This window comes from Primulina eburnea, chromosome 15 (assembly GCF_022965805.1).
Source record: "Primulina eburnea isolate SZY01 chromosome 15, ASM2296580v1, whole genome shotgun sequence".
NCBI lineage: Eukaryota > Viridiplantae > Streptophyta > Magnoliopsida > Lamiales > Gesneriaceae > Primulina > Primulina eburnea.
Genome location: NC_133115.1, coordinates 389455 through 639455, shown reverse-complemented (window position 1 = coordinate 639455; position 250001 = coordinate 389455). Strand labels below are relative to the sequence as shown.

The 250001-nt window shown below is 35.5% G+C and overlaps 28 protein-coding genes, 3 long non-coding RNA genes and 1 pseudogene across 58 annotated transcripts; 15 read left to right on the top strand and 17 right to left on the bottom strand.

Moving 5' to 3' along the window:
- The first annotated feature begins 21176 nt into the window (after window positions 1-21176).
- On the top strand, window positions 21177-22020 carry LOC140814287 (uncharacterized). Its single transcript, XM_073173226.1, has 2 exons — window positions 21177-21442; window positions 21708-22020. The coding sequence occupies exons 1-2, from the start codon at window positions 21177-21179 to the stop codon at window positions 22018-22020; spliced, it is 579 nt and encodes a 192-aa protein (XP_073029327.1).
- Window positions 22021-23523: 1503 nt separating this feature from the next.
- On the bottom strand, window positions 23524-26809 carry LOC140814261 (3-ketoacyl-CoA synthase 10-like). 2 transcript variants are annotated; one of them, XM_073173192.1, is made up of 4 exons: window positions 26177-26809; window positions 24823-25448; window positions 24052-24629; window positions 23524-23806 (listed from the first exon to the last, which is right to left on the bottom strand). In XM_073173192.1, the coding sequence occupies exons 1-3, from the start codon at window positions 26591-26593 to the stop codon at window positions 24074-24076; spliced, it is 1599 nt and encodes a 532-aa protein (XP_073029293.1). In that variant the 5' UTR covers window positions 26594-26809; the 3' UTR covers window positions 23524-23806; window positions 24052-24073. The 2 variants fall into 2 exon arrangements, with proteins under 2 accessions (XP_073029293.1, XP_073029292.1); XM_073173191.1 differs by lacking the exon at window positions 23524-23806 and having other exon boundaries at window positions 23810-24629.
- Window positions 26810-30712: 3903 nt separating this feature from the next.
- Window positions 30713-31559, bottom strand: LOC140815214 (uncharacterized). The gene has a single exon (XM_073174334.1). The coding sequence runs from the start codon at window positions 31545-31547 to the stop codon at window positions 30720-30722; it is 828 nt and encodes a 275-aa protein (XP_073030435.1). The 5' UTR covers window positions 31548-31559; the 3' UTR covers window positions 30713-30719.
- A 7350-nt stretch (window positions 31560-38909) lies between these two features.
- Window positions 38910-43731, top strand: LOC140815312 (uncharacterized). The gene is made up of 10 exons (XM_073174438.1): window positions 38910-38945; window positions 39515-40110; window positions 40392-41089; window positions 41235-41273; window positions 41357-41543; window positions 41620-41718; window positions 42134-42200; window positions 42339-42492; window positions 42589-43187; window positions 43333-43731. Exons 2-9 carry the CDS (start codon window positions 39763-39765, stop codon window positions 43169-43171), a joined length of 2175 nt encoding a protein of 724 aa, XP_073030539.1. The 5' UTR covers window positions 38910-38945; window positions 39515-39762; the 3' UTR covers window positions 43172-43187; window positions 43333-43731.
- Window positions 43271-46089, bottom strand: LOC140815313 (uncharacterized). Its single transcript, XR_012114336.1, has 3 exons — window positions 45753-46089; window positions 43730-45434; window positions 43271-43391 (listed from the first exon to the last, which is right to left on the bottom strand). It is a non-coding gene; the product is annotated as an uncharacterized lncRNA (long non-coding RNA).
- Window positions 46090-47255: 1166 nt separating this feature from the next.
- LOC140813949 (uncharacterized) lies at window positions 47256-59332 on the bottom strand. Of its 8 annotated transcripts, none has more exons than XM_073172775.1 (14): window positions 59200-59332; window positions 58453-58572; window positions 58256-58310; window positions 57778-57866; window positions 57451-57475; window positions 57334-57372; window positions 55758-55875; window positions 50574-50701; window positions 49969-50323; window positions 49477-49580; window positions 49171-49378; window positions 48290-49084; window positions 48106-48171; window positions 47256-47889 (listed from the first exon to the last, which is right to left on the bottom strand). In XM_073172775.1, the coding sequence occupies exons 2-14, from the start codon at window positions 58534-58536 to the stop codon at window positions 47577-47579; spliced, it is 2379 nt and encodes a 792-aa protein (XP_073028876.1). In that variant the 5' UTR covers window positions 58537-58572; window positions 59200-59332; the 3' UTR covers window positions 47256-47576. The 8 variants fall into 8 exon arrangements, with proteins under 8 accessions (XP_073028876.1, XP_073028875.1, XP_073028878.1 ...); XM_073172774.1 differs by having other exon boundaries at window positions 59060-59280; XM_073172777.1 differs by having other exon boundaries at window positions 59081-59280.
- A 3718-nt stretch (window positions 59333-63050) lies between these two features.
- Window positions 63051-65483, bottom strand: LOC140815102 (GTP-binding nuclear protein Ran-A1-like). Its single transcript, XM_073174214.1, is given in 9 exon segments — window positions 63051-63333; window positions 63531-63608; window positions 63708-63887; window positions 63981-64070; window positions 64416-64533; window positions 64626-64637; window positions 64640-64681; window positions 65140-65209; window positions 65331-65483. Coding segments are annotated over 9 exon segments (663 nt in total). The 5' UTR covers window positions 65334-65483; the 3' UTR covers window positions 63051-63263.
- Window positions 65484-67210: 1727 nt separating this feature from the next.
- On the bottom strand, window positions 67211-69889 carry LOC140814845 (uncharacterized). The gene is made up of 5 exons (XM_073173940.1): window positions 69782-69889; window positions 69481-69614; window positions 69198-69276; window positions 69017-69100; window positions 67211-67759 (listed from the first exon to the last, which is right to left on the bottom strand). The coding sequence occupies exons 2-5, from the start codon at window positions 69607-69609 to the stop codon at window positions 67431-67433; spliced, it is 621 nt and encodes a 206-aa protein (XP_073030041.1). The 5' UTR covers window positions 69610-69614; window positions 69782-69889; the 3' UTR covers window positions 67211-67430.
- Window positions 69890-71120: 1231 nt separating this feature from the next.
- On the bottom strand, window positions 71121-73637 carry LOC140813774 (3-ketoacyl-CoA synthase 11-like). 2 transcript variants are annotated; one of them, XM_073172488.1, is made up of 2 exons: window positions 73474-73637; window positions 71121-72938 (listed from the first exon to the last, which is right to left on the bottom strand). In XM_073172488.1, the coding sequence occupies exon 2, from the start codon at window positions 72917-72919 to the stop codon at window positions 71384-71386; it is 1536 nt and encodes a 511-aa protein (XP_073028589.1). In that variant the 5' UTR covers window positions 72920-72938; window positions 73474-73637; the 3' UTR covers window positions 71121-71383. The 2 variants fall into 2 exon arrangements, with proteins under 2 accessions (XP_073028589.1, XP_073028590.1); XM_073172489.1 differs by having other exon boundaries at window positions 71121-72936; window positions 73470-73587.
- A 19154-nt stretch (window positions 73638-92791) lies between these two features.
- Window positions 92792-100450, top strand: LOC140815205 (transcriptional corepressor LEUNIG-like). 3 transcript variants are annotated; one of them, XM_073174326.1, is made up of 19 exons: window positions 92792-92942; window positions 93135-93247; window positions 93665-93762; window positions 93855-93964; window positions 94606-94992; window positions 95069-95157; window positions 95467-95545; window positions 95632-95707; window positions 95978-96027; window positions 96509-96811; window positions 96983-97156; window positions 97948-98193; window positions 98282-98417; window positions 98675-98784; window positions 98925-99074; window positions 99258-99413; window positions 99502-99618; window positions 99713-99919; window positions 100065-100450. In XM_073174326.1, the coding sequence occupies exons 2-19, from the start codon at window positions 93216-93218 to the stop codon at window positions 100206-100208; spliced, it is 2664 nt and encodes an 887-aa protein (XP_073030427.1). In that variant the 5' UTR covers window positions 92792-92942; window positions 93135-93215; the 3' UTR covers window positions 100209-100450. The 3 variants fall into 3 exon arrangements, with proteins under 3 accessions (XP_073030427.1, XP_073030428.1, XP_073030426.1); XM_073174327.1 differs by having other exon boundaries at window positions 92806-92877; XM_073174325.1 differs by lacking the exon at window positions 92792-92942 and having other exon boundaries at window positions 92960-93247.
- A 1998-nt stretch (window positions 100451-102448) lies between these two features.
- Window positions 102449-105638, bottom strand: LOC140814936 (syntaxin-32-like). The gene is given in 6 exon segments (XM_073174034.1): window positions 102449-102736; window positions 103326-103513; window positions 103515-103527; window positions 103800-103972; window positions 104104-104354; window positions 105078-105638. Coding segments are annotated over 6 exon segments (1017 nt in total). The 5' UTR covers window positions 105310-105638; the 3' UTR covers window positions 102449-102576.
- A 2797-nt stretch (window positions 105639-108435) lies between these two features.
- LOC140813747 (uncharacterized) lies at window positions 108436-112836 on the top strand. 3 transcript variants are annotated; one of them, XM_073172442.1, is made up of 2 exons: window positions 108436-108598; window positions 109027-112836. In XM_073172442.1, exon 2 carries the CDS (start codon window positions 109092-109094, stop codon window positions 112563-112565), a length of 3474 nt encoding a protein of 1157 aa, XP_073028543.1. In that variant the 5' UTR covers window positions 108436-108598; window positions 109027-109091; the 3' UTR covers window positions 112566-112836. The 3 variants fall into 3 exon arrangements, with proteins under 3 accessions (XP_073028543.1, XP_073028542.1, XP_073028544.1); XM_073172441.1 differs by having other exon boundaries at window positions 108436-108720; XM_073172443.1 differs by lacking the exon at window positions 108436-108598 and adding an exon at window positions 108863-108925.
- A 47-nt stretch (window positions 112837-112883) lies between these two features.
- On the bottom strand, window positions 112884-115496 carry LOC140813748 (FCS-Like Zinc finger 10-like). Of its 2 annotated transcripts, none has more exons than XM_073172445.1 (3): window positions 115399-115496; window positions 113485-114514; window positions 112884-113380 (listed from the first exon to the last, which is right to left on the bottom strand). In XM_073172445.1, the coding sequence occupies exons 2-3, from the start codon at window positions 114465-114467 to the stop codon at window positions 113239-113241; spliced, it is 1125 nt and encodes a 374-aa protein (XP_073028546.1). In that variant the 5' UTR covers window positions 114468-114514; window positions 115399-115496; the 3' UTR covers window positions 112884-113238. The 2 variants fall into 2 exon arrangements, with proteins under 2 accessions (XP_073028546.1, XP_073028545.1); XM_073172444.1 differs by having other exon boundaries at window positions 112885-113380; window positions 115227-115434.
- Window positions 115497-117453: 1957 nt separating this feature from the next.
- LOC140814583 (uncharacterized) lies at window positions 117454-119216 on the top strand. Its single transcript, XM_073173609.1, has 4 exons — window positions 117454-117616; window positions 118554-118605; window positions 118892-119057; window positions 119146-119216. The coding sequence occupies exons 1-3, from the start codon at window positions 117535-117537 to the stop codon at window positions 119046-119048; spliced, it is 291 nt and encodes a 96-aa protein (XP_073029710.1). The 5' UTR covers window positions 117454-117534; the 3' UTR covers window positions 119049-119057; window positions 119146-119216.
- Window positions 119217-120075: 859 nt separating this feature from the next.
- On the top strand, window positions 120076-121584 carry LOC140814828 (uncharacterized). The gene is made up of 2 exons (XM_073173918.1): window positions 120076-120319; window positions 120814-121584. Exons 1-2 carry the CDS (start codon window positions 120190-120192, stop codon window positions 121434-121436), a joined length of 753 nt encoding a protein of 250 aa, XP_073030019.1. The 5' UTR covers window positions 120076-120189; the 3' UTR covers window positions 121437-121584.
- A 94-nt stretch (window positions 121585-121678) lies between these two features.
- On the bottom strand, window positions 121679-122929 carry LOC140814285 (pentatricopeptide repeat-containing protein At2g20540-like; annotated as a pseudogene).
- A 422-nt stretch (window positions 122930-123351) lies between these two features.
- On the top strand, window positions 123352-124302 carry LOC140814284 (uncharacterized). The gene has a single exon (XM_073173224.1). It carries the CDS (start codon window positions 123352-123354, stop codon window positions 124300-124302), a length of 951 nt encoding a protein of 316 aa, XP_073029325.1.
- A 1194-nt stretch (window positions 124303-125496) lies between these two features.
- Window positions 125497-128018, bottom strand: LOC140815047 (uncharacterized). Its single transcript, XM_073174153.1, has 6 exons — window positions 127851-128018; window positions 127324-127451; window positions 126980-127083; window positions 126795-126882; window positions 126563-126624; window positions 125497-125820 (listed from the first exon to the last, which is right to left on the bottom strand). The coding sequence occupies exons 1-6, from the start codon at window positions 127961-127963 to the stop codon at window positions 125668-125670; spliced, it is 648 nt and encodes a 215-aa protein (XP_073030254.1). The 5' UTR covers window positions 127964-128018; the 3' UTR covers window positions 125497-125667.
- A 12654-nt stretch (window positions 128019-140672) lies between these two features.
- Window positions 140673-141224, top strand: LOC140814281 (uncharacterized). Its single transcript, XM_073173222.1, has one exon. It carries the CDS (start codon window positions 140673-140675, stop codon window positions 141222-141224), a length of 552 nt encoding a protein of 183 aa, XP_073029323.1.
- Window positions 141225-141893: 669 nt separating this feature from the next.
- On the bottom strand, window positions 141894-146128 carry LOC140814752 (uncharacterized). Its single transcript, XM_073173837.1, has 10 exons — window positions 145889-146128; window positions 145767-145811; window positions 145036-145092; window positions 144001-144070; window positions 143391-143432; window positions 143115-143188; window positions 142821-142891; window positions 142561-142643; window positions 142320-142429; window positions 141894-142129 (listed from the first exon to the last, which is right to left on the bottom strand). The coding sequence occupies exons 1-10, from the start codon at window positions 146045-146047 to the stop codon at window positions 142067-142069; spliced, it is 774 nt and encodes a 257-aa protein (XP_073029938.1). The 5' UTR covers window positions 146048-146128; the 3' UTR covers window positions 141894-142066.
- A 947-nt stretch (window positions 146129-147075) lies between these two features.
- Window positions 147076-153105, bottom strand: LOC140813528 (uncharacterized). Of its 10 annotated transcripts, none has more exons than XM_073172052.1 (7): window positions 152991-153105; window positions 152870-152914; window positions 148679-150798; window positions 148480-148602; window positions 148352-148413; window positions 147591-148096; window positions 147076-147509 (listed from the first exon to the last, which is right to left on the bottom strand). In XM_073172052.1, the coding sequence occupies exon 3, from the start codon at window positions 150759-150761 to the stop codon at window positions 149376-149378; it is 1386 nt and encodes a 461-aa protein (XP_073028153.1). In that variant the 5' UTR covers window positions 150762-150798; window positions 152870-152914; window positions 152991-153105; the 3' UTR covers window positions 147076-147509; window positions 147591-148096; window positions 148352-148413; window positions 148480-148602; window positions 148679-149375. The 10 variants fall into 10 exon arrangements, with proteins under 10 accessions (XP_073028153.1, XP_073028154.1, XP_073028159.1 ...); XM_073172053.1 differs by having other exon boundaries at window positions 148352-148374; XM_073172058.1 differs by having other exon boundaries at window positions 148352-148602; window positions 148679-148798; window positions 149268-150798.
- Window positions 153106-157166: 4061 nt separating this feature from the next.
- LOC140813874 (probable beta-1,4-xylosyltransferase IRX9H) lies at window positions 157167-161246 on the bottom strand. 3 transcript variants are annotated; one of them, XM_073172662.1, is made up of 5 exons: window positions 160929-161246; window positions 159502-160590; window positions 158609-158858; window positions 158403-158535; window positions 157167-157855 (listed from the first exon to the last, which is right to left on the bottom strand). In XM_073172662.1, the coding sequence occupies exons 2-5, from the start codon at window positions 160416-160418 to the stop codon at window positions 157689-157691; spliced, it is 1467 nt and encodes a 488-aa protein (XP_073028763.1). In that variant the 5' UTR covers window positions 160419-160590; window positions 160929-161246; the 3' UTR covers window positions 157167-157688. The 3 variants fall into 3 exon arrangements, with proteins under 3 accessions (XP_073028763.1, XP_073028765.1, XP_073028766.1); XM_073172664.1 differs by having other exon boundaries at window positions 160985-161245; XM_073172665.1 differs by having other exon boundaries at window positions 158338-158535; window positions 159502-161242.
- Window positions 161247-186457: 25211 nt separating this feature from the next.
- Window positions 186458-198436, top strand: LOC140813582 (26S proteasome non-ATPase regulatory subunit 2 homolog A-like). Its single transcript, XM_073172152.1, has 25 exons — window positions 186458-186757; window positions 186948-187048; window positions 188550-188670; window positions 188758-188817; window positions 189365-189432; window positions 189731-189773; window positions 191700-191765; window positions 191956-191994; window positions 192095-192177; window positions 192541-192655; window positions 192851-192925; window positions 193794-193952; window positions 194126-194233; window positions 194330-194434; window positions 194517-194657; window positions 194782-194886; window positions 195044-195265; window positions 195640-195753; window positions 195860-196075; window positions 196199-196258; window positions 196364-196477; window positions 196585-196670; window positions 197610-197718; window positions 197818-197996; window positions 198075-198436. Exons 1-25 carry the CDS (start codon window positions 186629-186631, stop codon window positions 198148-198150), a joined length of 2694 nt encoding a protein of 897 aa, XP_073028253.1. The 5' UTR covers window positions 186458-186628; the 3' UTR covers window positions 198151-198436.
- Window positions 198437-200068: 1632 nt separating this feature from the next.
- LOC140814809 (uncharacterized) lies at window positions 200069-203057 on the top strand. The gene is made up of 3 exons (XM_073173906.1): window positions 200069-200640; window positions 201380-201460; window positions 202369-203057. The coding sequence occupies exons 1-3, from the start codon at window positions 200232-200234 to the stop codon at window positions 202785-202787; spliced, it is 909 nt and encodes a 302-aa protein (XP_073030007.1). The 5' UTR covers window positions 200069-200231; the 3' UTR covers window positions 202788-203057.
- A 565-nt stretch (window positions 203058-203622) lies between these two features.
- LOC140814318 (uncharacterized) lies at window positions 203623-207219 on the top strand. The gene is made up of 8 exons (XM_073173263.1): window positions 203623-204082; window positions 204435-204593; window positions 204891-205222; window positions 205701-206040; window positions 206266-206414; window positions 206635-206728; window positions 206888-206959; window positions 207039-207219. Exons 1-8 carry the CDS (start codon window positions 203723-203725, stop codon window positions 207081-207083), a joined length of 1551 nt encoding a protein of 516 aa, XP_073029364.1. The 5' UTR covers window positions 203623-203722; the 3' UTR covers window positions 207084-207219.
- A 1533-nt stretch (window positions 207220-208752) lies between these two features.
- On the top strand, window positions 208753-213278 carry LOC140814081 (aspartate aminotransferase, cytoplasmic). The gene is made up of 12 exons (XM_073172941.1): window positions 208753-208997; window positions 209135-209206; window positions 209295-209356; window positions 209431-209514; window positions 209784-209883; window positions 209967-210087; window positions 210581-210744; window positions 210880-211017; window positions 211727-211848; window positions 212032-212126; window positions 212701-212821; window positions 212952-213278. Exons 1-12 carry the CDS (start codon window positions 208827-208829, stop codon window positions 213034-213036), a joined length of 1335 nt encoding a protein of 444 aa, XP_073029042.1. The 5' UTR covers window positions 208753-208826; the 3' UTR covers window positions 213037-213278.
- A 965-nt stretch (window positions 213279-214243) lies between these two features.
- LOC140814040 (NADH dehydrogenase [ubiquinone] iron-sulfur protein 7, mitochondrial-like) lies at window positions 214244-218101 on the top strand. Its single transcript, XM_073172896.1, has 2 exons — window positions 214244-214696; window positions 217650-218101. Exons 1-2 carry the CDS (start codon window positions 214278-214280, stop codon window positions 217882-217884), a joined length of 654 nt encoding a protein of 217 aa, XP_073028997.1. The 5' UTR covers window positions 214244-214277; the 3' UTR covers window positions 217885-218101.
- Window positions 218102-218508: 407 nt separating this feature from the next.
- On the top strand, window positions 218509-223622 carry LOC140813749 (uncharacterized). Its single transcript, XM_073172446.1, has 6 exons — window positions 218509-218863; window positions 219291-219580; window positions 219656-219748; window positions 219811-219882; window positions 220052-220168; window positions 222235-223622. Exons 1-6 carry the CDS (start codon window positions 218578-218580, stop codon window positions 223360-223362), a joined length of 1986 nt encoding a protein of 661 aa, XP_073028547.1. The 5' UTR covers window positions 218509-218577; the 3' UTR covers window positions 223363-223622.
- Window positions 223623-224085: 463 nt separating this feature from the next.
- On the top strand, window positions 224086-227850 carry LOC140815164 (cation/H(+) antiporter 28-like). Its single transcript, XM_073174277.1, has 4 exons — window positions 224086-224302; window positions 224471-225466; window positions 225597-226190; window positions 226500-227850. The coding sequence occupies exons 1-4, from the start codon at window positions 224120-224122 to the stop codon at window positions 227109-227111; spliced, it is 2385 nt and encodes a 794-aa protein (XP_073030378.1). The 5' UTR covers window positions 224086-224119; the 3' UTR covers window positions 227112-227850.
- Window positions 226987-238002, bottom strand: LOC140815165 (uncharacterized). Of its 2 annotated transcripts, XR_012114280.1 has the most exons (4): window positions 237832-238002; window positions 227963-231156; window positions 227362-227884; window positions 226987-227122 (listed from the first exon to the last, which is right to left on the bottom strand). It is a non-coding gene; the product is annotated as an uncharacterized lncRNA (long non-coding RNA). The 2 variants fall into 2 exon arrangements; XR_012114279.1 differs by lacking the exon at window positions 237832-238002 and having other exon boundaries at window positions 227963-231892.
- LOC140813715 (uncharacterized) lies at window positions 233882-235156 on the bottom strand. Its single transcript, XR_012113999.1, has 3 exons — window positions 235098-235156; window positions 234862-234972; window positions 233882-234233 (listed from the first exon to the last, which is right to left on the bottom strand). It is a non-coding gene; the product is annotated as an uncharacterized lncRNA (long non-coding RNA).
- A 2553-nt stretch (window positions 238003-240555) lies between the features above and the next one.
- Window positions 240556-243417, bottom strand: LOC140815133 (uncharacterized). 2 transcript variants are annotated; one of them, XM_073174243.1, is made up of 9 exons: window positions 243249-243415; window positions 242460-242540; window positions 242036-242085; window positions 241681-241758; window positions 241426-241483; window positions 241301-241350; window positions 241036-241144; window positions 240899-240960; window positions 240556-240737 (listed from the first exon to the last, which is right to left on the bottom strand). In XM_073174243.1, the coding sequence occupies exons 1-9, from the start codon at window positions 243330-243332 to the stop codon at window positions 240695-240697; spliced, it is 615 nt and encodes a 204-aa protein (XP_073030344.1). In that variant the 5' UTR covers window positions 243333-243415; the 3' UTR covers window positions 240556-240694. The 2 variants fall into 2 exon arrangements, with proteins under 2 accessions (XP_073030344.1, XP_073030345.1); XM_073174244.1 differs by lacking the exon at window positions 242460-242540 and having other exon boundaries at window positions 243249-243417.
- Window positions 243418-250001: the final 6584 nt, after the last annotated feature.

Sequence of the window (250001 nt, the reverse complement as noted above, 5' to 3'; positions counted from 1 at the left end):
AAATCTCTATTTATTATAGGATTTCTAGGAACAGCTTGTTCAATTATCCAGTTTTCTGGAAATTCTATTTCTTCCCATTTTATAGATCTACGAGTTGTAATATTAGATCTATTAAAATTAGTTTCTATAAGAATAGTTTCATTTAATTTTTTATCTATTCTTTTACACATAGGATTCAGTGTAAATAATGGTTTATAATAAATACGATAACAGATACATATAACTTCTGTTCCAGGAGTATAATTATAACCATGAGTTTTAACATTTAATGTTAAAGAATCTAATATATTTGGATCAAATAAAGATAAAGATAAATTTGGATAAACATCAAAATATACTGGACCATGTGCCAGACTAGATTGAATTATTCCCATAAGGGATTGTTTCCAATTCAAATTTCTTCCATCTCTTAAAGCTGCTATGAAGCTTTCTGGTAAACCTTCTAATGTTAAAGGTCTAAAAGCAATTTGAATTAATCCTATATGAATAAATTTATAATTTTTCCTATAAGGCATAATATCTTTATTGTTTAACAATCTAATTACCATTTCATTATTATGAAGAGGTACAGATGATTCTGTAGTTTTAACTACTTGTTTAAAACCAATTTTTTCAAAAGTTCCTAACTTATAGATCATTTTAGATTCTATCTTAGGAATAGTCCATTTATTCAATAAATCTAAATTTTCAGGTAAATCATATTCTTCATTTAAACTGTTATGAACAGTTTCTTTCATACTGAAAATATTCATTTGAATAAAAAGTGCTAAATTATTAACCAGACTATTTCCATGGCTCTGATACCATCTGAGGCTTGGAATCGAAGAGGAATCTGATACGTGGCATTGTTTTACCAAACTTTTCCTTAGTGGCTTTCGCACACATGGAAGTTATTGGTTTCCAGCCTATATACCATTTTCAACTCAAATTGAGCTAAGAAAAGGAGAAATTTAAACTCCAGAATAATAATGAATATAAGATTCTTGTTTGGAATTTTACGAAACATAAAAGGATTTACGAAAGATATACCAGAGAAATTAAACAACAGAGGATTTATCGAGGGCCCAAAGAATCATAAATTCATAAAAAATCACCCATAAACGCCTTAAACGCCATTTCTCGGCTAAGCAGGCTGAAGGGCTACAACATGAATTTAATCTTCCCGGATAAACTCGAACCTTGTGTTAATCATTTCCTGGTTCATCTTCTTACCTTATGTTCTAACCAAAGACTCTTATATTACATTAGATTCCAGAAATTTAAATAAATCTTTTATTAATATAATATAAAATTAAATAAATGTTAATTCAATTCTACCAACAGCAATTTTCATTTACGGACAGAGCCGACGTGCTAGAGATAGAGAACCAGATAAGGTTTCGATCTCTTTTTTTTTAATCTTCTTATTTATTGGTTTATTTAATCGGCAAATCGAATTCAGGTACAGGATCATTGACACAATGTCTTCTATTTGAACATAAATTTCATGTTTTTGGAGGTTTTTGAAATTCATCAATTTTTAAAATAAATATAATAAATTATTAAATCAGACCGAAATTGAAAATGATTGATAGTATATGATTTTAACAAAAAATTGAAAAATATAGTAGAGTTGTTTGGAATTCTCTGTAATTTATTATTACGAAAAATTTAATCTTTAAATTAAAATTTAGATGTTGTTTGTCAATATTAAATCATGTTATATATTCAGAATCTACAAATTATAGACTATCTTTTGATATATTATAGACTATCTTTTGATATGTAATTTTTGTAATTTGGAAGATGTTTTAATATAATATATTATTTGAAGTTAATTTATTTATATTGTATTTTATGTTAATATTATGATCTAAATATGCGGGATATTAATTGTTGAAGGATGAAGATTTATTATTGAGTTTTATATTTATGTTGATTTAAATGTGTTGGCTATTTAATGTTGTATATTTAAGCTATTATGATTGTGTTGATATAATGATAATGATATTATAAATATTATTAAATTATATAGATACGTTACAAGCATCGAGATCAAAGAATAACCATATTTTATATATATTAGATTATCACGTACGTATTAATATACAAGCATATGTTATTGTTTAATAATGCTAAATATTATTTCGTATAACAATGGTAAATCACCTGGAATATGTTATATGATATTATATATAAGTTTTTGTTTATTATTGTTAATGTGTTGGATGTCGGTGATCTAGCAACGATTTGATGTTATTATTGACGTTGTATTAGAAGATCGACGTTTGTTGATTTTTTATCGTAGTAATAGGGGAGTGACGTATTCTTGATGTTATTTGTCGTGGATAGTATGAATGAATCTATAAGTAGTATTCATGTTATGATTGTAGATATATATTGTGTTATTGTTTAATATAACTGTTATGTATTACGATGATATTTGTTGTATACTCACCTTTCGAGAGCTATTGTGTTGAACGCGTTACATGACTAGTAATGAGACATAATAGATGTGAAAGACCAGATGTGTCTGTTGTACATGTTGATAATAGATAAAGACATTATAGTTTATTGTTGTATTCAAGTTATGTATTATGAAATGATTATACTCTCCGATACACTTAAATGTATAAAAGTGTGTTGATTGTACTATTTTATCCTATATGTATTATACTATTATGTTGTTGAAAGAAAATTTTTAAGCATATTTACGTCGCATATTGTATGATTATGTTTTGAGTGCCACAAAATAAAAACTGAAATCAAAAGTGAGTCGTGTTTAATAAATAAATGGTTATAGTATTACATTACTTTTTTAGTATGTATCTTGTGATCACATATATTTATTCATAAGATGATTTAACTCTGCTCATATTTATAATAATAATTAATATTTTTTACACTAAAAGTAATATTTTTTAATAAATGATCCAAATAAAATATTCGTCTAATAAAACTGACTCATGAGATTGTATCACAAATTTTTTTATTATTTAAATAATAGATTTTTTTATTATATATTATTATTATTCTTCTTGGAACTATGTAGATGGCTGCCGAAACTTGGACTTTAACTAGCATTGCTTGTTAATTGGGAAATATTGGTTTGGTTACACCTGTTATAGGCCAACGATTTTTTCAATTAAATATTAGTTTCAAAGGATGACGATGAAAATTAGACGCAATATTGTGTGGATTAAAAATGTCACACTTGGAATTTGCTGATTTCTTGATAGTTGTTCTATTGAATATAAATTCCTGTCACCTACCTTGAGACAAAAATGGTTATTTCAAATTCTCAAATATAAAAACAATATTTTATTTCTCATTTTTCACAAATAATAGTCCGATATGTATATTTAATATCACTTTTTTATTCATTTATCAATTTATCCGTATTCATTAAATATTTTCTAAATAAAATTTATTTTTTCGATAATTTTTGTGAAAATAATACATAAACCTAAATATATAAGATGTAAAGATTATTGTTTGAGATAAAGTTTCGTACTCATCACAAATAAAATTGCAAAAAATGTAATCGGTCACATGACTTTATTTTCACGTAAATTATATGTTACGAAAAAATTATATGTCAAAAATTATATGTCAACCTAGGAATAGGAGCAATTGCCGGTGATTATTGGACCACGAGATATGTTTTTTGACCATGATCGATTCTACGCCAGCAAGTAACAGCTTGTAAATAGGAAAGAAGAACATCAGGAGTTTTTCTTGATTATTCTTGGATGCTCGTCGTCGATGTTAGATAACGAAATAGGCTAGCCATGGCTCGACCAATCGAGCTAACACGATCCATGCACATAAGACTAGCTCGAAAATTCGGGCGCATGGGAATTTCATTCTGGCTAGCCAAGTAATCCAGCAAAGTTCTTGTTCGTACAAAATATTTTAGGTATCAGAATCATCAACTTGTATGCTGTGAAAGTAAAGAGTCGATACAGGTCCAATCTGGATCTTATATTCACGGGTCGTTTATGAGAATCGGGCTGGATCACAAATTGGGCTTCTATTTGGTCCAGTCTGATTTTAACTATTAAGTGGCCCAATTGGAAAAGCTCTTCTTTCAGTTTCAAAACTAAAGGAGGTGTATTCAACTTGGGAAATTTATTGACTTTTAATGACTTTTGTAGATTTTAAAAATCTAGAGGTATTCAATCAAGACTTTTGCATACTCTATGGAAGTTTTGTGGTATTCAAAATAGACTTTCGTGGAGTTTTAAAAAGTCAAGTGGTATTCAACATTGACTTTTATAAACTCTATAAAAGTCTATATGTATTCAAATTTTCCATGGACTTTTAATAACTCCATGGAATTCATTGACATACAAACATTAAAGCCTAAGATACAACTACAAATTGTAAAAAATTGTATTTGGTTCACCCCAAAGATTTGAATGAATTTTTAAAACTTCTAACTCATACACAAGCTATTATTTTTCTCTTTGTCGCTTCACATCACATCTCTTCCTATCTTCTCTCCTCTCATTTATTTCTATCATTCTATCAAATTTTCGAAGTGTATCTCTATATATATTTTTATCTTTCCTTTTCAAATTTTTCATTTTTTGGCTGATTGTTCATTTAATAATTTTTTATTTTAATATCACGGGAAATTTTGAATTATAAAATTGATTTTGTGATTTTTAATTTATGATTTATACAAATTAATGTAATATTCAATAATAATAAAAGATGATCAAAAAATTGTTGCTTAATTCTTAATAATTAAATAGTCTGGTAACAACCATGATTTTTTAAATTCATTTTAGTATTTTCAATTAATATGTAAGCTATAATATTTTTATATAAGATTATATTCACACAATAATAAATAATATTATTTTCACATGTATATTATCAATTTAAAAAGAATGTTACATGTTAATCAATTAATGTATTTTAAAAAATTTACAAACATGCATATAAACCCACATATATACATATGTAAGGATTAAACGATTTAACTTTTAAATAAGTAAATTTATTTATTAATATAAATATTGAAAATAATTTCAAACTGAATATGTTATATATGTCAATTAATTATTGGTTCAAAGAAATCAATAAAAAAAAATCACATGTTATAGTTAAGTACAAAATTTATAAAATTTTATAAAAAAAGAAATCCACAAAAGTCTATAAAAATCTTGCAAAAAAGTCTATATAAATCCACATAAATCTGTTTATAAATCTGTGAGATTCTATAAAAGTCAATAAAAATTTATCAAATCCATAAAAGTCTATCATTTAAAAAAGTCATTAAAAGTCATCAAAACTCTGAATTGAATACACCCCACTAAATGAAGATCTTAAAAAACATGACAAAAACTTTTCATGGGTCGTATTTTGTGAGACATATATTTTATTTGGGTAATCTATGAAATAATATTACTTTTTATGTTAAGAATATTACTTTTTATTGTGAATATCGGTAGAGTTGACTCGTTTCACAGATAAAGATTCGTAAGACCGTCTCACAAGAGACCTGTTGAAGAAACATATGTCAATTTTGGTGTGTTTTTTAAGTTATTTTTTTTAAAAAAAAAATCCATAAAATTTATTTTTGGGTGAGAAAAGCATCTATATCCAAAAATACTCATAATTAATTTTTTTTTTAAAAAAATATTATTTTATGAGAAAGGGGTTGCATGAATTGTAAGGTAGGTGGGGGCAAACTATCCCAACGGGGTCACTAAAAGCGGACAGTGACCGAACAATTTACGGATATTTATTTGTAGATGGTCCCAACTTTTATATTATTATTATTTATATGAATCGAAGTCTATTGGTATCACAAAAACTTAATAAAAAATAATATTTTGTCACATATTTTTTAATTATTGTTTTAAATTAACAAATTCATCAAGTTGCATTTTGATCTAAGAGATTGAGCTACATAAATTTATCTTTCTAATTTAATATAATTTTAAGTTATATTTTGGGTGGTTCAATATTATTATTTATTATTTCTACTCAAATTTGAAAGGCTATCAATTCATAAATATTCTTTCTCAAAACTTATAAAACATTTCCTAAAATGAGAATTGGCCAATTACCAAAACAAATTCCTCGTAACGTTTTTATGATAATTTTTTAATTTTATGACAATTGACATTTTTATTAAATAAAAATAGAATTTTTTTAATTTGAGAAAAATATTACTTTTGGTTTATTTTAAAAAATAAAATCACATCAAAGTTAGTTATCTTAAGCCCCTTCAACTTTAATAATATGGTACATATATGATAAACAAAAATTGTCGCAATATTTTCGACGATGTCAAAAATATAACAAATATATTTTAAATTACGATTTTTTTAAGTGAAATTATATAAATTACATTTAAGTTATGCAAAAACTTGTGTGAGACGATCTCACGGATCGTATTTTGTGAGACAGATCTCTTATTTTGGTCATCCATGAAAAATATTAATTTTTATGCTAAAAATATTACTTTTTATTGTGAATATCAGTAGAATTAACACGTCTAACAGATAAAGATTCGTAAGATCGTATCACAAAAACCTAATCTTTTAAGTTAATATCTAAGATGAGTTGGTCCATTCATTGCTTGGCTAGGGTGGGGATTCTACGCACTATTAAAAAGGGTCAAAATCTAGAGCCCTGTTTAATTTACAGCAATTAAATAAAAAGGGACCACTTATTAGTTATTCCCCTCCTTCTCACTCACTGTAAAAGAGTTATTTATAATATATATATATAAATATATATATATATATATATATATAATTTAAAATTAAATTAAAAGATATAATATATCCGCCAGGAACAAAAAGAATTGTAAAATATATTTCACTTAACTCAAATTACTAAAAAGACCTTTTAATTATTAAAAAAAAAAAGACCTTTTAATAATGGAAATGCAGGAGGCCAAACTTCGATTTTGAAAAATATATATTCGTTTCTTTTTTAAAATGGCAAAAATGTCAAAATAAACATTACACTCCATCCAATATCTGTATGAATCTATGATCACTTTCAATTTAAAAATTACATATATACATTTTTTTTTCTTTTTCAATCAAAATAGGATGTCAAATGGTTAAATTTCAAGATTGTAATAAATATGTAATTTAATTCAAAAGGTATTAAAAATAGTTTAACCAATATTTTGTATATGTAAATTAGTTAGTGCATAATTATACATACGAATGAGAGTGGAAGTATATCTTTCCCAAATACTCCGGTTGTTACGATCTGAGACCAGAGTTAGTCGACATCAACGTTATTCAAAAATCATATTATCTCCAAAAAAAACAACTCTCGTAATACAATATAAATAAAAAACATTTTATTTCATAAATATCATAAAATATAATCATCTTTACAACATAAACTCTGACAACGATAAAAATCTGTGCAAGCATTTATAATTTGAATTAGAAACTTAAACAAACTTCTTGATCCATCTTATTACCAACCCCTAAACTGGTATTGTTCATGTTTCTCGGTTTCATCTTCCGACTTATCTGGGGAGGGGGTAAAGTAAGGGGTGAACGATATGGTTGTCATTCATCAAATGAATGTCATTTGAAAACATACATACTAATACACATTATCCTCGAAATAACATGTCTTGCATATCATATTTCATATATATATCATAAGCATAATCGTAATCATAGTTTGGTCTAGGCACTGAGAATCCCCTACTTTCCATGATTTACTGATATCATAGTAAGCTTAATCCAACGACTTTGAAGGTATTGATGTGCTCGCGAAGATGGTTGTGGGGTGAGGTGGAAAGTAAATAAATCACATTTTTATTTTGTTATTATGCTTTCATTTTAATTTTGTTATTGTACTTTCTCTCTTTAAATTACATTTTTTTACCTTTTTAAATTACAATTTTATTATTTCAACGTAATTTTTCTCTTTAATTTTTTAGGTAATTCTTCAAGTCGTTTACTAACTTGTCCCACCATTCTTGATGAAGAGGAAGATGTTCTTGAAGAATGTGTCTGAAATATTTCCTACTTGCTGATTTTATATTGATCTGTTTAAGTTCCGTTATAACTTATTTTTGTGGATATCATGATTTTTTTTGGAGAGCTAGTAACTCTTTTTTATGTAATTCATTATGTCGTGAAAATACTCTTTTTGTTTTATTCAGTATGGTCGAAGACATGAATAGTTTTCTATGTGTTGTATTTAGAGGCTTGTTAGTTTTATAATTCACTCATGTGACAAAGAAGATTATTGTTTTCATTTTAAGAAAATTCGGGTCTCATGGGTCTCAGCGGCCCCGTTTCGTATTCGAGATGGGACGGATCCGAAGAATATCTAACTGGGGTGGGGCGAGTAATGGGTCGAAGTTTTCTTTATGGGGCGGGTCTTTGGTTTAGCCATACCCGTCCCATACCCACCCCATTGACATCTCTATCTAATTAGAGCGTGAAACCGTATAAATGTTACAATCTTGCTGTGCAATGACTGTAAACTTATCGTATGTTGGGATTCTTACACATATCTAGTTGAATCCTCACAGTGTCAAATATAAGGTATTTTCAACACAACATGAAATGAATAACTCATGTTAGAACAAAACTTTCAAAAACTGAAACAATTCATATACAAATGATTTTAAAACACATGTCCACTAAAAAAAAGTGTGCTAAATTATATACAAAAGTCCAATTATGAAAAAATACATACTAAAAAGCCAACTTACTTTATTATTGCTTGAAGAATTTGAAAATCATAGAAGAATCACGCAAACGACTTCGAAAACGTAGCAACACTTTGATTGGAAAATCCGTCAGGTTGCAAGATTTTTTTCGACTTATTGAACCGTTGGATCGGGCTTCAACTACGTAAAGTAAATTATGAATGGTGAAGAACGGGTTTGAAAGATGTTTTGACTTATTTATGGATAAAAAACCTTAGGTGTGCTGTTTTGGCATATAATCTGAGCAGTTTCTTGCGAAGTCTGTTTACAAAAAATTAATACTTGGATTCGACTGAATTTTGATATGTTATGCAAAACATATGATATCGTATTACGAATAGTGAAGATTAAAATCTGAGTGCTCGAGCAATGAAAATAATTTTTGAACATGAACAACACTTCGATGACTGCAGTTGTACTTGGGAGTAGATTTTCGAAAATATTGGATAGCAAAACTTGAAAATTTGAGAGCTTGAGAGTTGTGATATTTCGAGTGGGGGTGTCGTCCTGTTTATAGGAGTGTAAATGTTATCCAGCTCACGTCTTATTCTTACGTTTAAACATTGAATTCAAGTTTAAATTTAGGATAAATTGTAATCCAATATTTGAGTTTTGGATAGATCGAAATCTCTTTCTCCATCCACTTGGTAAACAATTTTCGAAATTTTCATGCATTAATCTTCTTACCATATAGAATTTTTTCAATCCCTCTTGATTCTTGAATTTTTGAAATTTCAAAGTGCGGTTGCCGATCAGCCTCTAATTCGCCAATGTGATAGAGTGAGAAATGGATAAAACCTCCTGTGAAACATTTCAGGCTTGATGTAGATACAAGGTAAATGGTCGGTACAACGTGGGTGCAGTGATTAGAGACAACACTGATGGATTTGTGCAATTTGCTCTGTCTTATTAATTCTTCACTTGTGTTTTGGAGTGATGTTCTTGTTCATCGTGGTTGATGTATATGGTCAAGAATGGATCTCATGTGAGGCCGTCTTACGGATTTTTAATATGTAAGACAGGCCAACCGCACCGATATTCACAATAAAAAATAATACTCTTAATATAAAAAATAATATTTTTCATGGATGACTCAAATAAGAGACTCGTCTTACAAATACGACCCGTGAGACCGTATCACACAAGTTTTTGTTTATAGTCAATTATGATATATCTAAAAATAAATAAGTTGAAGTATAGTATATATACATTACATTTTTATATTATTCATATTTTTATTTCCAAAATTACAAATTTTATAGATTCAACATACTTCATCAACTATGTGGAACACCTGTATGACGATTATTTGTTTTCATATGTTTCATATAATTTTACAGATCTATATTTATGAGATTAAAAAAATAAAATACAATATACATAAATTAAATCAAACTTTTAACTAATTTTTTGATTTAAATTGAATATAAATGCTTGTCAAGATTTACTATTTTATAATTATATGCTTAGATATTTTAAAAAAAATTAATATTTTATGATACTAAAAAAAATGACTGGCCAAATGCGCAGGTAGCTGTTACGTACTTTCTCTTATATCTCAGAATCTCCCATATTGCATATCTGGATAAATATTTTTGCTCTTTAATCACTCAATAAATTCGTTTTCTCGACGCTACTGGCACGAAATCGAAGCTGATTTTTTAATGAATATGATGTGTGCTGCGGAAAATTTAATGGAAAAATGCGATTTGGCGAACCAATCTGAGACATCTGCGGGCGGGCGAAGGGGATTGGTGGAAGTTGCCGCCGCTTCAGGATGACGCTTTGTGTTTGGATGCATCCAGGCATGCTTCCTATCCATTTCCATTATTAATTAATTTATTATCAATGATTGTTCATGATTTAACCCCAGTTATTTTACCTTTTTTTTAATGTTTGATTTTTTATTCAACAATTTCAACATTTTGTATCTTGATATGTTTTTTGGCGTTGGTTCTTGATAATTAATGTACCCCTAGTCTAACTGTTTACACCACATGCCTCAAATCTGTGAAATCGGGGAAATTGGATTTTGGTATAGCAATATCATTTTGTCTTCTTTTTCTATTTGATTCTAATATGTAATGAATTCGTGTCTCTAAACTTATCTTCACGGGTGTTTTGAACAATTTATATCGAAGTATATGAGATGAAATGTTCCCTAAAATGGACGAATTTGGATTACTCTCTCTCGATTGTCCCCTTGATTTCAAACAGGTTGTAGGAACAGTGTTCTAAATAGCTCGCTTAACGCGATGCTTAATTTCGTTTGCAAGATTTCATTTTTTTGAGTGAAATATTCGTGATTACCTTGGTACTGATATCTTTAATTAATTTTTGTGGAGAATAGATTGTAAGCAAGTTTATTTTCAGAGCAAGAGATAAATTCCATTTTTATGATAATACTGTCTTTTGAAAATTAAATTACTGATTAAAACTAGTTAATTGATGCTTACTTCCTATCTTGAATTTGTAACTATTTTTAAACACTTTTAACTGACATATATGAGTGTCAATTCAAAATATTTCATACTCGAGGGTTGAAATAGTAAAGTATGATGAAAAAAAATTATGTGATAAGTAATTTTATCGTTGGATGGAATCACTGGGGTCTGAGCAGTACTGTAGCTCTTTATGCAGTTGATTGGACAAAGCATATTAGCCGAGTCAGAAGCCAGAGGCTCTTCAATGAATCAGTCCTTTTTTTAATCCTTATGATGGTCATGCTATGTGCAAATGATTAACAATGTTAAGTGTGGCCAAAATGATACCATGATGCCATCTCACGAGTGAGGCTATACACAGAGCTGTCAAAATAGGTTGAGCTCGTTCGATTGACTCGCCCCGCCACCTGATGAGTTGCGAGCCAATCAGCCCCACCGAATGATCGAATAAATTTGTTCAAGAGATTACTTTAAAGAATCTGGATTGTGGCGGGTTGCGGGTCGACGCAAGCTCGACTCTAAGTATAAACCAACCACACTCAATAGAGAATAAATCCGGTTTTCATCATTTGTGATAGCAACAAGTTCTCTACTCCCCATATAATAATAATAATAACAAAATAAAAATATGAAGGTGCGTCATTGGTATCGAGTTGTTGAGTTATAACGAGTCTAGCATAGAGGTGGAAGTGAATGGAATCAAGCCAAATATTAAGAAAGCTTGAATTCAATTCGAAATAGATATATTCGCGTTCGAGCTTGATTCAAAGCTCAAATATATTAAAAATTTAGCTCAGATTTGGTTCGAATTCAGGTTGAAATATTCCAACATGTTTGAAGCTATTATGAATATTCAAAATATATTTGTTTAATATATAATATATTATATAAATAACTAAAGTTTGTGTACAAGGCGAACCATGAGACAAGATTATGTGAGCTCAAGTTTAGCTGGGAAAAAATTCGAATTTATTCGAATACTGCTTGACCTTGTTTTGATTAATAATTAAAATAAATTCCGTTTAACAAAAATGGAAACAAACCGAGTAAAATTAATCTGCATCGCATGTAGACAAGTTTAATATATATAATTTCTTATTAACCAATTTTGGATAAACGAGACATTTATGGCCGGAGTGAGCTTGATAAGATACTGGAAAGAGGGAACCAACAGAGGCCCACACGGATGAGAGGAGCACCAAGGCAGTTGGTTGATTTTATTAGCCATAAATAATACTAGAGGGAATTTATTAAACCTTACTGTGTATGCAAACAAATATCTTTGTAAAGCGTAGAAAAGAAACACGTTTTACTTGTAAAACCAACTTTGTACTGAAGTATAAATAGTGAAATAAAAAGAAGGAAAAGGGGACGAAAATTGTTAATTCCAATCTCTGTTCTTCTCTATCTTCTAAGCTCTAAGCTCTCACTGTGAAGTCTTCTTACGTAATCTGGTAACCGCTCGAGATCGAATCAAGGAAGTGGTGCTCTAACATTGGTGCTCTCGTCTTCAATGGCGGAAGGCACTAGGTTTGCTCGACTGGAGGAAAATCTCGCAAAGCTCGCTGCACTTCAGGAATCGCAGGCAGCACTTATAGAAAAACAGAATTTGAGTCTTGATTCATTGACGATTTCCGTAAAAGAGCTTACCGTTGGAATGCAAGCACTCGACGGTAAGGTTGAGCAGCAATGGAGACGCAATTCTTCGATGGCCACGTCAACTCCACAACCACATCCTGAATCCCGATCGGACATTGCTCGCGAGTTTCCACAATTCTCTAAATCGATGCGTGTGGATATTCCACGTTTTTCTGGAGAAAATCCCTCAGCTTGGGTTGCGCGAATCCAGAGGTACTTTGATTACTACCAAACACCCGAACCTCAGCGCTTAATTGTTTCTTCTTTTCATTTGGATGGGGATGTTTTGGATTGGTTTGATTGGATGAGTCGTAATGGTTTGATTCACGGATGGTCGGAATTTCTAGTTGCGATCACCAAACGTTTTGGTCCGTCCGAGTATGAGGATCATTTTGGGAAGCTTAGTAAGCTCACACAAACAGGGACTTTGGCTACCTATCAACATCAATTCGAACAACTTGCTAACAATATTCTAGGTGTGCCAGAACATGTTTTAATCAGTTGTTTTGTCTCGGGGTTACGAGGTGATATTCGGAAGGAAACTCAAGTTTACAGGCCACAATCCTTAATTCAAGCTATGGGGTTAGCTAAGTTGTATGATGACAAGTTCGCTGATTCCACTATGTCTTATCCTAGCGGGTCTGATAAGGCCCCAACTATTATTCACCGTTCCATGTCAACACCAGCTGCATTTCCCCCGCTACTTCCCAATCCACCAGGACCAAGGCAACCTTACGCCATAAAAAAACTCACGCCAGCGGAGATGCTTGCTAGACGTGAGAAGGGGCTGTGCTATAATTGTGATGAAAAATTTTTTATTGGTCATAAGTGCAAAGGGAAATTGTTTTTGTTTGTGACAGAGGAAGAGGCGACCATCGAAGAAGGTGGCGCCAAGGAGGTATCCTTTAAACAACCCTTTCCTGTCCAGGAACGTGAACCTCCTGAAATTAGTCTTCATGCCATGGCTGGTCAAGTTTGTCCTCGGACTTTACGACTTAAGGGCAAGATCTCGGGGCTACCGGTGCAAACACTAGTTGATGGGGGGAGTACACACAACTTTATTCAAGAACGTCTTGTCAAGTTTTTGAAGATCCCTATTGTTGCTTCATCTCATTTTTTGGTTTTAATTGGCAATGGGGAGACAATGGAATGTCGAGGGTACTGCCCGAAGACAATTATTCACCTGAATGATGAACCATTTGAGGTGGACTTTTATGTGCTACAGTTACAGGGGGCAGAGGTGGTTTTAGGGGTCCAGTGGCTTCAGATCTTGGGCCGCATTACCATGGACTATAAGCAGCTCTATATGGAGTTTTTGTATAACGACAAATTAGTCCGCTTGCAAGGCGAACCACTGTTACAGGTGGAGGAAGTCCATTCACATCAACTCCGACGTTTGACACAAACAGAGAGTATTGCTCAATGTTTCCAACTAATTGCTATGTCAGGTTCAGCTCCTGCTGGTACTTCCACTCCTTCGATGCCAGAGTCATTAGCACCTCTCCTACAGTCGTACCAGGATGTTTTTATGGAACCGAACAGCTTGCCACCCCATCGCACCATTGATCACTCTATCCATTTACTCCCCAACACCAAACCAGTCAATGTTAAACCTTATAGATATGCTTACTCGCAGAAGGCTGAGATAGAAAAGCTTGTTACTGAAATGCTTGAATCGGGCATAATTCGCCATAGCCAAAGTTCTTTTTCATCTCCAGTTCTGCTGGTCAAAAAAAAAGATGGAACTTGGCGTTTCTGTGTGGATTATAGAGCCCTTAACCATGTCACAATTAAAGATAAGTTTCCTATCCCCACTATAGATGAACTCTTGGATGAATTACATGGTGCAACTATCTTTTCTAAGCTCGATTTACGAGCTGGCTTTCACCAAATTCGTGTTAACCCCGTTGACATCCCCAAAACTGCCTTCCGCACCCATGATGGCCATTTTGAATTCCTTGTAATGCCGTTTGGCCTCACTAACGCCCCCGCCACTTTTCAAGCCTCCATGAATCTTATTTTCAAACCATTCCTTCGTAAATTCGTAATAGTATTCTTTGACGATATTTTAGTTTATAGTCAATCCTTTCATGATCACCTTATTCATCTCACCACTGTCTTACAATGTCTGCGAGATAACTCCTTTTTTGTTAAACAATCCAAGTGTTCCTTTGCTCAAACCTCTATTGACTACCTGGGACATATCGTTTCTGCTCAAGGGGTCCAACCAGATCCCGCAAAAATCATGGCTGTACTTTCTTGGCCAGCACCTAAGAATTTAAAGGCTTTAAGGGGATTCTTAGGGCTTTCGGGGTTCTATAGAAAATTTGTCCGGGGCTATGCCACCATTGCTTATCCACTTACCGAGCTCTTAAAAAAGGATAACTTCGCTTGGTCGCTAGCAACCCAAAACTCTTTTGACCAGCTTAAACAGGCACTCGTTCATGCCCCAATATTGGCCCTGCCAAATTTTTCTCTCCCCTTTCAAATTCAAACAGATGCGTCGGGCATGGGCATCGGAGCTGTTTTATTGCAGCACGATCATCCAATAGCTTATTTCAGCAAGAAACTCCCTTCACATTTGCGTAATGCTTCAACTTATGTTCGAGAATTGTTCGCTGTCACCCAAGCTGTTCTTAAGTGGCGCCAATATCTATTGGGTCACCACTTTTCTATTTTAACCGACCACCATAGTCTCAAAGAAATATTAAACCAAGTTATTCACACGCCCGACCAACAAAAATACCTCGTTAAACTCTTGGGGTATGACTTCGACATTGCCTACCAATCGGGAAAATCTAATATTGTGGCTGATGCCTTATCACGAAAGTTTGAACCCGACCCCTCCCCTCCTCCTAGCTTGAGTCAACACTTTGCCTTCTCTGTGCCCACTTTTCAGTTCCTTGACCAACTAAAGGCCGAAGTGGCCACTGACCCTTACTATCAAAACCTCCTCTCCACTTCTTCCACCTTGGTACACACTCCATTCTACATCAGGGATGGGTTGGTCTATAAAGGTCATAGGATTTGTCTCAGCCCTTCTTCATCCATTATTTCCAAAGTGCTGTTCGAATTCCATAACACACCGGTTGCGGGTCATGGAGGGGTGCGCAAGACTATGGCTCGTATTGTTCCTGGGTTTTACTGGGAGAAGATGAAAGCCGTGATTCAGCAGTATGTGGCAGAATGTGTTGTGTGCCAGCAGACCAAATATGGCACGCACAAATCCTGTGGGTTACTACAACCTTTACCGATCCCAATGAATGTGTGGGACGATATTTCTATGGATTTCATTACGGGGCTTCCTTCTTCCAATGGGTTTACTGTCATTCTGGTGGTGGTAGATCGACTGTCCAAATATGCACATTTTGGCACCCTTAAGTCTGGTTTTACAGCCTCGACAGTTGCTTCCTTGTTTGTTGAGATAGTGGTCAAACATCATGCTTTCCCCAAGAGTATTGTCTCTGACCGAGATCCCATCTTCTTGAGTAAGTTTTGGTCTGAGTTGTTCAAGTTCAGTGGCACTTCTTTGGCTATGTCTAGTGCTTATCACCCACAAACGGATGGGCAGACGGAGGTCCTTAACCGATGTTTGGAGCAATACTTGCGTGCGTTTGTAATGCATCAACCTGCAAAATGGTCTCACTACTTGTTATGGGCAGAACTTTGTTACAACACCATGTATCATTCTTCAATCAAAATGACGCCTTTCGAAGCTGTGTTTGGTAAGCCTCCACCCTCCATACCAGCGTATGTTCCTGGAGCTTCTGCTATTGAGGCTGCAGATGCATTACTACGGGATCGAGATGAATTACTCTCCACCTTACGTACCAATCTGTCAAGGTCCCAAGAAAGAATGAAATTCCATGCTGATAAACATCGCTCAGACAAGGTTTTAGAGGTGGGTCAATGGTGTTATGTAAAGCTACAGCCCCATAAGCAATCTACTCTCGGCAACCAGAAATTTACTAAGTTGAGCAAGCGTTTTTATGGGCCCTTTGAAATCGTCAAGCGTGTTGGGGTGGTTGCATACAAGCTGGATCTACCAAAAGAGATCAAAATACATCCGGTTTTTCATATTTCCGTTCTTAAACTTTGCCCGAATCCGGGAATGGTTCCCTCTTGGCCACTGCCAGTTACTGTCACCAATAACCAACCCCTACTTACTCCATTGGCTGTTTTAGACTATCGCAAAGTTCGTCTTCAGAATTCTTGGTCTTCACAGGTACTAGTGCAATGGTCGGGATTGCCGTTGGAAGAAACTTCATGGGAAGATTTAAATTCTTTTCGCCAATTATATCCGGAATTCCACCTTGAGGACAAGGTGATTTTTGAAGGGGAAGGAAATGATAAGATACTGGAAAGAGGGAACCAACAGAGGCCCACACGGATGAGAGGAGCACCAAGGCAGTTGGTTGATTTTATTAGCCATAAATAATACTAGAGGGAATTTATTAAACCTTACTGTGTATGCAAACAAATATCTTTGTAAAGCGTAGAAAAGAAACACGTTTTACTTGTAAAACCAACTTTGTACTGAAGTATAAATAGTGAAATAAAAAGAAGGAAAAGGGGACGAAAATTGTTAATTCCAATCTCTGTTCTTCTCTATCTTCTAAGCTCTAAGCTCTCACTGTGAAGTCTTCTTACGTAATCTGGTAACCGCTCGAGATCGAATCAAGGAAGTGGTGCTCTAACAGAGCTACTTGAATAGACTTTGGTTGGTTAAAGCCACAAGATTCCCAAAGCGAGAAGTGAGATAAGGAAGGAAGGAGTGATCAAGTGAAGTTTCCAATGGTGATCATTTTATCTAGCGATTTCAACAGTCTACATGTATATGTGTAGCTAACCCGAGCCCTAGGACGTGCATGCCCCTCGCAAGCATTGTCATGAGGAGTTGAGGAGTCCTTTTTACTTTTGATAACGTTTTGGAGAAATATGGTTGAACTGGTTCAAAGACGTGGTATTTAGTCTCCATGATTTTGCAAACTATGTTCATGTATGGCTTGATGATGCGGCATAGTGGTGCAGTTAACATCCACATGGCATAACACCTTTGCATAGATGCCATTGAGGGGTGTGATTGGATTGAATTGAAGGTCTGGCATTTGCAAAGAGAACGTTCGCAAATGAGTGCAATCATAATTGTTGAATTGTTATCCGTTAAATATCTTGGATTAAGTGTTTGGAAGTTATATATGAACTTGAACAATCATCTTTTCTTAAGCCAATTTTTTGAGTTCAATTAAATGCAAGTCCCAATTATAATATGGTATCATAGTCAAGTCTCAACGTTATATGTTGAATTGTCCTATGAACCACTCGATAATTTATTGTAAATTTTATTCATTGCCATGAGGAGGTCTGTGAAATGTCCAACATTGACTGGATTAAGTTTTTGGGTGTTGTATATATGAACTTGGACAATCTTCCCCTCGAGTTAGCTTTTAGAGTTGAGTTAAATCCAAGTCTTAATATAACATATTATCAGAGACATGTTCCGATCCTGGCCCAGATTCATTATTATGTGTTGGACTGTCCTATAAGCCACCCGATAATGTAAAAACTTCATTATCTAATTGTTCATTCTTGGGCATAAATGGCTGTATTAAATATATCACGCCGGCTAATTAAGTCTTTGAGAGTTGAATTTTGGATTTGGACAATCCTTCTCTTTTAGCTAACTTTTAGGATTGAATTATGTTCAGTTCTCAATTCTAACATGGTATCAGAAACAAGATTCGTCATTATGTGTGAAACTACTCTATAAGCCACCCGATAATTTATTATAAACCTCACGTTCCAGTTGTTCGTTCCTGGGCATGAGAGATAGTTTTGGACAATTCTTCTCCTTGGCCTAATTTTTCAGTTGAATTAGGTCAAAGTCTCAATCCATCCTATACGATCCAAAGTATTGAATGTCGTGTACCTTCATGGATTAGTGTGATGGGGGTTGAACGAAGTAGATTGAATTGGGTCTAGAAATTGTAACGTTTCATGAATTTGGTATCTCCTGAAAACTATATAGATCCCCGTGATTCTTCAAATCCATACCATTGCATAATATTGTTTTCACTTATCTTCTTCACTCATTTTCCTTTGTCGTATCTATTCTTAAATGCTTTAAGTTGGCAGTTCTTATAGTTTGTAGTGCTACTGATATAAGCAAGTTTGGAAGACAATTGTCGAATTCCATAACTACGATCAACGATGGAATATATTCTTAAGGACATTAAGTATAACTATCGTCTCTACTTTTACCTGATATTCAGTTCAAACTAATAGTGCACCTAACATGAGTTTATTTCACTCAACGTAATTTACTACAAGAAAATGAGGGAGATCAAAATTCACTGGTAGTGAAGTTGTTGAACGCAAATTAAATAGCTAGGAGATTCACAAGACATAATAGAGACACTGCGTTAATGTAAGAAATGATAACTGGTTTGGAACTGTATTAGTTGACATTAATTTCTCTGTGTTAACTTTTAGACAAAGGTTAATCTCACTCTGATTCTGTAAATATGAATACTTTTTCTCATGTGGAAACATAATTTCGCTACAGCCTGCTGCTGAAAAAGTGTGTGCAAGGCACTCATAAGCCAATGAGCTGAAAGCTGTTTAGCAAAAAAGGAGCTTGAAATTTAAAGCATGGAGAGTAAGGTATGGAGCGCCAGTCTCTTTTTTCAGGCTGTGTTTTTATTATAAAATGTTACATATTACATGGTATAATGTTCTATATTTTATAGGTCTAAGTTCTATGTTGATCTGGCTTTAACAATGTTGCGGAATTTAAAATTTTAAAATATTCAATGTTGGAGAATCAAATCATTTATATGCTAAACAAAATAATAATTTTTTCCCTGTTCTTTTGTAGAGAAAGCGACAATGTATGCTGCAGCGAATATTATATTTATGTTTAAATAATCATTGCATTATAAAACATATATACAAGATGTACTTAATGGTACATGTCTGAGAATTGAAATGTATACATATATCAGCAAGTGCACTATTAAAAACAATCCCGTCGGTTTCTGTAACCACTTGGTGCTGGAATTTTCACAGCCTAGTCCCTTTGCATATGGTGTATACCACAAAATTTAATTGATCAAAATCATATAATAAAATTAATTATTCAAGATATTGTTTGAGTAAACATTAATGATATACAAGATGTAAATTACTGAAAAAGCCTTGAATTGAAAAGATACGGGTAGATAATAGGCATGCACCTTGATCGCGAAGCACGGGGCTTGCGCGAGAGTCGTGTCAAGGTTCAATTCTTCGAATAAGGCTTGCACCTTGATCGTAAAGCACATGTTTGGGGTGTTTAAAGGATAAAGACACATTCTAGGCAAGTTTCAAATGAAAGTAATGAATCCAGATGCAGTCACAGCCTTTACTTTTCACACATGGAACTGACTCTCATCTATTGGATTTTGTAACGTTCATGTTATGCTCCAAATGCTTTGCAACTATATGATTTGTAAAACTTATTTGGATGTTCTAGGCATTATTTTTTTCGTACTCCCAGATTTCCCTTATCCTTTGCCTTAGTATAGGCTCTTGAGAAATAGAGCAGAGTGAGCTAACTAAAATATTGGGGTCGGTTTGTTGTGATCAATGATCATGTAAGCAACAAAGATAAGGATAAAGCCAACTTTAGGACTTGCCAAATGCTTTCAATGGAAAAGACTAGGCATAGCTATGCAAATTGGCTTATTTATTGACCAGCCTGACGTGTGTATACAAAAATTAAAACTTGTTGCAAATTTAATCTTCGTTCAAGAATTAAGAACAGAATTTTACGTGATTGCATAAGACCAGATAGTTTGTGTTCCGGGGTTGCCTTAAGATAGTAATATGATGGAATGTTTGGGGTTGTACCTGGGAGTCATGTTTACCCATCTTATTCTTATACAACTTAATGAGTGAATGATATGGTGGGCTAAGATCAATTTTGTGACCAATGTTGATTAGGCAATTCATGGTTATAATTAGTTGAATTCCACCGGATAGATCTCTCTTATCTATCTATCACAGTTTGTTCGATTACAAGCCTTCATTATCGTCATATCAATCGAGCATAGAGATTCTTTTTAGCGTAAAACCAAAGAGGGCAAATTGAATTGTGAAATCTCCACCTGCTGGCAGTAAAAGGGGGAAAAACCGGGTAGTTTTCCAAAACAGGGAAAACTCCAAAAGAGTTTAAAAACCCTAGATCATGTCACCACCACGAGCACTTCTTTCATCTTGACCTCTACCCTCTCTGCATTCTGTTCTTTGTCCCCCCATATAAAGTGCATAAAATTATTTTCAGGACAACCTCTTTCCACTTTCCTACCCTTCATTTCCATCTAAACTTATTTACTAGAAAACCAAATTTAGCACAGAAAATGAGGGGAAAATCTTCTCCAAAATCGAAAAATGGAGTCGTGGAAGTAGATAATCTTGAAAATTTGAAACAACCCCATCTGTCAGGTGCTTACATTCGTACCCTTGTTAAGGAATTAACCTCTTCAAGAACCAAAGATTCATTGAATAATAAGGTGGTTGAGAATTCAGAGGGAGAAGGGGTTTCCAGCAACCAAAATCTGCTGGAATTGGTGATGGATTCTCTAATCATAAACAAGAAAAATCTCCACAACAGCATAAAAAACAAGTGAGGAGAAGGCTTCACACAAGCAGGCCTTACCAAGAAAGGCTGCTAAATATGGCTGAAGCCCGAAGAGAAATTGTTGCCGCTCTTAAATTCCATAGAGCGGCAATGAAACAAGCAAATGATAAACAACATCAGCAACAGTTCGGATCAGGGCCTGAAATGCTGCCATTGGGGCCCTTATCTAAGCAACTTTCTTTAGAAAGGGAGGCCAAATTAATGTCTAGGAGAATCCTAGAATTTATGCTTCAAATTCTTCTACTTCCAGCAATTTTCCGATCAAGAATCTAGGCCATTTATCTTACTCACAAGTCTTGTGTTCCCCTTATTCTTGGCCTGTTTCGGCAATTGCATCTCCATTACTTCTTCAAGAAAATCTCAATTTTGTCCTACCAAGCCAAACGCTAGGTCTCAACCTCAATCTTCAAGATTTCAACCTTTTGGAGACCCCTTGTAATGGTATAAGCAAATCTTCATCAGTTTACTCCTCTTCTTCCGCATCAACCTCTTCTTCCCCTGCCACTGAGGAAATTCCAAGCATGGCGGTGCCACCTTCTGTGGTTGCGGCTGAGGTGACCTGAATATGGTGATTCTGGCTTGCATCCAGCTATGGACGACAAGGAGATGGCAGAGATCAGATCGATTGGGGAGCAGTACCAGATGGAATGGAATGATACTATGAATTTGGTGACTTCTGCTTGGTGGCTCAAGTTCTTGAAGGAAAGTAAGCCAGATGATGAAGTTATGGAATATCCTGCCTGGCTGAATGCAAACGAGAGCTGCTTGCACGATCTGAACGATTGTTGCTCAGATGAATACTTGCAAGATCCTGCTTTGCCATGGTGAGAATTAATCTTGAGAAATAATGTAATAGTCACCTGAAATTTGTGGAATTATCTTTCATTTGTTTTCATTTTGGATCGGTTGGATATGGATTATGGACACATAAGGTTGATCCCGTCATAGAGGTTTTTACCCAGCTCCTGTTTAGGCCAGGCACAATTTGATTCCAAAATCTATTTACCAAGAATTACTAAATTGTTTCCTGTAAAATTCCTTGTTTTATAGGGACGTCTTAAAAAAAAAAATTTGCCCCTCGATTTTCCATTGTTTGATATGACCAGAGAATTTGTATAATACTGTGGTGTAAAAATTTCTGGTTTATACCTGATAGCTCCTGCCATTCTTTGTTTTCCTTTTCTTTTATTATCAGTTAAGATATCTTACAATTTAAATGTCTTTGCAATTTCTTTCTTTGTGACAATGCAGCATGGACATTGAGGAAATTGAAGGAATGGATGACGACTGGTTATCCTGAAAAAGATATATCCGAAAACTAGTTCGGTATCGAGACTAACGAGTGATGACGATGAAAATTTTTGCTCTCCTTGAATAATACTTTGCTTGTATGTAGTGAACAAGCAAAACAATAAAATAGCATATGGAGAGGAAATTGTTTTATCCCTTGATCTCTCCTGTAACTTTATTTGATGTTGTCTGTGGGGGCGATTCTCGTTTTCCTGTAATGAAAATAACTCTCAAAATTTTGTGTGGTTTTCTTAAAAATTAAGTTTTATTCATTGATTTTTTTTTGTTTATTGTGTTGTATGTTCTCATACTTTAGCCTTTTCCATTAACTTTCATGGTCATTCCTATTCCCATTTGGTATTTTTGCAAGTGAAATTGCTGGAATCTCTTGTGTTGGACGTGGTTTGATGAATTTGAATCCATTGTTTCCATTTCTTTGATTTTTTGGACGAACGAAATTCAGTGGTATTTAAAAACGACTTTATTCCAAGTCGAACAATTTAATAATAAACGTGGCAGATTTAGAATACACCAGATATGAGGCATAATTTGAAACTATATTCTCAAATCCTTTTGAAGTCTCATATATCCAATTCGAAGGGCAACCTTGCTTTGATTAAGACTAGTTACCTTAATTTGGAGGAAGATTTCAAGTTGCTATAGGATGGAAGGATATAGATTCGAGAAAGTATATCAAGATCTAAAATGACTTCGTGTTAAAAGAAGAATTTGAAATACACGACTCAAAAAATAACTATTTAAGATTTGAATACGATATTTAATCTTGTTTTGTTCCTTGCTATTATATATTTCATCTATCCATCCAGAAAACTAAATCGAGGGAAATACTGTACAACTAGAATGTATATATAATGATAATTCACCTCTCAATCATCATATATTTCATCTTCACCCCATCAATTTCATAATCATATTATAACCTGTACTTTTGTATTTCTATAATTCCAAACCACACACAAACAAACTTAAAAGTAGCTACTAAATGTTATTTGTACGTAAAATCTCAAATTTGTGGGAAACCCATTGCTCGTCATGTACCTGTAAAGACAAGCACAAAAACACAGACCAAATCTCAACAAATTTACAGTCACCAATGTCTGAAAAAGTAATCTCAAAGTTTGACAAAGATTTCAAGCAATTAGTAAATAACAACAGAACAAATGCCCACCATTTCGGTGGTGATACTATCCTGTGATTGGCACCTAAACCAAATGCAACAATCGAATCAACCAATCCAAGACGGAGATCCACTCAACTCTTGAAATTGGCCAAAAATTTCTTACCAGGGGAAGGGATCAAACCAGCCTACAATCCAGCCTGAGGATACCTATCAATACAATCCATCCACGGATTCCTCACAGGCTTCTTGATCCCCCTCAGGGACTTCCAGACAGCACTGTTACATTTCAAACCCGACCCGAAGGCGAGTTGCCATACACGGTCGCCACCCTTCACTTGTCCCTTTGCCTCCATGTACGCCAGCTCGTACCAAATGCTACTGCTCGATGTGTTACCAAACCTGTGCAACACAGCACGAGATGCCTCGAGATTCTGGTCGCTGAGTCCCAAGTTCCTCTGCAGCTCGTCCAACACAGTCTTGCTCGCGGCGTGCACACAGAAGTGCTCGAACGCAAGCTTGTAGTCAGGGATGTATGGCTTCGTGGGCTTGGAATTTTCACTGTTGCGGGATAGGATCCTCCAGATTAGGGTGGAGAAGAAGAGGAGCTGCTCGGAGAACGGGAGCACGAGAGGGCCGAGCGTGGTGATGTTGGCTTTGAGGGCATCTGCTCCTATTTCGATCAAGTCTTTGCTGATTTTTATACCTCTGAATCTCTGGCTGTCTTCTTCTTGCCGGATGCTCCTGAAAAGAAGGGAGTGAAGAATGATGATAGCTATATTATAAAAAATCAAAATCAAAATCAAATCAAAATCAAACTACGTACAAGCACACAACAGTATGAAGATAAAATACGCCTCAGCAAGAATACATAACAGTGGCATTCAAATAAAGTCGCAATACTCAAACCAATAAAAACGAAGGGATAAATGCATACCTGAAGCTCAGATCGTCAGCTCCCTTATGGGTGCGAACTATATGCTCCAGCCGGTACTTCGAACGGCGGTAGTCACGGAGGCGATTGGAGAGGAGCACGGCGGAGCAACCCATTCTTAAGTAACAATTAGAGATCAACATCGATCTATCGTTCCCAGGATACCAGTTGTACGCCACCATCTCCGTACTCACCACCAGAGCATAATTATTAGGATTGGCCATAAGCATGTCAAGCGCCAAGTCCAGGGCAATGATCCCCGCGCTGCAGCCCATGCCCCCTATATTGAAGCTCAGAATGTTTCCCCTCAGCTTGTAGTGGTTGATGATCATGGCGGAGAGAGATGGCGTGGGGTTGAAGATGCTGCAATTAACTACCAGGACGCCGATGTCTTTCGGCCGGACTTTAGTCTTCTCGAAGAGCTCATCTATAGCACCGAACATGACGGTGGATGCTTCTGCTCGGCCTTCTTTCATGGTGACGGTGTTCTCCGGCGAGCCGATGGATTTGGGGACGTAGGTCTCATCCCCGATGCCGGAGGAGTGGAGGATTCGCTTCTGGAATTCGAGGCTTTCTTCATCAAATTTTCCTGAATTTCTTGCAAGTTCGATGAATTGATCCTTTGTCACCTGCATGCAGGCATATATACATTCATGTCAACGCTATCATATAAATTACTATATATAAAGGCACCCTTTTCACATATTTGGATCTTCAATTGTATTGAAAACATAACATTGATCATTAATTGTCGTGTACTTTTTATTGGAGATGAACCTTTTATTTGAAATAAAAAAATAAGCAAAATTTCCAAAATTAGATTTGTATAAGACTAAATTATACATCATAAAATATAAAAATATCAGAAATCGTTTATAAACTAGCTCAATAATCAGCTGAATATAAACTTAGATATAAATCTAAAAAAATTTAAAATCGAGAGGTATAAATATTTACACTCTCGAACAAGATATTCTCCTTTTAAGAGTATATTCAACGGTGTAACGAGATGATAGATACTTTTTTAAAAAATAAAAAATTACAAATCTCTTCCCAACCACTCCTTTATTTTTTGTTAATTTATTTTTAATTAAAATATAAAAGATTAAAAAAATACACAAAATAAATAATTTTTTATAAAAAAAGAGATATGTAATTTGTTTCCAACCAGTCCTTTACTTGCAATTAATGCTAGCATACATATTAACTGTGGCTCACTTTAATTACAAGGAATCCTAATATTTCAGCCCATTAATTAACATGTAATTAAGCTTTTAATGAACTCGTGGTGGAATAATTAATATAATTTTTCACAACTATAAAATTAATTAAATAGAAATAAATAATTATTATATACCTTCAAATCATCTTGAGGTTTGTAGCAAGCAAAATCAACAAGATATACGGCCCGTGTGCGTGTCATGAAGTACACACACAGGGTGAACACGGACAGCGCCACAAAGCCCACCACGGCGGCGAGATCGTACTTCACGGTGCTTTCCCAGACCCTCCCCCACAGATCCTCCGTGCTGAGGCTCCCCACCTCCGCACCGAACACCAGCAACATCAACGGGATGGTGGCCAGGTAAACTCCATGGTTGATCAAGTAGTGGTATCCTAGCTTCACGTACTTGAGGTTCACCGAGTTCACGAACTCCGGCAGCCGCCTCCGCACCCTGACGGAGAAGGTCATAGATCCGGAGTCGGGACCGGAGGACTCGATGCCCCGGTTCACTATTTCGGTCGACAACAAGTGCTGTTCGGCTCTGGCCATGATCAAGAAGTTGGGTTCACGCTACTGCTCGTTGAAGATTGAGGATGATATATAGTTTGAAAACATAGTTGTATGGGAAATGGATCGAAGAGTAAATGCGTAGGGTTTCGGCAGTTGGATGGTTTTCCTTAATTCTTGCATTTACTGTGAGTAGTTAGAAAGTTTTGAGTCTGCTGGCATCTCTTCTTCTTTTCTTTGCTGGCGAAATTATGAACCCATTTCCAATCTAACCCTAATTGGCCTACATTACATTATATATCTCTTCCTATATATATATATATATATATATATATATATACCCAACATAAAATTATGCATGACTTGGTCTCAATACTAGCCATAGTTTTATACTTTTATATGAGAAACTGATGAAATATGAAAGAAATGGAAGTTTTTATATGGTTTGGAAATGAAATTTTTATATGATATGATATACTAAATCATTTATTAGAACATTAATGTAAATAACGTCTAATATATAAACGTCAGATAAGAACGAAGATTATACATGTGAAGCTCCTCGTGATTGTTTGAATTGGTGGAGTAAATGAGAACGAGACCAAGAGGCCATGAGTCTGATTCCGACTGCCGACACTTTCTTTATCTAGTTTGTCGTATAAGACTTGTCAAATATAGTTTACTCGACTAACATGATTTGTAGACCAGATCACTAAACTATCAGTGTTTACCTAGAGTAATCCATAGAATTAGTTATCCATAAAGTGATAGATGAACAATCAACATCAAGTAACGCAACTGAACATTATTATTGTACTTATAACACATACAAAAAACATACAAAAAACTCATGTAAAACGTCTCACAGATCAATTTTATGATACACATATCTTATTTGGATTACAATTTTATTATAAGTATAAATATAGTTGACTGGTCTCCCGGTTAAATAAAGATCCGCGAGACCGTCTTGCAATATACCTACTCAAAAAATGGCCAGTTGACTTTTATAATGAATAATAATGTTACTATATGCGTTGTAATAAAGTGCCTTTTCTTTGTCATATTTAATGGCCGATTAATGTCGAGATAATAAAAAAATTATGATTTAAAGTAATTTAAAGACAACATTTAGTTGAATTAAAAATCACAAATTAATGGTTTTAGCAAATAAAAATATGCATATATTAGATTTCGTGGAAATTTATAAAACGATGGTCCAAAACAATGAAAGCTAGCTATCTTCCTTTTACAAAATGAAAGTCATTGACCTAAAACCTAAATGACTAATTGGATAAAGCTTAACATTAATATCAAAAAAATAATTAAAAATCTAAAATAGAAAACTTTGATGTAAAACTAGTGGAAGAATGGCTAAGAGCTGGCATTATTAATTATGTTTTCACCAATACTAACCAAAGCTAGTTTTATTATCCCCACATGCATGTGATTACAATGGTGGGTGGCATTTAATTTAAATTATTACTAACACTTTTTCAAATTTATTTTTTAATTTTTTAATAATATAATTTGAATAAATTTGAATTTAATTAAATATATAAAATAAACGAGGGTATGAATGTTTTACAAGCAGTTAGGTTGCCCAGCGGATTCGCCAATTGAATTTGGGCCGGCCCCATTTAGTGCCGGAGGCCCACGAAGAATCATATTATGGACCAGGTCCATTAAAACCTTGTTGAGAAATGGAAGACCAGATGTGCACAGTTTAATCACACTGATCCGACCTGATGGGTTTGATAAAACTCATTTGACAAAAATGCCCCTATCAAATCATTTAAAGTATTTTTTTATTTTTTATTTTAAAAGAATGTAATATCAAATCAATTCCGGGAACTTCGTAACTACCATATCTCATATTTCAATTTCAAAAAATATTTCCTTTCGAAAAAAATTTCAAAATGTTTTAAATCTTTTTTCTATCCTTATCTTTAATTTTAAACTTGCATAAAATTATGTTATCTATCATCTTTTAATTTTAATAACAAGTAATGATTAAAAATTTCTAAAAAATAATTAATTCAGTGGAAAAATCTATGCGCACGAATAATCACATGTCTCGACGAATATGTGTGTGTTTCTTGAATCGGCGATTGTAATATTATTGGCAATCGAAGGAGAAATTTTATGCTGCACCAGATGAAGAGTGGGTCTCATGTGAGACCGTCTCACGGATCTTAATCTTTGAGACGTTATATTCACAATAAAAAGTAATACTCTTAGCATAAAAAATACTACTTTTTCATGGATGATCCAAATAAGATATATGTCTCACAAATACGACTCGTGATACCGTCTCACACAAGTTTTTGTACCAGATAAAACAGACCGATACAATATTTGCCGTTATTTTCGGTCCATGAAAATCAAACATTATCACCCCCAAACTGGTCTTAGAATTCCTCGATTTGAAGGAAGTGGCCGGTGAATTAATTGGTGGTCGTGCGATTAGTGGTGGCTTGACATATTTTGGACATGGAATAAAGTAGTTATTTGGAGCCTTTCCCATGTACAAAAAACAAGTGTGGCTCCGAAACAAACGAAAATCAAATACGAGGAAGCTTGATTTGGAATTTTATATTATAAGTTTGGCCATATTATTGAAGAGATTGAGTTCATATTTATATCCTGCTGGACGGTGACAAAATTAAAACTCTTGTAATATATATGCTAACAGCCTCTCTAGCTCAGACACACATATATACATATCTCCGTCCATAGAATTTGTATGTATATTCAATACGTTTGAAAGTTGCAAGGCTAAAACTTGTGTGAAACGGTCTCATGGGTCTATTTGTGAGACAGATCTTTTATTTGGGTCATCCATGAAAAAATATTATTTTTTATGCCAAGAATATTACTTTTTATTGTGAATATAGGTAGGGTTGACCTGTCTCACAGATTAGGATCCGTGAGACGGTCTCACATGAAACCCACTCAAGTTGCAATTAACGGCTGAGACAAGTTTAGGGCTAAACATAGTCATTAAAAAAAGGTTGATCGATCTTGAATGAGAGAATAAACGTAATCGATCATCGATTTTTGAATGGTTTTTTCCTTCTAATTCGATGTCATGTTTTGTAAGAATATATGAATTTTCCCGAAAATTTCAAATCATAACATGACAGGGTTGTGTATGATCAAAGATAGAATTTAGAGAGGCTAAGTAAATTGTTTTAAAGTTTTCTTAAAAAATATCGAGATAGTACTCGAGCTTACCTTAATAATGTTAAAGGACTTGTATATCTTTGTAACAATCTACTTCAGCTAAAATTTATTCACTTGCTACATTGAAACTCCTAGTCTCAAACTCAACAAATACAAACACATGATGTCATGAATCTCTAAATTCAATATATATCACAACAGTCGAACGTAGAAGCAACATGCCTTTTGTCGATTTTTCTTTTATAGTACATCGTAATTAATAAACCTTGACTTCTATCTAAATATGGTAACCAACGGCTTCTGTTAAAGTTTATTCATGATAGAGAAAAACTGTTGTGATATTTTTGAATAACTGGAAGACATCGACTATTGTGCATGATTGATCAAATGGATCTTCTGACAAATCTGGCTGGTACGTGAGAAAGGTAACTTAATATGCAAGTATACCAGCAGGAGATCAAATGCAGCTAGCTTGAGCAAGCTAAATTGAATCTTGGAACTAGCTTGAGACTTGAACCGAAAGGCAGTCCAGCTAGAATCTTGAATAAAAAAGCTTGAGACTTGAACCGAAAGGCAGTCCAGCTAGAATCTTGAATAAACAAGGTAAATATATATATAAAAAAATAACAATTTAAATATTGTCCAAAGATATATTTCTACTTGTATATATATATATATATATATATATATGTGTGTGTGTGTGTGTGTGTATAAAACATATTATTATTTTGTCACACATGCATTTAAAGTCTAAGTTCAGGTAGTTTTTAGTAAATCAATATGGATTTTTTTTTTATAACTTTAAAAAAAATTGAGGGAGAATCAAAACCTCCAAATTTCCCGTGATCCAAAAACCCTGATAATGAAACGAGACATGTTAAATGTGATGAAATATGAACTTTTCAAAATTTATGTTTGTTTATATATAATTTTAAAATTTTATTGTTGTCTCGTTCTGACGAAATTAATATGTATATGTTCCTTAAAAATTCCAAAGAAAAGATGGCTCATTTTCATTTCCATTGTTGTCATAGTAGTCGTCGTTATCATTTCCGGTAGAGATATGCGGCGGCAAGTAAACATCATCACCGGACTCATGAAAAAGCTCGAAATCTGAAACATGGCCCCAAGTTCCGCTGCCACCATTTTCATCTGATGAATTCAGCATATCAAGAAAAGACCAGTCGATCGAATTCATTGGTCCATCTCCTTCCGAATTCGACGACGGTGAAGTCCCTTCCATCTCCTGATCAGCCATAACCTGAGCCTGAAACTCAGCATCTCCATCAGTCGGCAGGCCCGGCAAGTTGCTATTGCCATACTGCTGCGAAACGACCAGAATTTCAGCAGGTGACAGCGAAGTGCCGCCGGGGATATTCGGCGGGTCATCAGGGAAGTTGAACTTAGCTTTAGGTCCCCGAAGACAAAACAGTGCGGCGTCGAACGCCTTCGCCGCTTTCTCCGCCGTTTCGTACGAGCCGAGCCATATCCTCTCCCTGCTGTTGGGAAGCCGTATCTCCGACACATATTTCCCCCACTTCCGCTTCCGCACACCTGTGTACTTGAACTCCACCTCATTAACCCTCGGCCCATTACCGGAAGAAGATGAATCTCCTGTCTTAACCATTTTTATTTTTTCCGATGAGGCTAAATCAAGAATCAGAAGAAAAAGGAAAGAATTCAAGGTTAACACAAAAAAGGTTTCAGTTCCTTGAATGACGACAGAGAGAATTGGTGTGCACGTATATATATACAGACGCATGCACAGTCCATGAATCCACGGATGAGGAAAAATAGATTGATGATTCATACATCAAAAGTGAAGTTTCGGCGTGTTGAAACAAAGGAGAGGGTAAAGTCTAAATGAGCGTATATTTAGCTAGCGAGTGGGCCGAAAAGTGGAATCAGAATCCATCGCATCATTGCCGATAGGAACACGACGACGCCGTAGGGTCGGGCTTTCCTCGTGGTCCTTTTCATGTCAATCTCCACATTTTTTAGTATTAATGAATTTGAGAAAGATTTCATGAGTACGTAGCATATATGTTTAAGTCAAAAATATGTTTGAGACGGTCTCACGAGTCGTATTTGTGAGACGGATGTCTTATTTGGTCATCCATGAAAAAATATTACCTTTTATGCTAAGAGTATTATTTTTTATTGTGAATATCGATAGGATTGATCCGTCTCACAAATTATGATTCGTGAGACGGTTTCACATGAGACTCACTCAAGTTAGCTCAACCCATTCACAATTTTTGATATTTTATTAAAATGTGTATAAATATTAAAAAATGAATTTTTGATATTTTAAATATATTATTTTATTCATAATAACACTTCAGTTTTTAATAATTATTTCTGGAAAAATAGCATAATATTAAAATAAAAGAAGGGTATCTTAGAAAGCTGAATTTGGTTTATTCAAAGACACTAGTTAACATCATTATATTTCGCAATAGTTTAAATAATTTGTGAATATGTTCGAAAATGTCGAGATCAGATATGGTCCAAAAATATTTAATTATTCTTGATATTGCGGCTGGATTCGATTTTGTAAATTGAAATGTGTGTTTTTAAATAGAAGAAATTAAATAAGGATAAAAAATAAATTGGTCCACCTCTATCACCATCATTAGGTATATATGTACACACTTTATTAATCTAGCTGGGTTTTGACTGTTGGAGATGCGGGCGATATCCCCATCAACGGCTGAGAATGCTGGACCGGCATTTCTCCAGCGTAAGTGGTTAAAAAGTTATATTTAGTCAATATAATATATATATATATATATATACACACACACACACACACATATAACAACAAGTTTTAAAGTCGTCCTGCACTACTTTTATATGTTGAAAGTTCTTATCAGAGGTGTCTCAGTCTCGTTGACTAAATTTTTATTTGTTTATTACATATAAATAATTACATTGACTTTATAATTTTTTTCTTTAATATGGACTTTGTTATTGATATTTTATTATTTTCGAGTTCTTGTTCAGATTCTTCAGTCAAGATTATATGTGGTAAAAATTTAAAAAGTCATCAACGTTCATAAAAATTAGGTAAAATTTTAGCAGCCAATTTTGTTGACATTTGGTCAATGGTCAGAGCTTTTGTTTACAATAGACACTCTCTCTTTTAAACCGTATTTTATGTGGAATTACTTACGTTGGACATGGGAATGTTTTATTGGACATGATACTTGTAAGATAAAGTATTATTGGACGTATGTACGAGTTTAAATACACAGAATAATGATCCTACGTTGACACACAAATGTATGTGTATATATATATACACACGCACTAGACCCGGATGTGGTATTGGAGTTAGTGGAGTGGGTAAATATTTGATCAGTGACTTAGGAGTTTGATTTCTCATGTCAACATATTCTCGGACAAACTTTTCGTATAAGACTTGTCCAATGTGATTTACATCTCTAACTTGATTGACATGCTAGATTGTGTTATCCAGAAGGTTTATCCACCACGTACCGAAAAGTATAAGGTGCTAGTTCCCACACATAAGAATAAATACACACACACACAAAAACTAGTATCATCATCATGTTAGTGTTTGCAATTTGTACCGTCGGTTATTTGTGAATAATTATTTTTAGAGTCTAGTTAATATTTTTTTTAATCTAAAATTACAAAAAATTAAATTGAAAATAATCGTTTTTTTACATGAAACCTGCAACTGCTACCATTCGATGTACACTAAGTAAACTCTCATATTAACATAATGATCTGTAAACCATGCTCGAACTATCCGAAAATGTTTCGGGAGGGAGGGGAAGAGAGCCCATATAACAAATTCTTCCTCCTTTCTTTTAAAATATCTAAACATATCTGCTATTTTTTTTAAAAAAAATCAATCAGTTGAAGTGATAAGTAGTAAAACTGGATAACTATAATCAACAAATATATAACAAAATCCTAAAACAACTAACATATTTCCATAATAAAAAATTAGGGTTTGAATTTACGTACGTTTTGTGAGAGAAAAATCTCAATTGGTTAATGGGAAGAAGAGAATTCCTTCTCTCTTCAAAAGTGGACTGATGATTAGTGGCGGAGAGGTTCGAAAGATATTTGATTGTTTTACCAATAATAATAATAATAATAATAATAATAATAATAATAATAATAATAATAATGATGATTTATTTATACATTTAAAAACCCTAAAGGTATTTGGTAATTTCATCTTAAAAAGGAAGGGGTTGCTCCCCCTAACCTCTTAATGGAGTCGTTAGTAAACATGTTCGCCAAGTAAATTACATAGGGCTTGCATGCTCACTTGAGAAGTTACTGATATAGAAAATAAAACTTTTGAAAACTGATCAAGCGCTCGTCTATTTTATTGACTCTGACACTCTGTTGAGGGTAAATAATTTTATTATTATTTAATAGTTTGTAGCTATTGTTTGGATAATTTGTGATTTTTGTTTAAAAAATGATGTAATCATATTATTTTATTTTTAAAACAATATATTTGTGTGTGCCCACAATATATTGTCAAAATTTTTTTTATTTATTTATTTCTCAAGCGTAGATAAAAAATGGGGGAAATTGTAGTATCAATTTGTAAATTTGCCTGCAATATACGTTATTGTTATAATTTTAGTCTTCTTTTCGACGTGAAGTTAATATATGTTGTATCACATCAATATTTTTAATAAAATATAATATAAAACATGTTAGGTATAAATGGATCACTCAATAATGTTATATAATATATATATATATATATATATATATATATATATATATATATATATATATATTAGTTTTGATATCCTGCACACCTACCGTGCACAATTTTGTGAGCATCGATGATGTGCCACTCACCCATTGGATGTGATGAAATATTATATATATATATATATAATATATATATATATATATGAAAATGCCTAAATGATTTAAGATGTCGGAAGCACAAAGTTTAAAACTCGGATAATGTTATTATATGAAATTGCAAAGATCATTATATGGGTTAAAGCAATACGGCCGAATGTGATATAATCAGTTAAATGAACACTTAATGAAAAAGGGATATGTAAACAACTCAATATGTACTTGTGTTTTCATTAAGAAAACAATATCTGGATACGTGATTATTGTTGTATGTGTAGATGATTTAAACATCATTTGAACGAATAAAGAAATTCAAGAATTTGTGTCGTACTTGAAGAAAGAATTTGAAACGAAGGACCTTGAAAAAACAAATTATTGTCTGGTTTGTAAATTGAATAAAAAGAATGTGGAATATTTGTTCACCAGTCAAATTAAACAGAAAATATCCTTAAACTTTTTAATATGAATAAATCAAATCTTTTAAGTACTTCAATGATTGTTAGATCATTAAAAATAGAAAAAGACTCATTCTGTCCATGTAGAGATGATGAAGTTATTCTTGCTCCAGAAGTACCATATCTAAGTACTATTGGTGCCCTTATGTATCTTGAAAATTGCACAAGACATGATATATCTTTTGTTGTAAATTTATTGGGAAGATTTAGCTCATATCCAACTACAAGACCCTAGAACGGAATTAAACGTATATTCCGTTATCTATGAGGAACGATAGACTTGGAACTTTTGTATTTAAAAGATATCAATCAAAGCATAATTGGTTATGCTGATGCTGGGTAATTATCTGATCCACACACGTCACTGTTCTCAAACCAGATTAGTGCACTACATGAAGCAAGTCGTGAATGTGTGTGGCTAAAATCAATGACTGGACATATACAAATCTCATGCGGATTATCATTCGACAAGAAGCAGTGTGATACTATATGAAGATAATGTTACATGTGTTACTCAAATTAAAGAAGGATACATAAAAAGTGATAAAACTAAACATATTCCCTCGAAGTTCTTCGCATTCACCAAGAGCTTGAGAAGAATAAAGATATTGATATTCGTTACATTCAATCAAGTAAAAACTCATCAGATCTCTTCACAAAGGCACTTCCTACGAAAATATTCAGAAAACATAATATAACTAGGGGTGGGCATAAAACCCGAAAAAACCGACCGAACTGAATAATTCGGTTTAAATGGTTCGGTTTTATCGGCTTTTCGATCGGTTATAGTTTTAAAATTTATGAAATTCGGTTTTTCAGTTCGATTTTCGGTTTTAATCCCAGAAAAAACCGAAAAACCGAACCGGCCATATTATTGTTAAATATAATGTTTTTATGTATAATGAGTCATATTATTGTTAAATATAAGACTTTTTATGTATAATGAGCCTATTAAGATTTAAAAACTTAGTATTATTAACTCTCAATTTTCAATCCGATCGTTTTTCTTCTTTCTCACCACTCACTAGTAGATGTTTTCTTTTCTTTTATGTATATATTTCTTTAATTTTTTTATATAAAAAATTAAGTCCTACAAATTAAATGTTTGAAAAATACTATGATTTAGATTTTAAAGGCATAAAGTGATGTATAATTTTATTTCGTAACAAATTTTAGCTAACCGTATATAATCGACCGTATAAACCGAACCGCACTACAAAAAAACCGAACCGAACCGTAATAAAATGGTTCGGTTTTGGACTAGAGATATTCAAAATCGAAAACCGAAAAACCGAACCATTATAGAGTAAAATCGGATTAAACCGACCGTTGTCCCACCCCTAAATATAACATTGGGATGCGCAATCAACGAAATTTGTGAAGAATCGTTCGTGTGGAGGGAGTTACAGAATATCTTTTTCTTACATGATTTTTATCCCAAGGATTTTCGTAGAGGTTTTTCACAGTCGTATAAAACACAATGAGACATCTGTATTTTAGGGTGGGAAAATACCGAAATTACGAAAATAATGTCCGATTTTTAGGTTACACATTTTTTCGGTATATCGAATTTTTTTTCGGTATCAGTAGGTATTTCTGTGAATTTTCCATAGAAAAAAATCTTTAATCGTACCGAAATTTTTTGATATCGATATTTTGCACGTATACGAATCCACCCCTATAATGATCATCATCACAAGATGTTTGAAAAAAAAAAGAATTGCCATGATTTAAATATTGAAAAATAAGATTGTAAATTGTTGAAAATTAGTGTTCTGATGATGTATTTATTTATTGGATTATTTCCAAACAAAATCTATAAATAAGTCTATCAGTTTGTGAAAAAGAACACAATCAAGAAGACAAAATTTCATAAAGTTAGTAATTAATATATTTTGCGAGTTTGAAATTTTTACTTTTTCGGTAAATTTTTAATTTCAACAGTGTTTAAGATTTTAAGTTTACTTTAATTTTAATACTATAATTCGGGTCGGGTCGGGTCGGGTCGGGTCCAATATATAAAAGCAATTTTGGGCTTGGCCCATTACAATTGGGAGAAATCAATCCATACAAAAAAAAAAAGTTATCCCTAAGCTCAAATGTCTTAAAATTTTCCGTCACTTATTTTCCAAAACCTTGATTACAAAAAAACGTATTATATTGTTATTATGTAAAATTGCAAAGATCATTATATGTGTTAAAGCAATCCGGCCGAATGTGTTATAATCGGCTAAGTGAATAATTAATGAAAAAAGAATATGTAAACAATTCAATATGCCCTTTTTCATTAAGAAAACAACATCCGGATACGTAATTATTGATGTATGTGCTGATGATTTAAACATCATTAAAACGAATAAGGAAAATCAAGAAGTTGTGGCATACTTTAAGAAAGAATTTTAAATGAAGGACCTTGGAAAAACAAATCATTGTCTGGGTTTGCAAATTGAATAAAAAAAATATGGAATATTTGTTCACCTATAAAACAACACTTGTTACAACTTCATCAAATCACACCGAAATTAGTGTACTACATGAAGCAAACCGTGAATGTGTGTGGCTAAAATCAATGACTGAACATATCCAAATCTCATGCGGACTATCATTCGACAAGAAGCCTATGATACTATATGAAGATAATGTTACATGTGTTACTCAAATGAAAGATGGACACATAAAAAACAATAGAATATTCTCCTGAAGTTTTTCGCATTCACCCAAGAGCTTGATATTCGTTACATTTAATCAAGTAAAAACTCATCAGATTTCTTCACAAAGGCTACTTCCTACGAATATATTCAGAAAACATATATGTAACATTGGGATGCGCAATCAACAAAATTTGTGAAGAATCGTTCGTGTTAACATGAGGGAGAATTTACGTGATTGTGCTCTTTTTTCTTATTATGTTTTTATCCCAATGGATTTTTTAAGTAAGGTTTTTCACGAAGCAGTATAAAAATACGTATGAAGACAATCATTGTATCATGATCATCATCACAAGGGGGAGTGTTGAAAATAAATAATTGAAATTATTAAATGTTGAAAATAAGAGTTGTAAATTTTGAAAATTAGTGTATAATGATGTATTTATTTTTTCCAAAGAAATTCTATAAATAGGCATATCAATTTAGAAAAAGAACACAATTGAGTAGACAACATTTTATAAAATGTTTAATTTAATATATTTTGTGAGTTTGAGATTTTTACTTTTTACCGTAAATTTTTACTTGCAACAATGTTTAGAATTTTAAGATTACTTTCATTTTAATACTATAAGTTTGGTCGGTTAGGTCGGGTCCAGTATATAAAAAGCTTAATAATTGTGGCTTGACCCAATAACAAATGGGAGAAATCAATCCATACAAAAAAAGTTATCCCTAAGTTCAAATGTCTTAAAATTTCCCGCAACTTATTTTCCAAAACCACCCGTGTATATATTTTATTATATATATATATATATATATATATATATATATATATATATATTAGTAATTAATATTGACATATTTTTTAACTTGATAAATAAAATAAAATATTTCTATATTCTTAAGCTTTATTTAATAACAATTAAATATATTAAAATATAACTTACGAATTATGATCCCGATACGAAAAATACTGTTATTTATTAGTTTGAGATAAATATTTATTATAATTGAGTTTTTTCGAAAATGAAATTGTGTATTAAATTTGTGATTTTGGTGTCAAATTATTTATTTAATATTTTTTTAAAAAAAAAAGGAAGAAGAAAAACTTGCATGGACTCTATGTGATGGAGAGAGGTAGTTATCTATATAAAGAGATTATGTAGCCTACAAAGACTGAATTCACTGAAGATGGACTCTACCGAATCTCCCGAAGATTCCGCCGATCCAACCCAGGTACTTTCACTCGTCCCTTGCATGCTGTTTTTCTTGTGTTGGTCGTGTATTTTTCTCTCTGATTGTGGGATGCGTGCATGTGCGAGATATTGGTTTGGTCTTCGGGTTTTTTTTCATCGTCTTCTGAATTTGGTGTGGTGGATTTTTGTGGTTATGTTCTGGTTTCTTGGAAATTTGGTTTTGTGAAGATTCTTGGTTCAGGTATTCTAGCTTGTACAGATATGCGTGTGCGAGATATGGGGATTTTTTACGGACGTTAATTTTTTCGATCAAGATCCGTGTTTTTTTCTAATCTGGTATTGAGTTGGTTTTAGTGTATTATGTGAATTTTTTTTTATTGAAATTATAGTGAGATGGTTGCTTTCTTCTCGTATATTTGCTGATCGATTTATAAGCTTCCAGTTTCATGTTTCATTCAACGTTGTAATTGTGATATGATCTTCTGAGGAATCTCTTGTTCTATTTACTTGGGAGTAAACATATGATAATAAAGAGATTTGTGATGTTTTAAGTCATATACATTTTCTCCATTATGTATATTTCTTACCTGTTCTTTCCCTGGATCTCAGGACTCACCGATCATTAGTAGAACTATCAACCTGTGTCCCTCACCGCCTTTCAATGTGCCTCAATATACACAGAGTTCTTTCGGGAACAATTCTCATCGCCAACAATTCATGTCATCAGGAGTCGTACAAAATTTCCAGAGGACAACTTTTCTAAGGTGTGTAGTTGATTTGTTCTTTGTTGAATATCTTTTGACTGTCTTCGTCTTCACTGGCATGGTTGATGATATCATTCAAGTAATAATTTTGGGATGGTGTTAAAATTAAGCAGGACAAATTTTACTGAAGCATCGGGAGCAACCAAATCTGAGCAGGATGAAGTTTGCAATAATAGTCTTCCTTTTGTCAATGGCTCTGGGAATGACCGAATAGAGAATCCCTCAGCGAATCCTGGCAACTCCTTGGACTTTTTAAATACAAATAATTCACCCAATTCAGCTAGAAAACAATGTGTTCGAATTGATCAACAACCATATGATGTTGCGGGGAGGGACAATGTGAAACTTGAACATAAATACAATACTAGGGTAACTGTAGAAAAGCCAACTTTCGCACCTCATGCTTTTATCTATCAGGATCCAGGATATTCCATGACCGAGGTCAGTGCTGATCAGAACAACTTTATTCTTTAGTGTTTTGATACTTTGTCTAGAAATTGACATTTAGCAGTCAAATTTCAACATTGGTATTACTTGGGTGGATGCATTGCTATTAAGGATTTATTTTTCTTCAATCTCCTGAAAAGTTTTGTTTCTTATGTCAATGATTTGATTGCAAGCTATTCTTTCGCCATGTTTTGTTTATGATGGTCTTGGTTTTTCACGTAACAAACTTTCATGTATTGCATCAAATGTGCAACCTTACACCCGATGCTTAATAGGGTTTTCAAGACCATGAGACGTCTGGGAGCTATCTCCAGTTTGAAGATGCTGAGAACAAATTAGACACAAATTGGCTTTCTCAGACTCATTTGGATGGCGAAGTGGCAAGATTGCTATCATTAACGAGACAACAAACTCCCTTCAACACTATCCAACTCATTCCGTGTCCTAAACAATATTTTCTTCCTACACCTACCATGAGTATTGCCAAGCCTTCAAGTTCAGGTTTACACCAGTTAAAAACAAATCAGCATTCACAGATTTATTCAGATGGTGAAGGGGCGAGATCACTATCATTGGCGAGAAAACAAACTACCTTCAACACTATCCAACCCGTTTCGTATCCTGAACGATATTTGGCTCCTATTCCTATCATGAGTGTGACCAAGCCTTCAAGTTCAGGTTTACCACTAAATAACCTTTTCAATTCTGGTGTGAACATGAAATCTTGTCAGATGGGTGGTTCTAGTCTGCAAGAGAAGAAGTCAAAACCTATGTTCAACTCCGTGGCCGAGTCTCTTTTAAGGGAAATAACCGATGATAATAAGCTTGTAGAAGGTTCAATCCTTAAAAGTTTACAGTCTGCTTACCTTATGAAGTCATCAAATCAATCAACTCAAGCAGATAAAAATAAGCGCAACGCTGAAAATGTTGGGGATGGAGAAGAATTATACAGGTCGAACCCCAAAAAGCGAAGGTAAAAACCCAGTGAATCATATTGCATAAAGATTGTAGAATACACCATGCTTTCGGTTTTATGTTCTGTGTTCGCCTTCAGAAATAAATTGTTTGCGATGTTAAAGGTAACAAATATCTGAGTCTAGTCTTGATGATAATTGCAGGATGAGTTGCCAATGTAAGAATTCCAAATGCTTGCAACTGTAAGTATATCACGCCTTTTAAACTTGGCTTTTCTTTCATAAGAAGATTCTGCAATACATATTTGTAATTTGTTTACTTCAAGTTACTGTGAGTGCTTTGCTGCTCGTTCCTATTGTACGGAAGCTTGTTCTTGCCAAGGTTGCTTCAACTTAAAAATATATGAAGATGGAGTTCGTGAAGCACGAAAACTAATTGAAGCTCGCAATCCTCTGGCATTTGCACCTAAAGTGGTCCAGAATAGCATTGAGCCATCTGCAAGTGGTTATGGGGTATGGATCCAATCATAATTTACAATCATGCAGCTTATTTGTGATATACTGATTGAATGCATAAAAATTCATGCAGGAAGATGGAACCCGTTTGCCACCATCTTCTGGGAGGCACATAAGAGGATGCAAGTGCAAGAAGTCGATGTGTCTCAAAAAGTACTGTGACTGTTATCGGGTATGTGATGTCGGTCCCATAAACTGCACTAGAAGGTCGTTGTGTTTAATTCTGATGGGGCAAGTTAATACAATTGTTGTTGGAGGAGACTGTCGGTGTGCTCTACTCTTCTCTGTGGCTGTCTAGAGGCACATTGGTATAAAAGAACGCTTGAGCATACTTAAAAGATTTAAGTAATGTTATTATCCACCAACCATAGTTTTTCATACAGTGAAAATGCTCGGTCTTGCAAGATTCATGGATGCATTATGTCGTGTTGCCTTTCTTCTTTCGTTTTGTGCACATTTCTTTTGTTCTAAATTTGTTTATAGTTTGAAATAGAAGGATAAGGGGATTTCTTTTTTCCTTCAACTGTAAATGTCTTCCAAACGTTGATGGTGAAGAAGTTTGTTTTTGTTTTTGTTTTTTTGAAAAGTCGAAAGTGGGATGTTCTGATGGATGCCGTTGTGAAGGGTGCCAAAATGTCTATGGCCAAAATGGAGGTATGCTTCGTGCTAAGATCTTATTTTGAAAACTGATTTCTGTATCATTTACAGTTGAATTTAGTTCGTCTATCTAATGCCTTTGCTGACTACCAACCTTCACCCCGAATTGATCTTGATGGTAAATGTTTCTCCCAGAAAAAAGCATTAGGAAGGGCCCCTTGAGTGGAGAAGAGAATAACCCAGGAACAGACTCCTCTTTTTTTGATAGCTTTAATATGCCAGCACCTACAAATTATCTTGGTACCAGTCAGAATTCGACTCCACAGTCACCGCCATTTTTGCACTCGAAGTAAGATATATTTCCTTCCAGTATTACGATATCGCTTGCCATTTCCTTGTTTCTACAACATGACTGCTACTTTTTTTTCTTTTTTGCTGTACACAGCCAAGAAGAAGACGAATCAAAAATTTGGTCGTCTTTAGAATACCTCAACAATGACCGTGTCCGAGAAACCGCCAACGAAACTCTTGATCCACTTTGGTGTCATCAGGAACCTGATCTTGGTAATGCAGAAATAAAGGACGAATTCGAATTCCCAATACCATATCACAAACCTGAGGAAACAGATACTATTTATGGAGTACCTAACTGTTTAGAATGGACAAATAGCTCAGCACTTCGATTTTCCTCAGGAAGTGGTCATTATTCTTGTGCGAGTTCTCAAAATTGGCACGGTTCACGAATCTCTCCCCTGCTTGATTCTAGAGGGAATAAACTTGATCAAGTGGTTGCCTATGAGAGCGGGTTAGGTAACGTCATGAAAGATAACCAGCCAGAGACACTTGAGGAACCTCCCATGTCTCTCAATACCGTTAAAGTAAGCTCCCAAAATAAGAAACGAGTATCTTCTCTTCGTGACCCCGTTCAAGAATTTGGTTCAAGCTCACTAGTAGGCTTGCCGAAATCGATTCCTGCATCCCCGGTTCAGCAGATGAAAGATCCTCAAGATCGAGGTGGCAACAAATGAGCAACACCATTTCAAGGTAAATCTTGACACTCGAGCTCAAAATAGTGAGTAACATATCATCTTGTTTGTTCTATTCAAATATGTTTATCTATTTTTGGCAGCAATCTTGAGCTCGCATGATCAGTTGCTCCACGTCTGAAAAGTTCATATTTTTCACGCAGGTAGGCGCATACAAGACGATAATAACAAGCCAAAGGCTCGACGAAGTCCAGTTTTTTTCCTAACATGCATGCATGTTAAAGAATGGTAGTAGTCTTTAATCTTCTTTTAAGTCATGGGAGACGTGATATAGTAGAAGATCCAGCTAGTAGTACCAACGATTTGAAATAATTTTCTTGCATTGGAGTTTGATCAATCTTTAAAAGGACATAGTGCTCTTTTATTAAAACATATGTAAGCATAATCGCGTCGCACGACCTTAAATCTTGAAAATTCGCTGAACCACACTGAAGTTTCAGTTGTTTACTTTAGTCCATACGCATGCCAACATGTTATAAACGGCAACTATTAGATGAAAGTGGCAACTACGATCGTAAGAGCACATGAAGATGTATGTACCAGTGCCATGACAAAGCAAAATGGGCAGTGATGCCGCGCGCCTAATAGTTTCATTGGATGCTTCCATCTGGTTCCTCAGTGTCCTGGAGAACAATAAGTTGCTAAGTGTACACAACACACAACAACGAAAAAAATGACATTGTTTTGCAGTGTAAATGGATTGGGAGCATAAAGTATCATGCCCCCGAAACCGAGACGTGTCGTCGGCGTTGTTTAACAATTTAATATCATATAACAACAAGCCACGTAGTACATCAAAGAGCCAAAAGCCAGTCTATTACATAAATCAATAATCATCTTTACAATGCGATTGAAACGAAATGCGGCAGCGTAAAACACGAAAATATAACTAAAAGACAGAATGACAAGACTGGTCTTGGATTGGCTCATCACCATCCCCAAAATATTCATTCTTTTTATTTTTGATTTGTTCCTCGTTCTCATCTGGGATGGGAATGTAAGGGGTGAATATTTGAGAAAAATACTCAGTAAATGAAGGTCGATCGTGCAATAATAAGCATGTTGTTGAGTTGAATACGAACAAAATACAAACATAGCAACGAAAGTCATCTCATTTTCATGGTTTACTGTTCAATCCCCTATATGTTACTCCTCTAAAGGGTGAAGCCAAATGAACGGTTATTATATCTCACCGCATCAGGGTCAAAACATATCAAACATCGGAGTTGCCTTGTCATTTCTAATTTGAATCATTACAGTGCATTTCAAAGATTTCAAACATGCTTTCAAATATTATAACTAACATCCAACAACAACTTGTTCAAGAATGTTCATAACAAATAGGAACGAATATATTATGTCAATCGAATTTCAAGAAACATACATAACGTATGTTTAAGCAAATGTGGACATATTTACGGAGAACAAGTGTGTTGATATATATATAATATATATCAAGTAGTACACTTATGAAATGCAACTGTACGTAAGAGTATAGCAAAAACTCACTTACCTTTCTCGTAGTACACTTATGAAATGCAAGTGTACGTAAGAGTATAGCAAAAGCCCACTTACATTTCTCTTCTTTGGATTAAAATGTGAGGAACTTGGGGGAGGAATTCCGCTCGAACTCGTACAAGACTTGGTTGTTGCAAGCCCAAAGCAAGCTGCTGGAAGATTTTGGCTAGTGGCAGCACTTGAGCAGCAACTTTTGCTTGAAATTTTGGGACAGAATGTGGGTAGGACGGAGGTAAATCGAGGCTTGAGAATAGCAGCTAGGGAGCTTGAAAAATGGGTAGCTTTCTGCCTTGTTTTGGTGTGATTTCCTTCAACTCTTGGGGGGTATTTATAGGTTAGAAAATGAGGGGATTACACACAACTTTCAGCCATGTTTTTGGCCTCCTTAATGGCCTTAAACACCATTAAAATGGTTGTTATAGGTTGGCCGTGGGCTGTTCAAATTCAGCTTTGAATTCATGGCTTGAATGAGATTTAATTCATGGCTTGAATGAGATTTAAAGGCTTGGTTGAATCTGCATTTCAAGGCTTTGTGTGGTTACTTTTGGGTCTTCACATAAGGGATAATTTTCGTACATTGAACATGGAAGCCAGCCACTAAGACTGATAATCGAGCTCAAGTTAATCAAGTACGGTTGCCTGTTTCCGTATTGCCGAAAAGTGTGGCATGTTACTGAGTAAAGTGCAGTTGCAGCACCCATGCTAAAGCCCCCAACACCTATCTTGACTATAGAAAATATCAAGTTGAGATATATCAAGAAATGATACACATTAGGACAAATACATAAGATCCCTTGACTTGTGGATTATATAAGAAAAAAGTAAACTAAAACAAAAATAGAAGACTTTAGCATTGGTAAGCACACGCTAAGTGAAATAACAATAAAGAAGATAGTAAAAGACAATTTTAATAAAGGGATTATATTTTCTTCTTTCTTGCACTTTTGACCATTAGACGAAACTACAAAATCTTGTGCTGATACACCCATCTATCTATGGTAATATTTTTTAAGCGAACATAAAATGCATTAAACTACGAACTTACTATTAGCAGGCTCGGTCGACAAGAGATTCACAACATTGTATATCGTCAGGGACATCATCTGAGATATCTTGTGCGTCAAACCCATACACTTTTCAAGTAATTCTCTACTCGATCTTGAGAAAAAGGATATATTATATATTTCATGCGTCGCATGAAAATTGCAGATATATAGCATAAAGATCTGATTTTTAATGAAAATGGACAGGAATTTACAGGTTTGAGAGATGATAAGCGGATAAGGTTTAAGCTTTTTTCTGTACCAACCTGAACCTGAGGTTCTGGATTTGAACACAACCAAAAAAGAGTGTAGGCTTTTTGCCCCTACCTTTTTACTGGTCTGTCTATATGAATCTAGAATTCTTTTAACCATTTTTTGTGTTCATATGTTCTGGGTTTTACCGCTTCAAAAGAAATCATTTCATTTTAAATGAAATATTTAAATGTTGGTGTCTTGGTTATTTTCCTTTTAATTTTTTTTTCTTTACCCTTTTCACACTTGAGCTGCATTTAGACACGACCCCGCTTCAAAAGTAATCATTTCAATTTATTTCATTTTACGTTGTTGTGATTCAATCTTAATGCAACCGCAACCGATGATTCATGAACCACACACTGAGAACCGTCGTCAAATCGGTGAACCATTGTCATGTTGAGTTGCCTTATGTATTATGTCTACTTGCTTTACCGTATTTTTATTTTATCAAAATTTGAAGTCACGTGTTTTCTAATTTTACCATTTGGTTCTAGATCATACATTAAGAACATTAAGTCATTCAAACAATGAACTAAATGGGGATAACAAATTATCACACAAACAAAATATGAACTAACTTGATTTTTTTATTGTCTTAATTGAAATGTTACTATTGGTTATTTTTGTATAATTGTTATTTGGATGAAGCAATCACTTTAAATTTAAAACTACACATACTTGAATAAGTGGTTGATATTTAATTATAAAATATAGGGTGGTAACAAAATTGTGTAGAAAACAAAACAACATATAATTTATTTTTAAAAAACCAAAAAAAATAATTGCATTCAAATTATTTTGTTTTGAACAATCGCAACAAACTCGAAAAGTAAAATATATTGTAGTATTCGTTGAGCTCGAAATCGAATATGTAAGAGTTTATATGAGAGTCCCACACTGTGTATGACCTTTGGCTTAATTATGAGCCGAAACTGGGTTTACTTTTGAAATTGAATGACCATTGCCGAACCCCAACCCTAAATTACTACGCCATAATCAAAGCCTTATCAAAAAAGTTGAGTTTTAATCGAACAGGGTTTGAATCTGAAATTGAGCTGAAGCAAAGAAGAAAAATTTAGATTGCCATAGCCCTAAATGGTTAACCGAGGCGAATGCTATAGGCCCTTGATGCGCAGGTAAGATCACCAGGCCATGAAATTTATAAAAGCATAAACCAAATTTAACCTTTTAAAATCACAATAATTTTGCGTATATCAATTAATATTTTCAGAGCTAAGAAACCAATAATATACTTGATAAATATCTTTATCGTATTAGTAACAAATAAAATGGGTCCAAAATCAACAATCAGGAGAGTAGCACAGTTCCAAATGAGGGCAGATAGGTCCAACTTCCGATTCCCACCATCTAAAAACACTCCCAAACACTTATGTAAGTTCAATTCAAGGACTGTCTCGGTTACCACAAGTGAAATCGTTTATAAAATTTCATACCAGTATTCTAACACGGGCGAACGTCAACGGAGAAGGGAAATTTCACAAAAAAACTACAAGTTTGGAAGTACTGGGCTAGCTAGAGACGTTACCATAATAATCATTGTGGATATGTGGTTATTCACGACCAGAGTCGGGTGACACGTCTCCATAAGAAACCAAACCTGTCTTCCTGGGAGGGCTACCAGATGACGACCTTGAGTTCCCTTTTGTAGCACGTTTGGGAGATTGTGAATCACGAGGGGATTCTGATGCAGATGGGCTTCGGCTACGTGAAGGTGATCTTCGCCTCTCATCACGTGGGGACCCACGATACCTCTCCACAGGAGAGCGGCTACGAACAGGACTCCGGCTGTAATGCCGGTTGCGGTAGCGTATTGGACTGCGAGACACACTGGGGCTACGAGACCTGCTTCTTCTTCCCCTAAATCTGTATGATGCCATGTAAGCATGAGCTTGAATGCATATATTTATAATGCAAGAAAAAACAGTCAACATAATTTTGAGCTAGTTTCAAGTTCAGAGGCATCAATGAAATGTTCAAAAAATTTCATAAGCTGCGACTTATCCTTAAAAAGCTTATGACTATTTTGAAACCAGATTATTCTGGAAACCAAAAAAAGAGTCGGAGACAAATATCATGTACCTTGGAGGAGTTCTTCCTCGAGGTGGGCTCCGATAACGCCTTGGGGATCTTCTAAAATTTGAATATCTAACAAATATTAAAAACAGAGGCAATAAGTTACCAACTACAATATCAAGAAATTCTGGGACATGGAATTCAGGACTTGAAGCTTGAGTCAAGGGGGGGAGATCTGATTGTTTCTTACCGATCACGATCATTTCTACCATCATATCGATATGACCTTATGGGAGAACGATCAGGAGAGCGGGAGCGACTCCTGTAACGCCGTACGTAAGCGTATCGATCACTAAAACCCCTGCCTCTTCTGATCCGTTTGGGTGATCCATCAGCAGAAGGGCTTCTCGAAGAACTCCCACCACGATTAGAAACGGGTGATCTCACCCTCCGGCCGGCAATTACAGGACTCCTTGAGTAGCTTCGGCGCCTAGTCCTGATAGGTGCCCTCACTGGACTCCGACTAGGGCTTTTTCTGGAGGGTGCCCTACCAGAGCTTCTGCTAACACTTCTCCGGGATGATCTAGCAGGACTTCTGCTTAAGCTCCTTCGAGAAGGTTTGCCTGAATTCCTGCTTAAACTGCGTCGAGCAGGTCTCACAGGACTGCGACTCGCCGACCTCAATGATGACCTCCTGGATGAAGTTCTGAGTGGGCTCCGCACAACTCTTCTTCTGGGAGGAGAAACTGTGGCACTTCTACTACGACTATTTGGCGACTGAGACCTAGCGGGGGGGCTCACACTTGCATTTCTGTCCTGCCTTCTTGGGGGGCTTCTAACTGGGCTCGTACTTCTGCTTCCACTTCTAACTGGACTCGTACTTCTGCCCTTACCAGAGATCTGCTGCACCTGGGGACTTCGGCTAACACCTGGGCTCCTGTTCCTTTTATGCTTTGCACCAACACTAGGACTTCTTCCAGCACTTCTCTGAGGACTTAAGCTCATACTCTTACTCGTGGCTCTTCTAGGACTTAAGCTTCGGCTCCTGTGCATCAACTAGCAATAAACCTTGGGAACTTGGAAGACAGAGAATAATAAAAGGAGGTAATACCATAGAAAGGGCTTATGCACCTAGAATTTCCGGGACCATCGTCTACTACATCAGGGTGTCTGTCATTAATTCTGTCTGGTCCCATTTCTATTCCAACACCATTGTTTTGATGTTCTCCATTCTCCCTGGGGAATTCACCCTCTTCCGTATCGAACATGTCAACTGCATCCCCCTTTCTATGATCTACAGTATCAGGTTCCCAATTCTCAACAAGATAAGATCGATTTCCTTTGGTGGAATGCCAACAGGAAGATTGCAGAACATAACTAATAAAAACGACAACAAAAGAAATGAAAAGATCAAATAATTAGTAATAACTATCGCACCAGCACTTTTCTGCTTCTTATCCAAAGCTCCAACCGAATCATTATTTTCTTCAGAGCTACTTCCACTTTTACTGTTGCTTTCTTCACTATCAGAAACATTGTCCCTAAAATATTTCCACAAAATTCGAGTTTTAAATTATAGAGCACAGAAAGCCAAAGTGTTTACTCCAGCATGTGGAGCCAAGATTCACAGATATAATCTGCACTTCATGAAGCAACATTATAGAGTTTCATGTCTTCGCAAATATGTTGACCAGCAATCTGAAATATTGCTACTTGCAGTCAAACTGAATTACTAATTCAACTCAAATAGAGAAATTATATCTTTTTTGGGCACATTCAACTCAAATAACTGGGAAGATTTTGATCAAGCATCTATGAAATATCAGACAACTAAAATATAAATTCAAATAACTGGGAAGTATTTGATAATAAACTATCAACGAAATATCAGAAGACAACTAAAATATGATGTGACTGTATAGTTGCTACCTTTTAGCTCTACGTTTAGACTTTTTATCTCGTCTTCTGCGTCGTTTTTCACGTCGCCTATCCTTCCCCTTTCCACGTTTATGTCTATCCCTCTTAGATCTCTTCCTCTTCTTACGCTTTTCATCACTAGAAGAGCTAGTAACACTTAAAGAGGATGCATCCGAGTCAGAATCACTATCAGATTCTGAAGACTCCAAGTCAGTATCTGTTGAACTATCTGATTCGGACGAATAATGGCGTCTTCTCCTTTTCCTCCTTTTTGAAGATTTCTTGTGTTTCCCCTTGCGCCTTACTTCATGAATGTTTGCCTCCATGGCTTCCTTCACCATTTTCAATTTATTGCCTTTCCTTTTATCTGTGGGCATGTAATACATGTTAAAACCATAGGAAAGCATTAAGAACCAATTCAATAGGAAAAAGGGGGGGAAGTAAGAGACACTTGTGAGGGCAACTACAAACGCAATAGTTTTAAGAAAAAGGCAAGAACAACGGGACAAAAGAAAAGTCATACAACATAACACGGCAACATTGTTTTAAATATAGTTACTCCAGAACATTTTTCCACGGGCACAAAGAATATCCATTAAAAGTTTTTAGATACAAACCATCATTTATTTCTCCAGAATTGATAATTTTCACAGTAACAGCAGGTCTCCCATCTTCATCCCCAGCATTCTCAATCTTCTTCAACACATCATTCCCATCCACAAGCTCACCAAAAACGATACATTTCCTGTAGGTAAAAAATTACCAACATGTTGACGGCCAGGGAGACAATTGAATATAAGCATTTAACTATGTGCAACCAAGAAGATTCAACCACATAAAGGGCATTCGACTATTTCATGCTACAGGGGCAGAGATAGCTGAAAGAACTGGTTCAAAAACAGTACTGTTGAAACAAATCTAGGAGACATAGTAATTTAAGGCGCATGGTGTAGTAGAGCCTGAGGCACAAGGCAAGGTATTGGCCATATCAAAGTAAAGCGCACCAAACATGGTTTTTTATGATATACATATATAAAGTGAATATTATTAAATTACAACATTGCCGAAAATAAATTTCAGAAAATACTAAATAATAATGTAAATCGAAGGTTCATTAGTAAAGGCACAGCGTCATTAAAGTGCTACGAAGGATGTGAAGTGATTTAGAAATTAAATATGCAGTAGGAAGTAAATTGCAGAAGAAGAATAGAAATTGGCCGCCGTAATTTGCTGGGAAGTACCAGTGTAACATCTTAAGTGCACCCTTCATGGCAGCGCCTGGCTGCCCAGGGTCTAGGCGTTCCCATTATCAACTATGCTTGGAATGGAAAGATAAACTAAGCAGACAAAAAAGGATTGGAAAAAATAACTTTACATTTAAAACATCTAACAAAGTAATAAATGTGGCTAAATCTTATAATCTTGTAAATTAGAGTACCTGCATTAAAAACAAAAATTTTAAAAGCCCAAGGCGCAAAGGTGTTCTAGGGCCTGGGAAAAAGGAGCAAGTCAATGCACGTGTTTTATTAAACTAAGGCTCAGAAAGATAAAAATAACTAAATATTCAGATTGAAAAGAAAATGTGTTGTGTAGTATCGAATGTTTACTAAGTAAAACACTAAACATAGTACAATCAAATATTTAATGAATTGTTGTCTATATGCATTTTACATCAGATTAATTATCTAGTGGAATTATAATCAATCAATCAATAAAAGATCAATCATGTAAATATAAAAAAGAATAAAATATCAGTTTCTGACAAAATATACAAAAAAATAATAAGATAAAAGGTGGTGCTTGGTTCAAAATTTATTTCAATTTTTTTTGTTTCATTGCTCAACACTCAAATAATTGTAGATATGAGTCTAGAAGCACTTCAAATATGGTACCATTCTGTCACCTATTTACATAACCCTTCCCCATTCTCTAAATTAATTATTCTCTCCTCTTTGCCGTCTCACTTATCTATTGTTGTCCTATTGGTCTACTAATCGACCTCAAAAACTTGAGGAATTCCAAGCTCAATTATAAACTAAACAGAGAAGCACAATTGCAGTTTTAGAAATGGGAGAGGAATAGATGGAGCTTTCGTAATTGGTGCCTTCGTGGATTCACTGAAAAGAAATTTGCACCGGTAACAATAGGTTGAGAGTGATATGGTTTTTATTTTATTTCATTTTTTAGCACCTCAAAACCATGTTTTGTTTACTTATTTATTCATTTTGGCAAAACAAAATGATGCGTATTCTCCCTCAAAAAGGAGCCCATAGGCACCTTGAGCTTTTCCCATGGCGTGCGTAAGGTGTGAACCTTTTCCCAAAGAACATGTAAAGGGAAAGAACATGTAAAGTGCAAGTTAAGTACATGTAAAGTGCATGTCTAACAGAACCAGGAGTTGAGGCCCAGGTCCAGGGGCCATGCTTGGCTGCACCTGGTCTTTATTTCTGAACAATGCATCACAATAATAAGACACAATAGGGAAAAAAGATCATCATCATAACAAATTCTCGCTAGTTGCGGGGTCGGTTACATGGACGTTAATTCTCCAAACTATGCGAATTTCCCAATTGCTATCTCTTAAACCAAGATCTAACCTCCTTAATCACTTTTATCCGAGTATCAACGTCATACCCCTCATTCTACTTCTTCCTTTAACATGGCAATCTAAGATATGTTAGATTGAGACAATGTTTGGTCTCCTCTTCACATGACCAAACCATGTTAGACGTATCTCCTTAATCTTATCCTCTATGAGTGCTACACCTAAATAGGTCTTAATCCTTTCATTCTTAATTGTGTCTTGTGTGTTTTTGCTACACATCCATCATAACAGAAGTCTAGATTCTGGACAAAGTTACAAGATAAATATTCTGTTTTTGAGCGATTAATTCTAAAACATTTACTCTCAAAAGCTTCATGCCATTTATCTAACTTTTTATTTACACATATATTTTTATCTATCAGGACAATATCATCTGCAAACAACATACATGAAGTTACCTCATCTTGAATATACCCCGTCAGATAACCAAAGCAAAAAGGTCAGGGCTTAAAACAAATCCTTGATGAATTCCTACTACCACAGGAAATTCACATGACATCCCTCCAACAAACCTAACGCTAGTTACGGAACCTTACTAACATATCTTTAATGATCTCGATGGACCGCCGAGGCATACGTTTCCTCCTAAGTACCTACCAGATTAATTCTATAGGCACTCTATCATAGGTTTTCCCTAAGTCGATAAATACCATATGCAGGCTCTTCACTTGTTTTCTATTTCTCTGCCATAGTTATTTGGGGCGCAAGGCGCACTAAAGCGCAAGGGTGTCTTGGGGCCTGAGGCGCGAGGCGAAGCGCACGCTTTATTGAAGTAAAGCGCAATTGACACAAATTATAAAATTCAACATATATAAAATATTTTATATGATTTTAATTAAATACTTTGACAAAGATAAAAAAAATAATGTAAATAAAAATTCATTAGCAGATAATGTAGCATTAATAATAAAGAAAAAACAAACAAACTCCAATCATCTAAAAATCATTAGTAAGTCACAAGTGCATCATAATATATTAACCAAAAAACTTCAAAAATCTAAATCATAGCGCTAGTCATGGATTAGCATTAGGGAGCAAAAAATATTTTTTAATAAGGCACAAAAAGAGCAGAATTACGTGAAGGATACAGACGTAGAGAGTTTCTGAGTTCAGACATAGAGAGGCCACTGCTGCGCAACTCCAGAAATAATTTCAAGGAATGGTGAGAAAAAGAACGCACATCAGATTGTAGGGCTTTTTTAAAACATTAAAAAGGGCTTTTATTTGTTATTGGGCTTTAAATTTTATGGGCTTGAGTTATATATAGGTAAGCGCATCTTATGATACTAAAGCGCAAAGGCTCGCGCCTTTCTGCAGCGGTGCGCCTGGGCCGAGGCGCACCTCAGGCGCGCGCCTGTTTAATGGCTTGCGCCTGGGTCATAACCCAGGCGCAACAGGTGCGCCTGTCGCCTAGGCGCAGCCAGGCGCTCGCCTTTAATAACTATGTTCTCTGCATTTGTCTAAAAAAATAGCTTCCACTGTAGACCTACCCAGCACAAAACCACACTGGTTCTCTGATATAATAGAGATACTCCTAAGTATCCTCTTTATCACTCGATCCCACAGCTTCATCATATGACTCATAAGCTTAATCCCTCTATAATTTGAGCAATCATGTATATATCTTTTATAGTTTTATGATTATAAATTGATACTACAATATCATGTCTCCAAGATTTTGACATTTTCCTAGTATCTAGAATCTTATTAAAGAGCCTAGTCAGTCATTGGATCCCAACTTCCCCTAGACACTTCCATACCTCGATTGGTATATCATCCGGTTCAACTCCCTTACCCGGTTTCATCCTCTAGAGTCCCTTACCCGGTTTCATCCTCTAGAGTGCCTCTGTTACTTCCATAGCACTAGCTCTACGATGAAACACTGTGTGTCTTACTTCTTGCATTTCATGTCTACCCACGCTTAAATCCTCCGTACTTGTCCCAATAAGTAAGTTTTTAAAGTAATCTCTCCACCTATCTAGGATAGTTTTATCTTGCATTAAAACTCTACCATCTTCATGCCTGATACACCTGACAATGCTAAAGTCTTTAATGTTTCGATCCTGGCTTTCGCTATTTTAAAAATATATTTCTCTTTCTTGTGTACCTAACCTATCATACAATTCATATAAGCTCTTTTATCAGCGTCTCATATTGCTCTAACACTGAGTCTCTTGGCTTGTTTATATAGCTCATATGATCCTTGTCGTATCATCCCTTCCCTTTAGCCTCTCCGAGTACTTCCCTCGCTCCATGAGTTCAAATAACTCAGAGGTATCAGTCTTATCCTTACTCCCTATATCCTCACATCCTTCAAGAAATAACTAAGACTCGCTTTCGCTGGAGGTGAAAGTATATCTCTCAATCATAGTTATTTGGGGCGCAAGGCGCACTAAAGCGCAAGGGTGTCTTGGGGCCTGAGGCGCGAGGCGAAGCGCACGCTTTATCGAAGTAAGGCGCATATGACACAAATTTTAAAATTCAACATATATAAAATATTTTATACAATTTAAATTAAATACTTTGACAAAAATAAAAAAATAATATAAATAAAAATTCATTAGCAGATAATGTAGCATAAATCCATATACAATAAATCCTATATTGTAATCCACAAGGCACAAAAAGAACAGAATTAGGTGAAGGATACAGACGTAGAGACTTTGTAATCCACAAGGCACAAAAATAACAGAATTATGTTAAGAATACAGAGACGTAGAGAGTTTCAGAGTTCAGACGTAGAGAAAGGCCACTGCTGCGCAACTCCGGAAAGAATTCGAAGAGACGGTAAAAAAAAAGAACGCACATCAGATTGTAGGGCTTTTTTAAAAAATTAAAACGGCTTTGTTTGTTATTGGGCTTTAAATTTTATGGGCTTGAGTTATATATAGTTAATTCAAGCGTATAATACCAAAGCGCAGAGGCGCGCGCCTTTCTGCCGAGGCGCGCCTGGGCCGAGGCGCACCTCAGGCGCGCGCCTGTTTAATGGCTTGCGCCTGGGTCATAACCCAGGCGCATCAGGTGCGCCTGGCTGCGCCTGTCGCCTAGGCGCAGCCAGGCGCTCGCCTTTCATAACAATGCTCTCAATGACACGTCACAAGAGCGGGCATAAAATAAAAATTAACAAGTTTCCATAGTGGCAAATTAAAAAATAAATAAATAATCGAAGAGCTAACAGATAGAAAAACAAACAAACCTGTCAAGATGATGATCAGCTTTTAAGGTGATACTGAACAGTGAGCCACGTTCTTCACGATCAGCAATTGCCATAGATAATAAACCAGGTCCATCATGTTTCAGCTTTGGAAATTCATCTGGGAAATATAAAGAGTTTCAACTTTGTAAACATTCGAGCAAGAATAGTAACTCTGTTAGAATAATTAACATTCTTATTACGTTAGCTTCTCAAATCCCAAGCTGCAGTTAAATTCCAAGTTTCTCATATGCATGCATGAAAAAAAAAACCAGATTGCAGTGCATTGTTAACTTTCTCCGGTCAAACTAAACCACAGAAAACAGAGCAACAATACCATGCATAATGGCTCATATTTGTTAACACCAATTGAATGTTCCATTAGAATTTCTCACACAAATAAATGATTAAATGCTAAATGCTGCATCATTCGGTCAATTTTGGAGCTCCACCTTCCTACAAATAAAATAGCAATAATTATTACAGAGGACATTAGTTATCGACCACAAATGCCCATTGGAGTAACACCAAATCCAACATTTCGAGAAAATGGTGTGCATTGTAGTCTAACAAAACTGTCACAAGGACAGCAAAAAGCAGCAATACACCTTTGACCCTTGAAAGATATGGTGGGGAGAACTAACTTAAACTTTACAACAATCAAACTCCACAAACAACATATTTGTCATTTGTGCATAAGCTTCCCTGCCATCGTATAATGTTACAAACACAGGCTTCCAAGAGGTTAACAAATAACAATGAAACACATCTCAATCAATAGAAAAGTCACATCAATTACCGAATAATTCAAAAAGGAATTGCTTCACCATTAAATGAACAAGGGCCAACATCTAAGCTTTGTTATGCCTCAGCACCTCAAGCTAGACTCGGCAATGAAAAAATTCTTCAACATACAGGTAAGGAAGTGCCGGACAAGTTCACCAATAACAAAGATCAAAAAATGCAAAGAAACACATTAAAATTTACTATCCAAAGTCCCATTGATTGGGATCGGAAAGACCTACATTACTTCGAATTCATACATTCAACATTTCTCATCACACCCAACTCTATTCATCACCAAAAATTCAAGAAATCATATTAAAAGTAAAGTCGCGAGTAAAAGGGGGGAGATGATTACTGAGATAAACCACGGTTGAAGGTTTGCTGTCAAAAAAGTGAAAAACAAATAAAAGGAAAGCCAAAGAAAAGTGAATTTACCACAATTCAAAACAAATATAGAAGACATATAAGGCAGGCAAGACATTTAGATTCCCTACCATTCGTCAATATCATTTGAATTGAAGCTCCAACGCAGCGAGAATAAGATCAAAGTCAGCCCCAACCTTCATAGGCAATACAAAAGGAAACCCACTTGCTCTCAAGATAAAAAGAATATGGAAATAAAGAAATATATGAATGGGCCTGCTTTTGTCTTTTTTACTTAATATAATCGAATGGATCACAAATTTGATTCAAGAATGACAGATATGCGTGTATTTTGCAGAAGATCATTCATTCTAACCCAAAATATAAACTACATAACAAAACAGATAATGAGAGAAGTATAGTTTTTCACCTGGAAATCTTCCGTCGTATATACTTTCTCCAAAATTTCCTGAAAAGTGAAACAAGATTCATCTTTAACAACCAAAAGAGAAACTGGAACATTGAAATATCCACTCGAACAACATACCATCTTGCCGAAGAAAGTCCCCACCCTGCAAAACATTAATAGACTGTCAATCAATTTTCAGAAAAAAATAAACTAATAGACAAAGCCAAGTTATTTAAGCTAGGAGAATGTATTCTAAAAATGGACAACCCATAAAATAGAACCTCAAACAATATCACAAGAAAGGCAGTCATGACCTTCAGCCCTGTCACATAATAAACAAACATATTTGGCTAAAAGATAAAGGCCACTTCTAACTTATACTTGGCAAAACTACACGACCACAGAATGATCGCATTAAGCTCGTCATTCCTGAGACTAAAAGGACAAATAAAAAAGTGAGCATACCTGAGCTGCATATCCTTTGACAATACGATGCAAAAAGGTTCCTTTGTAATGGAGAGGCTTCCCAGTTTTAGAGCTGATACCTTTTTCTCCTGAAACAAATTATTTGAAACATGTGAGATCAAAAGGTTAGTAGATCGTATCACGGTAGGATTTATATCCATGCACATACAGATCAAAGCTTTTTTAATCAAAATAATTCGTACTATCAGATTTGGACATTCAAGAAGATTATCCCATCCTTCTAAAACCGAACAAAGAACCACCTAATTAGGATTCAGATTTTCAACATCTAAAGAGAATATTGTAAGCCTTCTAAAACCCAACAAGAAATTTAACAAGCACGTAAATAGTGGAAAAATATATCTATATATTAAAAGAAATTATAGAGCATCATATCTACATTAAACTGCAGATAATTTAAAAGTAACTATTATCATTGGTGTAATAGGTTAAATTCAAAACAAAAGGGAAAACTTACCAGTACAAAGAGCACGGAAGTTTTCAGCTGTCTTTGGAGCGACATCAGTGAAAAGCTGCATTCCAGCGGAAGACAATGACAGAGGTTTAAAACAACTTTTCTTGTGAGTGAAGAATTGAAAGATTGAAGATGGAGTTTAAACTTGAAATGAAAATCCATAGACTTGTTGATATTTTGAGTTAAAAAAGAAACAGTACCTCGAACGCCATTCTCTCGTAAACGTCTCCATCAATAGAGACATCTAAAAACACTATAGGTCTTTTCTTATTCGTTTTCTCCATGTTCCAACTTTGCAAACTTGGCCAAATCAATAATGTCTACAGGTGTGCAACAGAGAAAACAAGTTAGCAGATCTACAAAAATTTTCTTAAAAACACACAAGCATCCTTATTCGACATTGTCAGATCTTAAGAGCCCATATTGTAGATGATATTCCCCATGTATTATCTAATCTAACACCAAACCACCATATTCCTCAAAAGTCAAAACTTCTACAAAGAAACAATATGCCCAGCTTATCAAAATACCATACAAAGAAACAACAGGGACACAGAAATAAAAACAAACCAGATTCCTTACCGGTAACTGAGACAGAAAACCCCAATTACAATAACGATTATCAACCAAATGCTAATTACAGTACAAATAATATATATATGCGCGCAAAACGTATCCAATCAATTGATTGAACAGAAAACCTAAAGCTCGTACTATCACCCCACGCGACCAAATCAGTATCAAAAAACGAATTAAGTAAATCGAAATACAAAAGCGGTAATTTAGAACAACGGACGGCTCAAATACTAATGACAACACGGTTTGGACCTCGAATTCCCCCCGAGGCGAGGCTGAAACGGAACAAATGAGCGAATAAACAGTTCCAGATTAACAAATCTCGAGGAAGAAAATCAAACGCAGTTGTTGTAGGTTAGGGTTTGGAGTACCTTAGAATCGTTGCAGCAGAAGAAGAAGCTGCTCCTCCACTGAGATGTGCGCGTAATCCTCCTCAGAAAGACCTAGACTTGCAGTAAATGACCTTTTCATCCTCGTTGATTCTTTTGGAACTTTTTTCAATTTATTATTATTATTATTATTATATTATATACATTTCTAGGGTGGCAATGGATTCGATCGAAACCCGACTCCGTAATATATTTGTCCAATAAAAATGTTTAGATCTGACTAAACAAGTTTGGGGCGGGTCCTGATTTTATCTGGACCCGTACCATACATGTTTACAATATATATATATATATATGAGGGTTGTTACCCTGCAGGGTAACCGTGGGCGACAGCTGTGCGTCATTTCTAGGGTGGCAATGGATTCGATCGAAACCCGACTCCGTAATATATTTGTCCAATAAAAATGTTTAGATCTGACTAAACAAGTTTGGGGCGGGTCCTGATTTTATCCGGACCCGTACCATACATGTTTACAATATATATATATATATATATATATATATATATGAGGGTTGTTACCCTGCAGGGTAACCGTGGGCGACAGCTGAGCTGGCGCACAGCTGTCGCCCACATGTGCATTTTCTTTTTTTTTTTTAAACAACGTTTAGCGACGGTTTTTAAGAATCCGTCGCCAATAGCGACAGATTTTAACAAACCGTCGCTAAACGTCTCATTTTATAATAAAAAACCAGACAGAGGGGGACAGAGGGGCGTCTACAAAATCGATTCTCCCGTCCAACCTACCGTCCCACAACACAGAAAAGTTTGAGAGAAACTCGAGCTTTTAAATTCCTTTTTATTCATAAAATTGTGAGGTTTCAAGCAAACTGTGCTTTTGAGGCGCACGGAAAAATTTTTATTTGAGCCGCACTTACATTCACACATACATAGAACCAAATTTTTATTTCTAACAACTTCGATTTACATTCACGCACATATTTTTATACCCGAGGTTTTCTAACACATTCACGCACAAATTCTACCGGGAGTGAGAAATTTTCCGACAACATCGAGTTATCTTCGGATTTGAGGCGCACGGAAAAACCTTGCACGAGATCTCCAGATTTGCCTTCAGTTGAACCTCACTTTTCTGTGTTGTGTTTCTCTCAAACTTTTCTGTGTTGTAGGCGGTAGGTTGGACGGGAGAATCGATTTTGTGAATGTCCCTATGTTCCCCTCTGTCCGGCTTTTTTTAAAAAAATTAGACGTTTAGCGACGGTTGTAGATTCCGTCGCTAATAGCGACGGAATCTACAACCGTCGCTAAACGTTGTTTAAAAAAAAGAAAATGCATATGTGTGCGCCAGCTCAGCTGTCGCCCACGGTTACCCTGCACCCAAGGGTGCAGGGTAACAATAATTTTAATAATAATTTTATTTTATGATATTTTAAAATATATTATTGATATAAATTATGAAAATAAATTTAATGATTAATTAATTTTTAAAAAATTTCTTTTATATGTGGAAAAAAATAAATAAATTTGACAGGTCATGAGGCTGTAAGCAGGGATGTCAATGGGTTCGGGTTTTACCCAGACCCGAAATAGAGTGGCGTGTATGGGGTGGGTTTGGGCATACTAAATTGGTAATGGGGCAGGTCTCGAGTCCAATTTTTCAGACCCGTCCAGATATAGGTCTGGTCATGGATCTTATAATACTCGTCTCATATATATAGATATAAATATTTTAGGATTTTAGTTTTATTAATTTTCATTTTTTTTAGTAGATCACCTCAACCATAATGATCTTAGCTATTCATATGTCAACTGTTGCATTTGAATATGTTTTTAGCAATAGTAAAAGAATAGTTGGTCATCATCTTAGTAGACTCAATCCAACGACTTTGGAGGCATTGATGTGCTCGTGAAGATGGTTGTGGGGTAACGTGAAAAGTAAATAAATCATAGTTTTATTTTGTTATTGTACTTTCATTTTGATTTTTTTACCGTACTTTCTCTCTTTAAATTATATTTTTTTCAATTTGAAATTACAAGTTTATTTTTTCAATATACTTTCTCTATTTAATTTTATAGTTAATTCTTCAAGTAGTTTACCAACTTGTCTCACCATTCTTGATGAAGAGAAAAATGATCCCGAAGAATGTGTCTGAAATATTGTCTACTCATTGATTTTATATTAATCTGTTTAAATTATGTTATGTCTTATTTTTGGGGATGTCAATATTTTTTTGGAGATCTAGTAACTTTTTTTTTATGTAATTCTTTATGTCGTGAAAATACTTTGTTTGTTATTATTAATTGTGATCGAAGACATGAATTAATTTTCAACAATGTTATATTTAGATGCTTGTCTGTTTCATAATTCAGTCATGTGAGAAGAAATTTAATTTTTTATTTTAAAAAAATTCGGTCTCACGGGTCTACCCGGCCCCGTTTCGTATTGGAGGTGGGGTAGGGTCCGAAGAATATTTAACCAGAGTGGGGCGGATAATGGGTCAAAGTTTTTTCCATAGGGAGGGTCTTGGGTTTAGCCAAACTCGCCTCATACCCGCCTCATTGACATTTCTAACTGTAAAGTTCAGACCATATGGTGGGCGGATCTAATGGTAGGCGGGTTGGATCTCAGATTTGGCCAAGCCTGCCCCGAAGCCGACCTGTTGTCACTTGACTTATTTGATAAAATGAAGAAAGAGGAGATTAAAGGTGGCGTGGAAATTTACACGGCTTTTTTAGATAGATTACTAAAGGAAGGAAATATCATTCTCGTTTCAGAATTCTATCAAGAAATGATAATCAAGAATATTCATCTGGATGTTCACATACTCGATTCTTGATACTTGATAGAGGTCTCACTCCTGATGATGCAACTCATGATCTTCATCATGTATACATACATCGACATTGACACTAGTTGACTTAAGCTGTAAATCGGCTGCTTGGTGAATTGATCAAACTCTATTGCTAAGTTAATTGAATCATGCATATATATCGGCCAGGTTTGCATATTGCCGAATAATCTTATATTCTCATTGTTTATTTGGAATCTTTCAAATGACCACTAAATCTATTGTATTTACTTTTACGAAAGATAATAATGTGATTCATGGTAGAATAACGTCGAAGAAGTATTTTCAAAAAGTACCATTGACTTTAGAATTGGAAGACAATATATCTAGAAAAAGCGTAGAAATTTTGGTGGCCGAAAGCGTAGACAAATGCCGAAGAAGTATTATTTCACGATAAGCATGTTATTGATGGTATGAAAGATTAGGATGAACACAATTTTTTTTGTATATTTTTAAAAAATGCAAGGATTTGGTGTATATTTGATTGTTGGATTTATATTGGTATTTTTTTTAAAAAAAATACCAGGATTTGGTATATAGTTTATTGTTGGATTTATGTCGATAACTATCTTTTAATATATACATATATATATTGATTTGTAAATTATACTTGTCTTATCCATATAACCAACATAAATTAATCTATATATATATATATATTTAAATTTAACACATTTATTAAATATTTTACAAACATATAATATAAATTACTCATTTATTACGTTACACATATAATTCATGTTTGCTAGTAATTATTAATATCAACAAATACAAATGAACACACGAGATTTACGATTCACTGGAGTGGTGAAAAATATAAGCAAAGTAGTGAAAATTTGAGGAAATAATTTTATTTATCCAAAATGGACAAAAAAATATTATCACCCATGAAATTTAAAAAGGATCGAATTGTGCGAGCCTAACCACCTCATAAGGCATTGATAAAAGAAGCAACTGCCAAATAATAGTTATTATTTTTTTTTTGTGATTTCAATTTCATTACCCATTCAACAGAAATATAAATCCAACCGCCAAATGAAAGCTCACAAGTATGAAATTGATTCCAGAAGCAAATTGGAGGAAACACGGAAATGGGGGAGTATTAAGAAAACAGAAACATCCCATATGACCTAAACATACAGATAAAATTTAGATAAAAATACTAGCCAGAAGCAGGAGATTCAGGTCATCCAACATCAACATATAGTATTCAAGAACTACAAGTTCCCAAAAATATTTTAGTCAAAATTCTCATCATCATCATCGGGAAGCGGCTGACTGGCAGCTGCAACAAGTTCCGCTTCATGCCTGCAAAATCAAAGGGGAATAGGTTGCAGACAAGGAGTGGAAATGCAATGAATTGGTTGTGATCAATGGGTAAGAACAGGTTAAGCAGGTCAGCACATTCCTATTGTTTATGTCATCCGTTTGTGTTGTGTTTCATGTGCCTAGTAAAATAGGATGTGTGTGCATGGTGAGTATTTCTACAGTCAACAGACACTTACTGTCGCTGCACATCCAAATCAATTTGTACTTCAGGAGGAGCAAGAGCCGGAGACTCCACAAAATGTAAAGTAGCATCACTGCAACCAGAGAAACGGTTGGAATGGACACAAAAACGCTATAAAAAGAAGAAGAAACAGTGTAACCATGAAAATTTTAATAGTGGTGAACATACTTACCCAGCAAGTTTCCTGGCAAGGTACAAGAAAGGCTTCTCGAAGTTGTAATTACTCTTAGCTGATATTTCATAGTATTGCAAGTTCTTCTTCCGATGGAAAGTAACCTGCTTTGCCTTTACCTGCCTATTCTTGACATCCACCTTATTCCCACAAAGCACAATTGGGATATTTTCACAAACCCTGAAATTGGCGAAAAGATTCAGACACATGACAATGTCAAGCTTGTAACTTAACTCCAAGGATGTTAAAAAAATATTAACAGTATGCACATACCTGCAAAGATCACGGTGCCATGTAGGGACGTTTTTATAGGTCAACCGGGCTGTTACGTCAAACATAATGATGGCACATTGTCCATGGATGCTGTAGTGATTGAAAATCAATATCAGATAACTTTTGTGGGATAACAGTTCATAATATACCAGCTTAGCGTACATATGAACTATATACCGACACCAATCCACTGATAGATTCTTAACAAAATGTGTAATATATTATGGTGTTTATAATGGTGCTCACTTATGGTATCAGAAAATATCATACAAAACTAGCACTTTTACAGAAGATGCAAACCCATAGAATTAAAGAGTTGAAGCAGTATTTCAAACAGATAACAGGGCAAAAATTCAGCACCATAAGTGAACATCAATCATTGCTGCATTGAGATTTCCATCAACAAAATAACAGGTGCCAATAAAAATCACTTACTAGTATCCATCCCTAAGGCCACCAAATTTCTCCTGGCCGGCTGTGTCCCAACAATAAAATCTAATTTTCCCACAGTTTGTGAAGAAATCCAATGGATGAACTTCAACACCAATGGTGGCTGCAAAAAAACCAGTACCTCTTCATAAAACATCCATACTAAAAAAACCAGAAAACTAGTTTTCAAGTAAAGATCTCAACAAACAATCTTACGCTCGTATTTTTCTCAAATTCACCGGTAAGATGCCTTTTCACAAATGTGGTTTTTCCTGCAACAAAAAAAGTAACTCAGTTGTTTGTTTATATAGCATCAGTGTTTGGGACTAAAAATAAAACTAAGTTGAACTCAGAAAGAGAAAGGCTCCAACAGATGAAAAATGCTATCAGAATTCGGGGGGTGGTTTCGAGTAAAACAATCAAATGTCTTTCAAATTAAATGCAATGGAGTAAATACAATTGTTTCCAACCAAGACGTTGATCTCTGGTTTCAACCAGTCACCAGACTCAAGAAAAGGGGAAACAAAAATTGTAAATAAGCTTTGAAATGAAAAAAGGATCTATCTTTGCCCTAAAAAAAGCGAAGATTAAAACTTTAAATCTTGCAACCTTAAACGAAGCAAATGTAAAGTAAAATCCGCAAAAAAAAAAAAAAGCAGGAGTGGCGAAGAAAGTTTCGAATTCAGCAACAATTCCAAGTCGTAAGACTTAAACCAGAATTAAAGATTACCAGTGCCACCATCACCAACTATTACAAGCTTGAAGTTGGGGTAATCTACTGTCTGTTGATTCGGCAACGCCTAAAAAACCCAGAAACATAGTAATTTTATCAACAAAAAAAAAAAGAAAACACAAAAAATCGAAGAAAATAACAATTAAAATCCGAAAAAACAAAATTAAATCACGGAACAGAATGCTTACCATTTGGTTATAGCAACCTTAATCGAGAGAGAGAGATGGAGAGATTTGCTTTGATTATTTTCGTATTGATTTGGGTTTTTGAATTTGAGCTGAGTTGAGTAGCTTTGGGCCAACGCGATTATCTGGACCGTTGGATCAAATATCGGAGCGGGCTCACGTAACTGTCACGTGACTGGCTCCCCCCTGGATTTTGAAATACAACAATAAATACGAAAATACTTAAAGACACTTGAATAAAATAATATTTAGAAAGTATAAACAATATAGTTAATAAAAAAGGAATAATTTTTTGTACAAAAAACTTAAATAATTGTTATCTTAAATTGCTCACCCTAATTACTAATTAATTAATAATAGATATACTAAAATAATGAGAGGTAAAGATGTAAATATAAAATAAAATATACTATGTGTCAAAAAAAAGACAAAAACTTGTGTGAGACGGTCTCACGGGTCGTATTTGTGAGACGGATCTCTTATTTGGATTATCCATGAAAAAGTATTACGTTTTATGCTAAGAGTATTACTTTTTATTGTGAATATGGGTAGGGTTGACCCGTCTCACAGATTAAGATCCGTGAGACGGTCTCACATGAGACTCACTCCAAAAAAAAATTAGGATAGTCGTTAAAATATGCTGATAAAAACCACTTAAATGATTATATAATAATTTTTCAAAAGAAACTCAAACAACAACTTGAAATTATGTTATTATAGCCCCTAATCTTGAAATATTAGGGATCACAATTATTGGCTCGTCTTGACTACTACTATTAGAAATACAACAAATCTCATAAAATAAAACAAATTAATCATCCCAATATTATTCATTATATTTTTTATCCATATTTAAGAAAGGGAGTAAAATCCCAATAAATTTAAGTATCAATATCATATTTCTGCAATATTTCAATTGAATTATATCTTATCTAACATGTATGTATTCATATACAGGCATGTGCTTTTTGCTAGCAAACATTTAAAAAAAAGTCAAATTGTGACAATATAAATCCAATTGGCAAATGGAAAGTCCACAAGTATGAACTATTGTTTCCAGAAGCAGAGGTAACACTGAAATGGGAGATCATGACTATAAATTATATATTTGGAATTCTATAATATCTTTGTAAGATACTATCCAAAAAGATATATATGTCTTTGTTGAACTAATTCAGCAATTTATTTCATCAAAGGAACTATAAAAATTGTATAAAAAAAAGTAAGCAATTTGTGTCATAACAATGTGTTTGAGTTGGTGAAGTAGATGAACGTTTGACAAATGACCAGTAGTTCTATTATTCCTACTAACATCTTCTTAGACGAGCTTGTCATAAATGACTTGCTCAATATGGTTTATCTGACTAACGAGTTTGCAGGTTATTACATGAGTGCGAAAATTTACCCAATGTGTTCTAATGATGGTGACTCGGATTCTCACGTCTCAAAAAACTAACCAATTCGTGAATCATATTTTGAACAATAAATGAGGTTTTAAACTATTGATTATCTTGGGTAAAAAAAACGACTGATTATCTCATCTATCTAATAAAAACAAACAATAAGAAGAAAATGAGAAAAAAAGCTATTTGTAAATGCATAATTCAAAACATTACATAAGTATAACGAAATATTTATATTTTGTCAATTTTAGTATTTTTCATCGTGAACACTATTATGCCACTTAATCACCAAAAAGACAAAGACAACATGAATATATAAAATCACAAAAAGACAAGCATAAATGGCCAGAAAATTCCTTTAGAAATCCTCAATATCGAATCAGAATGTCGGAAGTGCCTGGTTTCATTCACGACCATAAGAATTGCCATTGGCTTCCAGAATACTCACATCTCCAATGAGAGATATAAGATTGCAGGGTGTTGAGAGAAACAACATGAATTTCACTGTCCTTTTCCCTATCATGCAGGTATGTAGTTTCAACATTTGTTGTGCTAAGCAAGTGACTCGTTGGGGTCGAATCGTTACGTGAAACAAAAATTGCAAATTAGCAGATCTTCACTAAAATCCACCATGTTCAACAAAATCAATTATAAATTCAAAATTTTGCAAACGGTGTAGGGTATACAAGGTATATATAGCTCAGCTCTCAGTTTTCCTTTTCTTCTTTGGTTTTCTTTCCTCAGAATGCTCCATAGAACCTGTAGATGTAACGACACTGTTTCCCTTGGCTGAATCCTGAGTTGTAGTACTCTTGGTTCTGCCACTCTGAGTGCTAGTAGCTTCACCACTCATTGTAAGAGGATTTTTCGGTTTAATACTACGAGTTGGAGTAGCCGAGGGGCGACCCGACAAGGTTGACGTGGCCATGGAAGACCTCTGAGACTGGCTTAATTTGAGATTATTTCGTTTTTTTAACTCAACAGGGTCTGGGTAATGAATCAAAGAAACCCTTCTGGAAATCTTCCCGGCTGCATACAAACAGCAATTCACGTTGAATAATTGTCTTGAGAACAATATATGTTTAACTAAGATCACACTTTACAATATATAATCAAGAATAAAATTGCAAGTACGCGAGAGGACACATTTGATATATTATTTCATAAATATCTACGAACCTGTTTATCACCCCCGAGGACAATCTTTCTCTAAAAACTTATATTACAAACTAAGGCAAATTTCAACTAGGAGAATTATTAGGAAAACAGAGGAAAGTATGCTCAATGATCTTGTCTAGACATGTCATTATCACAAGATGTGCTCAATAGGGTTGAAACAATCAGATCAGTGCATAAACGAGGTAGATTATTAAATCCTACAGTTGAAAAATAACAAAATACCAGATGGACCACATACATTGATGCTGTTGGTCGTTATTTAATAAAGATTGCATTTTTCAAAAAATGTTTTAAGCCAAAATCCTTTTTTTTGGGACAAAAGTGCTTTTGCTTAAAAAAGGAGTTTGGCTTTCTTTTGTTTTTGTTTTTGATTTTTGCAAATAAAGATAGTCCTTAAACAAGGGAGAAGCAAAAAGCCAGAAAAAATGTAGTTTTCAGCCCTTAAGGAGGTGTCCAAGTGGGTAGAGCAGATGAGCGATTGACCAATGATCATGGTTCGATTCTCCCTAATCAACACCTTCTTGGACAAACCTGTAGCACATTATTTGCCCGCGGTTTACCAAGCCAGCTAGGTTTGCAGACTATCGCGTTAACACCAAAATTTTTCCAGTGCACATCCAAAAATAGCGACTACGGATTTTATCGTTATAAAAAATTTGTAGTTTTTTCAACTTCAGATTCAGATTCTCATTAAAAAAAAACTTTTTCACTCTTTTACCCAAAAATAAATCACTTTTACTTCTATTTTCATGAAACACTGCTTGAGAGGTGTTTTTGTGGTCAGACTAACCAAAAGCTATAATCTTGCTTGTGTTAGATTACTCTTTAAATGCTATAAAAATATGGAATCGCTTAATTTTGCAGAAAAAAGATCACATACTCTTAGATCAGAATATTCGTGTCTCCTTCCTTTACCACAAAGTTTGATGAGTTCTGGTCATAATATAAATACATACATACGATCACTTCGTTCTACATGTACAGAGAAAGGCGAAACCAGAACTGGCAATTCATGTCCAATAATCACAACAAAGCCTTAATGAATACTAGCAACTAGGCAGTACAAATAAAACCAACTGCAATGACAATCAAAATATAAATGCCTACCTACTTTTGCCTCTGCAGTGGAAGATAAGAAAACTACAGGTTCCGGACCTTGGGATTTCAAACTAACTACGTCATATGATTTTCCTGACAGAACAAATCCATGGGTAAAGGGTAAAGCAGTTAATACACAAATACAATAGAATGAACACCAGCAAGCACAATAGAGTCGAAACAAGATTACCGGATGAGCACTCGAAACTCCCTATACGACCATCACCATTGAGTTTCAACGATACTTCTCTCCCATCAAAATCAGGAGACTGAAATCAATAAAAAGTCAATAAAATTACACATAAGTCATACCACTAAGGAAGCAATCAATAATCAAATTTCTTCCAAAAGAGCTCCCATCCTGTAGCTCATTTGGAGTCTGAATTACAGACACAACCTGCTTGATCCAAAGGAAAGACACATGAAACAGAATTTTGAATGCTGCAAAGCTTCAAATTTACATGAAATCATACTTGATTAATAGGCCACTGAATAAGCCAGAGTTCAGTCGAGTCTGTTACATCGAGATCAACGAGCGGAACCTTTTTATCCTCCACAAACTCTTCCGGGGGCTGGTACACATTCCCCGCGGATACATCCATTGCCTCTACAAAAATAAATACAAAAATTGAGGTTATAAAATAGAAGGTTTGTCAAATTGAATCAAGAAAATATAAGAGCAAAATGCAAGAAAAAACGAAATCTTTCCAACTTAAATACAAAAAAAAAAAATATAGCGACACAAGAATAAGCAATTTCCAAACGGTTTCTCACTTTTGTGCTCAGAAGAATTGCAATTCAGAATACTATTTTTGAGACAATTTGATGACAGTTTGCGTATTGAGTGCCCTAATAAAGCCCTAATTTTGTAATACCGTTGGATCAAAAGTTGGAGCGGGCTCACGATTGGAAAACGCTGGCTTCCGGACATTAAAGGCCCACCGTAGTTGTTTGTATTTGGGCAATAGTCTTTTTTTTTTATTTAATGAATGAATGAATTTTGATTTTAAAAAAATATTCCAATAAATCAAAATTCTATACATTTATTTAATGAATGTATTTTGATTAAATAATTTAATTATTTTTTATAACATGTTAAAACAAACTTATACTAAAGTTCTAATTAATGTCCATAATATATAATTCATGATGACACTATTTACTGTAAAGTTATAAAATATAATATTATATATAAAAATGATATTTTATTTAATATTTTAGATAGTATGCTGAACTAAATATATGAAAGTATCATAAAACCCAAATCATAATTGAAATTAAATAAACTAACACGATCAATGCATATATTTAAATATATTTTATATTTTTAATATACATCAGATTCATATTAAATTTAAAAAATAAATAAAAAAAATCACATTTATTTGTGTATTTATTTGTTATCTGTTTCTAAATATTTAATGTAATTGATGAAAACATTAATACTAATACCGATAAACATTTCATCTCATGAAAGTTTGAATAATTACTTAAAATATAAATAAACTATATTGATTATAAATCATATAATTAAAAAACAAAATATCAATTTAAAAAGTTTGAACGTCTTTCTTAAATACAACATTTGTCGTTGAATTTTTCTATTTGCTACCACTATCACGTATAAAAAAATTTAGACTCATTGGAGGAGCACAACTCATTGTTATTGTCTTCTATTTACATCTTCTTTCATTATTCTTCTATTATCTTTATATTTCTTAGTTTTGGGTTTTCAGATACATATTTATTGTTTTTAAGGAGAGTTGACATTTTTTATTTTCTGGTTTTCAGTTTTCCGAGACGAGTTTTATTTATTAGATCTACCAAGAAAAGTCGATAGTCATCTTCGATTTAAGATTTTTCTCGAACTAAAGAAACTAAATCAATCTATCATTTGACGGATATTTTTACTTGTGTACAATACATTTATTTTCTTTATTCCAAACATCGTACCGACCTGCACGAAAGGCGTAACGATATGACCATTGTGTCAGAGAACGATCAATATCTAATTTTACATAATGAACCAAGACACAAAAAAGGTATTATTATATAGGTTGCTATAAATTACAATGTCTCGAGTTTGAGATCCGGTGAAACCATCTTCCTTAAGTACATGAGAAAAAGATATCCAATTATAATATATGCGTGCGAAAATTTTAAACTCAATTCATCGAACAAGTATGTATTACATGACCAAATTAGCTCATCTGATTCCGAGGGCCAAGCAATAAACTTGTTAACTAAATTCATCTAAGTTGAACTACAAATAATACTTTAGGCTTTGCAATGGCAACAGCAGAATGTTCAGAACGAATAAATAGACAAGAAAGCAAGAAGGTGGAAGGTGACTGCAGCTTGAGCAAACCAGAAAAATTAGATAGATGACATCTTAGGAACCTCGACAGGAAACTGGTGGATTTCGTCCATCCAAGGACTCTTTTCCTTTGCTGGATTTATGGTCCTGAGAGCTTTCCACACTGCACTGTTGCATTTAAATCCAGAACCGAAGGCTATTTGCCACGCCCTGTCTCCCCTCTTGATCCTTCCTTTGGCTTCTGAGTAGGCCAACTCGTACCAAAGAGAACTGCTAGAGGTGTTACCGAATCGGTACAGAGTCATCCTTGAAGGCTCCATGTGCCAGTCGGAAAGCTGAAGGTTTTTCTCGAGTTCATCCAGTACAGCCCTTCCACCAGCATGTATGCAGAAATGCTCGAATGCAAGCTTGAAATCTGGGATATAAGGTTTAAGCTTCATCTTGAATAGCTTTTTCCCCACCAAAGTTGAGAAGAAGAGCAACTGCTCAGACATCGGTAGCACGAGAGGACCTAATGTTGTGATGTTGGTTTTCAAGGCATCACCTGCCACTGCCATCAAATCCTTCGACAAAGAAACTCCAACTTTCGCATTGGGATCCTCCATTTGAGTGACACAAGAAAAACATTTGTCATCCGATCCTTTGTGGGTGCGGACTGTGTGGACCAATCTATACTTGGACCGCCAGCGATCTGATCTTTTGTTTGACAGCAAAATGGCAGCCCCTCCCATTCTGAAGAGACAGTTGGAAACGAGCATAGATCTCTCGTTTCCGAAATACCAATTCAGGGTAATGTTCTCCATGCTGATCACTAGAGCATAAGTATTGGGATGGACCTGGAGCAGATCCTTAGCAAGATCAATCGAGATTAATCCAGCGCTGCAACCCATCCCGCCAAGATTGTAACTAACTATGTTTCCCCTGAGCTTGTAATGGTTAACAATCATAGCAGACAAAGACGGCGTCGGATTGAAAAGACTGCAATTCACAATCAAAATTCCAATGTCCTTCGGCTTCATAGAGGTTTTGGCCAGAAGCTCATCAATAGCGCCAAACATTACAGTTTCAGCTTCTTTCCTTGCTTCCGCCATACATGGATTAGGCGGAACCCTCAATACAGCCTCAGGGAGATAAGTCGACTCTCCAAGCCCAGACCTCTCAAGAATTTTCCTTTGGAATTCAAGATTCCCCTCAGTAAAAGCACCAGTCAACCCCGATCTCTCCATGAAAATCTTCCTGGTACATTTCCTATCGTCATCCGGCTTATAACAAGAGAAGTTCACAAGATACACTGGTCGAGGACGTGTGAGGAAATAGACGGTCGATAGAAAAACCAAGAGGGCCGAGCACACGATCACGGATATGAGATTGAATCTCAAATGGTCCCAGAGAACGTAGAGGTCTTGGAGAGAAAACATGGACAATTGGGCAAAAATAACAACCACCAAAGGGGTCAAAAACAGGAACATTCCATGGGTTATGAGGTAATGGTATCCAAGCTTCACATACTTCAATTTCACCGACTGTTTAAAATCCGGAAGCTTGCGAGAAGAAGAGGGTGGAACCAAGGGAGTGCTTGCCTCTGATTCACTCATTTTCAATATCTATGAAACTCTGTTGACAGAAAAATTTAACAAGACTCATATATGACAAACTTGAGATCTTGAAACTAATACAAATGTAAACCACAAAACTCAACAAAGAACCAAATTCAAGCAATAGCTAACTCCACTATAGAGTTACAAAAAGAGTTAGTTTTCGACAGGGATCGATACTTCAAATTTCAGGGAAACCACATGTTTAATTTCAAGGTAATCCACGCTTAGTCCCTATTAATTCACCTTCCATTACTACATTTTCTGGATCTCGGGAGCCGAATAGGAAGTATTTCTGCTCAGATAAAGTCAGATTTATCAAGAAAAATCATTACAAAAAACCGAATCTTTTTCAAAAGAATATACATATATCAATTATGCATCATCTTGCATAATAAAATCAAACACCCGCGTCACCGAAATGAACAAACAAACAAACAAAAACGACCGAAGTTCGGATACATGCACCAAATTTCATGCCGAAAAATGCATACAAAAATAGAAAAGATGGCTGAACTTTTAATCGAAACAGCGGCAGATCATAAAGGACGAACCTTTTTCGATTAAGGTGAAGAAAATTCACGTTTGAAACTATGATTCGAGTGTGTGTGTGTGGGAGGGAGAGAGGAATTTGATTCCGAGAGAATTGAGGGGACTGCGTCAATAATATACAACCAAATGCTGGGCTGTGGTGGGGCCAATATGAACTGTGAACAATTAACATCTCAATTCCTTGCTCCAAAATATTTTTTCAAATTTTATATTTTATTTCATGCAGGCATAATTATTTTTGAAATTTCACTTGAATAGTAAATAAAATACACCAAACGTTAACGTTCTCTTGTTTTATCATCGATGTTCATCACTCATTCTAATTTTTAGAAAGATGATATATCTTAGTTATATATAATTTTTTTTGTTTTTATTTTTAAGATTGTTAGCCATATTGTATCAATATTAAGTCTCTTGTGAGACACGAATATTTATCTGTGAGACGAGTCAACCATACGGATATTCACAATAAAAAGTAATATCCTTAGCATAAAAATAATATTTTTTCATGGATTACCCAAATAAGAGATTCGTCTCACAAAATACGACCTATCACACCGTTTCACACAATTTTTTGTCTTATATCAAACAATATAGACAAATTTATTGCAATAAATTATTCATAAAATAATTCTTATAATTTTTTTTTTCAAAGATTGGATGTATATATGATTGTTTTCTTATTGTTAAGAAACCATCATGGTCACCAAAATTAATTGATTCTCATTTAACATCGATTAATTTTGACTCGGATGTGATTAGTTAGTCAACTACGCAACTTGCTTTAATTAATGGAAGATCGGATTGATAATCTTTCTCTATCATTTTGTTTGGTCCAAAATAGTTGTATTTGTTCAAACCAATTCAATTTCTATCAAACATAAATAGAATGAGTAATAAATTAATATTCCATCCCACCCATTTAGTATTCATATACTATAATTTATTATTCTGCGACATATCATCTCTTCATTAATGTTGTATTTCATTTCATGTAAAAGTTTTCATTTTATTTCGAAATGCAATTAAAATAATGAATCTCGGATAATAAATCATAAAAAATAATTAGGTCTCTTGTGAGACGGTCTTACGAATCTTTATTTGTGATACAGATCAGCTCTACCAATATTCTCAATAAAAAGTAATATTTTTCATGGATGACTCAAATAAGAGATATTTTTCATAAAATATGACTCGTGAAATCGTTTCACACAAGTTTTTTTTTTCTAAAAAGAATAATTTATTTGTAATAAATTAGTAGGAAGCAGCTGGCCAGAAATGGAAATCACCAAAAACACAAGGAATGTTGAAAAGTCAAGGGGTCGCCAAGTCGACCAAATTCGAAATAATTAAAAAAAAATCCAATATTTTATTATTTTTGTCCTTTCCCTCATTCAATTATGACACGTTATTATTTTAGAAAAATATAATCATAACACCTTTTATCTAAGTAGCAATCAGTTTGTTAAAAAAATATGTAATTTCTTATGTCTGTAAAAAAAAAAATAGATGATTGATTATTTACAAACTACATACAGTATGTCCACTTGGTAATCCTCGAGCTTAATGTGAGCCCATAAACTCTATACGATATGTTCAGCTGAGAAAAACTCAATTCGAGTGAGTGGCCTCAATTGGAGTGTGAGATCCTCCAAGAGGAGAGGACGAACGGATGAGCTTGAGGGAAGGTTCGGGCCATGAGAATTAATGGCGGTTTTTCGTTTGAGAGAAAAATTATTGGAAATGCAACCAAAGTCTCGTTTGAGGTTATATTAAAGATACCACAACTACTACCATCGAAATCTTCACCACTACACTAAAAACGTTATTCAACATGGATTATTGTATTAGTCATTTCTAATTACGACTAACCTAATACAATTTTTATATCCAAACCTAAAATATTTTAATGGCAAGGAATCTTGCCAAATAAACTTTTTCTTTGACTATTCAGTAAAAAAAATGACACGAAATAAACTATGTAATAATAGATTCAATATGACACATACATATACAATTGACATCTATCATGATCTAAAAATAATTTGAGTAAGCCGTCTGTGAGACTAGGCTCACAGATTTATACTCATGGGACGAATCAAATCGAATCGATCTTTTGTCTTGAATGAAAAATAATAATGTTAATATAACAATGTTTTTTCATGAGTCGACTATAACAAATGATATCTTTTACAAATTAACGATTCATCATATTTTCCAAAGCAAGCAAGACATGACGACCAAGTATCATAATCAAACTAAGTTGAAAGAGAAAACGACCCCCCTTGCATTAAACACGCAACGGATCTGACATTTAGTTCCTCCACAAAATCAAAAGAAAAAAGCTAGCATCACTCGAAGCCACACATCGGTAGCAGCCTTCGTTACTCCACATTTGCCCTGCACTTACAAGGAAGACAAAAACTTGTGTGAAATGATCTTACGAGTCGTTGTGAGACATATCTCTTATTTAGGCCATCCATAAAAAAACATTACTTTTTATGCTAAGAATATTACTTTTTATTGTAAATATCGATATGATTGACTCGTCTCACAGGTAAAGATTCATGAGAAATATCGATATGATTGACTCGTCTCACAGGTAAAGATTCGTGAAACCGTCTCACAAAAGATCTACTATACAAGTAAAATAAAAAGGTCATATAATATTACTTAAAAAAAAAATCCTAGCATCATCGAACAAACAATTATCAAGTTTGGTTGGTTACTGTTGAGCAAATTCGGATCTTACAATTGAAGACTACAAGACCAATCATAGATTATCGAATCTTGTTTGTAAAACCTCGCTTGAAAATATATTATGTTGTATTTAATTTCACAGGCACCATTCTTATATTCTAATATTTGATTTACGTACTAATGATTAATAATTTAATATATAAGAAATATATGGTTTCTGTACAAATCTATAGCTTTCGTTGGCCCTTTTGGATTAAGTAATGAGATTCCTCCTGGATAAAACTCTAATCCACAAAAAATATTTTCTTTTTCCCAAAAATTTTGTCCCAACTTTCATCATTCAACCATAACATAATGTTAATGAGTAGGGCTTGATCTAACTGATCTACGTCTTTGATACAGATCGACTTGTTCCACACTTGGAGTAAAAAATAATAATTTTGATATAATACCCAAGAATTATGTCCATAGTAATTATAATAAAAAAATCAATTAATTATATCAATATACATACATAGATTACTTCTCAAAGTAGTTATAAGTGATATCTGTCCATTTTTCATATACACTGGCACCATATCGACACTTCCTTTCACTTGTTCTTCCCTATAATAGCATCATTTCATAAAAAAAAGAACAATTCGGTAGAAAAAAGGGAGGGAAAAAAGTGAGAAAGTGAGAAAAATCCTTGAAAATTAGTAAACCGTGTCAAAAAAATTCTGCACAAATTACCTAAACTTTCTATCTCACCCAAAAACAAGTTGGTGCAGAAGATGTAGCAAAATCTTTCACAGATTTGAGCCAAAAAAATAAAAAACTGTGATAATATTTAAATATATCCACCCATAAATCACCATTTTTAGGTTGCATGTTCATGCACTTTACTGCTTTATTTAGGTTTCAGTTATATCATAGATGTTGTTCCTTGTATTGTGTAGAGTCCATGCATGTTGTTCAATTGGTCGGAACGTCACCGGAAGCACCATTTTTCATGTGACAAATTTGCTAGTCATACTGTTTTGAAAATTCAAATTTTGAGCAAAATACGTTTTTTTTTTCTCGGAAAACTTTGTATACATAAGTTTTATAGATCTTGAAAAATTAAGTCCACCCTGAAAGTTCCGGCCGGCCGCGCGTGGTGTCTAAAGCACGGTCACAAGCCTCAGATTTACTGTGTTTTGTTGGGCTTTTCCTTCATCACGTGTCATCATACTTAGCTTGTTCAAATTTAAACAGTACTATTTGTGAGATGATTTGGGGATCGGAAATCTTTTGACACAAGCAGGAGGTTTGAATTTAGTAAGGATGTCAGATCATATGCTATATAGTTGTTTTTCTTTACAAACCTCTTGTCTTTGGATTTCTGCTGAGTGGTTGAGGAGCTACTGAATAAAAATTATATAGGCTCTAATTTTGCTTGGAAAAAAAAAGGTTTGAAAATGTTCAAATTTGTCTTGAAATCGATAATTTCAAATACAAATTGAATATTTTCAAGTCACATTTGCACCCCTATAAATCATAAGCTATTCATCCTTTCTCTTTTCAGCCAGTATCATTGGCCATTTCAATGTTGTAATCGAGGACAAATATAATGTATTATTATCCGATTCACACGAATTTGGAATTGCTATAATTTATTTGAGTCGGGTCTCAATTCTTATTTATCACAATATTTGAAGGAAAGAACATAGATTACTAGAATTGTATATAAATGCTTTTTCTTTTGCCTGATGCAATTGTTTTCCTTAATCAGAACCTTTCTTTCTTACTGATTACAACTCTTTTTTTAATTATGTTCACCACGGGGTGTGCCTAATGATGGTTTATATATATTGTGTTTTGCCACGATATCAACGAAATACTCGATTTTGTTGTTTCAGAATGTTTCAATTTGCTTGGAAGTTGACAAAAAGTACGTATGCATAAAAAAATTTAAAGTCTTTTAAGAATTGATCTTGGCCTGCCTTAGCTCATTAGTTTGTGTTAAATTTGTTCTAGTTGTGAGCTGTTTTTTTATTATTATTAAAATGCATTAATACAAACTTGTTGTTTGTACCTGGTAGTGCCCTTCTCAAAATTCTGAAAATAAGACAGCAACAACAACGATTCTTCAAGTCGAGGCAAGGATAAATCCTTTATCCGCAAGACGACATTGCCCGTATACAAGTGCTTTACGTTAACGGCAATCGTCCCTAAGATACAACGACTCCTTTCTAGAGTAGTAGCACAACAAACTCTAGACTTCGACGAACAAAAAATGCAATCGCTTTCAAGTGAGTAAAACATAATTCTGCAGCAAGATGGGAAGGAATTTGATGCAAGCAAAAGTGTTTAAATGAATGCAAGTGAGGGATATTTATAGAGTATCAAAGATCATCTCGAGTGGGCACAATCTTTCGCACAAAGGTGCAAGCTTTGGGTGAACAGACATGTGATTTCGGTGAAGGAACGCTTCCGCACAGCAAGGCGCGCACGTCCGCGCGAGAACTGGCACGGCCGCGCGCCCTGTTCTGTCCGCGCCCACTGAAAAACAGTGTGTCGTGCGCGGCTGCGCGACATCATGCGCGGCCGCGCGTTGCCTTCTGTTCGCGGGCACATGAATGCGCGCATCTGCGCATGAACACGCGCAAGGGCGCATTGGCTTCTGTTTTCGGACACCAACAAAACTTATTCCATTTTATTCACATTTCTCTAACAATCCCCCACATGAATGAAATATATATGCATGTATGCAGATCCACTTGAAAGTTCTTTTGAACTATTATTGCATCGGGAAAGGTAGCTTTTGGCTTTGAACCTTCCGTAGTAAAATACTATCGGATTTACTAGTTGCTTGGTGACGTGATGTTTTGAACCATTCAACCGTTTGTGTAAACCAAGTCAACAGCATTTACACAACAATAGCTCTAACATATTTTGTTCTCATGTTGTGTCCGTTTCGGCCCTGGACCATATCTTAGATTCATAAGCGTTCTTGAAGCGGCCATCACTTTGCACTTATATAGATGATCTCCTATCAAGAGTATCCTGCCATACTCTACCTCTTAGGTATAGGAATCATTAAAATAAATTAACCTCACCACATGTCGCAGGTACATTTTACTTGGACGTTTTAGAAATGAGCCTTCATTGTTTCCAAGTGTTCAACCAATATTTATAACTTAGTTTTCCCATTGAACCAAGGTTATGGGATCTCCAATTCACAAGGTTGGGTTACCGCTATAAACATTTTTATTTTGTGGCTTTCAAGCTCATTCCCCTTATTAGCTTGTACAATTGATCTCGATTTATACCTTTAGTAAACGGATCCGCTAGGTTTTCCTTTGATTTCACATATTCAACAGAAATAACCCCATTTGAGATCAATTGTCTTATGGTATTATGTCTTCGACGAATATGTCGAGACTTACCATTGTACATACTGCTTTGTGTTCTTCCTATTGCTGATTGACTGTCACAATGAATAACAATAGAAGACACTGGTTTATTTCAACAAGGAATATCTTCTAGGAAGTTTCTTAGCCACTCGGCTTCTTCTCCTGCTTTGTCTAAAGCAATAAACTCGGATTCCATCGTGGATCGAGCTATACACGTTTGCCTAGAAGATTTCCATGACACCGCTCCTCCACCAATTGTGAACACATATCCACTTGTGGACTTGGAGTCTTTTGTGTCAGATATCCAATTTGCATCACAGTATCCTTCCAATACTGCTGGATATTTCGTATATACCAATCCAAAGTTCATGGTGTATTTTAAATATCCAAGCACTCTCGTCAAGGCTTTCCAATGATCCTTATTTGGATTGCTTGTAAACCTACTTAACTTGTTTACGGAATATGCAAGATCTGGTCGGGTACAATTAGTCAAGTACATTAGACTACCGATTATCCTTGAATATTCTAGTTGATCAATAGGTTCTCCTCGATTCTTTGCTAAATGAACACCATCCAAATCTAAAGGTGTTCTTGCCGAAGGATTGTCAAGTGCCTTGAACCTTTCAAGAACCTTTTCAACATAATGAGTTTGTGATAATATAATTCCTTCAGAATTCCTAGAGATTTTAATCCCTAATATTATATCACATAATCCCAAGTCTTTCATATCAAAATGTTTTTTCAACATTTTCTTAGTATTCATGATCAACTCATGATCATTTCCCATGATTAACATGTCATCTACATAAAGGCAAACAATTACATATACATTTTCATTTCCTTTAATGTAGACGCACTTGTCACACTCATTGATTTTGAAACCATTTGATATCATTGTGGTATCAAATTTTTCATGCCACTGTTTAGGTGCTTGTTTGAGTCCGTATAGGGACTTGACAAGTTTACACACCTTTTTCTCTTGTCCGGGTACAACAAACCCCTCGGGTTGTTCCATATAGATTTCTTCTTCCAATACTCCATTTTGAAAGGCTGTTTTAACATCCATTTGATGAATCTCAAGGTCATGCAGCGATGCAATGGCTATGAGAACACGAATGGATGTGATTCTCGTAACTGGAGAGTATGTGTCAAAGAAATCATATCCCTCTTGTTGTCTAAACCCTTTGGCAACCAATCGAGCTTTATACTTATCTATAGATCCATCTTCTTTGTATTTCCTTTTAAGGATCCATTTGCATCCTAAAGGTTTACAACCCGGAGGAAGATCAACTAACTCCCATGTGTGGTTGTACATTATGGAATCTATTTCACTTTTGATTGCTTCTTTCCAGAAAGGAGCTTCTGGATTTGATAGAGCCTCTTGAATAGTTCTTGGTTCATTATCTAACATGTATGTTAGAAAATCGGGACCAAATGACTTTTCAACTCTTGCTCTCTTACTACGCCTTATATCTTCATTGCTTTGAACGGGTGCAATCGAAGTTTCATAAGGTCTTTTGTTTAGACAGGATTCTTTCTTTCCTTTACAAGGAAACATATTTTCAAATAATACGGCGTTCCTTGATTCAATTATCGTTCCCTCACTGATATCAGGAACTTCAGATTTGTGCACTAAGAAGCGATATGCACTACTATTAGTTGCATATCCAATGAAGATGCAGTCGATTGTTTTAGGCCCAATCTTAACTTGTTTTGGCTTTGGTATTTCTACTTTAGCCAAACAATCCCACACTTTGAGGTATTTGTAAGATGGTTTACGCTTTTTCCATTTCTCATATGGAGTCTCATTGTTTCCTTTGAGTGGTATTTTATGGAGAATGTAGTTTGCTGAGAGAATCGCTTCCCCCCACAAGTTTTGGGGTAAGCCTGAGTTTATCAACAACGCATTCATCATCTCCTTAAGAGTACGATTCTTGCGTTCCGCTACTCCGTTTGATTGAGGTGAGTATGGAGCTGTAGTTTGATGAGTTATGCCATTGTTTATGCAAAGTTCTTCAAACGGAGCAACATACTCTCCACCTCGATCACTTCTTATCATTTTGATCTTTGAACTGAGTTGATACTCTACTTCATTCTTATACGTTTTGAATGTTTCTATTGCTTCATCTTTGCTTTTCCATAAATAGACATAGCAAAACCTTGTGCAATCATCAATGAATGTTATGAAATACTTCTTGCCGCCTCGAGTTTGAACATATTTCAAATCACATATATCAGTATGGATTAACTCAAGCGGCGTAGTACTTCTCGTTACCGAATGGAAAGGGACCTTTGCCATTTTTGCTTCAACACAGATCTCACACTTGTGTTGTGGATCCTTTTTAAATGTAGGTATTACATTTTGGTTTGCAAGTCTTTGCAACGTGTTAAAGTTAACATGTCCCAATCTTTCATGCCATAAATTTGGACTTTCAATAAAGTACGCAAAATTTATAACTTTATTCTTCGCCTCTTGGCGGATAACATTCATTACATTCATCTTGAAGAGCCCATTATCTTGGTACCCTTTGCCTATAAAAACACCACTCTTGGTTAACACAAATTTGTCCGATTCGAACACAAGCCTAAAACCGGCCTTACTCAACAAAGAACCAGAAACCAAGTTCTTCCGATGTCCGGCACATGCAGTACATTCTTGAGCGTTACTTCTTTGCCTGAAGTCATCTTCAGCACTACTTCTCCAACTCCTACGACATCAGACGTTGTAGAGTTTCCCATAAATAGTTTCCTTTCACTGTTGGGAGAGTAGGATGAGAACATCTCCTTCTCGGTACAAATGTGGCTAGTAGATCCGGTGTCTATCCACCACTCTCTTGGATTGTCCACCAAGTTGGCTTCAAATACAACAGCAGATAAATCAAGTTGCGACATATCAATTGGTACATACCGTTCTTCGACGACATTTGCTTGCCTTTGTTTCTGCTTTGCATTGTCTTTCTTTGGAAGACGACAATCTTTTGCCATGTGATTCGGCTTGCCACAATTGAAGCAATTCCCTTTGAACTTCTTTGCTTTTCCTTGTTTCTTGTCATCGTTCGGTCGCTTTCTCTTGTGACTAGTACTTGATTCCGCTAGATTTGCTTTAGCTTCAAATTCCATCGCCCTTTTATATGACTTGGCTTCACAGTTTCGGTTGTCTTCCTCGATTCTAAGTCTCACGATTAGATCTTTGAGTTTCACCTCCTTACGTTTATGTGTAAGATAGTTTTTGAAGTCCTTCCACATAGGCGGCAACTTCTCGATTAGTGCTGCTACTTGGAATGGCTCGTTCAATAACATTCCCTCAGAAAGCAAGTCATGAAGGATAATCTGAAATTCCTGCACTTGGCTAATCACGGTTTTGGAGTCGGTCATTTTGAAGTCTAAAAATTTTCCAACAACAAACTTCTTGATGCCCGCATCCTCCGTCTTGTACTTCTTCTCCAAGGAATCCCACAATTCCTTTGCAATTTTGACTGAACAATAGACACTGTAAAGTGTGTCATCAAGTCCATTTAAGATGTAATTTCTGCATAGAAAATCGCTGTGGTTCCACGCTTCCACAGCGTTTCTTCGTTGTGTGTCGGTATCATCTTCCACAACTGTAGGTGGATCCTCATTCAGAAACCGAGACAGACTCAAGGTAGTGAGATAGAACAGCATTTTCTGTTGCCAACGTTTGAAGTCGGCGCCGGTGAATTTCGATGGCTTTTCACCATGAGCGGGAGCAGTGACCATAGGAGTGAATGATGTGCTTGACATTTTCAGAATTCAGAGATGTAGAACACGAAATATCGTCTTGCGATTGTTGTTTGTACCTGGTAGTGCCCTTCTCAAAATTCTGAAAATAAGACAGCAACAGCAACGATTCTTCAAGTCGAGGCAAGGATAAATCCTTTATCCGCAAGACGATAATGCCCGTATACAAGTGCTTTACGTTAACGGCAATCGTCCCTAAGATACAACGACTCCTTTCTAGAGAAGTAGCACAACAAACTCTAGACTTCGACGAACAAAAAATGCAATCGCTTTCAAGTGAGTAAAACAGAATTCTGCAGCAAGATGGGAAGGAATTTGATGCAAGTAAAAGTATTTAAATGAATGCAAGTGAGGGATATTTATAGAGTATCAAAGATCATCTCGAGTGGGCACAATATTTCGCACAAAGGTGCAAGCTTTGGGTGAACAGACATGTGATTTCGGTGAAGTAACGCTTCCGCACAGCAAGGCGCGCGCGTCCGCGCGAGAACTGGCGCGGCCGCGCGCCCTGTTCTGTCCGCGCCCACTGAAAAACAGTGTGTCGCGCGCGGCTGCGCGACATCATGCGCGGCCGCGCGTTGCCTTCTGTTCGCGGGCACATGAATGCGCGCATCCGCGCATGAACACGCGCAAGGGCGCATTAGCTTCTGTTTTCGGACACCAACAAAACTTATTCCATTTTATTCACATTTCTCTAACAAAACTTTATAGTAGTTTCAGTTAACCTGTCATGCCCATTACTTATTCTATGGTTTTGTAATTTTTTGTTAATCAACTGAATCTTGACTCAGTTGCTTGATTACAGGCAGTAATCATGTGTCCCTTTATCACATAAACACAGGCAAATCTTGGTCCTAAAACAAAATCGAGGTTGGGTTCATGGATCTCTGCTTTTCACTGTTCTCAATCTAAAATTTGTGTTGATCTTAAAATGAAATTCAGTGCCTTACACGCTATTAATGTAATATTTAGCCTTGAACAATTATTCTTTGGCGTGCCACGGGTGGTAAGAATGGGAACTATGAATACTGTTTTCATTACATCAATGTTTTTGGAAAAATCAATGTTATCCACTTTTATGATAATAAAATCAGTGTGTCTGATAAATTTGGGGTTTGATTACTATTCAGTTGAGAGATATATGGCAGAGCTGGTGATATCTGAGGCACTCAAAGGGAAGCAAACGATAGTATTCTTAGCAATTGAAGCTGCTGTGATTGTTCCAAAGCTCGATGCAAGAATATATTATTCCCCCCATGTGAAGTGAGACGTGATAAGAACGAATTAGACGAGAACGCAAACTTTGTCTCGAGCTCAATGGATTTGAATATTGAGAAAGTTTCATTGACAAATCATCAGTTTTTGTACATATTCAGATGAGATTTTGTTGATGTTTTCAGTCTACCAAAGAAACAAGTTTGCCTGGCGGAGACTGTTTTAGAGATTGTAGTTGCTATACTTGCCTTGTTTGATTATTCCAAATTTCTATGGAAATCAGTAGCTTTTTATCTCTCAAAGTTCTGCCATGGAGCTGTAATTGAATATTGCTTGGCCTACCACATGCAGTAGTTAATTCCATTTCTCTTGTTTTACTAAGGTGGTAACAATGGCCGGTAACTGTGAGTATATTATTGATTTACGATTTGTAACCTCTTTTATTGTCTGGTAAAACATTACATGATTATGATTACAATGCAGTTTTCAAAGTTATCTTAAGCTGGTTTTTACTATGGAATGGAATCCGTCTTATGATCATTGCATAACCGTTTTCGCAGCTAAAGTGCAGTAGAAGTTTAAAAAAAAATTGTTTTGACGTTGAAAATGTTCCTTGGGCATCGTATGATTTAAAACATTCATTATGGTGTTTAGATCTGTTTATCTTTGTGTATTTAATGTTGGAGACCAAACCAGTCCGGAATTAATGGAGTTGATCTTTGTTATAAACCTCTACGAACAGAACTTTCTTATTTGACCGCCTAATCAAGTTCACAATCGAAGATTGAATTAATTGCTTAGATCATTCTAGAGAACTAAACGAACTTTGCGTAAAGAATAGATCACCTGAATGTTACAATTCGGCAAGGTTGTGGGCGGGTCGGGGCGGCGCACAGTGGAAGAGGTGGTGGCCGAAATCTCCTCGTGAAATAATGGGGGTTGACCGAAATTTTACTTGAAGGAGGAGAGAAGACGTAATTTTGGTGTAAAAATTATGTTGTATGTTATCAAAGTTTTATAACATATTATTAAAAATACACTAACCTGATTCTACTAAGACTCAAATCCTAATCCTATTAGGACTCCTTTATTTTCATTAATTAAAATTCTCATTTAGTATATAGCATGTAAAGATAACTCTTAATAATGCACGATATATACACACATATACATATACCTTAATATATCTATATACACACATATATAAAATTAAATAACTCTTATTTAAATTCTTAATTAACTAATAGTTAATTCATTAATTCTAGATTCATTAAAATATTTCATGAGAATCTTACATATACAGTAGTTACAAATATCAACATTATTATTTAATTAGTAGATTCTAAATTTAATCAATAAATAATTGTGAATTCATTATAGCCCTGATCGACGATGAGACATCACTGACACGTCGATGGTATAAATTTCGTTTATATAATAAAAATTGAGAATTTCGAATGACAAAATTTCCACTATCCATTTTTCACAGCTGCTAATTTTGTGAACTCTTTCACTAAAATAAACAGTTTCACACTCCTTACTTAATTAATAGTTAAACTAACTTTCACAACTTTCAATATGTGGAATTCACTTATAAATTATTTCATAAGCAATCTGTTTGGTCTTCATCAAAATACAGTCTTCAAATTCAACTCTTTGAACTTGATTATCTCGACGGGAACACAGAATTCGATACTTTTATAACCCTCAATGATTTAGGGATACATCTAGCCATATGTTCATAACTTCATGTGATTCAGAATGACATTTATTCTTATCTGGGTTAATCTAATTAGCCTCATTATTTTCATCAATCCTTTGATCAATAATTTTAGAACTCAAGTATGATGGCAACCATCAGATCATGATAAGAGCGTCTAGTAGCATCGTCATATGATCCCCTTAGATATCACTGGTAGTGCCTGCAAGAACTTTAAGTTATGATTAGCGTACAGTACGGTTCCTTCAACCCATATATTTTGATTGAATATACAACCATTGGTATATAGAGAATTGCAAATGAATTCGATAATAATGTGATGCATATTTGAGTACTAACAGTGACATGGTATATGCAACTGAGGAAACATATTTCCAAAATGTACATGTCTTACTATGGCCAGAGATTCATTGCACTACTAGCTCATCAGATCATATATGATATCTTCACTATATTCATTCATAGACGAGCGGTGAATCCTCAACTACAATGCATTTGCTCTTATATATTTCAAAACTACACTCAACCTCATCATTTGATTACCCTCAATGGAGTCGATAAATGGATCAAAGTACATGGTAGTACCTAGAGCCTCTACGGTTGTCCCAGGTAAAAAGAATAATGGTGTATAACCATAACCGCGAGCTATTCCACTCGATAAGTGATAACCACTTGAACAACCCGATGAAGGGTTGTTCAGTGCATCATCATATGATCACTAATCTATATGACTGAATATCTTCATACCCTTACCAATGAAACATGACGTTTATATTGTAGATACTGGTCTCAAGCTCAAGTGACCTATATCCTTATTTTAGACGGATGACTCGACTAGGAACCTGTTTAGAATATATGGTATACTTCTTGATAAGTTTGACCTATATCTCTCTTGAAAGTCAAGTCTTGGGACCGATCTCATATTTCATGAATTATATAGTGAATGAAATCTTTCATTTGTCGTGCAGTTGAAATTGGCCCAACTACAGCAGCAACAACAAAACAATAATCAAACACAACAACTTCATCAACTTGCTCTCTCGAGTCAGCAACCTCAAAGTTCGAATCACAATCTCCAATTATTTTCATGGAAATGATCAGGTCTATTCTTGGCAATATTTATTTCATTTCCAAGTCATATTTTATATTACATTAGATTCTTTACATGGAAATGATAATGTATGCCTTTCTATATCCTTTTTAAATATTTTATTTGTATTTTTATATTCTTTTCTTGGATTACTTACCTGTTACAGTTAAGTAGCTCCTCATGGAACTATTATCAATAATGAGTAATGTTTGGTGGTTCTAAAATATTTTCTGATTGATTGGCTATTGGATTGAAAATTTTAAGCTCAGTTGTGCTAGTTAAGCATGAAGAATAAAAATAGATATTAAAAACTTAGACTACAGAATTTAAAAAAAAAAAAAATTAGAAAGAACAGAAAAACTGAACCTGATTGAGGGTCTTCAAAGTGTCATCTCGCACTTTGGATAGTGAACTCAATGGTGAAGTATGCCTTTGATGTTTGTATATTGTGCTTGGGTTGTTGGGCTCTCTCCTATTATGCTAAAGTTGGGCTCAGAATACTTCGAGTTGCATAAAAAAAGAATCACAGTGTTCTTAACAACACAATTGTCTGCTAAGTCATACTATCATGTATAAGTTGATTTTATAAAATTTTCAAGCCTCCATTCTGATTAATTTATTGGAATTTATGATCAACAAGCATTGTGGAGTTGATTTTTGCCATATCAAGTTGCAGTTTTCTCTTTTATTATTGTTGGCAATTGATTTTGTCCTCTTCATATGGTTGCTGGTGTTGTTTTGATTATAGTTTTCGTATGGAGTTCATGATATTTAGGTTTCACATTTACGGAAATGAGTTCTGTTCACGCCAATGCTAGTAAAGTTGTGTGTTGCCACTTCTCAGCAGATGGGAAGCTACTCGCTAGTGGCGATCTTGATAAGAAAGTAAGTGTCAACAGTTCAAGAAGTTTGGGGATTCAATGGAATTTCTTTTGTGGTCTTTTAACTTGGGAATCTCAAGGAGCATGTTGCTCGTGAAAGTAATCTGAAATTGTTGTAGTTCGTTTTGTGGTACGTACTTTAGTCAAACCAGGGCACGCCTCGACAAAATTCTCCAATAAAATTAATTCTTTAAGTTCGAATAAATCGCAAGTACACGAATCGAGTTATAATATAATGTACAAAGTATGAGTATCGTTTTCATAGAGATTGATTATACAAATTTATTTTAATCTAAATTTTTTAGTTAATTACGACTTCAAATAAATTTATTTATTAACTAAAAAATATGAAACAAACAAAATATAAATAATTGCAAAATAAAATAATATGCAACCAATTTTTAGGTTCTCGGTTCATCTACCAATGACTATTCTCTAATGATTGAATTTCACTTTTAAACCACACTTTTGACAAGATTCCCTAATATATCAATATACTAGGTCGAGCTATATTGATTTAATTAACAAAATGCAGTAACCAATTATTCTTGTTTTATTTAACAATTGAAATCACATTAAAAAAACAGTGGAATTCTCTAGCTTTCGACCTATTGGACTAAGACTATCAACATGTATCTAACATTATATATTATGTAAATTGTAGATCCATGGATTATGTTATCATATCATATTATAAAATCTCATATCAGTCTCACTTATAACATACAAAATCACTTCAAAGTTGATCATACTTCAAAGATAAAATACAAGCACAATAAATTAATCAAGTATGCTTAAAAATAAAATCCAATATCAAAAAAAAATCGCAACTTATATGTTTAGGGGTAAGATCCCCTAAATCCTAACTAACTAAAATAAAGAAGAAATGGAGAAAATGCTTGTGAAGTTCTTGCTCTTGGCTTGTTCTCTTGCTCTCTCTTTTTTCCTCTTTTTCTTGGCGGCTCTCTATTGTGTGCAAAAGTTGGAAAATCGTGTAGACTTTGTTTCCTTTTTGGGTCGCGCTAAGGCCGTCGAATTCTACCGCTCTAGCGTAGCCTGCTCGCATTAATTTTTTAGTCGGACGTGCTGGAGCAGGCAAACACTTGCCTTATCGCGAGCTCCTCATAGATCTGGATTTCTTCTCTCTTTTTCATGCTGGTGCGACAAAAATACCCGCCCTAGCGATTCCTGCTCATACTTCTAGTCAACAATTCTTTCTTTTTTATCACATCTACCTACAGATCAACCTGAAACATGTGAGGACGGACACTATGCAGAAATAATGAGTAAAAATGATAAAATGCATACTTGATATAATAAACTCATGCAATAATGGATTAAAAAAAACGTTGCATGATGTATTAAAACAACATAATAAAACACGCAAAAACGACCCTTATCAACATCCAATTACTAATCTTTTGCTCGCTCTCCAGCAAAATAGATTACAAAAAAAAAAACAAAAAACTAGTTCAATGGTGATTTCATGGTTTTCATTCATGCCTCAGTGAATTTCTGACATACTTTCTATCAATAAAACATAAAACGTAAATTATCGCACACCCCTTTAAGTTTACACACTACATTTCTTCATTGAAGGTGAACATGTGTGAGTTCTATGTTGTTTCCAATATCATGCATTTCAAGTAGATCTATTTCAAAATTTTCAAGTAACTTGATCTACATGTGGGTATAAGTATATCTTTCACCCACTTCTCTTTCCACTATTTACTATCGGAAATCACAAATCATTAGGACTTCATATGTGTACATCATTACTTAAATAAGTGCTACCAATGAACATATAGAATGATCAATAAGAAGGGAGTATGTAACTTATTTGTATTCATGCACTAGTAAATTTAGCATCTGTTATCCTTCAACTACATACATTCTTCTTTTTTTAGACTAGGAATATGATTTCATTCTTTTATTTGTCTCACTCTCATCTTACATCTCTTTTGTTCAAAAGTTTCTTTTTTGGAAGAATTTTTTTTCACGAGTGCAATTTTTATTCACATATGTACTTCATAGGATATGAGTATTTGACTTTTAGTTTCATTTTTTCTAATGATACAATGGTGAGGTTCGATGTAAAGATGAATTTAATATGAATTCATGTTTCAAGGTAGACTAAATTCAATTCAATATTCCAAGAAAAATTTGTCTAGGTTATTTTCATGTTGCTGGTAAGTGCTTTGTTTTAAAAGACATACATTTGAGTTCAACAAACATCTCATGTTTCTCAAATTGACCACAAACATTTTAAATCTCACTACTATTTACATAATTCACTAGTTACAACATATGCGCTAAGATTATTCAACATTCACGCAAAAATTACGTGCTTACATGAGTGTCCTAAACTAATGAAATGACCGTAACCATTGAACATGTCTATCATAAATTCGTATTTTTCATCAACTAAATGTCATCATCTCATCATTCTCAACTAGTATTTAATGACTGGGCACAACTGAAATGCATGGTTTTTTTTTAAAATGAAAATAAATAAAGGAAAATAACTACCCCTTCGTACTAAAGTAGTGCATTATCCAAATGTACTAAACGTCGCACTAGACACAAAATCAATTAAATAGAAACAACAAAATATAATAATACGGAATGTAGAAAAAAACAAGAAAAGAACTCCCCTGGTAAATTTAAAGCATTGAGCTCGAATACTGTAGATACACATCGATTTTGTTATGATGCACAAATTTCTTAGACCATCAATCTTCCAGTTCTTCCAATGTGCACACCTTACATGAAAATTTAAGAGATTAAGCAAGATCAACTCACAAAGAAAAAAGAACTCAATGCAAAATAAATAAATAAATAAATAAAACATAAATAAAAATCTTGGGTTGCTTACCAAGTAGCGCATGATTTCTAATCGCCTGCTTGACTCTCAAAAGCACTCAACAAAGAGCGGGTGATGCCAAAAGTAAGTGTCATATGACACCACATATGGGTCTCAGTTTCATGTGCCCTCAAGATTGACTAGATGTATATATCGTAAGCTCGTCACCTCAACAACACTCCACAAATAATTATAAACATAGGAAGAGAAATTAGTGTTGGCTCTTGGGGAACAAAATCTTTTGCAGTTGGCGTTGGAGGAATAGAAAGGATCATGTGGATGTGTGTATGATAACGCAACTGATGAGCTCAAATCGATGGTCAAGAGAACTGCATCATCCCTCAACTTCATTGGTGATTCATTTTCATATGATATTTTTTCCAAGACTTCTTCTAACTGAGGCTAATTTTCTATAGCTTCCTCAATCAATGCAACATATTCGTTTACCATAACCTCAAGTCGATCCATGATCAGTTCCAAACTATCTTCATCTCTATCTTGATAATCGAACAGTTGGTTCATAAAATATGGGTAACAAATCTTTGGAGTGTATTGGTGACATCAACTCTAAAGTGAATCATCACCATATTGATGGTAGTCAAAGTCCGTCATATCATTAAACAAGTGTATCATCTTATCCACACCTAGGAGAAAATATGGGACTACTAGTTGCTATAGCTCCATTGATTACCCATCTTGTATTGTAAATTTCCCAATAAAATTAATCATTGAAGTTCAAATAGATCGTAAGCACACGAGTTGAGTTATAACATAGTATACAAAGTACAAATATCGTTCTCACAATGATTGATTAGACAAATTTATTTTAAGCTAAACTTGTCAGTTAATTACAACGACAAATAAATTTATTTATAAACTAAAAAAGATGAAACACACAAAATATAAAATAATTGAAAACAAAATAATAAGAAATCAATTTTTAAGATCTCGATTCACCTATCTCTGATTCTTCTCTAATGATTGAATTTCAGTGTATCAAGGAACTAGTGTTCCTTCCGGTGATTGAGTACATATGGAAATAAGTGGCTTTTTTCCTCTCAAGTGTCACATGTGCAAGTAGCCAAAATTTTGAGGAATCTTAGATTCAGATGACCACAAACCACCTCTCCCTCGATCATAGATCATCGCATTGTAAGATTACCGGAGCAATCAAAAGTACTCGAAAGAGTTCGATATTCAGCTTCATCATTTCATATTCCAGGACTTACATGTAGTACCACCAATTTTATCAACTATCAATTCAAAGGAGACATGGGAGTAGCCAATATATATATATATATATATATATATATATATATATATATATATATATATATATATATATATTATTGTAATTTAGTTAACGAATACAAATAATTTTCATTGAAGCAAATTTTCCATCTAAAAATAAGGACGAAGAAATCATGATTTATAAGTTTTAGAAATTATTTCAATAAAAAGTATATTTGAAAACTTAAAGGACTCAATCATAAATACACTAAAAGACAAGCCCCACTGGGAAAGTAGTAAGCCGAATGACATTTCTACCCACCATGCCGTCAACACCTTCCACAAATATTGAGGTTTCTTTCGTCAAGAAACCCCATGCAGCAGAAGTTCCTCATATGAAAATTTGGTAAAATCAGAGGGGTAAAATGTAAATATGGGATTTTATTATTATGCAGCAGCCTCTTCAATACACCACTAAAGTTAATCATCAGAAGAAAAAGGAAGGAATTTCTTTATTCCTCTGCGAATATATTATCTACAAATCTGTTTCTCTCTTTTTATTCAAGAAAATGTACAAAGAGTCACTTTTTTCCTCTTTGAAATACCTAAGTTGGGGTGCTGGCTAGTTTGTATTCTGTACACCTTTGTTCTTTCTCTGCGTTTGTTCTATCAAGAGTCCTTGGTCTTCCCTTTCTGAATCTATATGGTGTTGTAATTGTGTGACTTGGGCTTTTGTGTCTGTTGTCTCCTGTTATGTGGATATCGAGAAGTATTTCTTGTAACTATTTTTTTCTGATTTGAGCATTTTTTGGATCAAATGTATTACAGAGACCGAAACTTTGGATGTAAAAGGGAAGTTTGTTTATTGGAGATCTGAGTTTAGTGTTCTCTGCTACTGGACGGCCAAACATGTCTCAGACCAACTGGGAGGCCGATAAAATGTAAGTTTTTAGTTTCTTGTGTTCCAGTAATCTTTTTCCGACATTCCCTTTTGCCTGTTCTTTTCATGTTTTTTACAAAAAGTTTTTTTTTCCCCAAAAAAAATCCTTCATATAAAGATTTCTGTTCTTAAATCGTCTTGGGTTTGTGTATTTGGATACCCAGATTTAAGCTTTTGGGTACTTGTCTTCTCTGTGCCTTTGACCTTTCGTGTGTGTTACTGGGTTTTTGCGTGTGTAGAGCTGTGAATGTGATGATTTTTGTTGAGGTTTTAGTTTGCCGGAGAGGGATATTAATGTCAGTCTTCTATCCTGTCTATTTGGTCATTTGGGATATTGTTACTTCACAAGTTGCTGTTGCATCGTTCTCATTCGGGTTTTGTGTCTTCTTATGGTGATTTTTCGGATCTATCGTTACAGGTTGGATGTGTATATTCACGATTATTTGGTGAAGAGAGATTTGAAGGCTTCTGCTCAGGCTTTTCAGGCTGAAGGAAAAGTATCATCTGATCCCGTTGGTGAGTACTAGGAAAGATGAGCAAAAAGAGTGTGTTCCTTATCTCAATGTTTACTTCCTTCTAACTAATGGATATTTCTGCCTGTGTTCCAGCAATTGATGCTCCTGGTGGTTTTCTCTTTGAGTGGTGGTCTGTGTTTTGGGACATATTCATTGCCAGGACAAATGAAAAGCACTCCGAGGTTGCTGCATCTTACATTGAGGTTTGCGAAAATGTTCTTCCTGTCAAGATGGATTTATTTTCTCCTTGTTGTACTTGTATCTGAATCTATGAGAAGCAAACTGTTCTGATGTCAACTTTATTAGAAACCGTTTCACCAAAATTTGAGGTGGCTATGCTTCCCTACTCCCTTTTGGACTGGGTTTTGGAAAAATTCTCTGGTGTTTTTATTTGCTTATGACAAGTAGAACAAACAACTGGTTGACAAACAATAGAACACATTGTTTCACATTTGTATAGAGTACAGTAGATTTCTTGCTTCTCGTGCCCAGATATTTGTCTGCTATAGGATTTTGTCCAATTTCTTTAATTTGATTGAGCACATGTCTCTTAAGGAGTTTCTAATCAGTACGTTTAACTGGAATCTTTTAAACTGCATTGCTCCCTGTACAACATCACGAGAAGAAAATTTTCTGCACTCTTTTGGTTTTTTGCACATTTTTCTGTGTTCCAATTATCAAAACTATCTCCAAGTGTTTGTACGAAATAGAGCCTTGAACTGTATTCACAATTTGGAATTCAGACAGCAGTCTAATTGTCTAACTACATGTGTACTTGAGAATCTGTTGGAGACATTATGGTGCTGTAATCCGACCTCTAGCTTCCCTTATTTAAAAAATGCAGACCCAATTAATGAAATCAAGAGAGCAGCAGCAGCAACAACAACAACAACAACAACAACAACAACAATCTCAACAGCCACAGCATCCGCAGCAGCAGCAAATGCAGATGCAGCAGCTTTTTTTGCAGAGACAGGCTCAACAGCAACAGCATCAACAACAGCAACAACAGCAACAGGCGCAGCAACAGGCGCAGCATCAGCAACAACAACAGGCTCAGCAGCGTCGGGAGGGCGGCCACCTCCTGAATGGCACTGCTAATGGAATTGTTGGAAATGATTCTCTGATGAGACAAAACCCTAGCACTGCCAATGCGCTGGCAACTAAGATGTATGAGGAAAAATTAAAGCTCCCTGCTCAGAGGGATTCTTTGGATGAAGCAGCCTTGAAGGTACAAGTTACACTTAAAGGTATGCATACATTCATGGTTTAGTTTCAGTTGCTAACATTATGGTATTTATTTTCAGCAAAGATTTGCCGATAATGTGGGTGGGCTTTTGGATTCGAATCATGCCTCAATCTTGAAATCAGCTGCTGCAGCTGGCCAGCCTTCTGGGTATGTTCACCATGATATCAACTAAAGTTTCTTGTTTGTCTGTTCGATAATGTTGAACTGCAAGTGTCTTCCCTCTCTATTTGTCGTCTCTCTTATGTGCAAGTGTATGTGTACAAATAAGGAGATTGTATGTATTTGGTTTATGTTTGAAGGAGTTGATGTTGCCGACCTCTTGGTTGTACCTCCAAGATCTGTGTTAGTTCTGATCAGCGTATTGAGACAAAAAGATCGACGCTTAGTAAATATTCCTGGAATATCAAGTATTGATTTTTATTTCTACATTCTTATGTGAACAAAATCCGTTTTCAGGCAAGTGCTACATGGTACAGCTGGTGGAATGTCCCCCCAAGTACAAGCTCGAAACCAGCAGTATCCAGGGTCTACAGTCGTCAGTATTCTATCCCTTCGATTCTTTTGGGAAATGTTCCTTGTGTTTAGTCTGGGATACCGTTGTTTATACAGTTGCTTAAACAGGAAATCAAGACTGAAATGAATCCAATACTGAATCCCAGAGCTGCTGGTCCTGAAGGGTCTCTAATTGGAATTCCTGGTACTCTTATCCACTCGTCGGTTTTGAGTTACCACCAGTTTTGTATATTTATTTGTATAACAATGTGGATTGGCGGATATAGTTTTTGTTGTTCTTATTCAATATAATGAAGAATAATATGTTTCAACTTATGAGTAACTTATTTAACACATGATAGAAAGGTGAACTCTGCCTACATAGCATATAATCGAAACAAAGTTGTGCCATGGAGCAGTAACTGATTGCATTGCCTACGACATGCTGTAGTTAATTCCATTTCTCTTGTTTTAGGGTCCAATCAAGGTGGTAACAATCTGACATTGAAAGGATGGCCGCTAACTGTAAGTATATTGCTGATGCATTTGTAACCTCTCATTGTTTTGTAAAACACTACATGATTATAGTGCAGTTTTCAGAGTGCCTTAAGCTGGTTTTTACCATGGAATGTAATCCATCGTTGGTTATGATGGTTGGAGGATTTGAGTGGGGTTATCAGACCACTTTTTCTTCTTCTTCCTTTCAATCTTCTCTAAAATTACTTTTGACCATGCATAATTGTTACACCATGCGTGGTTTGTGATGCCTTTAACAACAGACCTTTTCATCTCAATCAATATTGATCCCTCAGTTGAATGATTTACCATTTCTTAGTGGAGAGATCTGAGGTTGAATGACATGGTCAATTTAAATTCTGTTTTGAGGCTCTTAGTTGGTCTAATTACATTTCCATGAGGTTTTTGTCCACTGAGAGACTATCGTCAATTGCCTTTTGTTCGGTTCTTTTGCCTCCAAATCTCTTAGTTTTCTTCCCTAATTTTGCAGGGTTTTGATCAGCTTCGCTCTGGACTTCTCCAGCAGTCGAAGTCATTTATGCAGGGCCCTCAACCATTTCATCAGTTACAGATGCTAACACCTCAGCACCAGCAACAGCTTCTGCTTGCACAACAGAATTTAACTTCACCGTCTACCAATGATGCAGAGAGCAGAAGACTGAGAATGCTTTTAAACAATCGAAGTATGTCTATTGGGAAAGATGGCCTTCCTAATGCCATCGGTGATGTAGTTCCTAATATCGGGTCTCCTTTGCAAGCTGGCATTCGTGCAGATCCAGATATGCTAATGAAGGTGACTTTACCTCAGTTGATATCTTGGTTCTGCGCTTCAAAGTTTGCTGCCTTGTTTTCTTTTTGGTTGACTTACAGCTTTCACAGAATCTCACTCGAAAAATCAAGCCTTGCTACTGATCTCATGCGTCCTGGATTGTTTAGTGAATGAAATCTTTCATTTGTTGTGCAGTTGAAATTGGCCCAACTACAGCAGCAGCAACAGAACAACAATCAAACGCAACAGCAACTTCAACAACTTGCTCTCTCAGGTCAGCAACCTCAGAGTTTGAATCACAATCTCCAGCAAGCTGGAAGTGTTGCTGGTGATGGCAGCATCTCAAATTCTTTTCGTGGAAATGATCAGGTCTATTCTTGTCTATTTTCTTGGCAATATTTATTTCATATCCATTCATATTTTATATTTCATCTACAAAATATATTATTGGATTATTTATCTGTGGCATTTAATTAGCACTTTATTGAACTATTATCAATAATGATTAATGTTTGGTGGATATGAGATATTTTCTGCTTGATTAGCTATTTGATTGAAAATTTTTATGCTCAGCAATGTTATCAACCATGGAGCATAACAATGTATGTTATCTAGTTAGACTACAGAATTTTTTAAAAAATAATAATTAGAAAGGGTGGTAAAACTAAACCTGTGGGTTTCCAAAGTGTCATCGCGCACATTGGACAGTGAATTCGATGGTGAAGCATGCCTTCGATGTTTGTAGATTGTGCTTGGGCTGTTGGGCTCTCCTATTCTACTAAAGTTGGGCTGAGAATACTTCGAGTTTCATTAAAAAAGAAACATACAGTGATAATAACAACACAATTATCTGCGAAGTCATGCTATCATGTAGAAGGGGCTGACGAATCGATGGTGCTCGGAGATCATGTATGTTGGTACGTGTGATATCGGAACTAGACACGTGAAATATATGGCTAACCCTAGAATAGCAAGGCTTCCTATTTGCCATTGGACAACAAAAGCTATGCTACAGTAGTTATGCCTTAAAGTTCTTGCGCCACCAGAAAATACAATTCATAGATATGGTTCTTAATGAGCCGTTACTGAATTTTATGAAATATATAGCTTGGAGCATGTATATATAAAGATTCCTAACTTCGTCTTTTATGAATTTCAAGGCTTCAAAAAACCAGACTGGGAGAAAGAGAAAGCAGCCTGGGTCATCTTCAGGCCCTGCTAATAGCTCAGGAACTGCAAATACTGCTGGTCCATCCCCAAGTTCAGCTCCCTCAACGCCCTCCACTCACACACCAGGTGATGTAATGTCAATGACTGCTTTGCCACACAGCAGCAGTTCTTCAAAACCTCTGATGATGTTTGGAGCTGATAACACTGGAACTCTTACATCTCCATCAAATCAATTGGTGAGAATGGTCGTCATGTTGGCATATTTGGTTGTGTTACTATTTGATAAAAACTGCCGAATTTTTCATTGACATCCAATTTTTGCAGTGGGATGATAAAGACATTGTGCAAGCTGATATGGATCGCTTTGTGGATGATGTTGAAGACAATGTGGAGTCTTTTTTGTCCCATGATGATGCAGATCCCCGAGATGCTGTTGGCCGCTGTATGGATGTTAGCAAAGGTAAGTGAAAGGCTTTGCACTCAAATTCCTCAAGCCTTTATTATGATTTATTGGGATTTATTATTAATACGCATTTTGGAGTTGATTTTTGCCATATCAAGTTGCAGTTTTCTCTTGTCTCAAGTCTGTTAATATGCGCCACACCCTTGCTTGCTGATACTTCTTTTGGGACACATAAATATTTTCATGTGGATTTCTAAATTATTTACCGAAGATTTTATTGTTTGCAATTGATTTTGACCTCTTCCTATATTCAGGTTTCACATTTACGGAAGTGAGTTCTGTTCGTGCCAGTGCTAGTAAAGTTGTGTGTTGCCACTTCTCATCAGATGGGAAGCTGCTCGCTAGTGGTGGTCATGATAAAAAGGCAAGTGTCAAGAGTTCAGAAAGTTTGGGGATTCAACTAACAAAATTTTTGTCTTTTAACTAGGGAAGCTCAAGGAGCATGTTGCTAGTGCGAATTTTCTTGCTCATGAAAGTAATCTGAAATGACCTAAATTGTTGCAGGCTATTTTGTGGTACACGGACACTTTGAAGCCAAAATCTACTCTTGAAGAACACTCGTCACTTATTACTGATGTTCGCTTCAGTCCAAGCAGGGCACGCCTCGCCACATCTTCTTTTGACAAAACTGTCAGAGTCTGGGATGCGGACAATGTTAGTTGATGATTATTGTTACTATAACTCGACAAGTGACCACTGTCTGAAACTTCTTATCTATACATTATGGACCTGTCATTTCTAGAAGTTCAATGATTAGATCATGTTTTATCATTTATGAGATATTCTTTTCATTCCATAGAATTTTTTCCTACTTCTTAGTGTTGAGTTGTATCGCAGCCTAGCTATTCACTTCGAACCTTCACTGGTCATTCTGTGGGTGTGATGTCACTGGACTTTCATCCCAACAAAGAAGATCTCATCTGCTCTTGTGATGGTGATGGTGAAATAAGATACTGGAGTATTACTAATGGTAGCTGTACAAGAGTTTTCAAGGTAAAATAAATTAATTAATGAACTTGTATAATCAAACGTATCCGGAGCAAATTTATTTAGCTAGACTTTCGATTCTCTGGTTCAATAGGGTGGCACGGCCCAAGTCAGATTTCAACCCCGTCTTGGAAGATATCTTGCTGCTGCGGCAGAAAATGTTGTATCAATACTAGATGCAGAGACTCAGGCTTGCCGGCATTCGCTTAAGGTCTGTTTTTTCCCATCATGAAATTTAGTGATTTTATAAACTATATGCCCTCGATCATTCACAAATGAATTTGCATCTCTTGATTTTATTTTAGGGTCACACGAAACCTATACATTCTGTTTGTTGGGACCCGTCTGGAGAGCTCTTGGCATCTGTCAGCGAGGATTCAGTGAGAGTATGGACTTTAAGGTCTGGAAGTGAAGGCGATTGTTTACACGACCTCAGCTGTAATGGCAACAAATTCCATTCCTGTGTTTTCCATCCTACATATTCATCTTTGCTGGTTATTGGCTGTTACCAGGCAAGTCGAATATAAATTTTTTGTAAATGATATATATTCGCCATTAGCATATATATATATATATATATATATATATATATATATATATCATGGACAAATGCCTTCGAGATTAATGTTTCTGAGAGAAAGGTTTGTTTATGTTCAGTCAATGGAGCTTTGGAACATGTCTGAAAACAAGACCATGACTCTCGCCGCACATGAAGGATTGATCGCATCGTTAGGCGTATCAACAGTTGCAGGTTTGGTTGCATCTGCTAGTCACGACAAAATCGTTAAATTATGGAAGTAGAGTCCATAGATTGTTGTATTCGGGGCATGGCTTGGATCGAAGTTTCTCACCAGTCACCGGCGTAGATGTCCTAATTTGTTAATGGGAACTTTATGTAGTTTCATGCAGACTCAGAATTAGGAACTTATACTGTTGATTGTTGTTTCTAAAGTTCCTGGTGTCAGTTTTTTGGACATCCAATCAGCAACCAATTGAATGGAATTTGGGTTTTGCTTTTGATAGTTCTAAATGATATAATATACTACGGCATATTAGCAAAAACATTTGGAGCTGTTTCAATCAACGATTAAATGTGCCAAATCAGAAGCTCTTATATTTTTTTGAGATCCAGTAGTCCAAAAATAACGTCATTTCTTAATGATATAAGAAACATATTCTCGAAATAATACAACATTAATTCAAGGGAAAGGATAAAGAGAGAGGCCCAAAATTCAAATTACCTTTGGGTTTTTAACAGTCTCGTCGACACTTGAGATCAAGCAAGCTGCTTCAGTCGCAGCATTTATGGCATGGATCTATGGAATGGCAATGTAAAGAAAAATAAGGACCTGGGTATATGATGCATATCAAATAGACCATACCATACCATTTCACAAATCAAAGAGAGCTGAACATATACCTTCACAACTGGTGGTTCCCATATAAAGTTGGTGAACGAATCAGCTATTCCACCGGTATTGATGCCTACACCATAAGGTCCAGCCTCACCTGTTTACAAGCTCAAGAGTAAAGAAAAAAATGAAAGAGTGATGCATTTTACATATAAAAAAAAAACAGCTGTTTAGGGTAAAAAAATTAACAGTGATAAGCACCGTTCATTTACCTAACGGGTTCATCAATATGACAATTAAGGTGTGGCATGTAGTATTAAAAACAGACTAAAGCTAACCAAATGGTAAAGCATGTTTCTGTCTCAACTTGTTCAGAACATCAGTTGCATCAAAACCAGATCCTGAGACTCGGGAGGAGGACAAATCAGAAAGATAAAGGAAAGTCCGGGTAAGAACCAGACCGAGTGAAGGAAGTGTTGTTTCATAAATCATCCATGGTAATGCAACAACCCGGGAAGCTAATCAGACCAGCGCACACTCAAATGAGCCCGAGCTCACTGTTTAGCCCGAGCAGTGTAAGGAGACTTAACGAATCAGGAAACCAGCCTGTGCCCTTGCATCATGGACCAAGGGAGATTCTGGGCCCACAGGTGTGGGAGATCATGTTTCGAAATCATTAGAATGTCATCGAGCGCACGTAGAACTGATGTGACAAGACCAAAAAATATATAGGTTGTGCAGGACATGGACATCCATCTTGCCATGAGGAATAGTCGGACATTGAAAACAAGGTCATGATCTACCATTTGAGAGAATGATTCACTTATCACTTTTCACAAACACTCAATATATACTCTCTATATTTCATATTCTACTTCCAAGGTGGCCTTTTTACGATTTTTTGTTGTGGAAATTAAAGGGATTGGTTTTATATCTTCTTAATTAAATTTCACTTAAAAATATAATCACGTTTCATTTTATACGAGGAAAAGTTTTTCACGAAATAAAATGAAATTTGTTGTTTTATTTTGTGCTCGTGTTCTCTATATAAATAAATAAATAAAATATAGACGACACAATAATTTCAAATATGTAAAGATTTACTCACTGACAAATTTAAACGATTATTTCAGTGAGAATGATGTAAAGAATTAATGGTAGCGCTAACTTGATCGTCGGAAGACAACTTGTACATTTGAAACGTTAGTTATCCCTTTTTGGAGGAGACGAAAGCAATGTCAAGAACCCTCCTTGAATATTCGTTCCATTACTTCAAAGTAATTCAAGAGACGACATCAGCAAAACTCATATTACTTCAAGTGTTTTGCATTTTAGCAGCATTTCCAATGTAACTTATTTATTATGAATTTCAATGAAATCATATGTTTGCACCGTCACCAATAAATACCACTCGAAAATTTATGTATTCTTCTTTAACACCCCAAATGCAAGATATATTTAAGTAGGATAAGATTTCACTAGCAAATTATATACCAACACCATTACATCCAAGTGATAGAATTTAAAGTGCATTCCATAGAGAAATAAGAACATGAAACAAAGTCTGGATTACCATCACTTCGAAGTGACCATTAGAAAATTTTCTTATAAGCATCCAACATAAATCAAAATACATGACAATACACATGAATCCCCCAAGCAATTACAATTGCCATTCACACAATAGAATAACATGAAAAGGTTTTGTAAAATTTAAGACCATCTCTAAAATATAAACGACATTTTCTGATATAATCATATGAATACACCAAGTCATGTCACTAGATTTCATGGTTCAGCCATCTTGACATTATGCATTATGCCACAAAGAAAAGGAATATCATCAGAAAGAAAATCAATACAAAGAATATTTTGATCATCAGCCATCTATTAGATGAAATGCTATTGAGATACTTGAGCAGAGCTCCTTGAGCGCCCTCCACGTTTGCCACTGTGTCATCCATGTTTTCATCAATCCTACAAACGTTTTCCCCCCAAGACTTAGATATGCAATCGGAGGAAACAAGCGAACAAATTCAAATTGAGATAATTCTTAAAATATATGAATGTAATCCCAATCCAATGGGGAATGAAATGTGCTACTGAATCGTCTGCAAATTAATAAATCATTTCATCAATTTTTCGTACCATTTATCCTACATTCCAATTCAAAATGCATTTCACGCATACGAGCACACAAAGTATTTGAAAGTGAATTTAGGCTCACAAAACCTCAAAATATGACGTGATTGCATTTTGCCTACTCTGAATAAAAATTCAATGATTAATGTTTATAACAAGACTAGAATGTCAATGATATCTAATCAAAACCATTATTGCAAAACCTGAAAACAGCTAAATATTGTTGGTTAGACCAAAAAGTCATGATTATTTCTGGTAATTTTTGTAAATTGCTTGGTATGAATCAACATACAAGGCAACCGAGTAAATAGTATTTACTACTAGAATGCTGTGAGCATATATATATATATATATATATATATATATATATATATATATATATATATATATATATATAAAATAAGCAAATGGCCCTTATGTCAACCTGATAGCAATCTCTCCTTGCTGAGAAACTAAAGTAGCCAGCTGATTGAAGATATTGCCCAGCTCGTGAATTGTTGATTCTACATTTTGAAGAGCCTCTGCTCTACTCTGCATGTAGCTGTCTTGTAGTGGAACCATCTGCTGTTGCTGTTGATTCTGTTGTTGCTGCAATAATGGTCGAGCCTCCCCAGTCCACTTCATTTCTGTTACAGGTATCACAATTAAAAAATAAAATAAAATTGAGCCTGCAAAAGAAACTGTTCACATCTGAGCATGTTATGAAGTTTTTTCGTCAGAAAAAATATATGACCTTGACCTACATTCAAGTCCTTTAAAGACTATCAAATTACTCAACTGTTCAAAAATACGTGTCAATCTCACCATTTTTTCAATTAAAGGTGCAAAGAAAGGAAAAGGCAAGCCAAGAATCCTTGAGAATCAAAAACCTGACTCGAAATACACATCGTGTACTTACTTTGGGAACAGTTGAGATGAAGATTGTGTCCCGCTAACCCATGGAAGAGGGGGAGCAGAGGTACTCGCAGCAGACTTTGCAGCCAAAGGACGCTGGCGAACAAATGGATTTGCAGGGTTCTTGGAAGCAGAAGAAGAAAATATCTGCCTTCTGTTTTCATGAACCTTCAAGTTCTGAAAAAATACCCCATAAAATGTAATTTGATTCAGAGAGTGGGACATACAATATTTAAGTAAATATTCGACAACAAAAACAGGAAACAGAGAAACAGGATATGAATGCTGGCAGCAATTTCTCAGTTCACCTCTGTTCGCATGGTCAAAACTTCCTTGAACTCCTTTGTGGTGGTCATTAATCGATTTTTCAAATCATCTACAACTGTGGTAGAATGACTGGTGGTATCACTGGATGTATTCCCAGTTTCATTACGTGAATTGCTGAGAAGCTGGAGTTCTACTACAGCAGAGTTAAGTGCAGTTATGTCTTGCTTAATAACAGCTGTTATCTCCTGGATTTCCAAGGTGGGGTCATCAAAAACCGAAGTCCTCTTAGCCACTACGGTATAAAGGATTTCAGTTTGATCAGGCCACTACATAAACATAAAGGGGCAATTTTTTAAAGGTATCATAGCCCTCCCGTATACATTTTAATACATAGGAAAGGGCTTTTTTAAAAAACAGAACACACAGTTGGTCTACTGGGGATAATTTTCTCTATTTATAAAAGCAATATCACAAACTAGAAATATAGGATTTTCAAGCATAATAAGAAAAACAGGATAGACAGTGGTCGCTGATATAGAAGTGTGTATAGGCGAGCACATTGATATTCAGCTTCATTAAGTTTTAAAACACCGACTGACGTGATTTTTGCCATGTGATTGACGCAAAAGTGTAAACCTCGGCCAACCAAAAATGGTGGTGCAGTTGATATTCCAGGTTTACAAAAAATACATGTTAACTTGAAGCAAGATATAGTTATTTTTTTTGCATTTAAAGAGTTCTTTCATATCATCATCCAGAAAATTAAAATTTGTGGGGGAACTAAAAACATAATGATCCAATTGCCACCACCAAATTTAAGATGCAAAACGAAAAACAACCAGTAATAGTACAATAAATATATATTATTTATAAATCAAATAGACCTCTCCATCATGTATAAAAGTATGCACGAGGAACCCATAAATCACGGTCATACACGATCGAAGCAGCATATTCCCAGTAGTTAAAACAACCATTATTGATAGGGCAAGAAACCCAAAATCCAATCACTCACATTTTGCAAGCTTAGATAGCTTTTGCGAGGTCTGGTGAATCCCAAGCCCAATCTTCGACGCTCTGCGATTGAATTCCGATTGCACAGCCACCGTGGACCGCGGTTCCTCGAGCTTCGATTCGCTACTGCTCGGCCCATTCTGCGAAAATGGTAACTTCTTTACCCTCTGCGCTATCCCCAAAAACTCCTGCGTCCGATCCCGGATCGACGCATTCCCACTCTTCGCCCGCATTTTTGCAACACAATAAGATCAAAATCTCAAGACCCAGATGAACACAAACATTAATATCAACAAAGAAATTCCCCCGGAAATTCAAGTAAATTAAGCAAGTAACTGGGCTGATAATTAACAGATCTTAAACCCTTCGATACGGTAAAAAAAATCCAAGAAATCGGTATAATCTACATCCCATGCAACTGGGAACGAATCTACGATCCAAATGAAAAAACCACAGCGAAAATTTGTGCGCGGGTATTGTCGTTCTCTTTTAATTGCAGCACTAGGGTGATGACAATGCCAGATCGATTTCCATATTGCCAGATCGTTTATTCGGGAAACGCCAATTGTACCCTCGCTGTTTGTTACATGCTTTGAAAAAAAAATCAGAAACAGTACGAAAACAACAATATGGGTGATTTATTTATTTGTTATCGAGTACAAAGGATAATCTCGCGGATTTTTAATATGCACCGATATTCACAATAAAAAGTAATATTCTTAGCATAAAAAGTAGGCAAAAACTTGTGTGAGACGGTCTCACGGATCGTATTTGTGAGACGAGTCTCTTATTTGGGTTATCCATAAAAAAATATTATTTTTTATGTTAAAAGTATTATTTTTTATTGTGAATATCGATAGGGTTGACCCGTCTCACAGATTAAGATCCGTGAGACGGTCTCCCATGAGACCCACTTTAAAAAGTAATATTTTTTCATCGATGAACCAAACAAGTAATTTGTCTCACAAAATACGACGTGTGAAACCGTCTCACACAATTTTTTGCCCGATTTAAATTACCTTTTTAGTTAACTATTTCTTACTTTTTAATTATTTAGTGATCTAATAATTAAATTACCATCCTAATTTAACTTGTATAATAAATAGTTATTCTATAAATGTAAGAATACTTTGCAATAATTGTATATAATAAGTTTCGTGTATAAGTCATTTTTTTCATTTAGTATTTATACAAGTGTAAATGCTCAAAATTGTACAAAATGGAGTTATTGTCAAAAATAAAAATTAATTTTAATCGTATTTTTAAAAACTGGCAATAATTGTCGGTAAAATTCGTCCCACCAAAATTTCTGGTAAAATAGTTTGCAAATAACACGTAGTAGACACATATGGACACCAATGAACATTTTATATTATATTAGTGTACGAAGTATATGTATTGTATTGTATGTGCATATAATATATTTCATTTGAAATTTATTTTAAATTTAATTATAATTTTTGATTCCATAATTAGTTGGTGGAAGCGGATTTGACAAGTTTGAAAGTGACTTTTTGACGACTTAATTATTATATTTATTAAGATCATCCACAATGGAGTGTTAGGCCATCTCCAACCCAACACCATGTTGGTGCAATACTCCATCATGGTGTGAGTTTTTCTTCTCCAACCCAACACCATTTCCTACTCTATTTTGGTGGTGTGCTACAGTATTGCACCAAATTTGGTGCAATACTATATCAATAGCGTTAATTCTTTTTTTTTTTTTTTGATTTTTTAATGTGATTAATTAGCAATTATTACATTCAATTAAGTATTAAGCTTAAGTATTTAAAATAATAATATTAAATACTAAAAAATTTAACGTAATTCAAAAAACATTATTTAATTAATTTTTAATTCATATCTATTTATAAATGAATTTCGAGATATACATGAGTTAGATATGAAATTGATATTTAATGATTGTGTTTAAAAAATATTTGTGAAATAAATTATTTGTTGTGAATAAATAATAGGAATACTCTGAGAATATTCCTTTTTGGTGTATGCTGTTGATGGTTGGAGATGAGTGTACTTTAATGTAAGGAATTACACTCTTTAAAGTTAGTGTGACACTAAGATAGTGTAATGGGTTGGAGATGGCCTTATAATGTCCATTTACAATGGAGAGAGAGAGGAGGGCATTCAAATGTTTGAACGTTCCTTCTCAATTTTTATTTTATTTTAGTGCCAGAAAACATGTGGGGCAGTCGCCTCAAGTGGACCCCCATGCATTTTTATTAAATTTATTTTTTTTTTATTTCACGCGGGCCTCACATTTTTTTGAAATAAATTTTTTTTTAAAATTTTTCCAACAGTTGGATTTGTTTGTTTTTTTTATTTTCATTTATAACATTTGGATAAATATTTAACTAAATTCGAATTAAGTTATAAAAAAATTCAAAAAAATTTAACGGTTAGTTTCAATTCTCTTCTATAAATACTCATAAATGTGTATATATATATTTTCATTCCAACTCACTACACTCTCCAATTCTACTCTCTAATCTCCACCGACAATCTTGATGAGTAATCACATATGGGTAAATCAACTGTCATCAAGTATTTTTCAATATTATTTTTTAAAATTAATAAAATTATTTTATTAAAAAGTATGATTGTTTTAAAAATTACAATAATGATTTAAATAATGTAAAATATATTTAAAACATTTTTATTTAATATGAAAAAAATCTAAGATGATTGAGTGGACTGTGGGGTCCATAAATAATGATTTTTAACTTTTAAAAAAAATGTGGGTAAACAGATATGTGTTGTTATGATGAGTATGTGACAGTAGACCCCACCATTTTTGATGAATCGGTGAGTGTTATAAGATGTTCTAATTAATAATACCAAATTACTGTCTATTTTTAAATTCTTGATTTTTTTGAAATTGCTAAATGACTTTGAATTTATTGAGGAATTACATTCGCCATAATTATGGTGTTGATAGAATTAAGAATATATAAGAATTATCAAAACAAGCTTGTCGAAAAGCGGTTTTAACCGATAGTTCTATTGAATATAAACAATATATATATTATATATATATATATATATATATATATATATATATATATATATATATATCAGTTTTGATATCATGCCACACCTACCGTGCACACTTATGTGAGCACCGATGAGGTGTCACTCACCATTTGGATGCACAATGTTTCTATATCTCATCACATCTAATGGGTGAGTGACACTGTCACCTATGCTCACATAGGTGTGCACCGTAGGTGTGTTTGATGATGTGTATCTTACTAGATTTTATTAAAATGGCAAGATGGTAATTGAAGAGAACAGAATCATAAATTTGAGGGGTATGATGGGAAACCGCACGTTTCCTGAAATGGTAATGGTCTTAAAATGGGGGCGAAACTTTGGGGAGACGTTCACAGTAGACTATTCAAAAATGGAAGACGTGTAGAACCGTAATTTCACACTGCACACTCCATTACTCTAATTCCAGTCACTGATTTCGAAGTCATCACCCTTTCTCAACATTTTTTGGTGAATCTCTCTCTTCTTCGTTCTGATTCTCTGTCATTGTTTCGTTTGTTCTTTGAGCTAATACGGTTTTTGAAACAATGGAGTTTTGAAATTGACTGGTTTCGTCTCGTCACTGTGATCTGGTATGTGTAATCATACTTGCATGTGGTGTGTGTGGTTGCTGAAGCATTATCATTTCTCATGCGTGTGAATCTCTGTGTATATATGTGTTTTGTATGTAGTTTTTGTCATTCTTTAGTTTTTTTGTCGGTATTATTTCATCTTACCCCGTGCTTGCTACAGTTCTCCCATTAATATATGTTTTCAAATTCGAATTTCTAATTCTGTGTAAGTGAACGTATTATGGTAAATTATGCTCTATCTGTACTTTTTCTTTGATTTTTAGTAGTTTTTTTTGCTATTCTCATTATTTACTCGTTAATTTCCAGATTTCCTTGGTAAACAAGTAGTTGTCCTGTTGAACCCATTTACCAGACGTTATTGATTGGAGAAAATGGCTTCGGGTTCCAATGGGGAGTTATATGGTCGGAACATGAACAAAAGGTCTTTGGATAATGGTTTTATGCCCCAATGGAAACCCAGGAAAGTGTCTGCAGTTCGGGACTTTCCTCCTGGGTGCGGTCCCAACGCTGTGGCAATTAATTTGGAAGCTGCAGAGAATAATGGTAATGGACCAAGCGTTTTTAAGCCTGGAATTGTGAATGCTACTTTGAGAGTTGGTGTTGATTGTTGCAAAATCGCTGATGGGGATGCAACTGATATTCCCAAATTTTGTGACACCCGAGATTCGGGAATGGATGGTATTAAGGAACTGACAATGAAAACCAGACATCGAGGAACTGAGTTTACAGCTAGGGTTGATTTTGAGTTGCATAAGGCGATAAGTGATCCCGTTGAAGGAGATACACGTGAATCATTGAACGTGGTGGAGGGAACACTGACTACGATGGCCATGGAAGGTTCATTAATTGATGCTGAGGATTTCATAACCAAAACCGAACCCCTTGGAGTTGGTTTATGTAATGACTTGGAAAGTGATGCTTTTAACAATATGCCTGAAGATGGAGGTCAGACGACAGTGAATGAGTTGAGCGAGGTGGAACATATGGAGTTGCTTCAGAACTCATTGGTAAAGGGTAAACCAGTGTTGGATGCTGGTACTGCTATTGATCAAGTGGGTCTGTCTGGTCTGTCTCATACATCATCTTCCCCCAAGGGATTAATTGTCAGCGATAGAGTTGAGTTAGAAACTACTCACAGGCCAAAGGATAAATACTGGAGGAGAAGGGTGTCAGCTGTTCGTGATTTTCCTCCACTTTGTGGGACAAATGCACCTCAACGAACCAAAGAAGAACGACGGATGCTTACTTGTGAAAATGATTATCTAGATGAAGTTAAAAGAGGGATGGTAATATCGAGAAATGACTCAAACAGAGAGGAACTGGAAGAGATGCTGAAGACAAGTGAATGTTTGGATTGGGCTGAAAATGTTGATTTAAAATCTGAAACAACCAAGAAATCGAGTTATGATTCAGGAAGAGGGCCATTGGAAGAGAAACTGATCAGGAGTGCTGGAACGAGTGATATTCAGGGGGCCATGCGAGCCAATATCGAAGCTCGACCTAAGAGTTTTAAAGAATCCAACAGAGGTGTAAAAGATGTCAAACTCAAGAAACCAGAAGAAAAGCAAACTGTATCTGGATCAAGGGAAATGGCAAAGGCGCTTCATAGGAAAAGAAAAGCCGGTTCAGAGGGTGGGACTAGAACAGGAAAAATGGGAAAGCAGCATTCACCTTGGCAACGAGAATCTATAGGCTTTACTTCAAAGAGTGATCTTAAGGCAGATCGTACAGGGCCATCTGTTAAGAAAGCAGCTCCTGTTTCCTCTGGTGCTGATGGAAGACTTGTCATTAAGAATTTGGAACACCATTGTGCCTATGGTCACCCGCCTGAAACTACCCAGAATTTTATGTCCCGGGCAGTGTTTGCTGGCAGTGAGGAGGATTCCAAAGGACCCATAGGAAAAGAGGTCGCTGTTCACTCGCCAGGCAACAGCAAAAAAATGAAGCCGACACATGGTATTTTGAGTTTGGTGGATGAAGCAGATAGGAAGGCTGTGCGTGATATGGTGGGTACACGGAAGAAAGTGAAAGTTGGTTGCAACAATTCAAATGGAGGAAAAGCGAGGAAGCGGTTTTTTTCCGGGCAACACAAGTTCAAAACCGTTGCAAAGAAAAGTTCTGTCAAGTCGAAATTTTCAGGTGGGACATCGATGGATCACAAAGTTGTTCAGCCCTGTGTTGCAAATGGGAGTTCTGGTGCATTAGTACTCGCTGATAAGAGAGGTTATGGGCATGATGCATACTCACGTGACATTTTTAAACCTGATGGTGTTAAGGCCATCCTGCCTCCTTTGGGACCTAAAAGTTCCAGTCATGGTGATGCTCGCAAAAGAGTGAGAGAAACTCTGCGATTGTTTCATGCTATTTGTAGAAAGCTCTTGCATGAAGAAGAAGCAAAGTCGATGCACGAACAGCAAGAAAAGTCGAGGCAGCCCAAGAAAGGCTCTAAAAGGATTGACCTTCGTGCCGCAAATTATATTAAAGACAAGGGAAAAGAAGTTAACACGAGCAAGATTTTGGGAGAAGTACCTGGAATTCAGGTGGGCGATGAGTTTCAGTACAGAGTGGAGCTTGCTGTTGTTGGTATTCATCGTCTGTACCAAAATGGCATAGATTCAATCAAACATAATGGAAATATGTCGGTTGCCACTAGTATCGTTGCTTCTGGGGCTTATGCTGATGATATGGAGAGTGGTGACATATTGATATATTCTGGGCAAGGGGGAAATGTTGTTGAGAAAGACAAGGAACCTGAAGATCAGAAGCTTGAAAAGGGAAATTTGGCTTTGAAAAATAGCATATCAGCAAAGACGCCGGTTCGTGTTGTTCGTGGATGGAAGGTGAAGACTGCCGATTCCAAGAAAGTTCCCATATACATATACGACGGTCTGTACACAGTTAAACGTTATTGGACGGAAACTGGGTCTCATGGCAAGAAGGTGTTTATGTTCGAGTTGTGGAGGAATCCTGGCCAACCTGAGCTTGCTTGGAAAGAATTGAAAAGGTCTAATAAATCCAAAACCCGGACGGGTGTATGCGTTAATGATATATCAGGTGGAAAGGAGCCTTTTCCTATATGCGCTGTTAATATTCTGAATGATGAAAAGCCGCCTCCATTCAACTACACTTCTAAGATGATGTATCCAGATTGGTACCATCCTATTTCACCCAAAGGTTGTGATTGTACAGGTAGATGTTCTGATTCTCGCAAGTGTCAATGTGCTATTAAAAATGGGGGCGAAATCCCGTACAACCGAAATGGTGCCATTGTTGAAACAAAACCTCTTGTGTATGAATGTGGCCCTTCTTGTAAATGCCCTCCTTCCTGCTATAACCGAGTTAGCCAACGTGGAATCAAATTTAAACTCGAGATCTTCAAAACAGGGTCAAGAGGTTGGGGCGTAAGGTCTTTAAACTCTATTCCTTCAGGGAGTTTTATATGTGAGTATTCAGGGGAGCTTCTTGAAGACAAGGAAGCCGAAAAAAGAGGTGATGATGATGAGTATCTTTTCGACATTGGCATATTCAACATGCCTGAGAAACATGATAATATAGTTGATTATTGGGAAAGTGGATTCACGATTGATGCAGCTCGTTATGGCAATGTTGGAAGGTTTATTAACCACAGCTGTTCACCTAACCTTTGTACTCAAAATGTGGTGTATGATCATGATGACAAGAGAATGCCTCATGTGATGCTTTTCGCTGCTGAGAACATTCCGCCTTTGCAGGAGCTGACCTATCATTACAATTATAAGGTAGGCCAGGTATATGATTCTTATGGAAATGTTAAAACTAAGAATTGTTTTTGTGGTGCTCCAGAATGTAGCGGCAGGATGTATTGAATTGGAGATACTGGGGAAATACAGTGACTAGATTGTGAGATGCTTTGTCAGTAGTGATTAGTACATAACATTGTACATGGTCTCTATTAGGTTCTTTTGCATGCACTCAACTACCATTTGCAAGTTGTAATACCCTTGGGAGTTATGTTTTGGATCATGAACCAAATGGAAAATCTGGAAATATTTCTTTGGGGTTCCTCTAATACATGTATGGTCGAACCAAAGCTTTTGGTGGACAAACTCGCTTGATTTAGCACTATATCCATCTTTATTTAGTCAAGGAAGGCAAAGGCATGTATTAGTAAGATATTTTTTCCCCTACACGATCTAACTCATGAAATGTTTAGCGAGAACAATTTATTATAATTAGAAGAAACAAAACTACTGTATGCATATCTTTTGGAAAGATTCTGTGTACTGAGATTTCTCACATGATAAATGCCATGAATGCGTAACTCAGAGTTCGGCCAAAACAAGCTTAAGACATTGCTCGCCAGGACTTAAAACAGGCCGCATGACAATGTTTATGAAAACAACGGCTTTTTCCAGACCATAACCATGAGAAATATATCACATTCATCACAAGCTAGTAGTATGATTGATTATACGAGGCCGCAACACACATACATAAACGGCCCTCAGCAAAAATCAAATATCATCAGTTTGTGTCCTTTCATGCTTTGGCTTCATCAATAACGACTATGGTATTTAAAAACCTCTGTTTCTCAGATGAATTAGCTCTGGTTTTCTCCACCTCTTCATCCATCAAAATCTCCCGTGAACGACAACTCAAACTGCAAAACGCTTTCTCACCTCTGCATAACACCTCAAACAATCAATAAGTCATCAAATTCGAGCAAGAAAGATCATAGATGCAAAGCCCAAAATTGTGTATAGGACAATGATTATCGAGGCAAACCTGTACATGAAAATATCTTCACCATCCAAGCTCTTCTTGCAAGAGTAACAGAATTTCAAGAAATCCATGTAAGGATACGAAGCAAGATCACCAGAGTTAACCATGCCACCTTCTTCATTTTTCTCAAAAAAACTGGTTAATTTGTCATCGTGGCATTCCAAAATACGGTCACAAAAGATGTGAGTTACTTTTGACTGGGGACCGTGATTTCTAATGCAGGTGTAGTCCTCAGAAAGCTCGATTTCACTAGGTGGAACTGAACTGAAAAAACTAGTTCCAGAGTGAACGGAAGCAGGAATCGAACTCAATCTTCCTTCCAAAGAATTGCCTGACTTAACACTTCCTTCAAGAAATTTAAATTTGGAAGGCACGGGGTTCACTTTATTCTCCGGAACCAAATTATGAGACCCAAGTTTGGAGCTTCCAAAATCAGTTAAAGACAAGTTAAGCTTCTCACAGTTTAACGAGCAAGATCTAAAACTCTCCTTTGGGGCTTCCTCGATTTCAAAAAGAATGGTAGAATCACCCTTTTGGATATTGTTTTGTTTAGTCTTGTTATTTGGAAAAATAGCAACATTCTTGGGCAATGATTTAGGTGTCTCCGAAGAACTAGAAAACTTTGAACTTCTTACATTCGTTTGATACCCAAAAAGTATATTTTTACTATCAGATGTCCGGAGAACCTTACCGGATTGTGTGGTTTCTACATCAAGAGAATCTATTATGCTTAGGCCTACTTTGCTGCAATCCCAGCTCTTACGTTGCCCCTCCTCATTCTGTGATCTCGGGCTCCTAATGGGATTTCCTGTACTCGAAAATATCCTAAAATCTAGCGTTGAAGTGGGACTCCTAACCGAATCGGATTCAGGATTCTTGGCATTAATCCCCACAGATAAACCGGGGACTTTAAAGTATGACTTATTTTTATGCTGCTGGCCCAGATTATCAGTGTGAGAATCAGATTCAGAAATTGAATCAGACATCAGTTGATCTTTCTATCGATCTTTCTGGTGCGATCTAGTCTTATGGCCTGAATCAAAATAGAAAAAAATGTCACCAAGGAGATGATGCATTTCTGAAAAATATCAAATGTAGCATTGACAAAAGATAAAAACACAAAGAATAAAGATGAAAATTACCAACTGCATTACATAATAGACACCTAAAAACATTCAAGAACGGATACAGAGTAAATAAACTCAACAATTCTTGATTGAAATGTGAAGAGTAAATTCGAATAGTTAAATAGAACATGAAAATTTCAGTTTAGCGATAGCCCGAATAAGAACAAAGTTGTTTTGATTAATCCAAATACAATCCATCCAAGAAAATTTAAATGATTACCTCAAAAATTTAAATAAAGAAAGAATCCCAAATACTTTCCACTAAAACTTCAGGAAAAAGATAAAAACGAACGAATTCAAATATACACAAAAATAACTCTCAGTCATCCCCAAATCCAAATCTAAAAATATCATTGTAATGATTTAAAAAGGAAAAATTCCAAATATAAAATAATATTGGTCGAGCCATACATTAACCAAATTGTTTACATGTATGTATACGTTCAAAAACAGATTCCCCGATGCGTGATTCATCCCATGAATAACCCAATATACAAATACCCATGCGATAGAAGTATATAAACCCCCAAACATCATTCATTCACACGGAAACTGTTCTCCGAATATCACCTAGTGTTCTTGATCTATACACATAAAAAGAAAGGAGAAAAATCCGACCTTTTTTCTCTGAGAAAACTTGCGAGAGACGGGATTCTTGCGAAACAATAAAGAACCCAAAATGAAGTGAAAATTAAAGAAATAAACAACACGGTCTCTTTTATCTCTCACAGTTTGTGTGTGTGTGTGTGTGTGTGTGTGTGTGTGATGGGTTTTAGGGGGCAGAAGGAACCTTGTACAGTAGTACAGTACAACTCTCTCGCTTGCATCGAAATCAGGGAGCAACGAGCTTATCTATATATATATAGCTCTCGCTTGCTTTTACTGAGTTAATTGCACTCACACCCTCAAATTAGGCACCATATTAGCTGAACCCCTCAACATTTAAATTTATCACTTTGATCCTCGTTTTAAATTAAATTTAACATTATGATCTGAATCGAATTGTCTGGTCCGTGGGATGACATTATGAATAATTTATAATATAGGAGGTAATAAATCAATGTATATGAATGACTATAATCTTGAAGTATTTTTTTATGAGAAGCTCTCACGGATCTATATCCATAAAACGAGTCGCACTGATTACTATTTGGAACCGAAGGTAATATTTCTAAATAAAAAATATTATCTTTTCATGGGTAAGTTTAGTAGGATATCCGTATTAAAAAATTGACAAGTGAGATATTCTAATAAGAGTTTTTGTGTAATATTTTGTAGAATTGATCGAATACATATAACAATCAATGCATCATACATTCATATTTCATCAAATAGTGCTATAATGATATATTGTAATATATCATCCATAACTAGAATGTTGAGTACGCTTTTATGTGTATTTATGTCATGTAAAATTAAAATATTTTAAAATAGTTATTTTTTCATTTAATTTAATTTCATTGATTAAATAGTTTTTTTTCTTTTTTTTGGAAAAGAAAAATTTGTGTTTCCGAAATTTATTTGAGGGATTATGCATGAAGTTTCGTACTAGGTTATATTGGAAGTGAAGGGATAAAGTTGTGCACTTAATTATATAAATGGAAAAATTATGAGGAGGTAAATGTAATTTTTTTTAAAACTAAAAATTATATTCCCCTCAATAATATTTACTAATCGCATTTTACATTTGTATTGCATTCAAAGCTCTCCGTGTAAATTGCGTGTATGCATCCTTAAGTAGGTTTATTAATAATCCATGTCCATGTACTTAACCCTGTTTCTTAACCACGTTCAGTTTAAAAAGTTTGTGCTGAAGGAAAATGTAATAAAGTTTAGCGTGTATCTCTTGTGAGACGGTCTCACGAATCTTTATCTGTGAGATGGTCAGTCCTACCAACATTCACAATAAAAAGTAATATTCTTAGCATAAAAAGTAATAATTTTTCATGGATGACCAAAATAAGAGACTCGTTTCACAAAATACGACCCGTAAGACCGTCTCACACAAGTTTAGCCTAAGTTGTAATCCAAAATATTAATCTAAATTGCTTATGTTGTGTGTTAATGCAAATATTATATTAACCATTTTTTGTTAGCATAGATTTTCGAAATATGTTATTCTCAAAATCTTATCATTTGTATTATTATCAAATCATTGTTATTGTAATAAATAAAAATGAAATCAAAATTATAAAAATCTTATTTTTAATTATGTAATAAGTAACATGTATAAATTATAATAAATAAATTTTATGGTAAAAAAATATTTAATCTCTTGTACATACCAAAATTGATGTACATCGCATGTCCTTATATTTATAATATTTGATGGCATATAAATATTATGTGAGCATTACATTTAAGGAAAATATTTTTTTAGTCTGTCTACTAACTCGTTTAATTTTTTGTTTCGAGTTACTAAATTTTCACATTTGGTTTTGATACATTAAATTTTAATTTCTGACTATTTTGATCTGATTGTTCACGTGATCTTGAAAAAAACCGATGTGACATAAAAATTTGTCATTTGTCAGGTCAGAAATTAAAAAAAATAGCTGAAAATTAAAATTAATGAACTAAAATCAAACTATGTAAAACAAAAACCAAATTCGGACAAGTTAGTGGATAAAAAAATCATTTTCCATAATATTTGTTATATTATTTAATTATAAAAATAATTTAATTTAAATGAAAAAATGTAAATATAGAAATATCTATAAACTATGTTAATATTAGATGATTTAAATTCTCTAATTAATGTACTTAAAAAATTTGGTATAAAAAGGAATTGGAGAAAGAAAATGATTTGAAAATGTTGGAAGTGTAAGGGGGAAAATGAAATTCTGAGAAAGGATTAAGTTTATATATCGGTTCAAGCAGCGCGCCTCATTTTAATTTTGCTCTTCTCCATCTCAGCTCGCAGTTGATGACGTCATCACCACCTCCCTCCGGCGGCGAGCTCGTTCGACGCTCGGACGACGAGTCTCGGTTGTCTTCTCTCGTTTATGGTAATAAATGCCTGATTCGTTTATTTGCTGTTTCTGATCCTGTAATCGTGTTTATCCTGATGTAAGATTCCTAATTCTGTTTATATTGCAGAGAATTTGTTGTTTGAACCTTTACTTTCTCGAATTAGATTGTTTAAGCGTCAGCTCTATCGGCATGTGTAATTGTTTATATGAAGAAGTTTTTATCCAATTGTTTGTTTTCTGATAAGATTTTGATTATTTGATTTATGATCAAGTATTGTATTTCGCTGTTTATTTTAGCTCAATGTGGTCGTGATGTTTTATAATTCAAATAATTTATGGAAAATTGGTTATTATTCGTATGATTTTGTTCGACAGAATTCAAGTAAGGACAGCTTATTTGCACTCCATTAGCATAATCATTTTTCAGAATGTTTGTTTTATCCATTCCAAAGTCCTCCCACTGGTCAGATATTGGTTTAGAACTGATTATGAGAACAAAAGGAGAAATACATATGTTTAGCATAGCGCACTTGTGTCTGCTGATCGTATAAAAACTGCAGTCAGCGTTCTCAAATTTTGTTGTGCTTATTTAGTATCCAGAGGAACAATGCATTTTGTGAATAGATATGCGCATGCTGAAATACTTTTTCTTTGAGTAATCGATTGGGCTTTAATACATACATCTTCACATAATGAAGGCCATTGGTAAGAAGTGAGAGATACGTTCTCTACTTCTAAAATTACAAGAATGTGAATTTTTTGGCAGTTCCAGAGGTGTAACTCTAACACCAGATTGGCAGATTTGAATTTTGAGAAGACCAACAGAACCACCAATGATTGATTTTCCAGTACTTACCTTTTGGTAGTTGATGAAATATTTAAAGAGTAGATCACGCCAATGATGAAACCAGTTTTGACTCCTAACTCGTTAAAATTATCTTGTTAACTGACAAGAAAGTTTTGTTTGTGGTAGATCTCTCTCAGAATGTGCAAACTATGATGGACAACATGCTTGCAATGATAAAGTGAGCTCAACAACCAAGTTTACCTTACGTGTGCTTGATTTCTTTTCTGCTGCAGCAAAATTAATATTTTAGAAGCCAAAATCTTTATTTTCACTTTCTAATGTTATCTAGCATTTTCATCACAATCCATTTTTCTCTCTGGTTCTCACACAGCAACCTTGAAACTTTTGAGATTCACTAACCATTGTAACCCAAGCATGACTCCATGTTTACATCACACGCATAGTCATTTGACTCATTCCTTATTATGTTCTAAATGCACTCTCTTTTACCTTGAATTTTCCAGGGAAATTGATCAGAACTCTGCAGGAATAATGAAAGAGATAGAGAACTCCAAAGATTCTGTTTATCAGAGGAAGAATACCTTAGAACAGGAAAAAGAACTTTTGCACAAAACTGCCTTTTCAGTTCTTGGCATGCTTAGTAGTCGAGATCTCTGCTGAATCTATGAGGTTCGCCTTTTCAGTTCTTGACTAGCTTGCTTGCAACGAATGTCTCTTGGGTTCATTCGGTATTTAAATGTTTTTGCATTTATTGCAGGCGTTTTACTGTTTTGGCCATGGAATCGATGGGAGATTCTCTTTTTTTCCCCATAACGAGAAACCTGACTGATCCCAAAACTATCACTGTGTAAGACTTTGAAATTTTGATTCCAAAAATATTTGTTCAATATATTCCAAAAGTTGTGTAGCGAGTGTTGCAGGTATTTATACATGAATGATATATAATTTTATTCCTAGTTGAAATAATTAAACTATAACAAGTGTTACAAATCAAATAACCTCCTAACTCGTAAGCAATATGTATAATATGAAGATTTGATCGTTTAAAATTGACCTTGACTTCAAAAGGTAGAACTTGGCTCCGAAATTAGTTATAATTTGAGATTCGATCTTGTAAAAAAAGCCATTGGTCATGATATGATCATAAAATAGTGCTATTCTCCACAATTCACATATATTTAAAACTAGCCTTGTATACATGTGTTGTGTACGTATTCAGTCAATTTTTTAATACAACTAGTTTTCTTGTAAACTTTTTAAACTACAGTGAAAAAATTGAAAATCAAACATAGAGTTTTATGGATTTTATTAGTTTTTATAAAAACTAAAGATGAATTTAAAAAATTTTAGATCAGAAAAAATAAACATTATATTTACATATATATTATTATTAGCATGGTAATGATAGAAAAGAAAAATCATGGTGTAATATATATAGTACGATATGATGATTTTGAAATAACAGCAAAAATAACTTATCTAATTTCATTTTACTTTTCATGTATAAAATTAAATTGTCTAGAACACACAAATATTTTCTCAACTGGTAAAAAAAATAGATTTTTTATGAGACAATCTTATAAATCTTTTTTATAAGACGTGTGAACTCTACCGATATTCATAATAAAAAATAATATATTTTTATAGATAACTCAAAAATTGGATAGGAGAGAAATATTTGACAAAAGAAAAATTAATTCCTTCACTCTTTACCTTCTCCCCTCGTACATAACATACGACACAACCTTTCAGGGTCGGTAATGAATCCACCATATTATTTGGTTGATTAATTAGTCGATCTATGGATACGGTGAACAGCAGAGAAGCGCGGCGACGTCGTCTCTCCGACAGAGGATCTCAACGCTTGGCTCTCATCACCGGTCGCATCCAATCCCTATCTCCTGACCCCGATCTACCACAAACAACCTCTGGTAACGCCCGCGCTTCAGTTTTCTGATTCTCTATTGATTGATTTCAGCTGGACTATGTTTTGTTAAAGAAATCGATGTTACGTGAGTTGAATATTGGATTGAAATTAGGAGGTTTCTTTTCTAGGTTTAGTTTTTGTGTGTTTTTAACTTTTTTTGGTTGGTTTTGTTTGAAAGAAGGTGTTTCCATGATAAACTCTCGTGCTTAATGAATTATGCACCTTTATTTTATGTCGATCTTCTTCCTTTGTTTGTTTTCCAATCGTTGTTCAAAAATAACGTAATAAGAAAAGATTTATCTTCTTAGGTAGCCCGCAGACGCAAAGTTGTGCAGTTTCCATCACGGTTGATTATTGAAAGATTGGAATACATGGTTTTATCAATCATGTGGGGTTGACGCAATTTACACAGAAAAATCATCACCACAATTGCTTATTTCACGGTTTTCTGTTTTCTTGATGGTGTGTCGTGAGTTGGTCATTGCATTGATATTGCAGATTCTTCACAGCCTGAAGATCCGTCACTTCTGAATCACGACTCTGTTAGAGAACTCAGTCAGCATGACAACCGTGTCCCAGAAGTGGAACCTTCACTGCACAATGGTGACAAAGGAAAAGGTGTTGCCTCTACTTCCACGACTTTACTCAGTCCGGAGGAACCAGTTTTTCAAGCCCCGTCATCTGTTCAAAATCCTGCAGAGTCCCATCAACTCGATCATAACTCATTCACATCTGGTGAAATAATTTCTGCTATATCAGCTTCAGAGAACGTTCGAACTCGTTGTGCTGTAGCAGCTGCACTCTTAGTGATCCTCTCACATATAGGATTTCCCATACTGAGCTGGGGTGTAATTTGGGGCACCATATTTTTCAGACCCCTTTATCTGCTTCTGTTAACAAACATATCAGTTGTGCTTGCACGGCTTTTGTCTGGAAAGCCTGGAGCCAATGCAGCGGGACAGATGAACAGAGTTGCTTCCTCAAGTGAAAACGGTTTGGCTGATCAACTGGGGAGAGCTCTCGAGTCATGGTTATTGTTGCAGAATATTTTTGGAGCACTGCTCATGGACATCAGCATCTATGTTGTGGTGCTCATCTGTGGCCTTTCCTTGATGCAATGACTGGGCTCGTTATTTTGTTTGGACTGATAAAAGAGTTCTAAGATTTGTGTCTATATTGATATTCGTCTTTATGATATTTTCCGGTAATAGATGTATTTGTTTTTCTGGCTACATCTTAATTTAATTCAATTTTATTTTTTAAATTTAATTCATTCTTGTTGCATTTGCCTGTTAATTGAATAATGTAAAGTCATTATATAGAAATTTGGGCAACTCTAGAAAGCAATCTCCTCAGAATCCTTCTAAAGTGCATATTCATTCATTGCATCAATCATATCCAAGAGGTTTGTATAGAGTTCTAAGTTGGTATATATATTGTGACGTTTAATAGAGGTAATAGTTTCGATCCAGTCTTCCTCTCTGTTCTGATGCAAAGCCAACAAATGTACTATCTGATAGATCTCTGTCAAGAATGGCTTTGAATAGTCCCCTGATACAAATTCTTGAACGGTGCTATTCATCTCAATTAAACTGCAACCTGGCGGCTTTTCCATCCTCTTGCTTCTAATGAACTTTCTCATTCTTGAAACCCTGTCCCACTTCCCAAGATCTGCATGTGTATTAGCGAGCAAGCGAGGTTTCCCGTGTCGTGTGGTTCAAGTTCTAGGAGATTCTCCACGGCTATGAGCCTATGACTGCAATCTCAAGATTGCGACGAGTTCTGCAAGAACTTAACAAAGAACCCAATATTGCTGAATCTGGCTTCATTCTCATGCTAAATACAAATTTTAGAGCTCGAACAAGATTCCCTGTTCGTCCAAGAAGATCAACCAAACAGCCGTAATGCTCAATTCCAGGCTCTATACGGTGGTTGTTCCTCATTCAGTCGAAGTATTTAAACCCCTCATCGACCAAACCAGCATGCCTATAAGCTGACAAAATATAGACGATTGTGATCTCGTTTGGTTCTACCTGCATCTCTCGGAACAATTCAATTGCTTCTCGACTCACGAGCTTTCCCATGATGAGCTAGCCCCGTGATCATACTCGGTCCAAGAAATAACATCCCTTTTCTGCATCTCGCTAAACAACTGCCAAGCTTGGTTCATACTGCCACATTAGGCACGCGTCTTTTTCAAGAATCCTTTTTTCTTGGCATAAAAATGAATCCATTTACCAAGTTCTAGAGCTCACAATTGAGCGCAAGCTGGCAAAACAGCAACCAAACTGATCCAATCAGGCTGCACACCCTCTTCCTTCATTCTTCTGAAAACATCGAGTGCGTCATTATAACCCTGATATCATTCAGGGTCCAAGAAACAATATTCTTATTTGGCATGTCTTCAAATAACACTCTTGCTTTTCTCACCTGACCCAACTTCATGTACGCAAAAACAAGGACTATTCCAAGAAATAACATTTGTTTTACTCATTTCATCAAACAACATATGGCATCCCTTATTTCATCACACTTTCACATACAAATCCAATATTGAATTATCTGCCACATTTTTACGCCTCAACCCAAATTTATGAACATGCCCATGTACTGTTCACCTAAGCAGACATAAAAAAGCCAACCACATGACCTAATAAGAACTTCTCGACGGTCTTTATTCGGTGGATTATGGAATGTGTGACATCTATGTCGTATTCTATTGTTCTTGATGGGATGTCCCACGGCCACTTCCAAGGGAAACGTGGTCTACGACAAGGTGATCCACTCTCTCCTCTTCTATTTACATTGTGTCTTGAGGTACTCTCGCGATCGCTTAGATGCATGTCCAAGTATCTTACCTTTGGTTTCCACCCAAAGTGTGGGAATCTTTGTATTACTCACCTTTTTTATGCAGATGACCTTCTTCTCCTATCTCGAGGTGATGTTTGCAGTGTTTCATGATTATGAATTGCTTGAATGAATTTGGGGACATGGCCGGACTGAGAATAAATAAACCTAATAAAATCTAGCATATACATGGCTAGTATTGATGATTATGTGAGGCAACCGATCACTGACATAACTGGATTTGGTGTTGGAATCCTACCTTTTCGTTATCTTGGGATCCCATTGGTGGCTATATGGGTTCGTTTCTCTGATTTTAATCTACTTTTGGATGCCATGGCCACGAAGATAAGCTCATGGCCTCGTAACTCCTTATCTTATGAGGGCAAACTCGAGCTAATCAGATCAGTTCTTCAAGGAATGAAATGTTTTTGGTTCTCCATATTGCCAATCCCAAGTGCCGTCATTGATGCCATTTATGCTATGTGTAGAAAATTCGGATGCCCAACAAAACACCCGCCGATTGCTTGGGATGTACTTTGTAAGCCATGTGATGATGGTGGAATGGGTTTAAAGAACTTGAAAGCATGGAACAAGGCACTTTTAGCAAAAACACTTTGGAAAATACATTTGAAGAAAGATAGCTTGTGGATTCGTTGGGTCAATCACATATATAGCGACGTCGGAGGTGTTTGGTCATGGGGATGGAACAAAGACAACTCACTGTTGATCGAACAGATTATATCCATCCGGGATGAGATAGTTCAAAGGTATGGCTCAGTCGATGCTGCCACAGTTTGTTTAAATGGGTGGTTTGGTGGTAACCAAGGTCTCTCCCAAGCTTATAACTTCTTTATTCACAACACGGGAAGGTGGCCTTGGAAACCACTAGTGATGAAGTCGTGCATACTCCCTAAGAACCGGTTCCTCTTGTGGCTACTAACTCATGGGAAGCTACTCACTAGAGATAGGCTACAATTTGTGAATGATAAAACTTGTGTGCTTTGTAATGGGGCGGAAGAATCCGTTGCGCACCTATACTTTGAATGTGCAGCATCGAAGGGGATTTGGAACATGCATGTGGGAGTGGCTACACATGAAAAAGATTACGGATCGTCAGCTGCGGTGTTAAAAGGCGTTTAGGACGACATACCGGGTAACTCAACTGGTAGCATGCGAGCTGTGCGTTATCACTGTCATCATTAGAATTGGGACAGGTGATGTTTAAATGATACCGAGCAATGTATTGTGAAGAAGTAAGATCCACACTCTCAGTGAAGGCCGATCACTCTATAATGAATTGTGACGTTGTCGTTTTACAGTTGGATATTGAGACTATCTTGGATAGGCCCAGCTATCACACAACTAGTTTACCGCTAATGAATTTATTGACATTTAAAAAAGTGTATGTAATCTATCCGAAAAGCGCATCTCACCGATCATATAGCATAGGACATAATGGTCAATATATACATATGGTGGGGTGTAGAATGTTCTAACATTGGCATTGTTCAAGTAACATTCGGTTCAAGAACTTGTTTAAATAGCAAACCTGCACACCCAATCTCGCCGTTTTGATCGCAAATTTATAGCATTCTCGTCGCTAAGATATTGCCTTGCATCAAGGAGAATTTCTCCATTTGAGCATGTCATCTCTTCAAGCATCTCACATGACTGCATTTTCTTAAAGTGGGCATTAACATATCTTCCACGCCTCTCATTGTCAAAACTCCCACTTCTGCCGCCGTTGACACTCCTGATACCAAATTTGATGTTAGAGCTCAAATGGCCAAAAAGATGGTTGCTTTCGATTAAATTACACCTTTGAAATTCGGTAATGATAAAAATTTGACGGAGAAAGACAAATATCAACTGGGTGAGCTGCAATCTAAATACACCGCCCGCGCCAACATCGGACGATCTAACGGAACACGGATGATGACTCTGATTCGAATAAGAACACATTTACAGAAATGCGATTAAACCAATGCAACAACAAACAGACGATTTCATAAAGATGGCGAAGTTATTTATTTACGACCCAAACCTTGTAAAATTTACTTTTGAGATTTAAACACGAAAAGATTGATGCATTAAAATATCAATCAAATTCAGAGAAGCGCAGAAATTTTTAAATTTAGGTAATAATGGTTTAATTACGCATATTTGATATGAATCTCATTATCTTTACTAGTGAGTCTCGAGTCAAGCAGCCGCAATCCATGCTAGTTAGCTTTATTTGACAATTTTCGGCCAAATGATCAAATATGAAACGATTAGCTCAGGAATAACTGCCGTAGACGTTAAAAAAAAAACTCAAGAGTTTGTTAAAAGCAGTGTATATGGTATTGACAATGTTTCTCCGTATTGACTTATTTTATGCAAATATGATCCAAAACGTTTTTTCGGTCATCATCTGATTTCGGTACAACAGAAGAGCTATCCTCTAATATGTTTCTCGAATCCACAACGTCACGATTTTTCAAAGAATATGGAAGCTTTCCTCCTTCACATGAAGTCTTCTTCAAGTTCTTGGAGGGACTTGCTGGTTGATGCTATGTCCTTGTTAGATGTCATCTTTTCGGCCACCATCAAATTTTTGTAGCTCCTTAGTTCTGCTTGTCTTTCTTTTTCAAGCTTTTCCAAATCCTCCCGTCGTTTCTGCAAAAAACATCTCCATGTGACTGTGTAGAGATTGAATTTCTTTTAAATTCTTTAAAATAATGCATGATATAACTACCACTGAAATCCATACGATTTCATCAACTAAACCAACAATCAGCATCAATTACTGAAAACCAAAACGCCAATAAAACTGAGAATTTTAGCACAACTTCCTGAGAACAAAGCTGACAAACTCGAAACAGACTGCTATCAAAGAAGATATACCACAAACATAAAATAATTATCGACACCTAAAAAGAACTTGCATATAACAGATGGATAGTATAGCCTGGATAGCACAAGCCATAACTACTTTCAAAGGAAACTAAACACCACAGAACAAAGAACGAGTTTTATAATATCTAAGTTTAAGAGGAAAAACCCAGCAAGCAAGTATTCACTTGAGCATTCAGGATGAAACCACTCAGAAAAATAAAAAACCAAATTAATTAAATTTCGAGAACGTAGATATATACTAGCAATAGCGCAATTATCAGAGGAGTGGTTTTTTTTTATAGGAACCGAATCAGAGGAGTGGTATATTAAAAACTAAAGAAAATCTTCTTTAAAAAAAACTAATGAAATTAAAAAGTTGGACAAATCAAGAAATTAATACCCCAACAAAAGATAAGTAGGAGTATTCTCAAACAAAAGTGCCACATCAAATAAATAATAAGTTGTTACTCTAAAAGGCTCTAGGTTAATTGCCAGCATAGATACATAAATAGAAATAACTTACTTTGTCTCTAAGCTGTTGTTTCCTCTCTGACCTCTCAGCAGCATTAACCACCTCTCGTTCAGCTAAAACATATAAACATAAAAGCCTAATAAGTAAGTTGAGCCTAACTGAAAGACAGGGCATGCAAAGAAACAAAAAATAATATTAATATTATTAATAATAAAAGGAGGAAAACAAAAAGAGAATGCATTGCTCTCAATCAGAGGGATGTATGACAAGGAGATACAAGCACCTTTTAAATCAGGCGTTCTTTCCACCTTCGTCCTGTTTAACCTGTTCACAATCTCATTTATTCGCTTCTCCACTCTCACGGTTCGAACCTAAGCAAAAAAAGTCAGCAAATTCACCATAAGAACCACATATAATAGAATCTATGGCTAGTTATTATGAGAGAGAACAATTAAGAATAAAACTCACCATTTTTGTACTATGGAAACCAACTTGCCCGACCTCCATGGAAGGGGTCTTTTTAAGATTTTGCCAGGGAGTGTAAACAACATCGATATTATTTACTTTGTTTCCTGCAAGAAAACAAAGAAAAAAGGGTCTGCAAACAAATAAATAAACAAATTTCTAGTTGACAGCAGCCAAGTGAAAGCATAAAACAATCTGAAAAGAACTCAGCCAAGCGTTTCAGCTGGTTTTTAACATATCAAATGGCAAATAATGATCTTAAGCATGCGATCCAATCAGCTAAGCATCCCCACACTCAGTAAAATAAAAAGAAAACAAGCTGATGCCAAATATACACGAGAACTTGCCTTGGATAGAATTAGCCTTGACTAGTTGGACACAATCTTCCAATACACCTTCGGGTATATTGTCAAAGGTTTGACCCTTGTGCAATCTCAAATAAACATGGGCCGAAGACATTTTATCCACATGGAACCTACCGGAAAGAATTCACGTCAAGAAAGCAGTACCACTTTGGCATAGTCTCAAAAGGCATATCCAAAACACAATCTTGATTAACTTTTCATCATTTCACACCCATTTGAATGCAGTGATCTTCATCAAAACCACTAAAAAATGCCTTGAAATTTGATTCCAATGCCTCGTCCTATATTACTGTTTCTACAAACCAATCAGTGGGACACCAAAGGCTTCTAAAAATTAAGCAACGGCAAAACATAATAAATAAAATAGAAGTCAATAATATTTATCTTCCCATCCAATGTAAGCATTGGAATCTCGGATCATCAAGACCAGCTAAACCAAGTAAAATAAACAAAAATTCAATATCTACACAATTTGAAAAAGAAAAAAAAAAGAAAACGAAAACGAGTACCAGATATCTTCGATGAAACCATATTTGATGAGCTCCTCGTTCTCGTACTTGTCGAGGCCCATAAAAATGGTGTAATCTCCGGACTCTGGTCGGGCCTTGAAGTAGAGCACCATCCCTAATAATAGGGTTTCGCTTCTCGATTTTCTCTGAATTTTTCTTTCAATTTTTTTAAAAGGTAAATATATAATTTTAAAATTTATTGGATTGTGCCATCATGAATTGTTTTTATTTATTTTAATTTTTGACCAACATTTTATTTAGTTTTTTTCAATGTGAATTTTATCGGGACTCATTAGCAGTAAAAATACAAGTTACTCTGACAATACCAGTTACTCTGACAATCTTAGGTAATATAGGGTTTATTTCATCTTACCCCGTGTGGACATTGTTATCATGAGTGATTCGGGTCCACCTCCCTGTAAAAAAAAAAAAAATAATTAACTCGGAAAAATCCGAGCCATTGGATCGACCCTTGCGGGCACTGCCAACAGGGATAGGGTCGACCGAACCGGTATTATAAATTGTGCTATAAATAATACTCAAGCAGGGAAGAATTCTGTGTGATTCCAACTTAAGACCTTTGTCACAAACTTCAAACACTACATGGCCATTTTAGCTCTCTTAATAGGAGTGGGCACAGGTCGAGTTTTTCGGGTTCGGTACCTGACCGACAAGTCGGGCTACCCGACACAACCCAATCATTTCGGGTACTTGATACCCAATCGGGTATTGACAAAATACCCGAACGTGAACCCGATAATGTCCGGTATCCGACGAATCCAATTTTTTTTAAAAAAATACACGACCTTGACCAGGATGGGGTCGGATACCCGAGAATAAATGCCAACCGGCCCAACCCCTACTCTTATAGATAGGGATGCATTCTTATAATTTAAAAAAACATGTTTATAACGGAAAGTATATGATATATCACCTTATATAGCCATTATCATGATAGCGATCCTCACAATTTATTTTATGCATATTTTATAGATACAATATATAACATATACAAGTGTCGAAAAACTAGTTCTAAATGATAATCATTTCAAACTTAATATGCTTGATTGTATTAGAATACAGTTAATGTAATAATAACATCAGACGAAACATTATTTCAACCTTTGTTTGATTATCTCCAGATTTTTGATGAATCTGCCCTGATGTACATACAGTACTTTCTCTTTGTTGACCATGAGAAGATTTCAATCTTTTTCTGCTAAATTTACTCTTTTCAGTTTTTTTTTTTTTTTTTTTGAAACTTCATGGCTTAATGTGTAGTAATCAGCTTTGTGAAAGCTATTGAATGATTTTGCCATTGTGTTTGATTTGTTGAATTTGCGGTGAATATTCACGTCTCAACTAATAGTGTATGATTCTTCTTCAAGACCACACAGGACGATAATCTCAACGGTGTGTGCGTCTATCCTTATAAGTGGAGATGTCTTCCTCAAGAGATCACATTCGAGATTCTTCTACGTCTTCCAGCTCAAGTTATACATGATGTTATGAGACGTGTTTACGACAAGTGGAAGTTGATGATCATTACGAAAGATTTTATTTCCGCTTAAAAACCGAAATAATTTGGAGTTGTTAAATACACAAAAGTAAACAGATCTAAACATCTTATGCATGCTTTAATTCATGCAACGCCCAAAGAACGTCTCAAATGTCAAAAGAAAATATGCGCCTTGAGTCAGAAAACAATGCTCCAATAGTGATATCAAAGACAATTTTCCTCTATCGTATGATTTTATTGTTTAAATCGTGTTGAGTTATTTTTTCTAACCGCATAAGATTTTTTTTTCAAAAAATCACAGCCATTAAAAAAATTTCTTCAGAAATTTTTAAAAAAATTTATTTTTCGCACGCTATTTGCGGCAGCCGCTGCACATCTAGGCAGCAATGATCGCCCAAAAAGCTTCTAAAAAGAAAAATAAATTTTGGTTTTCACGCACGACAGCGTACTGCACTATGCAGAAGGGCATTTGCCCACCAACGGCTACACGAATAGTTCAGGCAACAAGGCAGGGTGCTTGATACCGTCTCAAGCAACCCTGTCCAATACGGGCTCGAATATTTAGGGCCGGGGAGATATTCTAAATTTTCGAAAATTTTGTGCTAAATTAATATTTTATGAAAATATGGACGAATTTACTTTTGGAATAAATTTTTGATAATATTAAGAATTTTTCTTATAAAATAAATAATTGAAATTGAATTTTAAATATTCATAATAAAATGTGTTTTACAAGAAATTTGATTAATTTAAGTTAAATAAAAGTATTTGTTTATCTTATTAATTATGGTATTTAGTGATAATTTATAAGATACATGATTTGTTGATAATATGTGATATTATGTATTTAATATAATATTTGATATTAATGAAAACGATGATCGAGAGTCTTGACCAATTTGCTAGATGTATATTATGATATTTTACATGATTATGTTTTTAATTATTTGATAATTATTTAAAGTGAGCCTAGTTTATGGGATTAATTCGATTGTGCATCAACAGACACTGTCTGAATCCACTCAAAAAATACAAAATTCAAAAAATTGGAATTGTAGACACTGCCTGAATCCACTCAAAAAATACAAATGCATCAACAGACACGTGAAATTTTTCTTCCTTTTTATTTTTAAACAAAAAATAACCAAAAAAAATAAATAAATTACAAAAGTCATAACTATGGTTAGGGTTTGACCCAATAATTCAAAATTTCACTTCCCACATACATCTTTTAATTTGGAATTGTAGACTATCATGTTTCTCCTATGTTCTTCTTCCGCCCTTCACCTTCTTAATACCCAAAATGTACACCTCCATGACACTTCTTCCTCAACGGAAGTCTCCTGGCAAAGATTAGTTGACACCTCTAACGTTGCTCAATTGATTAAAAATTGTGACATCAGCTTCCTTTAAAGGTGGGTTTTTTTACAAGGAGTGTGCGAGAATTCCTACAATGAGTGTGCGAGAATTTTTACGGACACTTCTTCCTCGTTCCCAAACATTTCTCCCTCAACGTTTGTCTCCTCTAAAAGCATCCATCGTTCGCCGCCATTTCCCTCCCACCGGTTACGAAGTCAGCTTCTTTTAAAGGTGAGTTTTTTACAGATTAATGTTCATGGCATTCCGATTCGCCATCAGAGTGAATTTTTTTTTGTTTACGCTTTTTTGTGACTGTATATTGTTTACGCTTCTTTGTGCATAGAAAAAGAGAAGTCGGCTGTGGATATTTTTTTTTAAATACTCAAACTTCAAAATTTGATTATATATAAAAGTAAACTAAGAAGTGTCTGTGACTGGAATCAGTGAATAAATTATTTTTATTTTGGGACTGCATATTTAAGGCATTGAGAAGATGTAGTAGATGATTTTATAGAAGTGGTTGCAATGTGTTGTTTTATTGAAATCGTTCGTTGTATAAATAACTTGTATTATTCATTATTTTTATTTTCTTTTGTTTTTTTAGATTGCATAGTTGGAATATGGAAGATAACGAGCCAATTTCACTTGAGGAGTTGGACGGAAACTACAATCAAGAAGATGACGAGCAAACTGAACAACACGTGGTTGAAAACTTCGAGGTACAAAATGAAAATTCGGTTGTTGATGTTTTGAAGAGTAAACTACTAGTGGGTACGGTTGTGAATAGTGTAGAAGATGCCTATTTATTATATTGTCAATATGCACATGCCAAAAGTTTTAGTGTGAGGAAGGGTGACCAACGATGTTTTTCTCATACTAATGAACTTCAGTCCAAAGAATTTATCTGTTCATGTGAAGGTTCAAAAGACGAAAGAAATTCTAGTAAAAGGATTCTAGTTTATCAAAAGTTGATTACTAGAACTAACTGTAAAGCGAAATTGAAGATCACAAGGGAAAAAGAAAGTGAATGGCGGGTGAGTAGATTTGTGGAGGAGCATAACCATGAAATGTTTGCATCTGATCAAAATCACTTGTTAAGATCGGCACGCAGTATATCACATGCAAAAAATTCGACTTTAGAAACCATGGTAAATGCTGGAATATCTGTCTCCAATGATGTTTCTTTTATGGAACATGAAGCATGTGGGATAGAAAATTTAGGTTTTATCAGAAAGGATGCATATGATCATATGAGTTGACTGAAAAAAAGTACAAAAGTTGATAATGGAGATGCCACTGCGCTTATTAAATATTTTATAGATAAGGCGAATAAAGAGAATTACTTTTACTGGAATGTTCAGTTGGATGATGACGATAGAGTGATGAACTTTTTCTTTAGGGATTATAGATGTGCTTTTGATTATGAATTTTTTGGTGATCTATTGTTGATTGATACAACCTACAAAACAAATAAGTATAATTTGATTTGTGCTCCATTTGTTGGTATCAATCACCATATGCAAAATGTTATGTTTGGTTTGGCATTATGTCATATGAGACCGAAAGCTCTTTTCAAATCGGTTTGAAGAAAGGATATACACATAGGGCTTCCAAACCACAAAGTCATGAAAACAATTTAAATCATAGCTCCCTATACACTTCTTAAACAATCTTATGATCATATCAACAAGTACCAGTTCACTCTTTATATTTTAGCAAACCAAGAAATCTGGAAAAACTCTGAGAATTCACATATTGATCTTTATCTTCATCAATAAACATTCCAAAGTGGGTGCAAATATGGTGATCATTGTACAAATCTAAAGGTTCACCTGCACCAGCAATAATCGAAGACATTAAAACATCAATGACATAGAATCGAACAATATTATGTAATGAAAATTTTTAACAAGCACATATTCAATGTTTGAGAGCATGGGGCATGTACCAAGTCATGAATATATTCTTGGTCGTCTTTATGAAGCCAAAATGTGTAATCATCATTTAAGTCAAGGTTTTCAGATAGATAAAGGGATCCAAAGTTGTGTTTTCCTTGTACCTGCAGCAAGGTGGAAGTGTTGCTAATGGAGGAGCATGGTGGAAGCCATGTAAAACAACTAGCGGCGCAGGCGAGGAAGAGGCGACACACGGTGGAAGCGTTGCTGGCGGCGCATGGTGGAAGATGCGGCGTCCGGTGGAAGAAGCGAAGAAGAACAAAAGTAGATAAGCTTCAGATCTACGAAAGAACGTCGATTGTGTGGTGTTGATGGAACAAAATTAGATCTGATTTTTATTTCCCATCATTGGGTATATTTCAATCAACCATGGTATGGTTTGGGTTTGAGAGTTATTTGTATCGATTTTCTGAAAATTACAAAGTATTGACATGATGAAGCTTCCAGATTGATAAGGTTTAAAAAGATTTTTTATAATAAAATTAAGTCCCATGTGTCGCAATATGAATGGATTCAGGCAGTGCCATGTGGAGGTATAATCGAATGAACCAGTTTATGGCATGTTCTCACCCCTAAAATTGTATCTCAATGTGCCATGAAAATTTAATATTAATAGTGGGATATCAAAATTTGAAGATGGTGGGCCCAGATTCTCAAGAGTTTTGAATTGAAGATCGAATATATGTAAAATATTTTGCATCCATGCATTTAACTAGATTTTGGACATGTATCCATGTTTGATTCATATGGATCAATTAACTCTCGTTTTTCGATCATCTTTTATTATTTATAATCCATGTGATATATTATAAATAATCAGTATATTATTAATATAATAACAATAGTTGCATGAATACGAAAAGCATACAATCATGACACATTATTTTTAAAGTTTGTCAACTAACTCCCGTTTTTCGATCATCCTTTAGGAATTAATCTTTCTGTCAAATAAGATAAGATTAATATGGGTTGATCGTAAATTTAATTTCACTATGTTACTCAAGTCATTATATTTATTAGGTTGCACTCTAGGGTCCGGGCTGACTTATCAATGAATGCATACATACACAAGTGAGTGCTTAGAATTACTATTTTCTACTCATAATTGATTGTGTTGTATTGTAAAGTTTCAATTGGAAGAATGAGTTTGCTGTCAAGACCGAGTATACTTATTTTATTCTGCGATCTGTCTTCATAATTGAATAAACATCATAAATGAAATCCTTCAGCGATTTACATTTTTATTCGAGTTTTCATAGTATACCACCGATCGAACATTAATTGTGATAAATTTTAAATACTTTTAATTTAATTTTTGTTTGAAATTCACATCTCGGCTAAGTTATAAGATAGCAATAAAGACAATGTTAACATTAACATTGTCTTTATATTTAAATTTTTTCTTTAAAGCAGAAGTATTGCTGTGAATTCAGGGAAGATTGAGCCCCAAAGATAGGCTAAACGTTGTTTGAAGAAAAAATAAAATTAAAAAAGATGATTAATTGACTTTGCCAATAAATAAATAAATATTTCACATAAATTAATTTGAATTAACTGTAGAGGAACTGTGTTTCTTTCCACTAATGGAAACGAGACATTTGTAAATTTTGCCTCCACACAAATATCACATTTGTATTTTGACAAAAACTTGTGTGAGACGGTCTCACGGGTCGTATTCGTGAAACAAATATCTTATTTAGGTTATCCATGAAAAATCATTGTTTTTTATGATAAGAGTATTACTTTTTATTGTGAATATGGGTAGGGTTGACCCGTCTCACAGATTAAGATCCGTGAGACCGTCTCACATGAGACTCACTCTTGTATTTTTTTTTGTTTACTTCAATTGAAGACAATAAATTTAAATTTACAAACTTATGTAGTGAATTATAACTTACATTATCCAAACGATAATACCACAAATCACAAGACTCAACCAAGTAAATAAAATTGGTACTTTTATTGCTATGCAGTTTAAAAGGTTTGAGTTGCACCATTACTACTAGCTATAGTTTTTGGTAAAGCGGCAAGCGCTCGGTCCTACAATTGGTATCAGAGCCAAGGTCACGGGTTCGATTCCCATTGATTGCGAATAGTGCAATTATTGAGAGGGAGATTGTTGGGTGCAATAATTGTTCCTGCTTGGTAGAGCGGCCGAATCGTGGTGCTTGAGCTGCTGTGCAGTTTAAAAGATTTGAGTTGCACCATTACTACTAACTATAGATTTTGGTAAAGCGTCAAGCGCTCGATCCTACATACTATGTCCTAATTTCTGTATGATATAATTCAAGCACATTTTTTTATAGATATTTGAAATTAGGTTCAACTACGTAACATGAAACATATACATATATATTAAATCATAAGCAAAATATTAAGATCAAGAATGATTCAAATTTAAATTTAAACGAAGGCACAATGAAGAAGAAATTGAAGAATTGTATGTGTATATTAAGTGTTATATAATGATTAAGCACTTCATGGTTGTCCGACATATGAATGTCATATAAAATGTCAATATTTCTCAATAAAATAGTTTTTCAAAAAGAAAAGATTCTTCATTCAGAAAAAAAATACATAAAAAAACCAATTGTGCATAATTCTCATTCTATTTATAATGGTATGAGAACAATTCTAAAACTTTGTTGACACAATATAATAGATCAATTTTGTGCATTTTATTGAGACATTAAGCCAGTTTCAATTTATTTCCTCCAATATTATCTCGATATATTTCGATGTGACTACGAGATTGTTTTTGTCTTTTTTTTTAGTCAAAGTGTCTAACCACTAATTCGTAACATATATGATGGTAGCATAGAAAACTCCTCGTCCATGAAATCTAAATGGTTATATTATTAGATGAGATATTGAATAAGACAAATACTTTGACATATATTTGAATGATATCTCATATGCATATCTTAATTACATTATTCGTATCTCTTCTCAAAATTTTTAAAATACAATAATTAAGTTTGTATATCGTTCCACGAGATATAAAATATTATAAAACAAAATATAAACTCGATAGAAGAAAATTTATTTTGTTTCAATGAATAATATAATATTACGTTCTAAACGCAACAAATGAGATTGAAACTATATCATCCACATGACATGATGCACACAATCATTATTTCAAAGCTTCGAAAAAATGACGATGAAGATGAATTTCTTGAATTGTGTCAAATTAAATGAGGACACAATTCAAAGATATAACCATTTGAAGAGATTTCAAGTATTTTTCTCACAGTGATTGAGAAATAGTTGTTAAAAATTTATTAACCTTATAGCTATATATTTATAATATTGATACTAAATATATAAAAATGATATCACAAATATCACAATATTTGAAGAAGGTGCAACACCATTCATTGGTTATGTTGTTGAAGAATATATAAGTTATACATACTTTTAGTCACAGTGAAAACTTATCGCGAATAAAAGCATTTTTTCTTAGGAATTATAGTTGATGATTGTCAAAAGCTGAAAAATTATTTAACAACAAAAAATAGCCAGAAAAATAAGATTATCAGATAAAAACAATGTAGAAAACCGAAAAAATGTCGTGATAAAGAAGCAAACTATGAGCATGTCAGATCCCGGATAAGGATTGTAAATAACATAATATATGTTAAAGACGATCAGATACTTGCTGAGCATATCAAAATAGTTATATGCATATTATAACAAACTACGACAAAGAGCTGTTGAGTTCTCAAAATCAACCAAGAAGCATATTTGAAAGTGTGTCAAGTGGATAAGATAATTTCTCTTATTCATATACCGTCTATGGTCATGATTTTTTTATTTTTTATGGCTTAGTTTTTTTAGTTGATAAATGTTATTAGTCATGTTTTAATTCATTTAAATATTATCAAAATTTCGCACATATATTTTCAGCAGTTTAAGTTTTTACGTGCAACGCACGTGCATTTTTCTAGTAAATTTAAATTTACAAATTTATGTAGTGAATTATAACTTTTTATTACCCAAACGATAATACCACAAATCACACAACTCAACCAAGTAAATAAAATTGGTACTTTTATTGCTTTCAATGTTACGAAGTACAATTATTGCATTCAGTTTGAAAATGTTTAGCCTTTTTCCTACAAACATATCATCCTTATATAATACAAATTTGTTATAATGAAACACAAGTCTAAATCATGCCTTGACAAGCGTTGATCGCGACACAAGATTCTTTCGAACGTTCGGAAAATGTAGCACATAAGAGTTAATTTCTTGTCGGATGTCATCTTGAGCACCACCTTTCCAAGTCCCATGATTTTTGACGCATTAGAGTTACCCATTAAGAGTTGTCGTCCACTAACCGGTGTATAGGTACAAAACGTTTTCTTTTCGGTGCAAACATGTCTTGTTGCTTTGGTGTCGATGAACAATTCTTTAGGATTGTCCACTAGATTGAATTCAAACATAACAGTGGAAAGCATGAGATCTGTCATGTAATTTGACAATTTCTCATCTTCGGTGATGTTCACTTGGTCTCTTGACTTCTTTTGATTACCTGTCTTTTCTCGGCAATCTTGTGCCAAACGGTTAGACTTGCCACAATTACAACAATTTTCTTTAAAACATTTGGCATTTCCTTTATTTGGACCATTTTCTTGGTGTTTTATCTTCTTGCTAGTGTTTTGTTCCACCAAATTTTCTCTCACCTTAAAATTGCTCTTTTTGGCATTCCTTTCAGATGCCTTAGTATCCTCCTCAATTCTCAAGCACACAATCAAGTCTTCAAGATTTATCTCTTTGCGTTTATGCTTGAGACAATTCTTAAATCTTTCCACATATGAGTCAATTTTTCAATCATGGCCGCCACTTGGAATGAATCACTAAGGGTCATTCATTCCGAATGAATTTCTTGCAGAATTACTTGTAACTCATGTACTTGAAAATTTTCGTTCTTACCGTATACCGTACCGAAATTTTCTCATATCATATATTGTACCGAATATTTATGGTATACCGAAATATCGATACGATATCAGTATTATCCCATTCGTACTTAAAAAAACCTTAGTTTATAAAGTGAAAATGATGGCTGTCGAAAAAAGGCAAAAGGGAACGTGAAGAGGTGCAATTGACCACGGACTCTCTACTTAGATAGCTGATTGAACACTTGGTAGCCGAATGGATGAATTTCTGCTATTGGTTTTTCTAATTGTCAGAGGCAACACCCTTATCCTGTTATTAAAATTTTTTGGACTTGCAATAACTTGGCGAAGTGTTTTACCGTCAAAGTGGAATTATTATACAATTTATACTTACCTACTCAACTGTGTCAGACAGTTTTTCTTGTGAAAGACTTGTTTTTTATGCTGTATGGCTGTGTCACGTTCCAATGCATGGGTAATCTCATAACTTCTTATGTATCAATTATGGTATGGATTTTAAGACATGGCAACTGCTTCTCGATTTTAGCATGAAGTTGGTTTCTCCCACCTTCTTTGAGAAGAACCAAAGTTTGTTTATTGTATTGATTTTTCTGCCATCTGGACAATATCTTTGTTGTGAGCTACATCAACTCTTTGTGTTAATTATGGAATGTTGCTAGCTTACTATCTTCACAACAGATCGAGATGTTTCAGATTCTTTTGTTTATTTTATCTAAAGCTCTATGGTGATTGAATATTTAGAAAAGAACTGTTTAATTATAACAATGAAAAAGAGTTGAAATCCAGAATTATCGATCTGCAATGGTTGCAGAGATTAGAGGTGGTTGATTGTATCAATGCAAGGAGGTCTCAGAATATACGCCCCTCATTTCCTTGTACCATATTTTTCTGAATTGTATATACAAATTCAATTTCGATTTGGAGGATGGATTTTCCTCCAACCCATCTTCAAATCCATTCTTCATTTTGGACACTCCTATTTGAAGGATCATTGTAGCTATAGAGTATTGTTTTGGAGATTGCATAAATTAAGAAAATCTCATCCTCCAAAATTGCATAATTGTCATTTTAATTTTTAATTTATGTATTGATCAATATCATTATTTTTTATTTTCATTCCCTTTAATAAATTTTATTGCTAACTTTTTTTTGTTCTTTTTTAGTTTATTCCGGGTATTTTTACCATTAAATTTTTTGTAGTTTTACTATTTGTAAGAAACAACAATGGTAAAAAAAATGAACAAGATCATGAAAAAAACACTACATAATTTATTATAAACAATTATTATCGACTTAAAACTTGATACTAACTAAAAATACGAGATCTTTGGACATAGAAAATAGACTGATACCCCATGGATGAGCCCATCAAGATTTGGCCCAAACTCCCGGCCCATATCTGAGGCCCACAGGTGAAGGGCCCATCAGAAGCCCAGGTATTCTCCTATAAATACCAAGGTTTGAGCGTATGATTATTCATTCACTATATTGTTTTCAGCAGCATCCTTAGCTGCTCCCCCATATATCCTCAGTCACTGACTTGAGCGTCGGAGGGGCTATGCCAGGACACCCTCCTGGCCCCCTCTTAACGATCTTCTTTGTTATTTCAGGCTCAGGGTAACTTCAAAACCCGCGTCTGGATTAATGACACTTGCTTGGAGCGGACCCTAAATTTCCCGTGAGTATCATAGACGATTAATTAATGACATACCACCAACAACTTAATCATATGTGTCGTTTATGAGATTATCTTGCTTTTTTTTTTTGTATTGTTGATTAATGTAATTGATTGCAATTTGATGACAAAATAAATGCACTATTTTTTAAAAAATTGAGTCGAATACACATTTAATTATGTTCTGTTTAATAATAAATTGAATGATTATTTAATACATTATAAAATTTACTGCAAATAATTATCGAATTAACTTCAGGTACTTCAGGTAAATAATAAATTACGTATAAAATGGTTGATAAAATAGAAAATTAGAATATTTGATAACATTTAGAGTAAAATGGGTTGAATGTTGAAAAATAACGATCACTTATTTCTATTTTGGAGGATGAAGGTTGAAAAATAATGGATTTGGATTGGAGATGACCTTATTGATATAATTACAAGTTTCTCCGCAAAAAAAAAAAAAAAAACATATGGTGATTTTAGCTTTTAAAATAACCCTCCGACTCCGGCGGTGGATTCAAGCACATCTCAGGCTCTCGCTCAGACAAAAAACTTGCTATCTATATATGCAATGTATCGATTCATCATCACTGAGAAATGAACTTGAAAGCCACGCACTGGTCTCTTTTAGCTCAAGTCCAAGACTCATGTGACTTGCTTAGGAAACTTTTTTTTTATGTTTATTTTATATACATGTAATCTATCCTTTTCTAATATCTTGTTGGGATCTGATTGCTTTCTCGTGTTGGCTTTGTTGTCCTTTATGGTGCTTATAAATGCTTATTTGTTTACACATGGAAAGTGAAAAATATAAAGAAAAAGCCAAAACAAGAATTTGATGTCATGTCATGTACTTTTGCCTGTGTTCATGGATGCAATACGATGGATGACCCGTGAACCATGAGAACCCACAATTCAGAGAATCCATCAACTTATCTACATGTATATGAGCATAAACAAAAGATAAGGATATAAATTTACGGGCATGGTATACGTAAATATAGATTCATGAAAAATATATTGTGATAAAGATGCATTTTATCTGAAAAAACACGAAGATACATTTATTCTGACCGACATAACAGAAAATTGCAGTATGCATGTGGAAGTTTGTGCGAGCTGCAATTTAATTGAAGAGAGTATTTTACAAGTTGGTTATTTTTTTAGTATTTTATGATGGGGAGATATCTTTGATAATATATGACTAAACAAAGTAATTTCCTAAAACTTTCTCGTTGGTTTCACTATCACACATGATGAATGCAATCCTAGGGTCCAAACTTCACATACTCATGAAAACTTGAGTAAAGTATCAAATCCCTAGCACACTATAAATTAAAACCTGGGGGTAGATTACCGTCTCCACATTCAATCAATCCCATAATGGCCCCTCATAGGGATATCGAATCTGGTGAAAACTTCACAAAAAACAATGCCGTTACTAAAAAATCCTCCAGCTTCTCGATGGAAACCTTAGGTCGAACTTTATCAGACATTTCACTCGAACTTATCAACCAAGAAACCTTAAACTCAAACAGAAGCAAGAACGACCTATCTCCCATATCAGAGGTAGAGGATGCCAAATGCGAGGGCTGCGGTATGTGCGAGGAGTGCACTCCTGAGTACGTGAAAAGGGTGCGTGAAAAGTTCTCGGGGCGCATGGTTTGTGGGCTTTGCTCAGAGGCTGTGAAAGAAGAGATGGAAAAGAATGGCGGGAAACTAGAGGAGGCATTGTGTGCCCATGTCTACACTTGTGCAAGGTTCAACCGTCTCGGTAGGGCATACCCTGTGCTTTGCCAAGCTGAAGCCATGAGAGAGATGTTAAAGAACAGGGCCAAATCTCTTAGCCCTAGGGACAAGAGTTCAGCCTCACAGAACAAAAATGGCCTCACTAGGAGCTCCAGTTGTATTCCGGATTATTACAAAGGAAACTAACACACTAGTTTCTAGACATGGTTTAAAATTATCTTTAGCAGATTTCAGTAGTTAATATTATGGAGTACTAATTTTGTTGTACATTATTAACAGGGTATGCTTTTACTATTTGTATGCTATTAGTCTCTACTACCCAATAAATATAATGCTAAATCTCTAGATATATTCCCAGGCAAGAACAATCAACAAATGTATTTGTTGAGAGGGTGAAACTTGATGAATACTTACCGGGAGTGACTGCTCTTACTTCACTCTCACTAACTTCTTGTTGTTCTTACATGTGCTGTCATAAATAAATGAGTAGAAATTTTGATTTTTGGGTGAGGCATAGATCGTAATACATACCTTTTAGGTGATTTTGTAGTTCCAATGGTGATTGAATATTTTACAATACTTAAGAGACTTTACAGTAGAAAGGTTCATTATCTGGCAAGAAACTATAATCTATCATCAACGCAGATTCACTTCCTCGCTATATAGAGGCCCGATTTCATTTCTTATTTTTTTGGTTATGCATATCGAGTATGACTCTTAGAAAAACAGCATCCTTTGTCATGCATGGATATTTTATAATAGTGTAAATAAACTTCCTCTATAGCCCTTGAAATTTTCTACATTTCATTTTTAAAGTTTCGTTCTCGATAATATTTCCATAAAGAGTCAGGGATGAAAAGAATCGAATCTTTCAATCAAGAAGTAAAGGGCCAACAAAATTTACTTTGATAGAAGGATATGATAAAAGAAAATCATCACTAAAGATCTCAATGGTTTAAAATTCAGGAAATACATACAGAATTATAATTGGATCCAATGATGGTTGGGTCGACCATGAAAAGCTCTTCTCACTTGCCATTCACATAATCGAGTAGATGTTTGTCGAGCTCAAAATGGCGGCAAAGAAGTTTCTGCGAGTAAATAAATTCAGGAGGAATAATTATCCCAAAACAATAACAAATTTCAGTGTTTGTTCTCCAGGTGAAAATACGGCTAAACAAGAACATTTCTTGCTAGTAATGACAGAATGGTTTCTAACAACATATGTATAGCAGTTTTAAACAAAACATACTAATGAAGCATCATGGTTACTAAAAGCACCTTGGACAGAGGATGATTAAAAAAAATTTCTTCAAAATCCAGCTCAGGGAAGCGGGAGATCTCAATTCCATCATGATATAATGTATAAATCGGAAGTTGTTGAAGGCTTGCTGCGTATCGGTGCAGTAAATGAATCAAGACAAAGTTCAACAGAGTTATGCATAGCATATATTGCGTATTCAAGAAAGTGATGGATATAGGTGAACAGAATTACAAACGTTAGCTTTGATATATCTCTTACCAAGAGAGATTCCAAATTTCTCTGCAGCATTCGGAAAGAGCCCGAGATCAACTGATCCAAAAGAAACATTTTTGTTTGAGAATCTGCACGGGAAACCTCAATTGAAAAGACAGCATGGATAGAAATGAGTTAGAAACTTTTTTTGACAAAAAAAGCAAAAAAGAAAAAGAGCGAGTTGGGGTCAGATATGTACTTGAAGCATTGAACATACGCACACAAACAAGATTAAGGATGTGAGTAGGGAGAAGCTCAAAACTCACGTAATTGAGAGTTTAGGGAAGAGAGAGCTTGAGCGTATGGATTTAGAGGTAGAAAGACAACGAAATTCCACCTGCCAAAAATAACTTAAATTATGTTTTGGAGAATTCCATAGCCTTGTTAATATTCCACAAAGCTCGAACAATTAAAATACTAGACACAAGCTTAAATTTCCATTCACTGCAACTCAAGCCTTGGGGAACAATCAAATAGTCAAGTCAAATATGTGTCCATGTACTTGGTAACATTTATCAAAAGGATATAGTACAATGTAGAAAGAAATTCCACACACCAACCAGCCAGAATCTTGAGGTATTCCCATCAGTAAGCAAACTTTCCAATTGAAGTGGTGTCAGTTGATTCAATGTACCTAGACGAGTCAAATTCAGAAGAAATGATGAAAGAATAAAGATAGACAACAAAGCCAAGACATTAAGAAATATATTATTTTCGACCACTTTGAGTGCTCAAAACTATCATACGAACTTCGAGCACAAAGAGACCATATAAATGGATGTAAATTAAAAAGAAGGAAGCCGAACTGTAACAGGGAACAGGCAAGTTATATGTACCTAGTCCTTCATAAGGAGGTTGTTGAGCGATGATGTATATGACTGCCAGGTAGAAGCAAAATGAGTGTGTTATGAGTAGAGATTGTTAGACAAATTTCAGTGATCAGTTAAAATTCTAAGATTTTGGCAAGTCAGTAATGGAAAACGTCGTAAATAATCAGCACCGTGATCTCACCATAGTTTTGGAAAACAAAGATTCATCTGATAGGCATTGCATAAAACAAAATATACAAATGCAGGCTGCTAAGACATTACATTTCGTTTCATGAAAGATAGTAACTTAACCAGATAAGGACTCACATCCAGCAACCAATGGGCCAAATCATACCCAAATTGGCAGTCACATATTAAAGCAAAATATTGCACATGCCACTTTTCTAGTCAACCATTCCTCCATTTGCAGTTATTCCATAAGTTGATCCATATATAGTCAACTGTTATCTTCTGACACTATGAATTTATGTTTGTTTCAAATTATGGATTAGATTGCATGATATATTGCTCCAAACACAGTAGCATTTTAAAGTTCAAGTATGATGATAGTAAATTCAAATATGCAACAAGTTGCGACAGGGATGAGACAAATAATACACAATTGAGTAATGCCTACCAAAAAATGCCAATGTATACCACATGGCCAAGTGATAATCCATGACCAAAGAAATAGCAACGAGGAAAATCTGGGGGAAAAAACAAAAAACCATCAATTAAAAAGATTAACTGCCTGATGAATCAATGAGAAAAGGTAAAAATGAAACAGAAGCCGCCATATTATGAAAAGCTTTTAAATTTAGACCCCAAAAATGTTGCCAAACATGATGATCCAGATCTTCGAATTCCTCTACCACACAAATCTTCTGGATTTCATAAGCCAAATATCAACTTTATGTAACTTACTTACACAAAAAAGGTTTTCTAGCAATGGCAAAAAGGCACATTATTTAGCAAAATAGGATGTCTATCGAATCCTTATTAAAGCATGTGAGTCGAGTATACCATAATGAACTTCATCTTTTTATTAAAAAAGATTATCCCACAGGTGGAAGATCATTGAACTGTTAATTGACGTCGGTAAGGCCATTCAATGAGAATATTTTAAGGTCATTGCATTTCATTCATACACACACTGGTGTGTGAGTGGGCCGTGGATGCATGTTTTTTTTAGATAATGACCTATTTTGTTAAGTAAAATTTAAATCAAAACAAAGAGAAAAATTAGGCAAGTCTAACCAGGGATCGAAAAGAAAAAACAGTATCTGAGTTTATATATTGCCTCACATGGTAACACAGTCCTGCATGTATCCATGCAAAGGGCGCAGATGCAACAGTTTTTTTTTTAAAAAAAAATCAATTTTGCATGGAGCAGTCATCGTTGGAGATATTTTTAATGGTTAAATTGTTCTTCAACAATTTAGATCTACTATAGAATCCATCCTATCCTATCAGAGTTACAACTTCCGGCCGTACAGTCTAGAAGTTTTAACTTCTAGAGTAAATATTTGTTAATTATGTCATCTTTAACTATCAAAAATGAAAATTCAAAGTCCTTTTAGATTTTGACTGTCCGACTAGAAAGCGACACCATATTAATATCCGCTGATAATTATTAAGTAATTAAATACAAGGAGCAGTGTCCAGAGTGTACCTTTGCAAAGAATAAAATATCTGCGATAAAAATCTCCCATGATTCTGTTTTCACCACCTAAACGAAAACAATGAAACAGATTTTCAACAACACGGCCCACTGTCCAGGCGGTTCCTGGAAGGCAGTCCAGGAGAGCAGAATTCATATATATTTCTATTTTATTCTTTTTTAAGTTCTACCACCGTCCTTGCTTAGCTAGGTCCACCCAGCCTCTAAAATCTTTGAATAATTACCACAATCATTTAAAAGAATAACTAGCTTCTTTGTTTGAACTTAATAAATTGGCCAATAAAACCCATCAGATGGTACGAATGCTATATTGGCTCCATGAGTAATTATTCACTAAGAAAATTTAAGGCGTTTGGACTCTATCTTGGGTTCATGGCCTGAATATGATGTTATTGAAAATAGATGGGACAAAGGAGTGTCCGCCCAGGAAATATAACGCATGCGGTGAATTCTGATAATGTTGCCCTGTGTTCATTATAAGTTGGAATATAACGCATGCGGTGAATTCTGATAGATCTATTGAATCGAAGCGAAGGACAATATTAAGATGGCAAGTAGGTTCCACAAAAATTTTGGCATTCACAGACAAATAGCGTAGTTGCCAATGAATTCTTACGAGCTTCCCAGAAATCAAAGTCCAACGACAATAATTCCCCTAAAAACTACATATGAAGTATTGGGCTCAACGAATAACAAACATTCATGTGATGCAAGGATCGTACCTTCACAGCAGCCAAAACGCAGAAGGCGAGAAAAGCTTGAAATTCCTACAAAATAAAAATCAAAACATGATTTTGATAAGAAATCGGCATAAAATGATTTAAGAAAAAGAAAGATGAATTACTCTGTGAAGGAGAAGGGATAAGCGGAGCGGGGAGAGGACATTGGCGGCGGAGCAGCGAACAGGAATGTAGGAGAAGAATGCTAGAAAATGGAGAAAATAGTACGGTTCGGAAACCATACGGTTCATCCAGTTCACGATGCTGCCGTCCGGTGACGACATCTCTGCGGCGATATGGAGAAACTGGAATCGAATCTCAGTTAAGCTCTTTTCTGGGCTTAGAAAACTTGGGCCCAATATAGTTAGGCCCGTGTTTTCTTGAGGTCCATTTTAAATTCATTTTAATATAAATAAATAAACCCTCAGAAGTTCGAAATAACACACTTTCTCTCTTTCTTTCTCATATTTGATTACATTTTGAGTTTTTTCACCAAAGCTTTTAATCACATAAAATCTCGATTGTGAGTTTTCCAAGTCTTGCACTTTCAAAATTCGAGTTCCCATCAAATTCCAGTCATTTTTATTGAAATGTCAAATTGTTATATCCAAAATTGCAAGAAATAAAACCTTAAGATAACGCTTATGAGTTTGTCTATCATCAAGTTTAGTGTTTTAAATATTTTCGTTTAACGTGACTTCAAAATTGGAAGTGCTCATTTTTTACGGGGAAAACCCCAGATGGATTTCAAGCGCACGATCACGAAATTCTTTCCATTATCCCATCAAATTAGAGTTAGGTTGATGAGTAGGTCTCATGTGAGACCGTCTCACGGATCTCAATCTGTGAGACGGATCGACCCTACTCATATTCACCATAAAAAGTAGTACTCTTAGCATAAAAAACAATATTATTTCATGGATTATCCATATAAAAATCCGTCTCACAAAATTTGACCCGTGAAACCGTCTCACACAAGTTTTTGCCTAGGTTGATTTAGTATATACTTCTTGAATGACGAATTAAATCCAGCTTGTAATATTTGAATGCTTTATTTATTGAAATAGGCCAATAGAGGAAGCTTATTTCACAATCAAACACATCAAACAGATCAGAAACATACATGTACATAGGAATCAACGAAGATCCGTCTTACAAAATTGACCTATTATGAGAATGTCTTATAGAATTTTTGTGTTACATATATTAGTGCATATAAATAGCTTTTTTTAAAAAAAAAAAAACACACACACACGGTTTAACTTGAGATCTCTCACACATCGATCATTCACTATTGTCGAAACACCGTGGCTAGCCCAAATGAATCGAATGATACTGCTTTATCTTCTATAATAAAACCTTAGAATGAAATGAATTCGATAAATTTGTGAATTAATTAATTGACTAGAACAAGAGATAAACAACAGCGCTCTCACAAGGACATATAATAATAGTAATGCTTCCGTGGTTTCAAAACTATTTACAATCTGTATCCTACCGTCTTGGACTCTTATACCAAGTTGGACTTCAAACGAAAGACTGAGAGTTAGATGCAGTTGGATACCTGGCATCAGTGTTTAACTGAACATGTGGGGCTACGGACGAACACATATAAGTTGCTTTGAGAAATGCCAGAATCAAATGTCATTTCAGCGTGTATTAGGCAATCGAACTAAATAAGTTGTCTTGGAGTTTTCGCTGTATTCTGTTGCCAGAGATTCTATAACTCCTCCCTCCAACTAACCTCTAGTGAAAAATTAAATCAGCTATGAAAAAAAATCAGATGTGAAATTTTCAAAATCAACTGCAAAAGTTTAGTAGTATTACTGATTCATTATTTTCTTTCGCACATTGGAGACGATTGATTAGCTTTGAGAGTCTGCTGTTTGTGGAAATCTTGCCACCAGCAACATTGGGAACATCATATCGTGTATCACTGCACATGCCACCTCTACCCCAGGCATAAATTTCTGTCCTGCCAACAAGTCCAGTAGATGCACCAAGTACTTATGGGCTTGCTTCTTAATCATTATCATCACAGCCTCCATCAGCATTGGCTCCTGCACCTCCCCATCTTTTGTATCGTTTTGATTTGACTTCAGTAGAACATTCATCAGCCGAAGATGAGTCCTTGCTAACATCATGACATGACCATTAGACTTCTCTAAATTAGATCCTTGATTTTCAGTAGTCCGGCAATTTCTCCAAGTTCTTAAGTTTCGATAACTTCCTTGCCTCCTAACAAATGCAAGTGTAGTAGCTCTGGCTTATGTATGTTTCTTCCCCCGCGCTTCTGCTTGTTCACAAAAAGTTTGTGCAATTGAAGCTTGGATCTGTAGCCAAAAAGTATCAAGTACAAGGATTTTGAATGTAAGCAGTTTTGTTAAATGCACGAACATAAATCCCGTAGATAAAGAAATGAAGCATGGAAAATGTCAAGTCTTGTCATGGTCAATACAGTAACTATATATTTATTTTCACAATTTTTGCAGCAGACTGTGAGAACAATCTACTCTCCAAATTGAGACCATTCTATGCTAGATAATTCTCGAGGTAATTAAACTCTCAGAATAATTGAGATCAGCTACCTGATTATTTCGGGCCTTTTCCTCTTCATGGAAAGCCAGTACCGGTAATGAAAATTAGAATGCTTCACACAATGCAATGAAATTTAATATTTCCCAGCAGACAAGGTAAGAAACTGCTTCATTAGTACCTCAACTTCATATTTATCATCAATGTCCGGATAAGAGCAGCAATAAGGGCTTCATAATTTGGATCATTCCTTAGAGAACAACGACTAGAACAATGTGTGCTGCAAGCAGGACATTCATTGTTCCTGCATTGAGGCAGACAAAAGATTAAAAAGAACATTTCAATGACTAACCAAATAGGTGATAAGGAAAACAAAGTACCCATGTCGCATGGATTTTTCAATGCACTCTGTGCAGAAGAGATGTAAGCACTCCATGACTGTTCTTGTCTTCCTGATAATACCTGACCGCAGAAATTTGAAAATGCAGTACAGTACAGAACTGGCTTGAACAAAGATAAAGACAAGTTGTTTGCAAATGGGTTTAACATTAGCACAGCACCATTTCATGGTAGAAAGCAAAGAATTTGACACAATGCAACAGCAAGTAGATGCAGAGTTTCTACAGTATTCCGTTTTTCAGACTATTTTCCCATGTGTGTGCTGGAGGAAATTAAGCCATACAGCTAATGACAGGAAAAAATAATTAAATATACAGCTTCAAATGAAAACTCAATTCACACTGCCCCAATAAAGTCCAATATGAGAATTTCACAAGTTCAGACAGCTTCAACCACCTTTTGATTGAATCACAAGAAAAAAACATTCATCTCATTTGGAAGGGGATTTGATTTGAGAGATGAATTTCAAGCGCACACGAAGAAGAATGATCGAGAAGCTCTGTAATTACGCTGACAACACCATTTCTATGTTAAGCTAAGCATCATAATATAAATTGAAAATTCATATACCTTTAATAAATTGCAGAATTAAAATGCAACACAAATCTCAAACTTTCTATTGCTCACTGCTCCACCATTCAGCTTTCTAATGAGGAAGGAAGAGATAGTGTTAATGATCTAAGTACCCCTCAAAGATATTTCTAATTGTTCCATTCTTTTAGCTAAATCGTGTTTCCCGATGTTCTTCAGGCCATCAGTTACCATATCAAAGCTTTGTGACATGGGCAACAAACTCGACTCAGTCATCTCCACCAAATAATTGGCAGCCTCAATAAACCTTCCTCCACGCCCACACATTCTTATCAGCATGGTATACACAGGTCTGTTAGGTGGGTGCCCCTTCACTTTCATGTCAGCAAAAAAACTAAATGCATCATCAAACTGTCCGCTTCGACAAAGAGCTTTCAAGATTGGAGCATACAAGCTGGGAAAAGGGCGGTGTCCATCCTCAATAGACTTGTGAAGGATTCTAAAAGCCTCGTCAAGTCTTCCAGCTTTGGATGCCGCAGTTACCATAATTTTATATGTATCTATCTCAGGAGAAAACCCCAATCCACAAACATTATGAAAAAGATCAATGCAGAAGTCAACCTCGCCAGACTTGCATAGATTCTCAGATAAACAATTGAGTGTGTGTACATCTGGCACAAAGCCTTCCTTTGTCATCTTCCTTACCAACACTTTAGCCGATTCGAGGTATCCTGCATTTACTAAACCATCAATCAATATATCACGACCACGCACTGGAGGATTAAATCCCCTTCGACTCATTTCCTCCAAAAAGTCTTGTGCCTCCCTCATCTTCCCAGCAGAGCACCATGCGTTAACAAGAATCGAGTAGGTCCTTTTATCAGGGACAACACCTTTGCGAATCATTCTCCTAACCAATGCATAACCTCCCTGGAAATTCTTGCATTCACAGAGAGTGAAAAGCAAGGAATTGTAAACTTCCGTCGTTTGTGGACAATCAAAATTTTTAAGGCAATTAAATAGTTTAACTGCTTGATCAATGAGACCCCGTTTACCATAATGTTCAATGATGAAAGAAACAATAGATGGGGAAATTGCTATTTGTTGACTTTTCATGTTATGAACAATCTTCCACATGGTTTCCCAATGGCGGGTTCGAGCAAGGGTTTTTAAGAGCTCTTCAAATTCAAGGGTGGTTGGATCATAATTCGGGTGATGAGTTCGAGCCCAATTGAAGAAACGGTACGATTCAATTCCACAATTACAGCAGCTACGGAGGACACGATAAACTAGCTCAGAATTTACGATAAGAGATAATTTCATCTTGTTGAGGGTTCGCTCCATGTATACATCCCTTCGCACAATGTTTGATATGTGGTGAATAGCGGCAAAGTAATCGTCATTGGGTAAGCCCCTATCAAGGCCACTGTCTCCGATACCTTGGACAAAATTATGCCCAGTCGTCAAAGCTTTTAGACATGTAAAGATGCTGGGAAGGGTTGTTCGTTTAGAAGCTTCACGAAAAATGAGCATTTGGTATTCCTGCCTTGAATCGAACAAGAAAAGATTTCTGAAAGTGGAATCAAGCACGGAACGTTGTCAGCGTAGATTCAATTATTGAACAAGGAAAAAAAATAAACTTTTACCTATGGAATAGTACAGCCAAAGGAATCGTTCAAGAAAGGCACCATATTTACACACCCAAAAAATTTATTTCTTTACTATCATTCCATGAATATATTAAAATTCCCAGATTCCAAAATTTATTCAATTGAAGCCATTTGATGGGAAATGGAAGTTGTTACCAACAACTTTGCTTACATTTACACTTCTTTTACACATTTGTCAAGCATGTCGAAAGCACTTTAATGACCATCAATGTAGATAGAATTTGACAATCCAAAAAAATTACTTGTCAAACTGCTATACATGTCATAGAAAAAAGCAAAAACCGAATTGAATATCACCAATTTTGCATAAAAATTCCAAATTGGATATTAATTGATATCATCTTTTACATGTCGAATAGTCAAGGTTCTAAAATTTTCTAGGCGCTCGTTGTGCATCAGACCAACGCCTAGCGCCTAGGGCTAGGCGTCGGCTAGGAGAATTCCACGATATCAACAATTATAAATTAATTATGTCCCAAGAGGTCAACTTTCATCATTATAGTTAGAACGAACGTAAGTTTTCCTTTACCACAAGAAATTTTAATTAAACAATAAATAACATAAAACAGCCCTTTTGCTTATCTTTCTACAAAAAAAAATTTGAGAATTCAAAACTTTATAAAGTTATAAACTATCAAAATTCAGTACCATAAATATCCATTCAAGCTGCCTTTATTTCGCTTAAGAAAAAAAATGGAAAAAATGTGGTGCCAAGAAAAAAAAAAATGATTTTTAAGGATGTGAATTTATGCTTTCAATTTCTTATACAATAACTACAACAACGTTAATATATTAGTAATATTGATTCAGTACAACCATTGCGAGCTCAAGTTAAAACTTAAAAAATTATATGACAATTCAATATTATAAAAATAAATTTTAAAAAAATTATAATCATTTTCATTCCAAACTAAAGTGGAGAAAAATTATTACGATATATGCATAAGGAAAAAAAATTAGTTATATAAGAAATGATAGATTGTTTGAAATTATTTCAAAACTCACCCAACCATTATATCTCAGTTTCACTCACTTCACGCAGCCACTATGTTCAGGAAATAAATTTCTATTAAAAAAAATTCCAGGAAAAGGACGGATGAGTGCAACCAAATTCAGTAAACAAAATTGATTAATCTTGCAAATAGACTTCAAAAAATTGATTAATCATAGCTCCACAGAAAAATATATTAGAGATTATAGTTCTTAAGTCATACAAAAGAAACGCTCGATTCTCTGATTTTCTTGTTTGCTTTAAGGAAGACGAAGATGAGAGCGGTGTGGCAAGAAAATCTGTTCTCACGTTCTTACCATTTTATTTTAATTGGGCTTAAAAACAATTCACACCAGCACCAGGTGGCATAGGTTTTGTTCACGCTGGGTCTTTGTCCATTCAACATATGGTGTACGGAATAAATAAATCATAATATGATACGGATACTGATTGAATAAAACCATGATGTATAAATAAGTGGTCGTGATTTATCACTCGACACACGTAGCAAACACGTATGCTGAATGAATGAAACGACTATTCATACAAGTAACATCTACCAAGCCGGTGGCATAGAGGTGCCTCGCCCCGCCTAAGGCCGCAATTTAAGCCAAAAGCAACTGTTTAAAAAAGACATTATATTTACAAGACCCAAAAATGTATTTCTTTACTATTATTCACACCAGCACCAGGTGGCATAGGTTCTGATAATGTTGCTCTGTGTTCATATTATAAGTTGGATATAACACATGCGGTGAATTCTGATAGATCTATTGAATCGAAGCGAAGGACAATATTAAGATGGCAAGTAGGTTCCACAAAAAATTTGGCATTCACAGACAGACAAATAGCGGAGTTGCCGATGAATTCTTACGAGCTTCCCAGAAACCAAAGTCCAACGACAATATTTCCCCTAAAAACTACATATGAAGTATTGGGCTCAAAGAATAACAAACATTCATGTGATGCAAGGATCGTACCTTCACAGTAGCCAAAACGCAGAAGGCGAGAAAAGCTTGAAATTCCTACAAAATAAAAATCAAAACATGATTTTGTTAAGAAATCGACATAAAATGATTTAAGAAAAAGAAGATAAATTACTCTGTGAAGGAGAAGGGATAAGCGGAGCGGGGAGAGCACATTGGCGGAGCAACGAACAGGAATGCAGGAGAAAAATGCTAGAAAATGGAGAACATGGTACGGTTCGGAAACCATACAATCTGTAGAGACTCGAATCGAATCTCAGTTAAGCTCTTGTCTGGGCTTAGAAAACTTGGGCCCAATATAGTTAGGCCCGTGTTTTCTTGAGCTCCATTTTAAATTCATTTTGTGACAATGGCTTAATTATTAAACTCTTCAGGTGATGCTTGGTAGAAGAGGAGAACAATGTATAGATCTGTTGTATTACTCCAAAAAATGACATAGCCTTAGGACAACAATTCGTCATATCAAACAAAGCTAAACTGAGACTATGACAATCCACAAGGAGTACAAAAGCGGGATTCATTTCAGGTAATCTTTTTTGTACACTTTTATGCCTACCTTTCATATTAGATCCATTATCATATCCTTGACCTCTAATATCATCAATATCAAGATCAAGATTGACTAAAGCATTTTTAAGATGCATAAAAAACGCAAGTCCCGAAGTATCATCAACATCTAAAAATTGCACCCAATATTCTTCTACTTTTGTGAAACTTTTTGAATCATTTAAACATCGTATGACAATGGACATTTGCTCTTTGTGACAGATATCAGGAGTACAAACTAATATGATTGAAAAATATTTTCTTGTATTACTTTTGCAAGTATTGTTTTTCTTACCTCGCTTGCCAACATCTGTATCAACTCATTTTGAATTCTGCAACCAAGATATGTATTATAAGTCTCATGGTATTTAATCCTGTCGGAAGTGCTCTTTCATTACAAGATCAAACTTTGCAATCATTTCAATCATTTGTAGAAACAAACCATTGTTTTCAACATAAAGTTTTTCACAACTTCCTCGAAATGCTAAGTTATTTTTCGACAATCGTTGAACAACTAAGATTATCCTCTGTAACACTTGTTTCCAATGCTCTCTTTATTTATTAATTTGTACTTGTACTCCTGCATCAATTACTTTATTTGTCTTCAATGTTCTTTCCAATTCAAGCCAATTCGTCATACACCACCCCATATGCTCCTTTCTCGCTTCATGATTTGCGAGACATCGACTCAAATTATGCCAATCATTGCGTCCTTCATTAGCTAACTGACCATATCCAGTCTTGGTTACTTGCTTTTTGAATAACTTAAAGCAAAAACAAAAAATCTCGTTACACGAAAATGAATATAATAGTCATCTTCTATCACTTTCCTTCCCGTTTGGCAAAATTATCTTATAATGTGACACATTGAAATGCATGTTAGCGCTATATTTATGAAACACATTTATGACATTTATATTCGGACCTCTTTCTACTAAAAAGTTTCTAACTTTTTAATCAATGTTGTCCCACTTTTCCGGATTTTCAAACCAAGTTTCCTGATTTAAGTTCTCATATTGAACAAACTCTTCATATTTCTCATGATCATTGAATATATCTACATCAACAGACTCAAGGACTTTTTTAGTATCAATCTCATTCTCATCCAATTCATTATCTCTTTCTTTGCTAATTGAAGTATCAACCGTGTTTTCAACTTCTGCAACTATGTTTTTGTTTGAAACAAAGTACTTGTTGATATCTCCAGCTTGACTTTGAATCATTTCTTCAATATTTAGCTTTCTTTTTCTTTTTTGAGACTCATACATGTACTTAGGAAGCATGATTAACCTAACTTTCCAAAAATAATTCAATAAACATTTTAATAAATAAATGACAAAGAATTCAAATACAATCCACATATTTTTTTTATGGGAGCAATTCACTTACACCATCCCAGTCTATCTATTTATTTACGTACTTAATGTCATATTACTGTTGTTGCTACATAGAGATTCGAGAAAAAATACTTTGAATTAAAACAGAAAAAACACTACACATTGAAAGCCGGATAAGCATTACATCCACCAAAATTTCAGTCAAAAGCGTAAATACCACATAAAGCCACGAAAAAAGTAAAAAAATACAATAAAAAATTAGAATTCCGAACAAAACAAGTACAAGAAAATAGACTTAAAGCTCCTCACGAGTCTTTCAATCAAACCTAGAGACGACGCAACGACTGGAGTCTATTAGGGCTTGTCTGCAGATGAATATTGGGGAAGATTGATAAATAAATCGAGAACATGGTAAGCAAGTTCAATTTATTAAATACTTGATTTTGAGCTATATATCTAGTAACTAGTATTATATAAATAATTTTTTTTTTTAATTTTTGGGTCTCAAAAAAGAGATGAACCTGAGTCATTGGACTCACTTAACTCTGGATAAGCACGCCCTGGTGATGGCCCATTACAAGGCGTCCGTTCTCAAAATGGCGGAAGTTGTAGTCTGCGATGTGCCAGAAGCCGGGGCCGTTCCTTAGGTGTGTTCCCCTCTGCATGGAGTCAAACATAATTTATAATACTTATAATAATAATTAATCAATTTAATAATTGTAAGATAAAATATTTTACTAGCATTAGTTATTGATTGGCTTTACATGCATAAAAAATTAAAAGACATCCCACGTAATCTTCGCCTACCTTTGTTTTTTAAGAGATTCACGTTTCACAATCCTAAATAATTATTTGCAGATCACAAATTATTTTGAAGTAATCTTAAAGCTTAAAATAGACCGATGAAGTATCAGTGTATCACATATCTATTGGATGTTCAAAAATTTTATATTTAATAATATCTAGTAAGTGAATGAGATCTAATCGATGATCACATAAATGTACACAATAGATGTAAAGCATATCAAAACTCATATATATATAATTGATATAGATACATTAATTTTAATATTTAAATGAAATATTAAATAATAGTAAATAAGTTGTTCTTCGAGCAAGAGATTAAACACACGCATTAAAACTTAAATTATTTAGCCATAACGCGTACGGAATTTCTCCTTGAACGTCAAGCTCTCCTTCGCATATCTCCTGCTTTACACTTCTCCATGCAACAAGCTTCTGATCATTTTCCCAAACTTGCTCCATCGGAGGGGCGACGGCCGGAGGTTTTGTTGCGACATTCAGAACAGTTAAGCTCCAACGTTTCACTAATTTCATCGTAATTGTTTTCTTGAAAGTGGATTAATCGTTTATCAGATGGGATTTCTTCCAAACCGGAATTTTTGTCGAATAATTATACGGTTTGATGGTAGATATTACAAGGAAGCCATTGATTTTAGGAGTTGAAAGATGATGGTCTGTGAAAGAGAGTCTTTTTGCTTGTGAGGAACGATGGAGGTTCAAATCACACACACACACACACAAACTAGACTTTAAATACTTGCAAAAACTCAACAAGAGGCAAGTAACAAGTTAATGGAAAAAGAGTTATTTTCCATCATAAATACATGATTAATTAATAAAAACTTGAATTATTTTTCGTACTCAAATACGACAAATATTTAAATATTTTGGTTTAAGAGACTTGCCATCTAATAATATAATTTAGCCATGTTGCTTGCCCCAAATCATAGTTTACTTTAGTGATAGGGTTATTTTTTTTTTTGTAATATGTATAATTTTATAAATATCAAATAAAAAGTAATTAATTAAAGACTTTTAATCAGTTGAATATATGTTCAGATATTTGTGATTCGAACTTACAGGTAGAAAGGTGGTGGAATCCAGATTGTTGGAATTCCATGATACGGCTACGTTAATGTTTCTGGCCAGTGTTTTATTTAATTAAATGTCCAAACATTGGCACCTTCCTCAAAATGGATCTTCAACCACAATGGGTATTTTATTTTCCCTATAAATTAAAGTTTGACACTCAGTAAATTGTATTAGACAAATTAGGTGCGACATGATCGTCAGAAAAAATATTGGTAAAGATAATTAAACTCATTATTATTGGTCAAGTGATCATTTACTCCAATATGGATAAATCCTTGCATTTATTTTTAATTTTTGGAAATAGCCAAACTCATCCTCTAACTCTTTAAAATTAGATCTTAATGCATAATTTTGATTATTATTATTTTTTTGTGTGTCCCTTATTTCGTGTTTTAAATTCAACCCGAGCATGTTTCAACTCAGCTCGCGTTTGATATTTCAGCCCTGTTTTTAAGTCGTGAAACAACTACATATACAAGATTTAAAAGCATAAAAATACATAATAATATGAAATACAAATTTGCACTTCCATTCTCAAGTTGAAAGTAACATTTACCACAAAGGCTTTGAAGATGGGATAAGACAAAGGTAAATCCCAACTCGATATCAGATTTCACATAGAGAAAACATCTAAAAAATGAATGCAAGATTTGAATATGACTATCAACATTAGCTCGACACAAATTGCAAGCTAAAGATACTTCGAAATGAGAAATATAACGATGCAACGAGTCATACCCGTTTTAAATCAGGTAAAAACTTCTGAATCAAATGATTTTCATTTCTTAACGTAGATGACTGGCAAAAAACACATCACATATATACGTACAGAATGGAGAATCTTGGCTGCAGCTTCACTAAATCAAATGATTAAAAAAAAACTAGATTTAGACTAGGATCGACCAACAGTCAGCATTCCAACCAAATGGGCACCATGATTTTTGTCCAAGATCCTGACAAGATGGCTACAAGTACAGCTTTCGTAGATCAATGCAATTCAAGGAACGGCTAAACATATCGCATCTGTACAGAAATTAAATACCTTTGAGAAAAAAAAGAGAGCAGTGGAAGTTGAATTTGTCCATCTTGAAAACTTGCCATTTTCCAGAGTGTATTGCAACAGTTGGTTCTGTAAACAGCAGAGTAGGTGCTTCTTCCCTTCTCGACCAAAGTTCCCCATTGAGCAAGTATATTGTCACATCTGCCAAGATGATGATGATGATATGTGAAGTAGAGTATAAATCGTATGGAATTTAAAAGAAACTGTGGTTTATCTCACATCAAAGATATGATGTTAGAAATGTCTGTTTTCTTTCGAAAAACTAAATTATGAGATGTATATTGGAGGAATCTTTGAAGAGAGGAAACAATAAATATTGATATCAGAGAAGTGAAATAAAAGCTCAAGGACCCAGGCTGTGTGACAACCTTCAACTATAAAATTTTAAAATTAAAGCATTTCAACTGTATAAAATTATGGTTAATGCTAACTGTACAATTCAAGTATATTAAACCCAAGAACAACCACCCAAGCAACAAATTTCCATCAGTATGCAGCATAGGTAGCCACAAATGTTAAGAGGTGAAATTGTTAGTTCCCAACAAAAGTTAACCAAAATTTAATTTTTGTAGTTTTATACTCTATTAGTTTATGCCTCTGATAGTATTCCAAAGCAGACTGACCTGAACCATACTTGTCTGCCAAATTGCAAATTTTCAAGAAAGTGGAATGAAAGTTCTTAAATTACTCTTTGCAAGCCTATCACGAGGGAAGGAGTTTGAGCCTGTGACGTGATGCCAAACCATGATTTCTGAAGAGTTTAAAGAGAAACATTCCATTTGACTTTCATCCTCAACAACTTGCTCAATAAATGTGCTTGCCTGAGGTAGGATTTACATTTTTGTAAATGAATACTTCAACAAATAATTATACACCAGTTAAATATAGACTCACTTGGAAACCATCTTTAACATTTTTGAGTTGCCTGATTGGTTCGAGCATGGGCCGATGCCATCTCTTTGGATCCCAAATTATTGTACTATTGAAAGCAAATCCAGACATATCTGTGTGGAATCTTCGGAATCTTTTCGGTAAGTCAATAATGTGCCACCCCAATACTTGAGAGCCATTACATATTGGACCCTCCAAGAACATTTTACCTTTTTTTCCCTCAAACTTTGTCAATGGCCACGTTCCAAATCGCCTATATTCACAGAGCTGTTGTTAAGAAATACCGTACAAGCATATATTCTGAAACTATTATAAGTTTTTGCTTCCAAGAAAACATCAATTAATTTCGGTAAGCACGTAGCCAACATACTCTTACTTGTGCTAGAGAAGAATATAATTCAAACTCTTCATACAAGCAAACAAAATAATCAATTTTAAGTGTAACCAGTCCTGCCAAAATGCGCAAAGAAAACACATCTAGCAAATTTGATTGTCTATTACTGATGGTTACAGGAGATACTAGTGTATCACGGCACTGATGTACATTACAATCTGTCATATTTTGGTTTCCCTTAATAATTTCAATACTTGAAATTTCAGATATACAAAATAAAATATTTATAAATACAATGTGCCTCCTCGAAAAGACGAGGATAATCAACGAGAAAGAGAAATGACAAGCAACATTAAGCACAGCTGCAGATTAAGATACAATCTACACGGCTACTTGAGTTCATACATGTGCAAAGATACCATCTCTTATCCTATTGGAACAACGAAAATAACAAAGAAACAATATAAAAACAGCAGCGAAACAAATTTGTTGTTTCATATTTCTCAAGGTGACAAAATAATTGCGGAAGTTCTATAAAGTTGTGTAAGACAACGGAAAGTACCTTATCTGTCTCAGTTGATCAAAGAGATGCACCGAGTATATGTTATCTACATCTGCAAAGTACACAATTCCATCAAGATGGTGAGTCTCAATATGCGAGAGAGCCACATTCCTTAAGAGAACTCTTGTATCTATTATGTCAGTCGAATTCTTAATACTGCACACAAGATGTCTGTACATTATTCCCGTGTTCCTTAATAATTCAGCCGTTTCAACAGACTGAGAGTTCATCTCCACAATAATCCAAATAAGAGGATGTGGAACAAGTTTTAGCGTGTTCCCCAGACGGTTCAGATAATAAGTCTGATGCGATGATGAATATGATGGTGTCACTATGATCAGAAGCTTATGGGACATTGAATCTGAATCTTGACCAAGATAATTGTTTAAAAGAATTTCGTCAAGGTTTCCATCTTTTAGTTCGAGATTTGTTCTCTGTAGCTCTGACGTAGAATCCTCATTTACCGACAATCTGCCAACTACCGGTGTTACATTTTTGTTCCATTCATTAAACTCGTTCATGACTGGTTGAAGCAATTCGAGGTCAAAAGCTCGGTTTATAGACACGATGTTTGGAGACGAATGAAGTGAAGCAAATGGGGTGAGTCCAACAAAAACACCAGCAATGAAACACATCAGGAAATGGAAAAAAGCTCTCCGCCAAACATGTCCCTTTGCCTTTGATCGATCAAAGGGTCTAGCAGATCGCTTTGAGAATAAACCTAGTATAAAAATTTGAGCCCTATCCAGTGCATGATCGAGTGAACCTGTTGAAGAAGCCAATAGCCCATCATTTGGTGTGTAATTTTGACTGTTTGAGGATGATTTAGACAATGGGGATGCAACTTGACAGGCTTCGGCATTTATTAAAGCTCCCGGACGAGGCACAAGGGGCAATGTTCTTCTAATAGATGCCATCACAATTCCTCAACTAGAATCCAATTTTCTCAAACATTTTAATACAACATAAAACGAGGGTACATCAAGATTCACCCATTCTTCATACGGAATTTTTGGGTACCAAACCGAACAATATCAGTACGAAAAACCACTCTTGCAATCAGCCCAACAATTTCGAAATGGCGCTTAGCTGCAATTTCATCGATAAAAAAGGAAAACGACAAGTAAACAATATGTTCTTTTACTTGGTTATGCTACTTCAAAGAAGATACCATGTCTCCAAAGTTCTGAACCCAAATCACCCCCTCGTAACACCATCTATCAAAAGGTTCCCCAATATTCTCCTCAAAGATGCATATCCTTATTAAGGTACAGAATCCAAATAAAAAATGCAAACTTTTTTCCTAATTAAACGTGCACAAGAAAAAGGGTAGACAAGAAAATCGATTGACCAGTTGTTGAAAGTTGAAAACGTAAGCGACAAGAGACACGGATATCAAGAAACCCATAGACAAAAATTCCGTTCACCTTCTCCAAAACCTTCAGATTCGAAGCTCAAATAAAGAAAGACCAGCCCTTCTTACCCTGTTTTCATCCCCCAAGAAATGGGTCCTCGAGCTTCCGAACCAATCTCCCACCAAGGAAGTTGGATGAATCTGTATTTACAAACAAATTGCAAGTCAGATAGACAAGTTGATGCTTTTTGAATCTTGGGACACTACAAGTGTTTGATTAAATATTAGTTATGTATTTAAGAAAAAGTTTGCGCATTGCGTTAATTTCTTGGGAAGGCGACAGCGCCGAGTCACATGATATGTCGCCCATATCCGAGTCTGGTGGAGAAACAGGGCCCAACATACGTAATAAAATTATTTCACAATTTATGAGCTCTAAATTTCCATGGACCATTCTATTTAATGTTAATGAGAAAACATACTATAATTTTTTGGTAAGTTGCACGTTTTTTTAAATCATGTTATCGATGATGATATTCATAATCCTATTTTAACTAATTTATAATTTTAGTTATTTTTTATTGAAAAACTAATATGATATGTCAGGAATATCCGTCGTCATATTGACATTTTTCAATGATATGTCATATTTTTTGTGCTAAAAGAGAGGGACTAGAAGCAAAAAAAATTACAAATTAGCGGACTAATATAGATTATTAATTGATTGATAACAAGATCAAAATGAAATACAGACATAAAAAAATGTAAATTTCCTATATAAATACAGTGTTTATATTTTTGTAAAAAAATGGAGACGTACTTTTGAAATTATTTGTGTGGAATGAATTTTTATAAATTGTCACTAGATTCTTGTGTGTGTGTATATTGACAATTGTTTATTTATAATATTTAAGATAATCTTAATTATGTTTTATAATAATCATGGTCCCTTAACTTTAAAATAAACACAATTAAACCTCACCATCGGTTTTATTTTTAATGTCACGATCTAATTTTTACATTTAAAAATTTAAAAATCACATTTAAATTTTTATGTATTCTGATATTTTTTAACAATAATTATTATAGTTTATAATATTAACATTATATATTAATTAAATGAGTAATTCTACATGTATAATCAAATTTATACGATATTTTTACAACATGAAAAATTCAATACAAAAATTTTATTTAACAAATTCTTATTATAAATTCATTAGAAAATCTCATGAGATAATAACGAAATTTCAATATATAATAACAAAATCTCAAAATATAATTAACATTTATTTTTTTTAATTAGCTAAATTTTGGTATTTACATCATGCCGCAATCAACAATGTAATTATATATTTATTATTATATTTTGAATATTTTGTATCAAAATAAATTTCTATTTTTATGAGATGAATGTTTGAAAATTTGCATCATACAAAAAGTGTATAAATGCACAAAATATGAAAAAATTAATCTGGAAAAGCAAATTATAAAAAATATTTTAAAAAATAATTATTTGTAATAAAATATATTTGAAATTTTATGAATTTTATTTGAAACTCATAAAAACACATATATAAATAAAAGTTCACATTTTAATTTTTTTATAAATATCACAGAAGTTAAAACTTAAGCTGTACTCACATACTCCTTCCACACAACCACATTTGATTCTCTTGTCATAAAAAAACGACTTAAGAGCAAAAATTAAATTCAAAATTCCCCCCAAATTGCTTCGCGCTGCAGCAATGGAGGTTTATGCAGAGAGCGAATCGACATTGCCGTCGAATGTCCCTGAACCTCTACTTTCATTCTACTCCAACTACTTATTCGATGGCATCCGCTCCTTATTCCATATTTCAATCAACTATGCCAGTGTTCTTCTTTGGAAAGTCACAAATGTACGTGGTTCAGTGTTCTAAAAAGCGGTAGGCGGTAAGCGGGCGGTCACTTACCGCCTAGCGCCTAGTCGTTTAGGTGGGGCCTAGGCGGTTTTTTTTTTAAGCCCAAAAATCTTTTGACATATACGAGTTTTACTATAAAATACAATTTTTATGTCTAAAACTATGATTTTCTATGCAATAATAAATTAATAATATTTAGTATATAGATATTAATTCTATGGAGGTGTGGGCACAAAGGTAGCTAAGTTATACCATGGGAACATGACTTGAGGTCTTAAGCTACATATCCAAACAAATCAATCCAACTTACAAGTTTTTGAAGTTGATTTTTTTATTCAAAAAAATTATCCAAGTCGAGTCAATTTGTGTGTGTGTGTGTGTCTATATATATATATATATATATATATATATATATATATATATATATATATATATTATATATATATATATATATATATATCATAAAAACTATTATGAGATGTTCTCGTTAGTCAATTTTATGATACAGATATTCTATTTAAGTCTACGATGAAAAAATATTATTTTTTATGTCAAAATATCACTTTTTTATTGTAAATATGAATATAGATGATTCGTCTCGTGAATAAAGATCAGTGAAATCGTCTGTTATTGATACTTTTTTAAGTGATATTTGAGCCAAAATTATTCTATCTATTAGAGTTGCTAGTCTTCACTCGAAATATCTGATACAGTAGTGAATGAGGGATATCATATATGTGTTGTGCGTGTAATGCAGTATATAAATACTATGATTTATATAGGTGAGAAAAAATTATTAAAAAAAATGAAGCGTCATTTTAAAAACAAATTTTATGATCGGACTCAAATTCAATCCATATTTAATTTTGAAAAAATTATTAAAAAAATGAAACGTCATTTTTAAAAACAAATCCGCCTAGGCGCTATCCGCCCAGGCGGCGACCATCCCGCCTAGGCGGCGACCAGGCCGCCTAGGCGGCCGCTTAATGTGGCAGCGCCCAGCCCCGTCGCCCAGCCAAAAATCGAGGCGGTGCTAGGCGGCGCCTTTTAGAACACTGACGTGGTTACTTGATAAGCAGATGCCGGAAGACTTGCCTTCCCCTTCCTTTACCAGCCACTACTCTGCCCGATCGAGAGTGATAACTCTATATCATTATTATTTGCTTGATTTGTGTTTGCATTAAATGTTTTTGGGTTGATCAAGGAATGATCGCCTGTTTGTTGTAATATGTGTATTGTTTCTTGTCAGCATTTAGGCTCCAAGACTCGATATTCTGATTTAGAGTAAAGCAAAATGATTGATTTTGCCTCACTAGATAAAACTTTTTTAGAGGAGAGATGATGTACTATCTATTTTGTTTTCTGCTACATATGAAAGGGCTGGCAGAAGCGGATGATCCGCCTTTGGGGGAGAGTTCCCACTCTCGGTTCTAAACATGCAGAAATTTAGTTTAGTCTAAATCAAAATAGATATTGCTTCCCATTTATTAATGCAAGAAAATCAATTTTATTTCCGTTATATCCATTAGTTGGCACGATCACAAGTGTATTTTTCATTTTAGTTGATCTATAATTGCGTGTGCAAATGTGAATAACATTTATGATCAACATGCTGAACTTTTCATTTATTGGAAGATATCATAGACCTCACACTTCAAAATCTGCAAAACAATTTAGGGTTTTGGGAATCCAAAGCTGAGGTACAAGTAATGACTTGGTGAAAATGTCTATCACTTGTTGATCTGTGGAGACATGTTCTAGTCTGATGTTTTTTTTCATGACATGATCTCGTATGAAATTGTCTTATGTCAATGTGATTGGTTCTTGAATATAGCATTGGATTATACGTAATTGTTATAGCCCTTGTGCCATCACAGAAGATCGGAGATTCATTAGCTTGAACACCATCGTCTCTAAGTTGTTGTTGTATTAAGAGCAGTTGAGACAACAACTTCGGGCAGCTAGATATTCTGGTTCAACTGTTGAAGTAGCAATTGATGTTTTTTTTTGCTGAACCAGGAGATTAGTCTGTCACCTAAGAATTTACAAGTCTCACTTCTGCTTTTCTTGTGTATTTTACGATCTGCATCATAGTAACCAGTTAAATTGAATCTGGAAGCTTTTGGATACCAGAATCCAACATTTTGAGTATACTTAAGATATTCCAATATACATAACAACAATATAATGTGATTGTTTAGGATTTGTTTGAAACCTAGCACATATGCAGACAACAAACATGATGTCTGGTATGCTGGCAGTTAAGTACAGTAAGGAACTAATCAATCATCGAATAATGACACAAAAATAAATGGTCTAATATCAACTTTGTCCGGCTTGATTGAGGAGCTCATGGGTTCCATAACAAATTTCTTGAGGAGTTCCTTGGTGCATTTAGCTTGATTTATGAAGATTCAGTATCTAGCTGTCTAACTTGCAAGCCCAAAAAGAATGTCAGTTTACTCATCATGCTCATTTCAAACTTGTCTTGCATCAACTTGTAGAACTTCTGATGAAGTTTGGGATTAGTTGACCAAAAAATATGTCATCTACATATATTTTGACTAACAAGTATAATCTCCTTTACTGAATCTAAATAGTGTTTTACCAACTATGCCAAAGGTGAAGTCATGCTCAATTAAAAATTGGATAAGGTGTCATACCAGGCTCTGAGAGCTTGCTTCACACCATACAAGACTTTATCTAATTTAAACACATAATCAGATGGTACGTGATTCACAAATCCATGAGCTTGTTCAACAAACACATCTTCTTATAATAAACCATCCAAGAATGCACTTTTAGCATCCCTATGACATACTTTGAAGTTCTTAAAAACAAACCATGCAACAAATATTCTGATGGATCTCATCTAGCTATTGGTGCAAATGATTCATCGAAATCTATTCAATCTTCTTACTTATATCATTGTGCTACTAGTCTTGCTTTATTTTTGATCACAATGTCATTTTCATCAGGTTTATTTCTTAAAACACAATTTTTCATATAATAGATTGATTTTATGGTCTGGGAACAAAATGTCATAGTTTATTTCCATCAAATTGCCATAATTTTTCTTGCTTGACATTTATCCAATTTGAGTCAATTAGAGCATCGTCAATTTTCTTATGTTTATTCTAAAATATAAATGCGATATGAAAAAATTCATAAATCATAGGTTTCCCGGTTCTTAAAGGAGCTAAAAGATTACCTATGACCAGCTCAGATGGATGATTTTTTTTCCACTTGTAGCTTAGTCCAAGAGGATTTGAATTTATGACACTAGAATTTAGTTCTTGAATTGGATTAGTTTGTCCCCCAAGAGATTCAGTTTGATTTAGAACTTGTCTACTATTGGTCATTTGGATCTGGATCAGCTCAATCTATTGTATTGTTTTTTTCTCATCTTGATCTCCCAAGTTTTGATGTTTCCTCCAGCTTGATTTGTAGGAATATCAGTCTTACAGTGCAAGTCATCTTTTCATCTAATCTGAATCTCATCATCATTGTCAGATTGAAGAGTAATATTTCCTTTCTATTGGAAAGATCATGTAAGTGCGTGTTGGGTACATTTGGGACAATTGAAGATTCATAGAATACTATATGAACAGATTCTTCAACAAATAGAGTTCTGATATGAAAACACAATATTCTTTGCTAACGGATGAGTATCTAAAAATATTCAACATCTGATTTTGCATCAAAGGCAGTTAAAAGATTTTTATTATTGTTATGAATAAAGCACTTACACATAAATACCCCTGAAGTATGAGATTTATGGTTGATTTATACTCCAGATCCGATAGGATGTCTTTCCATGCCTTATATTGAACATCGATCTTTTTTTAGTATAACATGCAATGTTGACAACTTTAGCCCAAAAACGCTAATAAATTCTAGAGTATGCTAGCATGGTTCGGGCTGTTTCCCTTGAGTGTTCTATTACATCTCTCGGTAACATCGTTCTGCAGAGGTGATCTTGTGTATTGAGTTGAGGATGCTTTTCATCCCCCAACCTACATCATAGAGATCTACCATGTTGAGCTCCAATCTTCAACCTAAGCTCATTTCCTTGACCTTTGAAGAATGATAATTTGATGTATTAACGATATCTTATATTTGAGGCTAAGAATCCTACACCATAATAAATGATCACCGTCTTCCAAGCTTTGATCCCCCAGAATATTCTTGGGTCCTTGATTTTGTCTTTATGGTTGATAATCATCGATGGTATTCTTGATTCCTTGGCCTTTTGGCCATGGATCCACTATGGTGTCTTACATCCATCCATATTTCAAGTGCATATGATTCTCTCTGCTTGAACTTTTTCCATACCTATCATTCATTCCATACATCTTATCTCAAGACACCTGACCCTCTATTATATTTTTCTTTCTTGAGAAAATTCTTCATCTCCCACTTTGAACATAAGTATTTTACCTCAAATATCATTTCTTTGAGAATATAATATATTTTCATTATTTTCTTCATATTCCTCTCATCTTTTTTATGATTAACCGATGATGGTGTTTTCCAAGATGCCATCTCAAATGTATGTTGGTAAGCTCTTATTCCATCATTAATTGACTTAGAAAATGAACTTCCTCCAAGGTACTGGTTCACCGACTTTTTGGCCATAGATCCCCGATTGTACCTTGTGATTCCCAACTGTCAGGTGTCTTTTCTCTATAATAATGATGATCTTCCATGCTGAAACATTTCTCTTTTCTGTCTTTGGCTTAAAAAATTATATTACAGGATATCCAATACTTCTTTATGACTTACTGAAGACGATTCTTGTTCTTTATCTTTAGACACGAGTTTTTACTTCGAATATCAATTAATTGGGAATCTCATAATTTTCATCACATTCTTCTTCAATTTTCCTTTCATTCCTTGATTAATTAACATACCAATGATACCATGTTCCCTTATTTTGCCCCCGAACTATCCACATCACTCAGTAAAGTTTTGGAAACATAGAACTCTTCATCTTTGTTCATTAGTGTGGGGCCCTTAGCTCCTAATCGTAATTACAACACAATTTGATTAGGGTTAAGTAATCACAGCGGAAAACGAGTTTAAAATTTCTTTACAATGAGCCCAAAATATCTCTTCTGATATTTAAATACTAAAAATAGTATCTAAATTCAAATCATAAAACACGCCCACACATAATCAAAACCAATCGCATACAAACAACTCATATCCTCGGGACATGCCCCGGTATATAGATACATATACATATATACTGGGAACTATACATAAACATAAACCTCAGCCCAAGCTGTGGCTTCCTCCAGAAGTACCCTCTCTGGTCTCCTGATATCCTGGATTACCTGCCATTGTCCACACACAAAGACAACAACAGCCCCCCTTGGGGGTGAGCAAAGCTCCGTATGGAACAACCAATCATATATACCACAGATATCTAAACAATGATATATGGTATGCAATGCATGTATGTCGTGGAGGTATCAGGTCAAATGCCCATCCACTGAGCACATGTCAGAATCAATCGAATCGCTATCAAATCAAATCAATGCTCGAGCTGGCACACCGGCCGATATGGGAATACACATATGATAGCGTCGACGAAGCGCCATCAATCCCACATCTCATATCCAATCATATGGGGCCACAATTGTCTATGCTTTACGGGTCATATAATACCGGCATAGCGATTGTGTTCACAAACCCCGGAATCCAATCAAATCATATCAGGGTATCCAAGGATCATAGCTCAACGTGCATGTCATGTATCGATGTATGCATAAAATGATGTGTGTTAACAAAACATTTATTTTGTACATCGATACTCAAATCTCAATGTCATGTATGCCACATCAAATCATCAAATAGGCACATAGACATGTATTCCAATCCAATCCAATCCAATCAATCCAATCATATATCATATAATACAGATACCTGTCGTATGTTACCTGGTCGCAACATACCTCAATTCTTCGTTTCCAGTTGATGTAGCCTGAAGATATTGGTATTACACTTTATCTACATCAAATAACATACTCATTCTAATCAATAACATATTCCAAAGTCACTAATATGAGTTTCAAATATCATTTGAAACTTCAATAATTCATATCAAATTCAAATCATATCATAATTCAATTCCGACTTCGAATACGAGTTTATTGTCGGATATTCTACTACATATCAGAAATTCAACTTCAAATACATGATATTCCAGCACCTTGATATTTAAAGCTGATGGAACTGGAAGAAAATTACCTCAGTCAGAAGCCCTCAACGCGCAGATAACAAATATATAATTTGTTTCGCGTTTAGACGGCGTTTCGAAGTCGATTTGGACGAAAGAATTTCGAAATCTCTCGGTTATTCTCGAAGCCACGCTAAGGAAATGAAGAAAGAGAAGATCAGAAACTAAGTCTTATCCTCACCGCCTTCGCGCTCGGGCGGTAGAATTCTCGCGCCCGAGCGCGAGACACTCTGCCCCCGAACTTCGTTTGTACCGCGCTCGGGCGGTCAAAAGTTACCGCTCGGGCGCGGCATGTTCTGCCCGAACATAACTGTCACTTACCCTGGCGCTCGGGCGGTAATTTTCTACCGCTCGGGCGCCACATGTTCTGTACAATACATTAGTTTTTGTACTATATTGGCGTCCGGCCTCTCAAATCAAATTCGTACAACATCAATTCATACACAATATTCATTTCTCAATTCCATTGTCATAATATACATCAAATGTATAATCACATATCAAATTCATGAATTATCGATAATCATATAAGATTTACGATAATACGATACACGGTCCTTACATTTCTCCCCCTCTTAAAAGATTTCGTCCTCGAAATCTCAAACATCACTATATACATAACATTGGTAAACATACATATGTTACCAGTTATAGTACATATCAAAGCTAAAATCAGAATAAGGATCAGGATACATCGAATACAATGGAACAGATGTCATAGAATCAAATAAATGCGGATACGAATCTCGCATCTTGCTCTCCAATTCCCACGTTGATTCTTCAACACCGTGTCGTGTCCATTGCACTCGTACTAAAGGAATCGATTTATTTCTCAATATCTTTTCCTTTCGATCCATAATACGAACAGGTTGTTCGACATAGGAAAGAGAATGATCAAGTTCAACCTCGTCAGGTGTAAGTACATGTGATGGATCAGGTTCATATTTCCTCAACATAGAAACATGAAACACATCGTGAATAGCAGATAGAGCTGGTGGCAATGCCAATCGATACGCAAGATCACCAACTCGATCCAGAATCTCGTATGGACCAACATATCGAGGAGATAACTTCCCTCGCATGCCGAATCGAACAGTGCCTCTAAAGGGAGATATCTTCAAAAACACTCTGTCACCTTTTTGGAATTCCAAGGGTCGTCTTCGTTTATTCGCATAACTTGTTTGACGATCCTGAGCAGCTTTCATCCGCTGCCGAATCAACTGAACCTTATCATTCATTTCCTGTATCATTTCAGGTCCAGTCAATTGTTTCTCGCCGATCTCATCCCAGAATAAAGGTGATCTACATCGTCTCCCATATAGAGCTTCAAACGGTGCCATACCGATACTCGTCTGAAAGCTATTATTATAAGAAAATTCAACCAATGGTAAGGCATCTTGCCATCCCATCCTAAAGTCCATCACTATCGCACGTAACATATCCTCTAACGTTTGAATCGTACGCTCAGTCTGGCCATCAGTTTGAGGATGATAAGCAGTACTCATAGCCAAACGCGTACCCATCGCTTCTTGGAAACTACCCAGAATTTAGAAGCAAACCTGGGATCACGATCAGATACAATTGAGACTGGCACACCGTGCAGTCTCACGACATTCTCGATGTATAAACGGGCCATTCTCTTATAGGGATAAGTCCGCTCATACGGAATAAAATGCGCAGATTTTGAAAGCCGATCAATAATAACCCAAATAGCATCACAGCCTTTGGGCGAACGAGGTAAATGAGTCACAAAATCCATAGCAATATGCTCCCAATTCCATTTCGGGATTTCAAGACTATGGAGCAATCCTCCAGGTTTCATTATCTCGGCTTTCACTTGCTGACAGACAAGACATTTAGAAATAAACTCAACAATGTCCTTCTTCATACGTCTCCACCAGAATTGAGGTCTCAATGTCAAATACATCTTCCGGCCTCCCGGGTGAATACTGTATTTGCTACAATGTGCTTCACGAAGAAGGGCAGATTTCAAATCAGAATCATTAGGAACTACCAGCCGACGATTAAGTCGTAAAGAACCATCAGAAGAAATCTGAAATCCAGACGGATGTCCAGCAGATACCAGTTCTTTCGACTTTTGGATCTGAGCATCGCTTCGTTGAGCCTTTCGAATCTTCGATATCAAATTCGGCTCAATTTGCAATGCTGAGACAGTGACAGAATTCCAATTCGAGTGAAAAGTCCAACCAGAAGTACATATATCATCGTGTACTTTGGCGACATTGACAGAAGCTAAAACAGAATCATAAACTTTCCGGCTCAAGGCATCCGCAGTAACATTCACCGATCCAGGGTGATATTGAATCTCACAATCAAAATCCTTCAGGAGATCCATCCACCTGCGTTGCCTCATATTCAGATCAGATTGAGAAAAGAGATATTTCAGACTTTTATGATCTGAATATATAACAAACTTTTCTCCGTACAAGTAATGGCGCCAAATCTTCAAAGCAAATACAATGACAGCCAATTCGAGATCATGAACAGGATAACGTGTTTCATGAGATTTCAATTGACGAGACGCATAAGCAACCACCTTGCCATGTTGCATCAGAACACAGCCCAACCCTTTACCAAACGCATCTGTACAAACCACAAATCCTCCGGTACCTGAGGGAATAGTAAGCACAGGTGCTGTGGTCAATCTCGTCTTCAATTCAAGAAAACTAGCTTCACATTCATCTGACCAAATGAATCTCTGATTCTTCTGTGTCAGTTGAGTAATTGGTTTAGCTATTTTCGAAAATCCTTCAATAAAACGACGATAATAACCGGCTAAACCCATGAAGCTACGGATCTCAGGAACATTCGTAGGTCTCGGCCAATTCAATACAGCTTCGACCTTCGAAGGATCAACAGATATGCCATGTCTTGAAATGACGTGGCCCAGAAATACCACTTTGTCCATCCAGAATTCACATTTGGACAATTTGGCATACAAATGACTAGTACGAAGAGTCTGAAGTACCAGTCTCAGATGTTCAGCATGCTCTTTCTTCGATTTCGAATACACAAGAATATCATCGATAAACACAATAACGAATCGGTCCAGATAATCTCGGAAGACACGATTCATTAAATCCATAAAAATAGCAGGAGCATTCGTAAGACCGAAAGGCATAACCAGAAATTCATAATGGCCATACCTCGTACGGAAAGCAGTTTTGGGTACATCTTCGTCTCGAACACGTACTTGATGATACCCAGAACGAAGATCAATCTTCGAGTATACAGAAGTACCTTGAAGCTGATCAAATAAATCATCAATACGAGGAAGTGGGTACTTATTTTTCACAGTAGCCCGATTCAGCTGTCTATAGTCGATACACATTCGCATCGTACCATCTTTCTTTCGAACAAATAAAACTGGAGCTCCCCAAGGCGATACACTCGGTCGAATATATCCCTTATCGAGAAGATCCTGTAATTGTTCTTTCAATTCTTTCAATTCCAGGGGTGCCATGCGATAAGGAGCTTTAGAAATAGGCGCAGTCCCCGGCACAAGATCAATACCAAATTCAACTTCTCGATGAGGAGGAAAATCAGGAATCTCATCGGGAAATACATCCGGGAATTCTTTCGCAACAGGAATCTCAGATAAAGAAGACTCCTTCTTCGAAATATCAATAGCGTAGATAAGATAACCCTCATCTCCGCTAGTCAATAATCGAGATATTTCCAAGGAAGATACCAATGGAATTTTGGCTTGGGAACCCTTGCCATAAAAATTCCACTTGGGTCCATCAATCGGTCGAAATCGAACCACTCCATGACCACAATCAACAGTAGCTCGATTTGTCATCAAGATATCCATGCCAACAATACAATCAAAGTCGTGCATTGGGAGGACAATCAAATTCAAGAATATCACATTATCCTCATATATCAATACACAATTATGCACAACTTTCTCAGACAAAATATTCTTCCCTGCTGGCGTGGCTATCGAAAAAGTATCATACAACGATGTACACTCAATATCTTGAGATGCAACAAATGCATGAGATATGAATGAATGAGATGCTCCTGTATCAAATAAAACACGTGTAGGATAACCGCAAAGCGTGCAAATACCTGCAATCACACTTCCAGGAGCTTCTCTTGCCTGATCCTCAGTCATGGCATATACTTTCACTTGAGGAGGAACTTGGGCACTCTGACCACCCGGTCCTCGATAACGTGGGACACTCGACTGCTGAAAAGATGGAACAGAAACAACAGGTCTCATCATACCAGGGCCACCTCTAAATCCTGGCTGGGGTTGAGCAGAAGTCGTACCCCTGTTCGGACATACTCGAGAGAAATGGCCTTCCTGCCCACATTGATAACAAGTACCAGACATACCTCGACACTGCTCGATAGTATGTTTACCCCCACAATGGCTACAGTAGGGAGCAATCACAGAACTCCCTCTCTGTGATCCACTAGAGCTCGAAGAAGACGAAGAAGCAGATCCAGTCTTCTTGAACTTCTTACCCCTCGGTCGCAAAGTAGGCTGCTGAGCTGGCACCGGTGGTGGAGGAGTATACTGTGGACCTCCCCGCCTAAGTCCAGCCTCGGCTGCCTTGGCTCGCTCAACTGCCTCTGCGTAGCTGGTAGGCAATCCAGAAACAACATATGTATATAAAACAGGATGTAAACCATTTACAAACCTGTTATATTTTGCCCTCGCATTTCCAGCTACGTGAGGTGCATACTTCAGTAAAGTAGAAAACTTCGAAGCATATTCTGCAACAGTCATCGTTCCCTGTTGCAGACTATTGAATTCATTCTCCTGAGCAGTATAATAAGAAGGAGGGGAATACTGCTCCAAAAACTGGGCCTTGAAGACATCCCATGTGACTTCAGTCCCGGCCTCTTTCAATCCAATCTCAGCGGCTTCCCACCAAGATTTAACTCGGTCTTTCAACTGATACAAAGCAAGTTTCAGTCTCCGAGCCTTGGAATACTCAACAATATTAAACAAGTGCTCGATATCCTTCAGCCAGGCCTCAGCTCTTTCAGCACTCTCAGTGCCAAAGAACTTCGGTGGTTTCAGATCCTGGAATCGAGCCATCACAACATCCATGGACAATCCTTCAAATTGCCCAACTATTCTCTTAGTATTACTACTCGCAACTTCATCTGTGTGATCCATCTACAAATCAATGATGAATATCACAGATCAATATCAATCTCATAATCTCATCATTTCATATCATCAATCTCATCATATACTTACTCAAATCAAATCAAGTAAGAGCAAGTAATACAAATAAATCAAACACATACGCACAATTCATTTGTGCCTATTACGTGTACACAAGACTCAATAGAGCATTCCCAGCTATGCTCTGATACCACTCTGTGTGGGGCCCTTAGCTCCTAATCGTTATTACAACACAATTTGATTAGGGTTAAGTAATCACAACGGAAAACGAGTTTAAAATTTCTTTACAATGAGCCCAAAATATCTCTTCTGATATTTAAATACTAAAAATAGTATCTAAATTCAAATCATAAAACACGCCCACACATAATCAAAACCAATCGCATACAAACAACTCATATCCTCGGGACATGCCCCGGTATATAGATACATATACATATATACTGGGAACAATACATAAACATAAACCTCAGCCCAAGCTGTGGCTTCCTCCAGAAGTACCCTCTCTGGTCTCCTGATATCCTGGATTACCTGCCATTGTCCACACACAAAGACAACAACAGCCCCCCTTGGGGGTGAGCAAAGCTCCGTATGGAACAACCAATCATATATACCACAGATATCTAAACAATGATATATGGTATGCAATGCATGTATGTCGTGGAGGTATCAGGTCAAATGCCCATCCACTGAGCACATGTCAGAATCAATCGAATCGCTATCAAATCAAATCAATGCTCGAGCTGGCACACCGGCCGATATGGGAATACACATATGATAGCGTCGACGAAGCGCCATCAATCCCACATCTCATATCCAATCATATGGGGCCACAATTGTCTATGCTTTACGGGTCATATAATACCGGCATAGCGATTGTGTTCACAAACCCCGGAATCCAATCAAATCATATCAGGGTATCCAAGGATCATAGCTCAACGTGCATGTCATGTATCGATGTATGCATAAAATGATGTGTGTTAACAAAACATTTATTTTGTACATCGATACTCAAATCTCAATGTCATGTATGCCACATCAAATCATCAAATAGGCACATAGACACGTATTCCAATCCAATCCAATCCAATCAATACAATCATATATCATATAATACAGATACATGTCGTATGTTACCCGGTCGCAACATACCTCAATTCTTCGTTTCCAGTTGATGTAGCCTGAAGATATTGGTATTACACTTTATCTACATCAAATAACATACTCATTCTAATCAATAACATATTCCAAAGTCACTAATATGAGTTTCAAATATCATTTGAAACTTCAATAATTCATATCAAATTCAAATCATATCATAATTCAATTCCGACTTCGAATACGAGTTTATTGTCGGATATTCTACTACATATCAGAAATTCAACTTCAAATACATGATATTCCAGCACCTTGATATTTAAAGCTGATGGAACTGGAAGAAAATTACCTCAGTCAGAAGCCCTCAACGCGCAGATAACAAATATATAATTTGTTTCGCGTTTAGACGGCGTTTCGAAGTCGATTTGGACGAAAGAATTTCGAAATCTCTCGGTTATTCTCGAAGCCACGCTAAGGAAATGAAGAAAGAGAAGATCAGAAACTAAGTCTTATCCTCACCGCCTTCGCGCTCGGGCGGTAGAATTCTCGCGCCTGAGCGCGAGACACTCTGCCCCCGAACTTCGTTTGTACCGCGCTCGGGCGGTCAAAAGTTACCGCTCGGGCGCGGCATGTTCTGCCCGAACATAACTGTCACTTACCCTGGCGCTCGGGCGGTAATTTTCTACCGCTCGGACGCCACATGTTCTGTACAATACATTAGTTTTTGTACTATATTGGTGTAGTAACCCGATTCCTAATTTGAGTTAATTATCGGATTAATTATATTTTCGGTGGGATCGGAAGGACCGAACAAGTTCGGATCGTCCGATGAGTTCGGATCGTCCGATGAGTTCGGATCGTCCGAGCCAGTGTCGGACCGTCCGAGACAGGTGGCTGGACACGTGGAAGGGTTCTGGACACGTGGTAAGGTTCGGATCATCCGATTGGGGTTCGGATCGTCCGAGACAGGTGGCTGTACTAGTGGAAGTCATGCAAGGATCGGATCGTCCGATCAGAGTTCGGACCGTCTGAAGTGTGCCGGATCGGAGCTTCCGAAATGGTTCGGATCGTCCGAACATTGGCTATAAATAGAGGCGCGAGGCTTCATTTGTGACTCGCCAATTCAGAGAGTTCCATAGCATTTCAGTCGTTTTTGTGAGATTCTAGTCTTTTTCCGAGGTTCGGGCACTAGCGGGGAGCTGCTGGTCTTGTAGCGGAGCTGTGCTCTAGTTGGGAGCTAGCGGCATCAGTGGGCTAGCGACGGACGAAGGTTTGGAATTGTATCAGTATTATCTCAGGATTATCTAGTTAAGTCTGGTAGATAAGTTTTAGTGATGGTTTTCACTTGATGAATAGGCTTGGACTAGACCTGTTGTCTGGTTATTCCAGTGGATTAGGATTGCTGTGATAGAGGTACGAAAGTACTATCCGAGATATCCTGGTCGAGTATACATTCTTATATGTGTTGCATGATTATGTGGTGCATTGTTATATGTCATATGATGCATGCTATTATGTCACGATTTATGATGCATGTTGCATTTCATGTTGAGCCGTATCTCCTTCGAGATAGCCTTTACTGTTGAGCTGTATCTCTTTCGAGATAAGCTATATATCTTGTGGGGCCGCTCAGCCCTGTCTTGTCTTGTGGACGCATGGACACCGAGAGTACACAGTGGCCGACGGGTCGGGAGGGCTTCGGTGATCCGGGACATTTTAGGTCCACGTCTGTTCTTGCAGTGGATGCAGTGACCCAGAGGTAGTACCGCGCGGCACTATCCACTTGGCGCCTCTAGACTGAGCATTTTGAGATCTTTTGTGACTCCTGTTTCTTGACTACCCTGGTATCATATCATAGCATGTGCATTTCATATAGGTTTGTATACTCATGCTTTTGTACTGGACGTTCTTATCGCTCACGTCCTCGGTTTTGTTTATCTTGGACACCCCATTTCCACGGGGCAGGCCTCAGGTTGGATGGCTCAGGAGGAGCAGGAGGAGGACATTGAGTAGCTGGTTGGTTTAGTTTTCAGTGTTTTCCATTTGATTTGATATGATTGTAGCAGATACTTTCAGTTAGTTGAGTATTTTGGATTTCGATTGGGTTGTATAAACTATTGTTGTTAACCATATTTCCGCTGTTATCTCTGATTTTTATTAATTAAGTTAATTGCATGCTTAGTTCTCAACTAGTAGGTGATTCTGGAACGGGTCACTACATTTATGGTATCAGAGCATGCTTACGATTTTGGGATATAGATTTCTGTTTTGGGATTTTCGTTGACCATTTTAACCCATTCTATCTTGTAGCGATGGCTGACCACTTTGATGACGAGAGTAGTCAGGGGAGTGTAGGTCGTTGGGGCGACCAGGATGATCATAGGCGTCATCGTGAGCATCGTCATCGTCGGGATGGTCCTAGGCGTTTTGAGTTGCATCGTTTTATTCAGATGGGGCCTAAGCCTCTAGTAGGTGGAGAGACTCCTGATGATGCTGAGGACTGGTTAGAGCGCATGGAGAGTTGTTTTCGTGCATTTCAGTGCACCGAGGAGCAGAAGATAGAGACCCTTAGCTTTCTTCTCGAGGGCCGTGCGCGCAAGTGGTGGCGATCGACTTCTGCGCCGATAGTCCAGTCCCAGGGTAGGGTGACTTGGGCCGATTTCCGTGCAGCTTTCATGCAGCTGTATTTTCCTCCAGCCCTTCGCCAGGCGAAGACGATTGAGCTCCTGAACCTTAAGCAGGGGAGTATGTCTGTTGATGAGTATCAGCAGAAATTCTTCGAGTTGTTACCCTTCGCTCCTCATATCAGTGGCAGTTCTGAGGCCAAGTATGACCATTTCCTCCAGGGTCTTAACCAGGAGATCTTTGACCGAGTCACTGTCTGTGATAATCCTACTTCTTATGATGGGTTAGTAAACCGGTGTCCCCAGGCAGAGATCAGTCTCCAGCGTGGTAGGACTATTCTTTCTTCTAGACCTCCGAGTACTTTGAGGCCTCGATCTCAGTCGTTCAAGAAATCTGGTTCGTCTTCTTCTGGATCTGGATCTCGATCTAGCGGTGTTTTCCGTTTTGGTAAGAAGAAGGAATCTTGTGCGCATTGTGGGAAGAACCATCCATCGGAGCAATGCCGAGCAGCCGCAGGAGCTTGTTATCAGTGCGGAGAGATGGGGCATATTAAGAAGAATTGTCCTCAGTTGCGAGGTGGAGCAGGATCCAGTTCTGGATCTCAGACGACTGTTCAGCAGAGGAGGGAGGGTCAGGCAGTGGGTAGTTCGAATCTTCGACCTCGTGCCCAAGGTCAGGTGTTTGCGCTGAACCAGGATCAGGCTGCAGATGAGACCGGGAGAGTCATAGCAGGTACTTTTTGTTTATGCGGTATTCCTGCTTTTGTTCTTATAGATACCGGAGCATCTCATTCATTCATTTCTGCACGATTTGTTAAGCGTCATAAGTTACCGTATGTTTCTCTAGACGTTATTCTTTCTGTTTCTACCCCGATGGGTCATTCGGTTTTAGCCAAGCGTCTAGTGATGGGTTGTCCTTTAGATTTTGAGGGTAACGAGTTGACTGCGAATCTTATGATTCTGGAGATGGAAGACTTTGATTGTATTTTGGGTATAGACATTTTGACTACCTACCGAGCTACTGTGGATTGTTACCAGAAGCTTGTTCAGTTCCGTACGACTGAGAGCTCTAGTTGGTTTTTCTATGGTGAGGGAGCGCGACCTCCGATGTCAGTGGTATCTGCTCTGAAAGCCTGTCGTGCTTTAGAGGCGGGCGGGGAAGGCTACCTCATCTATGCGATTGATACGTCCACAGGTAGTGTTGGTATAGAGGATATTCCAGTGGTTTGTGAATTTCCTGATGTTTTTCCAGATGAGATTCCTGGTTTTCCTCCGGTTAGAGAGGTGGAGTTTGGCATTGAGTTAATGCCAGGGACTGCACCGATTTCTCGTGCCCCTTATCGTCTTGCGCCGTCAGAGATGAGGGAACTGAAGCAGCAATTGCAGGATCTTCTTGATAAAGGTTATATTCGCCCGAGTGTTTCACCTTGGGGAGCTCCAGTTTTGTTTGTCAAGAAGAAGGATGGATCGATGCGATTGTGTATTGATTATCGCCAGCTGAATCGTGTGACGATCAAAAACAAGTATCCATTACCTCGTATCGATGACTTGTTCGATCAGCTTCAGGGTACCTCTGTTTACTCCAAGATTGACTTACGATCGGGTTATCATCAGATGAGAGTCAGAGATGATGATATTTCCAAGACTGCATTTCGTACTCGTTACGGGCATTACGAGTTTCTAGTTATGCCATTCGGATTGACGAATGCGCCAGCGGTGTTCATGGATCTGATGAACCGAGTCTTTCGTGATTTTCTAGATCAGTTCGTTGTGGTTTTCATCGACGATATCTTGATTTATTCTCACAGTGTGGAGGAGCATGTCCAGCACTTGAGGATTGTGTTGCAGATTCTTCGCGAGAAGCAATTGTATGCTAAGCTGAGTAAGTGCGAGTTCTGGATTGATCGTGTAGTATTCCTTGGTCATGTGATTTCCAAGGAAGGAATTTCTGTGGATCCCAGCAAGATTGAAGCAGTGCTGAATTGGTCACGTCCTACGACGGTGGCCGAGATCCGTAGTTTTCTAGGTCTGGCAGGGTATTATCGTCGCTTCATCGTGAATTTCTCCCAGGTAGCTAGACCTTTGACGCAACTTACTCGGAAGGATGTTCCATTTGAGTGGTCATCTGAGTGCGAAGATAGTTTCAGAGAGCTTCGTCGACTTCTGACTTCTGCACCTGTTTTGGCGTTACCGTCAGGATCTGATGGTTTCAGTGTTTACACCGATGCCTCTTTTCAAGGCTTAGGGTGTGTGTTGACACAGAATGGTCATGTGATCGCTTACGCTTCCAGGCAGCTGAAATCTCACGAGGAGAAGTACCCTATTCATGATCTAGAGTTGGCAGCTATAGTGTTCGCACTGAAGATCTGGCGTCATTACTTGTACGGGGTTAAGTTTGAAATCTTTACTGATCACAAGAGTCTGAAGTATCTGTTCACTCAGGCTGAGTTGAACATGAGACAACGTCGTTGGATGGATCTACTGAAAGATTATGACTGCGAGATCAAGTACCATCCAGGCTCTGCGAATCTCACAGCCGATGCTCTTAGTCGTAAGGTGAGAGCCTCTGCACTTCAGACTAGTGCTATGATTAGTACTATTCAGGATTGTTGTTCGTTGGGATTTAACTTCAAACATCGGAAAGGTATGGAGAGCATTCGTGTTGCTACCATTTTATCTGAGCCAGCTTTGTTCGCTCGGATTCGAGATGCTCAGATGTCTGATCTGAAGACTCAGAGATTAGCTCGGTTAGCGGGTGGAGATAGCGGTTTCCATTATCAGTCTAATGGTCTTCTATGTTTGTCTAATCGGGTTGTAGTACCAGAGGATGATAATTTGAGGGAAGAGATCTTGTCTCAGGCTCATCGAAGCAAGTTGAGTGTCCATCCAGGAAGCAATAAGATGTATAAAGACTTGAGGACACGATTTTGGTGGAAAGGGATGAAGCGCAGTGTTTATCAGTTTGTTTCCAAGTGTCTTGTTTGTCAGCAGGTTAAGGCAGAGCACCGTCGACCTGGAGGATTATTGTTGAATCTACCTATTCCTGAATGGAAGTGGGAGCATATCACGATGGATTTCATTACTCACTTGCCATTGTCTTCGAGGAATAGTGATGCTATTTGGGTAGTGGTGGATCGACTCACCAAGTCTGCTCATTTTCTGCCTTATAACCGTGACTTCACTTTCGATCGGATGGCTCGCTTGTACATTCAAGAGATTGTACGTTTGCATGGAGTGCCAGTCAGTATTGTTAGTGACAGGGATCCTCGTTTTACCTCACGATTTTGGGGTAGTTTCCAGTCAGCATTGGGCACTTCACTGAGTCTGAGTACTGCTTATCATCCGGAGACTGACGGTCAGTCAGAGAGGACTATCCGTACGCTTGAGGATATGTTGCGAGCCTGTGTTATGGATTTCGGACCCGCTTGGCAGGATCATTTGCCTTTGATTGAGTTCGCGTACAACAACAGCTACCATCGTAGTATTGGTATGGCACCATTTGAGGCGTTGTATGGGCGACGTTGTCGTACTCCATTATTCTGGGATGAAGTTGGGGAACGACATGTTGAGGGACCGGAGTTAGTCCAGCAGGCTATTGATAAAGTTGCAGTAATCAAGAAGCGGATTAAGATTGCCCAGGATCGACAGGCTAGTTATGCGAACACCAAGCGGCGACCTCTTTATTTTCAGCCAGGTGAGAAAGTGTTTCTCCGAGTTTCGCCTTTTCGCAGGATTTTGAGATTTGGTCTCAAGGATAAGCTATCTCCGAGATTTATTGGTCCTTTTGAGATTCTGGAATGTGTGGGAGATTTGGCTTACAGGTTAGCATTACCTCCGTATCTGTCTGGGATTCATGACGTGTTTCACGTATCCCTTTTGCGACGATATGTGGCAGATGAATCACATATTTTACATCCATCTGAAGTTCAACTTGAATCGGATTTGTCTTACGTGGAGCGACCAGTTCAGATTCTCAATCGCAAAGATAAGGTGTTGCGGAATAAGATCATTCCTCTTGTCTTAGTTCAGTGGCAGCATAGAGGCACTGAAGAAGCCACTTGGGAGCTAGAGAGTCGTATGCGTTCGGAGCATCCAGAGCTCTTTTGAGTTGTACTGTAGTTGTACTATGGATGTATGTATGTTTTCCGTTGTAATCCAATTATCAGTTGTGTTTGGCAACAATTGAGATGTAATAACAATGTTGTTATTTCAGTTTTGTTCATCCTATAAACTTGATTTCGAGGACGAAATCTTTTAAGGGGGGGAGAATGTAGTAACCCGATTCCTAATTTGAGTTAATTATCGGATTAATTATATTTTCGGTGGGATCGGAAGGACCGAACAAGTTCGGATCGTCCGATGAGTTCGGATCGTCCGATGAGTTCGGATCGTCCGAGCCAGTGTCGGACCGTCCGAGACAGGTGGCTGGACACGTGGAAGGGTTCTGGACACGTGGTAAGGTTCGGATCATCCGATTGGGGTTCGGATCGTCCGAGACAGGTGGCTGTACTCGTGGAAGTCATGCAAGGATCGGATCGTCCGATCAGAGTTCGGACCGTCCGAAGTGTGCCGGATCGGAGCTTCCGAAATGGTTCGGATCGTCCGAACATTGGCTATAAATAGAGGCGCGAGGCTTCATTTGTGACTCGCCAATTCAGAGAGTTCCATAGCATTTCAGTCGTTTCTGTGAGATTCTAGTCTTTTTCCGAGGTTCGGGCACTAGCGGGGAGCTGCTGGTCTTGTAGCGGAGCTGTGCTCTAGTTGGGAGCTAGCGGCATCAGTGGGCTAGCGACGGACGAAGGTTTGGAATTGTATCAGTATTATCTCAGGATTATCTAGTTAAGTCTGGTAGATAAGTTTTAGTGATGGTTTTCACTTGATGAATAGGCTTGGACTAGACCTGTTGTCTGGTTATTCCAGTGGATTAGGATTGCTGTGATAGAGGTACGAAAGTACTATCCGAGATATCCTGGTCGAGTATACATTCTTATATGTGTTGCATGATTATGTGGTGCATTGTTATATGTCATATGATGCATGCTATTATGTCACGATTTATGATGCATGTTGCATTTCATGTTGAGCCGTATCTCCTTCGAGATAGCCTTTACTGTTGAGCTGTATCTCTTTCGAGATAAGCTATATATCTTGTGGGGCCGCTCAGCCCTGTCTTGTCTTGTGGACGCATGGACACCGAGAGTACACAGTGGCCGACGGGTCGGGAGGGCTTCGGTGATCCGGGACATTTTAGGTCCACGTCTGTTCTTGCAGTGGATGCAGTGACCCAGAGGTAGTACCGCGCGGCACTATCCACTTGGCGCCTCTAGACTGAGCATTTTGAGATCTTTTGTGACTCCTGTTTCTTGACTACCCTGGTATCATATCATAGCATGTGCATTTCATATAGGTTTGTATACTCATGCTTTTGTACTGGGCGTTCTTATCGCTCACGTCCTCGGTTTTGTTTATCTTGGACACCCCATTTCCACGGGGCAGGCCTCAGGTTGGATGGCTCAGGAGGAGCAGGAGGAGGACATTGAGTAGCTGGTTGGTTTAGTTTTCAGTGTTTTCCATTTGATTTGATATGATTGTAGCAGATACTTTCAGTTAGTTGAGTATTTTGGATTTCGATTAGGTTGTATAAACTATTGTTGTTAACCATATTTCCGCTGTTATCTCTGATTTTTATTAATTAAGTTAATTGCATGCTTAGTTCTCAACTAGTAGGTGATTCTGGAACGGGTCACTACAATTGGCGTCCGGCCTCTCAAATCAAATTCGTACAACATCAATTCATATACAATATTCATTTCTCAATTCCATTGTCATAATATACATCAAATGTATAATCACATATCAAATTCATGAATTATCGATAATCATATAAGATTTACGATAATACGATACACGGTCCTTACAATTAGACCATCTTTCTGGGCAAAATATTCTTTCATATGAACACAATCTGGATTTTGGATATCCTTCTCCACATTTGAGTGACCTGTAATTGCATCGAAATAATGGTGATTAGAATTTCCCGATGATTCTTCGACCTCGGCATTTTGTTTGTGGTCACTATTATTGTTTTCCTCGCTATTCTGAATGTCTTTGCCTTGGCTAGAATTCTGCTGACTTTCCTCCGCTTCTTGCAATCCACTCACTATGGTAAACACGATCTTGCACATCATTTCTGTATACAACTCATGACTTCTTCCATACATCTCATGACACTCAATGTAATCAAATCCATTTTCTCGATTATTTTCTTGAACTCCGGGTTTGAAGTAACACGAGGAATTGCAAATCCCTCAAGAATTTCTTTGAGATGCTCTTTTGATATTCCACCAAGTTGTGAAGGAATCCTTTAGCTGATCCTTCTTGCTCTTTAGATCTTTGCTCTAGCTCTTCACGTGAAACTCATGTTATTTTTTCTGACGAGAAGCAGGTTTATTTTATACTCGATAAATACCAATACGCAACGGGGGGTTGATACCATTTTCAATGACTAAACGCTTCCATCCTTAATTTATCTTCAAAATAACTTATTCGTCCAAAAATTCCTTTATTTATTTTGTCTTTATTTTTTAATTTGTCTAATCTATGAATAAAATTAATTATGATAAAGCCAATATTATAAAGACAATAAAATCCTATTGTTACATTTTCATATCAAAGTGAAACATAATCGTATGGATTTGAAAAATCAGAAGCCATGTATTTCCTAGTATCAAATAGTGAATTACATTCTTGCAAATGCATTCTTCGGATGTAGTTTTCACCTACGTTTTGCGACATTTTTCTTGTAAAAGAAGCTCGAGGAATCCATATTTCATTTCTAAAAATATAACCATATAGATCTCCATGTTCCCAACAATTTGTTCGTGCATTTTATAGATATAATGAACTCCTACAATAATATCCATCATTTGATCTCAATGTTTCCTCGGAAAAAGCTGACTGAGAAATACATTTTTTACCATGTGAAAAATCAATATATGAATATGAAAAATCAGAAATTATAAATCCTTCTTTCCAAGTATTCACTTAAGTGTATTCCTTCCAATTGTTCATAAACTACCTGACTTTGCATCATCATTTTGTCAATCTCACCGTTTCCTAGCTTTCTTGGCGTCAGAGTCCCACTGGGCATGCCGATTTGTTAATTACGAAATTTTGTTGGCATTCTAGGCATGGAATCGTGCCAATATTTTGAATAATCTGACTTCTATGCTCAAGCGATATGGATCTCGATTTGGTCGTTAGTTCTGACTCCCTCGATAAGCCACGAAACTAAAAAATTAAATGAAGAATTTGGCGGAAATTGCAGAAGATAAATTCACGAACAACAACAAAATTAATTGCGCTATGATGAATCGAGTTCACTATCTTTTACAACTAAAAATGAAAATAAAAGTTGGAGGAATATCTAAAAACTGAGGGAATTATACTATTGATAACTACACATAGACGAACTAAGATGAACTTGAATTAATAAAATTTTGTAGAGAGAATTTTGTTGTAATTTTGTAGAAGTTGATTGTTTATTTGTTGTCCAGCTTTATGATGATTTTCATATCTTTTTTGTTCATTCTACCAAGTAGTTTATCCCAAATAACACAACCACTGGTCGTGTATCGTGAATTAACTTCTTCAACAACGCGAGTCAGATTATCAAATGGTCGAGTAATTTAACTCAATTGACCTTTTTTTTTTCTAGACTTTCAGGAATTGAGCCAATGATAATTCTGGGTAGCAAACATAATACATAGATATTATATTTGACATGAACGTAATATATTTAAACTTAATTTTTTTTCTCATATAAATTATGTTCAATATTAAAGAGTAAAGATCACAATATTTGATATGATAAATATTGATTAACGAAAAAATGACTAAATAAGTATTTATGACTTTTTTCTAAATTAAATTAAGATGAAATATTTTTGTTATTTTATACAAATACTTGTGATCTATCAAAAAATATCATGGATGTTAATGGATCTGGGTTTTACCCAGATCTGTAATGGACTCGCATGTATGAGGTGGATTTGGGCATATTAAATGGGTTGTGGGGCGGGTCTCGAGTCCAATTTTTCAGACTCGTCCGAGATATGGGACGGGTCATGGGTCCTATAATACCCGTCCCATATATGTGGATATAAATATTCTAGAGATTTGTCTGTTTGATATTATTAAGTGTGGTCGAAGACATGAATTAATTTTTCACAATGTTGTATTTAGAGATTTGTATGTTTCATAATTCAGTCATGTGAGAAGAAAGATTACTTTTTTATTTTGAAAAAATTTGGGTCTCACGGGTTTACCCGACCCCGTTTCGTATTCGAGATGGGGTGGATCCGAATAATATTTAACCAGGATGAGGCGAGTAATGGATCAAAGTTTCTAACGAAGAAAATCTTGGATTTAGTCAAACGCGTCTCATACCCACCCCATTGACATCTCTAAAAAATATACTTATTATAACATAACAGGAGAGTATGGATTTCTGTATAATCAATTTGAATACTTGGGAAGCCCAATATATTTGGGCCACGTAGAGGCCAATTATCAAGGTTCTTGCTTGTTCAGAAAGGAAACCTCTCTTCCCGTTCCATGTTCATATGCTCCTAGGGCTCCAAATCGAATCATTTTAATTGGTTCTTCTCGATTTCTGATAATTTCACAGGAAATCTTGTCTTTGTTCTAGAGTTTTTGTTGTAGACATTTCAGATGGCACCAGCTGAGCCGGACAACGGTAGCGGCGGCGTCGCGGGCGATGGAGTGACTAAGGATCAGACTTCAGTGAAGGTGCCTTCTAAAGACCCAAAAAAGAAGGATGAGAAGAAGGACGAAGATCTGGTGAGCACCAAAATTCGATTAAACATTATAATTTTGTTAGTTAGCTGAGAAAGTATAATTTTCCGAGTTACTGGAAGTTATGTATGTAGTAGCATGGTTGAAGTTGTTAATTTTTTGTGTCTATTTCTTGTATGTTTGTCTGTTGCCATGGGAATTGGTGCAATTTTTATTTGCCACTTTTGTTTTGTAGTCGGAGGAGGACTTGGCTTTAAAGCAGCAGTTGGAGTTGTACGTGGAGAGGGTGCAAGACTCTGATCCCGGACTGCAGAAAGTTGCTCTGGAGAGCATGAGGTTTGTAGTATTTCCTAGTTAATCATTTTCCAATTAAAGACAGCATTCTATTTGGGTGCGGTGGAGATTATTTATTTGGCTAACATTTTCATGGAGATACAAAATGGCAACTGTGAAATGGCTGTCATATTGGAGGCATGTTTTCGGTTTTAATACCAGCTAGATTACCTGGTGCCTTGGCATCAATTCCCTGCACTTTAATCTCATGAGGATTATTGAATTATGGTGTTTAATATCACCGAGGCTGAAAATCTGAGAAAGAATTTGTTTAGTGCTTGTTTTTCTGAGAGAGAAATGGAGGTCTGAATCAGGCCTTGTGAAAAATAAAGAATGGTAGTTTGTATAAACTGAGGATGCACTGATAACTAGATTACTAGATGCATGAGGTACTTGAAAACGCCACCACTGCTACTTTGGGGTGGAAAAAGATTTGTTGTATGAGAAACAGAGAGCATAGACCAAGTTCTCCAAATAAGATGATTTGAATTACCCCAAGATTTATTAATTATATGACAGGTGAAATGTATAACATCCAAATGTTGCTGAAATCTGAAAGTCTGGTTTTATTGAAGAGTGGCACACTTTTAGGACTAGGGAGGGTTCTTAAATCACCGAAAACTCTCCGTGTTTATGATTACCTATAAAATGTCATGTTGATGCATTGTGCCTTAGCATCTGAATTTTCAAGCAAATTGTCAATCCTAATAGTAACTTTTATAATAAATTGTTGGAAGCTTACCAGACATACTGTTCCAATTTAATCGGATTTAATTTAATTCTTGTGATTATGATTGGATTATGATGTGATTTTTTCCTTATAGAATATAAGTTTTTAGTTTATGTTAGGACTTGTACTGTAGTAATTTACATATCGAGAACAGAGATAACATACACTTCTACCAAATTTTGCGACTTTGACCTGTTTTGCACACCTACAACTCCTGTTTCAGGTTCTAACTAGCCTTTTGTCTTCATTACCCTTTTTAACTTGTCGTATATATGGAACATGCCTTGTTAGTCACAACCAGTTATAAGAAGTGTTGGTCCATTGTGAAGGGGTGGATTATTTTTACAATTGAGCAACATTGAATTAACAGTTTAAAAATTATGTAGGTTAACATATAATGTGGTGGTGAATCCCAATATTATTAAGACTGAAAATCTTATAGAACAACTATATGTGATTGATGCCCAGATGGTTTATGACTGAATATTTACCGATTTTTCGAAAATCTTTTCAGAACTTTGAAATAAATCGACCTGAAATTCAGAGTTTATAAATTTGGTCAAGAATGAACCATCATCCTAAACTCTAACAACTTGTAGTCACATGACTTATATGGGGTTGGATTTCTTTCTGTTATGATGATGATTGTTGAGTTGTTTATTTTAAATCGACAGTAAACATAATATGTTTTGTATTCAAACATAGATAATTATGCATGGTTTTTACAACATGATCTATCTGGTGGTTTTTTATGGCCGTATGTTTTTTATTTAGGCAAGAAATTCGTACTGCAACTAGTTCTATGACTTCAGTTCCAAAGCCTTTGAAGTTTTTACGTCCTCATTATGGAACTCTACAAGCACAATATGAGAAAATGACAGATTCTGATCTTAAGGTGAAAAATATCAGGCCATTATTGCATAATCATATGGTAACCGTGTAATCCTCCCTGATTTACAAATTTTTTAAATTTTTTGTGCAGAAACTGCTTGCAGATATACTTTCTGTTTTGGCCTTGACAATGTCTCCTGAAGGAGAGAGGGTACACTTTCTTAACGCAGTGCATTAGCATAGGCTTTTTAGTTCATTTCGCAGCATCCCATTTACTGTCTTATTAGGCACACATAACTTTTTTTTTTTGCAATTTTTGTGAAATATTTAATGGAATAAGCAAAACAAAAAAGTTCATTTCAGATAATTACAGTCATGACTTAATATTTTGTACATAAACCATTTATAAACTGATTTAGTCAGCTATTAATTATTTGTTACACATCGAATCAGACTTTAAGTTCTTTTAAACAATTATCATTGGACTTCTTTCCAAATTAATCCACACAATAAAGCAATTTTGTTTCTTATCTTCATATGTTCGCCAAACTTGCTTTTGTTTCTTCAATCCAAGGAAAGAACAACCTTCTTCATAGAGTATCTGAGGACAGATCTCCTTACCATATGAAATCTAAATTAGTCTTATTCTTATGATTAATATGATTGGGATTGGATGTGAAATTGTGTACTGGAGTCTAACTTTGTGCTTAGTGTACACGATATGATGATCTTTTAAGTGCAAATGCCAAAAATTGCAGGCGAGCTTGAAATACAGATTATTAGGGTCAGAAGGTGATATTGGTTCATGGGGTCATGAGTATGTCAGGTGAGAATCCCTATCCATTTAGTTCTACTGGTTGGTAGAACGTGACATTAAAAAATTACTCCTTTACTTGGCAACCTTCACATACTGCTGTCAAATTTATTTCATTTATAGCTGTGTATTGCACAAGTTGTGTATCAACTATCAAATAAGATGTAACATGACTAATCAAGAAATTTGCATCGCATGATTTTTTTTTTCTGTTGCATGTTTTAACTAGTTGTGTGCTTTTAATACTGTTCGAAGAATTTTATAATTGATTGTTTTAGTTATTTTCTTTATTGGTCCTATGCTAATGCAGGAATTTGGCTGGGGAAATTGCTCAAGAGTATGGAAAACGGCAGGTTAGACTTTTTACGAGACTTTTCACTCTTTTAATCGCATGCATATGCTTAGAGTACTTGCAAATTCTGATTGATTGTTCTAGGGTTATTTTTTGCTTTTCTGTGTTTTGATACACTGTATCACCACTCAATCCTGAACAATTAGTTTGCTTGATTGAATTGAAACCAACTTAATTTGTTTTCTTGGATATTCTCTGTGTTGATTTAAATGTTCGTCGCTGAGAATTCTATTTTAACTGAAGTAGTAATAAAAATCTCAACTTGTTTTAGTTTGTTTGGATTTTTTTCTTTATCAAACTTTGAATTTTTTCATTCGAATGTTGACAGCATCACGCAAGGTTAAGGTGATAACGGCGAAGAGTTTGGCAATTTTTTGGTAGTGTTTTTTTAGTGTTTTGAGGTATTTTGGGAGATTGCAATGGAAAATGTTAGGAATGCTTATTTTTAATTGTTTGAATTAAACATTTTTTCTCGTTGATGTCATGACTCGTGCCATTAAAATTTTGGGTTAATTGTATTAGGCCCCATGTGAAAAGTCTAAAAAGCATAAAACCCTCTAAAAATATTAATAGGTTAATGTATTCTCCATTTTTTTAAAATTCAAGCACATTTAATTCTTGAGTTAAAAACCTCAAGCACACTCACCAATTTAAGGGGTTTTATACCTGATTTTTAAGAAATGTGGTTTTAAGTACAATTAATTTTACATATTTGTTTTTCGATTTTTTACAGGGGTGATGATGCAATTGGGCCTTAAAATTTTTTGTGCAGTGATAGTCAGTCTCAGTCATAACTCATACACTGGAATATAATAAGGCATTTTAAAGTTTTAAAACAAACTGAATTGAAAATATAATGTAATAATAGAGTATTTTCGGGGCATGAAATAAATTAAGAATGATAGTTATATTGAAAAATATATAAATAAGATAAAAGTATTTCGTCAAGAGATTGTGTTGGAGAATGTGATATATGTTTGTTTTTGTTTTTGGTAGAATGAAAATGTTCTTTAAAATCATTATCATGAATAGCCTGTCTTTCAACTTCATTGAATTAAATATACAGCCTTTAGTGTATGTTATTGTTTTGGTAGAATGGAAATGTTCTTTAAAAACATTACCCACGGATAGCCTTGTCTTTCGGCTTCATTGAATACAGCTTTTTGTATAAAATCATTGTGAGAATAGTCATGGTTATAGGAGGAGGAAAGTTGCCAACGAATACTCCTGCTGCTTTTCTTTTACTGCCTGATGTATAATGAATTCATGTCTTATCTTTGTTACAAAGAAAACATAAGAAATTTGTCTAGCTTTCTAGAAGTAAAACCTATTTATTTAACTTTTAATTAGCTAGGCTTTGGTATGAAATGATCTAAATTGGAAAATTATCAGTTGTAAAAATATGATGAAGGGTTCTATTATGGATGGAAATGCTGAGCGTTATTGGTGATTGGAGGATTTTGTTGTGACTCAGGATTCTGTTACGGACATGTTGATTTTGATTAATGATCTAGATGAAGAGTGTGATAATGTTGGAAGTAAAAAGTGTATGAAACCGATTTTTTTTAAATGTCAATGGTAACAAAAGCAGGAAAGAGATTAAAGTTCGTTATAAGGATCTAGTTTGGTTGTTTTCTTTGGATTATATGGTCCCTAACTCACACTTGAGTAGTCTTTTTACTCTTACCACTTCGTTTTTGCAGTTTGGGAATATCTACTTTGACATACTTAGTCAGGAATCTGTGCAATTATGTTGCTTTAAATAATGACTTGGGTGAATTTATGATATTTATTTGGAAAATTTTAAAGAGTGGAAATTTACACCTTTCTCCTTTACTTGATGCTTGAAGTTTCTATATGAACATTACCGCATATGCTTGAGATAAAAATGTCTGAACAAGTTTCTTTACTGCATCATTTCTTTCAGGGTGAAGAAACTTCAATCGATGATCTAATGGACCTGGTTGTGCAAATTGTTGCCTTCCATATGAAGGTATGATCATAGTTGGTACTGTTATTTGTCTAATATTAAGGTAGAGCTTTTAATAATCTTCTTTCTTTGATATATGTAATTACTACTTCTGTCTACGCTGTTAGTAGTAAGTTTTTACTTCAAGTTGTGTATTTCTTCTTTTGTTCTTGGAATAAAGGTTTTGGATTGGTTTTGTTCATGTTTTTTGCAGCATAATGCTGAGCCTGAGGCAGTTGATCTTTTGATGGAGGTATTATTGCCCATCCTTAAATGTATTTATACATTCATGAAGAATTTTGTGAATAATCACAAAAACGGAGAACAGAGTTTTATATTCCTTTTTTATCCAGGTTGAAGATCTTGATCTGTTAGTTGAGCACGTGGACAGCACAAATTATAAAAGGACCTGCCTATACCTTACTAGTTCGGCGAAGTAAGTAGATGTTTGAGCTTCTGTTTTGGATTCATTCCACTCCATTGGCTGGTGTTTTATCCTCAGTGTGCCGACCATTTGTGCATTGAATAGCTTCCTCTTTCATCGATGATGATTGACCACAAGCCTATTCTATTACCCTTTTGCTGTCTCCATGGGTGTATGAGACCAAAAACTCAACCAGTAGTTCTATGTTAAATTTTAGATTGAAGGAGTGTTCTAGTCGATTTGGTCTGACTTGATCTGCTGGCTATTGAAACTTGAAAGTGACCATTTTGTATTGTGTTCCTCTTTGTTTTGATGGTTAAGTTTGTCATTTATATCGCGGCTTTTACATATTTTATTGCTGTGTAAAAAATTTAGGTATCTTCCTGGACCAGATGACATGTTGGTTCTGGATATCGCACACACCATCTACATGAAATTTGAAGAATATCCTAGATCCCTGCAGATTGCTCTTTACCTTGACAATATGCAGGTTTGTATTTAGTTTGATTCTGGTATTCTTACTTCAGGACTTCTAATTGAGGAAAGTTTGGGTGGAAGTTTGCGGCGTGAGATTATCATATATCAGATATGAAATCATAGATCCAATAATAACATATGTGACTTGTTTACTTGACAAAACTTTATGTTTGTTCCTCTAATGTAATGTTTGGGTAACCTTTTGCAGTATGTGAAGCAACTCTTCACAACTTGTAGTGATCTTAAGAAAAAGCAGCAGTTTTGCTTCATACTTGCTCGCCATGTAAGTCATCTGGATTTTTGGATGCAGTTACTTTGTTCATTGTCGTCAAACTTTCTTTTCTTTTCTCTGTGTACCCTTGATTTCTGTCACTGTTTACTTTGTTGGTGCGGTTTTTCTTTTCGAGGTTTTGGGATATGTGTATTTTGGGTGGTAATTGTTTTTACTTTATATTCTGCTGCACTGCAGAAAGGTTAAAGGTTAAGGCCTAATGATTTCTATAAGAGTTTAAAGAGTTATTATTGCTAAAGCATATATAGTCACCCTGTAAATCTTAGAATAATATTAGATCCAACGGTTGGTGAAGGAATTTCTTACTTTCATTGCATGGCTGAACAATTGTGAGTGATTGCATGTAGAATATGAATGTGCGTAGTTTTCCGACTTTTTGTGCTTTGGTTTAGAGTTGAGACCTAAAATTAGGTTACGATTTGCTATGTATTTTTTCTCTTACTATTTGCATTCTTCTTAAGCTTTGTGCCACTCACGTTACATAGGATGGTTGAGTGCATGTGTCTGTCTATGGGTTGTTAAACAAATAATGGCTAAAATGAAAAATAATACATCTGAACCAGTATATGTTGATATCTTGTCTTTTATTAATGAAGTTTGCACCTAGAAATATCTGTTATAAATCTGTCTTTGCACATCATTATACTGATGGTATAGAAGGCTTAGAGAATTCCTTTAAGTTTTGGAATCGAGGAAAACAAGTGGGGATTGTGTTTGGTTCTTGCGACCTTGAGAAAACCGAAAATGTTATTCAGTCTATTCTAGACTGAGCAATAGATAGAAATATAAATCCATCGATCTTTTCCGTTACATTGATGCTCCTTGAAGATATATTGATGCATACTCTCTTGTTGTGCAGGGCATTACGTTTGAACTTGACGAAGAAATGTGTGCAGATGAAAAAGAAAGAGAAGCTTTGCAAGAAATAATTAATAACACAAAGTTAAATGAAGGTTATCTTGCACTTGCACGTGATATTGAAGTCATGGAGCCCAAATCTCCTGATGATATATACAAGGTCTGTCTAGTCTTTGACGTCTCACTTGTTCCTCTATCTTTGTGGTTCTTGCCTTTTGCATATTTTTTATCGCCCTTGCTAGTAATGTGGTATCTTTTTCCGCCTTCCTTACAAGCATGATAAAAAATAAAAAGTGAATTGTTTTGATTTTAATATTTTTCTTGGATCTATAGGCACATTTACTTGATGGCCGAGGCAGTGGTGGGGGAACTGTTGACTCTGCCCGGCAGAACTTGGCTGCAACATTTGTCAACGCATTCGTAAATGCAGGCTTTGGCCAGGTAAATGCCATTGGTATAAATAATTTTTCTACGAGGAAAAGGTCAACGTCATCTCTCACTCTCTCTGCTTAAAGTGGTGTCATTATATGTGTGCAGGATAAGTTGATGACAGGTTCATCAGAAATATCAAGTGGTGGTGCTTCAACAAGTTGGCTCTTCAAAAATAAAGAACATGGAAAAGCCAGTGCTGCAGCTAGTCTGGTGTTTACTTTTCCTATTTGTTTATGTTTATTTTATTTATTGTTTATCTGCTAGCTAGAAGGTCATTGTCTCACCATTACAGGGCATGATTTTACTCTGGGATGTTGATTCTGGGCTTGCTCAACTTGATAAATATTTTCATAGCACTGACACTCATGTCATCTCCGGAGCATTACTAGGAGTTGGGATTGTGAATTGTAATGTCAAGAATGATTGCGATCCTGTAAGTTTCAGTTTAGACCCCATGGGATTATATGTGCATTTACTGACACATACAATTCGTCAATTTGATTATAAAAATGTGTACTAGTTATTTTTTCTTTCCTCTAATATATTTGCACTCTTAGGCATTGGCTCTTTTGGCTGAGTATATTGATAAAGAAGATTCTTCTACCAGAATAGGTGCAATAATGGGCCTAGGTCTTGCATATGCTGGTTCTCAGAATGACCAAGTGAGTTCGTTTTGTGCGGAATCATAAAACAGCAGTTCAAGATTTTTATAAATCTGTGAAACTTGACCTTTCTTGTTTTTGCACTCTCATTATTGAACAAGATTCGGTCTGTGATGCATTACAGTGGTTTGGTTCTAATTAGCATTGCAACATCCAGATTCGCAGTAAACTAACTCCCATACTTGGAGATTCGAAGGATTCTCTTGATGTGATTGCATTTACTGCAGTCTCGCTAGGCTTGGTGTATGTGGGTTCATGTAATGAAGAGGTTGCACAGGCAATCATATTTGCATTGATGGATCGAAGTGAGTCAGAATTGGGGGAGCCCCTCACTCGTCTCTTGTGCCTGGGTCTTGGTCTTCTGTACCTTGGAAAGCAGGTATAGATAGCCCTGAATGTGGATCAAAATCAATTGACACTCATTCTGAATCAAGTTATTAGATAATCCTATATCTAATAAGCTTCAATAAGAATATTGTTTATTTACAATTATGAATTATCTGGAATGGAGCCATTAGGCGTAAATGGTAGCTTAAATACTCATCAAATGCAACATAAAATGAAGCTATTGCAACGACTGTTGGAATTGTATCCGTCAAGCGTTCCTTAGTTAAAATTTTTAATTTGCTCAAACATTCCTTTCATGTTTGATTTGGGATGAGCTCTCACAAGCTCGCCGCAAAAAGAAGCTGGATAAATTTGTTTGCTTCACTGCTCAGGCTAGAATGTTTTTCTCTTTCTTCTTTATGTCAGGAAAGCGTGGAAGCTACGGCTGAGGTTTCAAAGACTTTTAATGAAAAAATTAGAAAACATTGTGACATGACCCTGCTTTCTTGTGCTTATGCGGGAACAGGGAATGTTCTCAAGGTAATAAACCCTTGTTGCACTTATTATCATTTTAGTGTTACAAATTTTGGTTCTTCATACCATTTTAGTGTGTCGATTTTGGTTCTTACTACCTTTTCCCATATAGGTGCAACACTTTCTTGGTCAGTGTGCACATCATCTTGAGAAGGGTGAAACATACCAAGGACCAGCTGTTCTTGGAATTGCTATGGTAGCAATGGCAGAGGAACTGGGAGTTGAGATGGCCATTCGGTCATTGGAGCATCTCTTGCAGTACGGAGAGCAGAATATTAGGAGAGCAGTTCCTTTGGCTCTAGCTCTCCTCTGCGTATCAAATCCAAAGGTACTTTTTTTTCTTTTCTCTTGTTCTTTATTCTGTTTCTTTTCTTTTCTTTTGTAAATTTTTTTAAAACCACCTCACTTCTTGCCTATTAATTTTTTTGGAGTCCCTTTGGTCGTCTATCAGGTCAATGTCATGGACACATTAAGCAGGCTCAGTCATGATACAGACACAGAAGTTGCAATGGTAGTTTGATACTTAAGCCGGCGAGTTTTTGGTTGAATTTTTGTCATAGTTATTGTTGTGCAGTTTATGGTTTGGTATTCAGTGGATACTTTTTGAACTATGTAGGCGGCCATTATTTCCTTGGGATTGATTGGCGCTGGAACCAATAATGCAAGAATTGCCGGGATGCTTCGTAATTTGTCAAGTTATTATTACAAAGATGCCAGCCTTCTTTTCAGTGTAGGGCCAATGTTGACAATTCTTGCACCGTGATGCATTTTTCACGCTCATTCAAATGGTGGGTTATTTTTGTGTGAGTAAAATTATTTGCCTTCCCAATTGTGCAGGTCCGGATCGCTCAAGGTCTTGTCCATATGGGCAAAGGGTTGTTGACACTTTCACCCTACCATTCTGAAAGATTTTTGCTATCCCCGTAAGTTTTCTAGATTTCAGCTCCGATATGTTGAGAAAAAATGTATCTGTGTTATTGGATGGCAGTTTTCATATTTTACTTGATGCTTGGACTCAATTTATTTTTGAAAAGTTGAAAGAGCTAAATACGTGACCATGTTTTGAAAATTTCTTCTACTTTTATACGGTGTAGGTGAGATAGTAGGTGTCATGTAACTAGTGTAATGATGGTCATTTTCTGTTTATTTGAATGTAGAGAAGTGCAACTTGTTTTTGCTGCATGCATGCATTGCCATGGTCCTTTTACTTTTTTATTGTGTTGTTTGATGTTGTGATGTTCACATGGTTGCCTTTGTTTCTATCCCTTGATTTTGGATGAAATACTAGTGAAATCAATCTCATACATGTGGAGCTAGTGTCAATAGCAATAGTATTAGTTTTAGCTTCTCATTTTTTAATTAGTTAAATAATGTACTAATTTAAATTTAATAGAGCTTTACTGGGATTGCTTTCTTTCACTTTCCTGCTACCTGTTCCATATTTAGTCTCTGCTCTATACATCACTTGATAATCAATTATATTCTCCTTCATCATTTGCAATATAATTGTTATGTCTGATGATTAACAGACATTAAAAATCTGGTCAACGATGATTTCTTTTCTTAAAGAAATTTCAAACCCACTTTATATCAAGTTAAATAATTTCAATATTAATATTTGATGAGATCATTTGACAAATCTATTTTTTCTCAAATCCTTTCCTCCAAATTTAATCAATCAACACAAGCATAACCTTTATGATTTCTTCATATTTGACTTTTATATTTTCATTTTAATACAAGGCACTACTTTATTGAAGGATTTTGCTTGGCTTTGACTGCATTATATTTCATGGAATCTTGACCCACCCCCACCGTCCCTCCCTTTCACCTACGCTCAGTCTTTTTTTTCCTCCTTCCAGCACTGCCCTGGCAGGACTTGTGACTATGCTGCATGCATGTCTTGATTTGAAAGCTCTCATCTTGGGGAAATATCATTATGTTCTTTACTTCCTTGTTCTGGCTATGCAGGTGTGACTTTACTCCGTCTATTGTTCTGTTGTTATTCTCATTCCCATTATATTTGTTATGTGAATGCGCTTCCTGTCATAAAAATGTATGTCCCCGCAGCCAAGGATGCTGATGACAGTGGATGAAAACCTTAAACCTCTGTCAGTACCTGTTCGTGTTGGCCAGGCTGTCGATGTTGTTGGTCAAGCGGGTAGGCCCAAGACCATAACGGGTTTCCAAACCCACTCAACTCCTGTTCTTCTATCTGCTGGTGATAGGGCAGAACTTGCAACTGAGAAGTAATATATCGTGCTCTAATACTGGTGTTCAATCCTCAATTACATGAATCACATGCTAACACGCCATGGTTTTTGCAGATATATTCCTCTTTCGCCAATTCTCGAAGGATTTGTCATCTTAAAAGAGAACCCGGAGTACAAAGATGAACAATGATACTGATCGGGAAGTGTTTGCGAACAAGTCTTGCGAAGAACCTAACGGGGGTTTGTGAAATTATGTAGGATGAAAGCCAAATCGATCAAGAATCATGCATCAGTGAAGCTGACAAAGGACACTTTCTTTATTTTAGATTTCTTCACAATTGCATCTATGGTGAGTGCTTGACCGGCATGTTTAATGGCATTTTGAATCATTGGATGGGGACAGGAGGACTTGTTGTAAAACTGTAAAATTTTCTTATGTGGTAAAATTCATGGAGAAAATTCCAAGCATTTGCTACTAGTGCTCGTTCATTTGACCACGATTTCAATTTTTTTTTCTTCCTCAATGCTAATTTTTAAATGACCCCCTTAGGTGGTTTGAATTCGTGGAACATTAAGCCATTGTGTGATATTTCATTAGGAATTATATTCAAAATCCAATGATGTGATGACGTCTCTCATAGTCCTCAATGTGCTATGTAAGATTACTAGTCATTTCTCCATTCAACACATCCCTGATTAAGACTGGGTGATTGTTTGATTTTTTCGAAAAATATATGAAGTGTCATTGTAAAGAAGCTAAAGCCCGAATAAGATGAAATATGTTCCAAAGTATAACACCATGTAATAAATCCGAATAATAAACTGGCTAAACTTATATTGTCTTAATTGGATTCAAATTACCCTCTTTTTATTTCTTATATAAAAGTAATTTATTTTAGATGTCAATTATTTTTTATTCGAACAAGTTTCTAGTTGTTTTCTTGTCATTTTAAGTTTGAGTATCTTTTTTTCACTAATATCTAAAAAATTCAGACACAAAAAATGTTATAACGCAGGTTTATATTATAGATGATGTTGATATAATGTTTTTCTTGCTTTGGTTTGTATTGTTAACATATAATATGACAAGAGTACACACACTATAATTTTTAATCTTCATAAAATCAAATCAACGCAATTTAATTACAAAAATATTTATATTAAAAAAAGAAACACTGGATAAATATATTTTCAGGAAGAAAACTATTTTCCTTCTTTAAAAACAAAATCAAACATATAATATATTTTAAAGCAATTATTCTGAAGTTGATGAGAAATTAAAATAGAAGATGTTTAAATATATAAGTTTAAGGCAAAAATTTGTGTGAGACGGTCTCACGGGTCGAATTTGTGAGACAGATCTCTTATGTGAGTCATTCATGAAAAAGTGTCGAATTTGTGAGACAGATCTCTTATTTGGATCATCCATGATGTATTGTGGCCTTCTCCTGTTCATAAACTTTTTCTTCATTCTTCTGCAGTTGACTTCGAACCTCACTCTTCAGGCCAGGCTTTGTTCAGCATTTTCTGCCATTGTCAGCCTGTTCAGCTGACGTAAGAGGATTCCAGTCACCCGGCACAACATCTTTCTTCTCGGCGGCGAGGGGAGTAATCCCCTTGGCTGGGTTTAGTAAACCCTGTTGCTGACCACTTGTTAACTGATACTGTGAAGTGTACTTAAAGCAGTATTGGAAGACACGTGGTTAGCATGCTGAGGCATCTTCCTCTGTTACTTGGGAGGTATATCTTTAAGTATTATTTTTTATATCTAAAGTATTATTTTTTAGTTAAAAATTTGTGTGAGACGATCTCAGGGTTGTATTTGTGAGATGAATCTTTTATTTAGGTCAAAATGTATTATTTTTATGCTAAGAGTATTACGTTCTATTGCGAATATGGGTAGGGTTGACCCGTCTCACAGATTAAGATCCGTGAGACGATCTCACGTCAAACTCACTCTACTTTTTATTTTGAGTATGAGTAGGATTGACCCGTCTCACATATTAATATCCGTGAGACGATCTCACACGAGCCTAACTCTAAGTCTAAACTATTACAACCTAAGATTTGACGGTTTGGACAATAATTTGTTTTAAGCTTAAATTTTAGTTATATGATTCCCAAAGATGGTGTCCAACTCAAAACCCATTCCCAGCAACTCTCCAAACCCTAGCTCTTCTTTTGAAATAAGCAAAAGCACAAAGGCAATTTCACACGATAACGAGCGAAATCCAAATCCCGCATTTGTATGTAAAATAATGTTCAATTGAGATGGCGATAATTGGAGATGCATTGCGTCAGGCTTTCATGCCGAAGCACGAGTATCAGAGCCTACGCGAGGAGGAAAAGGCGTGGCACAAGCTCCAGAAGCCGTTGATTTTGATTTCATTTACCCTAATTTCTCTTGCTATCTTGATTTCCTCTGTTATTAGTTTGAGCATCGTGTTTCCCGCTGATAATTTGCGGCGGCCTTTCTGCCGTGACGCAAGGATACAACCGTTGTCGGTTAATTTCACAGCGCATACTGTTGCTTCTGGAGATGGTGGAGGTCGAGAAGAGTTGGATCTTCTACCCGGAGCATTTGTTTTGACGGATCGGGAGACGGTTGATTATTACTGGATGGTTGTATTTGTACCTTCGGCTATCGTTTTTGCTGCATCGTCGGTTTACTTGATTGCAGGTTAGTGAAATGTATGATCTTCGTGAAACAACTGTTTGTCAATGCTTCGACCAAAAGCATCTTGGTAATCTTTGTGTATGCATCTGCTAGGGAATAAAATTTCTTTTCTTTGACGCAGTTGTCAACCATTCAAATTTAAATTTGATGGAATAGAATTTTGAATCTGGCCTATTAATTTTTGTGGAATGAACAGTGACATCTGTTATGATATGTATCTCGATTATATGTCATTTGATTGATAAAAGGAGAATATTAATTGATTAATGTAGCCATTTGTGAAATCAATACTGAATGAGGGCAGTGATTTGATCGTACCTGGACAACATGGAATTTGTGAAGGAAATCATCTAATTATCTTGCATCCAACTTATATACAATCTGGTAATTAGCTTTCCACAGAACTATGACCTACAATGTTGATGCCCCATATTCGAAAAAGCTCAAGTTTGCGTAGATTAATACTGTAACACATAGTGGAACAATGTTTCTTTTTATGGACTTCAGGTGCATTTTTTGATATTTTTCATATATTTTATGTTGGTGTTGAAGATGAGAGAAAAATGGCAATGAAGTAACATGCTGCATGTGGCAAAGTAAGATAGAGTTCTATGGAAGAATGTCAAAATGTAGGTTTTTCTTTGATGGAGTAACAACCATACAAGTGCAGTCCGTGGTTTACGATTTGTATTTATCACGGTTATTTTTACTTGAACTGTAATGCCAATTAATTGTTATGCAGGTATCATTGTTGCTTATAATGCTCCCCTGAGACATGGATGCTTGAAAGTGGTTGAAAACAATCACTGTGCTTCGAGAAGAGGTAAGATTATTACTCAATAATATGTTTAATATTTTTGTGGGGCCTGCAGTTTGAATTTTAAATTTATATGCTATGTATATTACGTGGCAACATTCAAATGATAGTTAAGCTTAAGAGGTCCGGTTGGTGATTGCCCAGGCCCCTTTTCTCCCCGTCTTGGGTTACTTGTCCTGTTTTCATTATGGTTATGGATTACTTCAGAATGAGAACATCAATTTTTCACCAGCTTTAAGTGCATATGATTTGGTAATTCAAAATTATACGTGTATTCTTATTGTGCGTTTTTTAAATAGTGGATATTTTAGTCCTCGACTTTGAAGTGTTTTGCTATGATAAAAGTATTATTAAAGAACAATCCAAATAATTATTTGGATTATTTTTCCTTGTATTTTGATGGTTGTGCTGTTATGAACAAGAAGTACTACTGTCCGTGTGAGTTTGTTATATGCAACTTAAGGTTGTGGTTGGTCCAATGCGGATATTACAGAACCCCCGTTGTTGTCTGGTCAATTAGTATTCAATTTGCGAAAAGAAAATTGCTAAATAATTAAATAGCGTAGTGGAAACATATGTGATAGGGCGTGTGTCGAAGAGATTCCAAGATTCGTGAAAATAAAAAATAGAAATATGTTTTTTTTCTTGAGCTTGACTGAAAGAAAAAGAAGAAGGTGGAAATTCTTGTGTCGTGTTTTGTGAGTGTCACGTATGTGAAGCATAGCTTTGTTTTATGCGTAGATATCAACTAGAAGAATTCCAATTTCATCAGTACAGTCTTTGGTATCCGTGCATGTACCACTGCTTGTAATTTGTGGTTTATTTGTGGTTTTTAGATTTCAAAGAACATTTTTTGCATTTGTTCTACAGTCTAGTTTCGAAATGCTTTCATTCCAATTTCAAACCATTTACAGGTGGAGTGCGCTGTCTATCAATCCTAAACGTTGTGTTTACCGTAGTTTTTGGCCTTCTTGCTCTATTTCTCGGTTCAACACTTCTGACACTCGGTAGCAGCTGCGCGTTGGCATTGTTTTGGTGCTACGAAATTGCCACTTGGGGCTTGGCTATTCTCCATGGAGGAGCCGCCTTCTTCCTCAGAAGAAAAGCATCAACAATTCTAGATGAAAGCGACTTTGCCCATAGGAACATCGGGCTTGAAATGCTAGAAGCAGACCCAATAGAATTCACCCCAGATGTTGAGAAACGTGTAAAAGATGGTTTTAAAACGTGGATGGGTCCTTCTTTCCTGTCTTCTGATGAGGAAGACGATCCTGACGACTATGTCGAAGTTCCAACCGTGACTCGAACAAACTCCAGTCGTCAAAGAATGTGAACCTTGTCGATGTTAGGTGTCACGGACGCCTTGGGTGTAGCGTCTGACTGTCACACAAGCATGTTGGATTCTACCGAGGAAATTTGGTGCCAGCTTGTTGATACATTTACACGATTTATAGGGCATGGAGTTTGATACTAGCATAGGTGCAGATGTAGTGTCGATTTGTATAATTTTCTTCCAATTCATATTTTTTTAACATGAATATTATCTCCGTGAAAAGGACTTTGGTATATGATAAATACGTTTGACTACAAGTTTATCTTTGGAATTCTGAATAATGTCCATCAATCGAAATTTACATGTAATAAGCTACTCTTTTTTAAAAAGAACACCGTGATTAAAATTATTGAGGTTGGTGAAGTCGTCGAATGCATTAAATTCGATTAATTCAGTTTCAAATAGAAAATCATCAAAATTTAAACCCACACACACACACACATACACATATATATATACACAAACGACGATTTAGAGGTTTCATGGTAAGAGAAGTAAATCCACAATATTTTCTTATATTGTCTCTCATGAAAGAAAATAATTATTTGAGAAGGTTATGTTTTTTTTCTTTCACTAGATTTTTGTCTCATATAGACAAGATTCATTCACCGTAATGTGATAAAAAAATTGGATACATTTTAATATTTATCATAGATAAGAAGTCAATACCAAAAACCTATAAAAAGGCACTTATGTAATTCATTTGATGTATTAAATTTCACTTATATTTGCATAAAATTTTTAACGATAATAATAATAACAATAAAACTTAAACGAAAAATATATAAATTAAAAAATTATTATTATATTATAAATAGGAAAAGAGCCTGTTGTAGATAAGCCCAGTGGAAAGCCCATAGCCGAAAAATCAGCTCCAACTTGGTTCAGCTAGGGCAGACACCAATCCTGTGAGACTGCAGCCATCTTCATCAGCAATGGCGGGAGCTACGTCATACGAGCAATCCGATTCCGTCGACTCAGCCGCACTGGGCTACGACCCCAACTATGTACCCGATTCCGTTAAGTCTTTCGTGGTTCATATGTACCGCCACATCAGGGAGAAGAATGTCTACGAGATCCACCAGATGTACGAGAACTCCTTTCAGAGCATCAGCGACCGATTTTTTAAGGATTCTCCTTGGCCTTCCGTTGATGCCGTTGCGCCGTATGTTGATAACGACCATGTATTTTGCTTGCTCTATCGCGAGATGTGGTTTCGGCATTTATACGCTAAACTTTCGCCTACGCTCAAGCAGCGTATTGATTCCTGGGATAATTACTGTAGCCTTTTTCAGGTTGGAGAAATTCATGTTTGATTCTGTGAGCTTTGAATTTGTTCTTTTTCAGGAATTATTTATTATTTTGTTTATAGTATTTTCATTCAATTTAGAAAGCGTCAAGTGTTCGCTTATTAAAGTCTACCTGGGCTAGCTTGTTTAGTGTTTGAAAATTTAATGGGTTGAGCTGTATAATGTGTTGTTGACTAGAGCTTGGGAGTGTTTGTGGAGAAAACATGAGATATACAACACAATTCGCATAGAAAAGCTTTAAGAATGGCAGTATTTGGATTAGTCATTGGTTGTTTACTCTTTTGACTTATTATCATAATAAATAATATTGGAAGTATGTATTTGTCCTGGGTTGCAGGTTGTGTTGCATGGAGTAGTGAATATGCAATTGCCAAATCAGTGGTTGTGGGACATGGTGGATGAATTTGTGTACCAGTTTCAGTCGTTTTGTCAATATCGTGCCAAGATGAAGAACAAGACCGAGCAAGAGATTTCACTTCTGAGACAACATGATCAGGTTTGTTGATGTAGTAGATTGTGTAATTGGGCTGTGTCTGTCTCTGTATGTGACAGTTTTCCTGAAAATGTACTACTTCAACTGATTATGTTCTTTGATCCTTTCCAGTGATCCTTTCTTTTAATAGTCAGTTTGTTGAAAGGGACTTTTTGGTACAGTCATTGAAAGGAACGTGGACCTAATTAAACTAATTTATATAAATGAATCTCTTATGTTCATGTTCTAGTTGTCTATTTAAATCCAACTAGGATCCTGGGAAATACATCTCTTAATGTTGTTTCATGTTTTGTCTCTTAGGCTTGGAATGTTTATGGTGTCCTCAATTATTTACAAGCACTCGTAGAGAAGTCAATGATCATTCAAATCCTGGAGCAGGAGAAGGAAGGGCTCGAACAGTTTACTGCTACCGATGGATATGACTACAATGGTGGTAGTAATGTGCTGAAGGTGTTGGGATATTTTAGTATGATAGGCCTGCTTAGAGTTCACTGTTTACTGGGTGATTATCACACTGGTCTGAAGTGCGTAATTCCAATTGACATAAGTCAACAAGGCGTGTACACCAGTGTAATTGGAAGCCACATAACTACTATATATCATTATGGGTTTGCAAATCTTATGCTACGAAGGTCGGTTTCTCTGTATTTGCCTCTATGCATCTAGCTTTGTGACGACATTGTTTCCCAGTAAACTTAAATTTAATTATTCTGATGCAGCCCTAGTTTAACTAGTTTTTATTTTTCAGATTTTATTAAATATGTTATTTGTGTCACGACTGGTAATTTAATACATCAGGACTCTGTATTATTTCGATCGTGTTACAAATAACATAATATCAGATTAGGATCAATACTCTATATATGTCTGTTACTTGCATTGAACTTTCGAGTTCAGCATTAATAGTATTTTCGATTCATATTGGTTCTTTTTTCTCATTTGAATCATCCCTTCTTCTGCACCAGATTCTTAATGTTTCATTGTATAATATAATTGTTGATTGTTTGCATCATGGTTCAGTTTATTCTATCTATTGTTCCATTATCTGGAATCATATTGTTGAATTCTCTGCAATTCATCCTAATACATACCCCATTCAATGCTTAACAGATATGTGGAGGCAATTCGAGAGTTCAATAAAATACTTATTTACATTTTCAAGACTAAGCAATATCACCAAAAATCTCCTCAGTATGATCAGATTTTGAAGAAGAACGAGCAGATGTATGCCTTGCTTGCCATTTCTCTTTCTCTTTGCCCTCAGGTGAAACTTGTTGAGGAGACTGTGAACTCCCAATTGCGGGAGAAGTATGGTGAGAAAATGTCAAGGATGCAGAGGTTTGACGACGAGGGATTTGCCCTATATGATGAGCTTTTCTCTTACGCATGCCCAAAGTTCATTACTCCCTCTGCCCCGAGCTATGAGGATCCTCTTGTTAATTACAACCAGGTTTGGGATCTTCTAAAGTGTACTCCATTAAAGTGGTTTTTACTCATTCTGTATGACAGCCAATTTTTTCCAAATCAACACATTTTTATCACCTTTAAATTGCCCATGCACCACTTGTAATATTCTTTTTATTTTCTTTTGCCCATAAATTTTCTATTGTTAAATGCTTTGGGGTGTTGAATATTTGATGGTAGTTGATGGTGATGCATGATTAAATTTTCTCAGGATGCTTATAGGCTGCAGTTGAAGTTATTCCTTTATGAAGTGAAGCAGCAACAGCTATTGTCAGGGGTCCGAACCTTCTTGAAAATTTACTCCACAATATCTCTTGGAAAACTCGCAACTTACATGGATATAGATGAACCTACTTTAAGGTCAGATTCTGCATTTATTTCAATTGAAGGCCCCTACTTTCACCTATGTGTAGTGTGCTTGCTACCTTATACTAATTTGAAAAATGTACATTGTATCACGCAACTTAACAATTATTCAATTTTAAATTGCCATGATTCTAAAAATTAAAGGTTTATAGTAAGGGGTCTCAAGATTGGACTACTCATTCTTTTTAACCGGTTTTGCTTTGTTTATCCGCAGGACAATCTTAATCACATACAAGCACAAGACTCATTCTGTAGATTCCGATGGAAAAGTTCTTTCCAACGCTGATGTGGATTTCTACATCGATGATGTGAGTTTTTGAAATTTTTCTTCTCGTCCCCGGCTTAAATATCACATTCTAATTCGTTTGGGACCACTGTAATATGATTTTTAGGTCCAGCCATTACTAACTCTTCAAGTGACGAGTTTGTCATATTTTGAATCCAACTTATTTCTTCCATAATTTCAGGACACTGTTCATGTTGTAGAATTCAAACCTGCAAAACGCTATGGTGATTACTTCATGCGACAAATTGTCAAGGTATGCTATGTGATATGCAATGTCGCAATTCTTGTCATTTTCTATATATTGTTGTAAACTGCTATTTATTTATTTGCAGCTTGAAGGGTTGATGAATGATATCGACAGGATAAAACTCGAGTGAGCATTTTAAGTTTGTTCTAGTGCGATTTTGTAGAATATAATTTAAGATTTGAGACGCTATCTCTTGTGAAATTTTATTTTATATTCCTCAACCGATGGTTTTTTACATGCTATTATTATACGCGTTGGTTGTGTTAGTATGTAGCTCAATTAATGTGACGAATTGGAAGAAGTAGCTCCACCATTTAACGGGCTAAAAAAGGCCATTTCAAGATTTCATAGGTTTCAAGATTTCAGATATCCATAGTCCAGAATGTACCCGACACGATGTTTTGAATATGCTGTCCAAATATGAGCCTAATACAACGTTAGATTTACACAAACGGCGTGGACTACGCAGATTCTCTGCGAGAAACTAGCGGTCTCTATCTGCACTCTAAGAACTGATTCAAACAACTTAAAAAATCTGATCTCTATCATTCACAATTTAGCACTCTCTTGTGAACGTGTTGATCAAATTTCAGCTCGATCTAACGAATTTAAACGTTTCTGATTTTCATGGACAAATCCGAAAATTCCCTCTTTATTTTTTTGTCTTGGTCTTTTTAACGGCTTGTTGAGCTTGAATTATGGTAAGAATCTCTCTCTTTTTATCGGGCTAGACTTATTGGGTTTGTGGCTTCTCCACATGAAGAGAAACCCACCCATGACCCAACAAGAACTACATTAAAGACACTAAAAATGTATTTTACATTAGCGTTCGGGGGTTTCTTGTGATAATACAAGATAGAGATTGTGTAACCTATTGTTGTTTTGGCACAGCAGGGGATCCATTCACCTTTTGTAACTTTTCAGGGTGAAAAGGTTCTTGGATAATATAATATGCATTTGGTTTTAGTTTTTGAATTGATTGGGATTTTTTTTTTTGTTGGGGTCTCTTCCTAGGTTGTTTTATTTATTTATTCGATATTTGTAGTAACTTTTTAAAATATTTACTCCATCGTCATGACCAACTTTGGGATTTGATGAATTAAATCAAGTACAAGTCATGCCAAGTATTTTGTTTCAAGGGAAAATGAGCGAGTCTGTTATTGATTGTGATTGTTCAAAAAGTATTTAGTTAAATAAATATACTTTTTTTTAATATTCAATATTTTTGGCTGATCCAAAATTATTATACATAGGTTGATACACTATCAAATAGTATCTTTAATAAGTCTATTTTTTGTTATTTTATTATCAAAGACCACTTTTTTTAAAACTTCAAATGTTATTAATTTTTTTTTTCCGCTAAATTCTTTCGTATCTATAAATTTATCATTTATTCAAAGCATATAATCCGTAAATAATGTAATATTTCCATTAAATGAAAAGTTGAAGATAGAGAAGTTCTGCGACTCTTTCATATCAATCTCGTATATGGAAAGCTACGAACGAAATGGATAAAGTCTTGCGGTGGCAAGCAAAGTCAAGTGGCCTCGTCCATCGTGCCAACGACATTAATCTTATCTCTATTTTTTTTCTATTTAAATGTCTGTATTTTGTCAATATTTAAGATATTGCCACATCACCGAGAGAGCGTTATATGTATATTTTACTGTTATGTTTATCTCAACTTCGATAAAATCAAATAAATATATATATATATATATTTTATCGCATCCAACTATCAATTCATTTGCTCATATATATATAGCAAAATATATATATATATATATATGCATGAGATGAAGTCCCAAAGAGTAAAGCAAAGAAAGAGGTTTGCACACAGATTTGTCTAATAATAATAATAATAGTAATAATAATGAACAAGGGAGACATTTCAGCATCACCAACTGATCGGAGGCTGACTACTTTGGCTAGACATCTCCAAAGCTCTCCTATGGACTCCGCCGACCAATCCCTCCACGTTTCGCCAACTTCCGCCTCTGTCTTTCACCATCTTGTTCAAGCTCCCGAAGATCCTATTCTCGGGGTAATTCTCTCTGCATCATCTGTATAAATATCTTTATTTTTTTTTTAAATGTTGATCGGATCTGATATAAGCAGCATCGTTTTATTCCATTCCGTTTTATACATTCTTAAAATCACTTTTTGAATTTTTAAAAAAAGGTTACTGTTGCGTACAATAAAGACCCTAGCCCGGTGAAATTGAATTTGGGAGTCGGTGCGTATCGGACAGAGGTGAATTGAGTTACTCGCTCTTCATGATTATATATAGATAGTGATTTCGTTAGTGCTGATTGATCTTAACTTGATCGTATGACCACAGGAAGGAAAACCTCTTGTTTTGAATGTTGTTAGAAAAGCAGAGCAAATGCTAGTCAATGACAGGTATATGTTTTGCCATTTTGTGTCCGGAGATTTCAGGATTGTTGAATGTGCTTATAAGTTCAATTCTGACACAGCTCTCGTGTAAAGGAGTATCTCCCCATAGTTGGATTGGCAGATTTCAATAAACTGAGTGCAAAGCTCATTCTTGGTGCTGACAGGTGACCATACCCTTCACTTCATCAACTGATTTTTTGTCTTTTACTAGCTTTCATCAAATGTCATGTCTTTCCAAAGAAATTATTTTTATGGATTAGACCAAGGTTGTCAATGAATCCCCTTTCATTTTATCGTGACACTTGTTCTTCCTAGTTGTGAGCTGAGCCTGATTGGTCACTGATGGCTCTCTGTCCTTGCTCGGGTTTCCTTCCATTGGACTTGTAAAATAGTATATCATTATGAATCACTTTCTTTGTTTTCTTGCAAATAGTCCCGCTATTCGAGAAAACAGGGTCACAACTGTTCAGTGCTTATCTGGTACTGGCTCGCTGAGGGTTGGTGGTGAATTTTTGGCCCGGCACTATCATCAAGTAAGTTGAAGTTCTCTAGGTTTAGCTTTACTTAAATTCTTCTGAATTCAGTTGTCATTTAGCCATTGCCTATGTGTTTGCAGCGTACCATATATATTCCAGTGCCAACGTGGGGAAACCACCCCAAAGTTTTTGGTTTGGCTGGATTATCTGTAAAGACTTATCGCTACTATGATCCTGCAACTCGTGGACTTGATTTCCAAGGTTTGTAGATATTCTCTCATAAATAAAATGTACTGCTTTTGCACCTGGGGTTCGAGTTTGGCTGCCATACTTTACTTTGCCTCCTTGGTTGTGGAAGACAATAGCGGCTGTTAAACTGATGTTTACCTTGCAGTGCATCTAGTTAGTGTGGCTCCTGATCAGTAAAACAAAACATGCATTAAAATGTGTCCAGTAACTTTTTTGTTGGAGTGTTTTTAGTTGAAAACCGCATCGGATAATGTTCTAATAGTGTGTTTTAATTAATAGATGACCATATATCTCTGTTTCCTAATCCTAAACTGTGGGAATGTCTCTGTCAAGTTATTACACAAGACAAAGTGTAAATCTAACTTGCGCTGAAGTTCTTTATTGAACTGTCATTTACTCATTGTTTCATCGATATAGAAATGTGTAAGCTCATCACTGCTTTGCCACATGGATCTCTTGTTTGTTTGGATGATATCTAAGATCTGTAGGTATGTTAAAACGACAGGCTTGGTGGAAGACCTTGGATCTGCTCCTTCTGGAGCCATAGTGCTTCTCCATGCATGTGCTCATAATCCAACAGGGGTCGATCCTACTACCCAACAGTGGGAGCAGATTAGAAAGTTGATGAGATCAAAGGCATTGCTGCCTTTCTTTGATAGTGCTTACCAGGTGATTGAAACATCGTCTATGGAATTTGAAATTATATTTATAGCATCTAAATTTGAGTCAGACTGGTCTGAAGTATCCATGCATGCATTAAATTTTTTTTTTATGCATGCATTAATTTAAATTCAATTGCTTTAGGGTTTTGCAAGTGGAAACTTGGATTCAGATGCACAGCCTGTTCGGATGTTTGTAGCAGATGGGGGTGAATGTCTTGTGGCTCAAAGTTATGCTAAAAACTTGGGGCTGTATGGGGAGCGTGTTGGTGCCCTAAGCATTGTAAGTTCGAAATACAATTACTTTGTCAACAGATTTGATTTTGTTGTGATCACACACTTCATTGAATTTTTTAACATTAAAAGAAGTGCCATATGCAACTTCCCTCGGTCTTCTCTGTGTTAGCAATTTTGAAATGCTAATCAAAGAAAGAGGCAAATGGCTTGATTTTTTCCTCATGTAATCATCTGAGCATGGCACCATTCAAATATTAACTTTGTGAGAACCGATCGATCGATTCTCCACTATGTTGAACAGCATCTCCATTTTCTTTCCAGTATTACTGGAAAAACACTGATCTCTTTGAGTATGAGAAAACCTATTTTTGAGGTTGGCCTCTAATGCTGCTTATTGTGTCATTGCTTGATGCTGAATATTGTGTTGCTGCATGAAAATAATAAAGTATAGTGAGAATGCATTTCATCCTTAGCGTTGTCTGTTTTCCTTTTTCTTTTATTTTTTATTCAAAGATCAGCTTGCAATTAGTATTGCACTCATATAGATGTTCGAGCAAATTCAAAACTGAAGCGGAATGGATAAAATAGCCCAAAGCATTTCTAGCCTCTAGAAGGCTTCAAGCACCAATATCCAAAATAAGCATTTCATTATATGAACTAAAATAATTCAGTTAGTACTATATCTGCATATGTGAGGTGATCAAGTACAGTAAACATGAGTGTGGAGGAATTATCATTCCAGAAAATTTTTCCAGGTTTGCCGAACTGCGGATGTGGCAGGTAGGGTGGAGAGTCAGTTGAAGCTGGTGATCAGGCCAATGTATTCAAACCCACCCATTCATGGCGCGTCAATTGTGGGAACTATCCTCAAGGACAGGTATGAATTGTGGTAGTTTACTGTTGTAGCATATGCAATGTACCATAAAATTTTTGAGCTCTTGTGTTTTTAAATGGAGAATTATACATATTTTACATGAATGTACAAAATGTAAAAGAAAAAATGTACCTGGTGAGTGGATGTTTTTACTAACATGAGGTCACTGATTTTACGAACGTGCAGTTCTATGTTTCAAGAGTGGACAATTGAGCTTAAAGCGATGGCTGATCGAATTATTAGCATGCGCCACCAGCTTCTAGATGCTTTACATGCTAGAGGTATTTAAGATTTGATTTCTCTCTGATTTTTTATCTTCTCTCCTCATGGGGAGACCCCACACTTCGTTGTCAGTTGCACTTCCCATCTTTCACTCTGCGTGAGCTTTAATTATTGTCTGGACAAACTATATGACAATTGGTAGCACCTGCAAACCCATCTAATTTAGAAATGCAATTTTGGATTCCTTCTGTCATTATGATTCTATTACATCAAATCTTGTGACCGGAGTACTTCAAAAAAAAAAAAACAAAAACTTGTGAGTGGAGCCAATCATTATGGTACCTGTGACCTTAGTATTCCTTGTCTAAATTTGAAGCTATAACATCTATTTTTAAGATATGGAAAATTAGATGAGGAGGTTTTGTTGCATCTTTTGTGGAACTCGGCTTCGCTTTCATGTGTCTTTTCACCTCCCATTACAATCACTAACTCAACCCAGGCTTTCTGCTAGGAAAAGTGCTAGCTATATAGTGTTATTTAAGAGGATAAAAATCTAAGCATTGCATCTCTTCGAGTATTTAGAAGGTGGTTTGCATTGATATTTATTTGGCACGTTCCATTTGATGCTGACAGATACACCTGGTGACTGGAGTCACATTATCAAGCAGATTGGGATGTTTACATTCACTGGACTTAATTCGGAACAAGTAGCCTTCATGACAAAAGAATACCACATCTACATGACATCCGATGGGTAAAAATTATTTATTGGAAGTTTGCGGCTACTCAATATCGTATTCTGCTATCCTATCTATTCCCCGCGCCCATGGCATTTCAAACGATGAATTCTGTTAAGACACATGTGAATATTGTTGCTTGTGCAGGCGAATTAGCATGGCTGGGCTGAGTACAAAGACCGTGCCACATCTTGCAGATGCAATGCATGCTGCTGTCACAAAAATGGGCTGATGATACTACCACTATTTTTTGTTGTTGTGGTTAATAAATTATGCATCACATCAAAGAAAGACCCATAACTCATTGGAAATAAGCTGCTGCTGCTTGGTACACCAAGAAAATTAAGAAATAAGATGCTTGGTCCTATAGAGTACTTGGAAGCAGATCTTTAATGTTTAATGTGTATTCTGTACTCGTCCGCGAAGTTTGAATTTATCAAAACTAGAGTGGAACTCAAATAAATATATTTCATATTTCGATGTTTGATGTATCAATTAGTTATTTAGAATATATATAGATTAATCAATCTTGAACATATTGTTCTTGTTCTTTCTTAATAGAGAGATGAAAATGTTAAAAAGTTGAAGCCAAATTAAGTCAAGTTCAATTTCAACTGTTCTGCGCGTTTCTGTTTCCTCGGCCTGACTTGATGAGAATATATAGGCACCGATACTATACTAAACACGAGAGGAATATATGAGCCGCAAAAGCATCCTGTAATGTATCAATCAAAGAAACAATTGCTTAGAACCTGTGAATCAATCTACAATCAACAAGGAAGAAACTCTTGTAGGTCCTAGGGTGATGAAAATTAAAGAAGACCAATGGATTAAGCTGGTCACAAATTTGGATATGAGGGGACGATGTAATAATTAAGTCTGCAACATAACAAACACACAATCACAGTTCCCACCAATGAAAGACAACGAAACTCCAAGCTTAAAACCCTCTCCGGTTCGATCCTCCTCGCTACTTGAGTTGTAATAAAAAAAATAATATTAACTTTTACTCATAATATCTTTTTTGATTTTTTCATTATATATACACTATATTATATTATATTATTTAGTGTGAGATTTTTAGAGTAACTACTACATCAAATTATGTAATTCTATAATTATCCTTCTCATCTTACTAAAAACCTTATCAAATCACCTCATATTTTACATATAAACAATTTAAACAAAACCTCCATTTTTAAATCGAACAATTCTTTTAAATTGAAAATAATTTCGTGTTTATTATTTAGTATTATTTGATCAAATTTAAAATAACACACGTGTCTAGTTTACATAATATTTCTGTGTTATATTATGTCCATGTAATGCATGTGCCACACGGAACGCTTTTGAAAGTCGATAAAATTTATCTCTAGCAGCGCAGAGAACCGTATTCTCCTCACCGGACGTTAAAAATAGAGAATCGACATAAAGCCGGTGTATTTTGACCTTTCTTTCTCCGCAGCAAGAAATATGGCAGCGCAGCTAGCTCGAAACGTCCACCGCGTGCTCTCCCAAACGGCACCGTATAACCACCGCTCCGCCATCGCGTCCATTCATACAACCCTCCCTTCGCTTGCGGCACAGTCCTCCTCCGCGCCAGCGCGCTACGGATCCGCCCCCCCGCCGTCGACATCTACTCCGACTGGCCTCCCAAAGGCGGCCGAATTTGTGATATCCAAGGTAGATGATTTAATGAATTGGGCTCGTCGGGGATCTATATGGCCTATGACGTTTGGGTTGGCCTGTTGCGCCGTCGAGATGATGCACACAGGTGCCGCGCGCTACGATTTGGATCGATTTGGGATCATTTTTAGGCCCAGCCCTAGACAGTCTGATTGCATGATTGTTGCGGGAACTCTCACCAATAAGATGGCTCCTGCCCTTCGCAAGTAAGTCTCAAGTTTTTATTTAATTTCCCCCTTTTCAAGCTTTGAATGTTGTTCGTTGTATTGAAGTGTAGTGGGTAATTATGTGACCTATAATTTGAGTTGCTTAAATTTTCAGTTGCTCTGTCTGTGTTTTGTTCCGTCAATCAATGGTTTTCGATATTTGCTCAACATTTATGTTCTATGTTGATCAGCTGGCTATGTACCTACATTTCTGCAAAATAAACATTAGTGTGTCTGAAGAGTGCAAAAAGCATCACGTGTAAAACATGTGGAATCTTAAAATTTGGAGTCTCTTTACTTCCAGGTGAATGAAGAGTTTTTGAATCACTTTCAGATGGGGCTAATCTTTAGTTTTTATTGCTAGGTTTATCTGTTGAGATTGATATTGTCTCAAGCATTATTGATGTTTGACCTTGTGTTATGGTATAGTCTCTTTTATGCTTTGTAAATTAGCTTTGGGTTAACTTTTCCTATTCGTGGATGTGTAAAAGGGCCCTTTGTTTCTGCATGCTAGCTTCCGAGAAAAGAGCAAAGTTGGAGTTTAAGCCATTTCATTTTCGTTCCCATTTTCAGTGCAACTCAATATTTGAAGAAGTAATTTTCTTTGTAGACGTAGTCATGTTCTTTGTATAATGTTATGGGACATGTGGTCTTTCTGACTTTTTTGTATTTGCTCGTATTGGGCTTAAAGTTGGTTTATATAGAGCAGCAGGTATCGACTAAGCTAAATCAGAAATGTACTCACTATGTTCCACATCCATAGGATCTTTGGATCCCGTGTTATTTTTTATAGGTCTGCTTGTAGTACATAACCTATGTTGGTTATACGGGAAGTAGATCTCTTTAGATTATACAAGGAGCACCCAGGGTGTCAAATGCCCTTGTGACATATTAAGTGTCCTTTTTATCTGGATTGGAATTAGGAGTTGACTATTTTTTTTATGGTAAACAATATTATATTATATTTAAATCATGTAATAATTACAAAAAGTGGATAAGATATCCGCACATGAAGCCCCTAGATCTCATGACATATTAACAATATATTAAGCTCCAATCTCTGACTAGATCTGAAACTTAAAATGTAGCTAACTCTTTATGCTTCCTAATCCAAGTAGAAGCCTGCATCTTGATCTTTTCCGAACATACTTTACCTGAATCCGCTATATCGTCAAAAATTCTCCTATTTTTTCCAATCAAACAAACCAGCAAATACATTGAACCACCACGGTCTAAAAAAATCTCCCCCTCTTACCAAGGCCGCTCCCTATATCAGCAGCAAATAAGTTCTTCGTTAACCTCAGAGCTACATATAGCAAGCTCAGCTCTTCCAAAGCTCGAAACCAAAGACATCTCGTGAAAAAGAAGAATGGTTCGATGTGATTTTTTTTATAAAGAAAAAATCTTAAATGGCTTGAAACAGGTTAACTTCGTCTTTGAGCTTCTGATTTAAAAAAAACGTACTCAAACAAAAGCTCTTCTTAGTAAAGAACTTTTAAAACCAAGTGCTTGTGTATCCAAATTTTGTCATGCATATTTTTAAAAATTAATACGTTGAAAAATATGGTCATTTGATCCAGCCTCCAGGTTAAAGCAATTAGTATTCATGAGATGAGAACCAGTTGTTTTCAGGAAATTAAGGATGAGCTGACTTTTCAAGGAGCAAAACAACAGGAATGTTGCCAGTGGCTCTTTGATCCTTAGTTTCTTTCTTGGCTATGTACTGTATGCAGTTCATCCAGTATGCAATTGCCTTTCTTATTTTTCTTTGTGTATAGTACATGCCATTAAGTTAAGTTCTTTTATGTTGAACTAGCAGCTATTCGAGTTTTAAGTTTCTCGGCTCTTCTCTGTTTTTTCAACGTTTCATCAGAATTAATTGTACAAAAAAGAAAAATGTTGTAAAAGATACTGCACAGAGCTATAACATCTCTAGAATCAAACTGAACAAATTGCCCTTATTTTCACTATTCACGTTCTGGGAAAAATTGATATTTCTTTTACATAAATCAGAGAGCTGCCGATAAAAAGGTTACCATTCAATTGAATTGGGATGTATGCAAGCAACTTCTTTGTGGGATAGACTTTTGGAAAATTGGCTTGTTTGAGATGAAAATAGACACTATGGTAGGTTTGAGATCAATTCAGTCCTGTCTTTTTTTGTCTCTGGGTTCAATATTTATCAAGGCTACTGTATTATAGTAATATTTATATGGATGGCATTGCGAGAGTTCATCTCATTCTTATGTCCTGAAGTCGACTCCCATACATCAGGAACCTGTTTTCCCGGATCTATTAACTGTCTTGTCCTTATTCATTCGAATCTTTGATTTGGTGCTTCTTCTTAAATCTTCAAAGAAGGGTGCTAAGCTTAAATTTACGCATGTGCCTGACACTTTAAAATCAAGTATATCTCGGCTTTAAAGCGGCGTTATTGTTGCAATCCTGAGTGCATTCCACCGATATATTTATCTTAATAGCCGTTTTGAGTATATGCTCGAGGGATCGGAATATCCTAGATACGCTTAGGAAGTAAAAAAGGGGCATATACTTGCAAGATAAGAATGTTTTATATTTTGCCAAGAAGATAAGAATGATTTGGACGCGTCCTCTGGTACAATTATATTAGGCGAGTTACTATTTGGAAGAGAGAAAGCTGGTTGCGCCTTTTATTTTGTAGTCAGTCCTGCTTTCCGGTTCTTGTTTTCTTATTTCATTTTATTTGGAGAATACATAGTCATATTCGTTATTCTTGCATAAAAGCATTAAGCATCTGATACTATTCCCCATGGAATGAGAGTTTCTCTTCTGTCTAGTTTCTAGCCTAAGAATTCTTCTATTTATGTAATCACAGGATCATGATTTACTGTTTAATTCGATTAATAAAATTGATTGGGTTATATTTCAAAGTTTTCAAATAGTTGGCCACTTGGTATAAATTTTTCCATCGCAGAGTCTATGATCAAATGCCCGAGCCTAGGTGGGTTATATCCATGGGAAGCTGTGCAAATGGTGGTGGGTACTACCATTACTCGTATTCTGTTGTTCGAGGTTGTGATCGGATAGTCCCAGTCGACATCTATGTTCCCGGTTGTCCTCCCACTGCTGAAGCCCTTTTATATGGACTTCTACAGCTGCAGAAGAAGATCAACCGGCGCAAGGATTTCCTTCACTGGTGGACCAAATAAGTGCCCTTGCTTGTTTTTGTGGCAGCTTTGGCTGCATGCATTTGTGGAAAATAAATCAAACGGCATGGAGCTTTTTAACGTGTAAATGCCAAGGAAAGGCAGATATTCTAGTTGTTTTGTCCATCGTGGTGACACCTTGTTATGTGTTATTGTACAATGTGGTCATGGTGCTTATGGATTTTGTTTGAATTTATATCGAATAAGGATTTTTACAATACATTTTTATCAATTTATATATGAGTTTGTAGAAGTTTAGAATGGAAAATTCGAATAATATTTATTTTTAAAAAAATTTGTATTTTTTAATTTCCATAATTTTTTGCATTTATACAAATTTTGTTGTTTTCTTTAAATAAATTTTCAAGCAAGCAAAAAATATTCAAAATATAATATTAATTATATAAATTCGTATAGTTTCAGTGTCAAAAAACTTTAGCACGTATCACAACTTATTACACGCTAGGGTCATGTCCATGGAATCTCGTTATTAAAAAAAAAAATCGCCGCGATAAGAAGGCGGCCCAAAACGCAAATTAGACTAAATATCGGGGTCAAACAGTAAAAATGAAATATATTGTATAAAAATCTACTGTTTCCTCGCCGAATATAAAAGAAAATCGGGCTCCCCACATCCTATTATTTCACTGTCTAATCCTCTCCATTCGCCGTCTAGGGTTTTTGCTATCTACTCTAATGGCGGAAGAGCTGCAGTACTCAGAATCCAACAAGCGCAAGTACGAGGACCACCAGACTTCTACTTCGCCGGCGCCTCGTAGGGCTACGGGGTTTTCGTTGGGCCCGGACTCTTCCGCTCCCCCTACATCGTATAACAGCGTCCCCCCTCCTATGAGCGAGATCGAGTTGGCAAAACGAAAGGCTCAAGAAATCGCCGCTAGGCTTTTGAACAACGTGGATCCGATGAAAAGAGCGAGAGTTGAAAACGGAGATGGTGGCGGGGGATTTGATTCGAGTGATGCTGGTGATGGTTTTCTCTATACTTTTTTTAACTTTTTTAATGGTGATGTTTCTTGCTTTAGTATCATTTTGTGTTCACACATCGTGTCATCTTTGTTATCCAATGTTTTTACACGAGCGCGTGTTCAGATTGCTTGGTGTTCTTGTAAACTTGAGTTTCATTTAGCTATGAGTTTATACTTCACTGTTCAATTTTGTATTGCATTTATATGAGCTTACGCATTTTTTGGTTTCTGAGAATGTAGTTACCGGGCCTGAATTTGTTGCTTCTTGGTTTATACGTTATGCATTGATTGATATTACTTTCAGTTGTACTTGATGACTTGTTTTATCTCTTAGTTTATACATATATGTTCAAGTATGCATGCTATGCCATATGTGAGAATCTAGTTATGGGGCTTGCACCCTGATGCCATTATGTTTGAATGCAGGTTTTGTTCACAAGCCTATGGGTATGGGTCTAAGCGGTCCACCAACAGGTGCATCCTATGGTTATCCAGGTCCGAGCAAGAAAATTGATATACCAAATGGCAGGGTAGGCGTGATTATTGGCAAAGGTGGGGAGACTATTAAATACCTTCAGCTTCAGTCTGGTGCTAAGATTCAGGTGACCAGAGACATGGATGTGGATCCAAATTCTGTTACAAGAGGTGTTGAGCTCACAGGTACTCCTGACCAAATAGCCAAGGCTGAGCAGTTGATCAGTGATGTTCTTTCTGAGGTACATGTACAAAGCAATTTGATGGCTAATATTTTGATCAAACTGATTCTGGCTATAACATATTTACCCAAACAGGCTGAGGCAGGTGGTTCCGGTGTTGTTTCTCGGAGAATGGCTGGGCAACCATCAGGAACTGATCCGTTTGTGATTATGGTTCCCAACAACAAGGTAATAGCATGCTTGTTGTTTATGTTTTTTACCCATTAATTAGAATCAATGAAAATTTTCAGGTGGGTCTTGTAATCGGCAAAGGAGGTGAAACCATTAAGAACATGCAAGCAAGGACTGGTGCTCGTATTCAGGTTTGTTTTCCTTTCAGTCTGTTGATGCTAGTAGATCGTTTGAATCTCTAGTAGAGCTGCTACTTCTGGTTTTTCTGAATATTCTGATATTGCAAAGGAGGTGAAACCATTAAGAACATGCAAGCAAGGACTGGTGCTATAACTGTTTTTCTGTTCCCAAATATTTCAGGTTATACCTCTCCACTTGCCACCTGGTGATGCGTCTAAAGAAAGGACTGTTCAAATTGATGGCACTAGTGAACAGATTGAGGCTGCAAAACAGTTGGTGTATGAAGTAATCAGTGAGGTTTGTTTGATGGTTGCATATGACTCACTTTGTCTTTTATGCTTTTTTATGTTCACTGTCAGTTAAACTCGACAAGTTATTAACATAATATTAATATGCATGTTTATTCTTAGTGGTGTATGATAGCTTGTGTTAGTTTCCTCATATGAAGTTTTATCTAGTTAAATTATGTTTCACTTCTTAATTTTTTTTAAGTGATATCCATCTATGTATTATGCAACTGTGCCTGTTTGTCTATGTGCTTTCCCTATTTGCAACTTGTACATGTAGAGGATTGCAGATATCTTTGCCACATCTGTCTACCTCTACGGCATGGTTGATATGGAGTCAATCTTGTGCAAAAATGATCCTTGGGTGGAGATCAGATTTTGCTGCTTTTGTTGTCGTGGGAGGCAGATCTCTTCGATATCTGGTTTGGATGTTATGCTTGATTTTTGGATGTACGAGTTCTTCGTATAACAATTTCTCCCACTCTGGTATATCAACCTGCAATCATATTGGGAGATAAAACGTTTTATATTTTTCTCTGACGTACTTTGATTTATCCTACACATATTTCAAGTAGCTAGACTTATATCACTTGTGAGATTGGTTAAATAGTGGTTGTAAGTATTGAGACTTGCATATTAAGATGTTCCCTTTGTGGTTACTGGATTTTGGATACTGATTACACGTGAGGCAGGTTTACGTGAGCATTCTACATTGAGGTAACTATCATCATACAAAGTTTATTATGGTGCTGGGATATATCTATACATATTTTTATGTTTCATTATTGATGTATCTTTAGTTCAATGTACTTTTCTATTGGTTTCATAATAAATTTATTTTCTTATAAAAAAATTGTGGTATCCTGAGTGACACTGTTGTAGGGGTTAGAGGGTAATGGACAGTTCTTGACACCATCACGGGCCTTTTGATGTATGTGTTTGCTTGACATTTTCTGGTATGGTTCCTCCCTTGTTATGATTTCCCCATATTTTGGAGATGGACCTACTGATAAGGGAATTCAAAGAGTTTGTATTCCTTAATTGCTATCATTATGATGGAAAGCCACAGATTCTGTCTGCCTTTACTGTTTAGAAATGACAAAAATTTATGACTTGTTTGCAGATGTTTATTTTGAGTATTCCTTGTCAGTTTATTTGGCAAGCCATTGCCATTTTTGAGTTCCTACTGTTCTGTATTCTCTGTTAAAATATCCTTGTGTAATATCCGGTGCAACTGACTTTTTCATTTATTTATTGCTTAAAAGATGAAATGACACTTCCTTTTAGAAATGTCGTAGAATTGCTACGAGATTGGAAATTCCATTCCATGTTTGTTTACATTTTCCTTGGTTGGTTGATGTTTTGATCAATTTAATTGATATTTGTGAATTGCAATGTTTGAAGCATTTGAAATTGGATGTCATAAGTAGGCAATCTTCTGGTATATTTTCTTTGATTGTTGGTTCCTTTATTATTTCTATCACCTTGTTTGTACTCTCGAGTGACTTTGTGCTCTCTATCCTCCCGTTCTTTGGGGGTTTTCGATTCTTGTTGGTAATGCATTCAAGACAGCCCAATTGAGGGGGAGTTATTTGTAATTATAGCCAAAGAGTAAATTGAAATATTTTACCCCATCACGAAATTAACGCATTGATTCCACTTCAAGTTGCTTATTCATTTAACTAGATGGAGGTGGATGATATTTGTGCCTTGCTCCCTCTTCTACCTGTTGGCCTCCATTGTTTTTATTATTCTAGTTATATAGTATATGCTATTTTCTTTGTACCCATTCACTTCGAATAGGGAGAGGATGGGCTTCTGCAGGAGTAATTCAATAATACGACCCAACCAGTACGGTATGTAGGCGTCTAACCTTTGTCTTGTTGCAACTGCGCCATATATACAGTGCTTAAAAGAATTATTTGATGTCGGTGTAACATCTCTATTTGTTCACATTTTACCTTGCTCTGATTGTGCTGCTAATTAGTAATTTCTCTATATTTTATCATGCCATTTTTGTTTCAGTACAAAACATCAACTATTGTCCTAGATTCATTTTTAAACAATCTTCTGCAGAATCGTCCTAGAAATTCATCAATGGCAGGAGGGTATCCACAGCAAGGTTATCAAGCTAGACCTCTGACTAACTGGGCACCTCCTGGTCCACCCATGCAACAATCTGGATATGGCTATTCCCATCCTGGCTCATATCCTGTTCCATCAGCACAGTATGGTATGAATCAACCACCTTACTCCGGTTATCCCCCTCAATCCTCTTCTGGTCCATATGCCTCCGGCTGGGATCAAACAACTGCACCACCAAATCAGCAAGCTGCACAAGGTGGCGGCAGCTACGATTACTACAACCAACAGCCTCCTCCACAGCAGAATCCAACTCAGGGAGGTCCTGGTGCTCCTACGGATGGTTCGGATTATGGTTACAATCATGCGTCTTCCTACAGTCAAGGACAAGGTTACGCTCAAGCTAGCTATGGTGGTTACCATGCAGGTGCCGGCTATGGTCAGCCTCAGCCCAATCCCGTCGGAACAGGATACGAACAGCAGCAACAAGGGTATAATGCTGCCTATGGTAATGTCTCAAATCCTGCACCAGATGGCCACCCCTCTTCGTATGGCACACAGGGTGATGTCAATCAAGCACCGGGATCTGGACAGTCGTACAACACTGGTGGTCAGCCCAGCCCAAATTATCATCCTCAAGCTTCCAACCAGGTCGGTTATGGTGGTCCCCCGTCTTCTCAAGGTATCTATGTAACCCAACCACTCTCTGGTTATGGCACATATGGTGCTCCTCCGGATCAAAAACCACCCAGCAGTCAACAAGCTTATGCACAGCCACAGCAGTCACCTAGTGGTCAGGGAGGTGGCTATACTCAACCAGGATATACACAGGCCGGTCATACGCAGTCAGATGCGGGAGCACAAAAACCACCATCGGCCGGTTATCCACAATCTCAGCCAGTTTATGGCCCCCCATCCTATGGAGCACCGCCATCGGGTCAACCCGGTTACGGGCAACAGGCTCTGTATAACAGCGCATATGACAGTGGATATTCTCAGGCTCCGGCTCAGCCTGCTGATGTTTCAACTGGCGCTTACTCACTAGGGATGTACGACACAACTCCACCGCCTTCCACTGCCCAGACAGGTGGTGCTGCCAAAGCCTCTCCCCCCGGTGGGTGAGCTGATTGGGAGAGATGATCACAAATGTTGGTTTAGGCTTTTAAGCTGTTAAGATCGACAATTTAATGCTTTTATGTTCGACTATTGACTTGGATCTTGTTTGGTTTTTGATATATTTTGCAAAAATACGATGTATGAGGAAGCAGCTGAATGATAAAACTCACGTGCATCAACGCTACAGGGGCGGACAAGTTTAATTTAATTTTGTACTCGAAATACATCAAATTTTTTGGATATAGAAAAGATGAATTTTAAATTAACGATTGGTTGGAATGGACGTCTGACTATGACTTTGTAATCAGTTGACCTTAAATCATAAGTTGGTTGGTTAGGAGGAAATAAGAAACTGGAAATTCGACAAACAACTGGGGTTTTTGGATTAATTTTAACTCTTGTTTAACTATTTAAAAAATAACAAGTATTATATTAATCGTGCTATGCTTTGACGATGGTGACAAGTGAAATGAATACCTTCATGAAATTAAGGAGTTGGTTGTTGGAAGGAGGAACACCACCGAGGAGCAGCAGGGAACTTAAATCTATCTGTGATGATTTTGTTTAGTCAATGATTTTAAAATCTCTCAATTAAAAGCAGTGTATGTAAAAATGTTTAATAAATAAATTAAATAAATATGTGCGTGCGTAAGTGCTATTGCACCAAATGTCTTATTTTTATAAAACAAAAGGAATGGACCACAGATGTAGGAAACAGACAAGGAAAAAAACAGTCCCATCTCTCTGCATAATTTTGTTGGAGATGGATTTATGGAACGGTAATTCAGCATTCAAGAGTTTTACGAACGCAGCTGCATGCCGAACTACGACCTTGACGACCGTCGCATTGTACATGCTCGGATTCTTCTTCATCGTGTTCTTGTGCAATTTTCTCCACATTCTATTGCGAAATCTGTCTCAGCCTCGTATCATCTCCGAATCCATAGTATGTGCATGCACTATTATTTTACGTGATGAGTTGATAGGCATGCATGTATGCATCCATCTCGAGATTTTCAGATCACATGTCAGATACACCAGTGCTTTTGAAATATTGTTGTAATGGTTATTCTTATTATCCAGAGCCATCATTGATTGTTATGAATTATTTCAGGTAGGGCTATTTTTAAGTAATCTACCGATAATTAGAAGACACTCAATTGGTGAAGAGACGGAGAAAACCTTTCAATACATAGTAGAAGGAGGGATGATTCTTCATATGTTCGTAGTTGGCCTGGAAATCGATCCACACATATTTCTTCATTTACCATCAAAAGAAGCAAAAGTTGCCTGCACTGGAGTTCTTACCACTTTTGTTATGGCTTCTTTAGTCACCCCATTTCTTAGCATACCCGAACTCCCAAATGTCACCTTCAACCTTTGTCTCTCTGTCATTCTGTCCGACACAGCATACCCATTATTAACTAGACTAATTACTGACCTAAAGATAGGAAAATCAGATATTGGGAGATTTGTAGTTTCAGCTAGCGTGCATAATGCCTTAGTTTCTACAATTCTAATTAGCTTTGGCTTTATAATATTTGATCCTAGCAAGGGTTTCGCTTATCGGAGGTTGAAGGATGTTTTTGTCATGGCTGCGGTGCTTGTAATTGAGATAGTTTTGTCCGCGAAATTGACACCGGTGATTATGAATTGGGTGAACCGTGAAAATCCAGATGGAAAACCAATGAAAGGTTCACATTTAGTCTTGGCTGTGGCATATATCGTCATGGTTTGTTGTTTTTCACCCATCCTGGCAAATTATAACAGTGTGTTGAGTGCATTTTTGGCTGGAGTATTCATGCCTAGGGAAGGGAGGCTAGCAAAAATGATGATTAGTAAAGTGAACTATTTCTTTACTGCCATCTTCAATCCACTTTTCTTCTTTTGGGTCGGCTTGGAAGCGCAATTGTCTCAGTTTGGGGCCGCGCACATAGGAACATGGGCAAAGTTAATCTTCCTCTTCTTGATTGCTACTGCTGGAAAGGTTATTGGTTCATGGGTTTCAGGGGTAATGTTGGGATTTCACTGGCAAGATTCAATTGCCATTGGCTTGCTATTAACAATCAAGGGGCATTTCCATGTGTATTTGGCTATAATGACATCAACTGTAAGCCCTTTTCAGATGGGTATTTTTGTAGCACAGGATTGGATACTCGAGCGTTTTGCTCTATAAACATGCATATAAAAATGTAATCTGACTTTGAAATGTTTGTTTTTTTTTTTTAAATCGAACACAGATGAAACTCACAAGTATCTCAACAAGTATCGCTATGGTGTTTGTGACATTTCTCACCATAATCTACACCCCGTTGGTCGTGGCAAATATCATTGAACGTGCAAGGAAACGCTCTCCAACTCAAAGAATGGCACTTCAATGGCTTAATCCGTCGAACGAACTTCGTGTTCTTCTTTGCATACACGGACCACAAAATGTTTCTTCAGCCATAAATTTAATGGGAATTACCAGAGGGGCTGCTGATCCAGGGATCATGGTTTATGCTACAGACATGATAGAGTTGACAGACAGAATAGCAGCCACAATAACACATCATAGTGAAGGGGGGGATTCTGTGACTGTCACCGATCCAACTGTAGTGGAAATGAGAGAACAAATAACAAATGGAATAAACGCTTATTTAAATGATGATGGAGATGGAATCAGCACAAAACGAATCTTTGCACTTTCGACTCTGAATAGCATGCATCAAGATGTGTGCATTCTGGCCGAGGATCTTATGGTTTCACTCATAATACTGCCCTTTCACAAGCAACAAGAAGCCAGTGGTAGGCTGAATTTGGGCCATTCCGGTTTCCGACATGTCAATCGCAAGGTATGTATTATGCACGAGTGTTCCATTCAGTGGCAAAGCTAACAAACGGCGTGCAACCAGTCGCATCATTCATCAAGTGACATTATGTTTGTATTACATTACTAATTTTTTTAAAAAATTCTCCTACGTAATCTTACTATCAAGTCTCATTGACTATGTGACTAGATTATTACAATGTAACGCTTGGATTTTTGTAGTGTAAAAAGATCTTAATAATATAAACACTTATAGTTAAGTTGTTTTTAGTAGAACTGAAGTTTGAAAGGCAAAACATTTTGGTGTCCTAATGGCTTTTAAACCTTTCCACAGATCCTTCGTCATGCTCCGTGCTCAGTCGGAATTTTAGTCGACCGGGGACTTGGATCGACCATAATATCAAGAACTTCCATATCTCTTCATGCAGCTGTAATATTCATTGGTGGCAAGGATGACAGAGAAGCACTAGTCTACGCGGGTCGAGTAGCACGACACCCAGGGGTGAAACTTACTGTTATAAGGTTCCTTTTAGAAGCCACAGGAGACAGCGTGTCATCAAGAATCACAATTGCAAAATCCAACACCACAGAGCATCAAGAAGAAATGAAAGTTGATGATGAATGCTTTGCGGATTTCTATGATAGATATGTGGCTGGAGGGCATGTCGCATATATGGAAAAATACCTGGTTAACTCTGGGCAGACATTTTCTACATTGAGGTCGCTTGAAGGGCAGTATGGTCTTTTCATCGTGGGACGAGGCGGGAGGGTGAATTCGATTTTGACAGTGGGAATGAATGACTGGGAAGAGTGCCCGGAGCTCGGCCCCATCGGAGATATTCTATCAGCCTCGGATTTTTCAGTAAGTGCTTCAGTTATGATCATACAGCAACATAGTCTTAAAGGAGAATTAGACGGCCTCCAAGATGAATTCTCCATCATGTAAATCCAAATCAGCTGCACATAAGGTTTTCAATATTGTAACATATAGGAAATGCTCTTTCTTTGCAATAGAAAAATGTTTTCTTTGGAATTCTTGTCCCACTTTCTTAAAAGTATAGTCTCATAAAACCCATTAATGTCATAACATTTATCATCTATCTATACTTGCTATGTGTAAAGAATGAAGGAGCATAAACTAACTGCCTTTGTGGTCATCGTGTCATTTAGATTTTTGATATACCAAAAATACTTACCCTGCTAAAAATCTAGGGAAGTCACAAATTTCATGAAATCTCGTGGCTTGGAGCCTGTAAGTGATTTCCTAGCTTCAAGTTTAATTCGCACACCCTCATGAATAAAATCTTCCCCTGCAAAAATTGGTCTTCACCAAGCCCTCTCGTAGGCATAGCTGTGAGTGCCAATGCGTATTTAATTTGTCACCTGCAAGTTTGAAATCGGTAAACAAGTTCTAGTGCAAGCTCTTGAAAGATGGAGATTTAGACCTTACTCAATCCCAAAAGCTAGCTCAAAAAAGGAGGATTGTCCAACTCCATACATGCAACTCCCGGTTATTGCCATAGGGACAACAGAAGTTGTTGCAAAGGATATAACATAGCAACGGAATAGTATGATAATAAATGACAATTTGAGTCTAGTTGAATAATTCTTAAATGACACGAAGATCAACAAGGACCAGATGGTTATCGCTACCCCCAGAGACCAGTTTGTTCCCAACTCCATTAGCCGGTTTGCCAGAGCATTACAGTTGGAGACCACCTATGAGACAAAACAAGGCGTCAAAATATACATACATGATAGGAACATAATCAGAGAAAGAAAAAAAACATCAAGCACCTTGTTTGATAAGCCTTGAACTCTGCTGATTTTGCGTGTTTTAAACAAACCGTAAGCCCCTTCAGAGACTCAAAGATCATGCCACCTCTAGGACCTCTCAGAGACTCAAAGAAACATGTCCAGTTTTTATGTGGAGATCATATAAACGTACAGACTGAAGGATGACCTCTATGGTGTCGCAAATCAATGAAGATATACGATCATGTAAACTTTGTTCGAGGTGTCAAGTTCCAAATTTATACCTCTAAAGCATGTAATGCCAATAATGAAAAAGACCAACCTTCTGTGTTGTGGTGTTTACGATGTCACAGAATTTATAAGGATTGGCAACAACAGAAACAGGGACAAGTCCACTAACATGACCCATATCCATCACGATAAAAGCACCAACAGAATCTGCAATCTTTTACGATCAAACAAATTTTTTTAAAAGGTTTCGGACGAACTTAATTAAAAAATATCAGCGACCTTTGGTCTATGCATGCATACATATTAAATTTTCTTATAATTATTTATTTAAGACATTTTTTGTTAAAGAAGAATTAAATATTTTGTAATTTGAGGCAAAAAAGGAGAGAGGGTTGTTTGACATAAAAATACTAAATATATAATGAATTTTAATTTAACACACAACTAATCTTGATAAATAAATTAAGACACAAAAATAATCATTCACAACAGCACAAGTGTACACACTTGTGTTGTGACTCCAGATAAAAAATTCACTATAAAATAACGTCAGATCACACAAAAGCAATACTAGCGAATAAAGAAAAGTCAACTCCCATAACAGATCGAGGGAGTAAAAAATATCCAAAATATCTATCACCAAAATAATCAGACAACTATGAATGCAAACTCTATGAAGCCAAAATCTCGTTCAATAATCTATTCTCAAGCAACACTTTACCAAGGTGTTGTGATTGAGTATCTTCAGTACTTCATGGAAACACAACAATGTTCCGAGACATGAGCCTTTTATGATTTTCTATTTTTCTATTGCCTCTCTCTATTTATCTCTCTAGTTCTGTAGCATCTATTATCTATTATTTATAAGTTCTCTTTGTCCTAGATATTATTCATTGAATAGATAGCTGCAAAATATGAAACAAGAGTTCATTGTGAAATAAAATCTTTTAAATAAAAAGATCAAATCTAGAGTATATCATAAATATCATTAGGTTAAAAAGACAAAACTCTATATTTTTAATATACAATATTATCAAAAAAGAAAATATATTTAAAGAATAAACCTTTCAATCTCCTTTTTTAGTTTTCTGGACAAAACACACAAAATATTAATCAGCAAAACTCCCCCTGAGTTAGAGAAACGTCTCCCCCTGGATTCAAACAAATTAGATCAGATGTTGTTAGCAGTGTTACAACATGTGACTAAAACACTTAGCAATTTCATTAATCAACAAGACACACCAACAAGAGAGAGAAATAACTAGAGAGAAAAAGAAAATAACTAAACAAACTAAAACAACTAAGGAGCATCTCCATTAGAGAGCTCATCAGTATCTCATGTTCTGTCATTTTTGTTGTCACACCTTCTTCAACTCCTGTAGCTTCTACTCATTTTTTGTTCAAAATGTACCGCGACATCCAGAAGGAGGCAGTATTCAACTACCTAAGTCTCATAGTGTGCTATGAGCTCTTTAGCATTGAAAATTTCTTTCAAGCCAAACGCAATTTGGGCTTGTAGAAACAAGAGAGAAAACCAGATATGTTCACAACAGAAGATGTTGTGTTGCCAATCTTTGGGGCAACACCAGATGTAGACAGGAAGATCGAACTTGCTATTCCCCTTAAAATAAGCTGGGGAATTCTTTAACTTTTCATAAACATCAGAGATATCCTCATCTATGTCTCTGATAAACCCCTGGGATTCCAGAATACTATAGATCAAGAAGGGAAATGACAGTTTGGTTGATTTTAAACCTCCATCTGCAAACTACAACACGGTCTTGAAGACAATCTTTCCAAAATTGAGCGTACTTTTGGAACCAATGGAGAACAAAACAAGAGTATGATGTCTTGTAACTAATATAGTGTTGGTCAAAGGAGTCCAGTTGCGGATGTCCGTCTTGTGCAACATCGAATAGAAATAAGTTAAATTTGTTGCTGACTTTTGGGATGGTCTGGAAAAATATGAATCAGTTCTCCTGTGAGGACAACAATAATATCATTGATATTACAGATGCTTCCTTCTTCTTCTCCATCTCAAGTATTGTAGAAAGCATTGATCACCAAATGATAAGTTGTACATCTTACGAATAAACACACGGCCAATTTTCCCCGATCTCTCATCACCCACACTTGATGAGAGATTAGAGAAGAATTCCAAGACCGGCATGCAGCTGTAGGGCGCAACCGTTGTCACCATTGACAGGAGCCCTAGATTGTTAAGAAACATCGTCAAATTTTGCCTTCCATATGCATCAGCATCAATGTTCTTTTCATCAATTAGCCCACATGTGGCGTACATGGGCCACAAAGATAGGGCAAATTCATAGTAACATTTCGTCGAGAATGACTTACTCAATTCATACTCTGTATTATCAATGTCATCGATAGTTTGAAAACATCTTCCTCAACATTGGCAACACCAACATCATCATCACTTTCCTTATCAACATTGTCTTCATCATCGGCGCTTGCAGCATAATCATCTTCAACATAATCTTCTTCAGAAGCAGAATCCGAAGTAGAACTATCAAAATCTCCTAGGCAATTTTCATCGAATTCTTGCAACATTTGTTCATCAGGTTCTTCAACCTCAAAAGATGATTTCTTCAACACTTTATCCTCTTTCAATAGAATAAGGTTTCAGCAAGAGATTCTTCATCATCAACAAGATCGCTTGGTCCTACAAACAGAGTTGATGTTCTTATCAGTAGCAGGAGGAGTTGTGTTCTTTCCAACAGTAGCAATCTTTGGCCTTGCAACCAATTCAAAATCTTCAGTACTAGATGAGAAGTCTGGGTCTAGTAGTGTCGAAGTGAAGGAAGATGCTTTGTATTTCTTGGAAAGGATTAAATCCGAGTCACAACTAGCCTGTCTTTTAGATCGTCTTGGCTAGGGAGGAACATGAAATACCATATCCATCACCTCGAAATCCGAAAAAATTTCAGCATCAATTTCATAGTCTGGTTCTATAGGGGAAATGACTTCAACATGGAGTAAGACTTCTACGACCACAACTATTTGAAGAGGTTCAACAGTAGAAGGTTCTGTAGGCAGTGTTACCACATATGGTGGAACACCTATGCTTACAGCCATTTCGGTTCAAATGTCTTGATGATCAAATCCACTGCCATTTGTGAGATAGAAATATATAATATTACAAATTGATATGTCGAAAAAGACGAGCACAAAGTGAAATCGCGAAGGAAGAATGTGATTAATGAGCGCACAGTAAAATTATGTAGGGAAGCGAGATCAATTAACACAAATAAGAATTAAGAAACAATGCAGACTAATAAATAACTCATCACCTATTTGTAAAAATTCAAGAAACCGCTCAAGTTTAACAAAATTTCTCCCCACATTAACAAAAAGATTTGGCCTAGTAAAAATGCTTGGCTTTTCACAGATTTTAATCAATGGTAACAAATGAACTAGTGCAAAATTATTTCAAGATATCCATCTAGAATTAACTTCTCTTCATCTCAATCCACTAATCTATTAGAAATCAAGAAGATTCGAAATAAGGAAGATAAGATTTTATCCACGTGTCACACATTAAAATTTGATAACCCATTGATCAAGATAAATTCATATAACAATTAATATGCATGTCTTAATTATGTCTCAAACATGATATAACAGATAATGTCAGGCATGTGATCAAATTGTAAGATGGTTGTACTCGGTGTTGACAACATCTCCTAGAGCACTCTCAATCTAGTAAATTTTTAATGGATTTCTTTTGATTTAAAAGTAATAGCTTTCACACTAGAAGAATGGACTTCATTGGGCTCATTTAAGTAGATATTTCCATTTTATTCTGCATTTTTTTCCTTTTTAGAAGTAATAGCTCTCACACTAGAAGAATTGTCTTCATTGGACTTTTCTAGGTAGGTATTTCCATTTTTTTTATTTTTTTTCTTTTTCTTCTTACTCTAGTTTCTCCAAGTCACTTTTCACATGAGACAATATAATAGAATACAAGAACATACTTCAACTAATTTGTGACTAAAACAGAGTATTCACCACAGCCAACTGCTTGATTTAGATTTCGAAAGCAACTGAAAGCATACCAGAAAATCAGCCACACAATATAAACATTACACAAAACTTGATGACTACTTAAGTGTAATATATTTAGCATCCTATAAAAACATATACATGATGGGTGTTGTCATAGATGTTGCAACATGCAAAACAACACGGGTAAGTGATCATTATGCACAGAAACTGAGGGACTTCCTAAGGTTGGAAAATATTCCGAAATCTAATGGTTTTGTGAAAATATATTTCAGTTGGTTATAAGTCCCAATATATTTCATTTTTATTATTCTTTTTCTGTCTCGAATAAAATGTTGTCTAATTTCAATGTATTTTGTTGAGATTGTTGTACTGGGTTTTTGAAATTTCAATTGCAATAGAATTATCACAATAAACAATGAGAGTATCAATATGGAAACCGTAGTCTTCTACCATTTGATCATCCATAGAAGTTGTAAGCAACAATCACCAGCTGCCACATATTTCGATTCAATATTTGAAAGAGAAACACATTTGTGCTTCATGTTGTACCATGACACCAAGTTATTGCTTAGGCAAAAGCATCCTCCAGTAGTATTCTTCTTATCATCTAGATCTTCAGTCCAGTCAGCATCACTAAACCCAACTAAATTGATGTTAGTTTCTTTTGTATACCATAACACTAGATTTACAATCCCTGTAATATATCTCAGAATTCGTTTCATAGCCTTTAAATGATTGATAATAGAATTTGCTTGTTATCTTGCACATAAAAATACACTAAATATTATGTCAGGGTGATTGAATGTTAAGTGAAGCAGACTTTCAACGACGTTGCGGTACATATGTTGTCAATACCTTCAGCAATATAGTCCTTACCCAGTTTTTCACTAGATCCCATAAGCATTTTCATGTATTTAGTATGTTCATTGGAAAATTTCTTTACCAGATTCTTAACATACTTTCTTTAACACGGAAAAATACCATCATGAAATTGTTTGATTTGGAATCCAAGGAAGAAACATAACTTAATTCTCCTACCATACTCATTTTGAATGTGGAAGACATGCATTCAACAAATTGATCAACATGTTTCTAAGAAGATGCACAAAAATTGAAGTCATCCACATAAATTTAACATATGAGAATATCAATCTTTAACATTTGACTGAAAATAGTTTTATTGACCTCATCTCGTTTGAGGCCTATGTTAAGCAGATATTCGATCAGCCTACCATACCATGCACATGGACTCTGTTTCACTCCATATGATGCCTTCTTCAGCTTGTAAACACGGTCCAAGTGATGTGGCTCTTCATATCCTTTTGGTTGGTTCACATAAGCTTCTTCTTTTAAATTTCATTAAAAATTATATTTTTGACATTTATTTGATATAATTTAATCTACATATTACATGCAATAGCAAGAAATAATTGAACTGACTCAATGTTGACTACAGAAGCAAAGATCTAATCAAATCCACCCCTTCAACTTCCGTATACCGTTGAGCAATCAACCGTACTTTGTATCTGATAACATTCTTTGATTCATCAGTTTTGTTCTTAAAAATTCATTTAGTTCCAATCATATTACCATGTTCAAACAATGGAACTAAATCTCACACATCATTGCATAAAAATTATTAAAGTTCATAATGCATAACATTAGCCAAAAATTCATCTTTTAAGGCTTCATTAACGCTCTTTGGTTCAAAGTTTGAAATAAATCATGAGTGTCTTACCTGACAGTATACGAAATTCATGCATACTAACTCAATCATCTTTCAGCAGTCAACTTTTTCCTGCCGTCGACTTTGCATGTCTCTGTGTACATCTCCAATGATTCAGGATGATGGATGGTCATTCTGGATTTTTATGAGAATTTCCTTCCCAATATTGTTCACATCATCATCATTATTCAGTGTGTCATTGCTTTGTACATTATTTTCAGATTCTGTCAAACTCACTGAAGGTTTTTTCCCGGGTGTGTCAACATCTGTGTTGACTCAGATGTTTTCAACGGATCATCTACCTAATCCTCAATTGTATTTTTGTCAGATCTGCAAGATCATCAAACATAATATTAAAGGATTTCATAGTTGTCTTAGTTCTTAAAATAAACATTCGATATACCTGACAATTAGTTGAATATTCAAGGAACAAATATTTGTCACTTTTGGAATCAAATTTGGCCACTTGATCTCTGGCATTTAACATATATCAAACACAACCAAAAATATGAAAATATTTTAGGGTTGGCTTCTTTCCATGATGATCTCATAGGATGTCATCGATGAACCACTCCTTAAATATAGACGATTTGAAATGTAACTTATTATGTTTAAGACTTCAGCCTAAAAACGTTTTGAAATATTTTTAGAACTTAACATGACCTGAGCCATCTCTTGCAAAGTTCGATTCTTTCATCGGAAATTCTGTTTTGTTGAGGGATCTTAGGGGCAGAGACCTCATATGTTATACTTTTTTCGTCACACAAAGATGAAAAGTGTGAGTTCTCAAATTCTTTATCGTGGTCAGTTCTGATCTTACCAACTCTCAAATTGTGCAGATTGGTAATCATTGCAAGTAATTTATTAAAAGCATCAAAAGTATCCGAATTTTCTCTAATAAAATTTACTCATGTAAAACATGAAAAGTCATCAACACAAACAAATAAATACTTTTTACCTCCCAAATTTTCCATTTCCATTGGACACATAAGATCCATATGCAATAGTTCAAGGTAGCATGTTGTGCCAAAGCGTGGCAACACTTGATGTGGAACACGACTTTGCTTTCCTTTGACATGGTCCACAAAAATATGGTATTCCAATTGTTAGAATAGGAATATTTCACACAACATCATATAAGGTCTTGAAGTTGACATAACCCAATTTTTTATGCCACAAATATAATTCACTTACCTTCATATGTCTGCATGTGTGTTCCTCTCCCATTTGATAACAGTTGTCAGAAGATCTTGTACCTGTCATAACACAGACATTAGCTTTATCAAAACTTTACAATAATTTTTATCAAACTTAACATGCAAGTCATCATCACATAATTGAAAAATTCTTATTAAGTTGGAATTAAGTCCTTCGACATGAATGACATTGTGAAGTTCAGAGATTTCATCCACGTTCAGTGTATTTTTACCGAAATTTTTTCTTTTTGCACTACCTCCACAGGTCTCTCAGCCACTATTTAATTCAACATAATCAATGAGCTGGTCCTTTGAACATGTCATGTAACATAAACCCCATTATCGAAATATCAGATGCCTGCAATGTTAGTTTCCAAAGATATATAAATAAAAGTACACCAAATTTCAGCCTTATGAACCCAAATATTCTTCACTAAGTTTTTTAGCGAAAGTGTTGCGGTTGGTGTTGTGGGACACCTTGTGAAAAATCCGATTTTCCTCCCAGGTCAAGTAGTCTTTCATCTTAAAGCAGTAAGGTTTGATGTGACCGGACTTAAAACATGAGTGACATAAAACGACGCTTCCTTCATTTTGGCATTTGAACATAATCTAATTTCTTCGTTGGTAGAATCTTGACCGAAGGAGTAAATTTCAGAAAGTTTGAATTATCTTTATTCTCTTTCACAAAAATGGTTGGTTGTGATCCAGAGTTGGAAGATTCTCCAAACACAAACACACTATTGTAAACCCAAGACCAGCTTTACCATCTTTTCCCATCATCAAAATGGAGTAAAATTTGGTTGAGCTCGAGTTGAATTTGCCAAGGTTCTTTGTTGTCTTTTCGAGTTCAGCCTTGGTCTTACACAGCTCCAGGTCCTTCATACTCAAAATCGCTTCAAGTCTTGACACACATCCCTTTAACTCTGTATTCTATTTTGGGAGAATCGAGTTCAATTTGTTTCTTTTGATCTAATCATCATATAGTTCCTTATACAATTTATGTACATGGTAACTTTTTCTTCATCCATGTCCTGGGTTTCTATATCACTTGAATTAGTGGAGATCGTCACATCGAGGTATCTTAGGTTTGATGAATTTGGAAAGGTGTTCCTGCTAGGTGTTACAACACAAGAGGCAATACCCAGTGGATTAAATTGCATTGAACGTTTCTCCTTCAGTAGAGCAAACAAAGAACTGTGTTTTTCCCCTTCACTGGATTCTTGTTCTTCATCAGCTTCTCCATCACTTAAGGAGACATACATCCTTTTGTTTTTACGAAGTCTATTAGCACAATCATTTGTATAATGTCCAAAGAACAGAACATTTTATGCATTGAACCGAGCCTAACATCTTCATATCTAATTGATTTTTTCCTTCATTCCTCGATTATATCAATTGAAAAGGTTGTTTGACATAAAAGTAGTAAATATATTATGAATTGTGTATAACATATGTATGTGTTATTTGCAGCATTGAACACCTGATACAACATGCAGTGAAATGTTTTAATTTAACACACAATTAATCTTGATAAATAAATTAAAAACAGAAATAATCATACACAAGTGTACACTTGCACGGTGCTTCAGTGCAAAAATTTCATTAAAAAATAACGTAGTTTACACAAAAGCATACTAATGAATAAAGAAAAGCCTACTACTTAAGAGAGTGATGGAGTAAAAAGCAACCAAAATATCTATAACCAAAATAATCAAAAACTATGAATGCAAACTATATTAAGCTGAAATCTCGTTCAATAGTAAGTTCTCAAGCAACACTTAAACAAGGTGTTGTGATTGAGTGTTTTCAGCACTTCACAACAACATAGCAATGCTATGAGGCTTGAGCCTTCTATGATTTTTTATTTCTCTCTTGTGGCGTCTCAACTCTGTCTATTCATCTTCTAGTTCTGTAACATCTACTCTCTATTATTTATAAGCTCCCATTGGCCTACATATTATTCCTTGGATAGATACCTACCAAATATGGAAACAAAGTTTCATCAGTAAATAATATATATCATTATTTTAGAAAGACAAAACTCTATAATTTTAATGCACAATATTATTTAAAAGTAAAATATAATTAAGGAATAAATTATTTGTTTCAAAACTTAAGATGAGTAATATAAATAGACTTGCATACTTCATTTGTTAAGCCATGAAGTTTCAAAAAAAAATTCTTATGAAACTAAAATTAGCACAAAAAGTTTGAAACTTTGGCAATCGAAAGAAGCAATCTAAACTGAAAAGAGTCTATAATATTTTCACCCTAGATCATTACCACAAAAAGAATGAAACTTGATGTCCCATTAAAGTACCTGTAACAACTCTTTTATATGTATTTGGGTTTTACCAATCTGCACACACACCAATGTTCCACACAATTGCAAAGATATGAAAATTGATGATCACTGAATTAAAAAGAGTCTATAATCTTCCCGTCATAGAAAGTTAGCACAAAAGATTGCAACTTGATATCCCATTAAAATACCTATCACACCTCGTATTATATTAACACACACACACACACATCTATGTATATATGTATATTATATGGCCGGGTTTGCCAATTTGCAAACACACCATGTTCAACGCAATCCCCAAAAACATGTCAAATTGTTTATCACTTAACTGGAAAGAGTCTATAATATTCTCATCAGAGAAAATTAGCAGAAAAAGATTGGAACTTTGGCAATCGAAAGATGAAAATTAATCGTCATTTATAATTACATTCAACTTTCTTTCAAAGCCATCATATGCATTCGTTCTTCAGGACATGGTGAAATTGTCGTGCTTGACGGTGACACTTCTTCTCTGAGAATCGATTTTAGGTTGTTAGATCGACTGGAGCATCAAATAGACATCCAAGGGTAAGTGGACTTTTTGTACTTGTTTCAAGATCTCCATAAACTCATCATCATTTCATTATTAGTAGGATTTGGAGCATGCTGCAACATGTTACCCAAAATATATGGAATGGTACAGAGCAGAAAGCAACGTGCAAAACAAGCGAAGCTGTACGATAAACAAAACAGCAGGACAGTGCAAAAAATAAATCAAATCGAGGCCTATATGAAAATACAGTGTCCTTAAAACAAATTCGTCCCCTCCGGTGTGTGCCTGTGTGCGCGAGAGAGAACCTCTTGACCAATCATTGTTACACCTCCATAAAGTGCAACTCACTATAAGCTCACCAATGCTATGTTCATTTTCCAATGTGGGACATTTCCCATTTACCAACTATTGGGCATTACTTGTCCAATTTCTCATTCAATTGATACAAGCCCAATAGGCCTTTTAGTCCAACACAACAAGGATATAGATGAGACATTATACCAGAGCAACATCAACTACAACATCACAATTACACTCGAAGGTAATTGACAAATATAATCTTATCAAGTATTGATGCACATAATTTACGTAATATTTGCAGGAAGCACAACCACCTAAGAACTTCTCTCAATCAACTTTAACTAGAGTATCAAATAGATGTCCAAGGGTAAGTGGAATTTTTTTACTTTTATGTTACAATTAGGTCTCCATAAACACTTCATCATTTTATTCTTGGTTGAATTTGGAGTGTACTACAAGTGCAAGAGCTCACACAAATACAAGAAATACAAGTGCAAGCGGTAGTGCAGCTGCAATAGGCAGTTGTAGTGGCAGTTGCAGTGCAAGTGCAAGTGGCAGTGCAAGTGCTCATACAAATATAATAAATCCAAGTGCAATTGGCAGTGGCATAGCAAGTTCTTGGTGATGATTGTTAGTGAAATTTTTGGCGTAATTTTCGCGCTGTTCATATGGGATGACATGGTTTAGGATTCTAACTTTGGCGGTCTTGATATTTAGGTCTAACTTTGGGGTTGTTGAGATTTTGGTTGAAGCATTCGTTTTGTCCTGTGGATGCAAATATAATGAGATGACAATGCATTTTGGAATGTTGATATTTTGGTGTTGTTTTGTCCTATGAGTTGAAATGTAATGGGATGATAATACATATTTCATAGTGGATTTAAGTTATTCTTATCTCTGGTGCCATTTGTGTTTTATAGATTTGTATTATCTTTGTAGATTGTGATTTTATGTCCAAAATTCTCATTAACAACTTGAGTGCGAACCTCATTCCCTAATTCATTCACAATTAACAAAATACTCATTGACATAATGAAAAGTGTTCATTCATACCTACAAAATATGGCAGGAATTACATATGCATAATGATAAACTTCATCTGCCTAACCTAAAGTAAAAAAAAAAAAAACAAAATAAAACAAAGACCAACTTCACCTGAACAATAGAACGGTGAACACTCTGAAGAAAAACACACAATCAACCCAGCTAATCTGAACATATCCATCAGCAACTGATACATTTCTTGTCTCTTACACCCTAGATATAACCTAGGCCTCCTCATGTGCCTTTCCAAACCACTGTACCTTTTGTAACTTGCACCAAGGTCACCAATTGGTTCGATAAAGATTATCACAAAGGGTCTGGATGCATTTAGCCCTATATAAATGACATGGACAAGGAATATGAATTTCATGTTTATTAGGATTTCTCTTGATTTTTCCTCAATTTCCATAATTTTTTTTCATTTTTCTATAAAATTAGATTTTTATTATTTTTCAATCAAGTTTGTGCATTTGCACCTGACACGTCTGTATTTTAGAGATTTTGTGCATACTCAATGTCAACGGATGAGCGTGAAAACAGTTTTTAGGGCGGGTTCACCGCCTTTTTCATGTTTTTTCTAGAGTAGACAACGTCGATCTGATTCAGTTTTACATAATTATGGTTTATAAATGTCTAACCAAATAACCTAACCATGATAAAATGGTTTGATTCGATTTTATAGTACTATGATCGTTTATAAAGTTTAAAAAACAAATTCAATCGATTCATTATTTATCATTTTCAAAGATGTAGCTTTCTATAATTTTCCTTTGTTTTTCGATTTTAAAATTATATATTTAGATAATTGAGTTGTCTTATTATAATTTAAATTTTTTTAGTAAATTTAAATATTTAAATTATGTTTTTTTATACCTTTGCTAATAATGTGGATTATAAATTATATTATCTTAAAACATACAGAGATATTTTTGAAACAATTTTGCACAAATTATAGTTATTTATACAAATTTAATAAATAAAAAATATATCGATATAAATACAATAATTCATATTTGAATTATTAAAATTATATATAGTAACTAATAGTCTAAATATAAATAAATTTTTTATTTTATTAAAATACTTTTATAATCATACTACACTTTACGCTTCAATTTTGTGAGACGCTGCCCACAATTATCGAATCATGGCATAGTAAAGTTTAATATGTCAATAATAGTTTAATTCAATAAAACATTGTTTAATACGTATGTATGTATGTATGTATGTATATCTCCATTTGCAAAACAACAATATCATGGCAGGAAAACCAAATTCTCGCGTACCAACAGATGTTAATAAAATGGAGTCTTTTTATTTAATCACTTGATTGTAAATATTTTCATTTCCAAAAACTCATAATTGACTTTAGTTTTACATCTAAAGAAGTCTCCATATAACTTGAGGACTTGTCTTATTCCACATGTGAAATCCCACCACCTGTGTCTGCCCTCGTTCTGCAAAAACATCCAACAAAAGAAGGTTATGCTACAAGTTAAAAATGGATCAAATCCAACCAAAGATGATGGGAGGTAGTCGTCTCTCTTCAACACTACTTTCAATACCTAAATCCATCCTAGAATACGAACAAAAAATCACAAAGTAACATGAAATTTACTTGTGATCCGAAGGATTTGGCATTAGTTCGTAAACGATTGTTGCGACCACATCCCTCTTCAGCTGCAGAAAAATGGGATTCAAATCATGTAAGATAATGGATGTGATATGGACATTTTTTTTTGCATGCAAACGTACCTGAGTTGCTTCCCCTTTCAACCCAATGTAATGTATTTGAGTTGTATCACCACCAAAATTATCTGGGAAATGTAAAGTGATGTTTCCCAAGCCTTGAAATCTTGAATATCTGATTTGATGCATCAATACGACAGCGAAAAGTCAAAATTGATGGCAAATGACCCTCATTGTGCTTCAGGATTATGTTTGCAAGAAATGCAGAAATGTTAAAGAATTAGTTAAAAAATATCAACGAGTTGCCCCCAAAAGTAGAAGTAAATTTTACCTTGTCTGATACTCTAAAACTCCTTGCAAGTTTTCTGCCAAGTCCCACTCCTAAGGTGAGCAAATAAGTTAATAGAGTACGCTACTATGTGCACGTTCCATTTAAAAAAGCAAACGAAAGCACACCTGCACAGGTTGCATGCTTTGAGCATCTGAAAAATCAATACCATCCCGATTGATAAATCTGCATTTAAAAGAACATTAAAGTGTCAAAAAGGAGGTTCGGGGTCCAGGGACATCAAAATTTAAGTGTAAAAAAAAACTAGGGTAGCTATGATCCCACGACTCTCTAATACCGTAGCTCATATCATAAAAAATCTGTCAGCTGAACCACCTAATCAGGAATTCATACAAAAACAGATGTTGCTTGCACAAACTCACGCTCTCATTTTTGAAGGGCTGGTCCCATCAGCACCACCAACAATGGAAATGCTCTTGATCTTAACATCCGATGTAAATCTACACACAAGATTTAGCGAAGACATCAAGATTAATAAAAATTTAAGCAAAATTAACTTAAAAGTGTTACAAGTAGAAAAAGTAAATATAGATCAAGCCAACAAGGAAAAGGATGATGAAATGAAACAGATCAAAATAATAGATAAAGCTGCCGTGTTAAAACTTTCTGTTAGGCATGTTGTTCTTCTGTCTTACTGGCTCCATTGTTTAGTTTCTTAGTTAAAAAAAAGGAAATATTAACAATGTCTTATTTAGTATAACAGACATCAACACTTACGGAATAAATACAATCAACTCCGGATCGCCGTCGTTGCTTTCCAGGTGACCCTGTTATGGTTTAAACCGGCGTAAAAATGATTGAAGGTCTAGCTTTTATGAGAGTGATAAAATGCACAATTAATTTTGAAAGTATAAGCCTTCATGGTGCCATGTTTCACACATCTGATCATTATACCAAATGTGCATCGCATACATTCAAACACTGCTCTAGCATGTCATGCAAAGAAATAAATTGAATCCATATTGACTAAAACCTGGTGAATCGTATTCAAGAACAACAAACTAGTACTCTGTTATAAGAGAAGATGCCCAAGTTCATGCAGTTTTCTAGATAAAAAAACATAATATTTGATACTACTGGCATACACAAGGGAAGGAACTACAGAGATCATTGCAACTTGACGTAACCACATGCTGAATACCTCTGAAGAATTAAGGCGCTGCTCCCAAGCTCTGAATACCGACTTGACACTTCCAGAAACAGCTTCATTCAATGCAGAAACCTTGGGGGCAGTAAAACTTTTCATTCATTTCACGCTTAAAGTGTGACATCTATTTATTCTTTGATATAAAACAGGATTATAACATCAATCTAAAGGTTCATGATTAAAAGATTCAATGATAAATAAGTAAATGAAATAATGTCGTAAGTTAGGCCTAAGACAAAAAAAAAAAGGTGCACGCTTGTTATTTGCATGTGCACGCAAAATCCAACATAGGAACACTATAAAAGTCCTTGAAATATCTTTTATTTTTTGTAAATATACACATTACGCGCGTTCACAAAGAATAGCTATTAAAACAGAGGTATATCCAGAAGCAAAAATTATATAGAGACAGCATAAATGTCCTCACACAATCCCCCTTTCAACATTCTCATTTCTCACCATGTACTAAAACTGGACTTTATTGCCTTGATCAAACTTCGGCCCACCTTGCCTTGGAACTAGAACAAGGCCAAATGATAGTACAGACAAGTCGTTCTACACATTTAGCACGAACTTTAGGCTACTGCATTCCTAATTCGATTCGGACACTGTGATAGGCATACTACGTATTATTGAAACCCACAGAAATATGAACTGTTAGACGCAGTAGAGTGTGACAACGAACAACACAATTTCGAAACAAAAGAAATCAATAAAAGGGAACAAACCATCGAATATACATTGTAAGCAGGAGCAAACACGATCGAGAAAGAAGATTCGAACCTTAGATAAATCCACATGTTTGTAAAGAGACCAATCGGAGGAGCAATTGTGCTCCTCGCAGCTGTGATCGTGCAAGCATGCCATTTTTCGAGTGTGATTGAACAATTGTGTGTGTGAAACCGTGTTAGGGCAAGAGATTTATGTACGTCATTCTCTACGCTTAACAGGGAATATAAATATATGTAAAAAAAATGATGAGATATAATCAGATCAAATTAATATATGGTGTTATATAAAAAGTAGTTTTTTAATAGACTCATGTAAAATAATCATTAATAAATAATATAGACTACTGGATCCAGGGGCTTAGTGAGGAATTTTTTTCATCTTGAGCTATCTTATGGATAAAAAAAATAGTATAAACTAAATATTACAAAATTAAAATATGAGAAAATACTAATTTATAATAAAAAAAACACTTATTAAATATTTAGTGGTAATTGCAAATATTACATAGTGACACGAAAAAGATATAAACTACTGAAGTTGTGTTATGCGGTTTTTCATAGAATAGAATTCATCAATTATTGCATCGGTGTCAATCTTTACTATAATATCTCTTTCAATGTAAATAATAATAAAATCTGTCAAGAACTCTTCTTCCTTCTTATTTCGAAGAGAGATTTTAAGAAGTTTCATGGCTGAGAATGATCTTTCTGTTGCTACAGTAGAAACAAAAAGTGTTAAAACAAGACGAATCAATCTTTCAATTAAATGATAATGTTGTGTCTTTTCATTCTCTACTAATAGTCGACATAAATTCAAAAATTGTAGAGATATTTTGAAACCTTTCATGATGAACTATATCCAATTTATAATGCTCCAACTGACTTCTCAAATAATGTAGTTCTTGCCCATTGAAATCACTGGGATATAATTTTTATGCAAGATTGTAAATATCATCAACATTAAACAACATAAAATTGTTTCGAGGTTCCAAAGCAGAGTTTAATCTAAAAAGTTTTATAACCCCATCATTGAATCTGTTATTGAGTTATCAAACATGAAAATCTATTGCAGTATGACACACATCAAAACGATAATGGTGCTCAAATGTAATAGAATTTCTTTGATGTCACGAACTTCCTGTAGCAGATCTATAACAGGCATACATATCTGGTTCTCAATGCCATTATTTTCACAAACTAATTGCACAATCGTTAGAAGAATATCATAACCTTCTGCTCTCAACATATGAAGTAAAGCTTTAGTAGTTGAGACAAAATCCATTGCATTAAAAATGTCTAAATACTTTTCTTACAAAGCTCGACAAAGCAAATCGGTTATCCCCATAATCTTGTGCATCAAATATAATATAAATACGAAATCAAATGGTCTCAATTCAATCAAAGAACATGTAGCTCCCCCCTCCCCCGGTATAGAATTCGAAGATGCTTCTTCCACCATGTACTAAAGCACAATAATCACAGAGTTGTACATATCTATCATACTGCAAATCGACTCAAAATGAGAACTCCAACGCGTCTTGCCAGCTCGCTGCAAAGTTCCAATCTGATTAAGGCCAGTATCTGTCTCACGAATATCAGTTGCTATCATATCTGCAATTTCAATAGCTTGGGCATATTGCAACTCTGTGTGCCGTTTTGGAGATTACAAATGGAAATTAATTTTGAAAAAAAAATAGCCAAATATAACTCTCTTTTTCAGCAGCATCTACCAACGTCAACTGAAGTCTATGTGCAAAACAATGAACATAAAATACTTGTAGAGGATCTTTCAGAAAAAGAGCTAGCAGTTCGTTCCATGAGCCACGCATATTGCTAGCTCCATCGTATCCTCGACCCCGAATATCTTTGATATACAACTCATGTCAACTACAAAGTTCTTTTTCTAGTGTCATCGCATTGGTATTAACAACGTGCGGAATATCAAAGAAACGCTCTAATAAGAAACCTTCACGATCAACAAATCTCAACACAATATCCATTTGCTCTTTGTTTGATATGTCTTTAGTCTCATCAACCAAAAGACAAAATTTTGCACTTCCAACCTCCTCGCGTATTTTTTCTCACTCTCTCGGCAAGAATATGCAAAATATCTTTTTGAATGTCTGGTGATGTATATTTTTCATTTCTTGGTGCTTTTTCTAAAACAACATTATTAATATTAACATCCATTTTTCCCATAAACTTTATCATCTCTATATGATTACCTTGATTGTTAGAAGATGAAGATTCATCATGTCCTCTCAAAGTACATATTTGCAAAACCAACGAATGCTTTCAATTGTGGCCTTGAGCCTCAATCGATTCTTCTTCACTTCTTCTGACGTTTGTGCATTCATCATTTTATCGATGCGACCATTTAAATTCATCAAAACACCGATAGATTGAACTTCATTCTTATGTGGTGAAGTAGGACCTCCCACATGCATCAATAAAGCACATCTCTTCACATCATTAACTCTTTTCTAACTTCTAAAACCATTAACTGTAAATGTTAGATAACGAGTCTTTTTTCCTTGGAAAATGAAACATGGAAAGCAAAAGACCACATATTTATTAGGAGAGTAGTCCAACCACGCAAATTTCTCAAACCAACATTTTTGAAACACTGATATTGTTTTCCTAATTTGGTTCGCGGATATTCCATAACATGTTGATATGGACCCATTAAGATATAAGCTCGCCTGATTGCATATCTTTCATTGGCAGGACATTGTCATATTGGAGTACCCACGACCGGATCTAGTTGAACATAACCACTATCATTTTCAACCCTTTGATACTTTGAGGATGTTGGTCATCATGGTTTGAGATCCTTGATACGAAAGTCACAATTAACAATTAAAATTCAATAAAAGGAAAATGTATACGTATATGATGAAAAAGGAAATGTATATGATGAAAGGAAATTTTTTTATGTTTATTCATGTGCATGAGAAGTTATTTTAAGTCAAAATATTTTCATTGTTGCATTGATTGTATATGTATTACTTGCTATTATGATCATGGTTTGCTGAGTCAATAGACTTACTAGGTGTGATCGATGCAGGTGAGCATGATATTGATGTTATTGATGGACTTAATGGTTGATCTTGTTGGACTCAAGGTGCACATAACCCGAGGACCGGTGCTAGTTTTTTCGCATTTATGATTTAAAGTTTATGTTAAAGATTTTAAGATTTTAATGAAGCTTTTTGAGTGGTTTTTGAGAGGGTGTTAGAGTTAGATTTATTTTAAGATATTGCTAAGTTAGGTTTGGTAAACGATCGACGACTTTATGTTTCAAATTATTTCCTTTGGATTTTAAATAATTGGTCGTTTTATTTTTAAAATGGTGCAAAGTTATTTTAAAATATATGTGTGTGTAATTGTGCATTCGGCCGAAATTATTAGATAAAAAAAATTCTAGTATTTTAAAGAAAAACGAGTAGTGGACGGTAAGCAACATCAGCAAACAAATCAACCTCTGATGGAACATTTTCAGAAGTAAATCTATCTACCTAACCGGATATATGTGCATCCAAGAGATCACAAACAAATTTTTGCCCAAAAAGATCTACTTGATTACTTCTAGCAGAAGGTTCTGTCGATAGCGAATATATTAAACAAATAAAAGTTACAAATCAATGAGGCAGATGGAACCCTCAGAAAAGTAGTAAATGTATACTAGCTCGTGCAGATATTCATCATCAAAATGAAGCTCGACAGCAAGTTTACTTGCACTTGAAGTCCCCCGTGGTTCAAAATCATCATCAAACTTATCTGTCTGCACATTTGATCTTTTTGAGGTAATTGATGCAGACTTATCTGGCATGCTCGGCTTTGATGTATTTGATGCACCACTTCCACTAGCTGTAGAGCCCTGACCCTTGCTGAAAAGAGGAAGCAAACCACATATTATATATGCAAAAAAAAAAAGATAAAAAAAGAGAAGCAAATATCACGAGTGACATTTTCTCTTGCATGAACTTGAGGCATATACTAATTAGTTCAAGAGAGTAAAAAAATCATGATCTGAAATCAAAGATGTGCAATACAAGAGATGCATGCCCTAAACCATTAGACGAAGTTACAGAAAATCCTTACAGTTCCAGGAAAAAAACTTATGTAGAGCCCTGACCCTTGATGAAAAGAGGAAGCAAACCACATATTATATATGCAAAAAAAAAAAAGATAAAAAAGAGAAGCAAATATCACGACTGACATTTTCTCTTGCATGAACTTGAGGCATATACTAATTAGTTCAAGAGAGTAAAAAAATCATGATCTGAAATCAAAGATGTGCAATACAAGAGATGCATGCCCTAAACCATTAGACGAAGTTACAGAAAATCCTTACAGTTCCAGGAAAAAAACTTATAAATATTTAAGTGGTTGACTACTTTCTTATGGAAATTATAAAAACAAGTCATAATATAAGAAAATGGGGATCAAATGTGCATCGACAATGATAAAAGAAAAATGTCTCAGTAAGAATAATCAAGCAAGCCAAATGAAAAAAAAAAGAGCATATTTCAAAATATTCGTGTAACAACCATGTCATGCACCAAAAACATGAACCAGTTTGCAATTTCAAATCATCTAGTTGACCAGGAAATAGAGGAAACAAAGAACAACACTTCACAGTAATAGTGCAGATCTAGAATAACGAGAAGATTCTTTCATTGATTTGGTAGGCTTCTCATATTTATCTTCATCATATAGATCATTGTTCTTATAACTATCCTTGATTCTATCACCATAACTGATATTACTAAAACCTCCATTTTTTCCACTGTTACTAAAGCCGCCGCCACTAACTGAGGACATGCCTGACTAACTGACTTGTACGTTATTCCAGATGATGAAAGTCCAACATACCTACAATTAATTAAAAGATCGTAAGTTCACCATTATTGAAACATATACACACAACCTCAAAATATGATTTTACTTATCACGATTTTCAGTAGCTTTGTTCCTCGCTTCTTGTATTTTTTCTTTGTTATTTAAAAGAGTTACAATAGTTTCTGCATTTTTCTTTACATTAATCCCCATATCCTTTCCACTTGGCTCAGCATACTCAAAACTTTCTAGAGACTAGAGAAAGTAAAAAAGTGAGATTGAACTCAGTTGGAATCTAATAAAAATCAAAACTTTCTAGAGACTAGAGAAAGTAAAAAAGTGAGGTTGAACTCAGTTGGAATCTAATAAAAAGACTTGGATGTTAATTTGAGTTAGATAACAAGATAATGATCACCTAGAAGTTATGCAGAACTCAGAAGAATACGTACGGATATCTAAAAGGTGTGTCCTACTATGTCATAAACAGCACGAACAGATCCATGCACCACCAAATACTCCAAAACAGACAAGGCCTAGACAGGAGAATTATTAAATTTTGGTTGTCAATATTTTCGAAGACAAACATATTAAACTTGATGACAAGAGAAGTAACAAATAAGAACGACTTGAAGAGATTGGAAATTTAATCATTCAAATATGAAAAGTGGGGTAAATCCATCGTATAGTTCTTGGAAAAGGTAAATACCTTGTAAACAAAACGCTTCCAGTCTCAGTCAATTGCGTCCAACGAAAATTCTTAACATTTGATTATTGTGGGGATCCGGACGCTAATCATGTTCTTAATCATCATTGGGACTAATTAAAACAATTATAATCAACAGGGTCTAAATTTTTTTTTAAAAATAATGTGGAACGTAGTGACATAAAACATATATACATCTCAGTATATAAAAGTACTAGTCATGTACCACATACATTTATTCAACTAAGGTTTAACATCTAATGTCAAGTGTCAAAACCCTATCTCTAATCCAAGTCCGGAGCCTCCACTCTAATCACGATCTCTCCTTATCTCCTGGACCCTGAACCTATCCCACCTGTTTTCAAGTACACATACAAACAAGACAACAGCCGGATAATTCTGGTGAGAATATAATCCCAGTATAAATCAACGAAACATACAATTATATGATAAACATAAAAGCATGGATAGATAACAACAATTATATATCAAAAGCTGAAACATAATCAATATCAAACTGTCGACAATGCTCGTGATTCCCTGACTCAGACTAGACTCAATCCTAGCCTAGGGATCCCGGTTTCCAGACATTGGCATTCTATATCGACCAACAGTAATAGAAAAGACTCCAGTTCTATCCACGTCGATATAGTATCGATCACCAGTAATAGAAGAAGCTCTGTTTCTATCCACATCGGTATAGTATCGATCACCAGTAATAGAAGAAAACTCCGATTCTATCCACATCGATATGACATCGATCAACAGTAATAGAAGAAGTTATAATTCTATCCACATCGATACAGTACCGATCACCAGTAATAGAAGGAGCTATAATTCTATCCACATCGATAGCCAATTATCCGATGACAGACTATGGCATTACCGCCAATACACTATCTCATGACATCGTGCAATGTGCCCGTGGTGATCCCACCACTAACAGGTACTTCTGTCATAAGATTACTCTTCTAATACCTGCTATATATAAATCAAGAGAACAAGTACATTAATCACATTAATGCAAATATCAATGCAATAAAGTAAAGTATGTGATTTAGGGAAACTCAAGTCTAACCGACTCAAGTCGATCTCCCAATACACATTGACTTATACCTTTCGTTTGTAGTCACGGTCTGAAGCAATCTCAGTTCTGAACTCAAGAATGTCTTTGTAAATCTGAAACGAAATATTGAGAATCACAATATCAATGTTCCATTCTCAATTCAGTACTGAATCTGGATTTAATTCAAAATCAAC

Coding starts and splice junctions, on each gene's coding strand:
- LOC140814809 (XM_073173906.1), top strand. CDS start 200,232: ATGGCGATAATTGGAGATGCATTGCGTCAGGCTTTCATGCCGAAGCAC. Junction 200,641..201,379: donor GTCGGTTTACTTGATTGCAG/GTTAGTGAAATG, acceptor ATTGTTATGCAG/GTATCATTGTTGCTTATAAT. Junction 201,461..202,368: donor TCACTGTGCTTCGAGAAGAG/GTAAGATTATTA, acceptor AACCATTTACAG/GTGGAGTGCGCTGTCTATCA.
- LOC140813874 (XM_073172662.1), bottom strand. CDS start 160,418: ATGGCATCTATTAGAAGAACATTGCCCCTTGTGCCTCGTCCGGGAGCT. Junction 158,859..159,501: donor GATCAACTGAGACAGATAAG/GTACTTTCCGTT, acceptor CTGTGAATATAG/GCGATTTGGAACGTGGCCAT. Junction 157,856..158,402: donor TCGTGATAGGCTTGCAAAGA/GTAATTTAAGAA, acceptor TCATCTTGGCAG/ATGTGACAATATACTTGCTC.
- LOC140814287 (XM_073173226.1), top strand. CDS start 21,177: ATGAGGGGAAAATCTTCTCCAAAATCGAAAAATGGAGTCGTGGAAGTA. Junction 21,443..21,707: donor CACAACAGCATAAAAAACAA/GTGAGGAGAAGG, acceptor TTCTACTTCCAG/CAATTTTCCGATCAAGAATC.
- LOC140815205 (XM_073174326.1), top strand. CDS start 93,216: ATGTCTCAGACCAACTGGGAGGCCGATAAAAT. Junction 96,028..96,508: donor TGAAAGGATGGCCGCTAACT/GTAAGTATATTG, acceptor CTAATTTTGCAG/GGTTTTGATCAGCTTCGCTC. Junction 99,920..100,064: donor TGGTTATTGGCTGTTACCAG/GCAAGTCGAATA, acceptor GTTTATGTTCAG/TCAATGGAGCTTTGGAACAT.
- LOC140813748 (XM_073172445.1), bottom strand. CDS start 114,467: ATGTCTGATTCAATTTCTGAATCTGATTCTCACACTGATAATCTGGGC. Junction 113,381..113,484: donor GAAGATATTTTCATGTACAG/GTTTGCCTCGAT, acceptor GGTGTTATGCAG/AGGTGAGAAAGCGTTTTGCA.
- LOC140814040 (XM_073172896.1), top strand. CDS start 214,278: ATGGCAGCGCAGCTAGCTCGAAACGTCCACCGCGTGCTCTCCCAAACG. Junction 214,697..217,649: donor ATGGCTCCTGCCCTTCGCAA/GTAAGTCTCAAG, acceptor TTTCCATCGCAG/AGTCTATGATCAAATGCCCG.
- LOC140814845 (XM_073173940.1), bottom strand. CDS start 69,609: ATGGATGTATCCGCGGGGAATGTGTACCAGCCCCCGGAAGAGTTTGTG. Junction 69,277..69,480: donor TTCAGTGGCCTATTAATCAA/GTATGATTTCAT, acceptor TATTGATTTCAG/TCTCCTGATTTTGATGGGAG. Junction 67,760..69,016: donor CACTGCAGAGGCAAAAGTAG/GTAGGCATTTAT, acceptor GTTTGTATGCAG/CCGGGAAGATTTCCAGAAGG.
- LOC140813774 (XM_073172488.1), bottom strand. CDS start 72,919: ATGAGTGAATCAGAGGCAAGCACTCCCTTGGTTCCACCCTCTTCTTCT.
- LOC140813749 (XM_073172446.1), top strand. CDS start 218,578: ATGGCGGAAGAGCTGCAGTACTCAGAATCCAACAAGCGCAAGTACGAG. Junction 218,864..219,290: donor ATTTGATTCGAGTGATGCTG/GTGATGGTTTTC, acceptor GTTTGAATGCAG/GTTTTGTTCACAAGCCTATG. Junction 219,581..219,655: donor TCAGTGATGTTCTTTCTGAG/GTACATGTACAA, acceptor TTACCCAAACAG/GCTGAGGCAGGTGGTTCCGG.
- LOC140813949 (XM_073172775.1), bottom strand. CDS start 58,536: ATGGAGAAAACGAATAAGAAAAGACCTATAGTGTTTTTAGATGTCTCT. Junction 55,876..57,333: donor ATACGACGGAAGATTTCCAG/GTGAAAAACTAT, acceptor TATATTTCCCAG/ATGAATTTCCAAAGCTGAAA. Junction 49,581..49,968: donor TCTAAACGTAGAGCTAAAAG/GTAGCAACTATA, acceptor GAAATATTTTAG/GGACAATGTTTCTGATAGTG.
- LOC140814318 (XM_073173263.1), top strand. CDS start 203,723: ATGGCGGGAGCTACGTCATACGAGCAATCCGATTCCGTCGACTCAGCC. Junction 206,415..206,634: donor ATAGATGAACCTACTTTAAG/GTCAGATTCTGC, acceptor GTTTATCCGCAG/GACAATCTTAATCACATACA. Junction 206,960..207,038: donor TCATGCGACAAATTGTCAAG/GTATGCTATGTG, acceptor ATTTATTTGCAG/CTTGAAGGGTTGATGAATGA.
- LOC140814261 (XM_073173192.1), bottom strand. CDS start 26,593: ATGGCCAGAGCCGAACAGCACTTGTTGTCGACCGAAATAGTGAACCGG. Junction 25,449..26,176: donor AACCTCAAGATGATTTGAAG/GTATATAATAAT, acceptor GCCTGCATGCAG/GTGACAAAGGATCAATTCAT. Junction 24,630..24,822: donor GCTGACGATCTGAGCTTCAG/GTATGCATTTAT, acceptor CCTTCTTTTCAG/GAGCATCCGGCAAGAAGAAG.
- LOC140814583 (XM_073173609.1), top strand. CDS start 117,535: ATGACGTCATCACCACCTCCCTCCGGCGGCGAGCTCGTTCGACGCTCG. Junction 117,617..118,553: donor GTTGTCTTCTCTCGTTTATG/GTAATAAATGCC, acceptor TGTTTGTGGTAG/ATCTCTCTCAGAATGTGCAA. Junction 118,606..118,891: donor AACATGCTTGCAATGATAAA/GTGAGCTCAACA, acceptor TGAATTTTCCAG/GGAAATTGATCAGAACTCTG.
- LOC140814752 (XM_073173837.1), bottom strand. CDS start 146,047: ATGTCGTCACCGGACGGCAGCATCGTGAACTGGATGAACCGTATGGTT. Junction 143,189..143,390: donor ACCTCCTTATGAAGGACTAG/GTACATATAACT, acceptor TGACTCGTCTAG/GTACATTGAATCAACTGACA. Junction 142,430..142,560: donor GAAATTTGGAATCTCTCTTG/GTAAGAGATATA, acceptor ACCGATACGCAG/CAAGCCTTCAACAACTTCCG.
- LOC140814284 (XM_073173224.1), top strand. CDS start 123,352: ATGGCTAGTATTGATGATTATGTGAGGCAACCGATCACTGACATAACT.
- LOC140814081 (XM_073172941.1), top strand. CDS start 208,827: ATGAACAAGGGAGACATTTCAGCATCACCAACTGATCGGAGGCTGACT. Junction 211,018..211,726: donor GTGTTGGTGCCCTAAGCATT/GTAAGTTCGAAA, acceptor AAATTTTTCCAG/GTTTGCCGAACTGCGGATGT. Junction 212,127..212,700: donor AGATGCTTTACATGCTAGAG/GTATTTAAGATT, acceptor TGATGCTGACAG/ATACACCTGGTGACTGGAGT.
- LOC140815164 (XM_073174277.1), top strand. CDS start 224,120: ATGGATTTATGGAACGGTAATTCAGCATTCAAGAGTTTTACGAACGCA. Junction 224,303..224,470: donor GTATCATCTCCGAATCCATA/GTATGTGCATGC, acceptor GAATTATTTCAG/GTAGGGCTATTTTTAAGTAA. Junction 226,191..226,499: donor TCCGACATGTCAATCGCAAG/GTATGTATTATG, acceptor ACCTTTCCACAG/ATCCTTCGTCATGCTCCGTG.
- LOC140815312 (XM_073174438.1), top strand. CDS start 39,763: ATGGTGTTAAAATTAAGCAGGACAAATTTTACTGAAGCATCGGGAGCA. Junction 41,274..41,356: donor AATTCCAAATGCTTGCAACT/GTAAGTATATCA, acceptor GTTTACTTCAAG/TTACTGTGAGTGCTTTGCTG. Junction 41,719..42,133: donor AGTACTGTGACTGTTATCGG/GTATGTGATGTC, acceptor TTTTTTGAAAAG/TCGAAAGTGGGATGTTCTGA.
- LOC140813747 (XM_073172442.1), top strand. CDS start 109,092: ATGGCTTCGGGTTCCAATGGGGAGTTATATGGTCGGAACATGAACAAA.
- LOC140815133 (XM_073174243.1), bottom strand. CDS start 243,332: ATGGCATGCTTGCACGATCACAGCTGCGAGGAGCACAATTGCTCCTCC. Junction 241,484..241,680: donor AGCCCTTCAAAAATGAGAGC/GTGAGTTTGTGC, acceptor TTTTAAATGCAG/ATTTATCAATCGGGATGGTA. Junction 240,961..241,035: donor TGAAAGGGGAAGCAACTCAG/GTACGTTTGCAT, acceptor ATTTTTCTGCAG/CTGAAGAGGGATGTGGTCGC.
- LOC140813582 (XM_073172152.1), top strand. CDS start 186,629: ATGGCACCAGCTGAGCCGGACAACGGTAGCGGCGGCGTCGCGGGCGAT. Junction 187,049..188,549: donor GTTGCTCTGGAGAGCATGAG/GTTTGTAGTATT, acceptor TTTTTTATTTAG/GCAAGAAATTCGTACTGCAA. Junction 189,774..191,699: donor AAGAGTATGGAAAACGGCAG/GTTAGACTTTTT, acceptor CATTTCTTTCAG/GGTGAAGAAACTTCAATCGA.
- LOC140815214 (XM_073174334.1), bottom strand. CDS start 31,547: ATGAATCATCAATCTATTTTTCCTCATCCGTGGATTCATGGACTGTGC.
- LOC140814281 (XM_073173222.1), top strand. CDS start 140,673: ATGGCCCCTCATAGGGATATCGAATCTGGTGAAAACTTCACAAAAAAC.
- LOC140814828 (XM_073173918.1), top strand. CDS start 120,190: ATGGATACGGTGAACAGCAGAGAAGCGCGGCGACGTCGTCTCTCCGAC. Junction 120,320..120,813: donor TCTACCACAAACAACCTCTG/GTAACGCCCGCG, acceptor TTGATATTGCAG/ATTCTTCACAGCCTGAAGAT.
- LOC140815047 (XM_073174153.1), bottom strand. CDS start 127,963: ATGGTGCTCTACTTCAAGGCCCGACCAGAGTCCGGAGATTACACCATT. Junction 127,084..127,323: donor CAAGGCTAATTCTATCCAAG/GCAAGTTCTCGT, acceptor GTTTTCTTGCAG/GAAACAAAGTAAATAATATC. Junction 126,625..126,794: donor AAGAACGCCTGATTTAAAAG/GTGCTTGTATCT, acceptor TATATGTTTTAG/CTGAACGAGAGGTGGTTAAT.
- LOC140813528 (XM_073172049.1), bottom strand. CDS start 150,761: ATGCTCATTTTTCGTGAAGCTTCTAAACGAACAACCCTTCCCAGCATC.